We start from the raw sequence: 281,131 nt of genomic DNA, 5'->3' as shown, positions 1-281,131 counted from the left end.
TTGAGTGGATTCCCAAATATGCTATATATAGCATACTGGGTCCATGAATAAAATTTTTTTTAATACAATAATATCTAGAGTGGAAATTGGAATCCATAATTTTTTATGAGTTGGCTCATGAATATAAATTTATTTCCAGAAGAAAAAGAAGAGCGGGAAAGAAAATGGGAATAAATGGATTTTAAAGCAAAGATAAAGACCCACACCTCCCCACCTGTGAATGTAAACACAAACTCCACCATTTCCACACTACAAACAAAGATATGTTCACACACACCAATGTCGACCAACTCTCCATCTAATTTTATCCAAAAATAAAATAAAATAAAATAATCTCCCATATAATTTTCCCCAAAATACCTACGTTGCTATAATTTTATTTTATTTTTTAATTATTTTTTTAGTCTTTTTGATGTGGCCTCATTAAAAACCTATCCTTACAAAAATTTTTGAACAAATTTTTATTATCACGTGATTTTTTAATTTAATGATAGGTATTGATAGGAATAGGCTACACCTATCTGAAAAAACGTGAGTTATATTAGGTTATTGAAATTTTGTCTATGATCAAGACACCTCATTTAAAATTTGAAAAACAAATATCATGATAGAAATAAAAGATAAACATATAATTAAAATTTTTTAAAATGCAACAGATGCACAAAATGGGGAGTACGTGAAAACATATATATATATACTTCAACTTTCCAAGTAATTTCATAAAAAAAATAGAAAACCATAAAATTGTCAATTAGTTATTGAAATATATTATTTAACAATACATGAAAAACAGTTAACTTCTCAAATTATTAATATATTCGCATGAATTTAATTAACTGTTTTACATAATTATAGAGAACGTATAAAAACCATTACAAAAAAAGAGAACGACAAAAAAGAAACATCTTGCAAGTTGCAATAAAGCAAATTAACACAGTGGATTAAGAAAATGTGAACTTTGATTAATAATTTTCTAATTACGTCTAAATGTACGAAACCCAGAGCAAGAACAGCCACCCTCGCATTATAGTTCGTTCGAATTATTTCAACTAATTAAGTTGAAAAAGTATAATAATAATCATGCAAAGAAAAGAAAAAAATCAGCTGATTTGCTTTTTCCAGTCATTTCAAATCAAACCCAAAAATTCTACACCAAACCACAAAAAAGCCTAAGATGAAGATCAACGCAAAGTAAATGGGAAATTAATGGCACAAAAAAAAAAAAAAAGAAATTAGTACGGCGGATGTGGCGGCGGCGGTTGCCTCGCCGTCGGCGCCCAAATTACGTCGGAGGGCGCGTGGCAACTGTAGCTAGCCACTCCACACGGCTCCACCATAGGCTGTCCGTGGCCGCTACTGTCTCCACCGCCGGAGACGTGTGGAGAGTGACCCTCGCCGCCGCTGCCGCCGGAGCCCAAATTCTTAATCTCCTCCTCGTCGGGAAGCCGATGGTACAACGGATTGTTAAACGATGAGGCGACGATGAAAACGGTACCGGCGGCGATTAACGCGCCGGCGACCAATCCGCCGACGATTTGGCCCTGCGGTCCGGCGAGGGAGATAGTGAAGCCGTTGGGGACGGGGTACGGCGTCGTGTGAGGTAACACGGTGGCGCAAATAGAGAGGATCTCGAAGCGGCCGTGGAACGTGACGGTCGCGCCGGGCGTCGCAGAGGGCTGCCGGAGGGAGACGTTAGCGACGATACCGGAGCCGTTAAGTACACAAAGACCCATATTCTTCCGACGGCAGAATCGGGCAATGGCTTCAACGACGTCGTTTCCGCCGGGCACTTCTAGAACGTACGGCCGCATAGCGGGTTCGGGTTCTCGGGTCACGACGAGCGGCGGTTTGGGTTTGTTCTTGGAGCCCGGGGGGCGGCCCCTCGGCCGCCGTACCACCTCAATGGTCGAGCCATCGGCGGCGGAGGTATGGTCATGGAGGTGATGTTTGAGCGGCGGAGGGCCGGCAGCGGCGGCGGCGGCGGAGGAGATGTCGTTGTCGGGTTGGTGGGGCGGGTGGGTAAACGGGTGGGCGAGATGGAATTTGGATAACATATTGGAAGTTTTGCTCTTGGGGTGACCGAAATCGCCTTTCATAATTTCTTTGAAACCCCAAAAAGAAAAAAGAAAAATTGATCGTCTTTCTTTTTATTATATATTTTGTTTGTGAGGATGCAATTGGGAGAAGAGAGAGAGAGAGAGGTGGAAACTGAAATTTGAGAGAAGGAAGGGATTGGATTTGTTTATAGTAATAAAAATGGGAGGGAGGAGAGAGAAAGAGAGAGGGTGGTGGTGGTGGGTGAGCTTGGAAACCAAGTAAAGAAAGACCAGTGGCGCCGCTGTTGGGCGGGGGGTGGAGGGTGGGGCCCACCGCCTGATTTGAAAGATGGGAGAGATGAGAGAGGGCACCGCCTTTCCAAATTGTAGAGAGAGGCTGAGGCATCCCCCATATCCCAAAACAACAAACAACAAAGGAGAGAAGAGAACTACTTAATTGACCCATATTGGTGGCGCTCTCAAATGGACGCAAAATGACAGATAAACGCTATCTCTAACATCCTCAATCTCTCTCTGAAAATCCCTTCTTTCTCCCTCTAACTTATCACTACAAAGTATCTTAAAATGAGTCATGTAAGATACTCGACGAGATGTCCATACGAAAGGCATCCGAGTCGATTTGGATGTCCCTTCATTATTTTTGTCTCTCCTGAAGATGCCGGGCATCTACATTCCCAAAAAACAAACGACCCTTAATTATTATCGAGTAAAGTTTAAAGAAGCACACCTGACTCCAATCAGCTGCTCGAGTCAAGTAAGACGAGGAAGCTGAGCGCATTTAAGTAATTTGTACAAGACAACTAATAGAGGTGTGGACACCCAACGACCGAATCCTAACACATGTCAGAGAATCGTCCAAGATGCCACTGCGCTCTTCTACGACCCTTAAGAAGGATCAGGGTATCGGTGGTCTCCACCCAGCCATACAATGATTCCTCTCTCTCTCCATCATAAAAGCAACACTTGAAACTAAATGAAGATATGCAAATTTTACTATTTGAAAGGTTGTGAAATTTCTCGTTACAAAACTTTTAGTGCTCTACACCTGTATGCTCCCACCCCAAATACTAATTTAGACATCGAAGTGCAATCGACAAAACATCACACAGATACTAAGTTTTCATGTGTAGGTCAAACTTCAACTAAGAGATGAAGGCATACATGATATTACGTGGCATCTATCCAGTGCTCCGTCCAAAAATCAACATCGGCATTAACTATTGAGTTATACTTAGAGAATCAGGATAGTGTGAATCATTCAAAAGTCTTTCAGCTTGGAAATAGTTAAGCACAAAAAATTTTGATTAAAATTTATGTAAGCTCATATAAACTTATGTAAGGCAAATTTGATTGGTCAAAAGACATGAACCTAACAAGCGGAACATGTGTCATTTGCTGGTAAATACATATATCTATAATTAGAAATAATCAAATATTTGAAAATGGAATAATTTGCAAATGTTGTCTGCGGAGAAAGGAGGGGGAGACTGGAGAGCAGCCGACTTAGTTTGACCAGAATTAAAGAGTATTTTCAATTTTGGTATTTTGAATTTGTATTATTAAATAATTTCAAAATCCATGTGCTGTTTTGTTTTAATATTTTAATTTTGATAATTTCAAAATATATTCTATTCAAAGTCGGAGAGAAGGTTCCATTTGAATGCGGCGTTGCTGCTGCCTTCTAATCATTTTTACTTAACGCCTTACTTTACCTTCTAATCTCCCCAATTGCCCTTTGCCGACAATTTCACCATATTTTTTCCCTTCTTTTTCTTTTTTAATCACACTTTTATCTCGAAATTTTTCGGAGGACAAATCTAATATTTTATTATTGGTGGAGATTCAAATATATAATCTCTTTGAAAAAATAGAAATAAAATGTTTTAATTGTTGTATCACGTTCAATAGAACTGCTTGTTTTTTTTTTAATTTTAATATTAATATGAGATGTATATGATAAACGCAACACATAAGATAAGTTAATATCGTAGTTGAAAATAGATTTAGAAAATACGAATGAGAGGTATATAAAAGTTAAAGTTTAGATTCTCATATGCAAATTATTCTCAATATATGAGAGAGATAAATGCTAAAAGAGGAAAGATGAAGATTTTTTAGGTGTTGCCTTATTTGTTTGGTTGCCTATTTTGTTGGGTAATTAAGGAAAGAATATTGTTTTCAAGGACAAACCTTACCATAATTCCATGTGATGAGTTTCCCTTTTTCTTGGCATATACACTTGAAAGTTTTATCCCAACTGAATTTGGTTGCTTCTGTTCATTGGAATGCAATGCCCAAACAGCCAAAAACATAATAAATTATAAAATAGTTTTTTATTAAAAAAGAAAAAAAAAAAGATGACAACTTGACAAATTTGCCCATTTCTATTGGGTTAGCATTCTCTTCATCTGCCCCAAAATGTAACATTTCAATCCAACCATAATATTTTGTTTGCTTATTTCCCATCAATGTAAAGTAAAGTATCAAACTTGGATTTGGACGTTTTGTTATTATATTTGAATATTTCTTTTATGGCTAAGTTTAGATATATAATATAGTTCGGTTTAACCAATGATTCTTTTTTAGTGTTCAATGTTAATAGGTGCTTTGTCTATTGACATAATTTTTATGATCTGAAGTTCCGGTATCTAAGCAGTTTTTAATATATTTTTTTAAGTAATTATATAATCTAATATAGTTTTCAAAGTAGATAGAGTGAGATATTTAGCATAAAATCAAAACGAAGCTATAGCCGAAGAAATTTAGGATGGAGATTTAAAGATATATATAAACTAGTAAAAATTGTTCAAACGATGGATTAACAGTCAATAAAATAAAATTGACATTAAAGTATGAAAAAATCAAAATCTCAAAACTATTCTATTTTCAGCATCATATTGTTCTTTTTTATTTTTTGCCTTTATTTTAACCTTTTTTTTTTCTGGGCCCTAAAAAAGATGCCGAAAACAACCTCCGGAATGTATAAAAGTTCAAAGTACAATACAAGCAACAGACAAGAAGATACGTATTCAGTACTTTTGACACTTTTTTTTTCCTTTTTTGAGTAAGCAAAGAATATTTTTAATTACTAAAAAATTAAAAGTATATTACTAAATGCTCACTAAAAAGAAGTAAAGAACTGATCAAGAAATTATTAAAGAGAGGCCGAATTTTTTGGTACATAAATTTATTGACAACTACATGTTGTAGGATGATATTGTTCTATAAAAGAAATCGAGGTGGTATAAACTTATGCTCGGACCTGTTGTTGGAGAGATAAAAAAAATAGACTGTCAGCTCGGTGGAGTTGGATGGGATCTGCCCACCTGAAAGATTAGGTCCGACCTACCAACAAGGACCAACTTGAAAAGAGCTAGAAAACCAATTGGTTCTACTATGGACAATCAAGCTAAAGGGAGACCAACCTAAGACTTGACAGTCTGTAACTGGCTAACACATAACGACCATAGCAGACTTATCCCCCCTCCCCCATGCTGCCAATAAAAGGGACGTCACTCCAACAACTCAGATACATCATTTTATATAAGGCCGACTAATTGAGCTCGTGCTCTCACCGACTTAAACTTTTGAGTGTTTGTTCCTTCTGTGCATGTATCTTCTTATGCAGCTCGCTCTTCCGTAGTTCGACAGAGTTCAAAGGAACCAACCTTTAGAGCTTGGTAGAATTTAGAATCAACACTCGTAAATATTTGTTTGAAAAAAAAAAAAACTTTGGCAGATATCTCGTTTAACATTTTGTTTCTTTTTTCTAAACATTTTTTAGAATAAGAATCAATAAAATTTTTGTTAGCCTACATCTTACTAATGTACCAATAATATTAAAAAAAATGTAGGTGACAATATCACCGACAAAATTTAATATTTTTGCCAAATATTAAAATTTTGTTAGCGTCACTTTTCCGTTAATACCCAACAAAATATCCTTCTTATTTAGACAACAAATCTCTTAAAATCCACAATATTTGATTTTCAAATTAGTCCTTCAAAAATTCGGATAAACATTTTTCCACATTGATGTAAGGTAAATTCATATACAAGAGTTGTACATGTTACATAGCAGATCAATCATCACCTTCATGAAACTAAAGACGCAATTTACAGATACGTTTTCTTGTAATGATTTCAGCAGCTGCTCTCCCCAAGTTTCAGAGAGGATAATGATTCAGAAAATGTCAACACCAAACTGATTGGTTTTTCATCAGACATCCATGATGATCATCATCATCATCAACTCTGCTGGCGTTCTTGTAATCAAGGGTCCACTTCTCAAATGTGCAAGTCAAGAAATCATAGTATCCTCCATGAACAGAAATCAACTCCCGTTTTAACCGCTCCTCGATCGACGGGTACGTCGTCAAGTTCTTCAATGAAAGTTTGATCGATTCCTGGTTACAAAAAAAGGACATCATCAAAATTAGAAACTGTCTCAAAACATTATTCTCTCTTATTTCTGCGTCATTGTCGTGAAAAGGACCTACTTCATTTTCCTTTGCTTATTCTTTCTCTACTTTCTTTCGTAAACAATCGACAAATTTAGCGATGCTCGAATAGTTTTAACTTTTGTAAACAAATGTAGGGCTTTTAGAGTAACTCAACAGGGTAAGAATCAGTAAAGAAAGAAGAGATTCCAAGCAAAGATGAATTAAATCCAACAGAGTTCGTGTGGTTTGTATTTGAAATGAAAGAATAGTTACCTTCTCACAATATTTACATTGCTGGTCAAAACTAAGATGTGCGGCGGCAGCTTTTGTTCTTAATTTGGCAACTTTTGCATTCGCCATCCACTTATGAACAAAGCTACCATAGCAAAATAAGAAATAAATTACAGCTCGAAAGGCAAATCTGAACCTGAAAAACGGGTATAGAAGATACAAGGGAATCAGAAGAAGTGAAACCTCGAGGCGGTAACATCGTCTTCCATGCTCATAATGCTCTGGATCCCAGCACAACTACTATGGCCAATGACTAAAATATTCTCAACCTTCAGCACAAAGGCAATTCTCTCAGAGCTCAGATAAATGCATTCTCTTAAGTCTTATGTGCAGACTGAAGAGTACAGAGTAGAGATGTAAATATCGAATTTCACTGTAAAAGACATGGAAAACAGCCTACTTCAAGTGTGTTTACTGCAAACTCAAGGGCTGCATTGGTTTCAGTTGGTCCATTCTGTACAAAAAGTAAAATGCAAATACTTCAAATTAGTTATTTTCTTGCCTAAAGACAGTCAAAGAGTTCAACTCTAACTCTGACTTAGTGTGTTTGGCATACCTTTTGATAGTGCTGTGGATGACTAAAAATACTTTTTAAACAAAAATTTGATAGTGTTTTAGTAAAATTTTAAAGGTTTAAGAGTGTAAAAAATGCTTTTGACTAATTAAAAGTACTTTTCAAAATTTTGGATAATCAAAAGTAAGTAGTTTTAGAGAAAACAGTTAATTAATTTTATTCTCTGGGTGCTTACATAAAAAAATTCTCTCTAAAACACATTTTTCAAAAAAACATGTCAAACTGGCACTTAAGATGATGCAAGATATTTACACAAGGTTTCATACCTCCCATGGTGGAACAATGTTCGCTACATTGCGAATCGCGAAAGCTTCACCGGGTTGAAATCCAAGGATATTGGATGGGCATACCCTAGAATCCGCACAAGAAATCACCATGAACTGTTCTACTTGTGAGCTTGTGTTGAATTATCCAATGTAATTTTAAAACAAATGAACCAAAGTGATAAGCAGATAGTCAAAACAAGGCATAAGATCTTCAACGTTCATCTTAGTTTTACCTTAGGGGCTTGTAGTTCTGCAAGAGCTTGAAAATGCTCCAAATGTTCCCTGTTTTCAAAAGAAATCCTTAAAACCAATCCCAAATTTGTTTTCATGTTGCCAAAAAAATCCTCAGATTTGCTCATTCATTAATCAAAAACTGCTACTTACAAATACTTGTGCTTCTTAAAACTCAGAAATCTCTTTTTCATTTCATCAAACAGGTTATCTTCATCTTTTACTTTAGCCACATTTCTCATTTCCATGCCTGAAAGTTCTTGGGCAAGCCCTGATGGGTTCCTAGAGACCTCCAACCTTTAAGACCCAGAAGAGAAAATTCATCGGACTTCCCATTGATACATTCGAAGAGTAAATTGGCAGAAGAACAAATGTCAGAGAAGGAAAAAGAAATCTCACTCGTGAATGCGATTAGAAGGCACTTCCAGTTCCTGATGAGTTTCGTCGATTTCTTCCTTCATCTATAGATTCAAATTTCAAGTCCATAAAAAGGCTACTGGATACTGAATTTACAAAAGAAAAAAAGATCGAAGGACTCACAGAAAGGGGACTTCTCCCGACGGAAAATGATGAGGAGGAAATAAAGGGATTCTTGTGGATTAAGGTGGGTCTAATCGCAGCCATTTCTGAAACTAGCCAACCCCAGGAAGCTCTTAAGCCTACGATTAAGCAACAATAATTTCATTTGACAAAGAAACTAAAAGAAGAAATCGATGGATATTGATTCTGAACAAATTGAAAAGAGAACTCACGAATTGGGTGACCCATTTCGCTTCCCGCCTTTCCCAGTTGAAAGGGGATGACTGTTGAGATGTTTCTTACAAATTACGAACAGAATACAACTGAATTTTGGTTCCATATTTTTGTTTTTCTTAATTTATATGAAAAATTGTAAGGAAAGAAGACGTCTCTCTCGTTTTCAAGCTTATCCATATCACCCCATTAATGGAGATCAGATTCATTTCATATCGTGTTTGTGTTTGGCCATTTTCTAGTTTTATAACTTTTTCTATACACATCTCTGAGAGAAAAAATACATGCCAAACACATTAGCTTAAAAATACATAGAAATTATAGAAATTAAATTTTATGATAGATGATCGGAATTTGAATCCGTTCATTTTCAATTTATCAGGACTCTTTTGGACCAATAAGTCATCTATGATGGTGGGTTCAATCTAACAAATTTATGAATTTTGAAAAATGTTTAATAGTTACGTAAACTTGAAATTTTGTATCTAATAGATTTGTAACCTATTATTTTTTTTATTCAGGAATGTGAGTTTTATATTTAATAATAAAAGATCTACGTTAAATTTTGTGCGCTTAAAAAATAGCTAATAAGTGAACGTAAGAAATGTTTAACAGATCCAAAGACTATTAAGCATAAACTGAAATACATAGATATTTTTTAAGTCAAATCAAAATTAAAAGTATTTATAGAGATAATCTGACGAAATATCCACGTTAATAACAGGTTTGATTCCAATATTGAATAGCTCCATAGATAAAATTAGATTTTTAAATTTTAAGAATACGTTGAATATAATTTTAAAAGTTTATCCCTTGTACGAAAATTTTGAAACTCTGCATTTTATTAAAAATAATATAGACGGTGGTTGTTTGGATGTCAGATAAACAAAAAGGTTTACAACCTTATAAGATAATTTTATAAATTAAAAGTAATATAAAACTTAATATTATTAAACAGAATAATCTATAAACTAAATTCTAAAAAGTACACGAGGATAGGATGGGCATCATCTAGTGGGCACGCTGCGTGAACGTCACGGCAACGATATTCTAAATAAACTTTTTTATTAAAAAAATAAAAAGCTTACCTCTTACAAATCTATATAATTTTAATTACGTTGAAAAATTGACAGGTTATTTTTATAAATTTTTTTTATTTTACAATCTTTTCTTAATTATCTGATCAAAATTACATAGGTCAAGAAAAGTATTTTCCTTGAAAAAATGAAAGTTTTAGTTTAATACATATATAGATATTTTAAGAGAAATCATTTCGTACAAAGAAAAAGTAATAAAGAGAGAAAATAATGATTGAGGACTAAATGAGGATAAGGAGGGAGGAGACGTCTGTCTTCAACTCTCTCGCTAAGTGGACAAAAGCTCTCCCAAGACCCAGCGCTTCACTGTCGGTTGACACGTGTCCTTCTTCAAATGCTTTTAATTTTTGTTTTTTGTTTTTTGTTCTTCTTCTATTAAATTATAATTACCATTCTTTCTTTTTTACTTTCCTATTTGCTTTCTTATTAATTATCGTATTTTTATAAGCACATTATTAATAACTTGGCTTGATTCCTCCCATGATTTTTACTCTTCTTTTTTTCAGTAAGCATGACGTTAGACTCATTGTACTCGGAGAACAACTATCCCCAAAGTAAACTTATATATTTTAAAATGGACGTGTAAAAATATGGAAGGTCTGTTGTCCTAACAAAATGATAGTATCATTTATTTAATTTATCATTCAATGTAATAGGTCACAAGATTTAAGGGGGAACAATTATTCAAGTATGTTTTACTTAACATGATTCGACTCAACTTCTAATAAGCTACCTATTATTGTACAATTGATCAAATGACTTTCACATTTTCTTTTCAAATAAAAATGATAGATATTGATGGTTGAATATCAAATTTTATTTATTTAACTTTGGATGTTGTGTTTGATAAGTCTTTGAATTGAAAAATGCATCTTTAATCTTTAACTTTGGACGTTGTATTTAATAAATCTTTAAGCTTTAAACATTATTAAATAAGTCTCTAAACTTTTAATTTTGTGTCAATTAGAATTTCTAACTTCATCACTCAGGTATCTTTTAAACGTAAAATTTAATTTCATAAACCTGTTAGATATGTTTGAAACTTCAGAGTTCTATTAAAAAATATAATGTTAAAAATGTATAAATCGATTAGACACTTCTTAAAGTTTAAAAAAAAACTTATCAAATACAACTCTAAAAGTTCAGAAACCGAAATTGTTATTATTATTATTTTTTATTTTTTGAACGACAAAGACCAAAGTTATAATTTAACCAAACTCATTATATTAATTTAATTAGCATGCATGTAAAATAAAAAGATTGTAGAAAGGAAGGAAAATACAATTAAATAAGATATACCATCATCAAGATCCATCCCGAGTGAGTTTGTGGGTTTGGCTGGCCGTTTATAACTTATTTTGTGCGTTAAACGACATGTCGGTCGTTTTCTCGCGTTAGAGGCTGAGCACTTTTGTTTCAGTTTCCATTTTCCACCAAGCAGAAAAATAGATTCCCAGCTCCAACAACATAACAAACCCTAATACGTTTACACCTTGGCAGCCCACGTCAGCACATGAAAAACCGATCCTCCTCTGGACAAGAAGCCCAACTCCGGGCCCGCTTATTACTCGAAAGATTTTGGGCCTGATTCTCCACTACGGCCTTCAAGGCCCGCCTCAGGCCCACAAACTCCTCCTCTCTACTCCCGCCGCCGCCGCCGTCCCCGCCGCACCACTCCAAAACCACCACATTCTTCGTCCGCCCGCCCACCGTCATCGTCTCGGCCCGCACAGCCCTCGCCTGAACCGACCGGATCGCTTGCATCAAATCCCGGTTTAGACCGGATCGCTCATCGCAACAAACTGTCGCTCTCATTACCCTGTTTTCGTTATCGCAGTAACAGAGCGTCGCTTCGTCTTCCTCGCTAGGGAAAGGCCACGGCGCCGGCTCGGTCTCCGATCGAATTCCACCGCCGCCGCATTGATCCGCAGTACTCCGACGCGCCACCTCCGCCGCTCGCCGCCGCAGTTCCTTCACGTGACTCACCACTTCCGCTAGTAGCGACGCCTTGTCAGTCTATTCAACAAAGAAAGCAGAGCCTAAAATTAATCAAAAATTTTCCTCCGCCATCTCTCAAACTTCAACGCTTCGTCAATTGAACATTGATAATACAAAATGCACTCAACAATCTGCGGATTAAACGATACCTTGGTGGTGTTAGGGAGGAGCGTCCGGAGCGTGGATAGGTGCGAATTGATTCGTTGTCGCCGTCTCCTCTCGGCCTCCTTATGGCTTCGGCTCGCTTCAGTCGATTTCCTCTCCTCCTTGGATGAATCCGCCGCATTGTTAACGATCGAGCATTCGCCGGCGAAAACTGATCGTTTAACACGATCTCCGTTGCAATAATTCGACCAATTACTAGTCTGCAATCCGTAGTGACTCTGAAAAGGAAGCATCTCTCGATCGATTCGTCTCTTCTCAAAAGAAGCGAGAATTTACATGTGCTGCGATTAGAGAGAGGAAGCCATGGAAGATGAAAAAAAGTGAGGAGAAAGAGAGGAGGAAGTGGAACATGCAGAGTTAGAGAAGAAGGTGAGAGAGAGGAGTTTATGTAAAGAAGGAAAACTTTGGTGCTTTTTTGTCATTTTTCATTTTTTTTTTTGTCTCTCTTTTTTATTTAACCGATAACGGTGAAAAAGGGAAGAAAATTGGGCCAGCAGTTTGCAAAACGTTCTTTCTATGATGGGATGTATATGATTTATTTTTCTAATTTTGTTTCCTTCATTTTTCGCGGTCAAATTTTTAATAATTATCGATAAAGTAATACTTTTCTTCTTTTTAAATGCAACAAGTAGAGAAAAAGATTAGTATTCATTATCCGATTGTCATAAAATAGGTGTCAATTATTATGGATCGAGCTTATATTTGCAGTAAAAAAAATACTTAATAACTCATGAGGAGATAAGTATTATTATCTTATAAATATTAAAAAAAATCAAATATCAAGTATTTTTACCATGGGTGTAGATAATTATTATTCCACAAAATTAAATTATTGTTGTTATTATATTTGTTTATCAAAGGAAGGGTAGATGTGTAAATATAAATCGACAAGAAATTTGTAGAGTAAGATAATCATGATTCCACACACTATAGTATGGTTGTTATTAAAGGAACGGCAAAATTGTAAGATGTTAATTGAGATAAGAAAATTTATGATAGTATTAAATAAAGAAACATTTATGTAAAGTTGGAAATTGGGAGAAGAACATAAAACAATATTAAAATGGAGTAAATGTAAAAATTAATTAAATACAATTCACTTCAATAGGGACTAGCACAAGTTGATATACACATACATACTGATACAACATCAAATTTTTTTAAGCACGTCATTTCTCAAATTATATACCGACGCTTACAAAACTCATAATTGTACAATTCAAGTAAATAACATAGAAATATAAATTTCTCAAAACATTTAACCATACAAATCAATTATCAATATCAATTGGTTAACGGAGAAAGTAACTTTTACCATGTTAGATGTTCCAACCTACCCAAGGTTAATGAAATTAAATCAAAATAAATTATACAAAATGCTTCCTCTGACACAAGAAAAACCATTCAAATTCAAAATTTTTAAAACCGTAAAAGTAAATTGGGTGGGAAGTTTGAAATGAAAAATAAATTATTATTGTTTAAAAATCTTGTATGATTTGGGGCAATTGGATTTGGCAGTAAAGAAGAACAAAAAAAAGTGGGTGGGAAAACGTGGTCACAATCATTTTCAATGATAAAACGCAATGAATGGAAAAGTTTTCAAGTACTGTAGTATAGCCACTCATTTATTATTTGTCAAATTAAGGATGGTGTGAAATTTATAAAATAAAATAATGTATTATTTAATTTTTTTTATAATGCTAATACATTATTTAATAATATATCAAATAGAGAATTTAATATACTACCTTCCCTCATTGTTCCTCATTAAAGCAGTATTTAAGAATAGTATGGCCTGTGTGATTTATTAAATAAAACAATACATTATTAATAATATGTTAAAAAGTATAAATAGAATGAATAGATATTTTCTTAATAGTTAATATATCCACCTCTAAGTAAAATGTAATTAGTATACACTCGTGCATATTGTACTAACAAGAACGTATCTTCTACTCATCACTATTAAATAGTTAATAATAAAATACGAAGAAAAAAATAAAATAAATTGTTGTTTATTTTGATAGGAGTTTTAATACTAAAAATTTTTGAAAAACTTTAAAGATGGGAGGAGAGGGCACCCACCTACGGCGGCGCCGACTGCTTTTTGTGTGGGAAATGAAAAGCGACAGCAACTATCATCACTCGACAAACGCCCTTTTTCCACTCCCCTCTTTTATTATTTCTCCACATTCACCCCCATATTTCACACTATTCACATTTCCTACCCAAAAAATAAATAAATAATCTTCTATAAACAGTCTATTATAAATTTTAGTTTACATGGTTTGGACGCATTTTGAATTCGGTTCTTATCACTTAGATTTAATTTCCACCTAGCTTTTATGATTTAGAAGTCTCCATTTAATTTTTCTAATTTAGTTATATTTTATAAAATTATCTATTTGGTACCGATTTTCTATTTCGATAACTGTGTTAGTTGAGTGTATTAGAATTTAGGGTGGATAAAAAAAGAAATAGGAAATAGGTGGATTTTCAAAGGGAATAAAACACAATTTAAAATTTTTGCAGTTATAGGGACTAACATAATTGAGTTAATCGAGAACCATGAAAACTAAATTAAAATCTTTAAAATTATATGGACCAAATTGGAACTTTTTTCAGATAAGGAGCCAAATTCATAATTTAATCAAAATAAATATTTTCACTGTTTTATTTAATTAAACGAGTCTGATTCAACTTTAATTTTGAATAAGTATCTAAATTTTAGTTAATTTTGAAATTTCCGTGTTTTATGAGCCTAGCTACTAATGATAGTCTTTTATAATAGTTGGTAATGTGCTTTTTTTTTTTCGGACATCTCATCCATATCTCACCAGTAATACGATATTGTTTATTTCAAGTCTAAAAGAAGTTCATGTCTCTTCTGCGCCACGTTCCTCTTAGTTTCACGTTAAAAATTTCATCCAAATAGAGATGTTGCTTATATGTTCACAAATATTCCATTCTCGAAACATTTTGAATAGACTTTAAAAGGTAAGTTAAATACATTCCACATAAATAAAGATTATGGATTAGGAAAAGTTCCAATATTTTGAGTTTCTTTTCTTTTTCTTTTTTTTTTTTTTCTTTATTGCGTGTGATATTGTCTTCCATGTTTGAAGTGCATGAGTTTCCACTATTGGGCGCATGCAAGGCCAAAATAGTGTGCTTGGTTTGTGCGGTGGAGGTGGCAGAAATTTCCACGGCTTGCGTTTGACATTGAAAATTTTAAAAACTCTCTCTTAATTTACACCAAAAAATGGGAACACACTCTAATGGCTAATACCTTAGCCTCTAACCCAAAATGGGCCAAACACCCATCAATTGCCTGCCCTCAAACCCTACTATTTATATACATATATTATTATTTAATCCAAAAACATTTAAGAAATGGATAGGTCATAGAAAAGTGTTTCCCCGATGATATTGTATTGTATATTTTAGACTTGAACTCTTATGACTTTACTTGTGATTTCATCCTTAATACATCGTGTACCAATCGATTAGATGTTGTCTTTTATCTATAAATATAACTATGATCTTTCTTGAGTTGGGACTTTAGTCATGTTCCGAACAATTGAAATTGAAACAAAAGAAAAATGTCCCAACTTGTGATCGTGAATTCTTGATCCATCCCTATGGCGCATGTCTTGCAAGAAATTTTGACAACCCGTATGCTTAAAGGTAAATAAATAAATCTGTCAATATAATAGATTATGTTGCATGGGCATATTAAAACCAAGTGCAACACATGCATGATCCTATCCGAGCTTCACTCCAGAAAGAAGTAGGAAAGGCTTGTGATATTCTGAAAGTATACCTCGGCTTGACTTAAACGTGGGGCAGACTCTAACTAACGAGATATGTACCGTGACATTCGACAGAATAACGACGATCTTGTTGTCATATAGTCTCTTCCAATTATCATTGCTTAACCTATCAAATGACAAATGCGGTGGTCACAATGGGTAGAGCTGTCAAGGTGGATTCTCACAATATTTTAAAAGATACATATATAATCTTTTGTATTCTAACACAGCTCGATTGATCAACACGAGTTCAAATTAAATTAACTTAAGTTTTAGAGTGTATGTGACGGAATACCACACACCATATAAAATACTATTTTCAAGTGTGAGCTGAGCCCACGTCAGAGCCACTCCCACCAAGATCTTGCATAAACAGGTTTTATAAAATTAAACTTATTAATCACAAGTAAAATACATTAGCAAAACCAATAAAACATACGTCTCTAATTTATTTATTATTAAAAGAAAAGAAATAGAATATAATTCCAAGGTTAAGGATGATGCATCTGAGTTTGATGTGTATGTGGTGGACCCCACATAGGGCTTTTTTTCCTCTTTCTTTTGATAGATTATAATTGAAGGCAAGTAAGAGATCAACATCCAATGGCAGAGAACAAACCGGGACAGCCGTTAACAGGTCGATTCTGAAGGGTTTACAGTCTGAGCATGCAGCAGCTAGCAGAGAATATTAAAATGCAGGCTCTGTTGTTCATGGATGTATAATCATCATGTATGTTATGTTATGTTATGTCATGTATGTATCCATGGCATTTATGTAAACTATATAATATAATATAATATAATGTAATGTATCGGCCTTCTTTAATTTATGGCCCCCTTTCTTCATTTGTACAATCAAAATTGTGGTACCCATTGCCATTGTCAGTATTTTCAACTGTTGATTTATATTTGTACATTATGAGACTGTGTGTATAGTCATAGTGTGGCCTCTTTTAGAGACCATTTTTTCCCACTTTATTTGTTATTTTTACCATATTATAATGAGAACTGCTCCAATTTTAATTCTTTAAAAGAATTTAGGTACAACCCACCTTTTTTTTTCTTGGAATTTTAACTATGTTATTGCAGTGTAGATTTCATTTCTGTATTTAATTCGTGTTTTTACAACGCTGACATGGCATGATAGTTAGATAAATTTTTGTTAAATTAGGGATAAAAATTGTAAAGTTTTTGGCAAGATATTAGAAAATCGAGTGTCTGTTTGTCGAAAAGGTACAATGAGATGATGTACTTTAACTGCTACAAAAGGGGCTCATGAATTTGAATTTTAAAACTTTGTAAGTCTGGTATACTAACAATAGTTGTTTAATTGGTATAAAGTTTTGAGATGATGTTTTGTGTAATTGTAGTCGAAGAGAAAATTATGTGCGATTGTAATAATTTCACATGGTTGATTTCTTTCTGAGGTTGTGAGAGATTCTTTATTGTTGTCGTTTTTTTTTTCTAATTTTTTCAATTATTTTCTACTTATTTTTCTGGCAGGAGCAGGGATTTTTTTTTTTTCCATAAAAAGACCAGGATAAAAAATGTTTTCTTTAAACAATACACTAAAAAGCATCCTCCAACTTTTTTGTTTTTTTTGAGAAATTATATAAAGTGGTGAAGCAGGGAGGAATAGCAACAAGATTCCATTTACATAAACAAACTCAAAACAACAAAAATGTGATTTTTTTTTGTGTTAGCTCCGTCCAAGTAAAGCTTAAAAGAAGATTTATGGTTAATTCAGAGGTAATGAGTTCGACGACCTTTTATGTTAAGAATTAATTTATATTTATTTTTTAATATTAAATATTGTAGTATCAAACTGCTGTCCCGTAAAATTAATCCATTCGCGTGAGGGAAAAAGAAAAGTTAAAAGGTAAAAAAAGAACAAGAAGGCTGGGAAAAGAGGAAGCAAGAAGGGGACAAAAAGGGCTGAGGAGACAGCAAAAAAGAAAATGGAGTTATTTATTTATTTATTTTGACCAATACAAAACATACTTCCAAAATACCATACAAAATGTTGGCAGAGGGTCTATTTGTTAGACTCAAAGCTTTTACACTGTGCCCATATTTTTGTCTATCAAACCTGTTCTGTGGTCCCCACGTTCCAAATTTTCCATTTCTTCCCCATCTTCAATATTTGCTTTTCAAAAACTATTGTTTCACCTCCAAAAACAGCAACCCCAAAAATGAAATGTGTCAATGTGACTATTTCATTTGGAGAATCTAAATTAACCCATTTCCCAAACATTTTCTTTCATATGCATATATATGATTTACTCTACAATATTTCATTTATCAAGTTTATTCATTACAAGTGATCAATATATCCAAAATACCATAAATTAGTCTTTACACATATGAAAAAAAAATAATAATAAAGAATCAATCTTAGTCTTCATAGAATCAAAGTTAATTAAGCATTTAGTCTCAATTATTAACTAAATTTGTTATTATCATATTACGTACATTCTATATTTTATAAAAAAATTTATTTCTACTCAAAGCAAATATGGTAATACACAGTTTTGTTGGTTGATTCTTAACCAAAAATATCCAAACTCACACATAAGAGCATAAGCTTTGAAATTTAAATAAAATTTTTACATTCATAATAACTCGTCCATGTTGTTATTGTCAATTGACTTTTTTTTTAAATGACAATAATTATAATTACAATACAGGAATCGATTTTTTTATGTATAAACTATCTATTAAATGACTAAGGTACCAAAATAAAAAGAAATATATATATGTATATATATGACAATTGACAAGGTAAAAAAAATATTTTTAACAAATAGCTTAAAATAAGAAACATAACAAAAGTGCAAAGCAACGACAAGTCGTCCAGGATAGATCGACATTCCCATTTGCTGATTCTGTGGATCGTCGTGTTTCGGCCCAGCTCTGTAATCTGTAGAGTAGAGATCTTCCAGTAACTGCACAATTTTTTTGTTTTTCTTCTAAATTTTTTTATCGTTGGGTCCACTGACGGCTGTGGGTCCCACCGGAGCTGCGACATTTTAGCATCAAGGTAACGTCATGTCGACTCTGACTGTCATAAAACTGCGAAGTACATGCCCCAAACACGAACGCGTACCCCAACTTACAGCTTGCACCACGGAAACGACAAATCGCACAAGATGCCTCCTTTCTCCTGTCTCATTTACATTTCTGTCCCTTTCCATCCTATTATAAACTTCCTTGGTGGCGTGGACATTTTCGGTGGAATTTTATGGGCCGCCCGCTCCCGTTACCCTATTCGGCCCAATTGCAAATGGGCCCATATGTATACTCGTCTCGTTTGTTAATGGGCTATCGGGAAAGTCACGGCCCTGTTGAGGCTCGGCCCATTCTCAAAATGAGATGGACAACAAAACAACGTACAATTGTGCCATGGATCTGTTTATGGTATTTATAACGGAAGATAAATAGAAACATAATCAAATTCCAATGGTATAATTTGGAACTCTCTTTTTGAGTTTAGTGACCGAATAAATGTAATGAAGACAGTACATGGGTTGAAATTTTCATTTTATTTAAAATCGAAATAGTATTCATAAATCAAAATATCTGTTACATAGTTGACAAATGAAAATTTTTAAAAAAAAATTGAGTTTACAAATGAACATTTAGAAAATAATAATAAATAAAAATAAACATTTTACAAGTTTAAAAGACACTCAAGTCGGTTGTCAATTACATTTTCGCGTGTAAAAAATAAATTACTTTATTTTAGTTTAATTGTAGAAGCAGGAAATCGAGACATTAACCTTTTAGATAATAATTTATACATTTATCTACTTGGACTTGATTGCTTAAAAAATCACCTTTTATACAAATGGGACCGCGACCATTGTGTCTATTTAGTCGATATATTTTGAAATGTTTTTAATAAAACTCATATCAATATAATCTTGATCTCTATAATAGGTCTCAAAACTTTCAATCTTGTCTCTAATAAATATAAGTAGCTAGTACAGTTATTCTAACGACAGTAAAACAGTAATATATTATTTAGATATTAAATGGTGGACTAATTTTACAGAGTCTATTGCTAAAGCGAGCATAACTCAAACATAATTGACATATATCTCCAATCAAGAGGTTGTCAGTTCGATTTCCTAAACCACATGTTGTGCTAAAAAAAATTTAGATAGATTATTTAACACTAAAATTGAATTTTATAGTCTATTTTATTTCTGGAAATAAATTTTATAAGCCTGTTAAAAAACTATCTGAAGCACGCATATAAAGAAGAAGGAAAAATTTTAAAATAAATAAAGGAAAAAAAAAACTGATAAAAGGACTAACTATTAAAAGATTTTCCAACAAAGCATTGCTACAATAAATACCCACCACTACTCCACATTAATGAAAACTGCTGGTTCGTCCCTCTTCTATCCAAGTTTCACATCTATGTACTTGATCTCAAGTTGAGCGGTTGGTGGATATTATTGCAAATGTAATTAAAATTATTCGAGTTTTTTTTTCCATTTAGGGAATATGGAAGATTTAACTTTCAAAATAGTATATATCAAAAAATTATTCGAGTTGATAAATAAGCATATTTTATTTTCAAATAATAATAATAATAACCATGTTTATTTTACAACTATATAATTGAAAATATATGTTTTAATTAGCTTATAAAATATGCTCAAATTAATATTTTATTGACTTATTATTATATAGGTGACATTTTATCTAAAATTTGTGTGTCATAATAATTTGTCAATCTTATCATAGTTACATGTATAAGACGCCTATTTACTATCTCAAAGATTTATGATTTGATAATCGTTATTACAATTATTAAACCAAAACAATAAAACAAAATATGATCTAATATATGATAAAATGACAGAAACATCATCCTTCAACTAAAATGAGGATGTTCCTCATTCCTCCTTCAACTGGTCCCTCGTTGCGGATTTATAAGAATAATAAATAGGGAGATAAAGATGAACAATTGAATTTCCAATTTCCAATGTCTAGAGAATCAATCATGTCTTAGCTATGTTTATATTATAAGAAATTATTAGGTTAAAATGAATTACTAGATTAATGCATTTTATCAGATTAGTAAAGTCACATCATTTTACTACCAAGTGCCAAATGAGTTAAATGATTATTAAAATATTTTCAGGGACTAAAAATATTTATTTTAGAACTTGAGTATCAAATAGACCTTTTCAATTTCAATAATCAAAAAGTATAATTTACTTTTTAAAAAGTATTTTTAAAGTACCCATGTAAATATAGGCAATTGCAGGAATGACTAAAATTAATAACGCGTTTAAAAAAATATCCAAACCTATGAAATATTGTAATAATGACTAATTAATTTTTTACGTTAAATTCTAAAATATTTTGTAGACAAATATAGCCTTGTAACCAATTAAGTATATACACATTTAGGATTTTTAACTAATTGCAAAAACAACGGGACTTCATTTTAGGAATAATTATATCGAATAAAATTTAAATAATTAACTTAAATCTAATTTAAAATTGATAATCAGAATTTGAGAGTTCATTTAAGAAAAAAATTACTAAAAATGTGTTGAGGTAGGTTTTGAAATTTACCCCTCTAAAATTCCAAAATAAGAAGATAAATAAGATTATTACTAGGTAAATGATAAAATTTACTTCTCACATAGAAGTTAGGGTCTTAGGAGTCCCCACATTCTTCCCACCTTTTGGTCTCACGCAACCTCACAGCCATCGTCTTCCTCACGAAGCAAATCCGCGAGTCACCATCCCGCCACTCACCTCACCTTCACGTTGTCGTCCACGAACTAGACCCGTCGCTGCCGCACCCAACCGTCGCCACACTCCCCATTGGCTGCAACACATACCATATCTGCTTGACACGCCACGTCCCAAACCAGATCTACCGTCTCGTCGTCCGACCAAATCCGCCCAAGGCTGATATGATCCACCAACCGCCCCAGACCTTGCCGCTTCGATATGTTTCCGATCTATCGCTCAATTTCCATCTCCTAGCAACTATTCGAGGAAGGTAAGACCCTTTGTTCAGATTTTGCGTATTTTATGGGTTCTAAAAAAGATATTTTTGGTTTTCTTATATTTTAGGGTATTTAAAAAAATACAAGTGTGTGACCGACATGTGTCTTTTGTTTATAATTGAATTTAAGAAGTATATATCTACACAATAGACTTACTATATTTATATAGTTTAAATTCTAAATAGAATCTATATATAAAGTAAAAGTTAGAGGAGGAACATCTCGACAATCATTTAAAGCTACTGGTATAACAGGACGTTCAAAGGAATCGTGCAAAATCAACTTTAGAAAGTGAAAAATATGTATAGATTCAGTAGTTTCATATATTTCTTGTTTGTTAATTTTTACAGTAATATTTACAAATTAGATTCACTGAGCTAACTATACATATATTTCAGAAAAATGAAAGGGTCTCAAGATAGTTGAAGAAGAACGTGTTATTGAGGTAATTATTGGTATATACATGTATTGACATTTACTTATGATATTTGAGTTGTATAGTTGTATATACGTGTATTGACTTTCGTATTTTGTTAATTGTTAAACTGGTATATACATGTATTGACATAATTGAGTTTCATGGTGACATCTACGTGTATTGAATTCTAATTTTGATTTTTCTTTAATTGGTATATACATTTATTGATCTTTTAATTTTGATAAATTTTCTAATATTTTAAAGAACGATACAAAGTCTAATGAAAAGAACGAAAGAGTGAATAATAAATCCATCGATGAACATAAGAAATAACTCATCATAAAAAAAAAGTTTAAGAAACTCAATTTGATGACGATACACGCCCAAAGACTATAAATTTAAGAGGCATCACCTATTTTCCTAATCGTTTTGATTCAGGTTGTTAGTATTCGATTTTTTAATTTACTTATGTTAAGACTATAAATTTAAGAGGCATCACCTATTTTCCTAATCGTTTTGATTCAGGTTGTTAGTATTCGATTTTTTAATTTACTTTTGTTGTAGACGATTTATTAAATGATAAAAAATATGAAAACAAAAATACAAATAACCTGTGACAGCATATTCTCTTTAGTAGTTAGGTATATATACCAATTGATGCAAATATGTATATATACATTAAGAAGATATAGTAGAACAAATGCAAACCGATGAAATGAGAGATGAATCGTTGTACACAAATCGTTTAAATTAACTAAAATACAAAACAAAGTAATTAAAATAATTAACTTAAAATCCCTTGAATGTAGGACAATAATTTTGAATTCAAAGCAAAGTTTGGTTCTTTTATAAAATTTCTAAAATGCCTTTTAACCATCTGTACAAAATTTAAATCTAATAGACATTTTTTAAAACAGGCAAAATTTTTGCCAACCACTCAAATTTTCCATAAATATACCCCATCCAACCTAACACTAGCAGGCCACCAGGCCCACACGCAAAACTGATTGGATTCGCACGTGCGTCAACAGTACGGCGTTACAAACAGTAATCCAACATGTGAACGTGAATGATACACGCCGTCAAAGAAGCGTCGTACCAGTTTTAAGGATTTATTTTTTGTTTTTAATCACGAATTTAACCGATTTAAGGATGTGTTTGTTTAAACTTCGGGAGCCGTTTTTTTCTAGATCTGTCGTATTTTATATAATTTTTTTTAATGATATCTGAAGATACTCGAATGGATATGTTTGTTTTGGTTAATTTATTATAATGTTTAAATTTAAATAATGTTCTAAAAATATAGTTATGAATATTTATATAATCTGTACATTATTTTAATATAATTTGTATGTATATAATAAGTTTATTTCTATTAGTTTGATACTTTTATATGTTATTTTGTAAAATAAATTAATTCATGTTAATATATAATTTTTTAAAAAATAATTAATATTAAATATAAATTTCATTTTCAATTTTAATATTTGTTTTTAAATACAATTATTTAATTAATTTATATTGGGTGAAATTTATTTATTATATTATTAGATTATATTTTTTTAAAGAGAAATATCAAATGTATGTTAGCTATAAAAAAAATGTTGCTTTAAAATGATATTTTAATATAATAAATATTATTAAGATAATTCTCTTAAAATTTAATATAATTTAACTGAAATTTATTTTAGGAATTAATTACCCCTCTTATTTTATCATAATTAAAAAATATATATACAATACATAAATTTTGTAATTTTTATCTAATTTACTCTCAAAATTTTTAAAGTTGGACAATTAGACATATAAAAATTATAAGGTAAAATGTTACTCATCACTCACAAAAATAATGACTTTGCTCCGATTTTTAGGACAAGGACATGCAATGAAGAAACCGTGTCGACACTCAATATTGTAAGGTCAAATGATTGTCACGTGAGATTAGTCGAGGTATGTTTAAGTTGATTAAAAAATTCGTTGATATATCTTTTTAGTACAACATTTGAAAGTGTGAGATTGAATTCACAACCTCTCGATTGGAAATATAGATGAATTATCACTGAACCATGTTCGTTTTGACCAAATACTCGTGAATATTAAAAATAATAAAATAAGTAAAAAAATACATGCAACCAAGAAAAAAACTTAGGACAGTTCAAAGTAACCCAGAATGTAATTAAAAGAATACTGCGAGGAAGGACCATAATTTAAAACTTATAAAATTAAATTATCATGGTGCAATAAATTAAATAATTGCTCAAGTGATAAACGTGGTACAAGGTAGTCAGACGGGCAGCGGGCAATAATGGGCAGTGAAGCGATGGGCAGAATGGACAGATTGTACGGAAAAGCAGAAGCAGCCATTTCCACGCCAATGGGGTATCGTATAGAAAAAATAATCAATATACCCTTTTATCCATTTCCCAAACAAGACCTTAAAAAAATCATTCTTATTATTATTATTATTTTTTTTTTTGGTTTTTAGTTTTTACTACGGAAAATAGTAAAGAAATGGTTTGACTGAACCCAGAACGTCCCAAATCCAGCTCTCTTAAAAAATGATGAAAAAAAAAAAAGTAAAAATTATGGATGAAACCCTTTGAACTGGCGACTGTTTGGCTATAAATGGGAACGTATCCTTTCCTTAAATTGTACACGTCATCGTCATAGTCCAATCCTGAAATTCTCGCTCTAAAAACCTCTCTCTCTCTCTCTCTCTCTCTCTCTCTCTCTGGATGCAAAACCTAGCTCAGTTCTTCTAGTTTCCGCATCAAAAAGGTATGAATAGTTCAGAAACTGATCTGAAATTAATTTCCACCTCTTGTTTTATTTAAAATTTTTAGATTTCACTCATAGATCTGAACTAGGAAGAAAAGAGGGTATAAAATAATTTGAAAAAAAAAGAAAGAAGAAGTTGAAATGTAAATAAAATAATTTTGAGTTGCAGAAATTAAATCAATGGCGAGAGAGAAGATAAAGATAAAGAAGATCGATAACCTGACAGCGAGGCAGGTGACGTTTTCGAAGAGGAGGAGAGGGCTAATGAAGAAGGCGGAGGAGCTGGCGGTGCTCTGCGACGCCGACGTGGCGCTGCTCATTTTCTCCGCCACCGGCAAGCTCTTCGAGTACTCCAGTTCCAGGTAATATTAGTTATTAATTGTTAAATTAGTCTCAAATTTATTTTCCATATTTGACTCAGTTTTATTTTACTTTGTTTACCTGAAGCTGAGTAATTTCTTGGGAAATGTGGAACCAGAACCAAACCAACCGATTCTAAATGTTTTGGATTTTATTATTTATTTTGTTTTTGCGTTGACCTCTGGATTATATTTGTTAATGTCGTATTTTCTTTTGGCTTCTAATTTTAGAAAGGATTGCTGGGTTTTTCAATTTCAAGTTATTAACATTTTGTATTGGGTAGTGATATGATAAATTAGATTACGCCGGAAAACAAAATTCGATTTTTGTAATTTACGTATATTTTCATAACAAATTCTTTTTTTTTCTTTAATTATTATGCTTGTTTCCTTTTTAAGCATGTTAAAACCTTAAAAGCGTATTTAGCCTCTTAGCTAAATTTCAGAAACAAAAACAAAAACAAGTTTTTGAAAATTAATTTTTTTAACATGTCAATATTAATGTTGACGGTGTGCGTAAATGTAACTCGTTGTCCAGACAACTATTCAGAATTTCTAGAATTCCTTGTAAAACTTGTTGGAAAAGCTATTGTCACGTTTGATCCATCGTTATTTGTTGTTAAAGATGAATAGTTTCACTTTTATAATTTTGTAATTGTTTCAAACTTTTTGAAGTTGAATTTGGTTTAGATTTTGAAAACGGCTTTAAAAATAGATACAAAATAAAGAAAGGCGAGTGGAGAATAGTATTTACAAGCTTAATTTTTAAAAACAGGAAATTAAAAAACAAAATAGTTATCAATCAACACCTTACGAACCTTTTGCAAATTTAAAGATATTTGATTCATGAACGGAACTTATCACTTAAGATCGGAGAGTCAAACTCTATACATTGAATTCCGCCCTATCCATAAACGAGCCCTATGCTACACACTATATACTTTACAAACCCCAAACAAGTTATATAAATCCAAGCCTATATCACCTTTATTTTGTAGACTAATAAATAGGAGCTAAAAAAAAATTATAACATTCTACCCTATGCAAAATAGACTTCACTTATTAAAACCTTGGATCAACTAATTAATAGTCACAAAAATTTGAACTTACTGACACAAACAGATCCCGGTGTTTTAGATAGGGGATGATTTGCTATTGCTTTTCTCTCAATTTTGTTTCGTGCGGAACTTATGTTAAGAAAAGTTACGACTCTATTCTATTAAATCTATAACGTGTATTTCAATGTGTGTATATATTTTTTTCTTTTTTTATAGTTTAGAGATTTGATCTCTGATATTTTAATAGAAGATATATGTTTTTAATCAGTCTGAGTCACACCAAAACAACTAGAAAATAAAAAATAAAAGTTGATTATGATCTAACTTGCTTCTATATTTTAAATTTTGAGCAATTATATCATGGAAGAACAATATAATAATGGTTGCCCACCTCTCCCTTTTTGTGCAAGGAAATGGAAGCTGACATATAGACATTGATTAACCATATTCATATTATTCTATTAGAAATCTTTAGATTCTAACCAAATTAACTTTTAAACTAAAAAAATGGATAACAAGTGGATAAACAGGGGTAAATTTGAGATAAAATTTTAAAATCTTAACTTTTCAATATAATTTTTTATAACTTAGTTAAGAGGGCAATCTATGCCCCTATGAATGAATAAACTAAAATAATAATTAAAAAAAGGATTGTTTAAATGAGACTTTATATGATGAATTAAATAAGTGTATGATTTTTTTTTTATATAAATATATATATTTGGTGCAGCATTAAGGATGTTATTGGGAGATATAATTTGCATTCTAATAACATTGGAAAACTGGAATATCCATCTCTCGAGCTACAGGTAACTCAGATTATATTCCATTGATTTAGATTTTGTTTAGAATTTTTATACTATTAAATTATAGCTGATTCGATAATAATTTCGTTTTATAATTCTTGTATTCTCGAAACCATGTCTGATATGAGCAATTTCTTTGAAAATTTTAGAATCAAATTTGAAATTCCACTAGAATTTAAAAATAAGCTCAATTAGTTGTTCTAATAAATCAGAAAACAGAAACAAATTTTATTAATGAAAGCTTACAATAAAAAGAAATACTATTTTTGAAGTTTAGCTCGAGAATAGCAACCACGTTCGATTGTGCAAGGACGTTGCAGATAAGAGCCATCAACTGAGGTACTTTTTCGTAATTTTGATGCCTTAATTTTTATTTATTTTCTCAAATAAAATTTTTATATTAACTTTCTAAATGTATTATATGCAAATTTAAAAATATTAAAAGGCAAATGAGGGGAGAGGATCTTCAAGGACTGAACTTAGAAGATTTGAAGCAATTGGAAAGAGTCCTTGAAGTAGGCCTCGCTCGGGTCCTCCACACCAAGGTTTTTTATTTATTTATTTATTTTATCTCCCTCTAACAATATAAGATTTTCTTATTAGGAAGTTTTTGCTTATAACATATGGTGGATTCTTCAAATTATGTAGGAACAGAAGATTATGAGTGAAATTAGTGCACTTGAGCTCAAGGTAATTATTTACTTCCACTACATTCTTTGATTATTAGTTTAATTTGGTTCTTCCTGATTTAATTAAACTTCACAGATCATTTGAAATCGTCATTTAAAATCGTCTTTTGCCTACTCGTGTAAACTTATTGAATATGATAGTGAGAAAGATAGTCTAGGAGTGTTTAACTTTTAAGGTGGTGATAGAGATCAAATTTAAACTTCAAGGATATAATATTTTGGTTCCCGTAATATCAGTTTTGTTGGTTCATTTTAGTCTCCGTACTTTGAAATTGCTGTTTTGGTTCTTCTACTTTAAAAAAATAGTCATTTTGATTCCTTAATTTTATTTCTAATCTAATTTTTTCCATCGTAATTTCAACATGACATTATATTCAATGTATTTTTTGAGATGTAATCACGACTTTATATTTAAAAGTTTTCGTTATTTGTAGAATTTGCGTTAACGAGTTACAAATATGAGTCAAAATGATCAATTTTTAAAAATACGGGACCAAAACAAACTTTTTAAAAGTATGTAGATTAAAATGAATTAAAATTGACTGTACCGAGACTAAAATAAAAGAGTATAGAACTATTAAAATGAAAACAACAACTCTTTACTCACTTTTAAAATAAGAATAAGTGAATTAAAATAAATCTTTATTATAATTACTAAATCACCATTTTTTTAAGTACTCTGAATCAAGAAAATTTAAATCATATTCAACAAAATTGAAACTATGTACAAATTTAAATTTATAATTTAACAAAAAAAAGGAGTAAAATGTTCATTAATTCTTATATCTTCACTCATGCTGTGGTAAAAATTACACAGGGGGCAAGGCTGATGGAAGAGAACAGGAAATTAAAACAAAAGGTAATATGCTATAAAATGAATGTCTGGTGTTTTATCCATGTAATAAATAAATTAATTAAATGGCAGATGTTAAGGTTGTCGAATGAAAGAATACCAGTGCTTGCGGATTCCGACGTTGGGATCCCGGAAGAGGGCGGCGTTTCGTCGGAATCCGCCGCCAATGTCTGCAGCTGCAACAGCGGCCCTCCCGCCGACGAGGACAGCTCCGACACCTCTCTCAAATTAGGGTGAGTCTTGCTCTTGCTTCTGGTATTCAGCATAAATTCAAATATAATATTAAATTACAACATTAAAATATTTAGGGAGACTGTGGTAGGTAGGAAAAATATTTCATGTATTTAAAAATACGACACTTGTTTTTAGAAATTTTCAAATACTTATGTTAGTAGTATATCACATACTCACACATCAGTAGTATATCAGACACTCATATTAGTGGTATGTTATATTCATATTTCACAGATACTTGTAGTATATCAGATTTATATTACATGCATATTGTAAGTATATTAGATATATGTCAGTAATCAGATATATTATATATGTATTACAGATGTATATCATTTGGATAAAGTTGTCATCTTAAAATTGGATATCTGTTTTTGTTTAAAAAGTGTTATATTTGAAAGAGCTAAATGTGATTGTTATTTTGCTATTTTTACTAAATGTTTTTTATATATTTGAAACTACCCCAAATATTTAGGTATAAGAAGAAATAAAAAGAGTTATAACATTTGGTCCATAGGTGGATGAAAATATTTTATTTCGAGTTGAAGGTTTCAACTATTCCTACGTGATTTTGTTATATTCGAAAAAAATATAAGTTATAACATATTCTTTTAAAATATACATCGAAATAAAATTCTAAGTTTGATTATACGGTTGATTTTGAGGTTTTAATGAAAGACTTATCTTCAGGTGGATAATAATTTACTCAATTTTTTTATAATAATAATACGTGTTCTTTTATAAGTTCTTAAATTTTATTAGTTTTTTTATAAACAAGAAGAAAAAACAAAATTAATCTCAACATAGATTGTGAGCCAATTGATTAGAATATAAGACAAAATTTATCGAGTTTCACACGTGAGTTTAACCTTTATGGATTAAGATATGAGGATAATTTTTACATAGAAGCCTTAAAGAATAATAGAATGTTCGAAAATATAAAGACTAGGAAGAAATGAGTGTAGAATTAAAATTAAATTTGTGGGGAAAAATTAATATTATTTCAATTTGAAATTATATTATAGTTTTATTGTAACAATGAATTAATTAATCTATTTGCCGTATGGGTGTTGATTTTGGCAGGCTTCCTTGCTCAAACTGAGGCAAATGTTGACGAAGATTATAAAGAGGGGCAGAGTAAAATCAAATGCAACTTTAATAAAAATGAATTGTTGGAATTATAAACTTTATTAAATGATTAATGATGAGTTTGACATATTTTAAATGAGTGGAAGCGATTTAAATTAATTAATTAAAAATTTCAATATTATCATAATCTATAATCTTTAGTGGTATGGACCGTATGGTAGAGTTATTATTATTATTATTATTTGAACATTGTATTTTAAAGTTCACTGTTTAACTGCCAAAGCGAGTCTAGCTCAGTGGTAATTGGTATATATTTCAAATTACAAATGATTTAAATATTACATTGAAATTTCTCGAAAAGAAAAAAAAATATTATATTGAAATCTAAGCGAAGGAAGTGTCACTATCTTTGTATGCTTTCGCCATCTGGTGTATTGATGTTTCTTAAATGGGCATGTCTGGGCTCAGAAAAGCTTTCGATGTTTTGATCCTTCTTCTCGTTCTCGTCGTCTTTGTTACCTTCCATGAACACGAGTTCTTCTACTCTTTTTATTTTAGTAGGCGCCTATTGTTTCAGCATCTTCTAGATCTTTTTCACCAGTGATTTTCTTATGCCTCCTGTTCATGATGGGGAGTCAGAGTCCCAAGGAAATTAGGGTCGCATCCCTCTATTGAGCAGCCAACACTTGCACCTCGCTCTTCTAATATTAAAGAGCAGCCATCATCTTTATCATCTTCTAGTAACAACCAGTTGACTACGGATTCTCCTTCATCCTCTAACGTTGCGTATTTTTTTCATTGTCAATTTTAGCATAGTTTAATGGATAAGACATCTATTGTAATATCAAATATCAATGACTCACTCTTCACCATTTCGAGTGATTGACTGACTAAATACACAATTCTATTTTCAATTTTATAAATTAAGTTTCATTGAGTAGTCACAACGTAGTTCTATACTTCATATATTATCCTGCCTTATGAACCATCCATATCCTATGAATTATGTTTTTTTTTTGTTTAAATTAATAAATTGTGTAACCCATCTCGAATCAATCATATATAAATATCATAATATTGATAGATGATTAAATGTTTGTAGGACATCAATTTAAAGTGTTTAGGTCTATTAGTGAAAAGTAATTACGTTATATTATTACAGGTTATTTTAACATGCACGTAGTAATAACAATAACAACAACAATAATTAATTATTATTATTATTATTATTTTATATCATGTGTACCAGAAAAAAAAAATGTATGATAAATAAATAATTTCTAATAATGTGAGAAAAAAACATACATGTTTCTAGAAACATAAAAATAAGTTAAACAAAAGGTTTATTTTAGTACAACACGTTGGGAGGGGAGGGGAGATCGAATTGACAATCTTATGGTTAGAGGTATATGTCAATTATTACTTAACTATATTTACTTTTGCAGCTTAGCTATAATAACACGTTGTTATTATATGGAACTTCAATTGATCGCCATAACTCAAATGTATTGAATAATCACAAAAGTATATTATGAAATTAGTACAAGATTTAATGTCACCATTATAAAAAAATAAATAAATAAAAGAATATTACACTTACCTACGTGACCAGGAAAAAAAAGAATAACCTAGATGGAATAAGTTCAAACCTTATGATAGCTACTCCTACGATCAAATATAGTGACATTTTTAATTAATTTTTACAAAACTTTTTTTGACCAAACATGAATGATGGCTAATTTACTTTGTTTTTTTTTTTTGTCATCTCAATTTTAAAGTTCGCATTTATAAGGTTCATATAAGATTTAATATCCTATATGTTTATCCACAGCATGCAGTAAATCTTTAATCAACTTTAACAACATTTTTTTTGCCCAACCATGAATGATTGCTAGTTTACATTTTTTTTTTCTTTTTTTCATCATTTCAGCTTTAAGTTAGGTATGTTTCTGAATATTTTTACTTTTATTTTTTAGCTTCTAAAATATAGCTTACAGAATTAAAGGGTGATATACATATACACAATATTCAAATTTAGTTTATATTTAATATTTAATTTTCAAAAGCAACATGTCTATGAAATTTTGGATTTAATTTTTAATTGGTGGATAAGATCTGAATTTGATTTTCAATTAATATTTAAGTTGATTTTTTTAAAATACAATATGTAGATGATAAATTCAATTCACAATTACTTGATCGGAGATATATGTCAATTAAGTACAACATCTGAGGTGGGGATTCGAACTCACAATTTTTTGTTGGAGATATAGGTAAATTACGGTTGAAATATACTCAGTTTAATAGATTGAAATAGTATATTTAAAAAAGCATAAATTAAAAAAATGATTTATGGGATCATATCAGAGCTTCTTTAACGATCAAAGTCGACTCACAATCACATGCGGTAATAAAATTCGGAAAAGAGTGAAAATTCTCTTAAATTGTTTCCACTTTGAAGCAACCTAAGTGGGCCAAAGCTTTGACGCAATCCGGCGTTTAGTAAAAATTTGCCCGCCCATCTGCGTCGGACCTCGCTCTCTGATTCACAAATGTCAACTCACTGAGTTCCTTGGACTCGCTTCAACTTGAAGATCTCCCTCTCCTCCCCTCGCCATGAAGAACGCCTCTGTCAGACGCCTCGAAGTCTTCGATTTCACCGAAGAAGACGCGCTTTCGGAATTGATCTCCGAGAAGCACATCAGCAAATTCAAAAACCCTAATCTCGAAACCAATGATCTTCTTTCGAAGTATGACTTTCTTGAATGTGGTAGGTCCTCCTCAACTAGATACTACTTCCTCTTCGTTTTCTATCTTGTGCCTAACAATATTAGTAGAAGATACTTGCACACGAGTCTTCAATCTTTGACGAGAGCAGAGTTTCGCTCGATTTAGGGGGTTTTTTTTTGGAGTTATGAAGAGAAAGCTGATCACTATATTGGTTCCGTTAGCTTCTTGCCCTAGGTAGATCGTGGAGTAGTTTGTAAAATGTTTAATGGTTCTTTGTTGTCGATTTTCCGCCAAATACAGACGAATTTGGAACCTACTGAATTGTAACCCAATGAATTGAGCTATTATTTCTGGCGCCAAATTAATCCGTCTGTGGCGTTTTATTTTGTGGTTTATCGCTGGTTTGCTGAATATCATCTAATTCCAATGGGGATTAAAGTGAGTATGTAATCGTTCAAGGTAATTAAAATGCGTTTTTTCTCCTCCCTCTTCTGGTAACTTTTATGATGTCGAAAGAGGTAATAGTAATGAGTTTGATCCCGCTGGAGGTTCATATCTGAAAGAGGGTTTCTGTAATAATTGTTTTCATCTTTTTTTTTTTAATTATTATTTTTATTTACTTAAGAACACAGACGTCTTTGCTCTAGTATCATAAAGTGGTAAATTTTCTAGCACATGTTTGAGGATATTCTGTATCTTGTCTCCTCAATAGTTGAACACAAACAGTAATTATCTTGATCTTTCTTTTTTGATAATAAACCAAGCTTTCATAGAGAAAAGATGAAAGGGGTAATTATCTTGTGGATTTATTAGTTTATGGTCATCCATTTTATTAATTGTGAAGTTAAATTAACAGAAGCCAATGGATTCGTTGTTGAAGGAAAGGAGATTGGAAATCCACATATGGATGTTGATTTGGATGAACGCAATCGTAGTTGTGATGATGGTATTTCACATATTCCTACTGAAGAGCAATTCATCATGGACGAAGAAAAATATCAATTGGATGCCAACCCACAATCAGAATTGAGCAGCCATGAGCAGGATATCTTTGTGCAAGTAGATAATCACGTGACAGGAAGCCTTGTCTCTGAACTTGGAAAAGTTGGATCTAGCTCTCAAAATCCTACCCTGGGCTTAAATTGTACTCATGCAGAGTTTGCTGCTGAAGTACTGCTTTCTCAACGATTTTTTTTTAAATTTTAATACATATATATATATATATATATATATATATATATATAGGAGTATTAGTCATGTCATGTTCAATTAACATTTTTTTTGCAATTTGCAGAGTGAGCAAGTTGATGCACTTTCAGATCCTAATGGAAGCATGGATGGAAGTTCCCCAATGAGTGCTCCTTTTGAAATTGCAAAGGACGGTGGTATGTTCTGTACACTGTGTTTACTTCAACTTTCTTTTGGTTGCTTTTTCCTATATAGCAAAAAATTGCATTAATAACTAAGATTATGAAAGGGGACTGATGCTTTCACTAGGAAAAGGAAGAAAAGAAACCCTCTATCAACTGTAATGAACATTAGGGGCACATTACTAATAGCTCTGTTAGTGACCAAGGTCACATACCTTGCCAATCTCCTTCCTCTTATTACAAGAAGTCTTAATTTTATTTCTGTTTAAATCTTTCAACGATGGCCATAACACAGTTCAACTGAAAAAGGAATTTCCAAAAAACTATATTTTCCCACTGGATTGACAAATTGGACAACATACCTCCCACTGACTTGGTAACCAGCCAGCAGCAGAACAAAAGTTTGAGTATTTACCTCACGCAAAAGTTAAAACTCACAAGAGCGCGCCAAACTGTCCTCGAAAGAACTCTCTCATAACCCACTCAAATTCAATGTCTAACTATGATTTTTTGTACAATTTCAGTTTTGTTGAACGGGAAGTCTTCAGATAATTGCTCATCCGACAACGAAATGGTAAGTTTCTTTATGATGACATCAACAGAAAAAGAGAAACTCCACACTTATGGTCTTAATTTTTCCTGAAAACCTATTTCCATTTTGTCATTCCATTCATTGGGGGTCAAGGACTTTTGGTGTCTTACTACTTTTATAGAAGTATTATCTTTGTTGTGGATATTGCTTATTCAATTAGGATGTCAGAAATATTTTTTTGTTATTTTCATTCCCCATTAACCCTACTAACTAATTAAATGAACAAGTACGAGCTCAGTTTTAATTATTAGAAAAAACGAGGAATGTCTCTTGGATGACCCTCAGAGTAATGTCTCTCTTAATATATTTAGCAGAGGAATGCCGGGCCAGGAGGAGTTTTCATCCTTTGTCGGTACACTTATTTTGCATTCATGGTGTTCGTATGTATTAAATATTCTTCATGATCAGCCCATATCAAGGGTTTTTTATCTTGAATGAGACTACAGTTTTCCTCTTGGTAGTTATTATCAAGGAGTGTTTGAAGGCAAAATCGCTGGTTGGGAAGAAAGAATTGAAATAGTGTAACATCATACATCTTCTTTGAGATTGGAGTGTTTTTCGAGTTATTTTTGTAATTATAAATCTTTAATGTTTAATTTCAATTCTTGAGCCTTTTTGGTAGTAGAGTCATTTACAATTTAGGATGTAACGTTCAATGCTTGAATGAAATATGTTTCTTTCTTTCTTTATTTCTTTCATTTTTTTTCCCTTTCCTTTTTAATTATGATTATATCAATTCCATAGGCAGACACTACTTATCAAATTTCATTTTCCAGAATTTAAGCATTTGGGTCTGAAGTTTTTCTCCGTTTAACTTATAGGATGATCATAACGAGGAGGAGGTTATTCTATGTCCCGATTATGTTGTATATGGAGATTATTATTGTACCGGGCCCCTGTTAACCTTTTCGCATAATGGCATCAAAATCAATGGTTCTGCTGAATATGGAAGCAATGAGTTCCTTAACCTTGAATGGAGAGTTGACGATCTCATTGATGTTGAGTGTCAGTGGTTTCAAAGGGTGAGTGCTTATATATTTCTTTTGAAGCTAAATTTCATGATATTTAAGTTCTCTGTCATGAATTGCCAATTTTTCACAGGTTGAAAATGTGATGATCAAACTCCATGTTATCTCAAAGGATGGCAGTCAATGTGATAATGCGTGTGACACTTCTGGTTAGTGGACTTCTGCAAGACTGCATCTAGTTTTGGAATTAGATTTCAGTTGCATAAAAATTTGTTAGTATTTCAATGCATATCCCTGCTACTTGACAGCATTAGAGGAGCCAGGGTTCAATTCGAAGTATGAAAATGATTTTTTTTAAATTGCAATTCTTTTGACATGGCTAAGAGTAAGAAATTTGGTTACGGTACGAAATAGCTTTTGGCCTAACATTGACCTTCATCTAGAGATTTTCATTTGTTTTTTTTTTCTTGTGTCATTTCATCAGTGTTATCAATAGTGTTATGATAAAAATCTGTCTCTATTTAGTTTTACAAATTCGCATTGCCTATGAACCTGGTTCAGGCATTAAGGAAGTGAAGATTGCTCTGGTTGATTCTTACTGGTCTGAGAAACAACAAAAAATCAGATCTTTGGATTCCAGATACATGGCTATTTGGAACATGTCTCTGAAGTAAGTTATCTTTGTTGCTTTGTCCTTTTGTTGATCATATGTAATTATTGAAAATAGAAGTTATAAACTTTTTATCATGGTCGATGTTAGTGTGAGTATGTTCGTTGTGATTTCTTTTTACCTATACCAGTCTCCCTTGTTCATTGATTTATAGCTTACCTATAAAATGTCTTGTAGTGCGGGGATAGGAACAGACGATGATGATTTATGTGGACAGAGACATTATTTCCCCAAGTGAGTGGAATTTTCTACTTTGTGCTTTTTAAGCTAGTCTTCAAGTTGTGAAAACATTTTGTTAGTTCACTCGAGATTTTCTTTGTACCTATTTCTTCAACTAGATTTTTTCATTTTGAGTAGAAAGATTCATGTTTAAAGCATGTTCTCTATTCTCCTTTATTAGATGTTCTGTACATGAACCCAAGGCCGAGTCTATTATCATGACGGCCTTTTGAGGTTGGCGGTGGCCACTGTTTTGAATTTATGAGTCTGTGTGCAGCTTTGATGAACCTTTTGAAGAAGTTGTATATCCTAAAGGAGATCCAGATGCTGTTTCCATTAGTAAGAGGGATGTTGACTTGTTGCAACCAGAGACGTTTGTCAATGATACAATCATTGACTTCTACATCCTGTAAGTCAAATTTTATATTGATTGTCGTGTTTTGTCTGTGAGAACCACCTCTACGTTCTAGTTATTTGCGGATACTGAATTATGCCTTTTTTTAAATCTGAATTGATTGGTAGGTATTTGAAGAGCCAGATTGAGCCTAAGGAGAAGCATAGATTTCACTTCTTCAATAGCTTTTTCTTTAGAAAGCTGGCTGACCTTGATAAAGATCCATCAAGTGCTTCTGATGGCAGAGCTGCCTTTCTTCGGGTTAGAAAATGGACAAGGAAAGTGGATTTATTTGACAAGGATTATATCTTTATTCCTATAAACTTCAAGTAAGATTTTTCTCTTCAGGAAAGACTTTTGCCTTGTGTGATAAGCTAAACATTACTGAAAGTGAGTACCTTTTCAACTTTATATGGTTTTTGTGACAGCCTTCACTGGAGCTTAATGGTCATATGCCATCCTGGTGAAGTGGCTGGATATAGCAGTAAGTTCTTCATTCATTGGGCCAATTAGAATCTCCCATCAGTCATAACTCATAACTTCTGTCTTGTTACAGATGAAGACCTGGTGAAGTCGAAGAAAGTACCATGTATATTGCATATGGATTCTATTAAAGGAAGTCACGCAGGTCTTAAAAATCTCATTCAAAGGTATTCCTCTGTTTCTAGAGTTTTTATTAAGTTCCAGCTTATTGGTTTGAACAATGTATCTTAGGTATCCGAACGAAAATCCTCTCATATCATGGTCAGTTTGACATTCCATCTAATTTTTGTTTACTAATATAGAAATAGTCTCTTCCTTATTGAGAAGTTTGATGAAGACTTCAGAAGTGTCTTCAGTAATTGCCATCATTGGCATATTGCAATCAACCTCGTTTCATCTTTCTGTTAAGTATTTTTTTTTGTTGCTATAGTAATGTTAGTTTCCATGCGAGGAGGATCCTTGTCTTTACCCAATGCATCAGAAGAGGAAACCTTTGATTATGTATGCAGTTGGTTTTTTTTTTTCTCTCTCTACAATTTAACCTGCAAAAAACTGATAGAGAAGAGCCACCTTAGTTACGTTATACATACACACGAAGGCAGAAGGGCACCAAGGAGGAATAAAGAAAAAGTTGCAGAAGTTAGTTAGTAGTGTAGCGCATGGTGTCGTGTGGGACCCCCACTTTTGTAATAGATTTGTGCGGCAATAGGCCTTGCAGGGAGGGGTTCTTAGCAGTGTTTTGGGGCAGTAGGAAGGGTTATCGTTTTAGTGGTATTTGGTATTCTTAGACTTGTCTGGGAGAGTCCTGGCCTCTCCAAGTGCTAGGGAACCTTGTTTGTTCTGTGTTATTGTTTTTTGTGAACTATCCAAATCTTTGATGATTCTAGAGCAACTTCTTGGCATCAATTCGGAAGAAAAGGAAGAGTCCTATGAGAAGAGCTAGTAAAGAAACTGTGTGGGAGTGTGGAGGAAAAGAACTTTAGAGGTTTAAGAGACTTCTAGAGAGAGAAAGGAAGTCTGGGATTCAATATGTTTCAAGGTTCCACTGTGGAGCCCACTCCATTTTTTCTTGTAACTACAGTTCTTTTTTTTTTAATAATAATTATTAATGCCAATTGGAGGAACATTTCACAAAAAATGTTTCCCTGGGGGGATGGGGTTATAATATTTGATATTAGCAACTTGAATAAGGATCTTCCTTAATCCTATCAAACAAGAAGTATCTTCCGTAATGTTTTCCTCTTTTTGACCAAGAATATACACCGGCAAGTTGATAGCTGCAAGTTTGAATCTAGGCAATAGCTGCAACTTTCATGCTCTATCCAATATGTTAATCTTGCAATGAAGGAGAGCCCAGAAAAAAGAATCTAACATTTTTAGGGATGTTCCATCTCCAAGCAAACTCCGTAGTTCTTTTACATTTGTTATCTTATCCCCATATTCATTTCTCTGTCTCTGCTCTTCTAGATGAAGGTAGTTTTCTATCTCACAAAAAAATTTTTGTAGTAATTTGCTTGCTGATACTGCCTTTTCTCCCTTTATACATTTTGCTTTTTGTTTTTGTTATGGGGTTCTAAAATAAGCCTCCAATAATTCCATCCTACTTCTCTGCATTTATAGTTTCTAAATTTTATTTTTGCAAGTTCTTTCTTGATCACTGATACCTCGTGATGCTGATATGACAGTTATTTGCTGGAAGAATGGAAAGAGAGAAACAAGGAGACACCTGAAGATGTCTCATCAAAATTCAAGAATCTCCGGTTTCTCCCACTTGAGGTATTTTCTGGCTGTTGTCTTCATTATATCAAAATTCAAGAACTATCGGTTTCAGGTTAAAGCAACTATAATGAAGATATAAAATCAAATTAAAAATTAAAAAAACTCATGCATCTGGTTCCGTTGTTGCTAACACACGATGTTTGATATCATGGTCCTACTCTGTTCATTTCTCTTTATCTTTCCTTTTTTGGGGGGTGTCTTACATGTCATATTCCATGCCAGCTTCCACAGCAGGAAAATTCATTTGATTGTGGGTTATTTTTGCTCCACTACCTGGAACTCTTTCTGGCAGAAGCTCCTCTCGATTTCAGTCCGTTCAAAATCTCCAAGTTTTCAAAATTTGTAAGTTGTCCGCTTTTCACTTTTTTTGTTGGGTATATTTCGACTTATAATAACTTTTCTTTTCTAGTCAACCTATTTGATTTGTTTTTCCTAACAATGCTAATGATCACAAAGTAATTTTCTTAGTAAATTTTGTGAGTTGCAGAAAAAATGCACGAGATTAGGTTAAATAGGTTTATTCCTTATGGTTTATCTCTAATTTTTCCATGCTTTTCTTTATTGACATTGTCCGATGCATTCTTCTTCTCATTTTCTACATTAAATTTCTTATCAATCAAATCCCGTTTCAAATTGATTGTGGAAATTATCAGCCTCGGAGCCTTTCACATGTATCGAATTTTCACCCTTCAACATTCTAAGAGATCTAATTTCCCTTGGGGGAGATTGAGAGGGATATTCTCTTTGTTAACTGGACTAGCTAGATGTGTAAAATGCGTAGTTTTGTGCCATTTCACCTTCATAATCGAAAACATTGATCGGCACAGGTCAACTTGACACAGCATGTTCAAATGATTCGTACCGGGTCATAGGTCAACTGACATATGTCACAGTTTTGAGACTTAAAAGATAAATTTGAACATTTATTTTTTCAAAAAAAGGGAATGTTAAAAAGACAAAAATATTTTCTGCGTAATTCCTTGTGTATTCTTCCAAAGTTTCTGGAGTTCACAGAAAGAGTGTGAAAAAAAAGATGTATGAAGGATAATGTCTGAAGAGTTGGTTAATCTTCCATGGATTGCTTTATATTTTTTGAATTAGGCGGTAATAATTTTGTTTTTTCTAATGAATCTCTCCAGCTTAATGTGGATTGGTTTCCACCTGCCGAGGCTTACCTCAAGCGAACTTTAATACAGAGATTAATTTTCGAAATCCTTGAAAACCGATCTCGAGAAATGTCCGCAGCTGCTTGCAGTGATGAACTCCTGTCTAAATTTCCGTCAAATAATGAGGATGAAACAGGTGCGGAGCTTCTTCCGGAAAGAGGAAGCCCAGCAGTGACATGTAATCACAATTTGTCAAGCTCACAAGCTGTTGATGGGATTGAAATCACTCTATTATCTGAATCTTCAAGTAGACATAACCAGTTTATGGACGGTTCTGGCTTGGTTGTCAGAGAACTATTTGAACCAGGCGCCTCTAATGGATCATTACTCGAGCCCTATCAATCTTTTGCTCAGACATCATCGTATTTTGATGCAAATGGTACTGTGCTGGAGGTATGTTAGCTTCTTTTATTGTCTACTAAGAAAATTGGGAGTATTATTTATTTCTGATAAGCACAAGCTCATTGATTTTAAAGTTTAAGGAAACAAACTCGTCACAGCAAGTCCATGCAATCTCTTCCTGGTGTAGAACTAAATGACTAGCTTTCCATTGATTAATCTCAATCGTTTACAAGAGGATAGTAGTATAGACTACTAAAGGTAGAACGGTTTTAACTGTTAAAGCTGACAACCATTAACCCAGTTACAACCTTTTAACTAATTACCAACTAGCCTAACCGGTAGCTTAATTTACAAGGAATTCCCCTGCATCACTTCCACTTCGAGTTTTTACATTTTTGTGTTTCATCACATGGGCAAGTGTGTATATATATTTAGTTAAATTACAAGTTTAGTCTTTGAACTTGTAGTGGTGTGTCAATAGGTTCCTAAACTTTCATGGTTCGTGAATTAAAAAAAAAAATGTCTAATAGGTCGATGACACTTTTAGAACTCGGGGACTTATTAGAGAGACCTATTACGCAACTTTGAAATTTTGAAGGCTTGAACTTGTAACTTAACCTATATATTTCAACTATGCTCAGAAACAATGGATTATGCTGATGTCAATATAAAAAACATATTTCCTTGCTATAGGAAAAATATAAGGAACATATAGGAAAAATAAACAACATATTTCTTTGCTATTTTCATGAAGGAATTGTAAGTATGCTTGCAGCTCTGATTCTATATATTTTTCTCTCACTAATAGGAAGATGCAGACCCAGAAACTGGAGACGGTTTCATGTATTTGGAACAGGATGGTTTACAGCCCATTGATGTAATGGCACCTCAAGCTTGTCCTTTTCCGTGTTCGTCGAGAGGACTTGAATCCAACGCTGATTTTGATTTATGCATGTCTATTCAACCAGAGCATGGTGGGGGCATTGCCTCGTCTCCATCTCCGTCTCCATCAAGTCACTTGGATGATTTGGAAGATGTGGGAATCACTGAAAGTAGCGATGTTAGGGAAGCAAGTCCTTGTAATAAAGAAATGAACCGAAAAAGACCTCTACCGAATGAAGTCCTGGAACACGTAGCAGCATGCCCCATTTCTGCCCCTACTTCAATGCAGGATGCAGATGCCATTGTCATCTCCCAAGATACTAATGATATTTGCGAGGAAATGGAAAACAACGGTTCACAAGAGACTCTTGTTGCTTCACCACACCTAAATGAAGACCTAACGACCAAAACAGACGTCGAACATGATCCTGCGCTGGTAGTTGCTTCTGTTACAGAGGTGGACTTACACGAACAACCCGCTGCTAAGAAACCGAGGCTTTCAACACACCCTGAAGAAGCGAGCAATGGTCTCAGAGAGAGTTTGTCAGATGACAAGGAGTTATAAGATGAAAGAAAAGGTCGGTTTCTTCTTTGCTTTCATATTTGTAAATGATCATGTGATTAGGGTTTTGCTTGCCATGCTGTCAATAGTGTTATGGCTCCATAATCAAACTTAATTAATAGGATACCGATAGAAAATTCATTTGGGTAAGGTTGATGTAGTACCCATGGCAGTTATATCAAAGACTAGTTATAATATTCCATCTCCAGTCTCCACTTCATGCTTCTCTTCTCTCTCTCCCTCTACTTGTGCAGAATCAAAGATTGCTCAAATTAATTATTCTACTGATGTAAGTTCCTCACCAAAATCAAAGCATATTCTAGTAAATAGCGTTAATGTTATTGCTATTGTATTGCCATAGGAATGAAAACAACTTGGCTACACACAATTGAGTACAAGTTCTTTTTATCTCATGTTGTTTTCAAAATTTCTATGCAATTATAGAACGAGAAACATGAATTGTTACAAAATGCTTATGGTTTTTTCTATTTCAAAAATTGGAAATAAAAATCATTATTTTCCTCTCTTGTTCAATTAGTTTCATTTTGTTCTCTCTTTTTTTTAGAAAATGTCTCAAAATTTCTACGGCAAATTGAGCCGATGGACTACTCGAGAACTTTTATATCTAGTCAAATATTTTATTACAGAGAGTTCGTGAATGTTACACAGACTTATTATAATCCAAAACAATATAAAATATAGCAAATATTGTCATATCTTTCCCTTCAAATGAAAAGAAAATATGTAGACTAATAGATGAAGAGCAATGACATGACTTCATCGTAATTTGATCATATTTTTCTATTAAAATAACTAAATAAGATATAATGTATAGTATAACATCATCATTTTATTTTATTTTTCATAATATTATTTTTCATAATACTTGGTGGAAGTGCTAAAAAACACTTCCAATCAAAGAAAAAAGCTAAAACATATTTTTAATATTACATTACATTGGGCACTTAATGCTTTTATTTTCCTACTTGGCTATTTATTTCTTATACTTCTAGAAACATAATGGTTAAATATTGAATTAAAAATTTGATCAAAAAATAATTTACATATGAGAATATTTCTCATATGAACATGCACGTTTATATAATTCTAACCACATGTCATACCGTCAAATAATTATGGATTAGATTAATTGAAGTGCAAGTAAACATGAATCATATTGTGTGAAAAAGATCAACTCTACCTTCATCGATTTATCGTAAAAAATAAATAAATTTATTTAATAATAATAATAAAGCATGAGCAGCACTATGTATTAGATATTGTTATTTAATTAGCCTAACTACATGTTTAGTTACTTACTAATTATTCTGTTACTTTATTCTACACACGTGTGTGTATATATTATTATTTTATTTTATATTTGAGAACGCGTATATAATATAATGTACTGATTTAGAGAAATTGAAGGAGAAATGCAGAAATTTTTTGCCACGTCGCCCTTATACCATGTTTAGGCAAACGAAAAAAACTGTTTCCGCTCGCCCAACTCCGAATCCCGATCTTCAAATTCCTGTTCAACATCTGGCCTCCATGAAAGCAAAAATGGAGCTCCATTACTACAGCCAACGGAATCAGTCTCACAGAGCGGCTCTTGCTGCAGCTTTTCTTCTTCTCTTTCCTCTTTTTTTCCCCAATCTCTTCCATCCCTTGGGCCGCGCTTCGCCTTCCTTATTCTCTGTACGTTCAGGTTCCATACCTACCCTTTTCCTAGGTTTTGTGAGTCATTCGTGTTTATTTTTTACTGGAAAATCATGATGGTCCATGCTTAACGTACTGGACTGTTTTTCAGAGCAATAATTCTGCAATTCTTCGTAAAATGTGTTTGTATTAATTTGTTCGGACTGTGATGTTAAAATGAAGTAAAAGAAGCGATAACTCCTAATCCTCTTTCTTTTGAGGTATTCTCTGCCATTGTTTTGGTTGGAAAAGCATTTTCTACGCACATTTCTTTTGTCCACGGTTCTTATTTTTCCTTTTCCCCGTATCCGATAACCGCAGATCGATATTTTTGTATCCTATTATTTTATATAAATGTTAGATCAAGATGTTCTTCTATATAACAGGAATGGATTTCCCCGAAACCGATGCACTCGATTCTACTAAACAGTGCTTTGCATCGTATCACGGTTAGTAATCCTTAAATTGCTTGTTTCTTTTAACTGTCTACAGTTTTTTAGAATGGAAGTATTTAATCATTTAGGAAAGTTGTTTTTTCACTATGGTGTTTCTTTATACAATTGTGTTTGGCATTCCAGACATTAGAAGACAAGGGAAAGATCTGGTCTCCATTGCCAAATCAAGGATGGAAGCCTTGTGTGAAGCCTACAAGAGAGGAATGTGAGTGCTACGTGCTTAGGTCTGGGTATTCCTTATTCCAGTTTATCACAAGGATTTATGAGCAGGATTCTTCACAACTCTTTGCTTCTGCACTTTTTAGATATGGCTCCTTCCTCATATACACGCATCTGATACCATGCAGTAGCACCAAGAAAATCTCAAGGTTACATCCAAGTGTTCCTAGATGGAGGATTGAATCAGCAAAAAATGGGGGTATGTCAATGTTATTCTTTATTATTATTATCATCACCATCTTCTAAATTATGGATGAAAATGCAAAACAAATTTCAATTCAATGACAGTTTATGCCTTTAGGCTTCTTTAGCTGTACAATAACTTAGCCCCCCGCACACACACCCCATATGAAAGATCTGTGATGCAGTTGCTGTTGCCCGAATACTGAATGCGACATTGGTAATTCCTCATTTTGAAGTTAATGCTGTTTGGAAGGACTCAAGGTACTATAATGAGTCAACGATGCTATCTTTTTCATTGTCAGCATGTCTTCCCGTAAAGGAGTTGCTGAAAGATTTTTCGTTTGGCCAGTTCGTTTGCAGAAATTTTTGATGTGGATCACTTTATTGATGTCCTGTCTGATGATATATCAATAGTCAAGGAGCTGCCTATTGAATACTCATGGAGCACAAGGGAATACTATGCTACTGGAATACGTAATACAAGAATTAAAACAGCTCCTACCCATGCTTCTGCAAGCTGGTATTTGGAAAATGTCTTGCCTGCATTACAGAGGTAAGCTCCTGCCCGTACTGAGGATGTTCGGATTCAGGAAATTCATTTGTTGACTATTGCGCTTTTTTTTTTTTCTTTCCATTTCACTTTTCTCAAAGGATGAAAAATGAGATCACAAGTGAGACATGGGTTGTGTATAGGGGTCCATTTTCTCAAGTGTGTTGCTCACATCATCTGCTATTTGTTTTATTGGTATTCTACATTTGGGTAAAAACTACATTTTCAAGAAATGATTTGTAATGACTGTTTCTATTGATAACAGCTATGGGATTGCTGCTATTGCTCCTTTCTCTCATCGTCTGTCCTTCAGCGACTTGCCTATTGAGATTCAGCATTTGCGTTGTAAAGTCAACTTTAAGGCATTAACCTTCGTTCGGGGCATCATTGAATTAGGAGAGACCATTGTCAATCGCCTTCGTTACCCTTATAATGGAAATGAAATAGAAGGAACTGAGAATCTGCCGCAGGATGAGAAGAGAAAATTGGAAGGTGGGAAATTTGTTGCATTGCATCTCCGATTCGATAAGGTCTGTGCCTTCCCCGATTGTTTTAAGGAATGCTGAACTGCGATCTCCATGAATTTACCTTCAATATCAGAAGTTCGAACTCATTCTAATGTTTTCTTCAGTTAATTCATAGTGCTATCATTACTGTTCTATAAGGAGTCTTTAAGATTTGCCTTACAAATTGTAATGTTGGATGATATAGATAGTGACGGTGCAGGTTGGCAACAGGGTTGCAAGGGGTTCTACGCTCTGGATCAATTTAATGGCTATTTCCACATACTTTCTTTGTCAATAAAAAATGATCTGCCATATTTTTTTGTTCTTATAATTTATCGTGGACAAGGACCAAAAGTTCACTTAATTAGAGCTACTTTGACTATTGGCCTTTCATTCTAATATGGTGTTTTACAGCTTCATGTCCAGTAGTATTGTGATGTCATCTTTACCAATTAACCTTGCAGGATATGGCTGCTCATTCAGCTTGCGAATTTGGTGGGGGTAAAGCCGAGAAACTGGCTCTTGCAAAATACCGTCGAGTGATTTGGCAGGGAAGGGTTCCAAACTCACAGTTCACTGATGAAGAATTGAGATATCAAGGACGTTGCCCATTGACTCCTGAAGAGATAGGATTGCTGCTAGCTGCTCTGGGGTTTGATAATAGTACACGTGTCTATCTTGCTATACACGAGGTCAACTTTTTTCTGTATAAGGAATGTGGAATTGATTTATCGATAGGAATCTAAGGGAGTTGATGACTGTGTGATAGTAAGCTTCTTTTAACAGCTTCTAAGGGACGTTTCTCTTTCAGGTTTATGGTGGGGAAGAAAGGATCTCAACTTTGCGCAACTTATTCCCCCTCCTCGAAGATAAGAAGGGCCTTACCTCATCCGTGGAACGTGCTGGTATAGCGGGCAAAGCATCATTATCAGCTGCAGTTGATTATTATGTGAGTATGCACAGCGACATCTTCATTTCTGCCTCGCCTGGAAACATGCACAATGCTCTGGTGAGCCTCCCACCCTTGCTCTCACTATGCTTTACATTGAAATTCTATGAGAGAAATGTGATAGCTACCATCAATACAATATGCATACGTAAACAACGTGCGAGTCAATTATGCGTAATCGATAACAAATCTGAAGTACATTGCCAAAATTGCTTGAAAATTCTATCTATGGGATGAAAGAAAGTGAATTGTTTTCATTTAATCAGGTGGGACATCGGACATACTTGAACATGAAGACTATAAGACCAAACATGGTACTGTTGGGACAGCTGTTCCTCAATAGGAGCATGGAATGGGCAGAATTCTATCAGGGTGTTGTGGATGGACATAAAAATAGACAAGGGCAGATCAGGATAAGGAAAGAGAAGCAATCCATATATACTTATCCTGCTCCTGATTGCATGTGCCTTCATCACTCCACATGATCTGTAAATTTTCTTTACTGAGCTCCAAGTTTTGGTTCTAAACCTTATACAGTTTATTTCATAGGAGGATCTCAATAATGAAATATCAATCTTAAAAGTCGGTTCCTGAAACATTCCCATGATTTGTTGTTGTATCATCAAGTTATACCTTTAGGTTTTGGTTATTGTATGACCTTGGTAAAAGCATATCATCTCAACTAATGATGGACTAATCCTGAGATGTTGTCTAACTAAAAGACAGTGAAACATACGAAGAGGTAAAATTGATAATGGCAACTTTTTTTTCCTTTTTATTTTTTTGGAGTCAGCGTAGCGTAGACTTCCATTGGGCAATGATATGCCTTTGGTTCAAAATACAATATATTTTTTTCTTTTTACACTAGCGAGCCTGCAAAATGCTTGCTTAAAAATTTAGCCGTGCATTTCATTTTTGCATCGCTTCAAAAATCAGGAGGCCATACTGGGAGAAGACGATCCCTATGGCTACACTCATCAATCATTTTTCGTGGCGCTTGGAACTGCAGGCATCTGGCCATCTTTTATATCCTTACTATTGGGAGGAAACTCGCTCCCATTCCTCTGTGTGGCCATTTCTTTTGAATCTGCAGGAGAGTGAAAGGGAGATGGATCCAAATCTTCATCAATTGGAAGAGTTCTTTTGGAGCCTTCCAAGGCAACTCCCAGGACTATATTCTCCTCCAATGGTGGCCTGGTCACTGATGATGCAGAAAGCTTCTCACCGTCTTGTTTATTCTGCGAGCTAGAGAAAGGAATATGAGCTTTCTCGCTGCCGGGTTCAGAGGCTGAGGATGGCCTTTTCGGCGAAGTCACTCTTGGTGTAGTATCCTTGGAGTTCAGTCCCATTAGATCTTTCTTTTCTCCTTTAATCTCAGGCTTTTCGATACTGCTTTGTTCTGAAGTTTCGGGTGCTAGATTGTTCTGGGTCTGTGTGTTGGACATTGGCCCTGTTGAAGGCTTGGAAGTGGCACCAGATGGAGAAGTTGATTTTTTATCATCCATTGATCCAGCTCCTGCATCGGAGGGTTTCGTTCCTGATGTTGAGACTGCCTCTTGCTTGGCTTCCTTTTCTTCATTCAATGGGCGAGCGGGACGACTAGAGACTTTGGCTTTATCGTCGCCGTTGATTTTATAAGATGGCTCAATAAGAAGCAGAGGACGGTTAGTAGCTGCTCCAGAACGAGGAGAATACATGGTCTCGGAAAACGGTACATTTTCCAAGTCAGCAGCCTCACTGTATATTTTCTGAACAGTGCGAATTGGCGTGGCAAGCCGGGCCCTATGATGGCTGATAACCCTGAGGAGATCCAAGAGAATTGCCTCCTGCACAATCAATTAGCAAATGAGGTCGAACCCTATTCCATTCACAGCCACATTTAGTCCTCATGAGAAATTATTCGAAGGGCTAAAAAAAAGGGTGTGGAGCATGCTGATCTACAGGAACAAATTAAATTCGAGGAGCCAAAATACAAGAGGGAGAAATCAAAAGAAAAGTAGCAGAACCTATATCAGTACCGAGAATGTAGCTCAATAAAAGCTACATATTGTCACAGCAATGGTGAAAGAGCATGATTATTGAGACATTGAGAGCATCTGAATATTAACTGTATAGTTTTGAAACACCAAAAATGCAGTCGTACCTTGACACACAGGTATTCTTCAAAACGAGAAGTTTTCACAAAGCAAGAAACCATAATCTGCAGAAAGAAGGAAGTTGGAAGTACTTTTTCAGGCAAAAGGATAGGCCAATCAGTTCCATCAAAATGGTAAAAAAAATGGCAATAATATGAATCAAAATGCTTGGTCACTGATATAAAATATTCTAATAAATGGAAATATCATCTCTTAAAGAAATCACCATGATAGATGCAGCATGAGATCTTATGAAGGGTAGTTCAATTATCACCTGTATCAATAGCTCCCTCACCCACCACTTTACTCTCTTCAAAAATACCTTTTATTTTTTCCCCTTCATTCTACCTCCAACCCCCAAATTGTAAAGTTTTCTTTCCTTTCTCCCATTTTCTCCTTTAATATCTTGTTCGAGCTGCCAAAGTTTTGAGATTGATTGATCATAATCTCAAGAACCACAGATTCTTTAGGAAGACACTACCCGGGGGCACCTGCACCTTTTACTTTCAAACCCCTTTTTGCAACCTCCAACTTTCAAGGGGCTTGTTTTGTCGTTCCACTTTTGGACGTAATTCTTTTCATTTTATTTTATGTTATGGAAAGTATTTCATATGTCTCAGGTTTCTTATAAAAGGGAAAAAAAAGGAAAAAAGAAAAAGAAAAGAAGAGAGAGAGAGAAAGAAAAGTTCGTTACTATTCAAAAAGGAAAAAAGATAAAGATAAAATTTGCCCTCAATACCAGGGAGGTCACCATTACCAACAATATTTAAGTTCCCCTTGTTGATTGACACTCAATTTGGCCGATTACACCATGTCAATTGTTTTGAGTATAAAACAGAAGGATTAAGAAAGGTAAAGAGCCAATACATACCATAAGAGCCTGATTTTCAGGATTGATGTTATCCAAAAAGATTCTACGGTGTAACCTTTGCTGTTCCACTTGAGGATTTTTTGGACAAAACTTTACGCATATCAGCTACAATATACTGGACATTGAAACCAAGTTCATATTAGATGGCATAGAATGAAAAGAAATTGTGGTAGACAGGTGTGAAAGACAAACCAATGTTGATTCTCACATTAATCTTATTAACATCTAAGTGGCTGATGGCAAGATGGGTCTTGATACGCCAATGAGTCTTCTGGGTAAGATTCCGCACAATACTGACAGTAAATTTGTGATTTGGAATATGGACTGCTTCACGATCATCGCCTCGGATAATGGTTGGCGACCACCAACCAACGTGCTTGCATTAGGAACATGCATGTCAGAAAGGACAGTCAGCCAAAACTTGAAGAGAAATTCTGAATCAAATGGATATGATTTTCCTTCTGTTCTTATCAACATAAAGATTTTATAAGGGGATGGTGATGGTAAAAAGAACACAAACCTCAACTGTTCCAGAGACTTCGTATCCATCAATCTTTGTCTGAATCCATTCATTTACCACAAATGGTCTTGTTGCATGAATCATTACACTTGAAAGAAAATTAGTAAATATCTGAATAATAAAAAATATGGAGTAAGTTTCTCTGGTAAAAGATCGTCTAGTGCTGTGAATTGTAATGGCATGTTTTACAATGAACACCAAGAATATGTAAGATCCATAATTGCAGCATTTATAAACGACAATATGTAGGAGAGCAAAGATTTACCTCACGACCAGCAAGAGTAAGCAATACAGTTCCAAGACCCCCAGCTGTGAGCCACTTCTGGGTAGAAAACCCGAGCAACTCCATGAACAATGAAAGGGCGGCAATCCAGACTGCAGTATAAACAGCTTTCCCAGCAAAATCAAAGCCCATCTATCAAAAAAAAAAGAAGGCAGAAAATAAGGAAAAAACTAGTTTAAGGAAGACTAACTCAAGATATCCAAGTGATGTAGGCGTGTATGGGTCAACTTTGTAACTGTTCTGATTCTATTTTGATTAGTTACTAGGGTTAACCTACGGCATAGCTCTCCATCACTAAGTTGTCCATTCAAGGATATTCTAACCAGAAAAGTTATTATAACGAAGGGTATCCATTTATTATTTTTGTCCTTATTCTAACCGGAAATTATTATTAGCAAGCAGGCGTCAACTAGTTTGGATTTAGAACTGTTAAAAATGTACAAATGACAAAAGGAAACATGAGAAGATGAAATTAGAAAAGAAAATCATACATTTCTTGCATCACTTGAGTCATTTGATTCAGTAGCGAATTTTTGTACTTGTTGAATCAAGCTGCATCAAGGTTAAGGCCTGTTAGAATCAAAATGCATGATATGGTCCAATGAGACGCATAGAATTAACAAGGGTAAATAATCCACACAAGCATGTATAGAGAGAGAATTATGAAGAATTAAAATAATTTTAAAAATATCAGCCGCCCAATCAGTTCAGCAAACATTTTAATTGTAACTCAAAATCACTCATTCAAAAATCTCAAAGGAAAATCTGAAGCCCCAGAATAATGCACCTTGATATACAATAAGCGAATGCCAGAACAGTAGACAAAGATCGAACAAAATTCAGAAGTCGTTGTTTTACGGCCTGACTGGCTACTGAAGGTAACACTACTGGATCCAATGCCCTGAAACAAACCTGCTATGGTTAGATCAGAACAAGATCAGCTAGCCCTAATAGTGCAGTTAAAAGAACACCTGCAGATCAGTGTAGCTCCCGTCCACAGCAGTAAAGGCTGAACATAAGAAGTCGTAACGTAGTATGTACTACTTTTCTTCCAACTGCCATCTGGCTCCTACAACAAAATTTTCTCAAGACAATTAGGTGATTGCTCTGCTGGCTTAAGAAGAGAAGAATTAAATATTAGGATCAGTACATGAAGAAATAGAACCCTCCCAAAACGCATAAGAGGCCCAACACCCCAAGCAGCAAAAGCAATGATACAAGCTGCTGGAATCAATTTAAGTAACAGAGGACTTCCACGTAAAGCCCCATAAGATCTGAAAGAAAATCCCAGATGTAATGAAATCAGTATTGATAAGCATAGAGAACTACGGTGACAAAAAGAAACCACATACGATTAAAAGTATTCGGTACATCTCAAGCTCAACAACCAAGCTAATATTTTGTCCAAAATGATGTTAAATAATATTTAAGATGCAAGTTTACAAACTGCAAGATTTGCAAAACAATCAATGCATGCAAAATGCAGCAAGATCTACTAGCTTATCAAGATTAGCATATGACAGATTACAATTTTATGAAGATGAGTAATAGCACTAGGACTTCTTAACAAGTTCTACGATGTGGGAGAACCTAGCAATAGGAAACGTACTTTCTTTCCTCCACTATAGCACTCCATATCAAAGGAAATCATACCTCGTCAGAACCACAGCTGCAGATTTTAGAACAGCAGTCCCAGCTCCGCCACCTGATTCCAGAACAGATCGACACACAAAAAAATTTGCTCTGGAAGGCACAGGATACCTTGGGCGACTCACACTGCGTAACAGCTGAAGACTTCCAGAATCATACCTCTGAAAATTAAACAAAGAAAGAGCTCCATAACTTCAAACCTTAAAATAATATGGCATTCTTCATACTTACGCTGACCAAGAAAATGCAGAGGAATTTATGAGCTTCCGCATAAACCAAGAGAGCATCGATTTTTTTCTTTTTTTTATAATAACCCTTCTACAGATAATCCTTAACTAGACAGAAAGATGCAGCAACTAAAAGAATTTATCAAATTTCAAATGCATTTAAGCCATACCAAACCGTGTGATGTAGGAATGATGGTAACAAGGTGTAGACGAGTCTTTCCCTTGACACTCTGAATTTTAAGTCAAATCAAGAAATGAAAATTAGAGCTGTAGCCTTTGATGAAATTGTCAGACAAAATTTCATGAGTAACATACAATATCTAACTTATTGCATCTATGAACACTTTGAATCCCCAATTTATGATAAAATTGGGTAGAGCCAGCATGAACCATTGTTGGGTTGAGCTGAAAACAGCACTGAGCAAGGACAGTATCGTAATACAGATTAAGTTTAGTTTGTACTACGAACCCCAAAAATGTGTTTCAATTATGCAGTGAGAATGTATAGTACCTGTCATAATCAATAGGTAATTTTAGTACACAGGTAGCAAGTGAAAGAAAACAATCTACTAAAAAATTTCACATAGAGATCGTTCAGGTTTCCCCAATAAGAAATTCACCACGAACTCGATGAAAGAGGACGTCGGAAAGATTGAATCTAATTATTTGGATGTCCATGATAAAGAAGCTTAAATTAAGGAGATCGTCGAAAATAACTCAAACTGACAATAAGTAATATTGTAATCACACAGACACCAGACACGAGTATCTTAATGAAGAACAAACAGCTCTCTGTCGGGAAAAATAATAATAAACAACTCCCGGGATCATAGTTTTCAATTCCCTGCAAATATTAAATTTCGCGTCCTGACATCATCAACCACTAAATTGAATTTTAATTTTAAACAACCATAAAGAAAGAAACCCTAATATGTTTTTCAAATTCCCTAATCCTTCGGTACATTACCGCACAAAGCTACTCCACAATCTTGTGTACAAAATATTTGCAGATAATTACAACAGCACGGAACAGATACAAGTTACATTATCAATAATTCAACAAACACGAACCGATAGAAACTTCAACTTTCCTAGGAAACAAACAGAAAGCGTCTCGGGGAGAAATTCACGTGCAACTCCGCAACGACTGAAACGAATATCTGCAAGATATTACCCTGAGAAGCAAAATAACGGAAAACTTTCTGAAAAATTTCCCTCGGATTTGCCCTTAATGGAAAACCTACCATCGCCAGGGTAAACGAGAGGAGGTCCAAATAGAGGATGCTTCCGCTAAATTGCGCTGCACCGTACCGTCGGCGCACGGGTTGTAGGTGCCAGCGTGGACCAATCAGAATGCAGCGCCGCGGCGTCCGTCCAATCTGGAAATTACAGATGGCTTTTTTAATTTTACTGTGTAGATTTATGTGGCGCCTAGAGCTTGCTCTCGCGGTGCGCGTGTCGCTTCTGGTTACCGCTTGCCCACATCTTCTTTCCTTCCATTGATATTTTTGTCTATCCACTCCCACCGCTACGTACGATTAAAATAATATTTGTATGATTATATTTGGTTTCTTTTTTACTTTTTTTAGAGAAAGATTTGGTTAGAATTTATGAACCACGATGAATAGTCTATACTTTTTAGTTTCCAACGCATAACAAATCTTCTCTTAAATTTTTTATTTTATTCATTTATCAATTTTGATGGCTTAGATACAATGATCTAACATGTGATTGAAATGTTGTATCTAATATGTCTTTATCATATGAGATCAGACCAATATTTGTGACATACTGAGTATCATAGAGGGACAAAATTATTTAATAAAACAATGATGCGTTGTTGGGTTCGAAATAAACAAATTCTTGTTTCCTTAGTTTCTCATTAGTTTTATATTACAAAATTTTGTCGAGACTTGATATGTTATAGTTCAACTAATTAAAACATATATCACATCGATCGAAATGTAAAATATTTGATTTTCCTCTTCACTTCTTGTTTAACTATATAAAAAAAAAACTTATGTGTTATAAGGTATTACATTTTACCGTGTAAATAAATAAATACATTTTGTTTTTTTTGTTCACCTGATAGCACAAATAATTTGAAAATGAGAACTAACACAAATAATTTATGAATGAAAGTGAAACAATATTAAGTTTAAAATTTTGAAGAGTTATCAAAGGAGACAATGCATCTACTAAACGATTTTATTTTCGAAACAACTTGCTTTGCGGATTCTGGACGGAGAAAACTACGTCGTTTTGACTAGGTACAGTCGAATATTGGAACGGATATTCGAGAACGGAGTCAATTCCGGTTGCCGGTGGATAATTGGTTGAGTGTTCCAAGTGTCCAACCAACAAGGCTAGTAACGTAATTTAGAGCCAAGTTCTCCGTTACTGCTTAATGGGTCTGTCTGTCGACGTCGTCGCTTCACTTTCGGCCCCGTTGGAATATACAGTCGTCGACACGCATCCCATAGCTATCTTCTTCTTCCCAAATTCGCCGCCACCAAACAAGTCTGATTTACTTCTATCTCTTTTACAGATTTTTTTTTTTATTGAGTTATAAAATAATAGGGAATGTTGATTAATGAGCAGGCTCGAGCACATTTTTTGAACAACTATATAAAACATATAATTTTGAGGTGAATACGGGAAATGCATCTGTTTAACTTTTAAATTATTATTTTGACTTCACGAATTATTTTTTAATTTAATAAGATTTATTATATAAATAAATATTATTTGAAAGTTAATATGAAAACATGGGAATAAATAAGGAAAAAAAAATCAAATGAGGTCAGACAAAATAATAAGAGGCTTAAATTTGATCGAAGGTGAGAAGACTTGTATATATATGAATCAAATAAGAAGGCCATAACTTGGCACGTGGAGGTTGAACGGTCCAATTCGGTCAAGGCCAACTCGGGGTCGACGCTAACTAGTTCTCGGTTGCCGGTCAAGAACTCTGGCAATGTCTCTTCAACTATTATGCACAACTCGACCAAAACCTATTTTACCTTAGTGAAATCAAAAATAGGCTGACAACTCCTCGATCAAACATCTAGCCTACAATAAAAAACACATGTCACAATGTTAGATTTAGTAGGAATATCAGGATTCAACTTCTATAAATCAGACTAACTACGTTGAATAACTTTACTTTTTATATTCAGCTATACCCAATACTAACTTAAGCATTAGTGTTTAGCGTTTCCGTTTCTTCATTTGATGTAAATTTGACAGAATCCAACATGAATTATGAGGATTCAGCAACATTCTGGTGAATGCCATATGAATAAGAAGGTAAACTAAGATCATAAATTACATAAATAATAAAATTAATTATTTCGAGCATAGTTTAATTAAATAATATAGGTAAACAATTTGAGCCTCCACCTCGAAACTGTGAAATAAAACAAAACCATATAAATTATATAATCTTATTTTTTTTCTCATTTTGAGTTTTTTATCAAATTTTAAAACAATGGTATAACACAGTCACGCCAAAAGAATTAGATACCAAATTTATTATTTAACACGATAATTTTTTTTCTCGAGTACACAAAAAAAAAAAAAGGACGGGTAACCCGATACAATTGAACTTTATATATTTAAAAAAGTCCTAACTTTTTATTTTTGATCTCTGATCAACGTTACAGCGATTAGACCATATTAAACGATTCAACCGCGCGTGAACTTGAAGTGAACCTCCCCGTCAACAGCGGGCAGTGGCACGTGTGATGAAACACCAAGTCTGACGTGGCAAAATTGAATTTGAGCCAATTTCCCTCCCTCTCAAAATTCAATCGCACCATCTCTCTCAAGAGCAATAAAAAGATCAGTAAAATGAAATGATCATATTTCACCTCACATTCACAACACAACAGAGCAGAACTCTGTGTCCGCAGCTTGCGAGGTGAGCGCCGATTAGGGCTTTCAGTTTCGATTTCTTAGCTATTTTCAATCTCAGAGCGATACATTGCCTCAACAAGCTGCCGCCGGCTGCAGAAAATGAGGAAGGCAAGCCGTCAGTCGAGGCAAACAGGCGAAGCCGATGTCTCGTCATCGCCGGTTACATCCGCTACGGACAACAAAGACTACGAAAATAGAGTTCAAGAGCTCGAGCGTCAAAATGAAGCGTTTCAGGTTGGTATCGTTTTCGTACTATTATCCACATCGTTGGATCGCTCAGAAAATTCGGAGTCAACAATTGGACCATGTTCCATTGTTTGATGTATATTGGTAACGAAATAAGCAGCTCGGAAGCCAGTGACTCATGCATTATGGAGAAAAAAAATATCGGTTGACTTTTTTCCCGTTTTTGATTCGTGGCGAATGCTTTTCTATGAAAAATCAGCGGTGCTCTAGTTTTAATGCTCGCGGAAACAGTGCAGCACCATTGCTGTTGATATGTCTGGCAGATGTTAAAGTGAGATTATATGGAATAGCGTTCCTGTTCAGGATCTGAAATTCGATTTTGCTTTGTTTCTGTAACTATAGTACTGCAACTTTCGATTTTTGTGTGTGTGTGTGTGTGTGTGGATTATTTTGATTACTTGATCTACAGAATGTAGTGCTTCACTCAGTTGGATGAAATTGATAAGAACACGAGAAGCAGAATTGCAATGGAAAAAAGAGTGATAGGATAAGAGTATATTTGTTAGCATACTTTAGAAATTATTTATTCGTTTCAAGAGAGAGGACGTGGTTTGTTGCTCGTTTCATTTCTATAGTTTATTTTTTCAACTAAGCACATGGACATGGCTTTCTCATTTTTCTGCATCTGGAAATTGGCAGAAGGAAATTAAGGATCTAAAAGACAGATTAGAAATTGCTTCATCAAGTGCTGCAAATAGTGCTAAAAAACTCAGAGAAGGTTATATTCAGAAGTTGGATGTCCTTGGAGATCAGGTGATACGCGATTTTTTTTGGTCTCATCTTGATAAGCATGTAATTAACTGTTACGATGTTAAATTCTTTCAGGTTACAGAATTGAAGAAAAAACTTGATGCTCAATCTCAGCTTTCAATCAGAAGGCAAAAAGGCGAAGGAGCAACTAAACAGACAGATCTCGAGATCACGAGTTTAAAGGCTCAGAAGGTGATATTTTACTGTGTATTAAAGCCCTTCCGTTGCCTTTTCCGGTCTCCGTCCATTGACAACAGAAAATTTTCATTTAGGTTCAACTACAATGTAAGATGAAGCTAGAGTCTGTTCAGTTCAGATTATGCAAAGGTTCATTGGAGAAGGAAATTCTACAGGTATGTTAAATACACAATATATCATTGTTCATCTTATAGTTATAATCATGACTGCTGCTGTAAATAATGTAGCATTGATATTATTATTATGTGCTTTGAATATCCGTTTATATTTGTCCTTTAAATTGAATATTTACAGTTTAATTGATTATTTTAGAATACATTACAAATATCTTACTATTGATATTTGTAATGTGGATTTAATCTCTGCTATTGATATCCATATATCATGTTCCCCCTAGACTGAAAATTTGTATTTTAATTTGTCGTTCTAACAATATTTTTCAATGTGCTGCCAGCTTAAGAGAGATAATAGAAGGAATGAATATAAAATGAATAATCTCATAACTTCAAACCAGAGACTAAAGATGGTAAATCATATTCCTTTTCGGTTGATCTATTATGTTCCTTAACTTTTATTCTACTTTATAAAACATCTTCATGTTAAATGTTTTGTTATTTTCATTCTTGAGGTTTTGCAACGGAAGACCGAGGAAGCTTCTGAAGTTACAAAAAGGATAAGAAACCTTTTGGAATCTCGAAGGATTTCTGCACAAAGAAAAGCAGGTTAAGAGGCCAACATTCTCATCAAGTTTGTTTTCCTACCTAACCATATTGACTTGTTTTTCTTCTTTTGGAACTATCATATGCAGGTGCTAAACATGGTATTAATTCTACTCAGGTAATTTGTGGAATTAGATATTGATGTTTGCATGTCTATATATGGCTCGATCAGTTAGCTATTTGGGTGGATTAACTTGTGATATCATTGTGGTTGTGTATTGCATGATCATGTTTGTTGGTGGCATAGCTGCAAATGTATTTACTTTTTGGTTCTAACTATAAAGTCTTTCTCTAACAAAATGTAGGTTCAAACTATTAGTTTTTACCTTCTAATTCTTTTTTTTTTCCATGTTAAATTTCATTTTCGTTTGTTCTGTCTTGGAAAACTTTTAAAGGCTTTGTTTTAGTCTTCAAATTCTTGAGTTCATTTTATGTTTATCTTGCCATGGCCTTCTCTGATCATCAATTTTAGTATTGTTATGAATTACTTTAGGGATTCCTGGTTTAGCTTGAAGTTGCCTCTGTTACATTCTTAGAACTCAAATATGCTTCTTTTCTTATCTGCCATAATGTGAGATTAAAATTAAGAAAACGACACATGATGATGCACATTTAGGCTAGAGGACACAACGTTGACAACTTTTATTGAAATCGGTACACTTTAGGCTTTCTACTGCAACATATCAGGATTTCCGGTGGATACAAAACTTTAAAGGCTACAATAAGACAACCAAAATTTCAAGGATCATTTTGCTAATGAAAATAATGACATATTAAAGGCTAATATAATAGTTTACCAAACATTTGATCGTTCGATGAATCGACTTATCATTTTCTTTCCAAAAGTTGATGCCCCCTTTCTATTAAAGAAGTTATTGTTTGTAATGTGTACCTCTTTAAAACTTTTGTTGGATGTCCCCTCAGGGACGTATCTCTTTCGGAACAAGTTTCTGTCCCCTTACTATATTAGTTGGGCAGAATGACCAGACTCCACGTGGATGTAAAGGATGATTGTTTTAGACACAAAAGCATTATATATTATCCACGTGAATGTAAAGGAAGAGATTAGATTAAGAATTTATGATTGCATCTGTGGTGCTTTTTCTCTAACTGCAAAAAGTTCGTGCAGTATGTTGAGAATGAATTTGAAGTCACAGCAAGGTTACATGAGTTATGTTCCCAGTATGAGCATGAAATCGAAGAGTGAGTATTTGATGCTTGTTTTCTTCAAAATGCCATTTCCCTTTACTGTTCAACTCAAGATTCTACTTCTATTAGAATTGGCTTTTGTGATTAGTGCAATTCCTCATTGACTTCTTAATTGAACTGTATGTGATTTGTTTTTTTGGAGACTTTTAGATGTTTTGAATCTGTGACTTGATATTGAATCCAGTGATTTTTCAGTGAATAAAAGATATTGTTGATTGTCACCTACTACTTATTATTAAAATCTAAGTTGGCTTCCGTTTATAAGCTTTGGTTTACATGGTGAAGCAGAAAGGCAGTTCTTACTTGTGGATTCCCTACATGCTAAAGTGTAATGCTTCTTATATATTTTAAAGTCATTCAGATTTAAGGCACGCTTGTAACAAGTGCTCATTGTTGGCCGTGACTCATGAGTCATGACCAAATTCTTGGATTTCACCTCATGTTGTTCAAACTTCAAACAGAGTAAATACAACAATTACCGGAGAATGGTGCTAAATGTTTTTGTTTAAAAATATTGTTCTTTCCAGCTGTTAGAATTAAAAATGATTGTTAGTTAATTTCTTGTGCTGAATAAAATTTGACCCATTTAACGTTCTCATTTCACTGGAGTGATTAAAGCAATGTATGCAATTAAAACGTTGCATGAATTGTGATTGATGCTGCTACGCCTGCCTGAAGCTTCTGGTCATTTGGTTTATCTTCTTTCTGCACGGTCATTCTCATTAATTAAATATGCCATTTGCTTTTTAATTAATTTCATAGGAACTGACGTCTGCTATGTGTAACATCTGCGCATGACTTGAAATTTTTTTGTTCATATTCATACTTTTCTGTGGTTAGGAAGGATAAGGAGATTGCAAGACTAAAGGAGGAAGCAGAAGCGCTGATGCAAGAAACATCAGGGTAAAGGTTTTGATACGTTGTGAGGTTGAGGCAGTTCTAGTGGGAGGGACTACTACTATTTCTCACTTCTCCAAAATTTTCTTGACCATTTCATTCCTGTCCCTCAAGGTACTTATCACAGAAGACTGATGTCAACATATTGGAGAACAATCAAGATGTGAACGAACTAAAGGAACAAATGGTGGTATTAAGTGGTTTGGTTAACCAAATGCGAATCCAGAAGTTCAAACATACTCATAGGGATGTATCAAAGGTTAGTGCATTGGGCTTGCAGACTTGCCTTTTTTCTTGTACCCATTTTATGTGATGTGAATAGAACTGGGAACGTTAAGCATAAAACGTGACGGCATCAGGATGATTCCGGTACAACCTCTGCTAGCGTTGGGAGTAACAATCTGTTCGAGCAGTTTGATACAGCTGGAGAGGAACATGGGCAAGGATTTGAAATGGTGACAAAGAGAACTGTAAAGGCAGAATGCTGCTCTTGTAGTAAGAAATCACTGTGCAAGACAATGAAGTGCAAATGCCGATCAACTGGAAGCAGCTGTGGGGCATCATGTGGCTGTGCGATTGGAAAGTGCAGCAACAGATATGAGAAACCTGGTGAGACGATCCATGAATTCGGGCCACCAATGAAGCCTTTATCTGACATAAAGAATGTATTGGTAAGTTTTTGCATTTTATCATCTTCAGGAACTAGATTTTTTCTTTTCAGAAAGGGGTAAGATTTATACATATATATAATCTTTCAATTTTGAAAATTTCAAAATTTCAACATTTTTTTTATATATTTCTTAATGTATTGTTTCTGTCCTGTTTTGCATGCTTTATTAACAACAGATTTTGAACTCTGCAGACCAACCAGATATAATGTAAGTAGCCAAAGAGCACAGGCGGGGCGATAGGCTTTTCAGTTTCGTGCTGTTGATTCGCCCATCTACCTTCCTCTGTTAAGTATACAAAACTAAAACAGCAACATAATCGCTGCACATAAGAAGACCTTGTTTTGGAGTAACCACCAATAGGAAATGAGAAAAATCTTCCATCTCAAAGTTTGCCGCTGACACTAAAGTATGAACACCTACTGATTTTCATCGTCATCCCATTTGAATCGGAGCTTTCTCAGACCCATAGAGTTGATTGCTTACTCTTAATTCTTCTCATTTTTTAAAAAAAAAATTCTGTAATTGATACGAATTGCTGTATCTAGTCAACTCTCAACTTGTTATTTGAATTCTAATCTGAAATGTCGCAGGGAAGGGAGGCTAGTCTGTGTGGTATGGGCATCTACACATTCTGAATTGGTCAAGGCTGCAGCCATTTTGCTTGAATAAAATTCTGCTTTTGACCTCTAAACTTGGTGAGATCTGTATTGTTTTTGTGTTAATTTTCGTTTACCATATGATCTATTCTTCCATCCAATAGGGTTTTACAGTTTCTGGTGCATTTCAATTTGAAATGGTTCTCCCTTGGAAAAAAATTGATGCCATCAACCTTCTCCTTCTCCTTCATCTTTTATGTTATTATTTGCAAGAAACTAATAGATGGAGTGGCTGCCAAGGTGAAATTATAATCCTGACAAGTCACAAGCAACTCTTCCAAAGTTAAATTTAGTCTCCAATCTTGATTTTCGTTTCCAGTTTCCTCTCATCATTTTTTTTAGAAACATGTTTTGACAACAATTTTTTGTTTTATATTTTCTATAATTTAAAGTTAAAGGAAAAAAATTATATAAAAATTAAAATTTCAGATTAAATATTCAAAATTTGTATATCATATTTATTTATTTTGATATTTATCATGAAATGATAAAATGATATTTTTATTGATGTTTTGAAAAAAAAAAAATTAGAATCAAGAACAAAAATACTTGTTTCTAAAATTTCTAAATGATGTTAAAAACGTTACTTTTGAGGAAAAAGGAACCATTACTAGATTCTTATGTTTTTAATTAAAATCGAGATACAGGAAACGAGAACAACTGGTTATTAGAAATTCAAAAGTTCTACTGTTTAGTAGAGGAAGGGTAGGAAAATAATCTATTCTAGATGCATCACCAAGCCGGTATTTTTGACGTCTTTGATACTGCCGGCAATTGTCCTTAAAATGCCTCCTTGCTTTTATTCTACTCGACTCGCTGCCTCAAGCCTTTCTCCATGGCGAGACTCATCAACCTAATCTCTCTACTGACTAATGCCAAGTTTTTCGATCCAATGCTCGAGTTGACTGGCAACACATTCTGATCCTGTGGAGCCATACGATGAAAATTTGTTGACTGCATTTTCTACTCCAAGAAATTCATAAACATCGTCGTCGAAGATTGGACTCAACGTCCGCAGATCATCGAGACTCAGGTCCTTCAGCTGGCAGTTCCTTCCAAGGCACATGGCAACGGACTTGCCTACAATATCATGAGATGTTCTGAAAGGTATTCCCTATCAAAAAGGGGAAATGAAATCAGAGAATCATAATGTCCATAAAAGTTCAGTAAAAAGTGTTTTGAACAACTGTTGTTCATTTTGTTTTCTTTTTGTTCATTTCATGGATGACATATCTATTAAAATAATGGAGATTGTTTTCTTGCCTAAACTTATAAATAATGTTATTTTTAACACAAAATAGTCTTTGGTTTTACAAATCAACTAAAAAATGTTCTAGAAAACAGTTTCTAGAACAAATATAAAAAGAACTGTTCTGAGAACAACTGCCAAATAAGCCCTCGAGAATTGTTAGAGCCGACCATGTGGCCGTTGGGGCAGCACATGGTCGTACGTTGAAGGCCCTATTTTATGAGAGCCTGCTGCAAATTGCAACATTTGGAGGTCCTTGAAAGAATCTTTGTTAACTGATACAATGTGAAATATACACGTGCTTCATGCACGAACTTCGTGGGAAATGCACGCTAATTGCTAAGCTAAGAACCAAAGCAGAAAAGATTTATGTACATTATGTCTCATCATATTTTTTTTGGTTTCCCGGCTATTTTCATCTTGGTATTCGTACTTTAAAAGGATCATTTTAGTCTTTATATTTTAATTTTTTAGTTCATTTTAGTCTATATAATTGCAATACGTCTAATACGTCTATTTTGGTTCCAGTACTTTTAAGAAAGTATCATTTTAGTTCCTATTTTTAAAATGTTAACATAAATTTTATACACAATAGAAATTCTTTGATACAAATTTAGTAAGCTAATTTGAGCATAACTAGTTAAAGCATCTATCTCCGACCAAAAGGTCATGGGTTCAAACTCCACATATTGTACTAAAACAAAAATCGCAAGTAAGCTAAAATTTTGATCCAATAAATGAGATAAAAAATAATGGAGGGACTAAAATAGCCACTTTTTCAAAGTATAGGGTCCAAAACAACCGTTTCATACTTGAACTAAAATTAATAAAAGTCAAAGTATAAAAACCAAAAATAGTATTTAATCCAATTTTTTTCCGGTCCAGATTATATAGATAAATATTAACACAGTTTATTGATGGAATACAGGGAGGGGCTGGGAGATCTGGACTATTGCATTAAACTAACTTCTAGAAGCAAAATTTTGAGTTTTATTATCCTTAATTAAGTCGCCTCTAATTTCTTTGGTCGTTTATGTTTGCTTGCAACTTTTCAGAGTCTTCAACTATCAATCTTTTATCTAAAATTTTTAAGAGAAAAATCTATGCTGTAAATTCTTCAAAGTTCTCAATTATCAATTGTGTTTAGAATTTTGCAAGTCAAAAGCCTTCTGTGATTTTCAAACCCCCACCTCGTCTCCAACATCCATGCTCATGAGCTACATAGTTTTGAACACCCCCTCCCCAAAAAAGAGTAATAAAAAATAAGATGCAGAGGAAATAATTATAAAAAAAAAATGATGTAGGGACTAGGGAAGTGGAAATCAGTCTCTCTTTTGCAAGCAAAATCAATATTTTAAAATACTCTGAAATTTAAGCTCTTCTAACAAGGAAAAGTAAAACAATATACTAACCTTATGCACGAGATAATCCGCAAGTGTGGTCGCATCAAGATGACCAGCAGGTAAGGCCTTCTTTATTCTGTCCTGATTGAAACTGATGTTCCGAGCAAACTCAGCTGAAACTTCAAGCATCCCTGAAACTGCCTTAACACTATCAAATACAGGTTCCTTATCTTCCTGTCTCAACACAAACAGCTTATTCAATCAAAAGGAAGGTGAAAGAAGTTTCATGAAAAGGGAATTTGAGCTGTCAAAAAGTTCAAACCTGTAGATCACGGTTGTATGCAAGTGGAAGCCCTTTGCATAGTGTTAGAAGGGTTACTAAATCACCTATGACTCTACCAGACTTTCCACGAACAAGTTCCATCGGATCCGGATTTTTCTTCTGAGGCATTATGCTACTTCCAGTTGAAACAGCGTCATTAGGTGTGATAAATCCAAACTCCTCGGAGGACCACAGCACCCATTCTTCCCCCAGACGAGAAAGATGAACGGCTGTAATAGAATTGGCAGAAAGAAATTCCATAGCGAAGTCCCGGTCTGAAACAGCATCAATACTACTCGAGACAACAAAATTTACAAGTTATTCAACAGACTAAGATGAAAAAAATACAAGGAATTACAGAAGGATGAGTTACAGATACGCAAAAGGAAATAAGCTACTCCAAGCCACAAAAAGCCCATTCGAGCAAGTTTAATGCTTGAAAACCGACGCTAGTTTATATAACCCATGTGATCAAAGGTTTAGAAGAAGTAAGAGTGTAAATGAAGTTTGAAAATGAGGTAATAGAATTCTCCTCCAGCAACTTGTAATCACAAATAGGAATTTGGAAATCCACGATGATGTTGCTACAGTTTAGATTAAAGTCATATAACGTGCAAGTGACCTAACATCTATTCCAGATTCCCCTAAAAACCACGGGAGGGGAGAAAGTGCGAAATTACACCCTGCAGAGGGAAAAACATAGATATTCTCACCATCGGGATCACTACTTTTAACAACCTTGACAAGTAAAAATTGTTAAGGCAGTAGATCGAGTCATTTTTTGAGTGTTTGTTATTTGTATCTAGCTTTCTGTAGAGTCTCTATAATTGAGAATTGGTTGGATTGTTATATCAATAAACCAATTTCTGTTTGTAAATGCTCAAGTGTATAAATACAGAGACTAAACATCAATCAATGAGAAATCCTATTCCTTCGGTGAATTTTATGAAAAATACTAGACAACAAACCTGTTTCTCAAAGGAGATGAGAATCCTAGAGCACTTGAAGTCATGAATCGATCAATTGGGAGGCCAGTACCAGCCAATGCACACGCTCCTAAGGGGCAGAAATTCAGCCTAACTCTGCAGTCCAGTAAACGACCAGCATCCCGATCAAGCTACAAAACGTGTAACAACATCTGTCCAGAATCAGTGTTTTGTAGGTTCTAGTAAAAGTGATGTACTAGAAAGATCTTTGATCCTAATTTAGGATTTTTTCCTCAAGCTAAGGAAAAGGAAAACCATTATGCAAATGATAAATGATGTAGAACATTATATAGTTCTATAAGCAACCATCACTAGTCCGTCTCTAAAGGGAGTTTATGACTGTGAAGAAGGAATGTCTTTTAAAATCAAGTTAAAATATGTGGAGAATGTTTTATGAAGAGGACTGTCCATTCAAGTGAAATGTTCAAAGCTTCCATGGAGAAAGTATGGGGAGAATTTCTGATGCTTCGCCTCCAAGAAGTTTAAGGTAGACCAAGCAGTCACAGACAAACACAATCTCCTTTGTCAAGGATGCAGTTAATAAGTCCCATTACTCTCATCTCTAGTTTCAGGCAATATGGAAATCATGCAGCTATCACTACCAGCAGAACAGCAAGAATTTATTTTAGGATTTCAGCCACGACTTAAGATGATGACCTTGAATAGTAGTTAAATACCTGCTCAACGAATGATAAGAGAAGATGCTGAAGTAGGACGGGTTGTGCTCTCTGCATGTGCGTATAACCTGGAACAATAATTCCTGCATTCTTAATTGCCAATTCCAGAATTGCAACCTGAAGATCTTTAATCCTCTCAGCGATCGAATCAATTGCATCGCGGCACCACAAGCGAAAATCAGTCGCAACCTGGTCGTTGCGGCTCCGAGCAGTATGCAGTTTCTTGGCAGGTTCGCCAATCAAATCAGTAAGTGCGGCTTCAATGTTCATGTGAACATCTTCCCTATCAGCTCTCCAGACGAACTCACCGTTTCGAATCCGCCTTTCGATCTCATCGAGACCTGCTAGAATACTGTCCCTGTCACTGATACTCATCAATCCCTGCAACCGAAATCACGAACCATAATCATGAATTCGCATAGCAACCGAGAAAAATCCAGGATATAATAGATCAAAATTGAGTTAAAATTCAGCTCATCATTGTGATTCAGCCTCATAAGGTTAGTACAAACGCCATAAATGAGTAGTAAACATTCCTCTCCGGAAACAAAACAGAATAGAGCTGAACAGAAATCACCAAAATGAAAATGAGAGGTGACAGAATAGACCTGCTTAGCGAGCATGGATGCATGAGCGCGACTGCCACTGATGTCATGCTTGTAAAGATCCTTATCGTACGAGATCGACTCCGTGAAGCGTTCAACGGCGTCGGTGACGCTCTCCTGGAAGCGACCGCCCCATAGCTTAATTTCTTTGGTCTCTGCCTTCTTGGAGACAGAGGAGCCGGCCGCGGACGTTGCTCCGGCAGCCTCAGGGGCGGACGAAACATCGAGTTCAGTCATGGCTGTGTGAAGTGAGCAGAAGCAATAGAGAGCGGCGGCTTTTATAGGAACGTGGCGGCTTTCCTCCTCTACCACTGTTGGGCTGCCGGACGGTGCTCAGCCGCCGGATAAATTATTGGTGTTCCTTTCGTACGGACCCGATACTTCTTGTTCTGGCTCCTTAATTTTAATTGCTTTTGAGATTTTTCCCCATTCTTAAAAATGTTGAACTTGAAGGTCGCAAAATTACCGTTCCAACCCTATTTAAAATACATTTTTTGGTTCATGAGATTTCAGTAAAGAGTCGATTTCGTCCCTATATTTCAAAAATTATACATTCTACCCTCACTATTTAGAAAATACTTCAATTTAATTATGGAATTAGATTTACCATTAGCTTGATGCTTTTAAAAAATATGAAAGATACTTTGACCAACCAAAAATTTAAGGTGTAAATTAAATTTTAGTATTTTTTAAACAGAGAAGACAAAAGAGCATGGTTTTGAAGTCGAAGAGAGAAATAGATTCTATCCCAACCTTATTACCTTCTGATTTCTGTATTTTACTTTTATTTTTATATATTTTGAAACATACCAAATTAATTTTCAATATTAATATATGATTGAAAATTGAAAATGTCTATTTTTGTCGAATTTAAAATTTTTTATTTGAATATGATGTGCTCTTGAAGACAATAAATCATATGTACTTTATTCTCATTTTGGGTATTCTCATTAAAAATAAATTAAAGATAAATCATAAATTTGATCTCAATGGCTTTGACATAGTTTTAATTTGATTTCACGATTATAAATTCAAGCATAATTCAAATGGATAAGACATTTATTATCCATCTTAAAAGTGATGGTTTGATCCCACCTCTATTATTATTGAACTAAAAAAAAGAAATAGTAAAAATCATCTCTAAATTGTCTTTTACCCATTCAAGAAATTCACATATTTATTTCTATTTTTTATTTAGCCATAAATACTAATATAATCAACTAATAAAATAAAAAATATAAGCTCATTGTTATTCATATAGTAACCTAGGTCTGATTTGTGAAGTTTAAAATTTATTTCAAGGGTGTTTATTCTGTATTTTTTTTCATCTTTTTAACTTTAAATTTACCTTATATATATATATATATAACTAAAAAATAAATAAAAAATCATCTTCACAAATAACACAACAAATCAACACATTTAACCTCTTGTAAAATTGGTATCTTACTGTTATATAGTTGCCATCTCCAAATTTTAGTCCTCTATCATTTTTATTTTTTCTTTTTAAAATAATTAAATGTGTATTTTTTAATTCAACCTTTTCCCAACCAACTTTTGAAGGAAAGTTCAATTTAACAGCATTGAAGGAAAGTTTAATTTATAACTTTTGGAGGAAAGTTTACACTTCATAAATTCAAATATAAATTTTATAAACATGTATTCCTATTTACAATTTCAAAAATTAATTAATTATTTAAAACTTTTTAAACATTATTACATATAACTAAACATTATTTTAACAGATGAATTAGTAATAAATTATTTATAATCATCAATATTTTCGAATTTACTTAGATTTGTCTAGTTCAACAATGGTAGGACAGAGATTAAACCATCATTTTTTTTTATTGAAATATGTGTCTTTATCCGCTAAATTATGTTTGAATTTACCATTAGATTTTATTATTGGTATATATGACATGGCCCATTATTCATCTAAATTTTATTTTTATTAATATAGCTGGTTTTTTTCATTAAAAAAAATATATATTTAGTGTACCATTACTTTCCCCGTTTTATTTTCTTTATTTATATATAGAGGTTTTTTTTTTTTTTCAAAAGTTGTTTTGAGCCATTGAGAAAAAAATTAGGTGGAGCACGTCATTATTTGTAAATATTTTCAACTTTTCCATAGTCGCTTGTGAGTTATGCTCCACAAGCTCTTACCAAAAAACAAAAAACAAAAGAGCGATCAAAATGGCCTCGCATATTTTTTTCAGTAAAGCTATAGACTTTATTTTTAATTTGCAAATTTCTAATTTATTTTTGTTTTTAAACTTTAAACTATAAATATAATATTTTAGTTTATCCATTAATTTATTTTAATCTTTAAATTGTGTCAATAAATATTTTAAAATCCACGGTTAAATAAAAGGGATTTTAACTAATTAAAACAATAAGATATATCACGGGTGAAATCAAGCGTAATCACATGGTCCTCTCTCATCGTGCCATGTGTATTAAAGCTTCAGCTTGGACACATCGAAGCCAAGGAGGAAAGGCCAATATATTTAGGAGTAGACATTCAGCTTGACTCTCCAATTTGGGAAGATACTGACTAGTAGGAAATATACCGACAACCGACGAAACGTCAATTTCGCTAACAATAAATCTTTTTTCGATAATAGAAAATCCATTGAATGACAGTTACAACAGGCGCCACTATAAGCAAATTCTCATATTTCTAAAGGTATGCAATATCTGACATTAATATAAGTTCGGGTTGAGACCAACTCGAACTAAATACTAACTTAAGCTTCAAAGTGTATGTAGTCGAACACCACATTAGTACAATGTTCTATTTGCAAATCGTCAGCTAAAATTACATTGAATAGTTTGCTAATGTGTCATCCAAGTTAGAACTGCAGACCAGCAATCGCAATATTTAATTTGATCGATGGGCTAAAATAAATATAAGCATACATCTACAAGTTGAATGTTATAATCCCCTACAAGTTAAGGTTGGAATCCTCTACCCTTTAAATTAAAAATAAGGCAACATCTAAAACAAGATGGCAATTAACAAAGGGCAAAGTTTCCGGTATATATTTTTGTAATTTAGCCTAAAAATAATTAAGAAAAAAGAACAAAATACTTTCCCAGAGTGTCATTTTTTAACCATGAAATCCACTTGGCAACATACTACTGGATCTCTCGATTTCCATGGAATCGTATATTGGCCTCCAGCTTGGGTACAATTTCTATGACCAATCCATGCTACAGTTTCAACAACTTGTCTATTTTCACACACAAAAAAAAAAAAAAAAAAGCAGCACACACACACAACTTGTCTAAAAGCCAATTTTTTTTTTCCCTTTTTTTGGAGGATAGTAAGATATTTGCATTTGGTTTTAGGAAAATTATTTTTTTTTTCTTTTTATTTAGTTATACTTTACATTCTTTTTTTAAGTCTTATGAAATGATTTTATTTGGTTTCTGTTGTCATACTTTCTTTAGCTACAATAATAGACAATTGGTTGGACATTTTTCTTATTAACTTAATATTACTAAATATGATAAAGTAGTATTAAACATGAGTCCTTTAATCCTAGGAAGCTCAACAACAATGTTTAAAATTTATTTTTCTAGTCCCTAATTTCGTAGACTAAAGCATAAAATTTACCGGTGTAGAGATTAAAACAAAATAAAAACATGAACATGTAAATTAAAATTTAAAGTAATACATTAAATTTTTTAACACAAATTTAGAACTACATTTCAATAAATTTTATGCGTGAAGTGTGGTGGACTTTTCATAGACCAAAATGAGTAAAATTTGAAAATACAGAAATTAAAATAGAACAAAATGAACCAGAACAAAGTCTAAAAAACTCAAAAATTGACCGAGCCTTTTTTTTCCCCTTGTGGTATCTAAAGTAAAAGTGGATGTTTAACTATTTTGATTAACTGATCTGAAGATGGTATAAAAATCGAATCAAATCCAGCTATTTGGACGGTTTCAAAACTGTTGAGCAGTTTTTCTAATTTACCCCTAAAAAGGATACAAAAGAGAATGATTTAAATTTACCCCTATAAAGAATAAGAATAAATCTAGAGAATGGAAAAAGAAAAAAAAAAAAAAAAAAAAAAAAGAACAAGAACCTGCAGGTTTTGCAGCCCAAATGATCGGCTGGCATTGTTTAGAGACGTCAGGGTATCTATACCGAGCCTGCGATCATGTTTTGTTCTGTTTTTTTTTATCGTTAAAATTCGGTTAAAAAATATTTTTATAAATAATAATTTAGTTCCTAAACTTTAATTTATAATGATTTAGTCTCTCTAACAATTTAATTTCTATTGTAACAAATTTTATTAAAATTAAGTGTCAAATTTTATCATATAACAATTTAATCTTTGTAATTATAAATATATTTGGTATCACTTTAGTTTGTCAATCTATATATCTAATAGTCAAAGCGAGGATAGCTCAACGGTAATTGATAGAAGAGATTGTGAGTTCGAATCCCCTCTCCAACATGTTGTACTAAAAAAAATCTATATATCTAATAAAATTTAAAAAAAAAATCACGATAAGGAATAAATTGTTACATTAGCCAAAGTATAAGGATCAAAAATGTTTTTTAACCTTAAAATTTAAATTATAAATGTGCATGATAGATTTTTAAGTTCTTTTTGATAGATATTTGAAGTCCATTTCATAACTTACTATTCCTTATTTCTAATTTTATTAAAAAATCTAAAAATTTTACGATTATGATAGGATTTTTTTAATAGTAAGTCCATTTCATAACTTACTATTTCTTATTTCTAATAAAACGTATTCTAAAGCGAGTCTATTCTTTAAATTATTTTTCAAATAGAAAATAATAAATGACATCTACTAAAATCTAATTAAAAAGATAGAATATACTTTAAACGACAAATGACAGATTTAACTCAAATCGTTTATACAATGCAGACAAAATTAGTGATCTAGGTGTCCTTTTTTTATTGGACCAAGAATAGACGTTGAAATGGTGGTTGTCTGGAATGATTGATATAATGAAAAAATCCCAATCATATAGGGAGTGGGCCCTCCATTTTGGGCCTGAAAAGCCCACCATACGAAAGCTAAACCTAAACCTAATGTGCGTCTGTAGTTGTCTGAAGTTCTGAATTTTGGATGGCCTTCAAAAATCAAAATATCAGATTTTCTATAATTATTATTTATTTTCCCTTTTTGGGGTGGTTTTTAACTTTTTATACGGATGGACCAGAAAATAATAATAATAATAAATTTAAATATTATTTTAGTTCGTTTTAGTACATGATTTATTCATCTTAGTTTCTATATTTTCAAAACGACTATTTTGATCATTGTAATTTTAAAAAGTGACAATTATGATCCCTATAATTTCAAAACGTTTATTTTGATCTCTTTAATTTTAAAAAGTGACAATTTAAGTTTACATTTGTAAAATTTAAACACAAATTTTAATATAATGTCTAAATCAATAAATGTATGGAATAAATTGTCGTTAACATGAGCATAGTTTAATGGTCAAAACATCTTGCTACTCCTCTAAAAGATGGAGATTATCTTCCTGACCCATATTTTTGATATTATAAAAAATAATGAGTGAAGTATCGTGCTAAATTTGTGACAGAAAGAAATGAGATAAAAATGAAATTCAATAGACTAAAATTGTCACTTTTAAAAGTACAAAAACCAAAACATCGAGATTAAAATTAACAAAATTTAAAGTATAAAATCAAAATAAAAAAGAATAGTTGCTGAAGTATGAAACCAAAATAAACAAAAATCAAAAGTGTTGACCAAAATAATTTAAACCTAATAATAACTTAATTTATGCGTTGTTAGTTTGTCATTTGCTGGAGTGATTTGGGCCGTGATGGGCCCAATATGCCATTTCAGTGCAAATCTCCCCAATAAGTGGAGATTAGGATTAGGATAACTCTCTTTTTGTGATTTCTTTAGACACATCATGTTGTAATTATTTATTTAAAATAAAAAAATTGAAAGTTGGATATGTGGTTGACTTGGAACGAGAAAAGGCCATTGTTTGTGATGCAGGAAATAGTAAGGAATTTTCTAAAAGATAATTAATGAGATTCCATCCTATCATTCACACTTTTGGGCATTATTCTAACTAATTTGTAACGTAGAAGAGTCAATTAATTTAATAATTATTTTTTTTCTTATACATATTTATCTTTTTTTAGGTACAATATGAGATAATAGAAATTCAGAATCACGATCTTTTGATTGAAATAAATGTTTTAATCAATTGAGTCGAGATCAGTTCAAGTTGATAAGTTTTAATATAACTACTCTTCATTCAAGTTAATATCATTAGTATGTCTATTGTGTTTTTTTCTAATAAGAAAAAAATTGATAAATGTATTTTTTTTTGTAACTAATATAATAAAGGTATTTTTAATGAATTATTAAATAATGTTTTGATAGTAATTTAATCTTATGAAATATCGTAAAAAATATCGTAATTTTAATATGCATTTAAAAAAATATCGTAATTTTTTAAAATATCTAATTTTATGTACTCTTATTTTATTTATTTTATCTTTTCAGCAACTATTTATCTTCCACTTGTTTTTATAATGTTGATTAAATAATTAACTTCTTGATTTTTAAATAATAATAATAATAAAAAGATTGTTGTGTGCAAATAACATATTTTAATACATGATAATAACAAATTAAGAAATAAGTAGTTAAAACCATACAAAGGACCTAAAATTATTAAAATTATATTTTAATCAGACTTTTATAATTAACCTCTCAATAACTAAATTATCATCAGTTTCCTTTGCAATATATATCAGTCAAATTTAGTCAATTTTATCCAAAACTAACTTCAAACAAACCTATAATTTAAGATTTAAAAAAATCTTAAGATTCAACTCTTTAACTAAAAGTAAGTTAGGTAAAAAACCAATTAAACCAATCAAAACTAAATCGATTGGTTAATTTTTTTAATCCAATGGTTAAATCAGTTGAGTCAAAATTTTCGCCTTAGAATTTATACTCGTGTTACATCACATGTCGGCCGAACTACCCCAATCTCGTTTAATTAATTATTAGTTTTTTGTTTCTTATTTTCTGGAGAAAAATCTCGTTCAATTTACGGTAAATTGTTAAAAAAAACGGCATGTGGTTTTAGTTTTAGGTGCCGAATTGAGATTACTTGAGCAGCGTGGCACGCAATTTTCTGGTCAATATTCGTGAAAACCAATTTTCACAAAAAAATAAAACCCAATAAAAAATAAATTCTTATTTATTTTTATTTTCTGACCGATTATTTATGGAGTCTGGCAGCCACCCGGCACCACAAATCCGACCTGGCATTAAATTTCCTAGATTCCTTTTCCTCTACCCCCGTACCTACAGCAGCGAAAATGTATCTTCCCCAATAGACGTAGATTGTTCCTGAAATTTTAATTGTTTCATCGTAACCGTCCACGTGGACGATGGTACGTTGACTTCGGTGGCCGTTGCGTACAGACGATAAAGTCCTTGTTACAGCCTTTCTCACCACGTAAACGTAATTTATATTTAATTTAGGAAATTTGATTGGTGTCAAATGATTACTGGACGAGCATCGAGCGATCCGACTGTATCCAAAATCCTTCATCTAACTTCTCCATTTTTGCGACTCCCGTATCTTTTTGACGATCAATTGCTGTAATTTTTTGTCTTCAATTTGAATTCGACGGCAGCCATTAGAGGTTCTTCTTCGAGATTTGTTCGTTGAGGTAGCTCTTTCTGTGTTTCTTCAGTTTTAGCTTTTGCTTTATCATCATTGTGTATGTGTCTGTTTTCTGTTTGTGTGTTTGGCTCTTTCTGCGCAAGATTCCTGGATTTTCTTTTATGCTACTTTCGGTTGCAATGTTTGAAAAGCAAGTTTTCGGAAAGTCAATTACTAGTGGAAGGAGGTTGCTTCTGAAAGAGAAGGAATTAAGTTTTCTGTCTGTGTTTGGAATTTAAGAGTTCTGAAGATTGTGAGGTATTTGTCGGTTTGTTGAAATTTGCAGTGCTTGGATGAGTCTGAAACCTAACGAGAGAACGTGATTGTGTTCTTTTTTTTTTCTTTCTTTATTTCTTAAAGTAGGAACAATATTATATTATTGGTTCTCTGGATCTTGCCGACTCTTTGAGTAGAAGCAATCTTTCAAATGAAAGAGGGCAATATGCTGGCTTTAATTTTGAACTTGAGGGAGGTAAATTTAGTAAAGCCGTGTTTCCTTTTTATGACACAGCTCGATTTGGTCATGGTAGTTTCTTTTCTTGGTTGTGGTGTTTTTTATTTATCTATTTCCAATTGTGTGAAAGCTTCTGCTTCTGTATATATTGCTCGGGAAACTGAACTTAGAAAATCGAACCCTTGGCTGTTCCTTCACGTTCTACTATCTTGATTATTAAAATCTGGAAACTTGGCCAGAATTATTGAAGAATCTTGATGATTTCCTGAATGTTCAGACTTGAAGTTAGGTCAAACAGAGTTTATTATTTCTCTCTTCTTTTTCTTCCTTCCTGAGCTTGCAGGATCGTTTTGGTCTGTTCAAAATTGTAGCCTTTAGTCTATGATACATTACGATTGAATGCATGTTTATCTTCTTGTATTTGTTGACATGTACAATCTATGATTGCAGCAATTTCTCTCTTTCTTGTTTTGAAATCTAATCGATCAATTTGTTCCTGCTATTTTATCCTTACCAGGGAAACTGCTCCATTTCACCTCTCAGACCTTAGAAATCTACTTGTACTTAGTTTATATTTCTTTGGAAGGACTTGGTACTCATTAGTAAAGAAAATTGAATTCACACATGGCTGTGGCATTTCCCCAACTCTCGTGGTGGTTGTGGAGTGGGAAGAATAAAGAACCTCGAAGCTCTAATGGGTCTCCTCTAAATGCTTCCCTAGATACAGCCATCCGGGAACCAGATACTCTAAAATTTCCTTTAGTTAATGGGGCTAACATATCATCCTCGTCTAGAAGGGTGAAGCGGAAATGGCATAGTCGTGAAGAGAGGAAAATTGATAGGGAGTATGACATTGTTCTTGTTCCATCTGACGGAGGATGTGTTTCAGGGTCAGAGTCTGATGACTCAGATTGGTCAATTGGATGGTCGGAACCCAACGGACCTGGATTCCAGAGCGATGACGATCCAGACAACAGTTTCGCTGTGTTGGTTCCATGTTATGGACACATGTACAATGATTTTGTAGATGAAACTAAAAACAGTATCCTAAGTGCTGTTGGGAACATCAACGATAGCTTTTCTGCTGGTAAGAGCTGTTCCTTCTCAAGCTTGCATTTTGATGGTTGTTGCGTGTTAGTTATTGCTTTTGCCTTCCAAAATATTCTTCTAGTCCTCTTTCGTGAACAATGAACTCAATAACTTCGTTCATATCCCATGATACCTTAATTTGTTACCTTAAAGTCGACTGTATATTCTAAATGTTTGACGTCAGTTAGCCATGTTCCAAAGATGAAAAGTCTTTTATGTAACTTAGTTGTTATCTCATATTTATAGACCGTGTTTTATTTTTAGGAAGATGATGCTATTTCCTTTGATAGATTAGATTATGCTCATGGTAGGCGTTGTGCATCAGAAAAATCTTGAGACATTCTCAGCTTGACAGTCATGCATCAAGAAATCTTAGCAATGTCATTCTTTCCAAGAAAAGGGCAGTGCCAGATCCTTGTTTGCATTTCTTAGCTAGCACATAGTTATGTATATTTATGTAGTAACATAATGAGTATAGAGATCTCTTGAATGAACTATTCAAACCCATCCAGTAGTTTAATCTGTTCTATTGTCTGTATAACTGAGTAAGCAAATAGGCTTATATGACAGAATAAAACTCAACCTCTTCAGTGTGGGGACTTCTCGAGCATCTTGTTCGTATAGAAACTCTAAATTACCTTAGTGGGAAATGTGAATAGGCAAAAGTATCGATGAATTTATAGACTTTAGAGATTGTTTTCTATTTGTTTTGGCCCTTTAAGCAATATTACAGTTTCCCTCTTCTGATTGATTTCGTACTGGCTTCACTTCACAATGTACGGTTGTTGTTCTGGGAAATATGAATCATACTAGAAATAGAATTTAATATAAATGCCAGTATCTGCTGCATATATGAAATTTCTTTTTTGGTTTCCTTTATGTTTGTTGTAAGCTGATAATGGCTGCACTTTTGCTCGGAGCAGACAGCAAGAAATATATGGAACAATGGCTGTCCTCTCTCCAGAACTGCTGATGCACAGGATTTGTAATGGTTGCATGCGGATCTAACTACGATGCTAATGCTTCGTTTTCGACGACGAAAACATTGTGATATTAGCCATTTAAAAATTGGAAAAAAAATATGAAAAAAGAAAAGAAAAGAAAAAAGAATATAGAAGACTCTCTATTCTTATATTGCAGAGAAGTAAATTGGTAAGGTATGAATAGATTGGATGGAATGAGTGGGTGGAGGTCTCATCTTTTCAATTCTTTTGACCATGCTCTTAAGAAGAGAGAACTTAAAAAATGTCCTCATCTGGGATGAAGCTTGTTACTATGGGATGTAAATATTTTAGACTGGTTTGTAAATATGGAAGGGAGACAGGAAGAAAGAGCTTGAGCTTGAGCTTGAGCTGACCAGCTGAGGTATGAAGAAAAAGAAGATTAAAAAAATGGTGGAAGTGGAAATGTCCTGTTATTCTTTGAATATCAGTTAATGTATATAGTGGGAAGTGTTTAATTCTTCTAAATGTTGCTGTAAATAAGTGTCTCAATTGTATGCATCTTGTAAATATGATGTGAGTGGGTTTGGTTCAACCAAATGTTGCTGTAAATGCCTAAAATGGTGGCTCATTTATAAAATTTGTTGTACATAGTAACACAGTTGTGCAGAAATGTAAATATCTCTCTCTCTTCCTTTGATGTAATATATTTTGATATATGGCATTAAACCCAATGAAATTTAACATTTAGTTTTTTATGCCATACCTGTAGTGAGAAGTATGATTTTGAGGTTAACTCTGTAAAAGTGAGTTTGGTATCTGAAAAAAGTGTTTAAGGAAGAAAACTAATTAAATGCTTCATTTAAAAGCACCAAGTATTTTTTTAAACGCTTTTCTAGGATTTCTCAATATACTTCTGATTATCTAAAATTTTTAGAATTCATCAAACTACTTTTATATATATATTTTATAATTTTTCAAATATTATAATTTTTAGTATGCCAAATAAATTCTAAGGGAGTGTTTGGTTCACTTAGGGAGTAGAATTAGCTAAGCTAAATGGATGTTTGTTGGACAGTTTTAATTTTCAAGATAATTAGATTCAATGGAAGTTTTTATTTTTTTAATATGAGACCGACTAGGTGGGTAAGTAGAGAATATACTTAGTGGCGCAAGATAATTCTCTCTAAGGAACTCGGTAAAATAACCCACATAATCAATATTCTCATATACGATTAACTTCTTATAGGATCGAATATATTTCTATAGAAAAATCGAACATCTTGTCAAAGTGTCTAACATCCAACCTTACCTATAAATTGAAAAATAGTAAACTTTCAACTTTCAAAGTTTAACCAAGTTTTCTCTAGAAATAATAAAAAAAAAAAAAATCACTAAAATTTGATTTTAAAAAAAATCTAGAATATATCCAAGAACACGGACAATTATTAGAGATTAAAGATAGAACAAATACGATTCACGAGATGTACCAAATCCACTCTTTCTTTTCTTTTTTTCCTTTTTTTTTTTTTTTGACAATGCATTTACAGTAACTCGACAAAACAAACATCCTGTTAGAGCATTTGAACAGTGAACCCCAATTCAGTTCTTGACACGGAACAGTTATGAGGGAGAAGAATGTGAAGTTAGAAACACTTTGAAACAATAATTGAAGAACAAATAAAAATAAATACAGGTACAGAAGACATTTCTGATTATATGCTGCTGTCTTTCTTTCCGGTTCAAATGGCTGCAGTTTCTCCCTGATTTAGACGAGGAAAATGTCACATGAATAGCAGCCACTTCTAGCGAATCGAGACGCCATAACTTTCAACGTCAAAATGGTTGTTGTTTTCACTCTAACTGTCAGTAAATTTAACAGGAAAATCACCAAGAACACCTGCACAATATCCTAATAAAATTGTTCCCTCCATCTGGGGCAGAATAAATTTAGCTCTTCACCGTAGAATTTCCCTCCAAAATCTCATTTGCAGCTTCCTTGTGCCCCAAATTTTTTGCTACATCCATCTGTTTTCATGGCAGGCCTATCCTTTCCGTTACCGTCCACATCCATATCCTGAGGTTTAGATCTCTCAACCTGTGATTGATTCATGCTTACTTGCTCATCTGATGAACCAGGAACCGTATTGGTATTACTGTTTTGTCTCTCTTCTACCTGGCTTCCAGTTTCAACTTTAATATCACCATCAGCTCTCGGAATGTTTAGTGAACTACTACGATTACTAGTCTCAGTAGCTTGTTTTTTCAAAGGTGGTCCTACGTCTGCTGGCTTTTCTTCTTTAACTCTTTCAGATATTGATCGTCTGGAAAGGCAATCTTCATCTTTTTGGGATGTAGCTTGTACATCACCCAAACCTCGACCTCTAATTTCTTCCACTGTCTTGATCTCCTTTTCTGACAATGGACCAGCAGCTGTAGCAGAGGCAACAGCAATATTCTGGTCTGTTGGTACGCTCGATACCATCGCAGTTGTTGGAGAGATGGTCTTTATGGGGCCACCACGAGACACACCTGGCATGACCGTAGGGTTGTTAGAGAGGATGGGTGTCTTAATACTAGGATGAGGTTCTAAATGGTTTGGCCCCCTGCCAGGAGTGGGTGTTTTGCTTGAAGCGGGGACTTTGGCCATTATATGGATGGCATTCTTTGACTGAGCAGCCTTGAGGAGAGATGCAGCATCTGCTGGAGAAGCAATGCGAGCCCCAGCAGCAACAGCTGCAGCTCTAACAATAGAGTCGGAATCGAAAGAAGACTTTGTAATCATCTTCTTGGTTGCAGTAACTTGAGCTTTAGCTGTTAGACTTGATGGTCCAATTGAAGATGGTTTTGTCGGAGTAGAGCTTTGATGTAATTTCTCTTGCAGTTGTTCCGAAGTGGCAACGGCAGCAAGGGAGCTACCATTACCAAGCGTATTGGTACCCGCTGGCCATAAGAAAAAATGTTGAACTTGTAAAAATGAGACACGTCGGAAATCTGTTGTGTTAAAAGCAGAAGGAATCTCATGCAACTCTCAATAGGAACTATTCCAAATAAGACATCTCTTCTCAAACGCATGCATGCATAAAATACAAATGCCAATTTGAATCTGTAAGAAAAAACATCAGTTCCCTGTAGTTTTGCCAAAACCACATCTCATAGTCACTGAATAGAGTCGATAGACTGAGATGATGATGTGTTAATAGACTAAGATGAGGATGTGTTAAACCCTATTTTTACAGTATATAAATATATTCTACACTACAATAGATGAAATGCACGAACATTCAATAAAAATTTCCAGAGCAGCTCATTTTTCTAATTTCTAAGTGGAAAATAAAGTAACCCTTCCAAGAAACCTAAAGAAGACAGTAATTACCTGAGCCACTTATACGAGCTGCTTTCAAGCTACCAACATGCTTATCAAGAGCTAAGGACATTGCATGACGAGCTGCCAGCTGTACCTCTGATAGCTGTGTACCGGCTGTGTTGGGTCCCACATTCAAATTTCCATGTCTCTTTTTAATAATTGCCCATCTCTACAGGAACAAAGAGTCGCTTATGTTTCAGAGACGATATAAACAGTATTTGGGGAGTTGAACAAAGGTTAGATTCCAAGACATACTACATGTAGCAAAAACATTACAAACCAATTACGTAGTAATGTGAAAGAACTATAAGAACATGTCTCCACAAAAGACTCCGCTGCCGGGATTTGAACCCGGGACAACTGGGTCAAACCCAGATTCTGGCCTGACTAGATGACAACGGACAGTCAATTGTGTTAGTTACTTCGCTCAATGTCTTGGAAGTCATGGTTAAGTTTCATTGGTGTGATAGATGTAAATTCTAAGACTTACAACGAAAAATGTGAAAAGGAATGATGAGGCAGCAAGTTGAAATTTAGAGAGAATATCACCACAATCAACTTGAATTTGGAAGTCATAAATGGTCTGATGTCGTTTCTTGTAAAAAAAAATTGGTTTGATGGAAGCAAGAACTTTTAGGAACATTTAATTTCTAAAGTGATGTTGTAACTTCATGCAGTAACATGAAGATAGCAAGCCACAAGGCAGCTGTTATGGCAGAAAGAATAAACTCAGTGAGTGGAGTTCAGTTACTATTCATGTATTCAAGTAGTTTGAAGTGTCAGGTATCAGCCAAATTATCTGGGGGTGGGATGATCTATTCCTTCATTCCCATTCCTAATAAGCAAATACGGTCTGGTAATATTCATTAATTATTTTAAGATAAGTGACCATTTATGTTTCTTTCAGCACAGTGCATTAATTGCAAATATCATACTTCACTAATTGAATAAAAATGAAAGAAGCTATAGGCATACTATCTGACATAGAACAAAACCAAAAACTACATGATTCATTCAGCTTCCATCAATTAGATAAATGAAAGAAAACGCCAAACAACACTTTTGCTACATGACCCAGGGCATAGAGGTAGAGAAAAATACAAGACAACTATCAGAGATAAATGATAAAACTATACATACTACTAGAGCATTGAAGTCATATCGGACCTGGACATTTTCCTAAAATGCTGTAAACTGAAGGCAACGCGAGAAGCTAATAAACTAAGAACTTATCAGAGAGAAAAGAGATGATAATCGCTTTTCTGGACAGAAAAGGGGAGATAGATAAGTGATGCGGCCTAAAGCATGCTACCCACACAAAAATAAAGGTGAAAAACAACACAAAACCTGAGATAGCTGTGAAGCAGTTCTATCGCTTAAGAAGTCTCCCCGTAAGATGTTTGCCCAATTCCCTTCACCACATTTCTTAACTGCAGCAATCAACTCAAGGTCCTCCGCCTCAGACCAGGGTTTTCTTTTCCTTCGAGAAGCATTGTTGCCATATGATGATCCATTTCCATTCAATCCTTCAGCAGATGAGGGGGTAAGGACTGGCTGTCGCTGAACAGAAACAGGAACCGTGATGGCTGCCCCTTTTATAAAGCCAGCAGGGTCTACACTTTCTAACTGAACCCCGGACGTGTAACTTCTAGGTAGATTTATAGTTAGTGGAGCCTCTATGGTGCTACTGCTTGGAACATTCAAGTCACTTGGAGAACCAGAAGAGATAAATACCTGCCAGAAGTAATTTACCATTCATTAAGTTGATCCCGCAGATGTAAAACTAAAAACTGCCGAGTCAAATTACAAAGCTTACCATCATTTTTTAGGAGGAATCTAACCATTATTAACATGCATCAAAAAATAGATGTCAATCTACATAGAAAGTCGAAATGGATCAAAAGGTCAACATGACAATAATCTTAACCAAAAACTAGACCAATGAAATTGATGAGGAACGTGAGGATTATAAAATAGGTAATGTTGCCGAGTAAAATTGTTTCACTTTTAATCGAGGCCATTCTGCTCCGTGCCACCGATTTTTAACCTATTTCATTACATTTTAGATTGTGATTAACCTCTTAAGGTTATGATCATAAAAATATGCAAGATTCTTAAAACATTACTATGCTAGCTCTTCCAAGTTTTCAATCCTCAAGACAGTTAAAGTCTAGCCTGATGACGATTGAAACAGATTCTTCACATTCGGAAGTGAATATGTATGATACTTAAATGAAGTATTGGTAAATGATTTTCCATCCAAGCAAGCTAGGAAACAATTAAAATGAAGTTTGGGGCATGGATTTTATTTACTTACCTTCGCACACGCTGCAGCCTCCGATAAAGCTTCGCAGCTGACTGATGGAAATGGCTCTAAATCACACTCTAAGTCACTGTCATCTTCCTGTAAGCAATTTTCTTTGCAGGAGTCAAGAAATTTTGTAGACATATGGACAAATAAAACGAAAAGACTTGTTAATTTACTTCGACTGACCAAAGGTGCTTTCTCATCGTCCAAATTGTCAAGTAAAGCGTGACGATAAGCTAAATGCCGCCATAGCATCTGATATTCCCTAGCATTACAAATCCCAGTAGAAGTATTTTTAACCAACTCGTTCCAATCAATCTTCGCTTCTGAAACTTGCCCCACTTCCTGTAGCAATGCCAGCACCGTCGTCGGAGAGTACCTGTCCAACACGCGAAATCTCAAATAAGCGGATCACTCGATACTAAAAGATTATCCAGATAGAATCTTGTGAACAGCAACATGCAGGAAATTTTGGGACAAATATTGATTCCTCCTGCAATAAGTGAGATCCATTCCTTCTTTGGTCTTAGAGCAGGCAAAATCGAACCATTTACCTCTGTAATAGATTGGAAATATCTTTCTCGCTGACAGATCGTTTCTTGAGCTTCATTGGTTTCTCTACCAATCTTCTGCTCGGATGCGATGTGCATACGATGGGCCGATAACGATTCAAGATTACTCCACTCAATCTTTCCAATAATCAGCTAAAACCCTAACGAGTGACAGTCGAGGAGGGAGATATCACCGGCGAGAGAGAGTAAAAATTGTCCGTCGAGGAGGAGAATTGTGAACAGATGAGAAGAAAAAGGGGAACAGTCGACGAGTACGAGTTCGTGTTCGGAGAGGGCGATTCTGGCCAATCGTTGAAGAACGTATGTTTCACGCGCGAAATATAGTGTCGAGTCGTGGCGCCGCCGGTCGATAAAATCGGTAACAGGTTCAGAATTCAGATATGGTCCATCCAACGAAAATTACGGCGATGCCATCCATGAAATTCCTTTTCTTTTCTTTTCTTTTCCTTTTTAATTCTATTATTTTAGGGCCCAATTTGATCAGGATTTTGTTCTTTTTACCTTTGTGTTATAGAAATCTTCGCTAAAATTTAAAAATGAAAATAGATTTATAAAAAGGAAGTGGACAAATAAATTTGGTAAGTGTAGTTTCCCATTATTACAACCTTTATAAGATTGTTTGAAAATTATTCTAAAATAACCCCTTTTACCAAATAGTGCGTAAATTTAAAAATTGTAGCAGTATATTCTTCTATACTGTAAATTGTTATCTTGTAGCCTCCATCTCAATCATGACTTCTTCAAATATTACCAATGATTGAAGAAATCTTTAAAAGTGTCTTTGCATTTGATATAATATTAAAATAATATATATATATATATATTTTTTTTTGTGAGTTTAGTGATTTTCTACTTACCAGTGCTAAAATTTTGATTTTGAAAATATAAAAAAAAATCTTTTTTCCCTATATTTTTTTATTCATTCATCTCTTAATTATCAATTTTTTTAACCATAATTAAAAGTTATCTAGGCATCGATAAAGACCTATATCTTATCCATAATATATATATATATATATATATATATTGAAAGTTAAATTTTAGAAGTAGATAACACAGCTGCCTTTCAAAGTTCAAATTCCACGCTCATTAATTATTATACCAAAAACAACCACCATTTTCATAATTGACAATTTTTGTAACTTTTCTTACATTTTTTTTTAATAAACTTTACTAACATCTTCGAAAATAACTTCTTTTACTTTTTATTCAAACGACTAAAAAAGAGCTTTTAACATCTAGTCTCATTCGCTCCTAGTTTCGTTCGTAGCTGGAGAGGAGACCGTAAAATTAAAACGCCGCCCTTCGCAGACGGCGGCCCTACTCAAAATTAACGCCATCGTCTTCTCCACCTCCTCCTTTCAGATCGGATTCCGACCATAATCGAAGTTTCTCCACTTCCTGGAACTGGTAAGAAGAAGAGGGAAAGAAATTGCAGACAGTTTCAGAGATTGAGAAAGATGGTGATCGACATACTTCTCCAAATTGGTATCATCCTCGTGATGGCCTTCATGTTCCTCGCTATGCATGACATTCCCCAGAGATTCTTCGCCAAGCTTCGGTTGCGCTTCCGAGCCGATGTCGAATCCAAACGCCGCTTCGTAAGAGGCGCTCAGCTTCTCGCTCGAGCGAGATCTGCGCCGTCGCGCTCCTCGGCGACGTCGTTGGCCGAAGAAGTTGTAGTGGAAGCCGACAAGGCCATCGCTCTCGATCCCAAGGATGCCGCTGCTCACATCCTCAAGGCTCTGGCTCTCGACATCCAAGGATTCAAGACCTCTGCTCTCGAATCGCTCGATACGGCTCTGTCGCCGCTCGTCGCAAAGTCGCTCAGCAATGAGGAGCGAGGAGACGCGTTGTTTAAGCGAGCTGAGTTGAAGATGTCCACGAATCGGCGAGCCCTAGTTGACTCGGCTTTAGCAGACTTGACCGAGTCAGTGGCGATGAGCCGGAATGCGAATGCCTATTGTTGGTTGGGGAAGTGCTACGAGATCAAGAAACTGAAAGTAGAGGCCAAGAAAGCATACGAAGAAGCGTTGAACATCGAGCCACGATTATCCAACGCTCGGGAGGCATTGGAACGCTTATCATCGCCGTAACCTCCGACGTCTTCTGTGGTCCGCGGGAGGTCAACGCTGGGAGAACAAAAGAACGTCTCTCAATCTTGTCAGTTCCAAATATCACCTACTGATTGGCCTTCCTTATCTATTTTACGATTGATGCGCTGAATTGGCCTCCAGAACAGGTTTATCCTCTCTGAAACTATAATTTATAATTCGAGCTATGAACAAGCATTTGAATGTGGACCATATTTCCTGTTTTTCTGAGTTATAGGTGTTCTTTCTTTTCCCCCATAGGTAGGTTCATTCTTCGTTTCCTCGTCTTTGATGCGATGTCTGTTAATCTGCTACGGTTTTACTTGTAATTTCTGTACAAGGTGAGATTAGATTAGAACAAATCCAAAAACGAAATAGACATGGCAATTCATCTTCGAAGTAACTTTGCTGCTCTGATCTTCAAGAAGAGAAATTTAGATGCAATCAGATGGCCATCTGATTCTCTCATCCGCATTAGTACAGAATTCCCACTTTCTAAAAGTCTTCACGAAATCCTGTCTAAAGAGACATTTGGGATAGAACATGAAGACGTCGGAGATTTGTCCATTTTCAATAGAGATCCAAGCTGCTCATAGTCATACATGCTTGCTCGAATTTCCACTTTTCCACTTTATAAAAGTGGAAATTTCGACAAAAGTTGCTTGTATATAGTAATTTCTACACTTCAAGCTGTCTTTTGGGTCGGCAATCTTCGGCAGAGGAGTCGCTAGGGGAATGATACCTAAAGCTGTTTGCAAATCTTTTGGACTTTAAACCTCTTTTGGGTCCTTGTACTTTTGTTCCTTGAACTAAATCTCGTGTAAAGATGTAGCCTATCTTAAATTGGTAACAATTTAGTTCCTATAATTTAAACTCAGAAACAATTTAGTCTCCAAAAATTTTTATCAAAACATTCATATGGGAAGTTTGGAGATTAAATTGTTACCATGACTAGATCCTTACTTCAATGAAACAAAAACTTTAGATATCGATTGGAGGTTCAATCTCTCAACCCCATATTTATGGTACGAAAAGAAAGAAAGAAACTCAATACCTAAGTTAACCTCTCTACACCATTACTGTCCAAAAAACACTGAATATGTCACAAATGGGAAGCTGTTTAAATCGGGAGAAATTATTGAAATAAATGCATCTCAATCAAATATATTTTCATCCTTTTTCTCAATTTCATTCATTCGTGTAAATCTCTACACTGGTTGAGAATTGGAAGACCTGCATTTTCTTTTTCAGCACAAAATCCAGAAAATTCATCAATTCTGCCATCATAGGGGAGGTGAGAAAGGGAAGAATTTTCACCCAAACTAATGCAAGAAAATAACTTAGAAGTAGATATCACAGCCATGACAGTTTCAAAGCAGACTTCTACTAAAAGCTAACTTCACAACTCTTTGACCATACAGCATTTTAGCGTTTCTGTAAATTACCTCTCGCAACTATTTGATCAAACAATATTTTATCATTTTTGTAAATTACCGCAACTGCCCTCGCAATAGCTCTTCTGTTTACTACTTAAATTACAAGGCTAAGCATGACTCTCCCATTCAATTTCGATCCATGGATTTGGAAAGGAACTAGCAATCACTGAAGAAGCCCCCCTGCTACTACTCCAGTGGCCACATTCCCCACTGAACCACAAGCAGTTTGAGCGTCAGAATGAGGTAAACTCGTAACATCAGAGGTTCCACAGTTCATTCGATTGGAACCGAGATCACCCGAATCCCCATTTCCGAAATTACTATTTAGGAGTGGAGTCATGTCACTTTGGACAATAGAGACCGGAATGTCACTTGAGCTTAAGTTCGTCGTTCCACATCCAGAATTCAGCACGGTATCCTTGGCTGATTCAACATATTCTCCAATACCCCGCATTTGAACCCCGGTTGAGGTTGATCCATCAATGTTGAACTCCAAATTGCTGGTGAAATCGAATGGTCCATTTCTGGGGAACTTATTCCTTACCGTCCTCCTAAATCGGCCTTTCCTTGTTCTGGGCGCTCTACTAGTCTTTGGTTTAACTGATAAATCTGAATCTTTTCTCTTGCATGGGAGCACAGTGAGTGGAACATGCTCAACAGGATTCTCGAACAACGTCGTCGGGCAAGACTGAATTGCTAACAAAGCAGTTCTTGCAGCTTTAATTTCTGCCTCTTTCTTTGTTTTTGCTACAGCACCAATGTAGCGAATCCCTCCAATTTCTACTGTACATGAGAAAAGGGGTGCTCTGCCTGAACCATCATCCTTTTGGCACTGATATAGTGGGATTGCAAAGTTCATCTTCTGTGCATATTCCTGAAGCAGATTTTTGCACAGTCCTGTTTCATGCTGGATGATAAAGGTGAAGTTGTCAAAAAAAAGAGAGAGAGAGATGGGGAAAATCACAAAGCAGCTTTTCTGCTCACTGCCACTAAATCACCACCCCCAATGTCAAACTGGAAAGTTACAGAAAGCATTAATTCTTCTTTTTACTACAATCCCCACCCCAACCCATAAAGAACAAGAAGCAAAAAGCTGACAACTATAAACTACTTGGGATATTGTCACAGAACAAAAGGGAATAGGTCTGCCAAGTGAAATAAGGCTACAGCTGAGCTGCTTTATCTATTATGTAACCTAATAGTAAGAGGATACAACCACAGACCAGAAAAATTCTCGCAAAACAATTTTCAGCAGAGAAGATAAACAGTTTCCATATTATATCTTGAAGTCCTTTCAATAAAAGTTTTCATTCTTCTTTTTTTTCTAACAAAATACACTTTTCAGTATGTATTTAGAAGTTGCCAAAAGGAAATTCTATAACCACTCCAACGGGATTTACATTAATGCGCATAAAATGTCTAGATAGAGCACCCAAAAAAGAAGCATGAAACTTTGATATGTCTCTCTCTCTTCCCACTCTATGATTTTGCCCTCAAAATCCCTCGATCTCTTTCTATTTGGTATTCAGTAAATCTAAAAACAAATGAACTTTCAATAGGCAAAAAACTAAAATTCTTATCAACAAGCAATACCAAATTTTCCCCAAAAGTATCGCATTTAAAAAGGAAAATTTGGGAATAGAAGGGAAGTAAACTCGAAAATTACCCAACAATTAGTCATGAAAACAGACAGTGGGCTCTGACATTTGGTTATTAGAGAGGTTCACAATATCTAAAAGTGGGACTTGATTTGAATTGGATCATACAGTATTTTGTGGTCAACAAACACATTTAAAGGGATTAATATGGGTGAAGGATGTGAAATCTTACCACGGGTAAGGAGACATGTGGATTAAGATCACTAGATTTTGAGAGCACCATAAGAGCTACCTCAGCAGCTGACTGCTCTGCTGCCTTACGATTAGAAAATCCAGGTAAAGAATCATATCTAACATCCTTTACGATCACAGTAGAATGAAAGGTTGGCTCATGTGATGGACCTTCTTTGATAGTCTCATATACGGGTGTGGGAAGTCCCACTTTTTGTGCATATTCCTGCAGTCGGCTTTTGAAAACATAGCAATTTGAAACACCTGTTATCCATCAAAGAATCAGAAAAATAGCACCAACAGAAAAAACTTGTCCTATCCTATGCTTAGAAAACAAAAATAAACCACCCTTCGCATGAAAAGTAATATTCATACAATAACTAGGCTGCAGATAGAAGAAACCTAATAAATTAAGTTAAAAACATTTGCACAATGGCATCAAGCAGTTCAAAATGTTAAATGAAATCAACACTGAAGCAAAAAAACTTAAAGATGATAAACTTAATCTTTTAATATTCTTACCACTCTTTATTTGTGGTCTTGAAAATTGAAACAATGCCCAACAAGCGATTATCGATATTAATTTGGGAAGGAAATGACATTACAGTTTGAATGCGAGCCCTAATATCACGTTAAACAATCACTGAAACTGAAACCCTTGAAGCTAATAAGTTTACATAGAAAAGATAATTTTTTTTAAAAAAGAAAAACATCGGTACAATAGCATTAAGACCTTCTCTGCTCATCTCAGACAAATAGTTATCTCAAGAACACTGTCCTATCGAAGCTCAATTTCCCCCTCTAAAATTAGCAAAATCCTCTGAGATGATCCGAATACAACGAAACTAAAATAATAGAAAATGGCCAAGTTCCTTGAAAAAAATCCAACTAAAACAACATCAATACTGAGTCAGATATCACAGTTGAGAATAGAAACGACTCCGAGAAGTAGCTGTTCGAATTTAAAAGAAAAAGAAAAGGGTATACCTTGAAAACTGTCTTTGGCTGGCATGGCTCCGAAGAGTAGCAAGAGTAAGAAAAAAGCGCGAATCTGCTCTCAGGAGAATCGAGTATTAGTAAAGGCGAGAGGGGAAACGGAGCCGCACGCTGGGTTAAAAACCACTTCGAAGACGCGAAAAAAAGGAGCTGCCTGCGAAGTTTGGAGCCTAGGTGATGGTGCCCTAGGGCTAAAAACCATTCTATTACAATAATTTCTTTTTTGGTCACGTTTTATGATCGACTAAATTTTTTAATTCTGGACCTTATAATGCTGTTTGGGGAAAAAATAATATAAAGAGTAAAGTGGAGATTTGGCACAATTTATTTAGAGCTGAATTTAAGTCATCATTGCCTTATAATGGTATTTAAAAAAAGGATGGTGGGTAAAATGGGGATTTAGGGAATTTAAGGCTGCCTTTACAAAAGGAAGAATACTTTTAAGGTTAGGTAAATTATTTATTTTTCAATTTCATCTCAATATTTTTTAAATTTTTTCTAAGTATAACAGATACGCTGACAAAGAGCATATCTCATGATTAATATTTTAAAACTTTCAATTTTACCTGATTTTTCAACCAAATCTTTATTCAATTAAGTCATTAAAATTAAATATAAGGATAATAATGAAATTTAAAAATAGTGTCTTTTAAGAGTTGACTTGTAGATTCTATCCAATTAAAAAAATTCAACTAATCCCAATCAATGATTTTTTTTTTCTCAAAAAAAAAAAATTGATTTTTTGTGAGGTTGTGTGAATCTCTCCCGATCTTAACTTGAATCATGATTTGAACTTACAGTGTAGGACGTGTAAAAATAAATAAACAAAACTAAATTTGTTAAAGAGGAGGAAAGTGACGTGAAAGCATAACTCAGAAAAATGTTACATTTTTTAAATTAGGGCTTTGCATTGAGGATTTGGGTTCTGGAAAAACATTTCACTCGAAAACTATAGCATTTGAAGTAATGTAAAAGTTATTAAAAAAAAAGTCAAAATAATGTTTTATGACCGTCAATATAAATTTAACTCCAATCTCCAGCCAATAGATCATAAGATGGAATTCCTCACTCCTAGACAATAACATTATTATAAATCAATTTCAAAAAAGGAAAACTTATAGAAGATAATTGTAATGTTATTAAATTAGTCCAATTATAATCTACAAATATTTTGAAATTTTTTTATTATGATTATTTGACCAAATTTTTATGTATCTTGTCCTCAAATCAAATCTTTGGATCTGCTATCATTGACCGAGTATTGACGTTCTGTTGAATTTACCTGACTTGTTATATGGTCGTTCTGAAAATCATGTTTATTTAAAAAACCAATTCATAAAAGTAACATAATAATGAAAATAAATCTAAAATCTTATGAACCTTAGGAAAGACTCCTGCAATTTATTTGTGCAGAAAGGTGCCACTTGGCAATCCAATTCATCAATTAACCCAGCCTAACCACGTGAATTACGGGGGAAAAAACAAAAAAAAAGAAAGACCAAAGCTCTATACAATTTCCTGCTTGATGCATCAGAAAGACTGTTTTATCACTAAGTTGAACCGTATAAATTGCATCTGAACTGAACGTGACAGTTCCAAAACCAAGTACAGCATTGAAACTTGAAAAAGTAAAACCTGAGGAGTGAGGAGTGGGGAGGAGCTTCACGTGTATTTGCTCCAAATCAGCCAGTCAGTCAGTCACAAAATGGCCTACATACTGTGCTTCACTACAGCCCAAGATATGTTCAAATCTATAGAAGATTAGCCTACACTACCCTGCAGCTCTTAACGCCATATCCAATTGCAATATTCTTGTTTCAAAGCCGGTTTCTGGTTGCAGAAGATCTCATCCATGAAGGTGTGGCTTAGCTGCCCTGCCAAGCTCGGCGGGTCGTCGATCAAAGCATCGATAAAAGCACTAACAACTCTTCTGTCCTTCACTGATGCTTTCAGGCTGAACCAAGTGAGGAACTTCACTCGGAAGTCTTCGCCGATGTGCCCTTCGTGCTCTAGCCACTTCACCATTCTAACAGAATAATCGTAGTCAGACTCTTCGGCTCGCCTTTTGCAATTCAAACCGAGTAGGATGCGGGTCTCGCTTAATTTGCAAGGTGTGGGAGGACAAACTGATATTGGTCTCATTGGAGTGATTGAGTTCTTTGGGGAGAGATTTTTGTAGAGCCCTTCGCATTTGCTCTTGTAGAGTCCATCCAGTGGATATTGATTAATCAGGTTGTTTTTCGAATCTACCCGAGAATGAAGTAGATTAGTGCTCCTAATTTCTCCATTTCTATGTATTCCCAAAGCTGGACACGGCTTTGATAATTTTGGCGTGACCCATTTGGCTTCCCAAACACCAAAGACTTGTGTGCTACTAAATAAAGAGACCTTGCAAAAGTACTCAGTTGAAGGAAAAAGATCATTGATCTTAAACCTCTTTTCTGGCTTCAATGCGATGAAAGATGGCTGATCAAGATAAACAGCCATGCTGGCACTGCGATGCCAAAGTCTGCAGCCTAAGAAGTCCATCAACAGACGATCATCGTATCGAAGCACGACAATCACCGAGGTAGGGCAAGAGTCTTCAAACAGGATCTCGCAGTCTGCCAAGACAAATCACAATGAACAGTGAAAAAATGTTTTAACTATTTTCCGCTTAAAATTACTAAATGACATGACTCGGTTAATCAACAATTAAGTATCTCCAAGTAATCGTTGCAAAATAATAATGATAATAGACATCACATCAAGTTCGAATTTGACTTCGATCAAATATATAAGAAAAGAATATCAATTCATACTTCAAATTTCTGAGAAAAGATACTTACTCAATGTTTCTCCCTTTTGCATACAACCTCTGTAAGGGGCACAACACATAGAATCAAAGGCCTCCACAGCAGATGCACAAAGTTTCTGGACCTCCGCACCACAGGATAGCCGGTTGACAATTCCCCTTGCCATCCTTAAGCAAACCTCATCTAGGGGCCCCACTTCATTTGTCAGCATATTCACGGCCAATTCTACTGTTTTCTGCACTTCCTTGTATATATTTGTCCCTACAAGAATCTTGTGACACAAGGATAGTCTTAGACATAGTAAATCAACTCTTCTTGCCTCCTTTGCGGTCAGCAGTTGTCTTCTCCAACTACTGTAATCAGAAACTTTCTAATCAGTTGTTAAACTTAGCCAAATATAGGTATGGTTAACTCACAAATTGGCTAGCGAATCCTACAAGTACAATTCCATTTCTTATATACCAGATCCAGTTTATATGGTCCCTGCATGTTGGAATTACATTATTTTGATCTGGTTGTCTTTCGTGTCACACGTTTGGGGGATGCATCCAATTCAAACAATAATTCAGTTAAAAAATGCCAACTTAGAAGAAAAAGAGTGCAAATCATAACATACCCCATCAATCCATTGATCTTTCCACATGAAACGCAATAAAAACTTCCATCTAATTTTTCACAGAGACTATTCTTCACAATTCCTGTCCTTTCATGCTTCAGGGCACACTCCAAATGACATGACGTTCCACAGGAGTCCTTCTCATTTGAAGGGTCGGAGCCACAGGTCAGCCAAAGACTTGGATCCTTGTTATCATCATAGCAATGGCAGATGCAACACGAACATCTCTTGCAAAAAGCAAGCTGTGGATTTAGAGGTGCTTTGCAAGCCACGTTCTGACAAAGCTTGACTTCAGTACATTCCTCATCAGTCTCAAAGGACGTATGATTGGAGTCCGAGAGCACAACAGATGATCGGTCCGTGTTCCGGGGCCTCTTATTTCCAGTTTGAGTTTTGTCTAGTAAAAAGGCAAGGGTGCTGCTTCTCTCGGATTTCTGAGAGACCAACCTCAAAAGGTGCTCTATCATTTGGGATTTCGAATATCCCGTGTATTTCCTTTCTTTCCCCATTTCAGCACAGATAATTTCAAGTAGCTCCCTGCGGGTAAAAGACCTAAGGGTTTCAGACGCGGCTTTGGATTTTTGGGCAATCTCATGGATTATTTCCTTTTTCTTTTCCATACTCATCTTGCTACTGCATTTTCCAGACTCAATACCATAACCTGAAACACAAGCATGGCTCATGCGTTTACAGAATGTCTACATTCGACCAAGCACGCAGTGGCAGAAGATGAAAGAACAAAATCAGGCAAATCTCTTAACAAAAAAAAAATTATATTCACAAAAATAGATCGCATAATGCAATGGCCTACGATAGAGAAGAGCCAAATGGAGAAACCCCACGGAAAATACAATGTCGATAAACAGCAACATTGAACATGGAGGTACTGTTTGGGAAAAGGGAAAAAAAGAACCAAAAGCAAATGGACAGAGAAAGAAAAGCCAAACAAAATAAATGCTAAAGCCAGACGACATGAATGACATTGCCCAAGAAGGTGCCGTCTGCCGAGACATTGATATAACAAAGCGCTTAAATGCAAAGATGAACATCCATCAACAGCCTCGTAAACAAAAACCCAGAAAGCGAAACCGTAAACTGAGAACTTACCCGCGAACGCTGGATCTAAGCCGGAAAACCTCTCCTCTGGTTCGCTCATCGTACGCAATAATATGAAGAAAAAACAAAATTAGAAAAAGAAAGATGAAAATTGCGTATAGTTTGCACGGTAAATAGGTCTCCAATGGCGAAAACAACAGAGAATAAAAATAAGAGAAAGTTCTTCAAGCACAGTGAACCGGGACGGAGAATTTCAGAGAGAGAGAGTGGAAAACTGAAAGCGAGAGAGAGAGAAGAGAGAGAGTGGAAAAAGGAAAAGAGAGAGAATCGGGGTGGAAAATACAAAAAAAGTGAAGATTATGGACTAACAAATAAGAATTGCCATTAATGTACAAATGCAAGAGTTGGTATGGAACTGTGAATACCATGGGGAAGCCAATCCCAAAATGGCCACTGAAACAAACTGAATAAGCAAGCAGATTTTAAAATCTTTTTTTAAACATTTATTATTATAATTATTAATATTTTCCTTTTTATTTTTTGGTTGCGTGATCGAACACGCGCCGTGGCGTACGATTTGACTTGATCGAGGATTTCGGCTTCGGTTTCTTATTTATTATTTATTTATTTTGGCTGTTTGGGGCGGGTGGTGGGGGGCGGGGGGGCAATCTGATCGCAGCTTGGGAAGCTTTTTTCTCTGGGCCGCGAGGGAGGCGAAACTTTTCTCCAGGGAGTGAATGCTACGCTGCGGCATTTCATACGGTTGGTTTGGTGTGGGTCATCGAATCAGAGCCGTACGTTTAAGATTGGACTGTTGAGATGCGTGTTTTGAAGTGGACCCACTTATAGCTAGCCTGTAAACATCCTCTACGATCCCAATTTTCCATGCAAACTATTAGGTTTGATATATGGGCATTTCGGTCGTTTCATAGGTGGATGTAGTTACCCAACAGCCATTCAATGGCTCCTATATGGCTTTATTTGATATTTTTAATTATTTTAAGGACATTAAATGTGTACCCTTTTTTTAAAGGAAAAAATCAAACCAATTCAAAATATATATATCAATTTTCTTTGTTTTATAATAAAAGAATTTAAATATGTTAACTTGCCTTAAGTTCACCCTCGTGAAAAATAAACTAGTGGGATCCAATGTGGGTACCATCTACAATCGAGTCGGAGGATCTTCAATTTGATTGAGTATAAGGTTGAACTAGGGATTTTAATTGAGGTCTTTGACGGGGACGGGAAAGTTTTAATAATTTGTAAGTATTATATATATAATAATATTAATAATCAATCAATTTAATAAATATTTTATTAGATTTTAAAAACCTTAAATTTCTTTCCCTTTCTCTCCTACCCCTTTTATAACAATTAAATATCTGTTTTATTGAAAAAATTAACCCATTAAAATGCAGGTTCCCCCTCCAAAATTTCTGGAATGGGTGCAGAGATGAGGATTGCCTATAGTTATCATCTATATTATGTTTTTAGTCTAACATGTAGTGGGGTGGGGATCGAACTCACAACCTCTTGATTTGAGAGGTATGTCAATTATCGTCATACTTACTCTGAATTAAGGTACAAGGAAAGAACAACAACAAAAAAAAATTTTTTAGCACAACATTATGGGGATGGGGTTCAAACTCATGACTTTTTAATCAGAGATAGGTGCCTTAACCACTTGAGCTATACTCGGTTTGGCCACGCTCCATCGCGTTGTTAAGCTTCCAAAAATTGAAGTTTGAATAAATTTAATTCCTATGCACTAGATTGCGGTATAGATTCTCCTAAAATTGTTTGTTTTTTCTTTATTGGAAATTGTTATCTTTAAGACTTAGTATCTCATCACTCAAACCAATATGATCTTTATTTCTTTTTTTTTTTACGAATAACATGTAGATTCAATATATGAAGATATGAGTAAAGATTCTCCTAAAAATACTAAACTAATTATTAGAATCCATATAAATATATTAAATTTATCCAATCCATCAGTTTAAATTTTTGGGTTGAGTTGTGGTTTATAAATTAATTTAAAGTGCTTTTAATGAAAAGCGAAGTGATTTTGACAATGTCAAAACTGATTTTGGTCATATCAAAATCACTCCCAAACACATCATTTATGTATACGCATAAACATTGTTTTTAGCAAATATTTTTATACGTTTTGCCCAAAACCATCGTATGTGGTTTTATCTTTAGGAGTTTCCAAAATTACCCTCCAACGCTCCCTTGATTAACTACATTATTATAATTATTTAACCTTTACAAGTTCTATTTGATAGCAATCAAGCATATAACTCAACTGTTGTTTGATAGTATGCAAATGATTTTTAAAATGTAGACACATGTTTGAACTTTTTATCATACTAATGATCCAATATTTTAAAACAAATGACATAGTTGATAGGGAGGATAAAGTAATTTTTTAAAATGACCACACAGTTGAAATATTATAACATTGAATAGATGACTATTATATATCTTTCTTCTTTTATAAGGTTAAAACTCTACCTTAACAACATCGAGCCCCAAGTCGGGCTTGAGCCTAACTCGGCCCCTATGATGGTATATAGAGATAAGTAGCTATACAAATTCGAAGAAACATTAAACGTATCGTTGTACTAGTTTTATTTAATAATTGTACTATCCCATAAAAAAAAATTGTACTATAACTGCCTAAAACGTAAGGTAAAACATGGAAATTTATATAATTGACATAATTCGACTTAATTAATTAGATAAATAGTTAAGTTGTACCTCACCGAAACTCCAATAAAATAAAAAAAAAACATTTCTCATATATTTCAAAGTAGAAGTCCTATTTGTGGTATACGTACTATCACAAATTCGTATTGTTTTTTGTATGAAAATAATTATCTCTCTTGTATTATGGTTAGAAGTTGTACAATAGATTACAAAAAGTTAGGTGCGTATATACACGTGCATGAATTCAAACAAAAAAGTATTAATTCGACGACTGAATATATGCATGTATGTTTGAATTATTAAATTGTAGCCGTTATAAGTCACCAAGTTTAATCATCATAATATATTTTATGCAACCCCTCAAAAGTGATGTATATATATATATATACAAAAATTATTATGGATACTAGATAAATGAAATAAATATTTTATTGAACAATAAAAAGAAAGATAAAGCAATTAAGAACAAAATATTTTATTTAACGCCATCCAAATAGATAATTACTGAGAACATATAAAAATTAACAACTATGATCAATACCAAACTTTGTTAACCATCGTCGATTTTTTTTTTCCGATCACTAGCAAACAGTTAAATTGTTACACTTGCATGACAATTTAACAACACAACTACTTAAAATAACTATCATAATAATGCCACAAAATCAATGGCTATAATAATTGCACAAGCATCTCAAGCATAGTAACAAATAGTAATAAAAATTGAGATGTTATAATTTAGCTAATAATTAATGTAAATTGAGCTAAGCTCGATTGGTTAAGGCACTCATGTAGGACTAAAATATTGCAAATTCTAATTTTCATCCACACATGTATATTTTAGTACAACAATATGTTGGAGTGAAGTTCGAACGAACGACGGTTTAGTCAATGATACATTTCTTGACTATGCTTAGGTTGACCTATCCCACATTGTTTTTGTTTCTTTTAATTATAATCTTTAATCGCATAAATATCGATGTATGATATCATATCATAAATAAATAATTGGCTATTTTTTAGTTTAACATCGTACAAAACTAATCATTAATTAAACTTGAGTGTCAAAGTATATCGCAATGGATTAACACGTGTATTATCAAATAAAAAGACGTATTCGAATTATTTAACCCCACGCGTAGTTGAATTAAAACAACTAAAATTAAACATTTGAGAAAAAAAAAGAAATAAGAAAAAGGCAAATTCACAATCTTCCAAGACTAGCTCACAAATGATTTAACTCAGCATCTAGATCGAAAAATTAAATAACTAACGCATTGTATACAGCTACTACTACCATACCACGTGCCTAGTATAGATGGTTTAATCTTCTACCCAACTACCGAATTTGGAAAAAAAATTCTCAATATTAATATGGTCACTAAAAATCATACAAACCAGCCTTGACAACAGAAAGCATAAACATAAATCTTAAATAGTTAAACCAAAAAATAAAAAAAGAAAAAAAAAACTGCATGAGGCTCAAACAAATATATTTTCCCCTTTCTCAACAAAAAAATATATTGGAATAATAATTGGTACTGTTATCTTACAAAATTTACAATAATTCATATTTCGATGAGAAAACAATTATTTATCATCGTTCTCTTCATTTATGCATTTATTTCTAATAGCTGTGAACTACATAATAGTTAGTAAAATATAGCAGCGATAGATACTCGCTGACTAGACATATCTTATATACTTAACGTTAATAGTTTGACAAAAGGTCATGAGATAGTCACATATTGTTGTACTTAGAAAAAAGTGTAAACAATGATTACCCCATATTAAGAGTGTTAAAAAAAATTTAATGACTCGAAAAAATTGACCAACTCAATCTTTACGATTTACGTTGAGTTAAAACTTGTTTGGGTGGTAAAACGTTTACTTCAAATAAGTATTAGTTGAGCTAAACTAACCATAACTAATTATTAAATTTAAAATTATTTATCTTTTTACCCATCGGACAAGAGAATAACAAGTTACAAATTCTATCACAGTCATGTATTTTTATTACTGTAAAATTTATAAATAAAGTAGTTAATGATATTCTTACCATTATCATTTTTACAATGACGAATCGTGTGGGTGTTTCGAAAAAACGTGGTTCAATTTTCAGAGTCTCAAAAAGGTCTTGAAGGCATCCACCGAAATTCGGAAGCCAGGAGCTATTAGAAAATAGATTCCTATTCCCAAAGTATTTTTTGTTATATTTATTTTAATTTTATTGAATTCAATACTTTTTTATGAATTATTTATTCTACAAGAGTTTTGAGACCCATTTTTTAAAAAGTTGTTTGGGTGTACTATTTAATTCAGATAATATATAAAGACGTTTTAAAGATATTATCATTTATTTTTTATTTTTTGAGTACAATAAAAAGTTATTTGATTTGAATAAATTTATGAATTAAGTAAATTGGATCTAAAAGATATATCAATCTAACCCAACCCCTAACGTGACACCGAACCCCTGCCCAGTATTTTTCAAAACAAATCAAATTTATACGAAATTTGCGGTTTTTTTTATTGTTTTTAAAACAATTAATTACCGGGTAGATCGAGAAATAGAAAATATTTTTACGAGCCACCAATATTCGGGGGGCAAATTTCGTAAATTCCGCCACCATTTAGGAATTAGGATCCCTTTTCTTCCTTCAGTCCACAGTCCCATTGGTCTCTCAGTCGAACGCCTCACTCCATTCTCTCTTTCCTCTACAGCTCCTCAACGCAACAAAGTCTACTGCGATAACAGATTTCGCGACATCTTTACACACGCTTCTCTTTTTCCACTCTCCATCTCTGTCCCTTGATCGGACTCGATTCTCTTCTATATTCTTTCAATTCCCTCTCCGGCCATCCCTTCTTCTCCCGTTCTGCAATGCTCCAAACGCCATTGATTTTGTTCTGCAGGAGTTAATGTACGGACGCGCCCAGCCGCTGACCATGGCCGACCAGATCGCCTCCGGCCCCGACTGCGGCGACAGCGGCGACCACTTGGATAATCGCCTTGTTCGATACGGAGCCCACTCTCTCGATGACGGTGCTGGAGGAGTAGGCGGCATCATCGAAGATCTCAACCCTGATGCCGTTTATGCTTCCGCCGGTGATGGCTCAGACATGGCTGTTCAACGCAGCGATGGTTCGAGCCAGCTCACACTTTCATTCCGTGGCCAAGTATATCTTTTCGATGCAGTCTCTCCTGAGAAGGTATAGCGTTCATGCGATTTAGGGTTTTTGTTTTAAATTGTTTTTTATCGGCCGTTCTCTCCTGGATTTTGTGAAGTTTTGGAATGGAGCTGGGTTTAGAACTTGATAGTTGTGGAACTTGTGAGTTTTCATCATTGTATACATTGAACTCGATACTCCTTGATTTCATAATTTCCTCAACTTTTTCGGTGGCCACAAGCGGTGGGAGAATTGAGGACGAGGCTGGTTAATCGTAAAAAAACTACATTCTGCATCCTGTGTAGGTACAGGCAGTATTATTGTTGTTGGGTGGTTGCGAACTATCTTCTGGCCAGCAAGGTGTGGATTTTGTAAATCAGAACCAAAGGGTACTGCTGGAAACTTGTAATGTATCCCTTTTTTTAGGAGAAATCAACATTTTTCTTTCTAACTTTGTTTCCTTCCATATTTTATAGAACGCCGTGGACTTCCCCGGACGCGTTAGTCAACCGCAGAGGGCAGCCTCATTAAATCGGTTTCGGCAGAAAAGGAAGGAGCGATGTTTTGACAAAAAAGTTAGATATAGCGTCCGTCAGGAGGTTGCTCTCAGGTTTGGCGACTAACATGTTAAGTTACTTGCTGGATTTTTTTTTTCCTGTTTGCACATTCGTTGATTTCTGTTTTTTCCTTCTCTTTCACAGTTCACTTAGGTGTGCCCCTTCTGTTTGTTTTTATAGCAACTTCGTTCACAAAGAAATTTTCAATTCGTGCATGTTGTGCTGTTCATGTGCTTTAATAAAAAAAACTATATCACTCAGCATTTGCTTTTAAAAGAACTCTGGGTTTTTGATCTCTTATTTAAATTGACAAAACAATTGCAGGATGCAACGCAACAAAGGACAGTTTACTTCTTCCAAGAAGCCTGATGGTTCGTATAGCCTTGGCAGTGTCTCAGAGTCGGGTCAAGATGAAAATCCACCAGAAACTACGTGAGTTTCATGGTTCAGTAATTTCTGAAACAACTATTTCAACACATAGATGTTGTCTCTGGAACATTTCATTCCACCATCAGAATTCGTACTCTGTTATATGTTAAAATACATGTTTAGATTTTTTTCATCCTTGAAATTTTGTGTTTTTTCTCTAGATGCACAAATTGTGGCATAAGTTCAATGGCTACCCCAATGATGCGGCGAGGACCATCTGGGCCTAGATCGCTTTGCAATGCCTGTGGACTTTTTTGGGCAAACAGGGTAAGTATGCTTCTACGTAGTTGATTATTTTTACTATTAATTATATTTCAAGGAAAGCTTCATTTTCGTAGATGTCATGGTCGCTGCTGATGGATATGCCAGACCTTTTCATGGGTCATATTGGCTTTCATAATATCAGATGTGTCATCTTTACTATTTTGTGCTTCGTTGTGTGTGGATTTTGTTTTTGAGTGCTCGTTTGCTTAAATGTTTAAAGTGGGAACAGCTAAAAGTGATGATGCATGGTGACTAGGTTAATTTGGGCCTTTTTGGTATTAATTATTCTGTAGAAAAACTATTGACGTGGTTCTCAATTTCTATATTAAACAAATCACACCAGTTCTTGCATTTGTTATTCTAACTCAACCTTTTCATGGGGTCATGTTGGCTGGAAGGTATCAATGAAATAGTTTCTTTATCCAAAAGAAATGTTAGCTGGAAGGTTGGACAAAAAGAATTTGCCCCCTCATTAGCTACTCCTCAACTAGCTCTCAAAAAAGAGCTGGAATGAGAATCTTTCATAACATTGAACCGAAAAGTTGTTGGCGTCCTCTCTGTAAAGCTTTGATGTTGTACTGGCTAAAGAAGCAATGATAAGATTAATGGACAAACTAGAGGCATATTGAAAGACTGTGGCAACTTTCTCTTCTTCTGCAAGACTCGTTGTCTTGGAGATGGGATGAATTAATGTTCACTGTGTTCAACTAACACATAGAACTGTGGTCATCCTCAGTACGCTTGTCAATAAGTCTACTTAATGAGTCGACCACCATGGTAAAGAGAAAAGCGGAGAGGGTCTCTTTGCTAAAGGCCCCTGGGAGCCAGCACCCTGCCTATTGTTCTTCCATTCATAAAAATAGAGAAGCTTTGGAGGTATATAGTACGGCTATAAATTCAATCAAGATCTCCTTTTATACCAAAGTCTTCCCGTTTGCATAATTTCATCAGGATATTGTCAACCTACTTTAACATAGGCTTTTATAAGTATGTTTTTATGATAAAACGAGCTTTCTTTCTCTCCTCAAATCCTCCACCTCTTCATTGTTAATAATTATAGCATAAAAATTTACTCTATTTTTAATAAAGCCCAATTATGCCTCGTCAATTATGTGAGCTGTGAGGAAGCCCAGCCCTTTCTTTAATCTCTTCACCAACCCCTAGGAAATCAACTTTTAAAGAGAGGTGATTAGTAGGTATGCGTATGCTATATGCTATACTTGTTTGTCTTACTCACACAAATCATTTTTCGGGATTAATAAGTTTCATGGGTGCATCTTTCCACAATCCCTGTCTCAACAAAATCTTAGAACACCCAAGCACATTTGTCTTATAATGGTCCAGTATTTTTTCTTGTCCCCTGCCCCTAGTTTGTTCCTTTTTGTGACTAATAAAAGTTCGTCCCTCAAGAAAAATTCTACCTTTGCCTCCTGAGGTGAGGGAGTCAACTGCATTCACATTCCTATGGTACCAAGCTGTCTCGATGATCCATATGATATGACTTTCACACTTGTCTTCTTATACTATTATGGTTATATGTTATTACAGTTTGTTATTATCCCTATTCTCTACACTTCAAGATCTCTGGAGTTTGCTGTGAAATTGTGAATGCATGGCCTACATTTTCCTGTTTGATGGGTAATTTCGTGTAGTTTCACAGATCGTAATCTCTAAGAATTCATTATTCTCCTCAACATGCTGATGTTATTTTAATTTTCTCAATACTTCGCTCGTGCAATTTTGCAGGGCACGTTAAGGGATCTTTCAAAGAGAAATCCGGACCATCCAGTGACTCCGGCCGAGCAGGTATGTTCCTGTTACAGAGTTATTATTTGATTTTGTTTAAATCATTCTGGTTTTACATGTATTCCAAGTTTGAACTCAACTAATTTCATCATTTTAGTGTGAAAGTGATGCTGCCAAGGAGTTGGACTGCAGACGTGGCACCCATCCACACAGCAATCTGGCTTCTTTCTCTAATGGTGATAACTCTGCTTTAATGGCTGAGCATTAGATTTAAGTTAGTTTATTACAGAAAAAAGGCCGTCATGGGCTGTTTCTGGCTTCATTCAATCAGACCCTCGTTTTGGTAATTTTACAACGTGGGTTTTAGAATGTACAGATATAGCATATCAATGCCTTCTATTAAATACGAGGGATAAATAATCTCCCCATTATGTCACCTTGATACCTATGAAGTAGTACAACTTGTTGCCCTTCTTTTTTCTCTTTTGCCTTGCCATTACACCGATGTCTCCATATTTTTTCAATTATGTTTTGTTTTAAGCGGTACTTATTTCTTATTGATGATATTGCGTTTTTTTAATTGATTAGGACGAAGAGACATGTCTAATTGTTTTTTTTTTTTTTTGAAAGGAGTCTAATAATATGTTGTTAATTGCACTTATACTCGATGAATTTTATTTAGAAAATGCATGTTAAGGATCCAAAGATAAGGGATCTATTTGTTCGATCGGTGACAAAAATATTCAACCGATTTATAATATAAGTGGACTATTCCTCTCATGGTTAAATAGTTTTGTGACGAAATCTATGTATATTGATATGGTATCAGAGCTCAAAAAGTTCAAACAGACATCTGATTTAACCGTAGAATTCGGCGAAGGTTGGTGAACTTAAAGAGACATCATTTTAAGGGGATGTTAAGGTTCTTAAGATGAGACCTAACAAGATTTTAAAATATATAGATAAAAATAGATTCACATGGGTTGGTAAGAGTAACTTATTCTTGGGTTGTACAAGTGTTTGGATATTTTTTTGTTTTGAAAAAAAAAATTCATTACAAATAAATGGGAGGGATTAGAAGCCATTGCCCATAGATGAAGTTGTATGTAAATCCTCTGGGTTGATCTAGGCATAAAACATTGGAATTATTGAAAAAGTAAAAAGAGGATTAGAAGGAATGAGTTGAAATCATGATTGTGTAACTACTTAATTTGATGTTGTTACATTTAGATATTATTGGTTAAAATTTAAGTTTGGTCGGAAAAGAATCATGATTATTGCAATATTAATTTACAACTATTGACTTTTATTGTATGTTTTTCAATGCTAATTTATCTTGGGGTGTAGTTAGATGAAGGCGATTATTTGGTTGAACAGTAAATAACTCTAGTAAAACAATTTTGGAAAAACCATCCGTGGATCAAAAAATAGTTCTCTACTTTTTGTCCCATAATTGCATTCAATAATAGCTTTGGAATAATTGATAAAAAAATAATAACTACATGATTTTGAAAGTAATATAAGCTATGATTGTCCTAAGAACCAGTTCATTAATGTCACAATTGTGCATTACAACTTGCTAGATGTTGTGATGTATTTATGTTGGTTCAAATTGTAGTGGCACACCATTGATTGCATCTTTCTCGTGCCCATCTTATTTTTGGTGTTTGGGTTTGAAAGTTTTCTCACTTAGACTCACCTAGTCGTGTTATGTCTAGATTACAACTTATTTGGATTAGATCATACTAATCTCGGGATTAGATCATACTAATCTCATTTTAGATACGGTATTTGATACTTTTCACAATTTTACACTTTAACAAACTATAATTTAGGTGGGAGGACTTTTTGGTCTCACTTGATTTGGACTATTAAATACTTTGACTCAAGTATGCTTCATACTAGTATGATTCACATGATGATTAACCAAACATGCGTATAGTCAAAATATGCTAAAACTAATAAGTAGGGGATTATTTTTAATTAAAAAACTATAATTTACAATAAATATTTTAATTAAATATTGTTTTATCGATAAAATTAATGGAGTATTTTAGAAGTAGACATCATCACCATCAGATGTAAAACTAAGCAGATACCTTCGATTCTAATAACAGAAAACCGTGTTGTTTGTAAGAGATGTGAATCCGCTTGTCCGATAGATTTTTTGAGTGTTTGCGTTTATTTACATCATGAAACAGCTCGAAGCATGAATCTACCTTATTGATACGTTATAGAAAAAATGGGACTAAAACTGCAAACATATTAGTGAAAAATAGAGAATTTCCAAAGACAAAAAGGGAAAAAGAAATTAAAGATTTCAATATTATATCAAAATTTCTCTTCAACTGAAATGTCAAAATGTGAGTCAACGCCTTTGCAAAAGAGAAAAAAGAAGTCAACGGGAACCAAACATGGCAAAGTCGTTATTTATCAAAACATAGGGTCCACTGGTATATCCTAAATTATTTAAAAGACATTATCCCATGATTTCAGTGGTTGTTACCAGCCGTTGGATCTGATTATAAAAAGAATCATTCAGTCGCCGGCCAATAGGTCCATCGCCCTTGACACTCGCTGGCTCATGTGAGCCGTCAGTTCATGTGGGTCCCACTTACATCGGAAATTATTATTTAAACAAACGGCTGGAGATGAGGGTGCCTCGGAACGTCGTATCTTCGCGCCGCAGAGTATAATTCCCCAGTATTTATGTTATAACCTTGAAAAATCTCCGTCGCCGTCATAAATTTTCGTAATTGAATTATCATTTTTGAAAGGAAAAAAAAAGAGAGACTGAAATTTAAAAATTACCCGTTTGAGGCTCTCCAAGGAAACACAAGGGCACATCCTGCAAATCCTTTAACCATTTCTGGTAGCTTTTTTCCTCTATCTTCTTGGTTTCTGAAGCCTATTCGAGCTCGAATTTTCGATTGAGTCTGTAAAAAATTCGTGAAATAGACCATCTTTGACCCCATGAAGCTGGTTGACGGTTAGGGCTTCGTTTCTGGTGCAGTTAGGGCTTTTCGACAAATTGATGGCGGCTGCAAATCCTCAGCCTTTGCAAGCGCGTCCTTTCCAGGATCATGTCCAAGTTCCTACAATGATGGGGGATGACGACGTTGAATATGAAGATGGTGGTGGTGGGGGTGGTGACGTTATGGATGATGTCGAGGAGGCTCATATGGCCTCGGTGAGCGTCGCGAACCTTGGAGGGGTGGTCATGGCGTCTAGAACTAGTGAACTTACGCTTTCGTTCGAAGGCGAGGTTTACGTTTTCCCCGCAGTTACTCCCGAAAAGGTACTTTTTTTTGCGTGTTCTCTGGCATTTTTGGTGTAAGCACATGCTCCTATTCTCGAAGGTATGTTTAATTTGAACAAACTGGAGTTTCTGGGGCTTTCTTCAATCCGAACTGGTGTTTTTATGCTACCCTGAATGCCAAGAAGTTTTCGAAATAGGCTACAGTAGCCAAGAAGGAGTTTAAGACGTAATCTTCTGGATGATCGTGTTGAATTCTTATAGAGAGAGAGAGAGCCGGGGGGGGGGGGGGGGGGGGGAGGCAGAGAGAGAGAGAGAGAGAGAGATCTGACTTTGGGTAGACATCCATTTATATTTTTGTTCAATCAGTCTGACTAATTAGAATATTCGTACTTTTTTTCAATGGATATATAGTACATTCATGTGCAGATCTTGGAATTAGTTTCTCTCTCTTTTCCTGGTTATATATTCTGTATCTCCTCTTTTTTATATCATTGAGTTGGGAGTATGAAGCTCTGTTTTCAGTTGCTTTATTCAGAGAGCTTTATGCTGCGGCATTTGGATATTTTTCAAAAATAGTTTCTGATTTCTAGGGGCAGATTGGGCTTAGTTAGGAAAGGTAATCATGCACACTAAAACGTCTCTGGGACCACCCACAGAGTTGTGGAATGCCTTTCTGGTCGCATGGTTAACTCATATTTCGCACGGGAATAGGATTGTTAATGACTATTGTCATTTAGTCAACCTTGTCTATTTCCTCACTGGAATTTGGGACGAATAGTTTTGTTCTCTAGGTCTATTCGAATATGTTTGATTTTCATATTTCTCTTGAAAAGCTTGTCAACCTTTTTCCGACTAAGCACTACAATAATTCTTGGATCGCAAACTTTCCTCTCTCTTTTTTTAAATAAATAAATTTACTGATTATATGGGGGGTGATTTCCACAATATCTTCTTGGGACTTGTCTCATTTACATATCTATCTCTCTTTGCCTGATAGTTTCAAAGCAGCTTATCTGTACATTTATTTATAAGAACTATTTGTTTTCTATCTTAAAGAAAGAATTAGTAAAGGTAAGGGAGTGTGTGCCTTTCTTTGAACCAGACATGGCACTCTTGGTACTATTCTACACCTGTGACACGCATAAGAGTTCTGAAATGTATTGTTATTACAAATTGAATTTTAAATTTCATGCATTTAGAGGTATCACGGACAGGGCTGACAGTCTGGATCTGTCTAAACAACCTGATGAAGTAAAAGCTAAAACAATAGTCAAAGTTAGCTAGAAGTAAGTTCTGTAGAGAAAAATAGCCAGAAGTAATGGCAATGAAATTAACTTTTGGAGGAACAGTTAGAGCATACAATGGAAAAAAAAGCCAGAAACTTCTTGTTGTTTAGTCAGACGATGATATGGAGTATATGGTAAATGGTGGTGACCTGGCACCTTGTCATTCACTAGACATTTTTCAAGTTAAAATATTATGATTATACGGGCATAATTAGTTTTGGTCCACTCCACTATAATTTGGAGTCTGTTGTCTCTGGAAGACTTAACTGGTTTAGTGGTTTTTGACGTGAAAGGTACAAGCTGTGCTCCTACTTCTGGGAGGGCGTGATGTGCCAACTGGTGTACCTACAATGGAAGTACCATACGATCATAATAACAGGGTAATGCGAATCATTGAAAATATACTCCCTATTATGTGGTTATTTTCATATATTAGATCTTGCCTACTATCTTCAGGGTATGGTTGACACCCCAAAGCGCTCCAATTTATCACGAAGAATAGCCTCCCTGGTTAGGTTTCGTGAAAAACGGAAAGAGAGATGTTTTGACAAGAAAATTAGGTACACTGTACGGAAAGAGGTTGCACAAAGGTAAGATGACTTAGGCTATGATTTTACGGAATCAATTTTAATGACTAATTTTTACTTTGCACGTTGGTGCTTGTGGTTGTTCCAATAATCTTCTTCCCACATCATGTGGTACAAGATGCTTATGGATATAGTGTACAAAATTCCAGGTCTCAGCTGTGGGACAACTTAGCTCAAATTATGAAGGCAACCAAAATTTCCCCTAAATAGTATAAGATATTACACTATCTACTATTTATCTATTCTGCTGAATGATCATAAGTTTTGAGTTCAATATTTGAGGCCCAGTTTGATGTGTGAAACTGGTTGCATTCATAAATTTTTTACCTTGGAATTTGTTCTGGTCTGTTAGAATAGTGTCTCTCATTGAACAAAATTTAATAATTAGAAATAATTTTTCTGATATTTACGTACTCTTATAAAAAAAACTAGACTTATGTTTGGCCTTTTTCATTTTGAGAAACTCATGGTTCTCTGATCTTATGGGGAAATAGAAGCAGATCTCACTTCTTTGGTGGACACAGTTTTAATAGCCATGCATATTTATTATATTTATATTTATTTATTTATTTTTACTTGTTCTAGGATGCACCGTAAGAATGGCCAGTTTGCATCATTGAAGGAAAGTTCAGGTGCTTCAAGTTGGGAATCAGCACATAGTTGCCTCCAAGATGGCACCCGTTCTGAAACTGTGTGAGTTAATGCTTGTAATCTGATGTGACCGGAGTATTTGAATTTTTTTTGTATATTGTTTCAATTTTATTTTATTATTGCTGATATATACTTCTATAAATGTTTCATGTTTCTAAAATATTTTTCAGTTTGCGGAAATGTCAACATTGTGGTGTCAGTGAAAACAATACACCTGCAATGCGTCGTGGGCCTGCCGGACCGAGAACTTTATGCAATGCATGCGGTTTGATGTGGGCAAACAAGGTTTGTATGCTAAGAATTATTGTTATAAATTTATAACTTAAGATGTCCACTTACATGTGGGTGTAGTTTTTTTAATTAAAAAAAATTATTGTTATGTTAAAATAGAATAAGACATTAAATAATGGAGAAAACCCTGTGCCATGTAAGTTACATGTCTTTTAATAGAGCGATAGAGATATTGTATTGCTATAATTACCAAAAGGCTTATAGCTTTTACCCCAAGAATCAATGACAAAAGTAGATTCTTCAGAAGAACTCAGAAGGCGAACTGCCAGGCATAAGGACAGGGGAAGAATAGATGGTTCTGTGTTTCACCATTAAACTTACAAAGGTGTCACCAATTTAGTGATAGAAATATCTTAAGTGTTAATGCTGCCCAACAAAAGCTCCGAGAAAACTTAAATCAACTTGTAGAGATGAGAAATGAGAATCAATGATAACATCGCCCTTTGTGAGATCTAGAAAAAGATTTACTGGTAAAAGAGCTATTGTCACTAGCTCATATCCATTCATCTTCCAAAGGGGTAAGATATTTCCAGCTAGCATAGAAGGGGACAGCTGCACTTGAAATGCATCGTTATTCAGTTTCCTTCTTGGGTTAAGGTGCCAGCTGGAATTCCGAATTCTGATTGTGAGGTTTTACTGTTAGAGACCGTTGACTGCTTTGCTGGAAACTGGATCAGTTCATCAACCTCTTGAATGAATATCATACATAAAAGCAATGGTTTTGTGCATAGAGCATCATTTTTAAAGTGGTACCTTCAAAGGCATCTAGCTAAGAGAGCTATGCTATGCTTATATGTCCAATATAGCTGAAACTGAGGCTTCCCAGAACGAGTAGGCTGCACTGTACAAGATGAGAAACCCCTCTTGAAAAGCAGCCTCCCATAAGAACTTTCTCATTGTTTACCAAATAGTGTTTCTGTCTGAAGAAGGCATTTTAGTAAGATTCATTTAGGAGGTGGCAAGTTATATCTGTGAATACTTTATGGATTTAAGTTCTTATTGTATTCTATTTCTTCATGTAGCTTTTGTTGGCATTTTTCTTATGCAACATATTTTTAGCACTATTCTTTTTTCTTACCAGCTCATTGGTTGTACAGGGCACGTTGAGAGATCTCAGCAAGGGAGGGAGAAATACGTCTCTGGATCATATGGAACCTGTACGTAATATAAAATAAAGCCCCTGTTTTTCATTTTAAAAATGTTTGTCTCATTGTTTAAGGCTTCCTGTACTCTGATAATGATCAAATTTGTCTCATTGTTTAAGGCTTACTGTACTCTGATCGTGATCAAATTTCTATGTTACTCGGGATGTGGCACACACCCATTTTTCAGTTTTTAAGTAGAAGTCTCAAACGGACGAGGGAAAAAAGAATGTGCAGCTAAGATGGTTAATCCCCTTTCTAAATAAGAGGTCCATGTATTAAGGTGTAAGATGGTACCCATTTGTGAGGGAGGACTAAATGGCCATCCTTAACACAACAGGATTAGGAGATAACCAAAAAAAAAAAAACTCTCAAATCAGCCACAATTAGGCAAAAAAACTCCGTCTATATGTGTTCAAGTCTTCACCTTCCTAAATGACTGACTTTGTATTGTTTTGATCCTTTTGGTCTTCTGTTGTAGACTGCTTTTCAAAAATATATTCCTATAGTTTCTGTTTATCTCCGGTATCTTTTCACATTAAATATTTCCTCGAAATCAAATTTGAAATATAAAAACTTTCTAATAGGCTGTTCTTGAACAGTGTGTAAACGTGTTTGCATGACTAGTTGTGTCTTCTTTTTGGATAAACAAAAAATTGTTGTAGGTTTTCATGGTTGATTCATTGAAAGCTTGTATACTGGTATCCCATCTTTAAGTATTGATATACTTGGTCTTTTCCAATGACTATAATGGATTTGCAGGAAACCCCAATGGATATCAAACCCACAATCATGGAGGGAGAATTTTCGGGTATCCAGGATGAACATGTACTACTCTTTTTTTTCATTACAAATACCTTCCATTTGGCTAGCTTGTGTTATCTGCAAGCCAATGCATACAATATGCATGCAGGGAACTCCTGAGGATCCTGGTAAAACTATGACTGAAGGCTCCAGCAATCCTTCCATTGACCCAGATGAGGAAGTATGCCCATATCTTAGTGGATTTTTTAGCCTCCCATTCTTTAACGACTTTTTTACCTGCATTTGAAAGTTTCTGCTGAATTGGCCAAATAATCACTATTATTATTTCCTATCCCACTGCTTTTTTTATTTACTTCGGAATAGATAATTTCCCCTTCAGTAAGATATCCTAAATTACCGAACCCCCATAATGAAAACCAGCACTTTCTCCCAGTTCCTTGTGATGACAAATTGGTTCATGTCAGATTGGTGCTTCGATTTGTTATTGACTTAAAAAGGTTTCAATATCTTGCATAAACATATTGGTTAGTTAATATCTGTTCACTGTACTCTTATCAGTGAAGGTGCTTGGCAAATGTATTTCTCTTCACCTTCAATTGCCAGAAAGGCTTATCCTAGGTTTTCAGTTAGTCTATCTTATTCACCCTATTGCATAATTTCATAAGCTTGTTGCTCTTGAATTCAATGCCCGATCAATAAGAGCGAGAATGCTTGATTGATGAGAATCTGTTTAACTTGTAGATGTTATATGTATCTTTCTGTCCATTTACTATTTTTCTAGTCTGGAAGTATCAATTATTCCCTTCTGAACTTTGTTTTTGTAGTGTTTTTTGAAACTCCGGGGTTGCTTGGAAAACAAAACAAATCCTTGAGCACTTTGCTTCATACTGGACAAGAAAAGTGTGCTATTCCAAAGTAACTTGATGTTTCTTATGGTGCAGGATCTAAATCAAACCACCGGAGACCTTACAAATTCGTTGCCCATAAGAATTGTCAATCATTCAGCAAATAGTGATGAGCAGGTATTGGTTATTTTTGTTTTTTTTTTAAAATACATATAGTAAATTATTTTTCATTTCTATGACTTTTTTTTGGCAAGGGCAAAGTTATTTTAGTTTTTCCTCATGCTGTGATTTGAAAAGTATAGATTTGAATGTGAACTAACTTGAAACACTTGCTCAAACTGAAGTCAAGCGCTTCAGAAATCTCATCCAGTTTGCTTTCACTTCTGTAATTGGAATTTATTTTCTTTCACATCCTGTTTAATTTTCCATCATTAAATAATGTCAAAACAATAGCTTGAAAGGAACCATAACTTTTCACTGTAGCCCTCAATCAAAAAGGCTTCAAAGCATTATAGAAACCAGTACCACTCCTCTATATAATTTCAAGTATAGGAGCATGTTTTAAAATACCCAAAAAAAACTCCAAAGTCCTTGAGAATCTTAAACCAAAGGAACTAAGCAAATTACGAAGAAGGGTGATTGATTGGATCATCGCATCTACCATAATATATAAAGATGGAGGAAAGAAAGAGGTATATCTTTCTCCGCAAGATTAACAGTTCTTGTTCTGCTCAAAGTCAATAATTTCAGAATGCATTAGTAAATCAGTAGAAACAGTTCGACTTGGTCAAAGATAAGAAATGTAAGGGGACGATCTGCTGGAATTGAGGACATATTAGATCTTTGTTTCTTTTCTTTTGGGGAAGTGGTTTGATACAATACAATGTGTTGATTACTCTACATGCACATGGGGTAGATAATGCAAAGTGTCTTCATGCAGGTTTCCAAGGGCCTTTATCACATTAATGCAAAGGCCTTTATCACATTAATTCACTAGAGATTATGAATAACCCACGAAATTATATCAGATATGAATATATCAAACCATGATGTGTGAGTTTGATTGGAAAGTGAGGTTCCTGTTGGATTAAGGAAGTGAAACAACCATCATGGGGGATTACGAATATTCAAAACCAAGAAGTTAAGACCAGATCATGTTACCAAACGTCCTCCCAGACTCTGGTTAAACCTTATTCACAAGATCTATTTGGAAAATGTAGAGAATTTAGTACCTCGAGGAACGAATTGTGGTGAATATATGGTGGGAACATTGTATGTGAAATTAGAATCTCAACTCAATCATCCTCTCAGAGTCCCATGTCATTAGCTTGCAATCAAAATCTTTAGTGTATCTGATAGGTTTGAACTCTTTAATTCATTCTAGAACTAAGGAAATGATGGAAACGAACCAGGAGAGGGTAATTTTTCTCCGTCATTCTGTTACTTCATTTAGTTAGAAGCTACTCAAAATCCAGGGCCCACTCTGATACGAATCTTTCGTACCATTGCCGCTCTGTTACCTTTCATTTCATAGAACAATTTCACTTGAGGCCTACATTGTCTTCTCCGTAGGGAAACCTCCATGACTCGTTGTTTATGAGAACCAAATTAATAAATTCCAAGGTGCTTAGATTTTAAAATCTGTCCCAAAAAACCAAACATCTGACTCTTTTTTCATTAAGTTTTGTCCATTGATCTCGTCTAAAAATTCTTGCAAGTGCTACATAAATTGAATTGAAGCTAGTTATTGGTACAAATTCAGACTAGACTATAGTTTATTGTTTGTTGTTCTCCAAGGAGTTTGCTTGTATGATCAGCCAATTAGAAACCACAACTTTTTTTATATTTAGTCCCTGATGGATATAGGGAATGATCTTGATCAGTTGATTGCATTAACAAGTAGCTTTATAGACAAATCTTTGTTTATATTCCCTACATTTTTCCAGTAAGTAAGTTCTACTAATTGGTATCGATGCACTGCAATATCTTTTGGGTTGATATTCAAATACTTATACTAGTTTTTATCATCATTCTTCAGGAACCTCTTGTTGAACTTGCTAATCCTTCGGATACGGATCTAGACATCCCCACTAACTTTGATTAGAAGGTAATCATTTGCTTAGGAAATGGGTCAAGGATATTTCAAATAATACTTTGGCTGGTAATAATTTCTTTTACCCCTCATAAATCCTAGATGTCAAAAGTTACTATCAACAATGGAGTGGCAGTTAGGAGTTAGGACTTGTATAATTACAAAAAATGTCCATGACATAAGGTTCAAGTGTGCAGTGGGTCATCTTTTGGCCGGGGAGGTTGCACGCTGCTTTCAGCTGACGTTAGATCGTCTTAACAATTGCTGCCAGAATCTGTTTTGTGTTCGTTCACTGTACGAGTCGAGTTGTTAGGGGATACGCTTTGAGTTCTTCCATCACAGTGTATGATTGTGAGTGATTCATTTGGTAGGGGCTACTCTTGATTCAATTTTATTGGAAGTCTGCTTCCATCATTTACCGTCATAATGATGAAGGGATCAAATGCTTGTGGTGTTTGTATCTTAAGATAGACCTTTGTTTTGCTTCTAAATTATAATATTATATACGATGACTTGTGAAGCAAATTGCTAATAGAATAAACTTGCTTCCTTACCAGCCTATGTAGTTTAGAATATGATGGGATGCGAATCGCAAAATTAGGAAGTTTTTACTTTTCTTGTTTTGTTATTGAAGTTGGAACATTGATGTTATACCTGAAATAAGAGATTTAAAATATAAGTTTATGTTGTATTACGATGCAATTACTTTTAAATGTAGATTTAAATACTTTTTTTTGTGGGTTATATGAATTATGATATGCTAAAAATAAAAGAAAAGGAATATTAAGTCATATTTTGTTAGATACTTCCAGCCCGAACAAAAATCAAATATTTCCAAAAGTTAGGAAATTTAAATATTTTGTTAAAAACTGCTTTTAGTTTCTATAATTTCATTGGAAATAACAATTTAGTTCGTAAACTTTAGTTTGTAACGGTTTAGTTCATGTGTTTTTAAATTGGTAACAGTGTAATGCTTGAACTTATGTATTTTAAAGTTTGTAACGATTTGATATCTATTGTAAAAATTTTTCTTTAAATTTTTTATATATGTAGATCGATAAATTGATGAGAGATCAAATAAATTTATAAATTACAAAAACTAAATCGTTATTGGATAAAAAATGATACTTAATTTTAATTAGATTTTTTATGGTATTGATTAGATTGTTATAAATTTTAAATTATAAGAATTAAATTGTTGATTAAAATATTATCAAATAGGTACTAAATTGTTGCTTCATTACACACAAAAAGTACAATGAATGTTTTTTAACTTAATTTTTTTTAAGTTGATAAGAATTAAAAAAAAAAAAAAAAAGGCTTCAAGGCACAATTTTTTTGTCTTTTAAAAAAAAAAAATTGTATTTTGAAACATTTTTTTAATCCGCAAAAATTATTATTATTAATTTTTTAGCAAATCCGCAAAAATTAAAATAAAGCATATGTGAAAGTTGAACATTAAGGTAAAATGTAAACCCTGGCCCAAGCTACATCGGATATAAAATGGCCCAATAATTTGAATACTGCAGAAAAAAACGCGCGCATTCCCTTCGGCCGCGCCATTGCCGATCTGTTCTCTCTGCCTCTGTACCTCATCGTCACCAGTCTTCTCGCGCGTATGGGGGCGCCCGTTCCATTTGCCACTCTCTCACTCGCCGTAGCGCACTCTCGACGCCGACCATCATCCGCCATCTCAGACGGTATAGTCTCTCTCTCTATCTCGTTTTTTTCCCTCTTTACGAATTCTGTTTTTGTAACCTAATTCTTCTTACAGATCTGTTTCTTCTCTAGATTAGTTTGAACAAACGATTTATTTGAGTTCTTTTGCCACTTTAATCTGTACTCGAGGTTGTTTTTTCTTGTTTTAAGAAAGTGCCGGGGATGTCTAACTAAACTGACTGCTGCTGATTACTTTACGTAAAGAAAATTATTTAGAACCTGAGAAGAATTAGTAGAATTAATGATGGAAAAGGTATACTTAGCACATGGAGCTTTTATCATTAGGCTGCTAGGAGCTGCCCTGCTTCCCGGATAGTTTTATTAATATCCTCTCTCTATGTTTGAAAGGTACCTATTGTGGTCCTACATCATTTTGCTCAATGATCATTTCACCATATTTTTGTTGAAATCCGTCTTTAGTTGGCCTTTACTTTCCAAAGATTCAGGCAGGTATTCAATTATTCTTTTGGTAATAATCTGTCACATCTTAATGCACTCGAAGACCTTGGATGCATGGCTACTCATTTCTGGACAAAGGTAAAAGTGCCAAATGAATTCAAGAAGAAAATGTAATATATGAAGGTATGAACACTAAGAATACAAATAGACGATTAGTAGTGAAAATAAGATTTATTTTATTATTATTATTTTTTTTGATGTTTGTGAGTGTTTTACACACACCTTCAACTATTCTCATAGGACAACTGTATGGTCTTACTACATTTAGTTACTAAGATAATTTGTAGGATATTAAATTTAGGTAGGTGGCCACTACGGTTTGAATCCATTTACTCTGAGTTCGTCGCATTGACCCTTGTTGACCATTAGTTTTACTTTTTGATTTTGAAATTTACATAGATAGCGAATGAATAATTTCTCTCTTTTCTAGCTCTTGTAATTAAGACTTCTCCCAAATGCAGGAGCTTTGCTACCAAAAGATAGATTTAGGAGTGTTGCTCCCAAAAGATAGATTGGGGTAGGGTTATTGAAACATTATGCAGGACTTACCTCAATCCGCTAGGGATGATCAAGAATCTCCAAATTAAGAGAGGATGAGACAAGGCTGATTTCTCTTTAATTTCAAAGGGATAGTTGTGGAAATGTATTTTTCATTCTTGAGACTCTAATCTCTATCTCGCATCTTCAAAATTCTATAATAAAATATTATGCAGTTGTTATTGTTGTACTTCGTGTAATATTCAAACTTTATGAAGTTAAAAGTTAGAATTATATTAAATGCAAGCCATAGGCAAGAGAACATTGTGAAGGAGAGGGATATGAAAGAAGATCGGAGAGGCTGCAAGGGGTTGGTTAGCAAACATCATGTTATTTGAAATCTTGACTACGGCTCTTTGCCCGATTGGTTTGATTGGCAAGCTACCTTATCCATCTCTAGTTTGATTATTTGTAACGTTCATCATCATGACTCTAAAAGTCAAAGCATGTGACTTAAAAAAAAAGCACGAGTCATGATTTTTGGATAAATGAAGGTAGGTTTGGAGACAAATCCCAGGTACATGAAAAGATATCAAAAGGCATAGAAGTGAGTGATTCACAGCCACATTACACGTAGATGGGTGCTAAAAAAGACATTTCTTGAAATTTACTAGGGGGAAAAGATATTGACTTTCCACTTCTATTGGACCATGATGAAGCTCAAGTGAGTTACCTATAGCACATTCCTATGTTAGGACACAGACAAGCATTATGGGATGAGTGAGGTGTCAAGCGTTTTCTTTTGAGACAAGAATTTAGAGGACAGTGTTAGATGACACAAGTGTATGGGTATTTGTTTCTTTCCCCTGCGCTATAAGTTTTGAAAATGAGGTGTAGACTAAGACGAGCAACATGACACATTAGCCAGTAGGCATGGACGATTGAAGGTCATTATAGCCAGTATGGAAGTAAGAGAATGCTCATACATATGTGTAATTTGAGTGATTGTTGAAGATGGCATTGTAATACAAACTAAGAAGGATTATCAAAGAGCCTCACCTCAAGTACAATAAGGGGTGCCCTGGAATTTGCCTTTGCTCAAATAAAGACAATTTGGAGTATTGGACAAATATTAAACATCTCAATTTCATCATCCTCTTACAAAGTTTTCACTCGCTGTAGGTCTGGGACATTCGCATTCCTTCCTCTTTTTATTTTTGCTTTTCCATGAGGCTCAACAGTGGATAATGACATCTCATTATTCTTTTCACATAGAGTTGTTTTCATCATCCCAACTCTTCTAATTGTAGATCTTTTGGGGGTTTAATATAATTTTCTTCAGGGACAGACCTTCTCGAATTCAATTACTATAGAACTCTCATGCAATAGATTTCTTTTAATATGGGAGTTCATCTAATAAATTCTCACTTAAAAGATACATGAGATAGATAGAGTATTGTTTATTTATTTATTTAGTTTGAGTAGGAGTGAATGGTTAAGTATCGATACTTTATCTATTAAGTCATAATCGGATGGCTCAATTCTTACCTTCTTGGAAAGACGATGAAAGGTTGAAGAGAAAACTAGTGATAATTTTAGGCCAAACAGTATAAGAAAAAAGAATCATAGGCAATAGGGTTGGTTACAGAAGCCATCTCCCAGAAGCACTTTGTCCAAAATCTCTAGACATTTATTTTATACCGAGTAAAAAAACTCTTCCAAAAAGATTTCTAACGCATTCAGGGCTACCCTATCGAATGATAAAATATCACTTCACCCCTAAATAAAAAGAAATTCAATTTGGCGGGAAATTTGGTTTGTAAATGTGAAATCAGAGACGGAGGCAGGGCATTGGGTTGGGAAATACCATTATTATTATATACCATAAATAATATATGTACGGACAAAATTGGATTTCCAGTTGCTCATAAATTTATGAGCTCGTGTACTCAAAACCTATAAACAAAAAAAAAAGTAGAAAAAGAGGGTTGCTTCATCCTTCAAGGACCATTCGCGTAGGCTTCCAACGAGAGATGTAGCGCATGGTGATTGGTCAAAGTAGATGAATGTGCAGTCTCATCCTCATGCTCTTTTTAGTCTATCAGGCCATCTTCAAGTTTCCGAAGGTGCATCCCCCCCTTGCAATTGCTGCAGCTGCAGCAGTTCCTGTTCATTAAAATCTTCAAATGGTGACGACCCACTAGAAGAATCACTTTCATATGGAGTGGTTTCCCTTGGAGATGAGGGCATGGACTCCCTCTGTTGAGAAGATGAACCTGTTACATTACATTATATTGTCAGCGTCAGTAGAGATCAAGTGAAGTGATTATGTTATCGAGTGGAATATTCAGAGGTCATTAAGAAAAGTCCTATGATCCTTAGATAAGAAGCATGGACAATTCAGTTTGGATAACATATTCGTGTTGGATACTCCAACACTTATTGAAGATATATTCTACACTTGTTAACTCAATAGATATGTGTCACACTAGTTCTACAAAATGAATATGGATTTGACACTTGTTAGACATGTCTCGAACATTGTTTAAGCATAAGAAATAGATATAAATAATAGTATAGGACAAAAAAATAAATTTTGGGAGCAAAATATATCAAACTCATTTTTTAAGCATAAAAATGCTCAACTTTGAACGTACTAGGCACAAAAATGATATATACTTAAAATTTTTTTTGTATATTTTAATAAATGTGTCTTTGCATGTCTCTGTCCTAAATTTTTAGATAATAATGTGGCATTGTGTTCGTATTGTATTTCGTATCCATATCCATGCTTCTTAGATCCTATTCTCATTATACAAGTGGGTATGGGTATATATTATTATTGACAGTAAAAATGGATATATTTAAGAAAGAAAAAGAAACAGTTCAGAAGTAGATATACCTTTCTGTCGAGCGCGGAACTTTTTAGTATGCCTCCTAATAAGCCTCTTAGCTTTTGTTATAGTGAGCTGCCGAGCAAAAGGTGAGAATTCAGCATCAGTGTCACTCCAGTCACCTTGGAAGTCATTCTCTTCGCCCCTCATTGTGCGCAACACAAAGGCTTTGGCCTTCTTACGCTGATTATTGAAAAGACCTCTGATGGAAGTGACAAATCCATCACCTGCTCCATCAGTTGGCCGCTTATTAAGCCACGTTATTGGATGTTGGTCGGATTTCACTACCAGAGCCCCTTCATTGTCACTCAAATTAAAGTCGCTGTCAGGAACAGCCATATTGCTCGCATCCTTTTGAGTATGTGCTTTGTCTTTGAACTTCTTACCCTGCATAAGTGGTGTGTTAGATTGAAAATAACCGACCAGAACAATCTAGAAGCTTGAGTTCAACTCAGTTGAATGCAAAAATATACTACATAACCGTACTTCCTCACTATGAGCTTAGTTTTATGAGTTTTTATCATAACCAAGCAATGAATTGGTGACTTCAAGCTGAGAAATATGAAGGTGAAGGTAACGCAAGAAAACTGAAATGTTGGTAAGGAACTTGAGAAGGGTGAATTTAAAGGAGCAATGTTAGTGTTATAATGGAGGGAATTTGAGCTGAAATTTTACCTGCATTCCTGTGACAGACTTCAGAACTCCCCAGATGATATGCTTTTTAACTCGAGAGAACAGCCTTCGCCAAGTCCCAGTGAACTCAACACGATGAAATGTATCCATCAACAACTTAAGATCATTGACAACAAATCTTGATCCTTCGTAAGTAACACACAACTCAACCTGTTTCAAAAGTTTGTGGAGCGATTTACCAAGGAATCTATACATTACTGTTTCAACAATTAATTCAACGACAAACTTTACAGACTGAGCTAACCTGACTGATCTTGATATTGTGGAACTCCATCAACTTTCGAGGTCTGGATCTCTTCTCATCCTGTACTTTTACCACCTTTTTCTCTTCATGGGATGATCGCCCAGCTTTTATAGCTTTGGGATCTTTTGATTTATTCTTACCTTCATCTTGTTGCTCAGTAGAACCCAGTGGTCCACTTTTGGTAATGCTCTGCAAGACAAGTTCAGTAGCAACAGATTCCGCCACAGTCTCTTCCCATGACCTATCAAAAGAAGATGTTCTCCTTAACTCGGGGGCTGTACCGCTGCCAGCATTAGATTTTGGGTTTTGAGACTTTGATGCCTGCACGGAGGAATCAGACACTTCATAAAAGGAACATGAGCCCAAGAAGGAATACAACTCCTACTTTACCACTTCTGGTCGTCTCAACAGAAGAAACAAATGATCTTTTACTCCAGCAATTCAATCTTTCTAAACGAAAAGAAGATAACCCAATCTTTCTTTTCCTTCTTTATTAATTACAATCAGAGAAGAAAAGTGGCCCCATGAGCCATAGGTAAGCTTAAAAACTCACTTGAGCAGATTCTGCGTTGGCAGATCCTTGACCACCAAGGGACAAAGTTAATTTGGAAAACATATCAGACTCTTTTGACTGAGTGTTAGATGCGGATACTTCATGAACTGAAGAACCTTTCTTTACACGCTTTGATCCTGCAGCTGTGGAAATCTTCCAAGCTTCCTGCAGCAGAACGTGAGCCACTCATAATCTATACTTCGGGGAAGCTAAAGTATAAGGTTGCCTTCCACAGAGGAGTTGGCCCTTTAGAAATAAGGCTTTCAACTCACCTGCCGTCTTTGTGAATCTTGTTCCTCTTCTGGAAATAGGTACTCCCACATCATTCGATACATTGTCTCCGTCAAGTGAATTTTAAGGGGATAAATGTCTACCTGTAAGAGTAAAGGATGCCACGTTAAGCAAACAATCATGTACTAAGAATTAGATCACAAAATCATAGTGGCCAAAGCATTCTCCGATGGAGAATTCAAGATAAAAGATAAAACTAGACTGTAAAATATACAACTATTTGAGGTAAAAGAAAAAATATTGCGGCTTTATCCATCCACACCATAGTTCATTATGATATCTTCCACAGAGCTTAATGGAACATAGTTTCGAACTCCTATGTGATCACTGGTTTTCAAAGCCAAAATAACCTTTAGTTCTTTGTTGTTTATTCAAGTTTAAGGTAGAAGGATTCAAGCTCAAAGGTTCCTTCTGGGTTGCATCATGGAACATCTAAATTGAGGATAGATTGCCACTAAAACAAACATTTCCTAATCAGTTAATGGCTAAAACAAATTTTCTTTTTTCTCGAACTATGTTTCCTACAGAAGAAATACTCGCTGTAACAATTTTCTACCAAATAACACTAGTATCTATATTTAAACGTTGGGAGAAAACAAGGGGACTTTAACTACCTGGAACATTTCAAGGAGTGAATTTCCATCCCTTGGCGCTCCTTGCTTTGCATCCACTCGAATCATGACTTTTCTGCAGCCATTAAAGTAGATGCTGTAACTTTCTAAAGAATTATGAGTCAATTAGTATCTAAATTACCCAAAGAAAAATTAAAATTATGCCACTTCTGAGAATCTAATAAATAAAAGTGTAGCCAAACTCCAAAAATCCCACTATTGCATTTAGACTTTCTGGTAGCAAGAGGAACGGCCTTAAGTTCAGAGACAATCAATAACCCATAAAGGTAATCTGTTGCAGGAAGTAGTGGTATAAAAAAGGTAATGCATCTGACCAAGCAACAATTAAAAAAGAACCCCCAAGATAATTAAAAAAAGTTGTGTGTGTTTTGATCAACAGATAATCTGTAATACATATGACCAAGCAATTATCAAAAAAGAAAAAGACTCAAAGAGCACGTATTTGAGGGAAAAAAAAAGAGAGAGAGACCTAGATATCTGACCTTCCTGTGTCCAAAAGTTTAATGCGTCCTTCGTCCTAATTTGGTCCTAATTTGGTCACTGAACTACTCATTGATAAATAAATAACCAAAGTAGGTCACTAAACTACTCATTGACAAATAAATAACCAAAGTAGGTCACTAAACTACTCATTGACAAATAAATAACCAAAGTAGGTCATTAACTCCTACCCTTCAGGTTTAATCCAACAGTCTTCACCATTATTCCTGGGCTTGAAAATGATAATCTTCAATCATCCAAAAGCATTGATTATATGAGAATTTTTCGAAGGAAATTATCATCTAATTATTGGAAGTAGACAATCATGTGATCCAATAAATACTAGATACTTCAGAGAGAGGGATGTAACCTAGACATTCACCAAGATGCAGGAGCAACAGACAAAAAAAAAAGAGCCAAAAAAGAACTTACTTTCCCCATTCTGGCGGAGGATTCCATGCAGATAGAAGCATGTCAGACTTGGCATTTGGCAAGCAATTTCGTACAACAAAATACTTTGTTGTAAACAGAGCAATGCCAATGTCTTTGTAATCACGGTCAAAATCATAAAACTGTAGTAACAGAAAGTACCAATGTATTAACTACAATAACCAACCATCACGATCATATTGTAGAATTAGAACAAACTAATGAATAGTATGTGAAAGAAACAAGTAAAACTGACAAGCATTAGTTTTGAGAAAAATGAAAGAATACAATAGATCACACTAGTCGTAACTAACAAGAATTCTTGGTAATAGGGTTCTGAGATAGACGCTCGCTAAAAGAATGTCCATGTAAAGAAGGGTAGATTCTCACCATGTCATTTAGTTCAGCTTCTGCAAAAGATTTACCATCGACAAGCATGCTCCAGACTACTTTGTCAATTTTCAAAGAAATTCGCATAGCATATGAAGGACTTTTGTTCTTCTCCTTCTCCATCAATCGTATCTGAGCAGCTTTCTGGAGAGCCATCCTTAATGATGCAGATGCCGTCTTCCTAGATTTTTGTGCATTCACAAGCTCTCTCTTTAATCCTTGCACCTGGAAAGAAGCACTTCAATTATATATCTATCAAGCTAAATAATAAGGCATAAAAAGAGTATGGTCACGAAGGAATATCTCATAAGCAGATGAAGGTTGTAACTCAATGGAAATTGTGATATAAGCTTTAATTTGCCAAGAAAAATCATTTACAGGCAACAATCCACAACCAAACCGACATTCACATTCACAAGCAGCAGTTGCATTGTCATGAAAAAAGTTGAAAATAAAAACTATTTCTAACGAGAGAAACAACTTATATTAAAATTGACAAAACCGTAATCCACAATCAGAATAACAAAATGAGATAACAAGAAAAGTCCAAAATGTTGCTTACCAGCAAGTTCTTTCCACCTGAAATCATCCACATTTCACCATCTTTTTCTGGATTTAGGTCATTGTTTACGTCACAATATAGAGAGAGTTTTTTAATATCGTTAACAATTAACTTTTGTTCCCGTTCTTTCCTTTCAAGGTTGATTTTTGCAAGTTCTACCTCTTCAACACCATCAGGGACAACCTCATCTGCTTCCTCTTCAACATCCTCATCATCTTCTGAAGGAAACGGAAGACTACTTTTTCGAGGCCTGAAATTATATGCATCCAACGTTTACTCCTACTTATACATGTACAAGCAAATGAATCAAATAAAATATATTTGATATGTCATGTACTGTTGTTATTTTAAGAACTTTGCAGTTCATATAATTATCGCATAATAGAATAAAAACATAAAAACTAATAAAATAATTAAAGTAGAAAAATAATCATATTGGGAGCAATAACATGGGTAATTCCAACTAAAAAACATAGCAGCATATCATCATGACATATTGCTTCCAGATAGACAAATGGCAGTAGACATAAATTCATCTACATACTTGGGAAGACGAGCAAAAAGAAGGTTTGTCAACACATCGAGCATAACTTGAAACTGACGCGATGTCATTGTCGCTGTTATATTATGAGAAGTGAAAGTGAGCTCTTTTAATGGCTTCACCTACAAGAAGATCATTCAAACACATTAGTATGCAGATTAAGCAAATTTATTCTGCTTATAATTCTTGATTGATAGATTCTATAAGAAAAATATTTAAATTTTCTGGAACCATAGTCATGGCAACTCTCTCGACATAGGTCACAACTCTCTCGACAACCCATCTAGATCAAAGCCTAGGCTCCAATGGATTGTTAAAGTATCAAGATCTGGAACCATAGTCATGGCAATACTCTTTATATAATCAGTTGGCGGCTTTAAACATGTATTTCCTTGCCGATTCTACTCTATCATGAATAAATCCATGCCTAAAGCATGTAGGTGGAGACTTGAATTAGTGTAACCAAGGTTGAAATTTTCTTCAACCGTGTTTCAACTGATTTCTTCAATAATTTCATCATGCCAATTACAAGCTAGAATATTCCAATTTACAAGCAGGGATTAGAGCCTAACTAAACAACTGACAGTAACCAGCTAATCAATCAAGAAGTAACAAAAAGCAGTAAATGACTGCCATCTGCTAAATCAGTCCCCCATACAATGAAGAGCTAGCCTTCATTCTTAGTGTAAATGCTTCCCTCTATTTCACTTCTATAACTTTTCTTCTCTCATATCCGAAGTTTTTTGTAACTTCCTTGGATGGGAATCTTTTCCTTTTTGTAATTTCATATTATCAATGAAAAATTGTTTCTTATCAAAAGTAAAAAAAAAAAAAGATATCCGGAAAGTATGAATAGGATAGTACTGACTACTGTAACAAATTGAGCAATGCTCCAACGCATGAGGAAGAACTCATCCACAAGTTCAAAAAAGAGGACTACCAAAAAGTACGAGGATGGTGGAACTCAATATGAAACATTCCACTTCATAAGCATTACTGCATTAGTGTCTAGTTCTCTCTCTTTTTTCTCCCTCTTTAAATATTCTGCATGGTCCCATTTTCTCTTCTAGGGTTTGTTGTCAAATCCAGTTGGAATATGATTACCTTTCGGAGTGCTTCCAGACTGAACAAGTGAGCTATGTTGAGAATTACGAAATCAGAGTGGTTTGGGCCAATCTTTTGAACTACGAAATCAGACCCATTTTTGGTCCAGGCAGAATTGTAGGGTTTCGTATTAGACTAATAGACAGAAGTTCTTAGCCAAAGCACACAAGTCCGTGTTTTCATTACTCTTACTGTTGATATAACGCCACATACTTTGTTGTTCATAGTGTACATTGTTCCTAAATTTGGGCGTTGTTGAGAGTCCATGTCCAACTGTGGAAGAAACAATGTATAATTCATGGTATGTTCACCTTCATTGCCAAGAGTCATTTCTGGTTCTCCAATTATCATCTTTAGTCTCAGCCTCTCAGGTGACTCCTCAACATAGCTCACTTGTTCAGTCTGGAGGCACTCGCACATTTCTCCACATCTCAAGTGTTCAGGCTTTTATAAGCTAACGACCAAATGAAGAATTTCATATTTGTTGAGAATCTCCAGTTTCCAAATAAGCTTTGTAATGTAGTTATCCACTTTGAGTAGGAGCCATCTAGAGTAGAAAAGGCGGACTTACAAGTTACAAGGAATAACTTTCCCTGAGCTGTCCAACATCCACACCAAACAATCTACATTCTGATTAATGGCCACTCTATTCAGTTCAGTGGATAATCTTCAATGTAATCAATTCTAGTTGGACGGCCTTTTTGTAAGTTGTTTAGTAAGTTTCATTTCTGAGTATGATTAACCTAGTATTCTGTAAAGAGGGAGCACAATTTGCTGAGTACTTAATTATTTGACGGTATCTCTTTCCATATATATAGTTTGAATTTTTCTTATTTCATATTTTAACTTTTCAAATATCAGTGAAATATTTTGCCTCCTTTAAAAAAGGTTTAGTGGATAATCAATCCACTCTTCCAGTTCAGATTCCAATAAACTCCTAAAAGCTAGGCCCAAGTTTGATTCTGCATGGTCTAGTTGATTTTACTTCTGAATTTACACGGGAAAACATCATAGGATTAAAGATTCATAGGAGAGATTGACGGAAGCATTTGTTCTAAATCCAACCTCCAGGGGATGGAACCCCTGGTTATACTATGGATCTCTCTATTACAACCTTCAATGGAAAAAAGGTTAGTCTTTCATCCTCACCATTAGAGCATTTTAAGATGGCTTTGTCAACTTGAAAAGGATTAAACATACAAAATTCACTTATAAGTTACAAGCTAGCTTACTTTTTTATCAAAAAATGAAGAAAGTTCATTTATAAGTTCCTTGACTAATGGCCAAATTTTGAACAAATTCACCTACAAAGTTGAGTGACCATGATCTATTGCATTTCAAAAACCATCTCAATTATCTTACTAGATGAGCCATGCGGCTTCTTCTTCTCTGCATGTGCCTTTTAATACTTCCACAAATGAACTCCTGATCATTTCCTTTTCATATTTCATATTATCCATGAAAAGTTGTTTCTTGTTATAAAATAAAAGAATGGATAGAACAAGTCCCATTTTGATTACTTTATACCCCCTATCACTCGGCAGGAAGTTATCAATCTTCTTTCTGAAAGCAATCCAATTAGCCTACCATTACCCAACTAGAACAAATGAATTTGATTTACTACATTCTTATTTAAATCCACAAAATCCCAGCATAGCCACCCATATTATTCAAAGCCTTTTGAATCTCAGCATATCAATCTTCTTTCTGAAAGCATTCCAACCAGCCTCCAACCCCCTAACTAGAACGGATGATTTTCCTTTCCTTCATTTTGTTTGAAATCCACGAAATCTCAGAATAGCTACCCATCTTATTCAAAGCCTTTCAAATCCAAAATGTTCCATTTTCAACCATCGTGGCTTGTTTTCCGTGAGGTCTCTTTTCAGCTCTCTCGCAAGGTGATTCTCCCATTTTATAGGCTTTCAGTAAGGTGCTCTAGATATCCACAGTCCTAAAAAATGCTAGGTATTTATTTGGTCCCTACTCTAAGGTGGCTTAAAAACTAAGGATAACTTTTAGAGGAGAAATCCTGGAAGCTACCTGCATCCAAATTGGTCTTTTATCTTCATAAAGCAGAGTGAAGAGACTGCAGATCATTTGTTTTCGTTTTGACAAGTGGTAGTGTCCTTATGGACTCCTCAATATTTTTCCGTACAGTTTTTTCCCCCTTTTCTGCAAGGTTTTTGTGGCCACAGGTCCAGGAAAAGGAAGAAGTGGTCCTTTTTTTCTTCATCTTGATGCCTAAGATCTAATCCTTTTTAAAGTTACTCTGTAATTCGTATGATACTTGACTTCTCTTTTTGTAAAAACCATATGTATCAAAGTGTCTCTTATATACAAAAGGTGCTGAAATACCCAATGGTGTAAGCAGATGCTGGAAAGTGGCAACTGATTTTCCTATTCATCTCATCAGCTCAATAACAAGCTAGAATATCCCATGCAGAGGCTGGAATTAATTGAACCATTGGCTGTGTAATGACCTTTTAGCTTCAATAGCATTCAGGATCTTTACCAACGGCATCAACTAGTCTCATCAGTAGTCCTAATAAGTGCTTCTTAATTACACAAGTATATGTTCAATCAAGTTAAGTAGTGGCTTGACATACTATTAATAAAATTATAAAAGATCAAATTAATTTCTGATCTCACCGGTGAAGAGGACTACTAGGAATAGATTAGAAAGATTAAATTTACCCAAACCTAATAATTTTAGATTCTGGGGGTGATTTAACCAGAGATTTGTAGTCGTATAACATCCGGTGTCATGCTTCAAGTTTTTAAATCTGTCTTTTTTTCCTTTTTTAATGTTGTTTAAAAAAAAGATTTTTTTTAATTTATAAATTTGGTTGCGGATTGAATGGTAATATTGACAAAAAATTCAAATAATTTTCAGAGGAATATCACTTCATTAGTTTGGAATATGAGATTTTGCTAAAAGTCAAGTTTCGGTGCTCACATTCAAGATTATTTTCTAATTACTCTTTTAATATAATTAATTCTAGTAGAGAGACTTTTTTGTAAGTTTTTTTTAATATATTTTTGCCTTTGACTTTGTTTTAACTAAAGGGCAGGGAAGTTTGTTTCAATTTTTTATCGTAGATTTTATCTTTAACTCGTAACTTCTCAAATACCAATAAAAAGTTGTGTCTCCACTAAATTTAAAAAAAAAATTATATCGACAAAACTTAGATGCAAGTCTAGCAAATCTATGCAGTGCATGAATCCATGATATAGATGCACCTACAGAAAAGAATGCTCTTCTAAACGTAAAAACTATAGCCTTTCTACTTCAAATTAAAAATTAGAAAAAAAACCTATATCCTTTCTCATTATGCATGGAGATGCTATCGGAAGGATAACTAAAGTAATACAATATAAACAACAAACCTTCAACTCTGGAGTTCCACCCTTGTGCCTTGTGTATCGGAAGTACATGTCACAGGGCATAAACACTCTTTCAAGCAAAGCTCCGGTTCGCTTTACTTTAGGTGAGTTCTTTAGAATTTTTGGTAGCCACTGCAATCCAGCCCCTGGATCAACATCAGTTGGTGCAACATGAGCCTGAACATGCTCCAACATCACTGAGAACTCCATCCGATTCCATGTCATTTCAGGTTGACACTCTGGAATTTGCACATTTCCAGTGCCAAGAGCTTGCTCGATCATATCATACCCAACTTGGAGGACTGAATGGAATGATCGTGCTAAAACACGACCACTAGCAGCAGCAAGCAGAAACCTACCCTGTTTCAGTAACAGTAACAATCTGAATCATTACTGGAAAATCTTTGCATGTAAGGGAAAGCAACAAAATAACACACTGATAATATATATATTTTTTAAAAAACAAGAAACAAACTTTTCATTGATAATATGAAAAGGAAGAAAAAAGTTCAAGGATACAAGGTCCCTAAAGAAGCGAAAAAAGAATAAGAAAAACAACCAAAACATAGAAACCCAAAACCCATGAAATAGATGAGATCTGAAGTCCAAGAACACGTGCTGAAAAACTTTCATCGATAAAACTTGCCAATTCAAAAGGACTGGCTGCTGAGGAGGAAATTGTTTCCTCCTCAAACAATCACTTAACAAAAACTGATCGCTAGAATGAAGAAGTAAAGAATCTGAAACCTCCCTCCACCAAGAGAAGAGAAGAAACCTATAATATCTCAACTCTCAAAACTGCTGCAAAGCAAAACCAACCAAAAACCTGTTGTCCATAATTAAATTCTACCTATTCAGTGATTGGAACTAAGGTAAGACCTACATCTTCAAAATATTTTTTTAAAAAAACTTGAAGAAGCTTTTTCGACTACCAAAGGCTGCTCCCGAGAAGGAGAAAGAAAGGTATCCATTTTTTCAGAAGAGCGTAATTGGTCGTTATCCTCGGCAAAAAGTAAATTAAAATTAATGAGGGGGTAACAAATCCAAATAAAACCTGAAATTTGGCCCTGATGAAACGAGTGAGAGTTGCAAGAAAAGTTTGTTATTTTCCACATCGTTCAACTATTTACGCAAAATTCAAGGGATAAAAGGATTGAAAATTTAGTTCTCTTTCAGAAAGATTACAACAAAACGATTGACTGCTTAATATAAAAAACAGTCAGAGTAAAGCGGTTGAAGAAAAAGCTAAGACTCAAAAATTTTGAAGAAAAAGCTAAGACTCAAAAATTTGTCATTCTGATAATAGAATGAATAAGACGGTAAAGGAGCACAGCGAAATATAAAAGAGGGGAATGCCAATACATGCAATGAATTCTAATTGTACAGCACTGCGAAGCTAGAATGCATTTTTCCATCTACGATTTAGCTTGTAAATATAAGGTACTTTATAAGGTAAGAAGAAGCATGTCAAAATGGTAATCAAAGATGCTCAAGTCCTGAGAAGCAAAAATTTATATGGGCAGTTGAAGTGGAGAAACTTAATTAATTCCATAGACAACCAAGCAAAAGGCCCAGCAAAGCTTCACAAGACTAGAATTAGAGAAAACGGCCATTCACCTAGATTAAACCTTTGCCGTTGCTTTTGTTCATGCCACTATAGCAGTCTGGGATTTATAATTTTAAAAATTTTCATTTTCCAATCAACAATCTTCAGGAAAACTGCACCTAGTTCTCCCTTCAATGGTCACATATTCATATCTTTTCTATTACAATGTTTCCTAAAACAAATATATAAATTGAAGCAAATCAGAAATTCCATAATTATCATACTGCAAATCAATACATGCTCACATGCTCTATTGTCCATTTTGTTCCTCACTTTTAATACTTTCCTCCAACTAACAATTAATAATTTAAAATTTCCTCCATAGAATTTTTACAAATTGATTCATAAATCTTCAGATGCATTGCTCGGCTATAAAAATTGTAAAAAATTGTGATAGTACATATCTTCCTGCTGTGTAATATCCATAATTTTGTACTAGTGCAACGCGTGCATAAGAAAAATAATGAAACAATTTTGATCAAGAATTACCCAAAGGAAATCATTAATCACTGGAAACTCACTGGAAAAATAAAGAGGAGAACAAGCAATCTTATTTAGGGTGACATTAGCTGCTGGTTTTTTGTCTGTTCTTATATAACCTTTCATTTGCTTTATGAAAGCATGGTTTTATAGTTAAAAAAAATAGCTGCATGATTCAACCATTACTCGCAAAGCAGACAGGAAAATCAAAGATCTAGGAAGCATTTTGAATAAAATCCTCTGCAATAAAGTTAGGGAGTCTGAAGATACTCATATATCTTACATTAGCTTCTTCTGAATGAAGATTGAATTGAGGCGCCACTACATTCACCATGAAGTGTCGAGTCCCTTCCCCTGAGTTGTCATCTACATTTCCATTTCTTGCTGGAAAATAAAGAAAAAGAAAACAGTTGCCTCTTAGCCCACAAATTTTTTTTTCAACCAGTAACATAATCAAGTTTTTCAATCATAGCAAGATTCATAATCACAGGTAGATACTATAATGCCATTAGTTTTGCCATAAATGAAATTGCTCCCTAAATGAAGTCTTGGAAAAAGCAATTGATAAATGCTCAAGATGTACCAGGTGCAGATGACAAGTTCTCCCCTTTATCTGCAGATGATAAGTTCTCCCTCTTATCTGCAGATGATAAGTTATCCCCCTTATCTGCAGATGGTAAGTTATCCCCCTTATCTGCAGATGGTAAGTTATCCCCATTATCTGCAGATGGTAAGTTCTCCCCCTTATCGGCAGATGGTAAGTTCTCCCCCTTATCTGCAGATGATAAGTTGTCTGTTTGAATGCCATGTGACGTAGCTGGTTGTAGTTCCAAAGCCTCTGACTGTGATGTAGAAGCAATTATACCATCATTGTCAGGGGGCTTAGAGACCTCGCCATCTTCACATACTTGAGCTCTATCATGTGGCTGGTTCTCCTCAAGTAGTTTCCTCTGTGCATATTGTCGTGAAGGGGAAGGCTTTGAAGGTGCAAATGCCTTGGATAAGCCACCAACAAAAGACCAAACAGCATCTCTGTTCTCAAGTGTCCATAAAAGTTTGAGTCCATAAACAAAAATACGTTGGCAATTATCAGCTACGACCACATTGTATCCATCATCATCACTTGGATCAGATCGTGCATGCTCATCACTCTCGCTCCCATTTCCATACTCAGACCTCACATATGTCATCTCAAGGTTTCTTCTTCCAGCCTCTTTCCAGGCTAATAACCGAGCAGGGTCAGCCTTTGGAGTCTGCCGCCTAACTGTGAAATAATCAGACGACAATAGAAATCCATCGTCACGATGTTTTTCAGTTAAGCTGCCCTTATTATTGCCTTTCTCCACTGGGACTTTATCCATGGAAGCAGATTGCGAATTTTTCCTGGTCATTTGAACTACTTTTGCAACACTGCTGCTATTTTCTTTATTTATGAAAACCTTCAGCATATGAAGATCAACTCCTTGGTAGACAAGATCAAGGGTATCCCGCTTGCATTCAAATGTATATTTCTGCTTGCCTCGACTGAAACCAATCTCATATTTCAGCTTTGACATACTAAAAGTCAGTCCTTTTGCTGGATCATCGTCATCTAATGGCACATGTCTTATCTCAGGACTGCTAGTCTCAATTCTTAACATAAACTCAGTCATTACTTTGTCCATGGGCAAATTACCAGATCTTACAATCCTAGGAACACCAAAACGGGCCCATCTAGAGAAGGTACGGAGTTTGTGAGGAGGTAAGTAATTCAAGTTCCAGAACTTAACGATCCAAGCAAGATCGTGAGCCCCAAAACTCAATCTTGTTGAACACTCATTTTTATCAGACAATTGTTTCTCACACGTAAGAGGGGGCCTAAGAGAGAAATTCCACTGGAGTGACAGAGATGTGGATCTGAATGGATCATAAACAAATTCGCGAAGTTTTCCTTCAATGGGAAGCGCATGTAGATAATGGTTCAATGGAGTTCCAGAATCACATTCCCATTCCATGATTACTTCAAGGGTGAAAAGTGGTGTTTCAAGTAATGTACCAGATATGCCATCAGGAAGTTTTTGACCACGACTATTAGCCATACTCTCCAGACTGCTGGTTAAAATCTTAAAATCCTTGGCAGAAAGAAAGACGCGACCATCTGACTGCTGGATCTCCAATTCACCAGACAATACTTTAAGTGTATCAAGCTTTTCATAAGGATCAGTAGTTGCAAGAATATTCCACCGTGTCTCGGAAAAGGACAAAGTGATATTTCCATGAATGTAGTACCTCATATCATCCCACCATGGTAGACTCTTCTCTTTTTTTGGAGGCAGAATCAGTGGACCAGGATTCATGACACTAAGATTAGCCCTACGTAATGCCACAGTGAAAGCATAACTGATATCAGCAAACACTGGTTCATATCCCACTCCAAAAGATAGCTCGGCCTTTTGAAAATGAATGGGCAAGTCCGAATATGTTTTCATAGCAGGAGTTGTACCACTTGCAGAGCGGAGCATCTGTACCTTTCTCCATCTCCCAACATACACATCTTGGAATATTTGAGGTTGAAAACACGTGGCCTATTTGAAAAGAGAAAATATAGTCACAATCACATTACACAAATTCATTAATCTTACATGCAAGTCAGCATGTAACTGCTAAACATAGAATATTACAAGGTCATGTGACTGTAAAAGATAAGCAGAAGACAAACATACGGCAGAAATTTTCGGGGTCCAGTAATCATGCTAACATAAGAAGTCTGGAAGAACATGTTCCTATAATCAGAAAAATTTTGCCCATAACTGGAATAACTATGAAGAAAAAAGGTTTCAATATGTACCAACTATTCAAAGGGGAAGGTCCTCCGAGAAGAGAGCAAGGTTTAAGCTAAACTATTTGTATCAATAAGAGACAAAACAAGCTGCATTAGAAGATGCCAAAAACCAAAACAAAACAATCTAAAGGACAAAAGGACAAGATGACCCTTTTGACTATAATACAATATTTATTTTGCAAAAGACAGCCCACAAGTCGTTCATGGGAAATATCTGAAAAGAAGAATAAATGTACCTGCTCCAAATGCTGGTAAAATCGAGTTTCTGTTAAACAATTTATCAAAATTGACAGTAAGAACAAAATTGATCTTCTATTAATGTTTGAAAGTTTAAGGACCAAAATAGAATAAGCATAAAAGTTTACCAAGATAAGATTTAAACAAGAAAGGTCATAGTGAAAATACAAAAAGTCAATCAGGAAAGCACCAAGCAGAGGAAATTTACAATAAGATCAAGAGAGAGCTACAATTCCTATCCACCCTTGAGGAACTCTTCTATTCCTCTCAAGCCGAACTTCCCATGAGATACATCTAAAGCCATTTAGCTTGAGGGATTTGACTGTGTTTTTTTTTATTTTTTATTTTTAGATAAGAAACTTTGATGTATTCCACAAAAAACAAAGGTAACAACCTAAGGGTTAGGGTAAAGAGAACCCCACCCAAAAGAGAGCTAAACAAACACTTTCCAATTGTTCATGACCATGGACAATTTAACTGTTTTCTATAAGTGTCGCCCTATGGATTGATTTTTTTTTAACTACCCCTATGGATTGATTTAAGATTATACTCTAAAAATTTTGAGATACCCTTGATCTAAGATTATAATTCCTTGAAAGACCCTTAGAAATCTTTTTGGAGAATAAAAAAGAAGGGGGATCTCAAAAGCGTATATCCAAGAAGACTCTATTGCTAGTCTGTGTACAAGCAAAAGCAGCTGGGACGAAGGTGAAATGTCAGAAGACCTAGCATGGGTGTATTTAGCCTGCTCCACAATAAACTCACATTTTTCAAATACTACAATGCAAGGATGGGAGAATAATATGACCTTCAGTTACAACCAAGAGGGGGAATTCAGAATTTAAGGATCTAGACTTGTCAAACTCTCAAACTCTCGCACGTCTGTGATCAAGAAAAATAGCAACATACTGTCTCTCACCTTCCACCCTCATTAGAAAAAAAAGTGCACACCAAAAAGGGAATAAAGAAATCATAATAATGGTAAGCAGGTCATAAAAGCTTATATGGGTAAAATTAAGGCAGTGGATAAATTACCTGTTGTGCCATCACGAGACAACCTTCACATTTACCAGAAGTTGCAGAAAATAGAGGAAATGTGTAATTTCTCAGCAGAACCGCAAGAGAGCCTGCATTCAAGAGTATATTTCTCCCATATAGGCGTGAGAATGGTATGTTATCTTGAACACATACAGGATCAAGCCTCTTTAGAACGTCTATCATTCCTGTATCTCCACCATCAATTTTTGTCAAGGTAACATCTAAATCTGTAGCAGAAATCGACATAAGAGAAGTTCTGGCAGTGCTAGGTTTAAAACCAGACTGGAACCCTTCACTACATGCACCTGAACCTTCTGATAGCCGTAAATTTTGACATGCCCGATAATAAGATTGAAATGACTGTCTATATATCTCATCTCGCATTCTGAGCACATCTGTTGGATTTTGTACATCAACTTCAGCGCCATTGTAGTATGCCTTTCTTTCTTGAGTAGATTCACTTGTTTCAGCAGTTTTCGTAACATTGTTCGCTTTAGAAATAAAATCGTCTAGAAATGTTAACCTAACAGCTAATTCAGAAGCTTCTTTTCTCATTAGTTGATAGTGTTCATCAAGCCATCCCTGCAATGGTTCCTCCTCAATATCAGCAGTTAACTTGCGTATGCAGAACTTTAAACCCCCAACTTTGCTTGAACTAGCCTTTTTAGCTTTTGAGCTTTCTTTCTTCATTGGAAAAATCAGAGATGTTTTAGCAGCAGTAACAAGCTTTAGAGCACGCAGCATATCCTCAACAGAATCATCAATTGCACGTAATTGTAACCGGAATGGCAAGCAAATATGTATGTCCAGACCTTGAATAACCCAGTCCCAAGTGGTAACAGGCACCTTCATATCACACGCACCAGTAGACGCACGAGGAATGCGTGAAATCTGCATTCGGCTACTTTTCAATACTCTTGAACCATTGAAACTAAGAAAAAGTCCTTCTAGAAGTACTCCTATACGTGCATTTTCAGAAAAAATTGACTGAACCTGAACAACTGTATCAACTCCATCTCCAGCCACAGCAAAAACTCTCAACATTTCCACATCAACAGCAAATATTGATTCCCTTTTCTTGTATTTATCAGGCTGCCCTGATTCAGAGATGGTTTCTGTCGTTTGTTCAGAATCTTTTGAGTTTGAAGGATCTTCGGCAAATATGTTATTATCTACCTGCTCCTTTTTGTTATTCACAAGTAATTTCAGCTGTAGACCAAGTTCAAGAAGAGATAGATGTACATCTGGCTCCCACCTAACTGAAATATCAGTAGCACTAAAAAGAGAGCATACAGAGATCTCTTTCTGACCCCCAGAACGTCTTACAAACTTAGCATTTTGCATGTCAAAAAATGTCAGTTTTGTATCTTCACCTTGTCCCTCCAAATGTTCTTGATATATTGACCTAGCTCTCTCAACTTCAACCTGTGTGGACTGTTTCTCCTTGTTCACACATAAGCTGAGATGAAAAATATCAAGAGCTATGGAATAATTCAAGCTTTTGCATTCATCATACACAGCAGACATTACACTTGCACAACGAGGTGTGCCATCAGCATTGACGCTTATAATAACTTGACCACCTTGTGATCCATAATTGACACGTTTAGGGTCTGCAACAGTTGTGTTCTCCAAACCCATATCCCCACAAAAGGTTATGGAACATCGTTCAAGATTAAGTTTCAGAAGTTTGGTCCCTTTCCCAGATGATTTAGTTGAACGATCCCCTCGACTCTGCGTAGGTTTTTTCCGGGAACCCGAGAGTTGTTTTAGAAGTGATTTAAAAATCATAGCAGTTGAGACAAGTGACTCAATGCGCTTGAATGTAAAATAGACACCCATACCAGTCACATCAACAGACAAAACCAGTTTGCTTCTTTGACCCTCTTCTTCAGATTGTTCAACGTCCTTTTTTCCCCAATCCAAACTTATCTTAGCTATGTGTATCAAAGAACCTGAATTTGATTCCACAGCAAAAAGGCTCTCCTTCAAGCATTCTTGGTATTCATCAGCCAGGTGCAAATTTAATTCACCAAGCTCCATGTGTACTGTAGTTCCAATGTTTGATATATTATTTGCAAACAAATGTGAAGATTGTGAACAGCCCTGCGGATACATGAATAAATGAAGATATCATATGCTCAATTACTTAACTAGTGATAGATTAAATAATATAAGCTAAGCAGAAAAGGAACCAAAATACCAAAAAGTGATAGAGACTTGAGAGAGAATCCATGTAATCCGCTGAAATATACTTTCATCTATGGAAGTAGCAAATTGTGTGCAAATCAAGCAATGAACCAGTATATTTGAAAAATACCTCAACCTTTGATCTGAATAGAATTAGTGAATTACTAAGTTCTAAGGCCCAGAATAGACTCCCTGGTATTTCCAATATAGAAGGAAGATAATAGATAAAAGTACATTACTTACATGATACAGCGGAGAGCCACTTATACTGTAAAGCACAATAGTCATTTCAGGGGCTGACATCGTAAATGTCCACATTATTGTTGCCTTGGGCTCAGAAGATTGTGGCTTTTCAGAAGATGTTTCCTTCCGTAGAACCATCTTTTTGTTTTTGGAGGAATGAAGGCGCAGCCATGGTTTCAGTCTATTCATTATTATGTTGCACTGAGTACCTCCCAACTTTAAGTCCACTTCAGCCCTAATAGGTGATGCTGACTGAGAAATAAAAGCATCACATGGAAGAAAAGAGAAAGTTCAACCAAAATGACTCTTAATGATGGGTGTCACCAATAAATAATTTAGGCTATTTGGTTACTACATATTAAGAGCTGAATAGCAAAGGACAGACAACTGCAGCATAGCGAGACCACATTTAATTGTTAATATAAATCAAAAGGAACTATATCTCCAAAGAACCTGTTGAATTGATAAGTCATCTTCTAAAAGAAGTATAACATCGATATAAGATGAACACATTGATTAAAATAGTGTCTTATATGAACATATTAACTGGAAGCCTTTTGTTTGATGTCCCCTTGGCATAGGAACATCTTGTTCCTAAGTCTTCCTTTGTTTGGCTAACAAGTCTCTCGTTTCTTATCAATATATATAATTATTATAAGCATTGGGTTGACCCATTTTGTTTTTTATGAGCACATGGACTACTTATCAGATATGGGCTAAATAAAGTTGGTGAAAACTATATTCTCTTAGATCTACTTTCTACAATAGATGATCTGGTCATAGTATCTCCTTTCACATGGCGGCCATTTTTTTTTTCCTTGATAACTAGGAGTCGGAGCTTTGCCCCCCAACATTTACATGGCTAGTTGGAGCCTTCATTTGTAGGAGTCGTGCAACTACTCTCTTTCTTTACTTTATATCAATTGGAGAGCACCTCTTGTAATCTCCTTGGCTAATGGTAGATATCTTATCTTCACTCCTTCTTTACTTCGTACCTTCACATTATTTTAATTACAAAAGGTTGGGAGATGTCTCCTTGTTCTCATTTTTACCTTGTATCTTCACATATTTTTTCATAAAATAGTTATATTTATTGTGGAAAAGAAAAATAGAACAGTTTTGGAACATTTAAAAGCAATAAATTGTGATTATGAACATGGAGAAGCTAAAATTAAATTTGTAAGTGAGGATACTCACTTGTGTCGGAACATAAACAAAGGTAACCACATCAACTTTTAGAATCTCCAGAACGGAAGTGCCAGCCTCTCTAAGTAGCTGAGATTTGAAGCAAAATTTGTCACCAAAAAGGAGCAAGATATATGAAAAATACTAAATATTTAACAACTGCAAGTTTCCAGAACACCAAAAGTTTAAACAATACATGAATCTCACTGAACTCCATTTGAAGATCAAAACGCGCACTCTCTCCTAAATCCTCAGAGCAACGTGATTTGATTATCTTAAATTGAATGCCCATGATGTTGTTTTCAACAACAAGCTCGTGTTCACGGTGCACAAACTTAACATTCAGTTTGGGCAGACTGAAGGAAACCTATCAAAGAAACACAATTTTATAAATTTCACTTCATCACTTTGCTGTGATAAAAGCAACCAGAAGAATAGTTACAGAAATGAAATGAAATAAAGCTAAGACATTATCACTAAATATTTTAAATGATGTGAACTATGTGCTAAATGTAAATAAATATCCAAGCATTAAACTAGAAAATAAATAGATAAAGAACCAAGCACAGGCATAGACATTATTTATCCACACTCATTGCAAAAAGCAAAGAGAGAGCAAATAACTTTACAAGTAGACCTGAGGAGTGTTCAACGCTCTCTCCTCACCTAGGTTTTTCCTTCCCCTTCATCAATGGTTCTTCAAGGTAATCTTTTGATCAGAGTTCGTCTTCTTTTTCGATTAGTACTATCTCTTCAAGTTAGTTTTAAGGTTGGATTTAAGTTTTAAGGTTTACGAAAGCATGGATTTGAAAAGTTGCCGTGTTGTAAATAAGTTTTATTGGGTTTGGTGTGAAAGTGTCCGTTGTGTTATTAAAGATTCTAAGAATGTTCATCTTCCTCTTCATGTGTCCCAACTCAATTGGTTTTGACTTTTTGAGTGTGCTTTAATGGATTGTCTGCATCTTCCTCTTTAGTCGAGGTTCTTCAACAAGTGAGGGACAAGTTCAGGAGTGTCACATACTTGGTTGGTTTCTGGAATTTGTGGTTTGGCCCTCTTCGAGTAGAAGAAAGTTTATTACCGTGCCTGCTAGGTTCAACAAAAACGGTTTGATAGCTTTCTAGGACATGATAAGTGATAAGTGATTTCTTGGTCAATAATGTTAATGATTATGACTCTAATATGAATAGCTTTGAAAAAAGATCGTCAAATTACGTCAAGAAAAACTCTCCCACTAAGAAGCTCTCAGAGCATTATTGGGTTAAGAAAGATTCGGATGTAGTAGATTTGGATTAGGATGAAGCCATGGTTATCTCAAGATTTTGTGCTCATGGTAGTTGGAAGGATATCGTTACAACCTTTAAAGACGTGTTCTCGAAAAATGTCAAGTCAATTCCTTCTTGGCAGATAAGGTCTTACTTAGATTGGAAAAAGGAAGACTGTTGAACCCATAATGGCTCAGTGGCAAATGGCTAAAGTTGGGAGATTTCCACGTGAAGCTAGAAAAATGAAGCTTTAAAGAACATGGTAGAAACGAATTGATGGTTTGCTCAGAAGGGTGGGTGAAAATTTATGACTTACCTCTAAAGCTAGGGAATATGCATTTTTTCAAGGCCATTGGTACTCATCCTGGAGGCCTAAATAATGTTTCTTCAAAAATCCTAAATTTGATTGATTGCACAGCAGCACTCATTCAAATGGAGAAGAATTCTTGTGACTTACTCCGGCCTAGATTTTTTGTGTAGTTGAAGTGGTACGCACAAATTAAGTTGTCAACTCGCCATTTCATTCCTTCTAGCAGCTTTCAAAGTTCTCTTTGATTCAAGCTTCTTCAAATTTGATGGATGTTCAAAGATAGCAGGAAGTTATGGTAGATGAAAAGCCTCTCTTAGGCAAAGTGCCCTTTTTAAGGGGATTTGGATGGGGGCAAGGAAAATTTAATTCTCTAGAGGTATTGGGTGAGAATTTGGATGGTTTGACTACACAAAAAAAACATTTCAGTTGCCTCAAATTTGGATTTGAATCCAGAAGGGCGGTTAAGCTCACCTACTGATAGTAAAGAATTGTGCTGTACTAATGAGGCTGTGTTGGAATCACAACCTGCAAATGGAGTTTTGGAAATCCTTTTGGACTTATTTAATAAAGACAGCTGTGCAGTAGAAAAAATTGGTCTAGTTGACCTTTGCCCTACCTTCAATCCGGACGATTTGCCTCCAAGAAATTACATACCTCCTTTCCCCCTTTTCCACTCCAAAAGAAACTGTCCTCAACGCGGGCAGCTGGCATTGATTAATTAGTTAAGTTGGGAGTAAATTGTGTCAATTTAAGTGCATCTTTTATGGAGAAAAGAGATTTGTCTTTGGAAAACCATCTAAAGATTTCAAATAAAAATGGAAAATAAGTAGTGCGCAAAAGTCTCTCTCTTTTGGATCAATCCACTTAACAAACAATGGTAAGGTTCGACAAAACTTGATCCCCCAACTCCTAGTCGATGATGATGATTTTAAAGATGGTTCGGTTAGTATTAGTAGTGAGGATTCCTCCCCTTTGTCCTCAGATCTTCCTATTGAAGACCCTGTGAGCAATCTTTTGAGAAGGATTTTCAGTTTCTTTTTAATGAGCAAAAGGAATTTGAAAAGTTAGAACCTTCAAAGCATACTTTCATCCCTCCTTATTTTGAAGAAATGGGGATTACTCTTGAACCAATAAAAAGTGACTATCGAAGCCCAAGAAGTTTTAGAATCTGAGAGGTCGAAAGGTCACCGTTTAAGATTTTTGAAGGTTAAAATTCAGGGCATTTTTAGGCAGGTGAAGGTGAAGAGTCGAGGCTTTTAGGTAGTTTATTGATTCCTATCAGTTTAGCGATATGAAAAGCTTTTCTGCAGCAGCCGATGGATTTCGAAGGGGATGGTTGCCCTTTCTCTTGGCTGATTGCGGATAAGTTAGGGTAAATTTAACCATATATCTAACACCCTCCTTCACTTGTGGGCTTGGAAATTTGAACAAGGTCCAATAAAGTTGAAAATCAATATTAAACAGGGAGCAAATGACATTACAGGAATTTAAACAAAGGACCTCCCCTAATTTGATACCATCTTAAATCTATTAAACCACCAATAAACTCAAAAGTTTAAGCGTTAGAGTAAATTTAAACTATTTATAAGGATATCTAACAGCCGCAAATAATCATTTAGAAAAGAAAATATACATTTTTTGCCAGAAATGTAACTCCTAATCACTACAAGTATCTTCTACATCAAAAGTTCTAGACCACTATATCAAAGTGTTCTACTATCCCCCAACTAGCTTGTGGTTGTCCAAGAAGCCTTTACCTCATTTGGTGGAATGTGGACCTCGTTATCTTTTGGGAGATCTAAAGAGATAAAAACAGCATCATTTCTTAGTTGGAGGGTATTTTTGTAATCTTCTTAGCCTCTTGGTAGGAGGGGGTTTCTAGTCATCATTCATTTTGTAAATTTTAACTATAAATACAATCGCTTCTAACTAAAGAATGACATATATACCAAAAGATTGTATAAGGATGTTTGTAATTCTTCTACTTCGATTTTGCCCAATTGGAGGTCTTTTTCACTTTGGCTTTGGGTGGATTTCCTATCACTTTCTTTCACATTCATACCTATAATAAAAAGGTTAGCTTCCTAAGAAGACTCATAACATACATTCCTCGAAAAAATTTCCTACCATAAAAAATCAAATCATAAGTTTATTTTAAAATTTATATATGACCACACAAGAGGTAAATCTAGAAGACTGCTTTACTGTTATATTCTAAAAAGCAAGCTCAATAATTAGAAAAGTTTCATAAGACTGAAAACAGCTCAAATACTAAATTACTTATCTATCTGAATAAGATAGGAATGCATAACAACGAATCCGAATACAACCTTTTCTGGGAAAATAGAGGTATACTTTGAAAGAGATGCAAGTGCTTGCTTCTTCTGTGGCTTCACTGTAGGGAGAGATTCAGCAGTTGACTCAACAGTTTTATCAGAGGGAAAGGTAGTGTCCGTTCCCTTCTTGCTTTTTGAAAATAGCTCCTCATTCAAGTTCAAATTAATCTCTCCAAATGTGATATCAACATTCTTAACAATTATACCCGCTTCCCTATGTCACATGAAAAATAAAATAAAAATAAAAATAAAATGTAAGCTTTCTACCAGATACACTGCTTTGGAGATCAAGATAAATGAGAATATTAGTGGGCATCAAAGAGACTAATAGAAAAAAACCACAAAAATAAGAAAATGTCATATAATTTAACAAGCACATGCGTCCCTTTAGGGACATCCAACAAAATTGGAACGGTACCAAGAAGATTAGCATGGTCCCCACGCAAGGATGACATGCACAAATCAAGAAGTGGTTCAAATTTAACTTTGCACATGCTCAGAAATGATTAAACTACAATTTAACCGGATAAAGACCAAAATGTTCTTAAAAGCATAATGAGCACAAAGGAAAAAATCAAAAGAAAGTACCTGTCATGACCAAATTCGCTATACAGAGAGAATTCTTCACAACTAAAAGGGGCAGAAGATTTCTCCATTGTGGAAAAAGATGAATTGACAGCAGATCCTCCACTGCTTAAGTTGGATGATTGTTCATAACTAACTCGTGGTTCTCCCAAATGCACAAATATAGGCAATATTTGTAACTTGACAAACAAATTTGAACTTGTTCCACCATTTTTAGATATATCAATGCTGAAATCCTTAACTTCAATGGTAGCTTTGGGAGTCTGCAGTGTTCCAAGATCCAGTCCCACGAACAAAAAAGAATATAAAACTATAAGAGTAACAAATTAACCAAAAACTCATGTAAATCTAACTAGAAGACAAAATGGCACAGTAATCAGTTCTACAAAGTTCTAGATCCAAACATACTAGTATCTTTCAGAATCGTGTGTTCCACCCTAAAAAATCTTAATTAACATTGCAAACATCAGACTGAGAACTTTGCATACCTTTAGAACCAAATCTGTCACTGAAACTGACAAATATCTTGCAATATTGGCTACAACCATCCACTTTCCTCTGCCCGAAGTGCGGGTGCGGGGTCTCCGAGGTTTGGAAGACTTTGGCCCACCTTTATTTGAAGGCCTCATAGTAACTTCTAAGTCACATATCAATATCTGTAACTTTGGATCCCTAGAAATAAAGCCAACGCCAAGTTTGACCAGGGACTGGCGCAAGCTCAATTTAATTTCACCAACTGATATAGATTCAATAGCACCCTGAAGATAATCAGATAACAGTACAAATCTCACAATTCCAACCGAGAAATGATCTTCTAATACAACAGAATACTATCCATTCTTGTAGCTGAAGCACAAAGTACATAAAATAGCATGGAAAAGGCACATGTAAATTCCTCTAAACTAAACAAATTGATAGCAAGTTGTCACTTGTAGACCATAAGGCAAGCTTAGCTTCTCAAACTCCACTTCTAGATTCAATACTAAATAATTCAAATAAGATCAAAATAACCATACTTATTTGGTAATTAAAAGGGAAAATGTGGCTTTGACAATATCCCTTGCCCAGATTTCAAAACTCAAGAGCCTTTTTTTCCCTTGTAAGACCCCTAATCTTTATAATATCACACAATTAAATATGAAATAAAAATTAACAACTTTCCAAATAGATATGGAACCTTCCGGAACTTGATCACAACATCCCTTAAACATTTCCACCCTCCCACACGAAATGCTACTGATGCTCCAACAACCCTGCTCAAAATCCAAGCCACCAATCTAGAAGCAAACCTGAAAAACATTAATAGAAGTTTGATAGCTATGACGAATCAGAATCCTTAGAACCCCTGTTGAGACAATCAATATTGACACAATCATCGGGAAGTAAATGTATCAATTGGAATGCAACCATAAAAGTTTGGTGAGAAAAACAAAAGAATTCAGTAACAGAATTGTGAAACTAGATAAAGATAAATGACTATAAACGAAAGACAAAACCTTTTTCCTTGGGTTTATGAATCTAGCTATCTTCCACTAACACATGTACCAAAAGAGTATTCTACAAATCGCTCAATGCAGTGAACTGGTGTCAATAATAGATCACGTCATTTCTTGATGAGCCCACAATTACTTCTAATTTATGCTCTCCTAAATGTAAATGTGTATTATAGTAAATTTAATTCACTACACAGCAGCATATGTACGATGTTTTCCAGTAATGCTGCACAATTACCCAGCCTATAAGTCTTCCTTTTATACAAATTCACTTTGTAATGCAAAGTTCAGGAGCCCACCATTTGTTAAATTAAAAACGACATATCTTCTACCGATGATAAGTAACAACCTCAATGACACCCCCCCACCCTTCCCAAACCAGGAAAAAAGTCATAGGAGTATAATTAATTTGTTTGAAAATCTCATCAATTTCTCGGTTCCTAAACGTTCTCCACCCAAAAGGAAAAAAATGCCATTCAAACACCGATATGTTCACTTCAGACATTAGTAACTGAAGTAACCAGTCCCCCTCCAATGCAGTGGCATTGAGCTAATGAAGAAAACCAGATTGAATCACGCGATCAGATAGAAATCAGTGAGCCAGAAATGTAATTCAGGAAGGACTTACATGAAAAACAGCCATAGTGTGATCGAAAGGAGCAAGAATCCGAAGAGAAACTTAACAGGCGAAGCTGCCATTGCTGGTAGAGGGAGTTTCAGTGTCGGAAAATGCGTGAGACAGGATCAGATAATCGAATTCCGATGAATTAAGCAGAGTGCATCCAGTGCACATAACTTCATGTCAAAATGTAGGCATCAGACAATTAAACCCTAGAATTGAAGTCCAAAATTATGCAATAATCAGCAGGCGACTGAGCCAACAAGACTGAGTCTTCAAGGCGCTGAGATCGGAATGTATCCATTTATAGGGTGCGCAGATCCGATCCGTGAAGTGCTCGGTGATCAGAAAAAATGGACTGGCTGGCCATTTTCTCTCTTTTTTTCTTTTTCTTTTTTTTTCTTTTTTTTTTCCTTTTTTTTTTTTGTTTATGACCAAAATATGTGGAGGGGGATAGGTGGGGATCTGATGCGGTTAGAGTACGGTATGTCCGTGTGTTCCGAGGTCTGAATCTCGGGAAACGTGCTCGAGTTGTCGCTGTTGAGAATTTAAAATGACGAACGTGTCCCTTTCTACTGATCAAATTTGTCAACGGCGTGTTTGGAAGTTGAGACTTCGTGGCGGGAAGCTCATTTACCCGCCTCCGCCTCCGCCTCCGCAAATTCGATTGTTATTAATTTATTTTCTCTCCTCAATTAATTGCCATGTAATATTGTTTTCCGTTAAACATATCATAGACAATCTTTAAATCTTATAAATCGCGTTAATTTGTAGTATATATAAAAGGTATTATAGGAAAGAAATTTTTTCTCCTATTTTGTCTTTTTAATTTCAACATTTTCGATCAATTTTGTCCTTCAAATATAAAATTTTCTCTCACTCCCATTTCTCTCCCTCCTACCTCACTTTCTTTTTTTCTTTTAAAATATTTAATTTCCGTTATTACAAATTTTATATTTCTCAAATTATTTTTCTCTTTCTAATAAACTATCTCTCTTAAAGGTTATAATATGGAGTTTTGTCTTTTTATTTCTATGCTAAAAAATTATAACTTATTTTGAATTATAATTAATAAAGAATTTCAAAAGTTTCGTAACTTTTTATTTTTTACACCTATATAAAGAGTTTTTTCTTACTCTTTCTCCCAACTTTTTCTTCATCAAAACTTGTGTTTCTTTTCTCTTTAGGTAGGTAAATTTTCTTGTTTAGTTAATGTCTTGTGTTTTCTTATATTTAGTTAGGTTGTTTGATCGAATATTCAACTTTTTTAATTTTTTTTTCCAAACGACTCAATTAACTAGAAAAAGAAAATTGAAAATAAGTGATAAGGTCGAATCACCTTGGATGGATCCACTTTGGGATGATACTTGATAACCGCGAGAACTCTCTCAATGACCTCCTCCTTGGTAAGGTGATCATCATGTGATGAAAATAGTCGTAGCAATCCATCGGAACATGGGCTACGGTTGGCATTCTCGGCGAGCTAGGGCAAGGAATTGGACCGGAACTTAAACATGGCAAAGAACGGCTGTCCTGAACACATCTCTATCTCTCACTATTTTTTTTTTGTCATTTTATTTTTCAATGACTCAAATAAGAAATTGAAACAAAGTTGTATTTACTTTTATTTATTGTTATGTTTAGGGGAAAAAAAAAAGATGAAAAATCCATGAATATGTGTTTTTTTTTTTAAAGAAATTTAAGTAATTGAAGAATAATACTTTTAGTCATACTAACCACATCGATGGGTGATGAGAATTATTGAGACGTTTTATGAGATAAACATTGAAAATACGAAAAAACTTGGCGAGGTAAACATTTAGAGATAAAAAAACCAAATTATATTATAAATTTTAACTATTTAATTAAATTTTATATTTTTAAACATGGAAATAAAAACTATGAAATTTCACGTGCACCGCACGTGTTTCTTACTAGTTTCTTTAAGCATTGTGGTGTTAGATGTAATAAACATCTAACAGTCAAGTGGAAATTAAACACAACATTCTCCATAATCAAGCTCACGCATAACTTTTCCAAAATAACAAAAGTGTAACTTTTATGAAGCTTTTTTTGTCTTTTCTTCCCAGCAACAATATGTCATGACAGTGTATCATATCATTCATTTAGAGCATCTCTAGAGATCAATCAACTCAACGTTTCGTAAAAAACGAGCATAGTCCAGTGGTAATTTACGTATATGTCAAACCAAGAGATTGTGAGTTCGATCCCCACCTCAATATACTGTACTAAACAAATTTCAACCAAGCGTTTCTAAGTTGTAGTAAAAGAAATAAATGTGCACTAGACTTGAATCCAATAGCCAATTTCATAGTGATCAATTTCGGAAACAAATTAAAATAGAACACAGAACAATATTTTTTAGTGTAATTATCTAAATATGCTATGCTTACAAGTTACACCTAGTAGTTCTTTTTTTTTTTTTTAATAAAACCCAAATTTCAATATAGCTTTCAAACAATTATCAGACCTGCAGTACAAAATCCAAAAAGTTTTGTCAATATTCTCAAAGCTTAAAGATCTCGAAGTACAATATGTTTTCGATAGGATTGATTTTGGTAGTTCTTAAATTCCATTATGCTCAACTTCATCTATTTCATTAAAAATTTAAATATGTGATTATTTATCCTACATGACATAGCAGCATCCATAATAGCTATAATTCAGTGGAATGCATTAAACTAAAACTAAATAGCAATTTGAAAATCATTATACAAAATCAATATAACTCAACGACTTGCAACAAATTGTATGTTCATAACCAAGATTCGTAGACTAGATTTCTTTTACTATTTTTTACAATTTCTAATTTAGAAAATGGGAGGGATGCCGTCGCTGATGCTACCAGCTGAGCCGAGTCGCGGTATTATTGAGCAATTTTGGTGGCTTACTTTGAACGTTGGGGAATGTAGTAAAAAACAAGACCCAACACTAGCAACAAACTGCCAGTGAGAAACAGGGGGCTTAAGCTTGCGCCTTCAGGAAGATATGGCAATGGAAGAGACAAAATATAAATTGAAATCGGCACTGCAATGCCAAAAAAACCAAACCATTAGCTCATTGATTTCTTAACATTGTGTAAAATTGGTTCATAAGTTCTCCAGAGAAGAAAATAACCTGAAAGCATCACAAGAAGAGAAGCAACAACTGCGGAAAATTTCTTCACTAGACTGAGCAAAGTTATGTTGAAAGCCAAATTTGTAATCACATAAAGCAGGGGAAGCAATGGAGCCCCTTTACAATCTGCAGGCAATAGATTAGACCCATTAGTTTCGGCGTGGCGATTTTCTTTGCAAAAGTAAAGCCCATATTTCATATGGGTAAGGAAGTTAATCCATTGGCCCCAAAAAAACCGATTCAAGCCAATGGGAGTGGCTAATACATTGTTTCGTGTTAAGAGGAGTAGCTAGTACTCTCCCTGTGGAGAAGAAAAGAGTGGGGCTGATAATTAATAGACAACCCCATATTTGAGCATGTTATCTCAAGATAGTACAATCTTCTGCATCTCATGTGACAAATCTTGAGAAAATGATGTGCATGGTTATGCAAGAAGCATAAGAAAATTATTAAGACCTTGCTGATAGGGATCCATGAAATGCAAAACGTGTCCATCAAATAAAACTGTGAATTTTTTTTTTTAATTTAATCAGCATGCCAACTTATAATCTTAATTTATATTCATGCAACAATTGTTGTATTACTGAAGTACCAAAAAATCGCAATTCCTTGTTCTACAAAAGGCAGCCTGTTTTGAGTTTAGATTCATTTCCAATATGAAGTTATAGTAAAGGTTTCAAGTTATCAGCTTTAATTTCCGTGTGATAATTACACAATTAAGGCATCATATCTATGTTGAAGGTAACACCAAACTGTAAGTAGTATCCATGACGAATTCAAGATGATAATGGCAGAACATGTATTAATTGTTCATAAGATTGTAAGACCTTACCTGGTCTTTCAGCACCAATATTTAGAAAACAAGCAGCACCATGCATCAGATATGAGGGAAGCTGGGCTAAAGATATTCCTTTCAAGTTTGAAAGAAATGGTAGAAGGAGAAGAACAAAAAGTGCCTGTGCGTGAATGTCAACTGTTGAAACTCAAAAATAAATATACCTGAATATGAGATTTCAAGAAATGAATTTATCCATAAACCAATGGCATTTCTTTTTAACATGCTTTAGAACTATGGAAAAGATAATGAGTAGTACTTGATTATATGCACCACTCAACCAGCCAGATAAGTAAACTTAAAGTTAAGACATTCAATTTCGAGATGAACTTGTAAAATTCTAACCTGAAATCCAGATCCAAAAGAATTGACCACAAAAATGTCTAGTGACTTCCCCTAGAAGCAAAAGAAGTTGAACGAGTTAAGGAAAACAACTGCACAAATATTTATCACTTGAATACATATAACCAAAGAAAAGAGATGCTCAAATAGCAGAAATTTTCATACATGAAGACGGTTTCCAGCATCAATGAAAATAAATTCCTGTCGAGAAAATTCGAAGTCAACGTCCATTTACATTTTCTATACCAAGTGCATTATTTACGTTATTGACTGTTGTAACCTTCATAATTGATGCACCAGCTTGACAAGCGCTAGAAGCTACCATTAATGCTGACCATAGAGGTGCAACTCCAGACAGCATTTGGCCTGCATTAGACGTAGACCCACTGAAATAACGAAACACACAAATCACTGTTGAGAGCCTAAGTTCCATGTCTGAAAAGACTAATTAACAGGTCCCTTCAGAAGCATGAGAAGAGAGGGAGAAGGAGAGAAAAATTACATTTCGCTATTTGCAAGTATGTGTACCAATTAAAGAACAATGATTTAAACTGCAGAGTACTTTTTCATATAAGAAGCAAATTTTCATGGAGAGTAATAAAAATACAAAACATCCAGGGAATTACACACACACAAAAAAAAAAAAAAAAAGGGTTCAAGCAGAGGATAAGTGAATGATGATTCTGAAACTAAGTTTGGGGAAGACATAAGAATGGAAAGAGAATTTTCCTTTAGCATCCAGATTTCCTAGACTATTTGACCTTTTAGAAAGTAAGAATAAATTGATTAGGGAAGTTTGGAACCCTCAGAGAGTGATGGGTGCTGAATTTTAGAAGATTCTTAAATGGTAGAGAGTTCAAAAGGTGCACTTCTTTAAATTATCATTTACGTAACTTCTAAATCTCTCTTGCCCTACTCCCGAATTTAGGAGGTGGATGCCTCTTGTCTGTTCTTGATGAAGTCCTTTTTCAACATTTCATTGGGGTTGGGTGGATTCCTCCATTTGTAAGCCTTATGAAAGGTGAAATCCTGAAGAAGTCCAATGTTTTCATTTTGTCTTTGTGATTAAATGGTATCAACACTAATAATGAAGTCCAGAAAAAAGGAATGGCATTGGAGCTCGAGCTGGTGCTGTCTTCCTAACTTGTAAGCATAATCTTTTGGATGCTGTTCATCTTTCTCTAACTTGCACTTTTGTTACTCCTCTCGCATTCCCTTCTTTTCTTTGAAGATTCAAGCTTCAGTTGGCGCTATGCAGAACGGTAAACAATTCATCATTGCCTTCTATTAATTAAAAAAAGAAGCAAGAGTGCTTCAGTTTAGTGGTAGTTGCACTTTGCTGTGTAATATCCAGGACGAAAGGAACATTAGATATTTTAAAGGGATAGAAAGGCATAGAGCAGAAATTTGGGAGCTTACTGCTTTTTGTCTACATCTTGGACTTTTTGCTTATATTTCTTTTGTAATGAACTCCTCTCTATTATTTGTGCGAACTGGGAAGTTTTCTTGTAACTCTGTTTACATAGGGCTTACCTCATGTTTATACATTGCATTTATCTATGAAATTATTTCTTAAAAATAATATAAATAATTAAATCTTTACCCACAAGGAAACACACTCATTTGGTAATTAATAAAAGGCAATGACCCAATTTTAATGGCTGTGTGATTCTTGTACCCAATCAGCCAAAAGAAAACAGGAAGTAATATGTAGGAGATATTTTGAATTATCAAGAACCGGCCTTTAAGATAACCAAAATTTGGCAGCGTTAATCAGCTTATCTGATAACGCATCCAAATATTAAATTACTTAAAGTGAACAAGTGAATAAAGGGTCCAATTTCTCATACTGAGAATTTGGAAGGCACTCTAGCCGGTTAAAAACTGATAACCAAAATGCTGACATGTATATTATATATAAAAAAATGATACCTTCCAACAGCCACCAGTACACCAGCAGTTATTGTAACACACCCAGCAATTTCATTCGATGAGTACCTTCTGCCTAGCAAAATGGCAGAAAATATGAGCTGCCAAACTAAAAACGTCTGCAAAAAAGGGAAACATATTGTTACAAGAAGGTCGAAAGAAGCCTGAGGAAATGAGAGAGCCATTGGAGATGAGGTTCATAAACTCGATAGGACGAGGAGGGTTGAAATTACAGTCATCAAATTCAAGTAAGTAACTCTAAGCACGTATTATAAAGTACAATAAAAGCATCGAGACCAATGCAGCAAGTGAATACAATTGAAAATACCTTTTATTTTCTTCTAATTAAGAACTTTAGGAGTTAGAACGGTAAAAAGAGAATACCTGACTAAGTATAGGTATTGCTGGGCCGGGAAGCGAAGCTGTAGATGATGCATAGCATTTAGTATGAATTCTATCATTAAAAGAAAGTTTAAAACTTGAATTGTTGCATCTTTTTTCTCCTACGAACCAGCTTAATTTCTTAATTTTTCTCAGCTCATTCATCATATCAAAAGGAATCAGTGCTTCTATCCTAATCTGGTGGGGGAATAGAAAAGCTAGGGGCATACCCAAGAATCGTAACCAGTTACAAGTTACCATACAAAAGAACGTGCAAAGACATAAAAATAGTTCACTCAGCCGCAAAAAATGGAAATTTCAGCCCAAAGGAAAAACCTGAAGTACTGTATAATTGTGATACCTGCAGCAGTCATCCCTGTCGCAATTCCAAGCGCTTCAAGCAAACCTACGGCCAAGAGTCGTGATTTTGGAAGCGATATCATTTCGTCAGTCACAATGTTTGCCCGATGCCGCAGATATAATATACTAAAATATACTATAACATAGCTGCTCCCCCGTATTATAGGACAAAAATTCCAAACGTTCTTCAGTACAATGCATAAATACACATTCCATAAACTAAATTTGCTTAAAGAAGTAGATGCATCACGCATGCTAAAAGTTGAAAAAAAAATTAAACAAATAACAAGGCAGAGCATGAATAACTTGCCCAAAGGTAGTCAACTGAGCTAAGAAGAATGGATATTGCTTCAAGGGGACAAGGGCAAGCTTGTACAGCACGCGGTTTGCAACAGCTAGTGATACGATTATTATAGAGCTTACTACTAAAAGCTTCGCTTTAGCGGGAGGATCTGAGTCGCCATTGGAGGCATGGGGTGAGGAATTAGAATTCCTCGGGGAGCTGAATCGAGTCTTGCCACTTCTGCTCCTGATTCTGAAATTTCGTGTTGAAAATGATATCGATGATTCCTTGAAATGACCCAATTTCTCCTGTGGCGAAGGCATCAAGAAAACAGAACCGAATTTCGGTGCATCGACGGGGCGAAGGAAAGAAGGATGCGTATGGAAGTGGAAAGAAATTGAATTAAGCGACGAGGTAAACGGAGATCCCATGGACGAGAGTTGTTCAGCAAACAGCGAACGTCGCCCGGTCGTTGCTTACATCAGATATTGTCGAATGGAAGCGTCTATTTAGAATAAAATATTTATAACTCCGCAGCGACTCCACCCCGTTCAAAGTTTAAGCCATCTCGTGTTATATATTGTTGTAAAGTAACTGTAGCGTTCTAAAAATTTAATATGGTATGGACGTATGATATCATAATTGTTACTTATCTCTTGAGGTGACGAGTTCGAATTTTAATTTCATTTGTTATACTTACTTGAATTTGTGATTTTTTTAGAAATAATAATGTCTTGACTAGTTGAATTTTAAACTTGATATGAAAATCATTTAACAAAATTCATTTTATTTATAAAGAATAATAATACATGTGAAATATTTAACGTCACTTTTTTGTCAAAATAAAAATATATATTTCTTCAAATGAAAAACGTGATAATTTATACTTGTATTTTTGTTTTTTTGTTTTTTTTTTGTGTATGAGCCTATCTCCTAACATTTAGTCCCAAGACATTTATAGGATTCTAATATTTAAGTAGCATTAATTGTAGATCCATTATTTTATAATGTGACCGCTTCACTCGTAGGCATAAGATAGTTTGTCTTGTAAAAATTGTTTTTCATTAGTATTTCACTCATTTATGATAGTGCTGTGATTATCGTATCAAATTATAATTTTACGATTGTATCAATAAGTTCACTTTTGAATTGTAAAAATAAGTACTTATTTGTATCGTCAACATTCACTACCCTCTATAATTTGAATACACATCAATTATTATGCTCCATCATTATCGAATTCATTCAAAATGGTTCCAAGTTGAATCGTATTAATCTGAACACTTTTTCAAGTGATTTTCATATATAATTAAAAATGATTTAGAATAATTAGCATTTAGTTTCAAAAGTAACTTTAGAATAAAATTATTTAACATCATTTATTAAGTAATTATGATTAAAAAATGATATATACAACTAAATAAACACCTTAACAATTTTAGAGGCAGAGTAGAGAGAGACAAAAATTTTAGAAAAATAAATAAACTTAGAAACGAGACTACAAATTTTAGAAAGAAATAAAATGAGAGAGTGAGAACAAACAAAATTAAAAATAAATAAAATTAGAAAAACAAAATTTTTAGAAAGAAATAGAAAACAAATTTTATCAAAGTTTTAAAGTGAAATAGAAAGACAAATCTAAAATTTAAAACAATAACCATTTCAAAAAACAAAAATCACTGATAGAAATATTAAGAATTATTATCAAATATATCTATTTTAAAATAAAAGTGATTTAGGGTGTGCTATTTTACAATCGTCAAAATCAGAAATTGATTTTTAAAGTATCACTTAAGTGATACTTAATCAATTACACTTAAAATCTTTTCTTTTTTTTTAATTACTCATTCTACAATTAATTCCAAACACTCTTAACCATAACACTCTTAACCATGAGGGAAAGTAATTTTAGAAGTAAAAGTAGCCAAAATTACTCCTAAATGTGCCCATGCAAAAATCACTACTACACATGACCAAGAGTTCTAGCAAAAAGTATATTTAAATGGATAAAATAATCAAAATAAAAACACTTTTAACTTTTTTTTTTACCAATGATGGGAACTTCATATCAAATGCATCCTAATTACACTCTCGTCAAGACAAATTTTCCTATTAATTTCATCCTTCGTACTTTTACCATCTGTTTGCACACCCCATTTTCATCCCATCTTTATTGTTAATCTCTCCGTACGTTCTCACCACATCCAATTTCACTCGCTAATTTCTTTCTACAAACTCTCATAAACTTTCTCCACATATATACATCTTCTCATACATCCTCTTACTATCCTATTTATAAACATACACACATAAAGCAATTGTAATTTCCTTAAATTAAAAAAAAAAACACTCGAGAGCACATAAAAACCAAACTAAAAAGTCCAAATGATGAAGCGTTTCATCATTAAACACCTTTTATTAAAATAAAGGTATAAAAGTGCATGTAAAGTGAAAACCATGACAAAACACACAATAGTCTTGACACCGCTCACTGCGGTCATCCAACAGGAGCAGAGTGAGAAAATAATATGGATTGTTCTAAAAATTAATTCCTTTAAGCACCCAAACCAGGACCCGAGCTTCTGCGACATTCCTGCAACATATCCATGTAGAACTGGCACTTGCCAATGTCACTTCCATAGTGATTCAGGCACTGCAGAAGGGGAAAAAAGTACCGCTTTAGTATGAAAATAACGCCTAAAAATGGCTTGACCATGATCAACTGACAATCTATCCAAGAAAATAAAAGGGAATGAATACTAGACATAGTTGTGTTATTAATAACATAGAGAACACGAAACCTACATCTTGCAAGGCCTTTGATTGACCATTACAAACTTCAGAACCTCCAACATTGCTTGCTGCAGTAGGCACTGAAGAAGGGGCAGCTGATGAATCAACAGATTCATGCTGAATGACCCGAGGACCCATTACAGCATCAACAGCCCTGTGAGCCACCGCACTTCCAGTACCAAAGGCCATACCTGCACATCAGCAAAGAAATAAAAAAAATTAAAAATACAATGGTTATGATAAAACTAAAATCATTTACGGTTGTTAAAGAAGATGCAAGTGCTTCTAAACTCACCTTGAGCAATAGTGGCGCCGAGTCCTCCGAGCATAGACCCACCTCCACCACCTTGTACAGGTGCTGGTGGAGGAGCAGAACTAACTGCAGAAGTCCAGTCAATTTTAGGTCCAAAAAACAATATTGTTAAGAATAAATTGCAAAAAACATCATGAAACTTTCAACTTAACGAGCAAAAGAACAGCATATTCATTCACATTCAAATTAGGAGTATTACTTTCAAAATATTTCAGCAATACAACCATAACCAGGAATTCATATGAATAACTGTGGAAACACTGTTCATATTCTTAAACCTTCCAAAAGGGAACTAATCAATTAGAATAAGTGTGGGAGGTGGAACCAATCGCGACCACTTTCTACATATAATTGAAGTGCAGAGGAGTCCCACCTTGCATTTTGCTCCTGCACCCACTACTTTCAGAGTTTTAAGTTACTAAATTCTCACTCAAGGGCATGTAGTTTTTTTCATTTCTATATCCATTAAGCTTACGCACACCTCCAAATCAATCAATAATCTTGGTCCTATTGAAAATAACAGTGAAACTGAAGAACCAATTAAAAATAATATCAATAAAAAATTTCCTAATGGTATTAAAACTAATATCAATAAAAAATTTCCTAATGGTATCAAAAATAATATCAATAAAAACATTGCTAATCATATTATAAATAATATGAATAAAAACATTCCTAATCATAGTGATAGTGACAAGTAATGTTGATGATTTAGTCGGCATTCGGAATTTCGTATCTGATGACACTTTTTTAGTTAGGGATAGTAATAGCAGGATTATTCTCACAACAAACTCACCCACCCTACTACATTCACAACTTTAACTATTTACATTAGCTCATTAGCCCTTATTGACCACTAGGTAACCCACGATGGCATCTTTTAATTTTTACTTAAATCCAACCTTTGGAAGGTATCCAAATATCCAAGTTCTTATCACCAGAAGGTCCCAAGGGGTGAAGGCCCATCTCCAAGGAACCCAGGTGAGCTACCAAAAATTAAAGGAAATACAGAGGACTAAAATCGCTAACCAGATTACGAAAATACAGTTTCTCCCATGGCTACCGAACAAATTCAACATGGCTCACCCAAAAGAGATCTTAGAATACAGATAATAAAAATCACATAAAATCGTGGTGTTTTACCTGGCTGCGGAGGATTGCGGAGTGGAGCGCGAGGAGCAGGACGGGAAGCAGATCTTCCTGCAACAACAAATAAAGGTCCACAACATAGCACATGCGTCTGAGAGATTTAACAAAAAATACCTCAAAATATTCATCGATATCATATCAATTTTCAAAACTTAAAGCGTGCATGAGCTTCGAACCCTAGTTTCACAAATCGCCGAAAGTCTTGTTGTCAAAACATATCCATCCTTAAAAACATAAATTTCTCTCAACCAGAAATCCGACCAGACTCTCCATACAATAATCACCGCCAGACAACAAATATCGTAGAGAAAGAAAGGGAAAAAAACGGCAACCAAACACGTCCGGAAAAAATTGTCCGAACATAGAAATGACAAATAGCGTAGGAGAATAATAATATGAAGGACGAATCAACGGAATACGGACCCCCGGAGCTCCGACGAGGCATGGTTAAGGACGATAAGGAGGAACGATGGTGCAGAGGAAGCAAAATGGGAAGAAGGTAGATCCGCGTTTAGGGTTAACTGGTTTTTTGGAGGGTTTCTTACCGCTTATATATGGGCCAAGTTAATTGGGCATTTGGGCTTTGCGATTCCATTTTTAAAAAACGTTAAATAATTTCTTGCTCTAAAAATCGCGTAACAGACTTATCCGATACAGCCACGTGGTTCTATTTTTTCCTTGCCCCGGAAGCAACAAAGCAAGCTGATGAGACCAACGCGAAAAGACTATTCTCGAAGGTTCTTGTGCATAAATTAATTTTAAATAATAAAGAAAATCGAACCCCGCCCTTCCTATACTACAGTAGTTATAGTGTTAGCATAATTTTGAAAATAAGATGAAATCCTCTGGTATTAAATAATATTTATAAATAAATAATTGTAGTGTGAACAAGACAGTAGGTAAAATTTCTATTAAAAAAAATCTCTCAAATATCTCTACCTCTTCTTTGTCCATAAGTGGTCTTCCATTTAAAAAAAAAATCTCTCAAATATTTGAATTGAGGGAAAATTTCTAGTAGATATATAATATTTAGTTTCATACTAATTTCCAATATTAACCTTTAATAATGATGTGAGATCCATGAAATAAAATAATAAATTATTTAATAAGATGCCAAGTTATGAACAAAAGAAGTTGTAGATTCCTATAGTGATAAAGATTTTTCCTTGAATCAATAGTCATGCACTCATTAACCTTTAATAATGATGTGAGATCCATGAAATAAAATAATAAATTATTTAATAAGATGCCAAGTTATGAACAAGAGAAGTTGTAGATTCCTACAGTGATAAAGATTTTTCCTTGAATCAATACTCATGCACTCATCCAACATTATAAATTTCATGTCAAGTTCTCAAGATTAAGGGACAAAAATCTCAATTTCTCAAGATTCCAAATTCTTTTGTCTTTAAAATTACCAAAAGGTTCTTAAGTTAATTTAAGAATCAATTACCAAAAACAGAATCCTTCAATAAATAAAGAAAACCCTCATAAATCGTTCAATAGGATAATTAAATCTTGAACATTTAATGTAATATTGACCCAAGATTTATGAACTCTTGACTTTAAATTTTCCATATTAAACAATTAACTATTTAATATGAATTGATTTTTCAAATTTAAAAATTAGATTATTAAAATTTGTAACTGATTATTTAAATTAAAAAGTTGAGACTTTTTCTATATCATATTCAAATGGAAGAAATTTGTGAAAAGATTGTTGGAAGGATAAAGATTGGAAATAAATTTGTTTTTTTTTTAATAATGAAGATATTTTGATAATTTTACAAAATCAAAAAATGAAAATAAGTCAAAACGAAAATAAGTAAAAAATTAAAAGTGAGGGATCATGAATAAGAGATTTTAGCCTGTCAAAAAAAAAAAAGAGAAAAAGAAAGAATAAGAAATTTTAGAAATGGGTCAAAATCCAAATGAATTAAGAGAAAGGACAAAAATCTCAATTTCCCAAAGGTTCTCAAGATTCCAAATATCCAATAGGAGTACTCTTTTCCGTGTATGATGAACAAAATATTACTTGGAAAGAATTCTGGATAAAAATTCATATCCCGAACTCCCATTCCCATGTAACAAATTGACAATTTTTTTCCTTATTTTTTAATTTGAAAATTTACTTCGAGAGGAATCCTGTAAAACTAATATTCTGCAGGCATTGGAATCAAGATTCACAAAAGCCAAATTATGAAATAAAAGGTATTTTCTGAATTCTAGAACATAATCTCATCAAATTCTTGTTCTAAAAGGTAAAACTTCAATTGGAAACAATTTAAAAACTCTGCAAAAGAAAGAGATAGTCCTCTAAGTAAATAGTCATCTCAAAATTTACAAAAAATTTATAATTTAAAGGCCATGTCTTAGTTATCTAGGTGGAAAAAAAATCAAATTCTACACAAGGGGCCGGTTCGATTCTAAGAGGCTTTATCTTCAAAATTTCTTTTAAGAGCCACGTTTTAGCGATATGTAAGTTTAAATCATAATCGAACAACTTCTTAATTCTTAAAAAAGAGAACATCTAAAAGTGATTTCTTTCCATTAAATTTTTTATTCTAAAAACACTGTTTTCAATAAAACACTTTAAACAGCTATAATTCTACAGAATACTTCATACAGCCCCTCTCCATTAGCCTATGCCAACCAAAAAATAATAATAATTAGAAAAAAAGGTATCATCCAACAATCAAGCAAGAGAATTGGATCAACGAATAACAAACTAATGAACTAAAAAGAGCAAGAACTGTACAATCCAGTTTGCTGCCGTAATACAGTTAACATGTTAACGTGCATAGACAAATCACTAAAACAAAATATTAATCAATCAACTAAGAATCTACAGGTATAAAACTAAGGGGAAGAAAAACAGGTAGACAAAATTTCAACTGCGGAAGCAATTTCTTTAGTGATTTACGACTGTACAGTAATTATAAACAATATATCAACTCAACAAGTCATAAGCCACCAACACCATCACCTCCTAATTCTCTTTCCAGCGATAACTTTGAAATGCAATTATATTATACACTGTTTATACCTCTTTTCACAACTGAACTGGCAATCTTTAACCAAAGCCGAATCCTTCATTTGCCTCGTGAATCGCAAGAAGTAATCTTTCCTCCAGATGTTGTTTAGACGGATACTCGGGTAAATCTAACTGGTTGAAACTGTAGGCAAAGAAGAGTGAATACTCAATATCTCTAAACCAGAAAATTAATGGATGGTAAAGAATAGGGCATATTATCATAAATAGCACCATTTATTACCATGTATGAGCAGAAGGCAAGTGATCTGGGCTGCCGTATGCTTTGTGTATTTGAAACTTCTGTGAACCTGAAATTCCTTGCAGAGCACTGAAACCTTCTAAAGGCACCTACAAATATTAAAGAGAGAATGTTCAGATCAGTCACAAATAAAATGCGGAAAGTAAAATGATCAGACCACAGTCACAAATAAAATGTTGAAACAGATTTTGGCATCGAACGGGCCTTTGTGAAAACGTAAGGTTATTGCGACAGATAGAGGGAGGAAAGAGGATTTTGATGGCCATTCGGGTCTCCTTTAATATCATATTTAGTATTTACATTCAGTGCTTAAGAAAAATCAGTATACCTTTGAGGTGCCAGTAACAAACTGCAAAAGACGGGCCTTGTCTTCTTTGCTGAAGGCTTGAACAACCTCCCAAAACCATTGTATGACCGGAGATGCAGCACTATATCCGGAATACTCTGTGTTTGCTCGCATGTCATCCACTGAAAAATATTAACATAGAAACATAAGCTATAATGCTATCATTCAACTTCAGAGGCAGAAAGTAACCTCAATGTGAACAAAGAATTATTTGTAGAAAGATAGGCAGAAAGTAACCTCAATGTGAACAAAGAATTATTTGTAGAAAGATGAATAAACAATGTACTTACGATCAATATCTGGAAGCCCACAAATCAACAATTCAAGCTCCTTGTCATTAAAAATAGATATTAGTTCCCTAGGAATTAATTCATGAAAACCTTCCAGAAAGGCATTAATCTGAGGACGAATAGCCGTTGTTAACTGATGCTCAACAACAAGATCAACATATTGGTACTTATTCTCCTCCGTGACTTTAATGTTCCGTCCACCAGGAATCAGTTCATAGTCAGTCACCTGATGAAACAAGATAGTCAAATCTTAGTAAGATGTATAACATACGTTTTACATCAGGTCATACATTGAGAATGAGAACTATTACCTCTGTCCTTTCATAGAGGATCAGCTTCTCCTCATCAGCATCAACACTAAACGTAAGGTCCAAAACATCACTAATATCATTCTGGAAAGCAACAAAGAAACCAATTCTCTGATTTAAATACTTATATCAAGCAACAAAGAAACCAATTCATATGATTTAAATACTTATACCTAAAAAAAATTACCGTCATAAAAGTGCAATTATTAGAAGGCAGAATTCTTAAAAACCATAAGTTAATACTTTATTCAGTACCTCAAGCATCCATTTCAGATTTTTATAGTAATCGGGATCAATAGCTTCAATGTCATGATAAGTAACTTTGACTCCCAGGATATGCTTGTAAAACGATCGAGTGAAATGGACATCCAAGAGTTGTCCATCATAAAGTGCTTTGCCAACCTGATAAAAGAGACCAATGAGACGTGCAAAGTAACAGTTGTTCAACTAATCCGTTAAATGCAAAAAAAGTGTACTGACCACTCGCCCAACAAACTTGAAATATGAGAGATGCTCCGTTTGGTAGGCAGAATTGGGGTTCGGCTGAAATGTCGAATCATTGCCAACAGTCGTGAAAAGTAATGCTCCCTTGTCAAAGATAACTCTGGACAACAACTGATACCATTCCCTTGAAAGACCACCAGCATCAATACCTTCCTCTCCTTGAAAGTGAACTGTCAGCCTCCCTTTCAAATCTTGTGTTGATCTCATTCGCAACTGATTATATGAATCTTCAAGAATGTATGCCCTCCTAACAGAAATCCTTAAAGGACTATGATGGTGGTCATGTTGATGTTTTATTTTTGATCTAAAATGAGCTCGCTTATTATCAAAATCTATAAATCGAGGGACCTTCAACATAGGGGAGAAAGATTTCTCCAAAAGCCCAGGATTTTGCCGAATAAATGCATTCAGCAGCTTCCTGTGCTTCTCTGAGAACCTAATGAAAGCAACATGTTTTTCATCAACTTTCTGAGTTGGCACTGTAGTTCTTTGCTGGGCAGCAGAAACTCCAGCATCCTCAACCTCAGAAACTGTAGTAATATTCAACTCTTGATCGGAACCAGGCTGTGCAGGATGCAACTTCTCACACACCACAAAAAAAGATTCAATATATGGTAATATATTCTGACTGCCAGCAGGAAGTGGGGGTGTTACACCAGCGGGCTTAGATGTAGGAGTTCGAAATGAAGCCAACATATCGGGTGAAGAATCTGAATAGCTCTCAATTTTGCTAATGCAGGTGCTCAGCTCAAGCCACAAGGGCTCCAAAGCAGCATTGATATCCCAAACCAAAGTAAGAGCAGAAGCATGCTCTTTTTCAGGAAGAATTGAAGAATCTTTTCCTTTTTCAACCAGTGATGCAACAAGAGAGCTTAATGCCTGAAGAACTCTTAATATTGCGGCTCCATCAGAAGATGATGTGCTGAGGAGAGCTTTCACGGCTTCTCCAAACATGTGCAACTCATCCATAGCAGATCTTGTCAATTTTTGGACAGATTCTGATAGCTCAGTAATGAACAGGCGACAATGAATTGGAGCAATGGCCACCAACTTCTTCATCACCTCTGCCACGAGAGCATAAGTATTGTCTGATAACCTAAATAACACAAAAGACATAGGACCCAGCACATGAGTTTTGTTGCATAAAGCACAGAGCAATCTATCTTCATTTCAAATGTAAAAGAATTGAACAAAATAAAATTTTCATATGAAGGCAAGCAGGACTCTAGGTTGATTACACATTAAGGTACGAAAACAATGTTTTTTTATAGGAAGGTATGTGCACAATGTTAATAACAGACGGGAGGAAGGAAAATAAGATAAACTAATGGCGGAAAATAACTACAATCATGTCTAAAGAAACATTTCTGTGGAGAGTCACAACTGTCAATTCAAGCCAACTCACCCTTCTCGTGCTAAGAGTGAGCACAAAAGTCGTAATTCTGCTTCTGGAAGGTTGACTAGAATACTGTGGCTACCAAATTCACTATCAGCAGCGGAAGCCGTTATTTTCGAGTATGCACCAATTTTAGATGATGTCCCAACCCCAGAGGATACACCACCAGGTTCTGCATTCACTTCAGCATCAGATGAGGAAACTTCAGGAGCAGCTGGTTGTTCAGCAGCAGAAGGCACAGATTGTTCAGATAAATGTGATTTGCTTTCAGCATTATCAACGATCACTTCCAATAAATTCAGCAGCTGAGGAAAGAATACATAGAGGTTAGAAAAATAATTTTAACTCCTGAACATGCCAAATATTACCAATAAAAGAAGAAAACATGCAGTTCAATATAATGCACTACCTGCTCAAGGTGAGCTATACTTCTCAAATACAGAGGTTGACTTAGAAGGCTTAGAAGCAACGCAATCGATAAGAAACCTTCGGACTGTTGCCTACAGTCGGTTTCGTTAGGTTCAACTGCCATCACAGCTTTACCACAATTCTGATAGACATTCTCTGATTCCCGTAAGGTGGGTCCAAAAAACTTGAACTGAAGTAATATCTTAGCTACATACGGATGATTTCGGGCCAAATAGGTCAGAGTTTCAAGAACACGTCTTGACACCAAAGGAGGGGCACCTATAAAGTAAAGCCAAAATACATAGATATTACCATTAAGGTGACAGCCCCCAAGAAAAAATAGATAATGGAGGAAAAACCAAACATAAAGATTCATTTGATGATGAACTAGAAAACTTCTGCAACTGTATTGTTTACAATATTTGCAAGACAAGAAGAATTGGAATCAAAATGCTAACTGACATGCATTGGTTTAAATAAATTAATTCCAACACACAAATGGCCCGTCAAAAAGAAGTAATAAATTTGATAGCTAAGAAGGAATAAATCAGACAGAAAACAACAGCAACCGAAAGAAAATCCTCACCATCGAAAAATTGAGGACGTGAATAAATGACATTACGTTGGCAAGCATAAAGGCGATAGGAAAGCTCGGTAGAATTTGACTGGCTAGCAGGCTTTCTTCTATCAAATAGCAACATGTCCATAAGAATTTTCACCAATGATGTCCTGGTTTCGTTATGTGCGCACAAATTTAAAAGTAGCCTCTGCAGTTGACCTTTGTACAAAGGCTGAAAAATGGAATCCATTAAAAAATGATAGCAAAATTAAAAAGCGAAACAGGAACATTCCAAAAGGATGTGATACCTGCACCACACGAAGCAATCGTATCATGGCATGCAAAGCATCTGTATCAACTAAAGGAGCTCCATCAGCTTCAATGAGCCTAGCTCCAAGAGATCTGCGAGAGGAAATGCTTCCACCAGTTCTGTCTAGACCAGAAGAAATACCTTCAACTCTTCTGGAACTTTCACCTCTGCGGTTTCTAGGATACATGCCAAAGAGAGTACGGTTGTGATAACGATGTGCAAATCTTTCGCGTAACATGTTTGCCTCAGCAACAAGTGCAGGCGTGAGATTAGCAAGAATAGCATCAGATGAAGTTAACAAAACCTGCAGTTCATATCTTACGTCAGCTAACAAACAAATACTGCAAGGTCATGTCTTACAACAACGAAACATATTACCTCTTCTCGAAGATCAGAAGGGAACGTAGCAATTATTGACACAGTGTCCATCTCAACAGGCTGGCCCTCCAGTTCCTGGGACTGATGCAGCCTCTGTGCTTGCTGCTGTGCTAGAACTTCTGCTCGAATATCTGGAGGCAGTGCTGCGAGGAACTCTGGATCAATATCTCCAGAATTTTGTGATTGTGATTCATTGCTTGGTGGCTGCACTGCTTGACCCTGTTGGGTTGAAAGAACTTCAGCACGCAATTCCTCAGGAAGAGCATCTAAGAATGCAGGATCTATTGCCCCCGAACCTATGTCACTGTTAGTTTGCTGTTCCCCAACGGGACCCTCCTCATCTGCCTCTCGACTTGAGTTTTCTGAAACTTCAGTTACAATATGTAGAGAGGCATCTCTCCCACTTAGAGGGGCAGAATTACTGAAAGAAACATTGGACCTTCTCATGCGAGCAACTTGTGAATCACCCAATGACATTCTGTCTGCAGAACCTTGCCTATCTCCACCATCATCATGGCCGTCTGCACTTCCAATCTCTACATCCAGACTCCGAAGACTCTCCCCTAAAGTTGCACCACTTCCACCACTTTCTTGACTTACAGCTTCGACATCCCTCACAGCTGCATCACTATGTTCAAACTGCATTTCAACAGGTTGTGATTGTTGATTCACCTGTGTTTCTTGAAGAGATTCACTTACAGCAGGTCTACTGTCGGTGCCATCAGAACTATTAAGTGCCACAGGTGGAGGTAGATTATCTCTCTCCTGCTGCTCACTGTTCTCAACGATAGTTTCAGACCTTCCACTGGGTTCTAATGTTTGTATTTGTCCAATGCCATCTTTGCTTTCAGGCTCTATTGTTACACTGTGTTCAGACGGCTTCTCAGGAGTTGGTCTCCTTAACTGGGAGACAAGCAACTCCTCAAGGCCCTGGGGTATTACACCATTGCTAGAGCCACCACTGTGTTGGTTATCATTGGCCCACAAGTTCAGACGGTGTCCATGGCGTCCACTCCTCAAAGACCTGAAAACATTATCCAACCCTGACGAATTGTTTTCCAAGCTCCGTTCTGAAATAACCATATCACGATTATTCTCTGAAACAAATTAAGCAAATGGTTATGGAGAATAATTACATAATATAAAATATAAACAGTCAGCAAAAAAGGTAAGAAATTACAGGAAAAAGTTACCCGAAGGTCTAAAAGGAGCTTGATGCAATGCAGGACCCCCTAGAAGAGGATGCCGTGAGGGTGCAACATTATCTCCTGTTCTTCCCAAAAGATTATAAATGGAAGTTGTGCGCCCTTGACGTCTAGAGCCAAATATTTCAACTGGCATCACATGGAGAGTTTCATTTTGAGAAGTATCTCTCCCAAATACCTCGACATGGTCAAAAACATTTATTCCATTAATACCTTCTTCCAGTCTTAATATAACTCCATCTTCATCATCCTCATCTTCCTCATCATCTTCTTCCAGTACCTCATCAAATTCATCATCATCCATTTCGTGATCATCATGATCTGTATCTGGATGTGGAAGATGGTGGACGTCATCCTCCTCCAGATCATTCTGCTCCTCCTCCTCCTCATCCTCATCATCATCATCATCTACTTCATCACCATCATCCCCAGACATCTCTTCATCGTCATCTTCATCTAAATTTTCTGGTACATGAGGTTGAATTTCAATTCGAATATCCACTGTATCAATGCCATTTTCAAGACCCCCTGCATCCTCAGGCGTTTCATGCATATACTCATCCTCTGCATTGGGACCGAAAACCCCATCAAGATCTTGGTCGTGCTCCATATCATCTGTAACAGCCTCAGAACCACCATAGTTTTGGTTAATATTATATGGTTCAATCTGATCAGCTGGCATTGACTCATGATTGGACTGTGATGCTATTTCCAGTGACCTGGGTGTCTCACCAATATTCTGAACTCCAGGTTGATTGTGATCAGGAGTTTTTGATGAACTATTGCCCTTTCCAGTATTAGAATCTGCAAATTGAACATGCTCCTTGGTTACCAGTTCCAGGGCTTTAACAAGACCTGTAACAACTTTAGGAGAGTCTGTATGGTCCAGATCCATCACTTTAAGAATTTGAGTGAAAGACCTGACAAGACCAGCGTCAATAAAAGTCGCAGAAGCTTCTGTGGTGATGTATGAGCCAGTAGGTGTACGGGCTGCTAACATATCATTTACCAGGTCAACAAAAGCTTGAAGGTCACTGCTTGGTGGCCTAAAACCATTACATGAATCGATAAATTGATTCAGAATAGAACCAATCTCCATAAAAATCCTTCTCCTTGCCTCACTAGAACGAACACAGGATGCAACCAAAAACTGACTCCCCCTGGTTGCTAATTTATGCTTCCAGTCACCATCAACTTTCTTTTCCTTCTTAGAATTTCGAGATAATGGGATAAATTCATGAAGGATGTGGTGAAATATTCCACCGATGCAAACGACACTTGAGCCCCTTTGATGAACAGGTTTGGAACAACAAACTTCAGTATCCTTCCGAAGCAGCACATGAACCGAGGAGCCATACATTAACAAGATCTCTGTCAACAATTTCAAGATAAACACCACTTTCGCCAATGATGCAGAAGCCTCCTGGCTACTTGCATCATTATCTTCAGACAAAGAAGCAACAGCTTTTCCTTTTCCCTTAACTGCAGCAACATCAATGTCCATATCAGACGATGCTCGAGCATTGCAGGACAACTCCATGGTAACATCATCTTTCATTGGAGGTATAAATGTATATACAGACTCCAAAAGAAGTTCAATCACGTTTATGAAATTCTGAGAGGATTTTTTATGAACACGACTACTTTTTGAATTAGAATCATGAAGCTTGCCGTGCACATTTCCCACAACGACTGGATTCACATTACCCAAAGCAACTTTCACATCATGATTCTGTGATTTCTCTTTCTCCATTGATTTTTCCTTCTCTCTGTCTTTCTCTTTGCCTTTTTCCTTCTCACGATCTTTCAACAAGACAATGTAAGGCCTCTCACCAACCATCTCAATTTGGCAGACAGATTGAGCAGCCCGCATAAATATCATAGGATCCCTGGTAATAACAGAATTTAAACCTAACAGAAAGTTTCTGGGCGTGACCCTCCCATTTGGATGTCTGTTCATAGCAGTGATAAGGGTGTGCCTGATTTCCGATTCCATTGCCTGCTGAAGAGTTTGGGGATCTTCAAGAATGTGACGTATAATAGTAGACGCAATACTGTCGAAACCAGGAAAGAGGCTAGAAGTTGGCAAAGAGAGCAGAGAGGTTAAACCCCCTGCATCAAGGAAACTAACAGCAACAGAATGAGATCTGGTGAGACTAGAGCATAACTGCAGAACAGCATGCATTGTTTCACATGGAAGCCTTTTCTTGATACAGCTACAAGCAATTTCAATAAGTTTTTTCTGATTACCTACATCAATATACTTTGGGGAAAATACCAATGCAGACTGCAACTTATTTTGTTTATCTTCGTCAATGGTCAAACTGTCACCACCAACATTATCCCTCTTCAGCTGATCTGCAATTTCGGGATTGAGTTTCTTCTCCTCCTGCAAAAGCCGATCAATGGCAAGAAATGCAGCTGTTACCCACTTGGGAACCTCAACTTTAACGTCATCAGCCAATCCAGAGTCCCATTGTGAAAGTAGATTTGAGGCAACTGCAACCAAACCATTCTTATAGACAGTTTCTCGTGCCACAGTATCATCATTAAGGATTAAGGCAATAACATGAAAAAGAGCAGATAGTGTGATACTATTTCCACTATCAGCAATTGTATCACAACCCTTCACACTGTCAATTAGAAAAGAGATCACATTGGACCGATTTTGACCATCATTCTGGGAACAAATCATCACAAGCAGGTCTCTAACTGGAAATGCTAGTGTTTCTTTTGCTCGCAAAAGCTTTATGCACGTAGACAACAACTCCTCAGTGCAAGGGAGATGAACTGCCTCTTCTATCTGCTTTGAAACCTCACTTGAAACAGGTTCCTTCATTTCTAATTCAGAGCTTCCTAACGATAGGGCAAGTGCACGAGCAAGTTCATCATCCTCTTGGACATCCTCTGGATGTGAGAACAACCACTCCATAGCCAACTCTACACTGTTAGATCCAACTTGTCTCAGTGCCTCTTCTGCCCTGCTCCTTGAAAAACCCATCTCAACAATTGTCGAAATTGCTGTTTCATTAGGAGGAGGGCCAGTAATACGAGCACTGGAATTGCTACTGACATTTTTAACTTCAACCCCAGAATATATGTGCCTCATAATAGATATAACAGTAGTAATGAACTCACAACTGCATTCAATAAACTGGGGATGGGTCCAAACAGGGAGGACTGCCTTCAACACCATGGACTGAAGGACCTTCACAAAAGTCTCCGCATCACGAGGAAAGGGAACATCTCCACTGGTCAGAGGTTGTGCAAGCAAATGCTTAGTGAATGAAGATAATATAAATGGTGAGGTAACCAGGTGATCCATGAGTCTTCCATAGCTAGCTAAGGGGCCTTGAATCCATGAATGATCATTATCTGCCTTCTCATCCTGCTTTAAATTTGCATCATCGGTTTCCATAGGAGAAGCAGGGGCCCTATTTAGCGTGAAAAGCAACTGGCTTGTCGCGTCAAAAGTGGTCAGAACTAATTTTACAACTCCATGCCCATATAAGCAATTTAACAAAACAGGATTACAGGAATCTGGTCTATCCAGTAATATGCCATCAACAAAATCAATAACTTTCCCATAGTAACGGCACTTAGTTGATATTGAACCCTCAGAACCAGAAGCATTGACACGACCCCCAAAATTCATGTGATCTGAAACAAGGGAGGACAAAGTGGAAGCCACTGCTTTTGAGGAAGATGATACATTTACCACATCATCGCGGCGACGAGAAGGAAGGAGCATCACCTTCCCTAACTCTTGAATCAAATGGGTAGTATGAAAAGAAAGGGATCTCACCAAGTCGCAACAAGAAGCATAACATGTTCTCTGTTTGGAATATTCTTTCCCATTAGAAGCCCCAGTCGTGTCAGAAGACCCAGAACGTGGTCCTTGATTACCAGCTCCAAACTGCAGGAGTGGTGAACCATCAGAACCCATTCTTTGAAGAGAACTAGGGGCACGGCCAAGGTCCCGATACAAGTTAATAAGGTCAAAAAACTGAGATTCAATGCTCCATCCAGATGTCCTCCTCCTTAGTAAGGGATCAAGAAACTGCCTGAAAGAATTGAACCTTTGCTCTTCAATTTCATTTGTATGGACTTCAGAGTTTTGTGACTCAGTAATAGAACGAGTACCATCATCTTCCGACTCAGGTTTTACATCCTCAAGGAGTGCAATCTGCCACAAAATTTCACGATGTACACGTCCAATATCTTCTAGTACATCCTTGCTCTCATTTCCAAATTCAGTGAGCAACGCTGTCACCCATCGATTGTCTTTAGAGTCGGCAAGAAACAGAAGAAACTCAACAAGAAAAAGTGAAGTGAATATTTTTTCATCTGGAGTTGTCCTCGGATCCAGCAAAAAGGACCCAGAAACCAAGCCAAATCCAGTCAATGCTTTCTTCAGATGATCTCTAAGGGAGGAGCAGAATGCCCGTGCCAAGGGAGCCGAGTGATGCTGGGTAAAACCCTTGAACACCATTGTACTATGTAAAGCAATAGTTCCATTTGATGACTGAGCAATGCTAGGTCGTAATAGCAGCTTCAATAAAGCCTCAATTCCAGAATTCTCCACAAATATCCTACATGTTTCAGAATTCTCCATTGTCCTGTGAACCAGTACCATCAGATGAAAAATGCACAATTGGATGAATTGACCTTCTTCTGTAACGAGAGCGCAATTGCTGTTATTTTCTTTGTCATCAGAATCTGTTTCCATTGCAGCATTCCCATTAAGCTTTCCGGATGAGACAATAGGGTCATTTTCCCCAAGGGAAGCGATTTTTTCAATTACTTCAAGAATAATATCAACTCCAGTGCTTCGCAGAGATGAAACATGGCGCAAAAGCTCTTCCACTGCATTTGCCAGAGGAACAATCGCTTCATTCATTGCCAAAACATATTTCTCTTTGGTAAAAATGTCAACAAGGAACCTCAATGCGGAAGTTTCTTTCACTGCTTCCAATCCTCTAGCATTGAGACAAATTGCACCAATCCCATTAGGAACACAAGTAACTGCTTTTGAAGAAGGCAGTATTCCAGCAGCCACTGAAGCTAAAAATGCATCTGGAAGACCCATTTCATGCAATGAAGGATAACAAGTGGGATCTTTATGGATGATTTCACTCATTAGAGTCACGGCTGAGCAGTAAATATCACCACCAAATTTATCTATATTTCCAAATATCTGTGACAGTATGGCAGGTAAGGAGTTTGTAGAATTTGATGGGACATATGTAGCAACCCCCAGTGCTTTCAGTGAAACCTTAATCAGCCTTTTTTGGTTATACAACTGGTCGTCGTTACAACTGGAGCTCTCACCAATAATCATTGAATCCATATTAGTTCCACTCACGCCAATTACTCTCTGTACTTCTGTCTGCAGCCTTTCAACCAGAACTTCAACTCCCCCTAACTCCTTAAAAAGTGATACAGCAGAGCTGCTGAAATCCATGAGCTTTTGCAACGTTTTCACAGCAAAACAAACAAGATGCAAATGCGAAGGGTCTGAATCCTCCAAGAGAGGCAGGAAAGTGGGAACCATACCTGATCCCCTGATGTTGTTTCCTGAAGCTGAGGAGGAAACCACGTGGAGCAAATAGAACTGAAGGAGTGCTTCCACAAAGGCAAGAGATGATGGATCGTTGGAATTTTTCAGTGATAAAACTGCCTTCTGAAGCACATTCAAGAGTATCATACGGTTCCCCCCAGCAAAACTGATACTAGATCCACTTAAAATCCTCCGCTCATGAGATGATGAATATGCAGCTAACTGAGCTCCCAGAGCAAGCATTGCAAGTGTCCTAATAGCTCCCGAAACAGTTTCCTCTGACCGCACAATTCTAATCAACTCATTTGTATACTCTGGTTCATTGGCAAAGAAGGCAACAAGCTCATCATGGGAGTCACCAGACTGAACAAGTACAATGAAGGCAAGAAGGCATATTCTACTATACAGCCTGCATATTTTCGAAGATCGAAAAGCACGAGCATATCTGATTCTGGTCAGAAGGGAGAATCTAAGCTCAGGAGGTACATTATACAGCTCAATGCATTGTTTCAACACCATCAAATCATCTTCCTTCTTTAAATGTAAATCGGGTATGTGTATAACTTTGGAATTAGAGGAGCTTGAACTCGAACTGCTTTCCTCAGTATTTTTGGCACCACAGCAATGCAACTCAAAATATAGGCTAGAACCTATCCGGTACTGAGCACTATCAATATCATTTTCTACATCAGCCGGAAATAAACAAAATCCCTCCTCTTGGGTTCTCTCATTTGCAACAACACATGAATATAAACCCAAACCCTCCTCCTTGCTTCCCCATCCCTGTGCGAGAGACAGGAGATAGCTATTTACAGAACCACAACCAATCAACTTCCCCCTTCCATGAAGTTTTGAGGGATTTATTTTGACAAGAGCAGAAAGAGTTTCTAATGCAGCTATAAGAATTTCAGGATCCGTCGATGCAAGTAGGAGCTTGAAATGCTGTGGGAAGAATAAAGAAGAACAGAAGTATAAAGAAATTAATGAATTATAGCAAAATTAAGGTAAATTAAATCACACTGCTAAGATAAAGAGGCAACATAAATGTTTTTACAATCGATCAATATGTAAAAAAAACAGTGAGTCCAACATCATCAGCATAACATACCTCTAATCCATCGAGGGACCCCTTATTATGGCAATTCTCTAATACTATCTGCATGACACGCAGAATCTGTAGAATCGCATGTTTGGGAAATGGACTATCATCTTCTAAAATTTTATCAGACAAGATAAGGTCATTCCTACAAGATAAATATGTCTTGAAATATGTATCAAAATGCAGAAATAGAGGCCTCCAATGATGATAATTCCCCTGAAATCCGAGGAAACAAGTTTTATATTGGATATTTGAAAATCATTCAAGGTATATAAAAACTTCAAGTTACAAAAGATCTATGTTTTACCACCTTATTGTATTCCCATCGAAAACCAGAAAGAGGTATTGCTATATCATGCAATGGACACTGGATCACCTTGTCAATAAAATCTTTGATTTTGGGAGGCTGCAAGCAACAAATAGTCTTAAATTGTGTCACCAACAAAAAAAAAGGAGAGATACAGAGATAGAGCACTAAATGCTAATCATGAATGTAGAGGTCTATTAACATGCTTGAAGAACCAACCAACCCAACCAACTAAAAGTTTGACCTAAATATTTCCATCTTTTCATTTTGGTCAGTTTGAGTCAGTTGTATGATTAGTATTTAATCGATTTTATTCGATTTTACAACAAATCAATTTGATTTTCCAAAGAGCTGCTTTCTACATCGGCTTTTAGTTTTCTTTAAATCAATAGGTACAGCTTTTAAAAGAATTACTGAAAATAATGGCATCAAATGTTATCACTTGTATGATCATACACAATCTTTAATTTTTATCATCGACGTTCTTTTCAAACCTCTATGGTATAGTTAGTAACGGGTCAAATTAAATACTGCAAGTATATTGGCATAAAATGCCTAGTGGGCTTTTACAATTTTGAAGAATATGACGAAATTATTTTATTCTTCTATTAATTTTGCAAGGCATAAAACTTGAAGCCCCAATGTGTTTCATGGAGGTGTAAACCGCTTCTAGAAGAGGAACAAGCCTCACCTTGAGGCGCCTAGGCAACATTTGCATATTAATGTCATACACCAGCTCAATCCTCAAAATTTCGATAGCCTATAGCAATTGCACGCCTAAGGAAAATGTGATTATGGTCTTCAACATCACTTTTACAACAGCACACACAAACATGCATGCACCAGTTGATTAAAAAAAGCAATTCAGAAATCTCTTTTGGATAATATTTTCCAAATTCCCGACACCTTTGCCAAAAAAACCAAATGAAAAGGAACTCAACCTTTTTAGGGTACCTTTACTTCCACAGTAGTAATATCAGGCTTATACAAATTCTTGTGTTTGGTTGTACGGAAGAAATATATGCTTGAAAGAAAAGGCACCCAAGCTCTCTAAGCTTCATATATATCAAGCATTCTATGCTTCATATATATCTTTCTTGAGCAGTAGGAGGTTGTGTTCCCATGTAAAGAAGTGAGCTCAACTCGTGCACAAATTCCCACTTCTTAGAGCCATATTTTCCTTAGTGATGAGTAATGTTTATTTTTTTCCTTGTGGTGGACGAATTTTTTTCATCTATTGTTCTTTGTCGTAATTATCCATTGACTTTAATATTGCTATGCAAGTAATGAAAAAATAACAAGCGGTAACTAGTAATAAAATACCGGATAAAAAAATTCATGAAAATTCCCGGCTAACGAAATCATAAAAAAAATTCATGAAAATTCATCTTAAAAAAAGTCTCATAGACAATTCATTTTTACATTCCAACCATAAGCAACTTCTTAACGAATTTTTTGGGCATTCAAAATATCAAGAGCATAAAAGTCATATTTAGACAGTGGCCTCTAAAGATAAATTGTCGATGCTCCATCCTTGAAAAATTGCTCAATCATTTGTTACCTTGTAGGAAACAGGCTAATGGCCTCTACCATGATTATAAGTGTCACTTTATCAATTGATAAACAAAAGTACATAAAAGACGATAAATAGCTGCTTAAAATCATATAGTATACATCATATACATGTAAACACAGTATGTGACACAACTTATGAAGTGGAAACATTAACTAGAGATGTGAAGTGATTGATATTTTTTCGATCAACTTAGACGACACCATGCTGAAAAGTGTGAAATACAGCGGCATAACATAAATATCCACATTAGTACATCATAAACATAAATAGTCCCTCAATCAAAATCCAGTGATGGCCAGCTTTTTTTTTTTATTGCTAGTCATCGTCAACTGAACAACTCATAACTAAAAGAATACTCGGGTAAAAGACGGAATCAACTCCAGGACGTTGTAGTCGCCTAAAATTCCCACTGACGCCCTTTCCCAAAAAATCGAGTCATCCAAATCAAAACACGACAATCAAACTACGCTAATCGCTAGTTGTGCATACGAATAAGTGCAATGGTCTGATAATATCCGTCAGAAAGCGGCAAAGAACTCGGAATGCATGTAAATACTCATCAAGAAGAAAAATAAAGATAAGAAAATGAAAACTAACAGGCTCGGAGTCGAGTTTAATAGAGGGACCGAAGGAGCCCTCGCCGGAAAGAAGTTGCCGCAGCCTCGACGGCAAGCTTGATCTTTGCGCAGTCATCTCACCTCGACTTCTCGACTTTCAACTACTGAACAAAAGACAGAGAAAATTACGAATGAAGAAACAGCAATAAATGATAGAATCAAACAGCGCAGCAGGAGCATCAAAAACCCTAGACACTCGAATCAAAATAATTGCATTGGATAGAAAATAAAGAGATGAACTGAGTGAGTTACAGAGAAAGCGAGAGAGAGAAGGAGGGGCAACCTGAGGGAGAAGATGGAATGGGAGCGGAGGCGCGCACATCCGATAATTGGTGAGAGTTGAACAGCAACAGGCAAATCGATGGGTTTGAGAGCGAGAGCGAGAGAGAGAGAGAGATAGAGAGAGGTGGAAACCACGAAACGATGGGGAGAGGGGAGAAGAGAGAGAGCGGGTGGGGTTCGCGAGTCGCTGTGTTGTTGCGTATAAATTTCTATAGTTCTAAATAGTGAACCCTTGGAAAAGAAGAAAAGTTGGTATATATAGTGATAGCTGACACCAAGTCCTTTCTTCGACCCCCCCCCCCCCCCCCCCCCCCCCCCCCGTCTGGGATTTCTCGTTTCCTACACACTACTTTCTTTTTCTTTTTTCCTCTTTTTTTCCTTTCTCTTGTTATTTCAATTTTGTCTATGTGATATACTTCGTATTAAATACATAAGTTTGTGATATATTTTATATTAGGTATATTGGTGTAAGGATATAATCGACTTTTTCTTTTGTTCGTTAGAGTTGGCCCTTTTTTTTCGCTATATTTACAAATCATAAAAATAGTTATTACATTTACGATTAACTATTAGTTTGCTTGCTATATTTACAAGTCACTATTTTCTTTTATTGTGTTGTAGATTGTTTATCTTGTTATACTTTCAACAATTTATAATTAATTAAGGTTGGTATTGTTTTAAACTTTTTTAAAATCTAAGGAGTTTGCAATTATCTATGTTTGTTTTTGTTCCTTTTTTTTTTAAACATTCTCATACTTGTTTATAAATCATAGAAACAACCCAAACAAGTTTATTAGTTTCTTTTCATTTTCAATTTGTTCCAAACCTAAATAAAAATATTATGTATCATACTTGGATTTATAAACATTGGAGTCGTACAATTCATTTTTTATTTATTAAAAATTAAGAAACATAAACAAAAAAAAAAGAAAAAAAAATATTACCAAACCAGTACTTAGTTTTCCAATCATGATGCGTTTTCATTTCTCATTTGTAATGCACAAATATATAAATGGATTTTTTTACGAAAGATAGTATGAAATCAAGATCGCATACTTTAACATGTTAAATATGGGATTTTAAAGGGTATATATAATATTTATTATAAATTAATAGTTTTACTATGCTACTGTACGCTTATTTTTCTTAAAAAAAATTTGCAAGCAGATTAAAAATTAATAATTTTCCGTAAAAATAATAATCTTGTCATATAAATAAATAAATAAAATCATATATTGTTTCGTTATAATGGGATTATTCATTAACTTTGTTTAGGTTAGAACGGCATAAAAAGACAAATATTTACTATTATATCATTTATTTTATAATTTATAAAAAGTGATTGCAAGCTTGGAAACTTTTGGGAAAAAATATCGGTAAATATAGCAATCTTTTGTGCATGGCAAATTATTGATTAACTTATTTGCAATATCGTTTATTTACTTAAATAATAGCAACCAATGTATGTTTATTATATGCATTGTTTTTATATATGTATATATGTGTATAAATATGTGATGGATGTATTCTCGAGGTGAAGATTTAACCACCAATATATGATAATGTGTGTCATATCCACTCAAATTATACTATAAATTAGTAATTTACAACCTGTTGTTGACATCATATTATTTACTTGCATAGATATCGTGTATTATTGTAAGAGAGTGGAAATATAGTGTGGGAAAATAATTATTTTTTTTAGTAAAATAAATTACTTTTTAGTTGGGAGCGTCACTCTATAAGTATTAACCACAACATAGTTTAAAATTAATAAACATGTCAACATGAAGCAGGTAAGTAGTCCTGTTCGTCTTCTAGAAGTCAGATGTTCAATCCTTCATATTCACGTTTAGTATAATGAAAAATAGATCTATGACGTTAAATTTATTATTTATTTATTTTTGACGTTACACTTGTAAAAAGTATTCATAAAACTTTTTTTAAAATGTCGGTATTACTATAATTTCTTAAAAGTTTATTATTTTAATAACCACGCGTTTGAATAACAGCACTTATTTAATATCGAAAACCATGCATACGAGTCACGATGGTAATCCAGTGGAAAGTTTCTGTAAAATTTGCAGACCTCTAAAGTCTAAAGCAATACCTAGTCAACCATAAATACATGGGTTGACAACCAGTCTTGTTATTGGGCTGGGCCGGTCCAGAAAATTTATCAGCAGAATATAAAGCCCAATAGCAATGGGCCTAAACCAACCAGTCTCCCTGTGGTGGTTAATCAAAGACGAATGGTATTACAGAATTTATCGAGTTATTTTTAGAATCAATATTTGACAAGTGTGTAGGTTTATAATTATTTATATTTGTAGATTTCTAATTTTAAAGGGATATTTGTTATTGTCAAAAGCGAGCATAGCTTTGGTATATACCTCAAACTAAGAAATTGTGAGTTTGAATCTATTCCTCAACATATTGTACTCAAATAATATAATTGTTTATCAATAACATTTTTCTTCTTAGTACAATACGTGAAAATGAGGGATCGAACTCACAACCTCATTAAAATATATGTCAGTTATCGTCGAATTAAAATACTAATTAAGTATTGTTTACTAAAATGATAAGGGATAAATATCTAAAATATCAATGAATGGTGATAGTATAAATTTAAAAAGTGCTTGAAAATAAATTATTGTTACAAAATTGACAACTACAAGCATAAAAGAACGAGAACGTAGAACCAATAAAATTGTCAATACGATGGTGAGCAGAAGGATATCTGGTTGGGTACTAAACGTACGCCACCACGCATGCTTGTTTGTTGTTCCGTGTGGGGTGTTTTATTGCCGCCACGTGGACAGGTTGCAGAACTACCACGTGGACAAAATTAGGAGATGCGTTGGCTTAGCCCCAAACGCCCAACGCCTTCCAAATAAATCCACAACGGAGGGCTCTTTCAATGTGAACGTACGTGTTCGTCAAAGACCACAGACGAAATCAGAGTTTCAACGCCGACGCCGTCGCAGCCGTCGCAGCAGGGACGTTTTCCGGCCAGAAACAAGGAAGAAGAGAGTCATCGGCGATGGATCGCATAAAGAGTGGGTGCATGTCCTTTTATGCATCTTCTCAGGAGACACTCCGATATGTCAAAGCTTTTTTCGTCGGCTGGGTGAGTAATTAATTAATTAAATTAATTATCTCTCTCTCTATCTCTCTGCAGGAGAGGAATTAGATTTAAGAACAACGACGTTTTAATTTGGTTGGCTGCAGGGAAAGAAGATGACAGCTAAGACCGAAGAGGAAGCGGCAAAAGCAGATTTAAAGACTGCCAAAATGCAGGTTCAAGCTACTGAGGCAGCCGAGAACACCAAGAACCAACTTAATTAATTAACAAATCACTCCGACAGTAATTTGTTTGTTATTGATATTTTCGAAGCAAGAATGAAGTCACGACGTTTAATGATATCGTTAACGAATTCCTTTATTATCGTTAACGTTTTTTTAAATAATTATTGAGTTTAATTTTCATCGTGTAGCTATCAGATTGATTGGGTTAAAAGCCTCAGGGGTGAAACTCTAAATTAGAAGGGAAAAAAATATAAACACTACTGGATAAGTCAGCAAGATACCAAAGTTCTATCAAAACTCGTACTGGTATTTGATAGTGTTTGATGGTCATGTCGACGCTAACGCACTTTCTGTGTTACAAATATTTTAAATGCGCACATATAATTTTGGATAGAGCTTCATATGTTTATTTATGTATAATGTACCTAAAATAAAAGATTTTGAATTGCACCCCACCTTTTTGAAACAAAAAAACCGATGAAAACACTGCGACCTTCCAACAAAAAAAAACTGGCACCATATTATACGTTTTATAAAAAACAAGTCGACATAATTTCATTTGAAATTGGAACGCATCTAAAAATTATTATTTAAAAACAGATTAAAAATATATATATTAATTCAAAGCATGGGCGGAGGAGGGAGGTGGAGGAGATTCCAGACGAATATAATCGTACATAATAGCTTGGAAAGGGCTGGTGCTCCTTGGTTGCGTGAAAAAGATGACGTTGTCGCCGGCGACGAGGCGATTGGCCGGAATATCCACGTTGTAGAGCCAATGCAGGCCGTGAATTCCGTGTCTGGCGATCGAATTGTCCCTTCCGATCAGCCCACTCGAGAACGCTGGCTTTGATTTTGGGTCATTTACGGCAACCTTCAAAAACATCACAGTGGACTGGTTTTGCACGCCACCCCAGAAACTAGAAAGGAAAAAAGAAAATAATTAAGGTTGTATTTGATCTGTATACCTGCAATTCCGCCAGAGAAGCGGAAGCCAAAGCGATCCGAAGCTTGTAAGTTCCTTTTCTGTCCACATTGTCCAGCTTGAACTTCACTTGCCACGTTGTCCCCTTGAATGTTCCGTTTTCTGTCTTCCTACGGATCATGATCAGCAAAAACTAGAACATTAATAAAATTTATAGTATTTTTGAAGAGAAATCAGAATTCAGAACCAATCCTAAGATCTAAATATTGAATTGATGAAGAGAAAAACTAAGACTAAAGATAAACAAACACCTGGTGACCTGTGCGAAGAACCAATCCTTAGTGTAATCACTAACGCCAATTGTATATACCAAGTCTGCGTCGGGGTACAATTCTGTGTATCTTTCCCACAGACCATACTGCCGAAACCTGCCAAATTAATTGTCAACTTAAGAATAAATCGAATTGATTAAATGAAGGGATTAATTAGAATAATGAGGGATGAGCTCGTAGATTTATATTTACTTATCAGGATGGTTAAGATAGAGCTTATTGACGTAGCCAGGATTTGGATCTGGAACATAGAACTCTGCTGCTGAGCGATCGGGGATTCCTATTTCCCACATTGTAGCCCCTTCTCTCGGAGCTTCGTATATTATGTCACCCACGTCTATCTCACTACCTATACTCTTGCACACACAAAATTTTAACTTAGAATTGCAAGTTCAAATTGAAAAAACAGATAAAATCGATAGAATTGAATTGGTTCATCTACCCTACCAGTAAATTTCAATCGATTCAATTTCACAACATATAAATTCAAAAATGATTGATCGATTTGGTTTAGATAGATTTTATTTGGTTCCAAATCTCTAATTTGTTATAAATCTAATAGATTAATTCGTTCGCATTCCTAAACCAGTAATTGTTCTAACCAATTTTACGTCCAAAGCTACATGACTTGCAAAAAAGTATATATAAATGTGAACCACAGGAAGAAAATTAGAACCTTCTGAAATGTTGATGAGAGAATCATTTCGATAATCTCCAATGAAACCGGGGACCCATGCATAAAGATTGTAGTCGCCAGTTCTTACGCCGTTGATAGAAAAGTATCCACTTTCATCTGCTCTACTCCAAAATTGGTAGCCCTAATAATATTCAAATGATCAGCCAATAATATTCCCTTTTTAGAAAAGGAAATTAAATAAGGAAAAGTAAATAAGTTTACCTTACTCTCTCTTTGCCACGATCCTACGTCTCCTGGTGGCGCTAAGCCAACAAACGCACCGTTTGCTGGTATGAAGTCTTCGCTGACGTACCTAAATCATGTCAATCTCCTCATTCGACTAATTAATTAATTTATGGACTAAATACTAAAACCTATTAAGATTTTCCAATGTCCATTGGCAATTGTGTACCTATCCTTGACTAAGAGTCTACCACCGATATTACCACGCTGGTTTGACTTTGGAAAATCATCCGAAGCAGGGAAGCTGTAGGGCCAACTTTGGACTTCGATCGTCTCCTTTTCATACGGAACAAGAAGTCTCAGTCTTCGATTGAATAAGTTGTGAAATTTTAGAACTAGATTAAATTTTTAAGTAATAACTTTTAGAGTTGTGTGTGTTTAGTCCAGAGCTGAAGTGTAGAGTAGTTATTAACTATCTTCCAATGAAAATGAATAGTGAAGAAAAAGGAAGAAACCTGTGCTTTGGCATCTTCCCAGAGCTGAATTGCGTCGCTGGAATCGTAAGTTGAGTTGAGATAGATGAACACAGGACCAAAAACTTTCTTCCACGCCTCGCCCGCTCCGATTTTAGGGACCAGATCCTCTCCCGTGTAATGGGCGCTAATAAAAACCTGATCATTCGATACGTCGTTTTGAGTCAAGACTCTGGCTTCTGATGCCCTCAAACATTGAACAACCCCATGAACGAAGGCAGAATGAATGAAGAATCACTTACAGCAAGGGTGGTTGGGCCGACGTGAGAAGTCAGGTTCTGCTTAACGGGTCCGCCGGACCGGAACTCGTTGCTGGGGGTGATTAGCCAGAACCCGACCGGCGGGTCAGTGGATATCCATCCATGGACGCTGCTATCTTTGTTGTCACATGAATATTGATACTTGTCATCCACCTTTACACAGTACCACACCAATGCATGACGATCGAAAAGAAATCAGAACATTTGCATTTCCATGATTATGGTTTTTTTCAACTTATTGTAATACGAAATTGGAGGAATTTAGATTAAAGAGATTCAATAATGGACCTCTCCCTGGAGCTCAGGTTCGACGGGGTCGACGAGCAGGACAGCCTCCGGATAGGCCAGGGCTCGGCCTCTTGGCGGAGACCGGTCATCTGGCAGCGGCATGGATCTCTGTCTGTTGTCTGCCATGGCCATATAGTGGAACCTACGACAATTATCCATATGCATTGTTCAAATTTTCAAATTACAAACAAATGCTATAAATTAAAGGTCAAATATACCAAAGTAGTCCCCCTTTTAATTCTCAATTTTGTCTTTAAATCTTTTAAAATGCTTATTTTTATGTTTAATATATTAAAAATGCCCAATTAAGTTTATCCCTCAAAAGAAAAAAAAAAGTCAAACTATTCTTTTATTATTATTATATACAAAAACATAAGAATTATCCAAAAAAATTAAGAATAAGATTAAGAATTATCCAAAAAAAATTAGGTACTATTTAAGCTAAAACAAACATTCAATGAAATAATGTAGAGAATTTGGGTGTTACTTGTCTTTTCTGAGTTTGAAGGCGAGTCTGGTTTCACCAAGGTTGAAACCAGGCCATTCTTTCAAGTGTTGGTAAATAGCATAAGAGTAGAACCCTGACGAACCCCGAAGCATTACAAACCTACACATAGCTACAAATCCATTCATAAGAAAAAGGTCTGGAATTTAACTTTCTTGCCAAAGCAAGATTCGAAACAATCTAACCTTTTATCAATCTCTAAAGGCACAAGCTTTCCCTCGAGAGACAGATCCCATTTTCGTGTAAAGGAGAGCTCCACTTGGTCTTCATTTTCCACTATAACCTCAAAACTCGTAGCCTTTATCCTGCAAGCACAAAAAAAAAAAAAAAAAAAACTCTACTCAAAACTTATGAGCCAGAAATCTGTAAGAGAGCCTACTTGGAAAAGAGAACAGAATACATACACATCGAACGATCCAGTTGTGGAGGCGGATGGGCTCCACACGAGGTCCCAATACCTGCATGCACAATAATATTATTGTGAAGCAGCGTATTTATGCATGGAAGAATTACTGTAATGGGACGAGATGTTCACAACAATATACCCTCTGTTATATTCGTCGTTGAGAATTTCGAGCAAGTTGTCGACTCCATTGTATCGGATTCCGATCACTATGCCATCTGGGTTTGAAAACGTGACTTGAACTATGCCATTATCCATCACCACCTGCACATTTCTCCGTTTTGACATAAAGGGGAGAAGAAATATAGAGAAAAGGAGAGGGAGGGACGTACGTACCTGACGTTCTGTGACGTATAGTTGCACACCCAGAGGCGGCATGTCGACGGCCTTAGACTTAATTACTGTTCTGACTTGTTGAGCAGAAAAGCCAATCCTTCTCACAGAACAAATGTCCTGTTTCTGGGAAGCTAAGAAGTAGTTGCGTTATTATAAGTGAGATTTTGTCGAGAGTTTGGGGAAGATTAAAGATGGGGCTGGTTTCAATGGGGTTATCAGGCTTGGTTTTCTTTAACTTCAAATAAACCAAAACCATTTTTGGAAACTTTTTGGTCTGTTTTGTCGATATCTTTACTTGGTCGCCAAATAGGCGTGAAGTGCAAGATTCGCTACTACGTAGTGGTGGCTAGTTGTAACTTGAGTAGTCAAAAACGAACTCCTGTTGCATCTTAGTTTTTATTTTCCCTTCTTGACGTTGTTGGTTAAGTTCAGTTTAATTTAAAGTTACCGTGACTGTGACTGTGAGACGTCTGCAATTGAGACAATTTAAAATATTAACCAACGGATATGATAACATGAATTTTCTTAATAACAAGTTTAAATGCTATTAAATTTTTTAGCCTATAATTCACTTCAAAAGAAGGTTCGGTTTTTGAATTAGTTTTTGATTTAAGATTTGGATAAAATTTTTCTGTTAAGTAGAGATCACAATAAAAGAAAAAATGAATTATAACTGAGCAACCTTATTTCCTAAGAACAAAATGTTACCAATGGAATGTGTCAGTATCTAAGCTTAGCATGACATGGAAATTCTTTATGAGAATCTTTACGGACGAACTGATTAATTAATCATTCATAACCCTGATATTATTACTTCAAAACCAATACTCTGATGGGAATTAGTTAACTGATGAAACCTAATTAGTTACTGACGGTCATAGAGTTACTAATTTATCAATGAAATATTAGATCTTTCCCCTTCACGGACATCCCCATAGGATGGACACAAATCAGATGGAAAGAAAAGGGAAAAAAACAGGAGTTGTGATAGAAAGTAATCTATGCTCCCTCGTTGACAAAGGAAAAATTCTATGGGTTTTAAGAGATTCCTGAAAACCATGGAAGAAAGCTATCAAATATCATGGAGTTTCTGTCCCAACTCCCAAAATGTCTGTCTACGAAACTCGTGGCCATCCATATAATTTTTCTTTTGTTTCTAATATTTCCCGCTGTTTTTGAATAAACTTGCACTACCGGCGTTAGGTCACTTGTCAGAGTTAAACAAATCTTCCATAAAACTAACCTCTGGGTATGACTTTGCAAAATTTCAGCCATAATGTGGACCGAATATGGATTTAAAATAAAGAGAAAAAGGCGATACAAAGTTTGAGACCTGGAACATCATTTGATCTCTACCATATTTGGTATAATCACACTATCCACGACGTTGCCTATGGCTATCGTACAAGCTTTCAATGGATTCTGAGATGACGATGCCAATTGAAAACTCATAAAGAAGATACCCACATGTGAAACATTTTCATACGTTTCATCTCAAATTTTCACATAACATTCTAGGCCTAGTGGAGTTATTTGCAGGACGATATTTGAAAGGATTCCACCAACAACCATTTTCCAAAAATCATTATGAAATATGAAGTTGTGGGTTGAGATTTCTGACCTCGAACCAAGTCCTTCTGCAGTTTTTCCCCATGCATTTTGCCAACGCATATTTGCTGTAAGGTCAGGGTATGAGTAATTGACAAACCCAATGTATTGAGATTCAAGGACAAAAGAAAGCAATCTGGAAATTTCATTTTGATTCTTATTTACAATTTACAAGACAAACATGTATTCCAATTCATAAGATGGCAAACCAGTTTATTGAGACACTTGCACATGAGGATGGGGAGGGGGGCTCAGATACCAAATTCAACGGACAATACTTGATATACTCGAATAAACTTGTTATACTTCTTATTGAGGAGAAAGTCAGTCCTTCGTGCTGCTTTTGATCCAATCTAGGTACTCGAGGCTGCCACCAGTTATACGCAAAGCAATAACTTCAGGCACCCTGTATTAAAAACGGAGGTAAATCCTTAGAGGGGACAAAATATGAATTTTAAAACAACTCCCTGATTCCCCTATACTCTCTGGAAAGTGTGATAACACCATAACGAGTTCCACGAGAAACTAAGATTCCATTTGATTATGATCTTATTTTTCTGGTTTCTTGCTACTTATGCCACTCATTTGTTTAATTAGTTTTCAACTGTTTAAAAATACTATAAACAAATTTAACCATATTTCAAAAATCAAAAACAAAAAGTTTAAAACTATTTTTTACTAGTTTAATATATTCTGGCTAAGATTTGAAAAACATTCTTGAAAGTAGATTAATAAACAAAGAAAAATATTTGTAAATCAATATGATTTTTAGAAACAAAACAAAAACTACTATAAAATAGACACTAAATGTCTAGCTTATAAGTTAAACAGTTCACAATTTACAAGTCTATTTGCCCTTCCACACCATTTTCCCCCCAATGTTGAAAATGAAAAACAAAAAAACAGAAACAAAGACAAAGAAGGAATGCTAGGCTTACTCGTAAGGGTGATTTGCCTTAACATGATCTGTCAGGGATCCCAGAAGTGATTGCCTGGTCTTAATAATCAGAAGTTCTTCAGGGTCTGTCTGGATCTGTCAACCAGAAATAGAAAAGCCTACAATTGAAGTTATTTTTTGATAAAGACAAACAAGCAATCATATATTTATGACTAAATATTGATTCGCGAAAATGAGAACCACACCTCTCCCTTCCACTGGTAGACAGATTCTATACCTGCATTTATAAAGTATTCATATATCAGAAGTCTGAGAATGCATATTCAGATTAACAGTTACAATGGAACGAAAAGAAGGTGAAAAGAAAAGGAATACAATGGTAAGAAATTGAAACGATTAAAAATTAAAACAGAGTTTTGGAAATTTATAGAAGCCAGTTCATGAGTTAATTGATCAAAAGAAACAAGTAATTGTTCTTTCATACATGACCAAATAAACTATTTCTAACAAGTTTCCTTCCTTGAAAAACAGCACACTTAGATAACAGGGAAGGGAAGATCCAGGAAGCTTCAATTTTAAATGGTCAGAAGCAATTTCATCGATATGGATAGAGAACTTAAAGGAGAACATCAAAATGTTCTGCAAATATAGCTTATAAATATTGTATATATAATATCTTCTCAAAAACTAGGAGCAATCCATTCTGCCACATGTTCCAGAGACATTGATATATTACTTAAATGGAAATTTAAAATTGTAGGCTTACGAGAAAATCAGTATGAGGTGGAGAAAATGTACATACCAGGTACTATGTTAACACAAGCAGCAAGCTTTTCTTTGACAATGCTTTCAGCCAATTTCTTACCTGAAGAAATAATGGGTGAATAAGATAAGAAATATAAAATCTATTAAAAAGAAGTAAACTCCATGGTATTGAAAAATTAGTTACTTTTCTTTTCTCCCCCTCTCTCCACCCATAGCCTAACCACTCTCAATCTTATGAAACACATTACAGTTTAGTTTGGGCATTAGACATTTGATCCAACACTTGCTAGACACTTACATTACAGGGTTACATATTTCATTTCGTTATAATTTTTTTTTTAGAAATGTGGATATAGCAGGAAACACAACGAAATGCAATGAAATCGGAATTTGAAACATTGGACTAGTTCTGTCCCAACAAAATTAAAAGGGAAAGAAAGAAGTTGAGAACGGAAATAACTAAACAAAAAAAAAAAGAAAACAAAAGGCCTTAAGCTCCAAGAATCCACCATACTTAAGAGTTAAGAAAATAAAAGTAGAAAAAGAAAAGGAAAAATGGAACTGCAATAAGTAATATGTTTTAAGCATCACAACTAGAGTTAGATGGAGCATCTCACAGTCCAAAAAAGTTTCTGAAGAAATCATCAAATTTGTAATATTTTCTGAAGTGGGAGCAATACACATTTAAAAATAACTCTGAACTTTCTCAAAGGCCTACTATTTCAGAACGTTAATCATCCAAGTGAGTGGAAAATAAAAACAACCACCACAATTATTGCAAGACATTCATCGTCACCAGAAGAAGCCAATACATGATACATGTTCAAAAACAATATATGCAATATAATAACATTACAGCACTTGTTGAATCATAATTCATCATTTGCTTATCGAGTCCGGTCATTATGTGCATATTTTCATCGCACACCAATGCGCTAGATATATTTATAACTCCGAATCAACACAAAACTCCATAAGTAGCCAATATAAGTTTCCTCCAAAAACGCCTAACAGTGAAGAGGCTACTTGCATAACCACTCATAACGATTTCAAACCACACACAAGATATGTTTTCCAGATCCTGATAGGCTTATCACTAGGATGACGAACAAACAATCTAGTCCAAGCCGTACACAAGATACTGGAAACCGGAAAGAAAAAAAAAAAACTATAGCAACTAAAATATATATTGTAATCAGATCGTAGTTGGTCAAATGTACAAAATACCAATCAATGAATTCAAAACCACCAAGAACGCGGGACTTTTAGAGCAGAGAGATAGTAGAGAACCTGCTTCCCTATTCGGGACGGTGACATAAACAACAATGCTAGGCACCGCGGCGCTAGTCGCTTCCATTCTTACAAAATGTACGTTCCTAGCTGGTCCTTGACCACCAAACTTCGATCTGACATATTTTTCCAGATCAAATAAAGAACCTAAACAAATTAACTAGTAACTAAGGCAGAATCTCAGCAAGAATCAATCCCAGCAGAAATGAATCAGAAAAAGAAAGCAAGGAAGCGAAAAGAAGTACCTCAAGAGAGGGGCAAAAGGCAGAGACAGAGCGGAACCCGTTCTGGAGATGAAGATATGGGAAATTCCGAAGCTCAGTACGCAGAACGCGCCAACAAGGGGCAAACGACGTCGTAGGGCAGAGGAGGATAGCAGTGGAGCCGAGACTCTGCTGCAGAGAGTGAAGGCCATTCTCTGTCTTTTATAGCGCTATTCGCGTCGCGCCTTTTTCACGCCCCGTCTTGAGCTTTCTTGCTACCTTCACTTTGGAATTCGAACAATTATAGCCTTTTTGGTTCTGGAGGCTACTTTACTTCTTCTTTCCCTCATACTTTGTGGGCCCAGGCCCACAAAGTATGTATAAAGCCCGTTTTCTATTTTCAAGTGGGCTCAAGCCCGCTTGATTGAGGCCCATAATTCCCACTAGGCCGAGCCCGCACTTCATCGCCTCTAGAGAAGGATTTAGGGATATTTACATTTTACATGCAGTAGAATCAGAACTTCGGTGTAATTTCTCATGAACGATGAAACTCAAGAAAGTTTTGAATTGTTAATTTTTTATCCAACAATATCGCATAATTTAATAAATAAAGTATGAATCAAAGTTTATTCTTTCCCTAACAAGGCATGATAAAAAATTATGGTCGGTTTTTTTTCTTTTAAGTTAAGAATGATATAAATAGTCAAAATAATTAACATGAGAAATAATAATTCACGCCATCAATAATTTGACGTATTATTTATTATATGTTGTAATACTTATTGAAAGATTATTGAGAACATATTAAAAACTCAAAATTATCGGTGGTAAGCTCGTGTATTTTTTAAAAAATGAATATGGCAACTCAATTATTTGTGATTGTCCAAAAAACAAAAAGGAAAAAGGAAACAAAAAGAAAACTCAATTATTTACCATCTATTTATTCAATACATGCTCTTACTTTTTAAATTATTTTTTGGCAACTTAGTTAGGGATCCAACTCAATCAATTAATTTACAGCCACTTGATTAATTACAGTGTAATAATTAAAATGTATAATGTGTTACTTTAGTGCTTTGTTAAAACTAGTTTTCTCTAATTTGTCGCTGGTGGGGTTTCTCCTTTGAAAAATAATTAATTTAATTATGTAATTTTTAAATCATATTTTCACATATATATATATATATAATAAAAAAATTTATAATAAATATAAAAAGAATAAATCTAAGATACAAACAATTTATGTTTAATTTGAAAAAATTAAGTTTCGTATAAAACTGCTACTTCTTTTAATATAAAATTTTAGAGAAAAAAGATAGTTGCCCATATGTTTTCGTTTTTTTATTAAAAACCAATAAATAGTTATCAAACATAATTATATTTTTCTGGATTGAAAAAATAAAAAATAAAAAAACAAGAAATACGAAATAAAAAAACACAAAAAATAAAAAATAGGAAAGGTACCAAACGGATCATAACAGTCCATTCTCCTTTACTTTCATGCATTGATTCATATTTTATTATGCACTACTGCAGCCAACATGAACGTTGTTCAATCGTAAATAACATCTACTTCTTATTTTGAAGTTCGATATTCAAATTCTCATCCTCCTTATATTATTTGGCACGTTTGTATAATGCACTAGGATAGTTGAATCTCCTATTAACTTTCTTGGCGCATAAACCACAAATCCATGTTTTTGAAGCCGTCGTCAATTCGTTGATTGGGATCATAATATTACGTACATAAATAACAAGACCATTTCTAGATTATTATTAAATTTTCTTCGCTCAGAATTAATTAATTGTTTCAATTATAATATATCCTTTTAAAAGTTGTGATATTGTAGATATTAATAAAATTATATGTACATGGTGTGTGTAGGAATGCTAATAGATTTTAAAGACATCAATACTTAATTACTTAAATAACATGCGAGAACATTAAAATGCTCGAGGGTGGAAATGTCAAGAATTAAAAGTTATTACTACTTGTGTCAATTATTTAGGTTACGTGTATCTGCCTGTGGGAGTGTTTTATTACACCATTATTAATCAAATAAACTTTAATAAATTATAAGGTATTACTAAGCCATTAAATTTAAATCATGATTTACATGGGTGTGAGAAATAAATTTAAGTTTGGATATAATACAAACGATTCTCCCTGATTACTGCTTTTCAAAAAAAATAAAATAAAAATAAAAAAGAAACATCATTCTCCATGATTCTTACTTTTTGTTTTAATATAGTAAATATATAGATAAAAATCGAAATTCCGGATTAAAAAAGACAATTAATTGCTTTGGAAAAAAAAAACCCAATTAGTTGCTTTTCTTTTATCTTTAGGAAAATTTTCAATTATTTAATTCGTTGCTTTTCGAATTATCACATGCAATGCGGTGATAACACATATTTCACTATTACTTATAATATGATTCTATTTTTGAAGTTATTTAAAAATAAAGTTACATATGTTATCATTTTTTCAATAAACTAGCTACCGAGGTATCTATGTCGTTTTTAGAACTTCCCCACAATAATTCTGTAAATTATTGATCTTGAATTTGATAAAAAAAAAATTGAACTAGCATGAATGTATAAATTTTTTTTTCTTTTTTCTTTTTTTTCTTTAGTACAATGTGAATGTACAAGTTATACTAGTTTAACTTCCCAAAATCACACACAAATATTTTTAGAACGTCAAAAAATAAACTATAGAAAAAGCAAAATATAGATATTCTTTTATGGCTCAATTTGGATGATACGGAATATAAATATAAAATATATAAGGTTTAAATCTATGAAATTTTATATATATAATCGTTTGCATATGTAGGATAATAAATTAAACAAAAAATGAGGTAGAAATAATATACGAGACTCAAACACGTGTTTGTTTTATAAATTTTGTTTGTGAGTAAAAAATTGATCAAATATATATGAAATTCGTATATTGAAAAAAAAAAAATAAAGTACATATGAAAGTATGACACTGGCTTATTATTTAATTTATTATTAAGGTTTTAGTTCTAAATATATATATTATTAAGGTTTTGCGGATCCAATCTAATTAAGATAAAATGACTGTAAAAAGGTAGAACACGCTAATAAGTAATTAAAGTCAATGAATAATACATAGATTAATTAGTCCAATATCTAGTAAAGAACTCCCTTTTCGAAGACATGCAAAGATAAAAAAATATAAAAATAATTAAAAAAACTTAATCATATTAGAAAACTTTTTATTTTTATTATTATTATTTTTTTCAGTACATGGTCAGAGTAATAAAAAAAAACTCATGTGGGATGGTGTTTTTTTTTATTCATACTCTTCAGAGTTGTTATTTTCTGACGATGGTTAAATAATATGAAAAAACAGTCGATATATTTATCGGAACATGTTTTGAAATTTATTAAACAATTATTTATTATTATAAGTAAGTCACCAATAAATTTACAATCACAACATATACTTTAGCACCACTATAAAAGCGAAAATGGATAGAAATTATTGATGAAAAAAAAAAAAAAAGAGGATGGGAAAAGGCGAATGGAAAAGGGGCATTAGACAAAAGAAATGTCAAAATTTGTTGTTACTTTAGGAAGTGATGGTGGTAGGGATGTCGCATTATTTGACCTTGTAAGCTTAATATGTTTGGTTTGCGTTTGTCTTTTGTGGATTTGGTTGTTATGAAATTAAAAATAATGAAAACCATATATTAAAAATAAGCATCAATCCTCGTGATAAAAGGCCACCGAGAAAATGGACTTGAATTTGTGCATTTTTCCATTTCTTGGCACTTGCAGTTTCTTTCTTCCTTTTTACGGTATTCCGTGGTATGATTGGCAAAAAGAAAAATCGTTTCTTATTAGAACTATAACTTATTTTTTATTGATATTAGATCATTATCATTACATATTACATCATACTGGTTCTCATATCCAATTTAAATTATAATGTTTAACTTTAAATTAATTGAATTTTTATGGATTATAGTAAAATAAATTTGAGCCGAATGAAACTCACGTAAACTTTTTATTTTTTTAGAAAATCGACATAGATTTATTAGCAATTAGGTTGGATTCAAATCAACTTTACATATATTGTATGTCAACTTAAATATAGTTTATTGAGTTAAAATACCTATGTCTGGTGTCGGTGAGTTCGAATTTCCCACTTTCACTTGCACTTAAAAAAAACTTTGATATGCATTGAAATTTTATGGATTATTTTAAATTAAGTTTGGCTTTGATTAAACTAACATTTACTAGTTGACTAGAAAATATATATTTTTAATCTTGTTACATCCAAAACTCCTTTTAATTTTTTTATGACTCCCTACAACTTTTTTTAAGTCTCGCAAATATAATTTTGATAATATTGGATTCTTCTAAATTTAATATTTAAAAGTAGATACATAATAGTAGTTTTTTATTGAATATGTTAGTGAGAGGTCGAATCTTCCACTTTAAATAATGTAGTAAGTTTTTATCTACCGATGTTCAAATTTACAAGTAAAAAAGGTAACTAGACTAACATTTTCAATTACTTTTAACAAATTATTAAATGGCCAAAATAACCTAAATCATGGGAATGTAAAATTTCATGATTGCTTTTAAAATTTTTAGGACTCTATCCAGCTTATTTTTAAGTCACTCAAGTATAATTTTTATAACATTTAATTATTCTAAATTTAATATTTGAAAATAGGTACATAGGTAGTTTTTTTTAGTTCATGATTCATGTGATGGGGAGATCGAATCATCTACTTATATTCAAATTAACAAGCAAAAAGATAACTAGACAAACATTTTCACCTACTTTTTAACAAATTATTAAATGCATAATATTTCATGATTGAATTGGAATTATGTCTATAAGTCATAATTTGTTCAAGAGCTATACTTTCTGATTTTTCTAGAAGAAATTATCCTGAAATTTTATAAAAAATAAGTAAAATTAAACAATTTTTTTAATCTATTCATAACACTAGAATTGACATCTCTGTGTAAATGACTTCGACGTGGATGATCAGTTTCTTTCATTCAAAGTGGCATCCAGTTAGACATTACAACTTACAGATTTAAAATGACAAGAGAGTCGGATGGAAAATTATAAAAATCTTGAAAGTGAAAAAGAAAATATTGATCGACAAAAATGCAAAAGAAAAAAAAAAGTCAAAATTGGTATAAATGCTTCAAGTTTTACAGATTATAAATAATTTATCGTCCACCAAGCCAATTGCAGGCTCTTTTGCTTTGTCGCCTTCCCAAAAATAAAAAAGTGAAATTAAATTAAATTGCCAAAAAGGAAGGATGGATTCGACCAGTCGATGTTGAAAATAAAGAAAGAGAGTGATCATGTTACTCAAATAAATATTTTTATTTATTTATAAAAATGGCCAAAAAAAAAAAGAAAAGAAAAAAACCCACTGTGAATCATGGCTTCCACCTCATTGTTCTAATTGTTTATTTCTTCTCAAAAACCTTGCAGAATCCCCAAGCAGTCCACAACCCCAAATGACTTTCCACTTTCCATATCTATTCATCAAGTACTTCAAATTTAAAAAAAAAAATTTTAAATGCTATTTTAATCCAGTAGGTTTCGATTTAGTTTATTTTAGTCTTTGAGTCCATCTACTTTTATGTATGTTTTTTAAAAAGGGATCATTTTGATATTTTTATTTTCATTTTTATCTTATTTCTTTCTATCACAATTTTACGACTATGATTCATTTGCTAAATTTCTTAAAATGTAATAAATTATTTCCATTGTGTATAAATTTGATATTGAAGATTATAAAAGAAGGATAAATTTGATATTTTTTAAAAATACAAGGATAAAAAAAACATTTTGAAAGCAAAATAAAACCTAAAAAATAAAGGGCAAACAATATATGTCAGCGTTTTAACCCAAAAAAAAAAACATTGATATGTAGAGAAAAAAGAAATAAAAAATTAAGTTTACTCTGTCTTTTCCACTTTATAGACGAGACTGATAACAAGAAACATAAGGTTATCTTTATGTAAATTCAAAGAATCTTTTCAAAAAGATTCTTTAAAAGAGACAATATCTCAAGACTATCCTTCATTGGACAATTTATCTAAACATTATCTTAAGATACAGTTTATATGTTTTTAATTAAGTATTTTATTTTTGGAACCATGTTATTTTCAAAAAGTGCATTAAAATAACAAAACCCCCAAAAAGTAATCAATTAAACTTTATTAATCTAATATTGTGTAAGGTTCTTTGTGAAATTAAAATGAGTAATATGTGAATTTTGAAATACTAAATATTAGTTGAAGTCACCTGTTTCCTGTTTCATCCACTAAACATAATAAAAATAATCAACCAATTTTCTATTCATTTGTACTGAAGAAAAAAAATATATTCATTTAATATTAAGCGAGTTTTGTAAATAAAATTAATGATATGTTAGGAAATAAATTGATTTTTTAAAAATTTATTGGTTAAATTACAATTTTGATCCTTATGAAACAAATTCTCAATATTTAAAAAAGAATATCTAATAGATTCATGAAAATTTTGAATACTGTGTCTAACAAGTTCGTCTAAGTTTTTCATTTTGTACAAATCTCAACCTAATGAAATATTTTTTTATAGTTCAATGATCTATTAGTAATGAAAGTAATAGATCATGGATTTATTATATATTTTCTAAAATTTTGAGATATGTTAGAGACAATTATAAAATTTTATGGGACGATTTTCAAAATTTGCAAACATATAGAATTTAAGGACTAAGATTGTAATTTAAAGTTTTTTTTTTCCTTTTAATGTACAGGTAAGCAGAAGGCAGAGAAATAAAATGGTGCTCTATGTGTTGGGAAATAAATATAACAAAATAAATAAATTATTTTAATTCATTGATTAAATTCTAAATTTGATCCCTTAAATATTCAGAATTGTGTTGAATGGATCCTATTAGAAAAAGTATTTAATAGATTATTCTAGTTGAATATTGCGTCTAATAAAACTCTACGTTTTCAATTATGCGTCTTAATTGTACCGCTCTATGATTAATTAAATCTTTTACATATTTCAATGATCTAAAAAAATTAATAGAATATAGACTTATTATACATTTTCCAAATTTAGAGATCTATTAGATACAATATAAAAAATTTATAGATTTATTAGACGGTTTTTAAAGTTTATAGACATATTTGACACAATTTTAAAACTTTAAGAACTAAACTTGCAACATTATTTTTTCTTTTTAATATATAGATAAACGAGATAGAGTAAACCGAACATAATTTAATTGGTTAAGTCACAAGATTCAAATAAATTTTTTTTTTATAAGCTAAAAGGTAGAGAGAAACAATTTTATTCGTTTTTTTAGTACAAGATATTTGAATTCATAACTTTGGTTAGAGATAATGCTAAAAACAGATCTTGATCCACGAGTGGGAAAATATTTTAATCAAATGGCTGAAGTTTGTTGCGAAGACACGGGAGATCAGGCGGATGTTCAGGATTTGCTTTGAAATTGGTTTATGGTAGACCACCTTGCACACTGCACATGTCTACAAAAGCCCATCGAATTAATTAACTTAATCATCCATATTTATCCTTTTTATTTCCCCCTTTAATTAATTAATTAATCAATCAGTGTCCTGGAAAAGAAAAACTTTTTAAATTTTTTTTTCAATAACCACTGTTTGGTTATTGTTTATGCAAGGATATGCACAAGTGTATATCAGATTGTAGCTCGAACTCGGCCTCCGAACCGATTTGAATACTTGGGCGGACTTGCACAAAAAGGTGAGCACTCCGACGATCAAGTCAGTATAGGTCGGATTCCCAGTTTAGTTCGAGGTCAGAAATCATCGTACCTGATCGTGGAGTGAAGTCTTCTACTTATGGGTGGTAGTCCCGCTAATCTCGCGACGGTTACACACGGTAATCTCGGGACCGTCGGTTACACCCGATAATCACGCCGCTGACAGTAGCTCACATCGGCCCCCACCGAACTTCCCGGTAGGTCGGACCTCGGCCAGGTTCACCTCGGCCCTCATACTTAGCATCTGTCAACGCTAGTGGTGGTGATCTCGGCCGTCCGAGCTAAGCATGACTCATGAGTCATCTTGGAGCACCAATAGGGGTCCTCCACGTGTCCAGTGTATTCTCTCCCCCAAACAGTTATCAATATAAAATAATGCCAAATGGGAGGGTTTGTTTATTCAAGTAGTGAATCTCAAGGCCATGGTTATGTCCAAATAGTGGAATTTAAATCCTTTGATATAAAAATGAGTTTCCATTGTCCTTACCCTTTTTTTCCTTGTCATTTTCTTTCTTTATGAGAGATCAAGAGTCCTATTTATTTATTTCTTTGTTTGTTTTTTTAATTATTTGAAGATAAAATAACAATAATATATATATACCTAATATGTGAACTATTAATTTAAATAAAATTAGATAAACCAATGTCAATGTAGTTGGTTTTAAATATATCATTGATAAAGTTGATTTAACTAAGTTCAAAATCAACATAATTCAATCCAACCAAGATTCTTTTTTTTATTGGTCAAAGCAAGCATAACTCAGTGATAATTGACATATATTTTCAATCAAGATGTTATGAGTTGATCCCCCATCCTTGTATGTTTTACTAAAAAAAAAATATTTCTTTTTTTTTCTTTGAGTACAACAAGTGAGAGTAGAGAATTCAAACTTACGATCTCTTGATTATGGGTAGGTGTCAATTACTGCTAAGCAAAGCTTATATTAACCAAATAAGTCGATCTAAATATGACTTAATTGATTAATATATTAATAATTTAATTTATAGGTAAGAGAATTATAATATTCTAAAAAAATCAATTCTACTCAATTTTTGTGAAACCCAAAATATGAACTTCCTCTCTTAAAATATTGTTTATTTTGAATTCACAATTTTTTTAATTGGGGATAGGTGTCTAGAATAATTGAAAAATATGGTTGGAAATTAGAAAAAAAAATCTTGGAAATGGGAGACTTGTCGTCTTATTATATTTTGGTCATTTATTTGAAAATATTATTGTTGCAAAAGGAAGCACGTTTTGAAGAATCTAGTGGATGAATTGGTTGAGATAATTGATGGTTGTGGGGATGAAGAATAAATACCATTTGAATAAAAGGTAAACCAAATGAAACCAAACACGACCTAATCTTGGGGCTTTGTAGTGATGCATTGGAGTGTGTCAACAAATTATTTTTTTTTTTTTTTTAAGAACAATATGAATAACGGAATAATTAATATTTACAAAGTTTGTAATAAACATAAATTAAATGAGGGAAGCTCGGATCTCAAATGGGTTAGATTTTATAAGAAGACTTTTATCTTTTGGTCTTTTTAAACCCTCGAGGAAATAATAAATATTGGAGAGTGTTTACAAATTTGAAAATGGAGAAAACAAAAAATAAAATAAAATAAAATAGTAAGTAATTAAGCTTAAACTGACAACGTCAATGTATTTGGCCAAAAGTGTTATATTCCAAAAGCAAGAGAATATGAAGGCATGCGAGTGTGAAAGCAAAAGGTTAAAAAAAAGGTAAAATTCCAAAGGTTACATTACAAAAGGAGGTTTTTTCAAAAGGAGGAGAGAGAGAGTGTCTTTCGTTTAGGGTTGGTAATTTTGAAATTACCATAATTAATTGGGGTTGGATACCCTTTGGCCTTGGGTGAATCCAAGAACAGGCATCCTAAGAAACAAATGTTGTTACCAATGTTTTTGTGGTCAAATGTTGGAAATACATTAAAAGGAATGAGAATTTCTTAAATAATAAATACAAATAATTAATTCAATCAAACAGATCTAAAATAGAGAGGTAAGAAAAGCTGGAAAATTTTGGAGTGCCTCCCCTTCGAGTTATTTAACATTTTACTATGAAAATGCAACCATGAAAATATTTTTAGAAAACAAATATATCAAACAAGTATTAAATAATCTATTTGATTCGGTGAATCTGAAAACAAGAAATATAATTTGGGTTCCCTACCAATTGGGCCATAAGTTTTTTTATAAATATATGATTGCTTGGATTAAGGATCCCGGATTAAAAAAAAATTAAGGAAATTAACAAGATTTATAAGTACATAAGTTACTCTTCTCATCACCAATCGATCGTAAGAATTTCTATGCTCAAAATAAAATAAAAGAAAACATTCCATCAAATTTCTGTCACAGCCTTAGTCACTTTGGACAAATAAACTACCTATAATGATTGGTGCACACCAAAAAAATATATATATTGACATTAAAAAAAAGGAGATGTTTGTATATGCATATATCGTATATATACTTTTTTTTTTTCAAAAATTTCATTTTATATGTTCCACTTGAAATATGTTCTTACGAAAACAATTTAGAACAAATAAGTAATTTTAGGTTATATTAAAATTGGTACCTAAGTGAATATATTTAATGTATATACACATTGTATCAATGGCAGAAAGAAACAATAAAGTTAAATTGTTCCTATACTTGTATAGTTATATTCACTTTTGGTCTTGGAAATATCTACGTGCAATTCAACTAATTTTATTCATGTTTTTTAATTAATTATTTAAATGATTGCTTTTATCAATTTTTAATATTATATAATTTAAATAAGAATGTGAGAATTTGAGAGCCTACAATTGTTGACGCACTATTATCATTGAGTGATAAAATTTAACAAAAATTTTAATGTCGTATTTTTTTTAGAAAACAAATTTTAATGTCGTATTAATATGGACAACAACTTTTAGATACTTACATTAATGACAAAAACTTTTAAAATTTGTAAGTTCAAACGGAAAAATAAACTTTGAGTTTGCAAGAACGATAGGTCGGAATCGACAAAATCATGAAATAGAGGAATAAAATTAAATAGATTATAAAGATACATGTTAAGATCAGTGTGACATTATTCTATCCCGACTTTGATCAATTCCAAGGCTGTCTTGCATTGTAGCAGTGTCTTTAAAATTAATGAAGGTTACTATGTTAGTGAAATTTCTATGTACTTTTTAAATCCAAATGATTTCCCCACACCAAAAGGCAAGAGGCTCCTATGTGGAAAAGCAAAGCAAAGCACAAAAAAAAAAAAAAATTGTTTTTTTTCTTCTGTTGTTGTGATTCTTATGCATTGTAAACAAAATAAAATGTAGGGGAAAATAAAATAGTAGGAGAATATTTGTATTGACAAGATTTTTCTCTTTATATGATTCAGTTTTTTTGGAAGCTTTTTGTTCACTAAAATAATGTGGCATGTGCTTTATTCTCTCGTATTGCACTAAAAAGCCAATACTTAGCAGTAGTTTTTACGTAAATGTGTAGTATTATTTCAAATGGTTTTCCATGTAGATTAATACATATTAGGAAAATACCATAATTTAATCCGTATATTTTATATGATTTTAGAAGAGAAATTAAGAAGTCAAACAATCCATATATGTGTCAGCAAACTAAACATATGTTCATCTCCGTCTAAAATTTATGGGTTTGAATTGTCGTCCTCTCATACTAAAAAAAATTAATTTATGAATTAATAATGATCATTAACAATATTTTGATTATATATATATCGATAAAATGAACAATAGGTACATATTCATTATTTCGTAAATATATCCTTCAAAAAATGATGTAGGCAAACATATTATATCTGCCATCATTTTTAATTTGAAGATATGAGAGATCGAACCTCCGATTTCGAGATAAAGAATATATGTTACTACAACTCTTATCCGTTTATATGGAAGGAGATATTCATTATTATGGGTGAGTTTAGGGAATTCACACGTCTTGTAAGTTTGTGATGAAACTTTATCGACTGTCCCAAAAATAAATATATATATATACATTAATATTTTCCGTGCTGTGGTCTCTCTCTCAATTTTTTTGTTTTCTTTTTGTTTTGAGAAATCAGATAAAATTCTTGTATGATAACATTTTTTTTCATTTGTTCCGCAATCGTCACTTACACAAAAACGGGTATTTGATTTTCACTCGGCAAATTCAAATTGGCAGTTAGCATTCACGAGACTTATTTTTCTCAAAATAGGAAAAAAAGAAAGGAATAGTAACCCATATTTTTAATAAATCTTTCTGTTTTTTTCAACCACGCATATAGGTGGAGATCAAACTTTAGATCTTCGTTTCAAGTTGACAATAAATCTAAATCTATCATGTGATCAAATTTGATTTCATTACCTATAAATTCTGGGCCCTTTTTTGGTATCCCAAATAATTATTAGGCCGACCTAAAGAATATCTCTTATAAAAATTAATAGGTTAATTATATGCGATAATCCTAATATCTTGATAATGTTTCAATTTAATTTTTTTTGATTTGATCATTTATTAACATCTTTTAATTTAACCTATCATTGATAATTATTAAAATCAGTGGAAGATAAACTTACGTATCATAACACATTAATACGGAGTGAATTAGTGAAAATTTAGTAAATCCTCCAAAATGTTAATAAATAGGTAGAGTATACGAGCTTTCTTTTTCTCTCGACGACCTTTCTTCCTCTCTAAAATCTTTCTAACCCACTAAATGTCAAGTCATTGATACACATTAATACTTAGTGAATTAGTGAAAATTTAGTAAATCCTCCAAAATGTTAATAAATAGGTAGAGTATACGAGTTTTTTTTTCTCTCGACGACCTTTCTTCTTCTTAAAATCTTTCTAACCCACTAAATGTCAAGTCATGTAAGTTTATTATTGCTTATCGGTCAATTTAACATTCAATAGCAAATTAAATTGAAAAATGTTAAAATATAAGGAACTAAATTGAAAAAAAATCAAAACATTTTTTTTACGACAAATGATCACCAACTTCGTTGGAGGTGATTTTCAGCTCAACACTTCTTGGTTGGATAATGAAAGTCACACGTGGCCTTGATCGATAAGACTCATTTCCTTATCTTGGTTCTATTATTTATAACTGAGTTGACGCAGAGCATGGTCGAGTCGACCAAGTTTCCTTGAGATTTTGTTCTCATTTATTAGTTGAACCGATCAGTTTCACTTCAGCTCAGCACTAGTCTCCGACAGATTTTCACGGTTACCTTAAAGAGTCATTGATGACTTGTAGGAACATTGTCAGATATTTTGCATATAAATAGAAATCACTTGCCTCATTTTCAGGTATGCAAACATTATATTCTCTCTCGAATTTAGCTTGGCTAGATATTGACTTTGGCATTGGAATATCTTTGTTTTGCAAGTCTGCTGTTTAACGTATCTCCAGCTCGTCTTCCAGGCTGTCCTACATCCGAGTCGAGGTTTATGGAATTGGTCAATTTCTTGATCAAACAAATTAAAAAAAAAAGTACGTATCTCTTCTGCAGAACTATACTCATGTTCATGACATTAATACTTACCATGTATATTTTTCCAAAGTAAATATAAAATACAAATGAGAAGGTTTATAAGATTAAATTTATGCAGTCTGATTACTTTAAAAAAAATGATCCCGTCTGAATTTATATAATTTAAAAGATTAACAAATACAAAGTTAGATTCTAGGTAAACAAATTTACATGACTATTGACTGAACTTCTTAGCTAGACAGAATTAATTTGTGAATAAAAATACTCCCGAAATAAAACAAAAATGATACCGTACAGTTTTAAAAAAAGGATTCATCATAGGCGAATCCGTATATCAAGGAATATGTTTGTATTATTTTTATATAAATGAATTCTGATACGAAAAAATACCAAATACTTCGACAAAAGTCAGTGTCAGTTTCGTAAATTTAGGCGCGAAAAAGATGGGCCCACCTCCCCAGACAGCAGCTCCTTCTGCTTTCTGCGACAGTACACGTGTCAGCATGGGACGAAAAAGACAGCATCCCAGTACGTTTGGCTACTCTTCGTCTTGTTAAATTACAGTTCTAACCCTCCCCCACTCGCGAAATTACCACATTGACCACTCCCCCGCTCTCTCTCCGAATAGACGTGACGCTTATTTAGTTATTTCCTATGGAGACTGCATTTCAATATTTAATTATTTTAATCAATGAAATTCCTAAAATAAAAAGAACAGATTTTCATAAATATATTTGCCAAAAAAAAAAAGAAAAGAAAAGGAAATACATACATTGTATCGCCACTCAGTCATTCCATCAGAAAATAATCAAACAATCGCATTTAATTGATGTATGAAAATAAAACAAAATGTCAGCAATTATGATTGATGTCTAAATTCCAACTTTAATCCATAGAGTTTCTACACCTCTTTAATTTAGTATTTAACTCTCCGAAAATATCTATGATAAATTTCTCACGCGTATAAATAGTTGACACATTCTTTTTACACGGGATAGACATCCAAAGACAATAAAAGATAACATCTAAAGAAACATATCAATCGACGTACTTAAACCACTAAATTATGTTCTAATAGGCATGACCATCATCCTCTCTTATATTAACCAAATTATAAAAATCAAATTAAAACTCTTTACACAACTGGAATACAGTACCAACCAGAGCATAGTTAAAATTAAGACACATGTATCAAATTATAAGATTGAAACTTCGAATCCTCATCATAAGCAAAATGATTTAAAAGTGAGACAAATGGGTAATTTGAACAAAACATTTTGAAAATACCAAATGGTGATAGAAGGGCTAAAATGGTAATTTAAGGTAGGTTAATGAGAGATTTAGAAAAATGGTAGGGGGGTGTAAGTGTAAGAGTTGGGTTGGGTTATTGGGAATGTCAGAGAAGGGACCAATGGCTTCGTTCTTCCAAAAAAACAAAATCTTGGAAATGCCCTTTTTCTCTCTTCTAATTTCTATTCTAAATCCAAATCCAAATCCAGGCTGTAGTGTGAGCGAGAGGAGACTATATTTCTTTCACTTTCGTTTTTTCTTACTGATTCCCTTATACGTCCCCCTCTCTCTCTTCCCTCTCTCTCTCTTACCCCCACTTCTTTACCCTAAAAAGGGACGCCCTTCCCCCACCCTTCATAGCCTCCTTCTCTTTTCAGGCCCCAATTTGCAGAACCACAGCCAAGGCGGAGAAGAGAGGAGGAGGAGGGAAAAGAGAGAGAGAAAAAAGAAAACCAAGCAAGAAAAAGAAGGGCCTCTGTTTCTGCTCTGCCTCGCAATAACTTTTTTGTTCTTATTGTCTTAAAAATCCATTTTCCTGGTAGAAGAATTAACAAAAATCCCCTCTCCTCTCGATCCTCATCATCATCACCACCACCACCATCATAATCATCAATAATACACAATTCCCAGGTTGAGATTTGGATTGAGATTGAGATTGAGAGGGGTTTTTTAAGCAATGGCGCCGAATTTTGACCTTGGAGTCGGGAGCCTTTTGTGTGCAGAAGATAATTGTATTTTCGATAATAACGATGATGACGACGAAACGCTAGAAGAGGAGTTTGTGCTGCCTCCTTACTATCTAAGAACTAATGGAACTCGGAGTCGTCGGAATCGGACCCCTTGCGGCGGCTGCGGCGACGGCGAAAGGTTTCCCTTTGTGAGCGATGAGTGTTTGACCGGAATGGTCGAGAAGGAAACCCACCACGTGCCGGTGGACGGTTACCTCTCCAAGTTGCAGAACGGCGAGTTGGATGTCGGAGCTAGAAGAGACGCCGTCGATTGGATTGGAAAGGTGGGTGTTTCGTTAATTGCGTTTTCGATTCTCATTTCGATCTTCATTTCGATGGCTGATTTCTGATTCTTCTAGTTTTGTCAAATGAGAATAGAAAAATTCAGTCAATTTTTGTCTCATTTTGGCTGATGATTGTTTCTTTCTGTTAGTTCTGATTGTTTAAGATTCCTGAGAAAGTTTAGTTGTTCTGTCTTTTTTTTCTTTCTCTCTCTCTCTGTATCTCTCTTTAAAGGATTTGCAATCTTCTGATTAGAATCATGTTGATTAGTGTTTGATATCCGAAGCCATTTTCCTTCTTTTTGTTGGTTGAACAGGTGAGTGCTCATTTCAGCTTTGGACCTCTATCTACATACTTAGCCGTAAACTACTTGGATCGCTTCCTCTCGGCTTACGATCTACCCGTAAGGACGATTGCTGCCCTTCGTTTTTCGGTAATTCGTCGTTCCATTCGATACAACATGGGGTGTCTTATTGGTCTTGTGCCATTTGCAGAAGGGGAAGGCTTGGACAATGCAGTTGCTGGCTGTGGCATGTATGGCCCTTGCAGCCAAATTGGAGGAGACTGAAGTCCCACTCTCTCTGGATTTACAGGTTGCTATATCATTTCGGTCGCTACCGAGTTGCTTGAATCAATTCGGGTTTTTTGTTAACAGATAACTGTTTCCCTAATTGTTTAAGTTCAATCAACAGGTGGGTGGATCAAAGTTTGTGTTTGAAGCAAGAACCATTGAAAGAATGGAGCTTTTAGTCTTGACCACTTTGGGGTGGAGAATGCAAGCAGTTACCCCTTTCTCGTTTATCGATCATTGCCTCCGCAAGATTCAAGACGACGAAATTGCAGTCAAAACGTCGCTCGGCCGATCCATTCATCTAGTATTGAACATCATACAAGGTCCTCTCTCTCTCTCTATTAAACTGGCATTAGTGTTAGTACTAAACAGGTGTTTAATTTCTTCAATGTATTGCTGCGGTACGAAATCATCGTGGTCGAGATTTTGAAATCGTTCTGATCTTTTCGGGTGGTTGGGAAATGAATGCAGGGATTGACTTCTTGGAATTCAAACCTTCTGAAATAGCAGCAGCTGTGGCAATATCAGTAGCTGGAGAAGCTCAACCAGTGGACCCTGAGAAAGCAATTCCTCTTCTCATTCAGCAACTCCAAATGGTAATGTGGATGATCAAGTGGTCCAAGAACCAAACACTTGAGGCTCACATTTATAAACATCATAGCCAATTACTCTTCATATAATCTCAGTATCAAGATTGATCGATTTTTCGTGTGTATCATCATCCTCATTAGATGCAAAATTAAAAGTTCAAACAGCTAAGACCAGAATCAGATCATCTGATACATTTGCATTTTTGTGCAGGAAAGAGTTTTGAAATGCATTAAATTGATTAATGGATGCGGGTGTGGGTCGGCAAAGGACTCGAGAGCGTCGATGTCGGAGCCCCGTAGCCCGAGCGGGGTGCTGGACGTGACGTGCTTAAGCTATAAAAGCAATGATACAGCAGTTGGGTCATGTGCAAACTCTTCTTCTCATCATAACAGTTCAGATGCTGCAAAGAGGAGGAGACTGAACAGACCCTGTGAAGTGGAGCTATAGAAAAGAAAAATAAATTATAAGAAAAAAAAAAGAGTTGATGGGAGGTGTGATCTTCCAGTTCTAAAGTAAATTTTTGATGAGGGGTTTTTTTTTTTTTTTCCAAACAGCTGTTATTGGAAGGAGTGTTATAAAAAGGAAACGAAGAAAAGAGAACACAAAGAAGAAGAATGGAGAACCAAGTTCCCAAGCTGTTTCTGTTATGAGAGAGGAGGAGGAATTGGATGTGGGAAGTGTTTAATTTTGAGATACACTTTCTTGTATGTGTCGAATTTTTATTGGTCGAGACCAAAAAGAAGGGTAAAGAAATAGTGGGAAAAAAAAAGAGAAGTTAAAAATGCTTAATTTTATATAAATTTCGGAATTGTTTAATATATCTTCTGTTGAGTCATTTATATAGTGCTTTTCAACTCTCAGTCTGCAGCCCTTTGTTTGACTGTTTGTCTACTAAGACTGGGTAAAATAAAGTCTATTCCTATAATAAAGAAAGTATAAAAATAAAAAAAAAACAAAACAAAACAAAACAAGAAAAAAAGGAGGGAATTTTTAGAAATTACTAGCCTTACCTATTAAGCTACGTTCACATTGGCTAAAATTATATTAAATTAGAATATTTTTCGCCATTGTTTTTAATTATGACTCTAAATTTAGCTCTAATCCAAATTTCCGAGATAAATAAGGTTGGTGTGGTGTGATTAGAATTTATCTCTCTTGAATTTAGAGAGAGAAGACGGACCTGGGGTGGGATATATATATGGCAGGGCAGAGAATTTTACTGAGTGGCGATTCACTGGCATTTTATATTTCTCCTTTTTAATTTTGACATCACATTTCTTTCAAAGAACAAAAAAAATTGACACCACATCATGAACCTCAATCAGATTCTACAAAGGTAAAATTCAAGCAATAAAAGACAAATTACTTGCCAAAATCTTCACTTCACACCTTTCTTATTTTCTTAACTGCTCATTTCTCAAGAAACTTAACCTGCCAAAAAAATTATATTCCTTCTTTTTGTTACATGTAAAATTAATGGGTTTGAATATTGAAAAAAAAAAAAAGATAATCATGTATGGGATAGATTTTTTGAGAAGGAATATAATTACCAAAACTGCAATGTAATATGAATCCATGGTCTGATCCAAAAATAAACTATGCTATAAATTATTTATTTCCACTAAAATAATATGCTACTTTGCTGATTTTTCTTTTTAAATCATTAAATTAGAAAGAAAGAGGAAGAGGAAAATCCAACTCCAATGCCATTTTGAATTTAATTCTTCTCACATGAGACAAAACCTTGTCGTTTCGTGACCTTAAAACCCCATTTCGTTTCTGACTTTCGTACGTGGAAGGTTAAAATTGGTATTTAAGATATTTAGCGTTGTGCTTGTGCATAGCCAGCCTATAGTGGGGGCCAGTATCGGTATCATCTATTTTAGTTGGATTCTTTCACGTTGGGCCAGGTGTCGATACTAACGATACAATATGGGCTTCTTCATAGGCCTGCGTTGAATATGGGCTGGGCTTTGCTGGACCGTTCCACCATTGAAATTGGCCCACGTAAATGAACGGTGGAAGGCAGTTGTACCTGTGGGCTTAACCAAATCATGAGAGATGAACCCATTAGGCCTTGTTTAGAAACGATTTTCATTTGTTTTCTTTAAATAAATAATATACATTTAAAATTAACATTTTTTAAGTTTTTATTTTTTCCTTAGCTTACTTTTAGTGTATGAAACAAATAACCTCTTAAAAAGTATACTACTTCTTGCATCATTTAATTTCATTTTAAAGTTCAAAAATTCAAAAATATAATCGCACTTTTTAGGAAACTTCAAAACAGGTATTGATATACTATATTTTTTTTTCAACGTGGTAAAATTATTGAAGTACAATAGGGTGAATGTGCAACAAGAAGTAGATATATGTAACATTATGAAACTTGGCAAAAATATTTATATTCAGGTTTTTATTTTGTTTTGGTAGTTAATTCTGGAATTTGGGGTTGGGACAGGCCAAGAAATGAGGAGAAACAGGCCCAGCCCAATGATGAGTTGTTGGGGGTGAAAATGAAAATAGAAAAGAATGAAGGGGTGAGGCAGAAAATGGAAGAAAAAGAGAAGGCATGGGAAAAGGGTGAAGATAGATCCAGTTAAAACATGCCAGAAAGCACGCCCCCACTGGCGGCTACGCTTCCGCAATGGGCGCTGCGGCGTGGTCCCCACACCCCGTCTTCAAATGTAAAATTTATTAATTTTATTTTTAAAAATATAGAATTAACATTGACACACGTCACTCATCACTGCCTCCACCTCTCTCTTTACTCTCTTTTTTGTTAACCTTTTCCCTGCACAGTGCCCCTCGCGTGCATCCTCCCCCGCATTAAATTATCGTTTGACCAAATAATCCCTCTCTCTCTCTCTCTCTCTCTCTCTCTCATAGAACCTCGAGCCTAAGCGTGCTGTAATGCATGCGCCTACGACTCCTGCAACTAGATCCCGACGCCGATACGGTGCGCATAACCTCGCAGTCGCAACAACCCCGACCAGTCAAATTACCAAACTCTCCCTATCTCTCTCTCCTCTTCCTCCATCGCAACCAGTCTCCTCTCGCCACGTGTTCTGTCATGGGAACTCTCACAATTATTATATTAATTAATTATCAACCACGTTCCTGATCTGACCCTTTCCGACGACGACTTCTTTCTTCTTAAATCTTAATAATATTTTGGTTTTCCTTTTTTTTCTTTCTTTTTTGCGGGATTTGTCGGAGGAAGCGTGGCCGCCGTTGATTTAATTTGTGATGTGATCCGACAGCGTGGATGTTGAACAGAGAGAAATGGCGTCTGAGATAAGACGGCATGTCCTTTGCAAAAAATAATAATAATAATAATAATAAGAAAGAAAAATAAGACGGCATGTCGATTAAAAAAGTCGCCAGCCGCGTGAGTGACTTTTGAATTTTTTCTATTTCTTTCTTTATTTTTTTGCATTTTGTTAAATTTTTTGTTTTGTGAATTTTTTGGTTAAAAGATTGGGTGGACACTGTGCTTAAGATTTGGTGGTCGGAAACAGCAAGATTTTCTTCCCACTTCTTTATTAATTTCCCTCCTAACGGGACACCTGAAAATTTTACCCCCGTTTATAAAAACCAGATTAATAAAATAATTATAATTTGTTTCAAATAAATATACCAAATTACTCTTTTACCCTTCCTATCGTTGGGTTTTACCCTTTTTCAAGTCTACGCGTTCCACTTACTCAACGAAAAATTACATCTTATACCCCTCCCAGTTTTTTATTCTTCTTATTATTATTTTCTTAATTCCATATGTGTAATCTGTCAAAATATAATGAATAACTGAGTACTATTGTATGGGGTTTCACCCACTTGTGTCAATGATATAAATTGTGTTTGCATTGTATTGTAAATTTGTAACAACTAATTAGTCAAATATATGATTTCCAAAAAAAAAAAAGATTTCCAAAAGAAGAAAAAAAGTCAAATATATGAGGGAGAAAATAAAATATAACCATTATGGCCTCTAGTTGAAAATTACGAACAATTTTTTTAAATTTTTTTTTATGCTTACTGGATAATTTAATATTTTATTCGTATGGAAAACTCGTTATGAACCAACTTCGAAAACGGAGTATTTGTGCTTCATTTTTAGAGTCATCCAAGAGAAATGTAGACTGGTATCAATTCGTAAATAATATTTGTGTCAAATTTGACTTTTTGTAAATCCTTCAATCCTATGCCTAAATTTTCAAGACTCGTAGACAAGCTTACAAATCCTAACACTTTACTTGATTGAACTCTCAATATTGCTACAACTACTCATCTTTTTTCTGCTCGTTGAGTGCATCTTTGGCTCTTACTCGTCTAACTTAGGCAATTGAGTTTCTTCGTCCCTCTCCCGCTTACAGATGAGTCACTCGAGTTCCTTGACAAATATAAAAAATACAGAAGTGTTTGTTTTCTAAACTAATGTTTCAAAAACATGTTTAAAAAAGTTACAAATTTCATGAGTAAACAATCATATATAATTTATAAGACACGCCCGGTTCACTAGGTTCTACCACAGCGGGGCCCGCTTTGCCTCCCCCCCCCCCCCCGATAGTCGTAGTACCCGACTCGTCGCTTAGACGAAGTTCGCTTTTTTATTTTGCATTTACAGCATTTAAACTGTATTGCAAATGAATTACGTGTTGACAATATATACATTTTGTTCTATAAATTTAAAGCTTTTCAAAAGAAAATTCCTAAGTCCGCTTTAAGACTATAATTGTTATAATCTTAAATGCATATAGTTGAAGAAAGACATGCCTAATTTGTATAAATTATCTATTCATAATTATAGATAGAGATGATAAAGTTTCAATAGTATCTTATTTTCTTGTATTTGAGGTAGTTTAAAATTAAGTAGTTGTTCCGGTCAAGCACTCTCTTTTCTTTATCAAATTAAGTCTTACCAAACAAGACCGACTTCAAATCAATCCGTAAAGGGTTGTGAAGTTGGACCAGGTACGAAGAATGAATCTATACCTGTGTACGGAAGTTGCTGGCCAATAGCCGCTGATTTTTCCCTCAATTTGAAAGCAGGTTCCATGAGTCCAAAGACGTCTAAGGTCGTGAAGTAAATCATCGCACCTATAGTCCAACCAATGGGAGAGAATCAATAGATTCTTTTTCGGGAACAATTCATCCTTACCGAACACAACATACAACTCTCAATTGTACTACGCTTGGCGGCAGGAATCTGACATCCGAGCGAGAGACACACATCGATGAATTATAGATTGGAAGGTGCCATGTCACCCTAATAACTTATAGCAGTCTAAAGAGATGACAAAGTAGCCTAGCCACCTTCATCAGACGAGCAATCAAATACATCACATGATCATGCATGCCTTTTCTCAAAGGTCGAGCCAACAATCGCAAATTCACGCCTTACTTCTATTAACCACTTTTTTGACAACACGTTGCAAATTTCGTAGTGGTTGTAACCATTGAGCATGTGAGATCCTGAATCAAAGCCTATAAATAGAGGGACTCGCTCCACTTTTCAGGTATGTGATACTATTCCTCTCTCTAAATAACAAATGGGACTTTAGATTAACACTTTAGCGTTAGAGCCTCTTTCTTTTTCTGTACAGGTTATGAACGTTGGTCAACCTCTTTTGTCTAAGCTTCGTGAGACGATCCATTTTTCATCTTACAGTTAAATATTACATTTTTTTAGTATAAAAGATTACTTAAGAGTATACATTTTATATTATTTTATTTATATACAATATTAGTTGCATAACAACACAAGCTATCATATAATATAAAGAAAGACGTTTTGCACCCATTTTTCTAAAACAAAAGGAATAATTTTGGATATTGTCTTGTGTTTTCATTTAATCATAATTTTTCGCTTCATTCACAATAAACTTATTATAAAGAAAATTCATACCCTTGAAAGTGACATTGATTTTGATAAATAAATTATGTATTAAAATGGTATTCATTGAATAATCAAAATTCCAAATAAAACGATAGAAATAAGAAAAATGTGTTACTAGAAATAATTTTTTAAAATAGAAAAAGAGAAATGCTTGTGGTGAAAGGTTAATTTTAATCAGCTCGATCCAATAATGAGCTGAATAATTTTATAATACATAAATATATATATTTTTTAAGGGAGGGTTGAATTGATTTCATGTTTTAATAGTGTAGGTAGGTGGGCCCCACAACCTGTTTTTACATATTATATATATTTTTTTTTTTGGCTGCTTCCCCACCAGTATCAAATCCCAACTCCCAATTAACCCACCAAATGTACGGATGGTTTGCACGCGCTCATAATTCTTACGTGGGAATGGGGTTTCGTTTCGTTTAATTTCACCCTTTATCTTTTTTACTGTTTTATATGATAATTACGCCACTGTTACAGGTGGATAATGCTGACTTTTAAATTTTAATTGCTTCTTTTCTTTGTGGACAAAACCCTTTTTCTCGATGCTCGTTTTGCCTAGTTAATAACATTTCTCTCTCTCTCTCTCTCTCTCTCTCTTTCTTTTTGTTAAATTATAATTTTTTCTCCTATAATTTCAAAACTTCTAATTTGATCAAATGGTTCAAGTTTACCTTCGATTTTATCTCTGTAATTTTAAAATTTTTAATATTATTTTTTACAACTTTATTAAATTTTACTGCATCTCTTAAAAAATCAACATATTTTTTTTAATTTAATTTTAATTTCTATGTACCCCACTAACATAGATACAAAAATAAAAAATTATCCCGTAGAAAAAAATTATCAATATTATTACGCCAAAAACCTATTGTGAAGTTTGATACAATAGGAATTAGGAATTAGTTTGAGACTATAGAGATTAAATTAAAACTAAATCCATACGAATGAAATTAAGTTGAAATTAGAAAGAATAAATTAAAAATTTTAAAACTATAGTAATTTAATTTGTAATGTAACTTTTTTTTCCTCCCTCTCAGATCTCAAACATTTTTTTGGACATATGGAAATGCAAACTTTAAGATATTATCTTTCAGAATTCTTGCCAGAAAGATAGGGAAACTCAATCTAAAAACATCTTATTAAATCAATAAAATTTAAAGATATTTAAACCCATCAAAGAATGGTCCAAATCAAACTAAACTAAAATATTCAGTACGGACAAGAATTAGCATTTGTAAAAATAAGGTTAGAACACTTTGTCAACCCCATTTGTTTTTGTTTCAATAATTTCAAAATATTTATTTTAATATTGTATTTTTAATTTTAAGTTATTTTAGAACTTTTATTTTCAAAATATTCATTTTAATTCCCACACTTTTAAAAGAGTAAATATTTTAATTCTTTAATATAATTTTTAATCTTATTTTTTCCATAATAATTTCAACACGACATTTCCTGCAATATATTTATTGAATATAACAATTATTTTAAATTAAAAATTAGTTAATATAAAACTAGTTAATGCATCTATTAAAACTAGTTTGAATAAAAAGAAAAAAGGTCGTGAGTAAAAAGAAAAAAGTTTGAATATAATAATATGAGATTGGAGATTGAACTTTTGACCTTAAAAAAATTATTTATGCATGGTGCATTCAACCATGCTAAAATTTGTTCAATTAATTTTATTAAACGGGTAATTTTGAATTAAAATTTGGTGAGTCAAATATATGTTTTAGTTTTGGTGTATTTTCTCAATTTAGTCTGTATTTTCAAAAAGTTTCATGTTTTAATATTTTTAAAATATACTATTTTTGTTAATAAATATTAAAATTGGTCAATAATAAACTTTATATAGCATTAGCCAACTTTAATATTCTAAAAATTATATTAAATTAAATTGAAAAAATACTAAATTAAAACATATATATTTAGGAATTTTGTTCATAGGTGCGTAAGGTGGGATTCCAACGGTTTAGAGCACTTGGTTAAAGGTAGTGGAACTGTTAAGGGTTGACTTGAGAGTTAAGTGGTATTGATTAATGGACTTATTTTATTTATTTTTTTATTTATTTATTTTTAGGTGTTTCAATCCGAGTATCACGGGTCGGCATGATTATGACCGTGCTTACATCTAAACCCAATTGTCAAATGCCTAATAATTGTGTTTTAAAATCAATTCAAAAGTAATCCTTCTGCCCTCTTTAAGTTACTGTAATTACAAATATTTGCTAATTTATTGTTTTTTCTTCCTTTTTTTCCTCCAAAACTTTTAAAATCATGGCTAAGTAAACAAATAAGTAGAAAGTTTATACGCTCAATTTCATATTCGTAATGTTATATTCTAAAAAATAAAATTATATAGATATATTAATGATGTGTTTTCATATTACACTTGAATGTGGCTTTTCCGTTTGCAATTTGATTCAAAAAATTTTGAGTGTTTGTTGAATGTTAGTTATTGTTGTTTTGAGTACAACATGTGGGGTGGGATTCGAACTCATGACCTTAATCAGAGATAGGTGCCATAACTATTTAAGCTAGGTTTGACACTACTATTTTTTTTTATGGTACTAAATGACATGAAAGATATATGTATCCATAGGTAAATAAATATTTTCTTTGTGCTATTTTTTAATTTCTGCTTATTTTTTAGCCTAAAATATTTGTGTATTTCAGTGTCTGGGGTGACTTTTTAAAAATGATTTTTTTTAATGGTAAAATTATATATTTTTGTTCTTTGTATAAACACTTTGAGAATAATTATTAGTTTGATTGCAACGGTAGTGTTTAAATATTCATATTTTGATATTTTAAATTTCCTTAATAATAATGTTAGATTGTCGTATTTAATTTAACATATAGTTTTTTACAGTTAATTTAACATATAGTTGAGTAATACAACTATATAAAAAATAATAATAATAAAATTGAGTAATACAACGTTGATGTGACTTTGAATAATTTGTACATTGCCTGTTTATTTAATTTCATATCTTACTCTTTAAGAAATTAAAGTAAGCAATGATTGTAGATGTAACTTTATATACTTTCAAAGAAAACATAAAGATAAAGTTTTATATTTAATCTTTAACCAAATTAGGATAGAGGTCTATTGAGATAATTTACCAAAATTATTTACAATTATCTTCTCTATTTTTATACCTACAAAAAATCATGGGGTAAAAGTAGGATTTATCCAAAATCACTTATCTAAATGTCAATTCGAGTATGGTTCAATGTTAAAGAAACTAATTGTATTTTTTATAAGTTTAAAATTCGAATGATTTTTTTTTATAATTGTAATATTATGTTGTAAAAATAACTACATATTTAATATATTAATCTGAACATAGTTTAAGAAGTTAAGATATTTAGGTTCAACAGAGAGATTACGAGTTTGAATCTTTGTATTAAAAAAAAATATCTATTTAATATAAAAAAAATTATTTTGAAATCTATTTAATTTAAATTGAAACTCCTTTAAAAGGTTAGGTTACATCCCGAAAATAAAGGCGGTGGTTTCGTGGAAAGTAAGGAAGTAGAGGTGATACCAAATTTAATGATGTTGGTTCAGGTTGGGTTTTGGAGCGTAACTAACCCTAAAAAACGTGGTTTCCCACAGAAGCAAATATTATATTAAATTACTTCATTCCCAATTTAAAATTTTTAAATAGATAAAACGAAACCTTGTTATTAACAATTATCTGCTTCAGTGGAGTGGGTGAGAGCGACAACAAAAATAAAAATAAAATAAAAAACATATTTTTATATTTATCCCTTCGTGGCTCTGCTTCCATCATTTTATGCATATTACCGGGAAAATCATGAGCATGCCATTTGCACGTGTTTGATGATGGGAATTTCTTTTTATAAACAGAAATCCTTTTTCGCTCGAGCCCACGGAACTAATTTCGAAAATTATGCCTTCCAATAAAAGCAAAAGTGAAACTTTCAAACCATGTAACGCTTGTTAATGAAGTTTATTAGTGTAGGATAATAATAAGACTTAATAATTATGAATCATATAATTCATACTTTGCATTGCAAAATTGCATACCCCTATATTAACGGGAATATAAAAATTCTACTAACAACATTACCACTCCAATGTTTTAAATAATTTTTTTTTTTTGAAACATTGGAGTATAATAAAATGATTTGTATGTGCTTTATATTCTATCCCCAACAAAATGCCAACTTTATAATGGGCCATTTCAAAATTTCTTTAATAATATAATTGAGTTTTATGTGGGTTGTAATATATAATATGGAGGGGGAAGAAAAAGTGTAAGAAAGTGGGTGGCTTAAATGCATAGAGAGGCATGAAACGTGGGGGTATGGATTCCCTCTCTTTGTTTCCTTTTTTCTTTTCCGTAATTCTATTAGTTATATTTACAATTTAAATAATAAAAGAAATAAAACTTTGATCTTTTTAGTGCGGAACGGTGGTGGTGGTGTTGATTGAGGGGGTTTTTTTCTTTTCTTCTTTATTTAAACAAATAGAAAAGAAGAAAAAAGAAAATAAAAAGTTTTGGAAGCGTGAATGTTATTGTTGGAGAATCCACAACCAAATTGGCTCCACGGTTTTATGGGCCCACCACACCAATGCCACCCTGTTTACGTGGCACGCCTTCCCGCTTCCCTTAAATGCCGTCCGAGTGGGCTTCCAGTTCTTCTATTTTCACCCACCTTTTTTTCCCCCAAACCTAAAATAAAACTATTTTTATTTAGTAAATAGAAAATGTCCATTTTTTTAATAATTAGAATATATGACCTTTAGAGAAAATATTCATGTTGAACCCACCAAGTTCTATTCATATTATCTAATGTAATTTTGAATTTGTATATTAGTTAACCTGTTTATGTATTTGATCCAAGTAAATATTTTAAAAGTTTATAAATTATAATATATTTAAACAAAAATTAGACATCTTTAAAAGTTTGTGAACCAACATGAAATAAACATCAAGGTTTAGACGTTATTCAGAAAAAAAAAAAAGAATAATAAAAATTTTTGTATTATTTTTAGAACCATTCAAATTATTGTGGGTCCCGTCTCGATGGTTGCTTTTTCCTTCCTTCCATACAAAATAATTTACAGTCAGTCAAGCCAAAGCGTTCTGGTTGGTACAATATATAATAAATTATATAATTGCCTATGTGACGCATTATAATCATTTTCCCATTCCCATCTTACTTTAAAATTGAAAATGCTGCTTTCAGAGCATGGCTTCTCATGCCTCCAATCCATATTGTTTAAGGAAGCATTTATCCCTTCCACGTAATAGTGGGATTTTATTACTAATCTACTAGTTATTAAAATACAAATAATTGAAAGTTTTTACAAATAATTTTAATTTAGTGTGTGTGACGTGATGTGAAATGCCCATTCATCAATTATCATGGGAGAAAAATACATTTGGATGTGACTCTTTTTAATAGTTTAATAAAAGTGGGGAGATTTCTCCAATTAGATTGGTTGTCATTGAATTTTTTTTTTAATTACTGGACATAGGAAGGCTCGAATCTGAATCTTGGATGTCAACATCCAAATCTCTTGCAACTGCACCAACACCTGAAGGTACTTAACTCTATTGAATTACTAAATAAGTAGTATTGTAATTTAAAATATTCATAATTTATTGTGCTATCTACAAATTTATTGAAAGTATAATAAATATGGTATACATGTTTGAGAATTAGTTTTTATAATTTTTATAATGTATCAAATAAATACGTGAGTAAATAAGTCTGTTTAAAAATTTTATTGTAAAATAGTTAAACAAAAAAAAAACCTCTCTTTTAACTTTTTCAATAGTTCAACTATTTATTGCACTGGTTTTACTTATTGTCATTTTTGTCTCTACGAGGACGGTTGTACCAAGCCTAAGAGGCTACGAGCACACTCGTATGGCCACAGTGAATTGAAATTACATCAATTTTGTTTCTATTATTTTTTTATGATAATCCCCCATGCCATATTATCCGCAAAATTTAATTAATTTTAACTGAAAATTCCAACTTTACTATTGTTTTTATATTAAGTAACTTCGCACTGGTGGTAGAATTGGAATATCTTTGATGAGGTGAAACGGTAGTTCTGTTTTTGTAAGTGGCAGGAATTGTTATACAATTTAATAACGGACAATGAACTATGATTATACTCAAGAGAAAACCGTATGTGAGTTATTACATTACTCTCGTACCACTTATTAGTTTGACGACCTATCACAATCATATTTAGAGACGTGTCAATGACATCACATTGTATGTGGTTCACCAAATAATTAAGTGACACTACGTGGATGCTCGTCATTCATCAAATCGATGACAGTTGGCAAACACCTAGCAAATTTTGGCTAGCTTGATAAGGTGGTATTGGCAAGGATCGTCATGATCTTATTCGTCTATTGTTTAATAACCACACTTAATCTACACGATAAAAAATAATTTCATTCAATTTAATTGAAATGAAAAGAGAAGGAACATAAAAAAAACTAATGATATTAACATAAGAAACAAGTTGTCGTTAAAACATCTCAACATATTGCGAAAACAATTCAATAAATTTTTTTTTCAAATTATTCTAGCTTAGTTTGATATAGTACAATCCACCCATTGGTTTTTTTGCTTTCAATTACCATTCGTTCGGTGTTGTAATTTTAGTTTCGGTTTATTTTTATCTCTACATTTCCAAAACATCATTTCAATCCTTATATTTTCAATTTTTATTCATTTTAGTCCATGTAATTTCAAAGTATTTATTTGTATTTTTAAAAGTAGACCATCTTATAGTTCATTTATTTCTAAATTAATTTTAAAGACTTTCCCTTGTGTATGATATTTTGTGTTAAAATTTCACAAATAGTAACAAACTTAAGTCACTTTTTAAAAGCAAATGAACTAAAAATTAACGATTTGAAAATCAATAACAAAAATGAATAAAATGAAACTCATCTTTTGGTGAAGTGGCGAGAATCCACGCATTCAATTATATGGGCGAAATGAAAGGGAAAACTCATATAATACACAATATATATGATATATAACACTTTTGAATTTAGATTTTTTTGCATAGCATAATAAAATGATGAGAAAATAACCCTAGAAAGAGAGGGGGGGGGGGGGGGGGGGGGGTCGTTTTCGGTCTCTTTCTGAGAGTTAGAAAGAGGTGGGTTTTGTGCCCCAAAAAGGGAGTTTGTTGGGCACTTGGTGGGTGTCCTCACTGTTCCCTTTGCCCCAAACAAAGAGCCGTGAAGCCTTTAAATTAAACTATTCAAATTTTGTGATTTTTATTATAATATTTAATCGTTACTTAACTTGATACACATTTAGGGCACATCAGGATCTCCCTTCTAAAATCACACCTCTCTTTATGTCTTCATTAATGCCCCTCCACCATCCCCTTTCCTTCTCCCACACTCCACTATATATATTTATTATTTATATGCCCTCTTTTCCACAATTTATTTATCCCACAATACGGCCACTTTAATAAATAAATGCTTGGGTCTCGCTGATCGCGTATCTCTACTTTCTACTTTAGTTCATTTTTATTTTCTATTCTTACCATGTTCGTTTTTTTGTTGTTAAGAATCATACATTGAAAACATAAGAAACCTAACAACGATTTATAATATAAATGAATTACTCATCTCATTATTGATTGGTTTTGAGATAGAATCCGTGAATATGGATAATTTTGGTTCTTATGTTTTTAACTTTTGTTCATTTTAGTATATGTTGTGGTCCCTATACTTTTCTCATTTATTTTTACTTTTACAGCCTCATTGTTCATCTTTGGTTCCTTGGTAAATTTGTATTAAAGTGTTTCTATTGTGTATCACTTTTGTGTTAAAAATTTTGCAAATGAAACTAAATTGGTCACTTTTAAAAGTACCAAGACTAAAACCAATGTTTTTAAAGTAAGGACCAAAAATAACATTTTGAAATTACAAATACCAAAATGAAAATAGAGACCACAGTAGTATTTAAGCCTAAAATATGTATCTATTTTTAAATGTATTACAATTAAAGTGGGGGGAGACTCACGGCTCTAATTGTTTAAATTAATGGGATAGTTTGAATTTGTAAAATGAAAGTTTGATTTATAATTTCAAATCAATTAATTTTATGTCTTATATGTTTTATATTTTAAAAAAATTTCAAATGTAATAACAAAAGTTTGAATGAACAGAATTGAATGGATGATTATGATAGTGATGGTGCTGATAAAAGAATATGATGTTATTCAATGATTTGATTTTGCAAATTAGTTTAATCTCATGCTTTAATTCAAAAATTACGTGCAAATTGACTGTTATATTGTTATTTATTTCTATCGACAAGGGAAAACACGAGGGAGAGAAGTTTTTTTAAAACAAACAATGGATTTAACTTTTTTTTTTAATTTGTAAAAGTTAAAAATAAAAATTTACCTAGATAAGAGTTTCACCATACAACTATTTCATTCTATAATTTTGATATATTTTAGTCAGGTGACCATCAAGAAATTTAAACTTCGTTTTTTTCCCTCAAAATTCTATATTTTTTAATCCCGAACAATTAGTAGGCATAAAACTCAATTTTTGGAAACTTTTTTCTTACCTTCCAATAAAACTACAATGTTCAACTCTTGGTGGTTAAATTATAAATATATTAATTAAGATTGACTTATAATTAATATTGGAAACATAATTAGAGATAGTTGTTATTATTTTTAATCAGTCATTTTATATAATTATTAATTAGTGTTATACTTGTATACCTACTTACTTGTCGCGGTCAAGGTTAAAATATTTATCTCGAACGTTGGAATATTTGTTTTAATAACTTGTACTAAAAAAATGAATGAAAAATATTAAAATATATACATTTAATGAAAGAATGCATGATGAAGCCTGTTTATGGACCGAGCATTGATGGGTATGTTGATGGGTTCATCCACATCCTCGCATCACATCATCCAAAAGTATCATGGTACACGATTAAAAAGGGCCAACTTCTAAAAATACCACATTGCCCCCACGATCCCCAGAGCGAGCAGGCCATTGGTGGCAGCAAAATGGGAAAGAAAACATATGATTGGTCTACCCTCCCTCGGTGGGGCCCAGAATCAAAGGGTTGAACGGTCAAGGTACAAATGATTAGTGTTGATGCAAAACATAGGATTCCAGCCCCCTTTCTTGCTAATGAACTTTCTGGTCGAATTGCCTTCCTTCCGGCGACTGCTTTTAAAAACCAAACCTCCCCTTTGCATCATTTCCTCTGGTCCTAAAGATGGGAAGATGACCAATGAATTGGAAATTTTGTTCCCCAATATTTCAACTAAAGATAGTTTCTTTCCTCCCATGGTTGTTTTTAATCGATTCTTTCTATGTTGCGTTCGTGGGGCTTGTGGAGATTATTGTATTTTTGGTATGATTTCGGTCCATGAATGCGTATCTTATCCTTGAACTTCATTCCTTTATTTTTAAATCTTATCTGTTTGGTTTCTTGAGAATAATATCATTATCTTTCTCACGTTGCTTTATTACGTTCTCCTTGATAGAACGTGAATAATCATCGTTGAAAATTTTAAGGTTGAAGATATATTCTTCTTTTTTAGCCACGAGATGATCGCCATCTTGCAAAAATTTTTTTATCTAATTAAGTGTTACTTTCATCTAATTAACAGTAGTCAAAATGTAATTGAGTAAATAAGACACTTTATTGTCTTTCACAAAATTGAAGGTTGAACATCTTACTTCTATAAATGTTAAAAAAAATTTGAGAGTATGCAAGTGAATATTATTTTGTAGTATAAAATGTATTAAACGTGTTGAGTTCGAAGGAGTGCAAATAAATTGGTTAGAGAAATGAGTGATCTATGATATATAAGAAAAGACAATTATCTCTATTGGTATGAGACATGTGTTTTGGGTGGAACCAAAAGCAAAGCCATGAGGTTTATGCCCAAAGCGGACACTATCATATAATTGTGGAGATATTCAGGGTACGAAGGATACTGTTGTCCTTAACAAGTGATATTAGAGCCATGGAAACCTAGCTGTGTGGGAGAAGAATCCTCGAGGGGTTGAACAAGAGTGATTGGGGCAAGCCTAATAGTCAATTACGAAACTTATGGAAGAATCTCAAAATCAAACAAAAAGTACTCAATGGTGGTGAGCAAAGACATGCTCTTTGCTCGGGTGATGAGCAAGACATGTGCCCTATCAAGTCGAGTAGACTAATAGGAAGAGTGAGGTATCTTTGTTTGAGGGGAGGAGATTGAGGGTGGTCCTAGGTGTTCCCATAGAGTGTTCCATATAACAAGTGCTTTATCTAGACGTGCTAGATAGAAGCGAGCTCCCGTTCCCAACTGGGATAGATGAGTTGCATGACTGTTTGAGGCAATATATAAGTGACACTTTATTCGAGGGGAGAATTTTTGGGTTTGTAAGGAGTGCAAATAAAGTCCCACATTGGTTAGAGAAATAGGTGATCAATAATATATAAGGAAGGACAATTATATTCATTGACACGAAGTCTTTTAGGTGGAATCAAAAGGAAACCTGTGAGAGTTATGACCCCTCGGGGTACCGTTGTCCTTAACAAATCGTATACTAGTATTTTTATAAATGTGTTACTGTTCACGCCATCATAACTTTTAGATATAGTTTTAAAAATAACATAAAAATGATATTGAAAATTGTTTCCAAAAAAAAAAGGGTTATTAAAGAGGTAAATTCATATCGAATCCATCAAGAAAAGGCAAAGACAGCGACAGAACAAATAATAAAAACCATATCTCAACAAAATAATTATATAAAAAAAAAACAAAAAAAGGAAGTAGTAAGTAGCCGTGGGAAATAAAAGTATAATTGAGTTGACTGGACCAATGGGTTAAGGTTACCAGAGAACGGGGTTAACAAAACCCAGGCGAGGCGAATGGGTTGGTCAAATAAAACCATGGTCCGGTTCTATTGGACCAGAACAAACCATCGGTCTCGAGCGTCATCATATAACCAACCAGTAACCCCGACGGCCAGGCCACGCTGACCCACGGCCCACACGGCCCAATTCCCACGGGCTCCCAAAAGGGGCAGAAAAAGCTGTGAGAGAGAGAGAGAGAGAGATTTTATTTCCTCTCTTTTTTTTCTTTTTTTCTTTTTCTGAAAGCAATTTTCCTTCTATTATTCTCGCTTAGAAAGGAACGTAATTGGCAATCTTACCGCAGTTCCATCATTGTACACTTATACCTTGCGTGCGCCCGTCGCGCACGTACGAGCGGGGCCTTCTCTTTTTTTAATTTTTAATTTAATTTGTTCATAAAATTTTCAAGCGAAGGGAAGTGGTGTTGCTTTTTTTTTAATTAATTAATTAATTTCCGTCGAATTGAATTCTATATATAATTTCAGCCTCCGTGCAATCCACAAGTTTCGCCTTTGACCGTATTCATTGTTTCTGCTTCCTCTTTCTCCGTGACGCTCTTTCAGTACTGTGTACGATCTGCGAAATCTCTCAGCTCAGCCACCGTCCTTGCCTCTTTCGACGGTTCTTCAGGGGATTTCCTTTTCCCTCCTGTGAGTGTTTTTTCTCTCTGCCTTTCTTGCTTGTTTGTTTTTACGATTTCTCGCCGGTTCTGTACTGTAATTTGAGTTTTACTGTTATTTTGAGCTTCCGCTTTCCGTTCCATCTCTGAGTGCTTGATTTTCGAAGTAGAATCGTGATTTTCTTCCTCTTCGTCTGCTTCTGCTTCATGATCTGCTCTGCTGCTGTACCTGTTTACACTCTGTATTCTTTATTAACGCCTCTCTGGCTTTTGAAAGGTCGAGTTGACTTTAATTGCTTATGGTTCACATGCGTCCTCTGTTCGTACCTTTTTTTTTCCTGTGTTTTCTCTGATTTGGTTTGTGATGTTCGTGTTGTGCTTGTGTTCGTCCCTTACGTATGCGTCCTCAGAGTTGCGTTTGTTTCAATTATGGAGCTGATAGAGTATTGTGCTCCCTGTATGGTGTCTTTTCTCTGTGGCTTGTATTTGAATATGACGAGAATCTCATTTTCATGGAGTTCGGAAGGTGATTCTAATGGTAATGGAATTTGCAGGAGTTCTCAACTACCGTTGACGGATCGAATTTGTGGCGATCTGTTTGTGGATAAGGTTGGAACAGCATGCGGTGGTGTCTGAGTCTATCAGTTGATGTTTTTCGCAAAGTCATTTCATTGAACTTGTACTGTAAAGTTATTCTGTAAATCCTTTCCGATCGTAGATCGATCATTCTCTTCCCCGTCATCCTGAATCAGTTGCCATCCATGGGATCCAATTTTCTCGTTGTAGTTCCTTGTTATGTCCTCCAGATTAGTTGAAATTTTCATCCGTTTCTTACCATTTCAGTTGGCTATCTAATCCCGTCGTTTTCCTCAAGAAATCCAGTTTAGTTTTCCAATTTCCGTTTCAGTCTTCTTTATTCAATTAAGCGTGAAGAAGGTGCTTCGTTTAGTTGGCCGTGAATCTCATTCGATAGTGGTGGACGAATCTTTTTGATTTGCATAATACGGAGACTGTTAGATATTCCTCTCTGAACAATTGTGCCATTTTCCCCGTATTGAAGGGCTAGGGTAGTAGTTATGGTGTGCCAAGCAGCTACTCAAACAAGATTTCGAGCATTGAAACACGAAAATGGGATTGCTGGAAGTACCACCATAATCGTCAGAGTCATAGCATGCTTTCAACCTCTACAGGATTGTCAGGTTCGTAATTAATATCTTTAATGCTGTCTTTAGAATTGAGAAGAGTTTGAATGGGTATTATTAATATCCCCTTTTTTCTTCATGAAAAATACTTGACTGTAGCTTATTTCATGCCCATTATTGTACTTTTTCAGGCTGAGTATTTCCGTCACTTGCTGAAACCAGTCACGTAGATATATTCTGTAGTTTTCGTTCATATTAAGCTGGCGTCTTTTGTTATTTTTCTTGATCCTGAGAGATACGGAAACTGCAATCACTAGTTTACTACGCCCTCTTTCTGGTATGCTATACTCGTCCATTTTTTAGGCCCCTACCCTCTGCCCCAATTTATGGGATGCTAGATTTTTTATTTTTATTTTTTCCAGAGTTCTAATTGTTATTATTGGTTTTGTCTAGGTAAATTGATTTGATTGGATGGGAGAAGCTTGGGGAGCCGGACATCGTCCTCAGCTTCATTTTGATTGGAAACCATCTCTGCTAGATTCTTTCGGTATTCCACCAAACCTGGACCAACCTAATCCCATTGCTTCAAGTATTAGCAACAATATGGTCATGACGAATGGAACTTTTCCAGTAAACTCTGCATTGAAGGTTCCTCAACCGCAGGTAGGCCTAGTAAATGAACCACGTAATTGGTTTCATTGCTTGGCACCTTTAGAGCAAGCTTTTTTGCCTGTCAAATGTCCTACTTTCAAGGATAAACTAGCGGTTTTATCTAAAGGACTTTCAAACGAGGCTGTTGCACCTCTTTCTGGTTCTGGAACTCAGAACAAAGGGTTTCTTGTCATTGATCAGTCTGCCGATAAAACAACTTTGGTTTTATGTTCTGGGGGTGGTGGCCCTCTCCAGCTACTTACTTCATGGAGTCCACAACCTACAGCTGCCAATCAATTTAATGGACAAGACATTGGAAATAAACGAGATTTCATTTATGACTCGAAACTAGTTTTGTCAAATGATTTTGTTGAGAACCATGAGACTGACGAGCACAGTGAGATGCAAGAAGACACAGAAGAGCTCAATGCCCTCCTATACTCAGATGACGAGAGTGAATTTGATGAGGATGATGAAGTTACTAGCACTGGTCACTCACCGAGTGCAATGACAACTAAAGATGAACATTATGCATGTGACGAAAATAATGAAGAAGTTGCTAGTTCAGCAGGTTCATCCAAGAAACGGAAGATTGATGGAGGTTATAATGTAACGTCCTTAATGGACACTGCGAGTTCACTGATGCCTAGAGGATCCCCAGAGTATGAGGAGGATGCCGAATCTAGTTGTGGAAATGAAGGAAGTCGTCAGGATATGCAGGACGTGGATTCCTCATGTATCAACAAAAGGATGAGAAAAGAGAAAATACGCGAAACTGTTGGCATTCTCCAGAGTTTAATTCCTGGCGGGAAAGGCAAAGAGGCGATTGTTGTACTAGAAGAGGCAATTCAGTACTTGAAATCCTTGAGGCTGAAAGCTGGGGCATTTGGTCGGAATGCATGCTGACGACATGTATGAAAATGGGAGGGGGAGTTGAGTTATAGTATTTTCTATTTTACATGTTTATTTTGATCAGAAAACAATGGTGGACCATGGCGAATAAGTTGGGGAACTCATGCATTAGTTATGGACAAATGCTAGTCCAATTTCCAGATAGATGTGAGTTGTGGATATCGTAGGTGGGAAGTTTGAAGAATTCCTAAGCCTTTATCCAATGATTAGAAATCAGCAACTTTGGCTCAGTGAAATCTTCTTTTAACGAAAGAGGGTGGTGGTAGTGCAATGTAAGATGTCTTTAAAAGTGGAGAAGAATGATTAGTCTACTCTTATTATGAAAAGAGGGCAACACCCCCACCTGAACCAAGTGGGAATGGCTTTGTTGAAGCGAGTAGAGTATTGGTGGGGTTCAAAAGAGGTCCCAAATAAAGCAGTGCACGCCCGGCCCCAACCTTCACTTTCTTAATCTTAACCCTCTCTGCTTTTTGCATCAGAAGTTTTCCCCTCTTGTGGTGGAGTTTACTCAAATTTGCAGGTAATCAAGCAGTCAAAGCTTCCACTTTCCGCCAACCGCTGGGATTTTATTTGTTGCAGAAATTGGTAGCGAAAGGAGCTGTAGGTGAGAACTGTAGCCAAATTAGCGCAGCAGTAGTGGGTTTGGTTGTGAGTTATTATTAGGTTGGGATCCAGAATTTAATTTGGTATTGGTTGTCTTTATGCCTGTGTAGTAGCGTCGCAAGCAAGCATTTATGATAATGAGAGCGACGGGTTTGCTAATTGTTTTTGGCTGCAAGTGTAGAGAGAGGAAAAGAAAAAAAAAAATGCTGTTTGTGTTGGAGAAGGAGATGATGATGTGTACTAGTGGGGACCACCACGAGGGGGAGTTTGTGCATTATTAAGGGGAGGGAGGATAATGGCATCTGAATCTGCATGTGATGTGGCACGCGTGTGAGATTTCAGTGGTTGCTGATCTCTGGTGATGATTGTGATGCTTTTGGGTTGGTTTTTCGTTCACCTGCCTTGCCTTTTTCATGTCAAACTTATGAACTGCACCCTCCTCTTTCTTATTTTACTTGTGCTGTAAATTTTATTTGTTGTGTTCTCTGCATATCGGTTTGAACATGGTTGTGGAATTTTGTAGTCTGCGAATCGTATGTATAAAGTTTTGTTAATGGAATCGGTAGGCGTAGGAATTTTTAGATTTGATGAAATTCGTAGGGGTTGTAGTTGGAGTTTCTGCTGCCCAGAATGCAAGCCATGTGTTGCAGTATGTGATCAACCCCTTTTTTTGTTTGAACATTAGGATTAGATTTAAAGCTGTTGTGAATAATTAGAGTATAATTTGTTATATGATCTCTTGATTAAGTAGGTAATTAGAGTATGTGAAGTGGCTGAATGGATACCCTCGTTGGGGCGGGTGAGGTTGAGATTTTCTTCCACCTTAATTTTAAAACATTATTGACTTGTTCATGAAAAATTCTATATCTTTTAGATTTCTTTGGTAAGAAATTAAGATGGATTAGTAAGAGTACTGTAGCTGAAATTTTTTGAAGATAAGTGTATGGGTCAAGTTTTAACTAGGTAGGTGAATATCAAGATCATCATCTAGTAACTTAAGTATCACTAATATAGTCGTTCAATTTTATTTAAAAAATCGAATCCAAATGGTATAATAGAATTAAAGCAATTAAACATGCAATTGCCTCAGTCGGGCTCAAGGTAATTATGCTGGTTAATTAAGAAATCAATAGCTCAATCTTATTAACGTAACTTTAGCATGGAAGTTGAAGCGACACATTAAGTCATAGTCAAAACAGGAATATTTATTCTTAAAAGTTGTGTATTTTTGTTACAATATTTTTGTTAAAGTTTAGATTCTTTTTCTTCTAAAATTAAGATACACTTTTGTATAAATAGTCTTTGAGTGCCAGCGTAATACAATGAAATACAAACATCTTACTTTCAGTATGAAACTTACTCTTGTGAAATTCTTACATGTTAAGGATTCCACATTGGATTTTGGGAGGGCAAGTTAAGGATCCCACGTTGAAAAGAGGAACCCATGAATATTAATAAATCTAATTTTAATAATAAGCAAAGACTTTAATAAATAAGTCTTTCGAGGAGTTCTAAATTTCTCAATCTAAAAACTCTTTTAGTTATCCGAGTTCTACTCTAAACAAATTTCTCTAAGATTTTAAGTCTAATATCAATAAATCTATAACTAGTAGATTAGAGACCTCTAAGCATAAAGAAGAAATATAAATAGAACATTATCATTATAAATTAAAAGTCGTTGCATACATAAAGAACTTTTTTCTGGAATCTGATTCCAATCCACATCAAATGGGTGGTTGGATTGGACAACTTATCAATAACATGCTTTCCTTCCCTTTCTTACCACATAATATGACAATAAAATTGGTTACTTTTGTTTGATCTCCATATTACTTAAAAAAATTAAAAAAATAAAAATGTGATCATCTGTTTTTTACATTCAGGGGACAAAGATGATGAATTTTCTCCTCTTGCGGATTTTGATATCTCAATTTTGTTTTTTATAATTCAGTCAATGGAACACACAATCATAAGTTTTTGACATATTTTATGTTTATAGTGTTGTTAGATCTTGAGTTTGAAACATTTTTTTCTGGAAGGAAAATATATTTTTTTTTTTTTCCAAAATGAATGAATCTGAAACTTTAGAATGCATAATCATATTAGAAAAGGTGGATAAAAACTTTTTAATAAATGTACTCTTTCATATTTTATTAATAAACTTTTTAATTCATTTCATTTTATTAAAGATGGTAAAATTTAAGATATGATATATAATAAACTATATGATATCGATATCGTAAAATAACATTTCTACAAAATTTATAACATATATTTTAATGAATGAATTAATATTATTTAAATTGAACTAAAATACATTACTCAACACTAGTTTGTAAGGACCATTAGTTTACAAATATATTATTAAACATTGGAATAATTTTTTAAATCGAGATTCAATTTTTATATCTATTACCAAACATATATATAAAAAAATACTAAAAACATGAAATACAACGGTTGTTATTGAATTCCTAATTTTCAGTTTACATTTTCATACTACGAACTAAAGATACCTTTAGTTTTATGAATGATTAAATAACAAGTTTTAGCAATTCGAGTTTGAACAAAGTTGAACTGATAAAATACTTTATTATCATTTTAGATGTAGATGATTTGATTCTCCACTACTGTAAGTATTGAATTGAAAAAAACTTGAAAGTTGCTTGGTTTTATATATATTTTCTAAAAATTATAACGGTTACCAAATTTGTGAAGGGTAAAATTTAGACTTTGACTAGGTTAAATAAGCGATACTGTTAACATTAAAAATATATATATATATATATATATATATATATATATATAAACTGAATGTATTTAATAAAATCTTTGAAAGTCATTTTTATTCCTCAAGAATAATGGTCTGATCATAAAGGTCCACCAGTGCTTTTGGGCTTCAGTCCTCATACCCGAGGAAGTGTTTGCGGGCATCAGAGCCCATAATTCATTCTCCAGGCCCAAAATAATGAGCCCAAATCACGGTCATAGTTGAGGCCCAAATGAATTGGGCCGGAACCCGTCACCTTGTGTTAGTTTCGTTTTTTGGATTGTGCTCTCAGTCCCTCCCTCTTTCACCTCCTCGTTCTATTATTTAATGAGTTTTTAAGAAGATACTTTCTTCATCCCAATTATCGAAATTGATATATCGAAAAAATAAAATATCATGGTGCAATAATTAATTTTCACGATTTTGGCAAATATTTATAGACCAGTCGTTTCTGTATTAGCTCTTTAAATTTCAAAGCATGCTATAATAGACCTTTAATTAAATTTAAATACTCATTTTCCCAAACATCATTAATTAGTGTCATAAATTACAAGATAATAATTTAAAAACAAATCATAATAATGAAAAAATCACCAAAATAATATACATCAGCGATAATTGGCATCTATTCCTTCTCTTATGGTCGAAAGTTCGAACCTCGTATTTCTAATTAGTTGTATTAAAAAATAATAATAAAGAAAATATGTCCCCATCATATATTAGCTCTATTCTTATTATTATTTCTTTATTCCAATGTGTACTGTTTTCTGGCTATAAAATTTAGCTTAAATTTCTAAGTTTATCATCACAAGGTCCCTCCTATGTAAAATTGATCCTACTTGAAATTCTATCTTTAAAATGAAACCAAATTTATGCATAAATTCTAATATCATATGTTAGATTTTTATATTCACCAAAAAGTTAAGGAGAAAACTATATTCTTATACCTCAATTAATAGTGTATTAAGGACGAATTCTTCAAAAAATTAATTTTCAAATAAAACCACTTTTTCTATGAGTACTTTTGGAAGAATTACTGGAATGAGTTTTGTATAAATAGTTTCATTAAGTAATTTTAGATAACTAAAAGTACATTTTAAAAAAAAATATATAATATTTGATATTAATAAAAAAAATTTTAAAATTGGGTTGTTTTAAATTTTATTTTTGAACGAGTCGAGATGATTATCTGAAAAGAATATTTTAAATGGATTGATAGTATTCTTATAATTTAAATAGATGAAATAGGGAAATTGCAATGGATTGCAAAAATCTTTTATTTATTTTAATATGTCACCTGTTTTTAGAATGGTCAAGTATAGTAAAAATTTTCACTTATATCAGTAGTATATCAGATATTCATATCAATCGTATATCAGACAGTCATATCAGTAGTATATTAGATGTATATCACATATATATTGCACAGACACTCGTATCAGTAACACATCAGATGAATGTCACATGCATTTTGCAAATATATCAAACACTCTATCAGTAGTATATCTTATGTATATAATATACATATATTAGTAGTCATATAGATTACAGATATATATCAAAGTTGTCATTTTAAAATTGGACCTCTATTTTCTTTTTGAAAAATCTAGATGTGGTTGCTATTTTGCTAATTTTACTAAATATTTTTGTCATATTTTACAACTGTCATAAAAAATATATTTAAATAAACTAATATACCAAATAAGTATCCAAGCTAAGAGTTAATTAAGTTTTGTTTAGTACAACATGCGAGGGAGGGGAGAAAACTCACAACTTCTTAGTCGAAGACATATGTCAATTACCATTAAACTATGTTCGTTTTGTCGAAAATTCATTAAGTTGATAGATTGTAGTTACAAGAACTTTTTTTTTTTTTTCATTGCAAGTGGTGCAACCGTCACCTATTGAAAAGTTGAGAAATAAGAACAAAATTGTAACCACACTTCTTTTGTTTCTTATTATATTTTGTTTTTCGTTTTCTTAGTTTTTAATAAAAAAATATATAAATGTATTTGATAAATTTTTTTATTTGTTGTTATTTTTTCAGTGGAAAAATAATAGACTTATTTTTAAAATTTAAAATAGAAAAACTAACAGTTTTACATGAAAATTAATTTTTAAAAATTATTGATTTAAAGATTTATGTTATATTTTTATTTTAAATATTTATTATGTATTTAATAAATCAATAATGATTAAATAATATTTATACTTATGTATTGAAAAAAAAAATAGAAACATGAACCAAAGGAAGGAACTCTATTAAACCTACACAATTTTAGAAATATTTATAAAAAGAATCAACAAATTAAGAACAATTACCAAATATTGTTTCTATAAAACTGAAATTATTTCCATTTTTAATTGTGTAAATGATTATCATCCTTCTTATTTTGTCCTATCCAATTTGTAAATATTTGTATTCTTATTATGGTGAGTACCACAATGCCAATTGATAAGCCTTCCAACTTTGTCATTTGATGTAAATAGATTGAATTTGAAAATAAATTAAATTAGAATTTACTCTTAAAAATAAATAGGATTGCACCACATGGAAAAAGTCGATATAATTCTAAATTTCATGACTTACCTAATAATCTTATAAAACATATCATTTATATTATATACTCACTTTTACAAAACATAAATCCATCGACTAAATATAAATTCTATAAATCCAAAAAGTTTACAACTATATTCCATTATTTTGTATAACTCAAACAAAAATTGCATAAGTCTTGGGTTTCTACTTTCTAAGGTTCCTAAGTCTAGATTTCATAATATAAGATTTATTTTAAATTTGTAATCAAACATTCCCATTATAAAAGAAAAAAAAAAACATAAATATATATTATATAAGAAGACCAAGTCATTGACCAATCACAATGCCTTTTATCTTCTTCCCCACAATTTCAAGGGAATTTTCTTCTCCCTTTTTCTCCACTGCCTCTCACTTTCTCACTCTCCTTTCATTTCTTTAAAATTGACTCACTTTTTCCCCCCAAAAAAAAAAAAAAACAATCTTTGTTGACCGCAATTCAAGTTTCTCAAAAATCCAATTCTTTTTTAAATAAAAAAAAGTATATATTTTTATAAAATCCCCCCTTTAAAAAATAAAAATGATATTTATTCATATGTATATATTGGTTTTCCACAGAGGATGCCATATATAAAATGACCCCCGGAAACACGCTTCCTTCGGTACCCCTTTTTGGCTGTGTGGCCTCAATCCTCATACTTCTCCATCATCATCATCACAATTCTCTCTCTCCCCACTTTCTCTCTCTAGATGACATCGAACGGCGCAGCGACTACGAAATCCGAAGCTTCCCTGCCCCTGGAGTGCTGTATGTGTGGAGATTTTGGCTTCTCTTATGAGCTATTTCAGTGCAAAATCTGCCAATACAGATCCCAACACAGGTAATTATGTTTGATTCTTTCTGGGTTTTCTTTGTTTTTGGTTCTTCTGAAATGGGTCGATTTTAATTTGTTTGTAATTTGGCTGTTTGTTTGTTTCAGATATTGTAGCAATCTGTACCCGAAAGCAGAGTGTTACCGAATATGCAATTGGTGTCTGAGTCAAAAGGAGGAATCGAAAGCAAAATCGCCAAATTCTTCCAATTCTTCTACGTCGAATAAAGCGCAAAATAGCAGTGGCCGCGACGATTATTCCTCAATCAAAAAGCCCAGAAACAGCAATAAGGATCAAATTCGCACCTTCCAATCTCAAGAAAACAGACCCATCAAGAAACAGAGGTCGCCGGAAGTTTTGCCGCCTCCGCCTCCTCCTCCTCCGCCGCCGCAGGCTCGGCGGAGACCCGTCGCCGTGGACGACACTCTCCGGCGGACTAGATCGGAGGAGATTTCGCACCGAACGGGGATCCAACGGCCGGTGATTTTTAGGAACAAGGTGAGAAGGTACAAACTTCTGGACGAGGTTTCCAGCTGAAATTTTTTACACAGATCACATCATTTCATGTCCTCTTTTTTGTTGTTGTTGTTCTCTTTCTTTTTTTCTTTTTACGGAATTACAAAAAATTAGTGGAAATTAAAGAAAAAAGATATATATATATATATATATATATATATATATAGAGAGAGAGAGAGAGAGAGAGAGAGAGAGAGAGAGAGAGGTGAATCCAGACCATAATTTGTGAGATAAGTGGAAGGCCATTTTAATGATGTTTCTTCCAATTTCCAGACCAGGCATTTGTACAATATAGCTCAGTAAATTATGTTGATATATAATAGACAACAATAAGAACAAAGAGTTATAAATTTTGAAAGAAAAAAACCCAGTTTTTTTTTTTTGTGCGTTTGGTTATCAGACTATTTTTTTAAATAAGAAAAATTAATTGGGTTGTCATTTCGAAGACTTTGCGAGGATCCTTCCACGCCCACGATTGCGATGTACCAAACACGGTGTTTGCATATCACATATCATATCTATCACAGACCAATCATGTTCTTCCATGTTCTCCATCATAATTTATTCCTCCTTCGACTATAAGCTAATTTAAATGCGATCATTTTTTATACTCACCATATTTTGCAATTTTTTCCTATCGAACATCTACAAACAAGAGGATTTAATCGGAAATATCGACAGATTCCTGTGTGTGGAGTCCAAATAAATATGAAAATGAAATAAAAAAAATCTACTGTTCTAATTTAATCCTTATCGAATTTGAATATCAGAATAGTGGATATTATATGTAATTAGTCTACCAGAGTTCTAAAATCACTTTTGTCATTGTTAATTCCCTTTTCACTGATCATATTTACCAAATAAAAAATTGATTTTTTAAAGTATCATTGGATGATGATTTAAAAAAATCAATTATATTATCACTCTCAAACACATCTTATGTACTCTTAGCATGTCAATTTGAACATAAACAAATGGATATTTAATATTGAAAATTTAGAGAATTATTTAAAAATTTTAAAGAATTAAATAGAAAGAAATTAAAATAACTACGGAAGAAGAAGAAGATTTAGAAATATATATTAATGGAGATTCCAGGTGGGTTTTGGGGACAGGAATTTTGGAACCTTCTGGATTGAGTGAACGGCAAAGAGATTCCTTGAAGATGATCATTGTGATTACTATGGCAACTCATCTCTGCATTCAAAATTCTCTCCGTCTTTTTTTCCCAGTTTTTTTTTTTTTTTTTTTATTTGGAGAATATAATTAAGTTGACGCGTTTTTTTAAAACACTGCAGTTTTCCCATACTTAAATGTTTTCAGAATTATTTTAATGTCCACTCTGAAAAAAATGACAAAATTATAGAATTTAACGTCTAATAATATCTTTGTCACATGCCAAGGATGAACTAAATTTTAAAAATAAATACAGTTTCTAAAAAGTTATATTTTCTTTACTGGCTAAAATTTGACTCATTGAGGTAAGTTAATTTTCTCTCTTAGGCAAGAAAGACTAAGAGAGGGCGGTTGTCGAATTTATACAATGAAGATGATTTTGGATAGCTAGGTTCATTTCCTAATTAATTATGTGATAATCATTGTTACCCTATTTCAATCTTATAATAATGGTTGATTTATATAATTAATCTCTTTTTGTTTTTCTAAAAGCCTCTGCACGTCTAAAATAAATTCTACATAGTCATGCACTTTTAACTATAAAAAAAAAATAATAATAATAATAAAGAAACTAAAAAGTTGAAATCTCTAGTGGTTGAGCGGCCATAAAATCTTTGAACAACTCATGCCTTAATAGGTTGGCCAAAATTGGAGGCCATAAGGGTTGTTGGGAATTTGATTGATTTTGTGAGAAGCAATGATTTATTTATTTATTTATTATTATTACAAAAGGCCCAAGGGTTATTATCATAGATGAGCTGGTTTTTATAATCCCATTCCCATCGTAACCTTTTTATTCCTTTTGCTTTCTTACATAGAAATAATCATTGTCTCTTCCTCACTGCTTAACTAATAAAACTCTCAATTAACTTACATGATTTCAAATTATCTATAGTGCTACTATTGAACGTCTAGGATTTAGATTTTTTTAATCATTAAGATTGTTTCATTTGATAACGATTTTCTTCCTAATTACAAATAAGTTTTTTTTTTTGTTGATAGCTAATTTTAGTTCTCTTTTAAATATAATAATATAGGGAGATGGAAATTTGAATTGACTATCTTTTAGCCATTTATTAAGATGAATGTTCAAATTTAGCCACCCCTTGAACTTCACTTATATTTTTCCTTTTTGCATTTATTGGAATTGGAAACTGAGCCCGTAGGAAAGCCCACTAGACCCAACCGCCTGGTAGCCCAATACAACAATGTTGTTTCAGTCTTGGGAGTTCTGCCCACATGTTTGCTCTGCACAAAAAAAAAAAAAAAAAAAAACTAAAAAACTAAAATAAAATAAAATAAATTTATTAATATTAAAAAATAAGATAAAAATAAAACAGAAACAGAAACAAAACCAGTACTAATATGATTGGATTAACAAAACTTGACGGCTAATCTTAGTTAATTTTCCAGTTTCTTGTAAAAATTATTGGAAAAGGCACTTTTTTTTGTGTCTGAAGTTTTGCATATTAACGACTCTAAATGGTCCATTCACTGTGATGTTGCTGCTAGGTATCTCACGAAAAATATGATTGGACTTACATGACATATTCGAATTGAAACATACTTTCCATTAGTAGATATTCACTTCATGTTATGCTCATCGAATAGCACGATCTAATAAATGTGTAATGCAATTAAAACTCTAACAGATTCATGTAAAATATAATATCATACTGCTAATCAACGAAATTGTTAGATGTTATTGATTATTGCGTCGCTAGATTAAATGACCCAACAACATAATCATAAAACTTCATACACTTAAAATGTAACATCCCACTTCATTCCCAGTGCAATACATAGAATATTGATTCTAGATATAAAATTGAGCTTATTAAACTAAATATAATGAAAATTTCTTGCTTTCAAAGCAAGAAAAAACTAGAAAGCCAGTCAAATGTATATATATGAATCCTTTAATTTTATTGTTAATGGTTTGTTTTTTCTCAAAAGAATAAAAAATCAAAATTGAATTAAAAAATGGAAATGAAGTTGAAAGTTGGAACTGTGTTTGGTCAAATGGAATCCACCAACTTGTCGCCAACATTAATGAATTGTCAGTAAACGGATCCCACTATTTCTAAAACAACGTTCAAATTCCACTTACACACTATCCTTCTTCTTAGGCACAAAATCAAAAGGCTAAAATCCTTTAGAATATAGAAACTTAACTAACACAACACTCTCAAAATTTAAAGACATGTTATAGATATTGTAATATATATACTAAATTGATACAATCTCAAAAGTTGAGAATACCCCAACTTCCACTCAAATTTCCATTCATTATACTAAAAAAAAACATTATATTTCAAATTTAAAAGGAAAAATTCAAAATGTATTTGGGGGCTTGTATTAGTATTTTTCTTACCTTTTATATTAACCAATTTTTAAAATAATTTTAATTCCTCAATTAAAATGGCTTTTTTATTTTAACTTTCTTTCATATATATTATCGACATGGTCAATGTGGTACATTGGAGCATACAAGCGGTTTGACTAGATTCATGTCAAAATTATAGTTTCATAAACATTATGAAACAAGCATATGATAATTCGAGCTAAGTATTCACTAATATGTACTAATTTACATCCTAACATTTTTCATATGTAAGGTTTCATATTCAATAATCATTATCCTCCAATTTATTGAAATAAAAATATTAAACTTAACTTAATAAAAAAAAAACTAGCACATTTATATAAAAATAGTTCAAAAAAGTAAATGTCAAAGTGAGTTTAATTTAGCGGCAATTGACACATACTTCCATCCATGTAGTTGTGAGTTCAAATCCTTTATTTCGTTGTACAAACCTAGAAAAGTTTATTATTATGACAGGAAGAATAATGACACTATTAACGGAAAAATAGCTAATTTGCCACAATTAAGAGGTAAGGGATCGAAAGGTGGACCATTTCCCAACCTTTCCCATGTCCTATGGATCATGATCTACAAATTAAGTACAAGACAAAATCAAATCAATGATCCAGTCAAATCATAGCAAATAAAATTAATTTAGATTTGATTAAGGACTTCATTTTACTAGTTAAGACACCTCTATATTTTTAAAATAATTGAAACAAAAATAAATAAATAAATAATGGATTGGATTCTCAAACTCAGGTACTTCTCTAAGGAATTAAAAGAGGTTGGAATTTCAAATGATTTAGTTAAAATTGAATTCAACCAAACTATGTAAAATTTTATTAATTGACAATCTCTGCATTAAAGGCAAAAATCTAATGAGAATCCTCTCCCGTATAGTCCCATAATTGTCACATTAATTGGGTGCTTTTTACTATATAAAAAAAACAGAAATAAAAAGACAGAAAGGACCTAAAATGTAAGATAGAATCGCAAATCCAAACTATTTGGAAAATATTTTTTAAAAGCTAATTTAGAAAATCGGCAAATTTTAGGAATTCAAAAAGTTATATAATATATATATATATATATCTTTTGTTATTATCCAAAATTGTTCTTTTTACGATTTATTATTTAGAAAAATCTGTGTATCACCGCAAAATGTACCACGACGACGTGTTTTCCATGGAAACATTGAATGCCACGTTCTTATCTCCACCAAACTTTCTTCCAAAGTTGCAATTAATACAGTCCCCAACATTTCACTGATTGCGTCAATCAATTAAGAAAAAATAAAAGGCGAACCCAATTTACGCAATTAAAATCGATTAATGAACTATTGCAGAAAGACCCCTTAATCGAATCATTAATCAATTACCTTCTTTCCCCATTAAACAATGATTCTATCTATTCTCATTATTTAAATTTCCCCTTTCAATGTTCCTTTTTCTTTTTCTTTTATTTTTTGTTAATAAAGTTTGGACATGAAGACCCCACAGGCCACAGTGGCCATTTTCGAGTGCGGAGGCCGGGAGTGGATATGGGGTCCTTCCGCGGGGGAAAAAAAAGAAAAAAGAAAAAGAGTAAAAATGAGGAAGAAAAAGTTGAAGTTGCACGCTTTTGCATGCCCAAGAAATTGATTACAATGAAATATTTTAATAAGTTTTTAAAAATTCGAAGAAGAAGGTGAAATTCAAAGTTGAAACTTGAGGATTTTTTTTTTATATTTTTTGCTCTCTCTTTCCGCTGGTTTGAAAGCTTCGCCTCCATCTCCATTTTTCACACCTTCCGTTGAGATGAGATTAATGGCTTTCTCTCTTCTCGTTTCCCAATCACACTCCCTTTGCCTTTTCCACTTCTCTTTCCCTTTCTTTTCTTCTTCTTTTTTCCCCATTTCAAATCCCCGCTTCATTTCTCTGCTCCCTATCTTCCAGTTCTCATAGCACACAATCCCACTCCCTTCCCTTTCAATGGATTTTTTTTCTGCCTGTACTGCAGACTCTGCCATATCCATCTGCGGCTGCGACCCCTTTCACTCCGATCTCAAAAAGAGGCCCAATAAAAGAAACAGGCCTCTCAACATCAGGGAATTTCCCTACTCCGATCTCGTCTCCTCCACCGACGGCTTCTCCGCCGACTCTTTCCTGGGCAAAGGCAGCCACGGCAGCGTCTACAAGGCGGTTCTCGACTGCGGCAAACTCCTAGCCGCCGTCAAGCGGACTAAAATTTCACACCCATCTTCCCATTTTCACCACGCCCATGATTACCGATGTGACATTAATTCCTGCCAATTCGCCACTAATACTCCCGCCGAAAACGAAATCGAGATTCTCTCGCGCCTCTACAACCGTCGGATCGTCAATCTCATCGGCTTTTGCGCCGATGCCAAGGACGAGAAATTGATTGTCGTCGAGTTCATGCCCAATGGCTCTCTCTACGATCTCCTTCACTCGCGGTCCAGGCCGCCCACTTGGAACCGGCGGGTCCGGTTCGCGCTGCAGGTTGCCAAGGCGGTTCGAGCCCTTCACGCGGCGAACCCGCCGGTTATTCACCGGGATATTAAGTCGTCCAACGTCTTGATTGACGGTAACTTCCACGCGCGGCTTGGCGACTTCGGGCTGGCCTTGAGAGGACACGTGGAAGACGTGCGCGTGAGGTGCACACCCCCGGCTGGCACGTTGGGTTATCTCGACCCGGGGTATCTCGCGCCGGGGGACCTGAGCGCCAAGAGCGACGTCTTCAGCTTTGGGATTTTGCTTTTGGAGATCATCAGTGGCCGGAATGCCATCGACGTCAGTCACAGCCCGCCGTCCGTCGTCGATTGGGCGGTTCCGATGATAAAGCACCGCGACTTCGATGGGTTGTGCGATCCGCGAATCGGGTCTCCGGCTGACCCGGATGTGATCCGGTGTATGGCGGTTCTGGCCGCCAAATGTGTCCGGTCCACCGTACAGAAGCGGCCGGATATGGCGGAGGTGGTGAAGTGCCTGAAGTTAGCTAGAAAAAAGGTGAACGTGCCGCCGATATGGAACAGTTTGAGAAGGCGGGATCGCCACGTGGAGAACCTTCAGCCGTTGATCATGAACCGGGAAGAACCCGACGGTAATGATGAGCCGGTGAGGGTTTCTCGAATCGGAAGCCGGAGGAACAGGAAGGTATCCAATGTTTCGAGTGCAGATTATGCAATTAAGACCATTGGTTCATCCAATAACCGAGTGGTCAGATCAAGATCAACGGGTTCGGTGAGCGATATGAAATTGGGGCAAGTTTCGAATAATGTCGGCGGGAATTATTATTCTTCGTTGGGTGGCCGGAGGAAACACGGCGGAATTGCGGTGAAAATTCCGGCGACGAAACTTAGCAAATCGAGGTCGGTTGGGGTGGCGGAGAATCCCAAATTTGTAGAATTCAACCGGAGAGCGGCGGCGTTTGTGCCGGAAATTGAAATGTCCAAATTGGCGATCGAATGTGATGCGAGATCCAATAAGAAAATGCTCGAGGAACCGTTGTTCCAAAAAGTGGCAATCTAGATGGGAAATCGAAATGGCTTGTGATTGATTTTGATTTTTTACCATCTGAAATTGTTGAAGCGATATTGTTTTGATTAATTTTTAATTGATTGATTATTGAAATGCAGCGCTTTTTTTTTTTGCATGTGGACTGTACCAAATTGAAGAAATGATTAAATGTGTAATTCTTTCTTTATGGGTTCGTTTCTTTTGATGAAACAAAAAGAACAAAAATGATGGGGGGGCATTGTGCACTTTTACAGAGTCGCCATGAATGATTATTCTTCAGCCTTTTTTTCCCTCAGAAGTTGATAAATAGTATACAATCGGGAGCTGAGGTGGTGGTAGCTGGAAAAGTATGAACAGAACAGTGGTACAAATTGAATCATGATGGGGTAATGTTTTAATAATCAGCCACGAATTGTGCAGGTGCAGGACACCCAATAATTTACTTTTGATAAATAAAGGATACTGCTAAATTATTTGCTTTTTAATTGGGCCATCCGAAACTCTGGACTGGCCTGCGCCTGCCCACCCAAATCTCATTGCCATACCTCGTAATGTTACTTGATATCTCTCAACAAATTCAATCAATCATACATTTTTCAACTTTAATTTTGTTGCTTATATTTTAAAAGTTTTAAACTCTTTCAATAAAAAGAAAACACTTGTAAGTTCTAATTTTGGAATGTGGGATTTGGACTTTACTAAGACCAAAAGAGACGAGATGAGGAAGGGGTTTGCCTTAGGCGGTGGGCCAAGTTGGGCCATATAGTTGTAAAAATTCCTGGCTACCACTATTTCTAATTTGGGCCAGAGTGGGCCGAGCGGGAAGTGTAGAAGGCCAGGCAGACCAAAGCCCATAAGACGGGAAGGAGGTGGGCCTGGTGAAGAGAGCCCAATGAGAAGGGGGTGGGTGAAATGAGAAAGAAAACAGAAAATGGAAGTGAAGGGAGAGAGAGAGAGAGAGAGAGAGAGAAAAAGGTATTCCAGAGTTGCTTTTTGTGAGGTGTTGTCGCCATCTATCTGTTGTCTTTTCGTATCTGACACAGACAGTGAAAAAAAGAATCTACCTCTAAACTTAACTTCTACCGCCATTCAACTTTCAAAGTTAAACCACCTCTGATTCTGTAACGGAACGGGAAAACGAGGGTACGGCGGGCGCCACCGGCACCGTAATATATGGGTCTGCTGATTTGGTACCGGCGTCTACACCGTACCAAAGGAGGAGTCCAGTTTATGGAGTCTCATTGGTTATCGCTGCTGCTACTGAATTGTTTCTTTTTTTTTCCTTTAAAATTTCTCTCTGTAAAGTGTAAAGTTTGGAGATGGAATTGGTTTGGTTTCCCGGCCAGCTGACAGGAGCGTGACACACACGCGCCAAGGCTGCCACATGACTCTGAAGTCTGACCACATTGACATTTACCACCATTCATGTTCTGCTACTGCTACCTTCCAAATTCTCTTAGATGCTTTTTCTTTTTCCTTTTTTTTTTCTTTCTTTTTTTCATCCTTCCTTTTATGAGATTTAACAATTTGACTATCTTACGAGGCTGGCTTTATCTATAGCTTAAATAAACTTCTGACAGTCAAATTAGAAGATGCTTTCTAAGCATGAGAAAAGCATCTATACTATTGAAATGTGAGTATGATGGTGGCTAAAGCGAAGCTGTGATCGATAGTTAAAAATTAGGAAATATGTTTAGTTGTAAAAAGTTTGGAGAAAAAAATGTACAAATTCAATCATTCGACAAATGTTAGAGTACTCCTTAAATAATAGCCAACAGATTAAAGGCATCAGCGTCCATGTGTGTTACATGTTACTAGGAACTTGAGAGACATCTAAATTCCCAAACAATGCAGGTACTATTGTTCTACTTTTTGTTAAAACAAATTTGAATCAGTTAAAAATTGTTTATTTTTTCGAATATATAATAATTTGTTTTAATTCCCAATAGTTTTGGCTCATAGTTTTCTTATAAAAGTAGAATGAGGGGACACATTTTGATGGCACTTTTGGGAGTTGTCAAGAAAATGGATGCCACGATATATGTTAAGAGATCTCATCCAAAGGTTTGCTGCACAGACTCCAGCAAGATTTTCTGCTGCCATTTAAGAGACATTTACCATCAACATGTCCATTCCTTTTATTCTCCTTTCAATTTTTCCTTCTACATATATTATTTGTGTGGACTAATATCAATCCTAAGTAAAATTAAAAAAATTACATTAAAATGTAAGATTTATTTTAAAATTTTGGATTCTGCCCCTAAGTTTTTTTTTTATTTAAAATTATTATACATCATATTACCACACATTTTTAGTATAAGATGCGTTTAAAAAGATATTTAAAAATTTCGTGATTGTATAATTTATAAAGTTAGTGTCATGCCATACACATTAAATTAACTATAGTCTATATCTCTACTCGAAGTCTTTTAATTAAAAGTTAAATCGAACATAGTTCAGTGGTAATTAACCTGTATCATTAATTAAGAGGTTATGAGTTCGAAATCTCATCTCCGATGTTGTACCAAGAAAAGAAAATAAACACATTATTCTTGAGATTTTTTTTTTCTGGATTTTAGATCTCTCTCTTAATGTACTTAATACAATAAATAAACAGAAGAAAAAAAGGAGCTTTAATTATTATTATTGACTTGGAGTTTTTGTTGTGTTTAGGATCCCGATGGAGCTTAGAATATTTATGGTTGGGGTGATTACAAGAGAGATTAGGAAGTTGGAGCTGTTTCAGAGTGTACTTTTAATTAATATTTCTGTACTCAGACAGTCAAAAGTCTTACACATTTAATAACCCCTTTAGTTTTTAATTATTAAATCCTTAAAGACCCACCTTACGTGGTTTTTGTCTCATTAAAATATAAAATTCACACTTTTTTTAATGAACACGTTGGAGTGGGAATCGAATTCACAATCTCTTGATGGAAGATATATATTAGTTACTGTTGAATTATGCTCGTTTTAACTATAACATTAACACTTAATAATTCATTACTATTCATGGTTAACGTTCAAAATAAAATTAAATAGAAAGGTAAAGATTAATTTACTGACTTAACTTAGATTCATCTCAAAACAAGTATTGAGTAGTGCGATTTTCACGATAGAAATGATTTGTATTTTGAATACATTGTGTCTCTCCCTATTATAACACATTTTCATATAATCTAAAGTTTTGAGTGGTTAAATAGATAAAGTATTTATTATCATCGTAAAAATCCATAATTTAATTCTCTGCTCGAAGAAAATATATAGGAGGCATTGTTTGACAATAAAATAGTAGAAGGTGAGGCAAAGAGGACAACTAGGCAGTCCCCGTTTGTGCCGACAATTTATTGGGTTTTCTTTTTGGCCCAAAACATTTCTTTTTTCTTTTTCTTTTTATTTTTATTTTTATTTTATTGTTTTTTTTTATACATAAATTTTGTGAGTTTGTCGTGCTTCCGGTTCCTAGACAACACAGCTCTTTCCTTAGTTCCCAATTATGGGCACCGCTTCTCTCCTCCCAATGTTGGTATGGTGTGGGATTTTATGTTTATTTCTTTTCGTGTTCTTCTTTTTAATTTTTTTTTTAAATCATTTTACACTAATTTGTTTGATTTGTATCAAATTCGTTGAACTATATATATTTGGTTTTAGACTTTATAATATTTTAACTACCCTGTTATGTTATGATACTAATTGATGGAATGTATTGGTGGGGCATGATCTAAAATTTGGATTAAATTTGATAATTTCATCTAGGTAAATTAGATTTTTTTGTTCATGAATCATCGACCAATCAAATTGATCTCAAAAACTTCATTTGATTGATTGCTGGATCATATCTCCTCATTCAAATCTTTTGAAATCGAGTGTCACATCGATATTATATTAAATATTAATAATTGGATTAAAAGATAGACATAATTCAAAAATCTATTAACACAAATTTTGTCAACACCCTAATTTTGTAGTTTAAGATTGTACATTCCGTTGGTAATAGAAAAAAGAGAATTTTTATGAATGGTGTTGTCTTTTAAATCTACACAAATAAATTCTATAAAATAGTCCTTTAGATTTAATTAAAAAAACGAACTTATTATATCAATCAAATGACCTTGACAAATTGTTCTTGGAAATGGAAAAAGTACTTAAAAAAAACTTCAATCGGTAAGAACACAAAAATCCATAGTGACAACTGACAACCATAACTGAGTCCGGGGTATGTAAAAATTTGACTAAAGTATCTTGCCAAAAAAAAAAAAAAACACAGCCTGGGTGTGTAAATATATATATTTGTTCGATACTTATATGAATTAAATTTATTAAATTCATCTGACATAAACTTTTGAGTTGAGTGATGGTTTATATAAATTGATTATTAATATTTAGATCTTCTTTTTTAATTTGATTATCATTGTTTACAACGTTTTAATTTACGGTCTATTAATTATATTTTGACATTTTTCAAGTTAATTATTTATTGTCAGTAAATATTAAAATTAGTTAATAATATATTTATGGATCAATTTCAACTAATTTTCTAATAAATTTATATAAAATTGAGAATTCAAATATTCTATTTTTTAATAAAAATAAAAATCTAAACTAATTGAGTGTGTTGAAATTAATTATTTATTAAATCGATATATAACATTTTTACATACCTTTGAAGTTTCATCTCATATATTTGTCTCCAAAAAGCCCTGATTTTGTCTTGTTTGTTTTTTTTTTTTTTTTTTTTTACATTTTGAGAAATGGTATTAAAATAAGAGTGAAACAAAAAATAATAATGTGGAATTTTAGGGCAGTGGGCGTTTTTGGCCATATTTTAGAGAGAGCCATTAGGGGTTAAAGAGCAGACGTCGATGGGTTTATCTTCTTCCTTATTCAAACTCCCCCATCTGGTCACCATGACGTCATCAATCTCTCTCTCTCTTCCTGACATTTTTCAGAATACTGACAAACCAATTTTTAATCACCATTGCAATTTGCACCCATCTTTTTCATTATTTTATTTTTGTTTCTTTTATTTCCATAAAATTACACTCGCAAACCCTAACTTCCTCTCTCACATAAACACTTTCTAATAAACCCTAATCTATATTTTACTGTTCCAAAAAAAAATTGATTATAAGTTAAAAAGAAAAGGAAGAAATATGAGGAATTATTAATTTCAATTTAATAAAATGTTAACAACTATATGTAGGTTTCCTATAATTACAGGACGTATGCAAATTCGAAATAAATTTGTATTTCTTTTATCTCATACATATGTAAAATTATCAGCTAAATTGTTGCAAGCAATCCTCTAATAATTTATCTACACTTCGGCAGTTTCTTAACAACTATATTATTTAATAGCTTAAGGCCTAGTTAGTTGGAAACGTTATCCTTTTTTATTTCTCATTTTCAAGTTTTTTTAGAAACATAAACGTCGGGTAATTATTCCTATTTCTCATTTCTCAATTTTAAAAAATATTTTTAAAATTATGTTAAAATTTTATAAACAATAAAATCAAGTTTTTCAATTTTTTTTCTAAAATTATTTTATCATATTGACTTATAAAATGCATAATAAATATCATAAAATAAATATAACGTAAATATTTAAAATTTAAAATTTTAGAAAACTAGAAATATATAAGAAATTGCTATTTAAGTTTTAATTTTAATAATAAAATAAAGAATAAAAAATAGTATATTTTTTAGAAATTACATGCTTTTTAATCAAATATTATGCTTGCGACCATCAGAAATTGGTAATTTATTATAAAAAAAAATCTTTATTTTTTACATTTGTACGAGCATACCAATTATTCACAGTTATAGAAAAATAGTTCGAAGATCTCTTGTTACTAAACCAGAAAAAGAAATATTTGGATCCTTAGTCTACAACCATAGTGTAATAATTTATCTTTAAAAAAAAAAAAAACGACATTGTAATAATTTATCCATTCAAATTTCAAGTGCAACCATTACAGAAGAGTAAAGACAGCTTTTTTTTTTTTTTTTTTGGGCGCAGGCTGGGGAAAATTGATGGCCACTCTCTCAAGTCTCGCCCCTTCTTATCCTCTCTTTTTCTCACACTAAGAAACTATATAATATAATATAATATTATTATTCCCCCACCCCAAAAGGGTGAAGTTAAAAGAAAGAGGAAATTTACTGCCACTTAATTTTGTTTTTGCTTATATACACAGGCGAAGAAGAACCCAGGTTTGTTTAATTTAATCTCCGCCGAAACTTGTGATTTTTCTTCCTAAATGGAATTCGAGGAGGAGCACGAAGACCAAGACGACGAAATAATGGAGGACACAACGCCCATCTCCCACCACTCTCTCACCTACGACTCCACCCCGTCGCCGGCCAGAAAGCCCCCCTCCGCCGCCGGAACAAATTTCCGGTACAGAGAGTGCCTGAAGAATCACGCCATCGGAATAGGCGGCCACGCCGTCGACGGCTGCGGCGAGTTCATGCCCGCCGGAGAGGACGGCTCCATAGACGCACTCAAATGCGCCGCCTGTAACTGCCACCGGAATTTCCACCGGAAGGAGACCGACTCAGATCAGGGCGTTGGCGTTGGCGGTGGAGTTGGCGTTGGCGGTCAGTCCTACTACTACCACCATCCGCATCCACATCAGCAGCTGTCGTCATCCTACCGCGGGCCCCCGCCGTCCTACGTGTACCTGGCGGGGGCCCCATTCCAGCAGAGGCCGCTGGCGCTGCCGGCGGCGTCGGGGGGCGGGGAGGAGGACGCGTCGAATCCGAGCAGCAGCGGCGGCGGGGGAGGCGGCGGCGGCGGCGGAGGAGGGAGCAAGAAGAGATTCAGGACGAAATTCAGCGCGGAGCAGAAGGAGAAGATGTTAGGGTTTGCGGAGAGAGTTGGTTGGACGATTCAGAAACACGACGAGGCTGACGTGGAGCGGTTCTGCAGAGAGACCGGCGTGCGGCGGCAGGTCCTCAAGGTGTGGATGCACAATAACAAGCACACTCTCGGCACCAAACCCTAAGCCTAAGCAAATTCCATTCCAAAACAACTCATTTATATATATAAATATATATATATATATAAATTCCCATTTTGGAGATATTTGGTGAGTCGTCATTCTAATATTCTGATTACTTTCTTGTTATCGTTGTTGAGAATTTAGAACTCGGAAGTGCCCAATTTGGGGTCTGCAACTCTACAACTAGCTTAGCTATAGCTAGATTAGGTTTTTTTTTTTGGGTGAGTTTTGAGTAGTTTTTTTTTATTAATGAATTTGAGGATGAGGATGAGGGTGATGATGTTGTTGTTGTAACTTGTAAGGGATTGATTAAAAGCTGTGAATTGCACCAGCGGGCCGCCATTAATGGGGTTTTGTTTTGTGTTGTGTTGTTGAAATTTATATTATTATATATATGTGTGTGTGTGTGTGTGTGTGTCCATTTTTGGGGTTTGGGGTGATGGAGAAAATACAGCTGCCAATGATGAGTGATGAGGAGAGGAATTGTGTAGCCAACACAAACGTGGTAGGCATGCAAAGCCCGCTGCTTCTTTTTCACATTTGTTCTGTTCGTTCCGCCGCTTTAATTATTTTTCCATCTTCAATTTTGAAAAAAGTCCCAACTTTAATTTGCAGTGGCCATGATCCAAGGGGTGAAATTTGGTTTTGATTTTGTTGCCATTTGAAGGAACGAGGAGTTTAGTGGGTATGGGTGTTGAGGGGAAATGGAACAAGTTTCTGGAATTGGTAACCAATGGGAGAGGGGAGATCGGTGAATGTTGGATGTGGATTTTGGTGGCAAAAGTAAAGAACACGAATGTAGTTCAAGTGTTCCGGTGTCGGGACAATGATGTCAATATTGATTTGATTTGATTTGATTTTCATTTCAACTTTTTTTTTTTTTTTTTTTTTTGTTGTTTGAGGGTTTTAATGTTGATGTGGTTAAGTGGTTGGTAACAACTATAAGAAGAAGAACATTGAACATGTGAGCTTTTTTTACTGAGAAACAAAACCCCATTTCATCTCTCCTGATGTTTCCCTCAGCATAATGGCTTTGCTTATTGCTCTCTGACAATACAGCTAAGATTTTAACATATTTTTGTATTTGTATATTTTGTCAGGTCTTTGCTTTTGCCCTCTGCCCCTCTTTCTTATCAGCATAAAGCTGAAAACTATCACTGTTCTTCCTAATTGGATTCCTTCCCACCCTCCAATCTATTTACGTTTTTTTTTCCTTTTAAAGAAATTTGAATTTCAAATTTTCAATAATAGCAGCTAGATTAAAGAAAATACTAAAGTTAGCCTACTTTTATCTGTTTAATTAGCATTAATGGTATATAGTTTAATATATGCAATCTAAACAAAATATTATGTTTAATGGTAGGGTTGTCAACGAACATGGACTAAAATTGGAAAATATCCAAAGTAAACAACATGTTTCTTGATATGAGATTTTAGGTCAAATCAAAAGCAAAATACATAAACTTGGATTTGGATGTAAATTAAGTTGGGATTATCATGTAATTATGAAAATATGGAAGGTATTTTGTCTTTAATGTATAATTATAGTGTATATTGTTGATATTCTTAATTAACGGGATTCAATGAAACCTACAAAATGGAGATAATGTATATTGTGTAGGACTAATCATACCTACTCTAATACTTAAAAGTTAAATTTTAGGTTTATGTCAAGGGTAACTACAGGTTTAACCTTAGGTTTTTCTCCATATCTTGTGTTTTTGAATTACTAAAATTGAAGGGACCCAAGTTGTAGGGCCTGATCAATCTTCAAGAGAATCGAGAGAATAGGGGCCAGCCCGGGAAGCTTTGTCTCATGGACCTCACGGACTGAGGCCTAAGAAAGCACGACCTTTAGGCAATTTGGCCCATGGGGGCATGCATCCCCTCGAGGTCTTACCCTCTTGATCTGTGCCTAGAGTAGGAAGGATAATTGTTAACTTTTTTTTAGTACAACATATTGGAGAGGAGATTCAAACTCATAACCTTGAGTCATAACTTGATTTCAAATAATTTCATGATAGTATATTATCACCCAAAAGATGTATAATTGTACCATTTAAAATTATGATTTTCTTCTTTTAAGATTAAACAAATTTAAAGTCACATTTCATGATTATCACCTAAAGGCTAAAGATATTGAAATGTAAATTGCACCATTTAAAATTGAGATTTTTTCTTCAAGGTTAAACAAAGAGACGAAGGTTGGAATGTACAATCTTTCAAATCATGAATTGCAATATATTAGCCAAAAGGCTTTATTAGGATTTATATTTATATCATAAGGGGATCAAAAGTTTGTGTGTGTGTTTTTTGGTGGAAGGACAAAAATAATTGAGGCCTAGGTAAGAATTTGAAGCCCATTGTGGATGTTGAATTGTCAAGAGGAAAGAGTCCAAAGTAAACACAATATCTATATCTTATGATTTTCAATTTCCATTTTGCATATAGCATTACCCTAATGAACAATTCAATCTTAAATATTTTGGATACTCCTTTAATGGCAGCTGGTTTATCAAAGCAGCCGTTGATGTTTACTTTTATTTCTCTTTAGGTTGGGAGAGGGGCATGTTTAGTTTAAGTCAGAGAGTTGCCCCTTTCGTCCACAATCAAAAAAATTTAGTGATAACAAAGTAGCTCTAATAACAACAAAAATCACGCCAATCTAAAAATATCTTACGAAATAAAAGCATCTATTGTCACGTGAATAGTTCGATCTCCCACTCCATGAACTAAAATAAGGAAAAACAAACAAATCACCCGAGCTTTGCTTCTATAGCATAAGATTATATAAGAAATTATTGAGTTTTGAAGGTGACATTGTTGATGGTCCTTTCATTATTGTTGAAGTAAAAGGGTAACAGATTGAGACCCAAACTGATAAATATTTACGAGAACAAGCATGGCAGAGTGATTGAAGGCAATTACAGAGAGCCAGTAGAATACAATAATCAATACTATTTACTTTTCAATCAACAAAATTACAGATGCCACCTACAAAAGTTCAAATAATTTCCACACTCTGCTCTGTTTTCATCATTCCATACCCAGAAGAAATCAAATATGAATGAGGTCTATTAAGGCAAGGCAACAATACTAGAGAGACTCCCTCTAGGCTATAAGAGAATTATGAAAAGAAATACGGCAAGTTTTCCACCATCTGTATTTTTCTACAGTAGTTGTTTGTATAACATCAAAATCTTGGCTTACTTCAAATCACGACCCAGCAGGAGGCAGCAAAATACTAGAGGAGAGACTCTCTATAGGCTATAAGCGAATTATGACAACAAATACGGCAAGTTTTTCACCATTTGTATTTCTACAGCAGTTGTATAACATCAAAATGTTGTCTTACTTCAATTCATGTCCCGGCAGTAGGATGGAGATCCTCCCTCGATTTTATGCAGAATGCAGACTGTTGGGCTGCAGGGCTTCTCGAAGAATTTTCACTGCACTATCATAGGATACAAAGCCCATAAACCAGAATTCATGATTGTCGATGGAGATAACCTGTATGAACTTTTCAGCGGGTCTCGCTTGGCTTGTTGACGGGTTGACTGCTTTCAGATGGTGCAGAGGGATCACCACCTATTATATAAGAGAAAATACAGGTGATTTCCAATCAATTTTTTGGTAGAACCTGAACAACCTATAGAAACTAGGTGATAGATGACACAAATATATGCAATACAAGATCAGGTAATGGTCATGGTCAAATCATAGGAAAGGATTCAACTCCAAATGAACGGTTGCATCATGACTCACAAACGGCATAATCTACTAAAAGTATAGTCCTCATGAACACAACTTGGGTGAAAATAATTCATCGTCAAATCTAAAAGAAAGCCACAGATGAGAGCAATCTTTCTCGTAGTACTCCCAGATGATTAGAAATCAAATATTTCGCATGTGAAGCAAGTAGATGAAAACAATCAATCTTTATTTGCAGTGATGAACAGAAGGCTAAAATGTTAAGATGTTGCAAAAATTCTTAAATCTAAATGCATAATCCCTTTGACTTCACAGTAGAACCAGAACAAACTTATACCGACTTAAATGACCATATGATTGAAATAATACTCTCAAACACACAAAAATTGGTTTTTGATTCCTTCACAAGTTTCGCGAAACTAGTTTTAGCTTTGAAGCGCTTAAACAGATTCAAGAGAAAATTGGGAGAACTTTACAAGATAGAGAATTTAGAATCCGAATAAATTGTAGATGAATTATGTAGAGAAATTGATGTAGTTTGCATCACAAATAGAAATTTAAATGCAGGATTACGATCCGTAGTTTCTCACCATTTTTAAAAACATTTATAGCCACATTCTTCACATCTTCTTCACTTAAATTGACATCAATTTAACCAAACATTATTGTATCACAAAAGCCAAAAATGAAGAGATTCATATAAGAATATTAAACTATAAAAGCTGGTTAAAACTGCATAGAAATAAAATAACAAATATCAACTGCTTAATCGACAGTAAACTTAACAATCCAATTTTACCTTGTAAAGACTCCAATGAGTCTCGTCACCAACGTTATAAGAAAGTGGATTGTCACTGCAAAATGCAAGTTTGGCCGTTGATATGTACAAAGTTCCTATCACTGGACCAGCCGATGTGGACAAATAGCAAGCATATGCCTTCTGAAGTTTCTCTTCAGGTGTATTCTCAAAAGTCTGTTGGAAGATCTTCTCATAACCCCCTTCTGCAAGAACTTTCGTCCCCTGAGCAATTCTTCCCACAGCAGCATCAGCAAAGCTAGGCCCCGTTTTCACTGGTTTGAAACAAGATTGTTTTAATTGTTGATATTGGTTAACAGAACAAGGAAAGAAGGAAAAATAGTGCTATTTTTCGAAAAGAACGACGAAGAATGTTTTGAAATTGTTAGTATTTGCACTCACTATCCTGCACCACTAGCCCCAAATGAATATGAGCAGAAATAGTGAACAATACCAGATAAAACATAATCCAAAATCCAAGTTCACGCAATGAGAACTCAACTCATTCAATTGAGGAGCAGGACACATAAAACAACAAATGACATAATGATACAAAAGGGAAATAGTTCTAGGAAACTGCATAATGCCATTGCCAGTATCCTGATTCCTAAACAGAGACCAATCATAGGCTTTCCAAGATCTGTTTAGATGGACATGACCTATATTCCAATTCCAACCAACTTCGGCATATAATTGCCTATGTTTTCAGATTGTTGTAATTTCTCACCTTAACCATCTAGGCATCTACAAGTCATCATTTATTATAGTTAGATTCAAAATTATTAATAGTGATGAGAAGGTATAGTTATAAAGAAATAAGGTTTTACAGTGTTGCCACATATTCCCAGCAAGATCCTCGGCCTTCTTGGTTGCCTCCACTGCCCTCTTTCCCCATCTCCCAAGCATCACCTTCATGGACTCCATCGTATCTGATCACAGATCAAACGCGCACATCGATTGAATACGAATTTTCATTTAATTTCCAAACGCTCAATAAATATTCACATCTAGGGCATTGAAAGGACTCACTCTTGGTGGAAGGACCTCCAGGGGCTGGAGCCGCAGAAACATAGGGATTGGCTTCGGTCGGTAGAGTGGTGGCATTTCCCTCATAGATCGGAGCCCGAGCGTCGTTTTTTGGCTCAGGTGCGGGTGGAGGTGGATTCGCGCCCATGGGGACGGTGGTCCAGTCCTCCGCCGGCGGCGGAGCGACGTCGCTAGGGTCAAGCTTGGGATAGGGAGAGTAGTCGTCTGAGCGACGGTTGGAAACTGGATCCGTGTGATCGGAGAGCGATGATGGTTTTGGAGGGATGGGGTTGGATGGATCGGGGTGTGGCTGAGGCTGAGGCTGAGATTGATTCATTTGAGAGTGGATGAGGATAGTCCAAAGCGATCTCCGGCTCCGGCGGAACAAACGAGAACACCTGAAACTGTTTCGAACGGGAAAAATGGGTAAATTAAATTAAATATTAAAAAAATGTTGCGATGGTGTTTTTATTTCATTCGTTGCTTCTTCTAAGTTCTAATCTTTATGCTTGATTTTCTTTATAAGATAATGTTTCTTTATATAATTAAAGAAAAATATAACAAAAGATAATGCAAAATATGCGGAATCTTTTCAACGGTTGGAATTGGAGGGGTCAAACAGTCAAAGGGTTCCGGTTTGAATTTTGAATCTTTTTCTTTTTAGTTTCCTTTTTTTTAACCCTCCAATGTGAAATTAAGAAATTTTTTAAAAAAAGAGAGAAATTTGTTTTTTCCTTTTGTGCTTAGTTAGAAGTATGCTCAATAAATCTCTAGAAACCACCCAGCTAAATAACTCGTCAAATCTTATTCAAGAAGCCTCCTTAGATATAAAAATCTCTAGAAACTACTAGGATAAGTAAGCTTGTTCAAGAAATTTCATTGAAGGATTGAAGAACCTAGAAGCTACTAGAGTGCAATATGTGACAAAATTGTGGTCACTAGATCATCACCTATCCAAAGTTAGCATGTGGCATAATTATAACTATATAATTTTGCTTGATGAGCAAGTATGGATGAGCTATAAACAGGAGGGCTCCCTTGCTTGGCAAACTATCCAAAAAAAATCTCCAATTCCAAGTGAGTTAAAGTGTGTGTGAGGCTTGATGAGATAAAAATAGAGAGAGTTTTCTTCATATGAGAGATTTTTGTTTTCCATAAGAAATTCTTATTCCTTGTCCATGATTTTTACCCTGATTCGTTTAAAGGTTTTCCACGTAAAATCACTGTGTCATTTTATTCTTCTTTTCTCTCCATTTCTTCTCAACTCCATTTTAGCTGCGTCTTACTCTATCCAATGTCAATCCTTTTTACAACATAAAGTATGTATCATGTTGATGCAAGCATCATACGTTTAATGATGTCTTAGAAGTTTGTTGTTTAAATTTCCGCTATTTCCGACGATTTATAAGATTCATTATCTTAAAGAAGTTAAATAATACTTTTTTTTTAGTCATAGATTATTTTCTTTAGTTGTCTTTTCAAGTATGCAGGGGAGTAATTTTGATAAAAGCTATTACCTTTCAATATGTATATTCATGCCAACGAATTGCTTCAAATTATTTGATAGATATAGGTTTGGTTCGAAAATTTAAGTGTTGTTTAATCTTGTTCTCCTGTTAAAGTTTGGAATTTTTTTATCAAATTTCTTCTATTTGTTGGTTCAATTTTTTTCTCACTTCATTGTGAATATGATCGTATCTCAACATCAAAGACATTTATTCATTCTGTTGAAATTGAAGGTTCAAATTTCCACTCAACTTTTTTTACAACAAAAATTTCTTTTATTCAAACGTTTGGCCCGACTTTTATAAACGCAATATCAGATTCGGTAATTCTCAATCTAAACCTCACCATTTACTATTTGCAATATTTTATATGAAAATAATATATCACTCTTATACACGTAACTTTGAAATTCATAAAGATAACAACAATACAAAATAAGTCACAATGGTCTTATATGCGGCAAGCAAACATTTGTTAACATAATTATATTTTCTAAAAAGTTATCAGTATTATCCATCAATAGCTTATACCATTTTTTTCCACATTAACTAAGAAAAAGAAAAAAAAAACATTTTCCAATATTGCAAAAGGAATTACAACGTACGGCTTATAATAAGCAATAACAAATTAAAGTAGAATTGACTAGAATGAAATTTTCAAAAAATAAGTAGAGAAATTAACAGTGTAAAGGTAGTAGAGAGGAACTGAAATCGTCACTATATCATAAAATAAAATAATTTCATATCCGATCATAAAAAATGAAGCTAACATAATTGGATTGGATTACAGTTTTTTTAGTGCTTGGAGGAGCAAAATTGCATAATTGAAAATTCAATGCAACTTCAATCGTCTATGCTTCAGTCTCAGCCAATGTCTGAGATATCCTCTCAATGAAACTCTCCATAACTTTTAAACCCTTTTCATCTGGAAAAAAAATTCATATAATCTAATTAGCTTCAGAAATGAAGAAAATTATACATTTGAGCAGAAGGGAAATTAGTGAAATAATATATTACCAAGTCTTGGAACTGTGTGGCCTTTAGGATGATTAATTACTAATGGTTCAATATAAGATTCCAGCAGCTTCAATCCATGGGGCATCAGGAAGTCTTCGTCACCTGCACCGTATAGAAATTAAAAAAAAAATAACAAAAAGAAAAATAAAGAGAAGTTAATTAATTATTCAACAATTCTTGATTAGTAGAATTTGACAACTCTTTAATTTTTTTACTTTAAAAAGATATATAATTCTTTTACATTTATCTTTCCAAATTAACAGGAGTCAAAAAAAGATGAGTGTTTGAGTTATGAAAATTTTAATATTATTTTAAATTTAAGTTCATCAACCATTTCATATATTTTAGTCAACAAATTAATTGATGGTATCTCAAATTAAATAATAATAAAATAATGCGATTCAAGATAACAATCCCAATCAAGTGTAACTAATTTGACACCAACGGAAACTTTAGATAATATCATTGATCAAAAAGTTAAATATGTGCTGTTGAACTAAAAATAATTTGACAAGAAGTTAATTTTAAGGTTAAAATAGAGACTTTAAAATTAAGTCTAATTGGTGTTTTAAATTTTTACTAAAAAAAGTCCTTGAATTTAAAAAAATATATATTAGTTTTTAAATTTTAAATTTTGTACCTAAATATCTGTGCATTTTAAAAAATTCATCAACTTATTGAGATACTTCTAAAATTTCATGAAAGCACAAAATTTAAAGTCTATGATATTTATTAGATAATTTTTAAATTAAACTTGCAATTTAACATAATTTTAATTATAATAAATTAATAATCGTAGTTTTTTAATACAATAAATGGATACTCATATATTTTTTTTGAATAAGAATTGATACTCATATTTAACTTAATCAATTACTACTAGGAAATGGGATATAATATTTTATTATTGCAGAAAATTTTCGAATCTTCTTTTGAAGAAGTGGCCTTCAATAACAAGGCAAAGAACCAGAATATTTGCAACAAAAAACAAAAAAAGAAAAAAAAAATCATGTGGATGTCCCTTCCGCCCAAAAAAAACAAAAACAAAAACAAATAAATAAAAGGGGTTAGGTACCTAGAAAATGGAGGGATGGACATCCAATGGATGGCGAGTAAGCTTTTTCCGCCAGAGATGGCGATCTGAATTTCGCACCGCTGACGATGACGACGAATTTAATCTTGGGGACTTTCGTCAACGCAATACCCTGCAACCCATAATCGAATGCATCGCCGCGTCAATCGAAATCTTAATTTCGCGTTAAATTAATTTTTTATTTTGGAGGAATTCAAACGAATTTAACAAGAACAGCAGGCGGAAGTGGCCAGGTCAATTACCTTCTCTTGAAGTCCCGGCAGCGCGGCCGATAATATCGCCCCCTGAAAATGATCGAGAAGAGCTTGAAATGTGAAATTAAACTCCAAATCGGTACTTGATTTTGCTCTGCTTGGCCATTAGGCAAAGTAGAAGAGAAAATTATGAAAATCGGAGATCGATTACCTGCGAGAAACCGAGGAATCCATCGAATGGTCCGTGCTTCAGCATGTAATCCTCAATGAATGAGAGACACTCGTCGAAATTCTGATATTCCATCATGTCCTGTCATGGAAGAAGGGAGAAAAAACATATATGAGTTTTGTGATTCTGCCAAGAAATTAATCGGAAAATTAGGAGAGAGGACAATCAATAATAATCGTACCGCACTGAATTGAAACCACTCGAAATAGGGAGGATCGAAAATTCCTTCAACATCGGATTTTCCTTCTGCGGGGAACGGAGCGTCGAGAAAATGGAGATCGAAGTTATCGAGGACAGAACTTGGCCATTTTCCGACCTGCTTCTTGAGGATTTGTCCGCTGGTTCGGAAGCCATGGAGGCAGAGAAATCTAGGTTTTCTTTGGATTTTAGCCTCGCTTCCCATAATTGAAGCTCTCTTGAAGACGATTTGAGGAGATCTTGATTCCGATTCAGGAATTGGTGTGTGGAGCTGAGCTGAGCGGAGGGGAGGGGAGAATGAACTCATTTTAAAGCCATTCTCTACGGCCCCTCCTCTCTCCCGAGAAACTTCCAAACGGACTCGTTTTAAAAATGGTTTCTATGGAAAACGAACACGCTGACGTCACACAGATATTTATTGTTATTTTATTTTATTTATTTATTTTTTTACTGTGGCATGCACTTGAGAAGGTTCTTTTCGTAATTACATGTAAATGCAATGAATTACATTCAAAAATAAATTCGGAAAAGTTCCGGCTTAGCTTTGTGGAGAAAAAGTAAAATTACAATTGCGCCATCTGGGTTAATTGTTTTTTAATGTTTAAATGCACCGCGTTTTTTTGCTGTAAAGAATGAAAATTTTCTAAATTTTCTAAATAGATGAATCATGGACGAGATGTACTAAAAAAAAAATAATAATGTACAAGATGCTAAATTTTTCTTAGTTCCACGTCTGGGGTGAGGATTGGAACTCAATTTTTTTTTATCGAAAATAGATATCTTAACCAGTTGAGTTTTATTCAAATTGACATACTAGCTATTTTATTTGGAAAGATTCTCGAAATTCGTCACATCAAACAAATTTCACAATAGTAAGAATGAACTTAACTCAATGGAAAATGACATCTATCTCTTTTGTTAGAGTTCGATGTTCAAATTTTCATATTCTATATTTGTTGTATTAAAGAAAATCAAGTAATTTTTATAAAAGCTTTTGATTATATTAACGGTTGAATTTTGAATTCAGTTGAAGCATGCATTTGACAGTATTTATAGCAATTACATTTATAGAAATACGAAGATCAGGTGAGTTGAATAGTTGTTTTTTCAAGTAAGTTCTGAGTTGAGTTGTAATTAAAGACATATTTGAGAGTGACTTTAGTTATATTTTTTTAAATCACTTGTATTTCATTGTCAAATATTAGAGTATATTTGAAAGTGACTTTGACGTTACCAAAATTATTTTTGTCACAGTAAAAATCACCTCCATTTTAAATTGTAATGTTTAATAATGATATACAATTTAGAAAAACCCCTCACAAACATAGTTTAATGTATCTATTTACCTCTATTTATAGATTCTTGATATAAATGAATGTTTGGTTCTCTTGATATAGACGGATGTTTGAGTTACATTCAAGAATTTAATGTTCTTTTTCTCTTGTGTTGCCCTCCATGTTTTTTTAGTTCAACAATTTTGGGTGAGAATTTAAACATTTGACGGTTTGATTAATGATAAATATTTTAATTAGTTGAACTATGTTTAGATTGATGTGTCCAGTCATTCTCATTAAACTAAGAGGTGAACTATTATAAATTTATCTGGACTTTCTTTGTTTTGAAGCATTTGGCTATAGGCATTATAAATGCACTAAAAAAATTAGTAATTAAACCTTTAGGTTAGCCTATTTAATCTTTTGAGAAATATGACAAGTTTCTTGGTCCAAAGCAGCAAAGCTCATAGGTTTGGCTAATTGCTATATTTTAGATAAAAATAGTATATCACTTTTGTAACAGTTGATTTTGAAATTCACATAAAAATATATTAATAGCAAAAAAGAGAGAAAAAAGAACATTTTCCACTACAAGTAAGAGGAATACAAACTGAAATGTAATATTACAAATATAGTTAGAGAAATTAACTGAATAATGGCGCAGTAGAGAGAAGATTAAAATTCTCACTAGATGTATAAAGAAACATAAACTTGGTTGCATCTTTTTATTGTCCGGAGATGCAATAATTTCAGGCTATTTAATTTATTCAGTCTCGGCCGATCATCTTTGAAATCTTCTCTATGAAACTCTCCATAATCTTCAAACTTTTTTCATCTGAAAAAAAAATAATCATATAATATAAATTGGTATCAGGAATTGTATAAATATAAGCAGAAGTGAAACTATATATTTACCAAGTCTCGGTACTGTGTGGCCTTTAGGATGATTAATTACTAATGGGTCAACAAATGATTCCAGCAGCTCCAGTCCAGCTGGCATCAAGAAGTCTTCCTCACCTGCCACGTGCCACCACAATAACCTCTTCTCATTTATTTGGAAGGCAACCATGGATTTTTAATTCATGTATTTTAGAACTTTCAAATTAATTATTTATTATTCAAACTTTAAATTAAAGTCATTAAATATTTAATATAAATTAGTTGACGGTATTTCTTAAATTAAATAATAATGAAGAATGAAAAAAGTATAATAATTACAATTAAGTGCAGAGGAAGAAAATTTTTTGGTCCTTAATTTTATTGAAGTAGTTTATGAACAATTTAGTCATTGTATTTTCAAATTAATAACAATTTAGTTATTGAACTTTAATATGTAATGATTGTCCCAATAATTAAAATTTGTAACGAAATTAAATCGTTATATGATAAAAATCGATGCTTAATTTTGATAAGATTTTTTACGGTAGGAACTAAATATTTGAATTTTTTTTTACATACTAAAATTCAAATGGACTAAATGCATTTTTTGACTTTTATTATTATTGAGAAAGTAACTATTAATTAATCAGAACAAACTAGTAAACAATTAAATAGAATAAAAAGTAGGTAACTAAGTATAATAATCACAATTAAGTGTAATTACCTAATTTGAAAACCATTAAATTAATTATTAAAATTAAAAGCTACCCATTGACTTTTAAAGGTAACTTTAATTAATTAGTATAAACTAATTAATAAACAATCAAATACGATATTAAATATAAAATTATAGATTAACAGCAAAATTTGAAGATATGACAGAACAGGGGAAACAATTGGAATATTTGAAAATGCATTGTGCATGTCTTCAAACTAAAAAGAAAAAAAAAAAGAGAAAATAGAAGAAGAGTTGTATTGAAAATTGAAATGCAAAATAGGATACCTAGAAAATGGAGGGAGGGGCACGTAAACGAGGGCGAGTAAGCTTTCTCGGCCAGCAATGGCGATAGGAACTTCGCACCGCTGACGATGATGACGAATTTAATCTTTGGGACTTTCGTGAGCGCCACACCCTGTAAAACCAAATCTAAATTTCGCATTAAACTTTATTTTACAGAATTCAAACGATTTCCAATCAACAGCAGCAGGGCTACGGTTTAATTTTACCTTCTCTTGAAGTCCTGGCAGCGCTGCCGATAATACCGCGCCCTAAAAATGTCCGCAAAGAACTTCAAATAACTACAAATTTATACCTACTGCAGCAAAAAGAAGAGAGAAAATTATGAGGACTATTACCTGTGAGAAACCGAGGAGTCCATCAAATGGTCCATTCTTAAGCATGTAATCCTCGATGAACGAGAGACACTCGTCGAAATTAATATACTCTGTCATGTCCTGGCGTAGAAGAATGGAGAAAATCTATACATATGAGTTGTGATTTTGCAGAGAAATTGATAAGAAACAGAGAGGTTAATTACCGCACTGAATTGAAACCACTCGAAAAAGGGAGGATCGAAAATTCCTTCGACTTCGGATCTTCCTGCGGAAGGGAAGGGGCCGTCGGGGAAATGGAGATCCAATAGATCGAGGACGGAGCTCGGCCATTTTCCGACCTGCTTCTTGAGGATTTCTCCACTGGTTCGGAAGCCATGAAGGCACAGAAATTTAGGTTTTCGTTGAATTTCGCCTTCGCTTCCCATGGCCGAAATTCTCTTTATTGCCTGTGTCCAGCTGAGAAGGGGGAGGAGGAATCAACTCATTTTAAAGGCATTTTCTACTCCCCTTTTCTCCGGGAAACTTTCCAACTTATTATTATTATTTTGAAAATAAACTTTCCAACTTAATTACTCCTTTTAAAATTTATAAATTGCACATTAACCCTTTCAATTATAGTAGTTACTGTAATTGTACCAATAGAAATCTTTATTTACAACTAGTAAATTCTCGGACTAGTAAAAAATTTCTCTCATCAGTCTTACGTGAGTATACTTCAATTAATCAAATCATTATAACTAAAATGGAAAATTCAAATCCTTACTATTTTACTATTTTTTTGGTTTAAAAAAAACCACCCATGAACATTTTTGACACACATGTGGCATCTTTAAATGAAACAAAATTTAAAAATAATTGGAAAATAAAGAGTTAGTTGTAGCTTGTAGTTTGTGAGATGAAATAGGTAGAGAGACAATAAAGGGTACCGAGTACGGATACCTAATCTAAAGTTAACTTTTTTCTTTTTAGTACATCTCATCATCACTATAAATTTGACAATGGTTTATTTTTTTGAAAAATAGAAAAGTATCTATTTTTCTACAATTTCTTCCTACTTATAAACGTTTTAATATTGATCCACAAAAAAATTGGTGTTGATCTATTAATATCTAAATATTATTTATTCTTTTTTTTCCTCATGAGTAACTTGGTGTTTAGTTCATCTTCTATGATACGTGGAAGCCTTATTTATCGAACCATTAACTAACTTACCAATATAGTCTAATTATTTGAGGGTTTGATTTTTTAAATCTAAAATATGTTGTATGATGGTGGTGTAGTTTACCCTTTTTGAAAATAGTTCCAATAGGATAGTAACACGGTGGTGTAAGGTATTCTTCCATGAGGATAGAATATTTTCTTTTAAACAATATGTTAGGATTTCAATCAACTTTTTTGGAAAGGTGTTTGACTAGTTTAACTGCAAGTTTTATCCACAAAAGAAATTAAAAAAATTATTGAATAAGATAATGAATTAGGGTATCGAATCAGATAATGCAACTGTTGTGCATACGCTTTGAAAAATTATTGAATGAGACCGTCCTAATTATTCATTAGATGTAACTTTGAAAATCTACATGATGCCTAATAACTACCAATACAAATTTTAAGTACTTTTGTGGCGGTTTATCTCTCATATATCTAATAGTGTATTGTCCGTCATATTGTGGTGATCTGATCTCTTTTAATAATTTCTCCAAGGCTGGGTAAGTCCATATCGACTTACATGGATTTGTGTGGTGTCAAAAGTTTTTGTTGCACATATATATATATATATATATTTAGTATAAAAAGAAATAGATAAACATTCATTTTTAATTGTTACCATTCCCATTTTTTTTTCTCATTTTCAAAGGAAAAAGAAAGTTAAAATAAATAGAATATTAAATGATAGAAATTTCTTTCCTTTAAACGTTCACATGAAGTTGTCGTGGAATTAGTACTTGTAACTAATTTAATTAATTAAATTCGAGGGAAAAAACTAATTTAAATAATTGATCGTATTTTTTAAAATTATAGATATGTAAGAGTACTCAAAAGTATTCGGAATGGAAATAATTTTTTAATGTTTTTTAGTCCAAAAGTATTTTAAAAAAATATTTTTTAAATATAACATGTTGGATTAGAGATTCGAACTTATGCTTTTGTATTGAAAAATATATTTTAACGGTTGACTCATCCTCAGGTCTTGTAGGATCCAATTATTATATTGGAAGAGAAATTCCTTGTCAAACAACTCGCAATATTGCATTTCCGTAAAATAAAATAAAAACTCATAATATTGAACATTGGCAGCATAAACTCGTAATAAATAATTAATACGATATTTTCAAATAAGATAAAATAAATAAATAAAAAAAAAAATATATATATATATATATATATATATATATATATATATATATATATGAAATGTAATTACGGAATAATTTGTTTGATTCTATTTATGAATAATATATTAAAAATATATTAATAAGAAATTACTGAATTCGAATATCTAATCTCTGATAGAAAATTTATATATTCTTTTACCAGTCATACTAGGTTCTGATTAACAATAATATTAATAAATTTAGTTTAACTTAAGATGTGTTTGAGGGTGAATTTAACATGGCCAAAATCATTTTTATCATTGTCAAAATCTTTATTTTTTCATTGATGATGTTTGACAAATTATAAATTGATTTTATGAAAACTTAAAATCACTTTAAATTTATTTTTAAGATATCACTTAAATGATGATTTTGAAAAATTAACCGAACTCTAATCTCTTTTTTCACTTCCAAACAGACCGCAGTTGACTAATTTCATAAAAACTTTAATTGAATTTTATATTATGCATGAATAGAAGAGACTTTTTTTGGAAAAAAAAAGATTAAATTGAGTGAAATTGACAGTGACACCTATGATTAAATTGAAAATTTGAGTACAGATTTGGAGAGTGACGGAATGACAATGACTTGGACATTGGAAGTAGAAAAAAAAAATGATAATAAAATAAAATTTTTGAGTGAAATTGAAATTAAAGTAAATCTATTGATCTCATAAAGTCAAACTTTTGTTAAGTTTTTTTTTTCTTTCTTTTTTGTTTCATTTTATTTTTTTTGTCGATTTCAACTTTTGTTAAGCGTTAACACCATAGTTAGGCAAAGAGAGAGAGATTAATATTGTTATTCTCAATAATTATTGATAAGTATCCCTGACTGTTGGTAATATATTAGAAACCTATATGCTTTAAATAGTATTAAACATCCACACCAAATAGTTCTATTAATAGGAAAAATTGAGTTAGCAGTTAGCACTTATTCTAAATTAATTAATTAATTTAACATAATCTAATTATTTAGCATATAGGTTGATTTAGTTTATGTTGTTTAGACTGTTCATGCTATTAAAAAGGTACATGTTTACGTTTTTCATTTCTTATTTTTAAAAAATATTTTCAAAGCCGTATAAAAGTTTTAGAAACAACAAAATTAAGTTTTTATTTTTATTTTTCAATAAAAATAGAAATGTGATTAGTATATAATCTATGTTATAGAAGGGAGAACTTGAAAGGATGAGACATAATCTATTGTCGTAGGAGTTAGTTTGAAAGGATGAGAGATCGTCACAATGATATTATCAATCAAGTCAAGGAGAGCTTAGAAGAATAATAGATCCGGTTAAGAATAAAATTTAAATGACAGAGATATAAAATCAAATATAGGAAATCTCTTAAATGTAAAAATGTGGGTGATTTAAGGGTAAAGTTGGAAACCATCCATTTTTTAAATCTCCTAAAAATTAGTTTTACAAATATGATTGTATTTACCATTTATTAAAACAGGTCTCCCAATTTAAATCTCCTAATTTTTTTTGTTGACATAAAATCTCCTAAAAATTAGTTTAACTATTGTGCAACATATGATAGGTTGATTTAAGGGCAGAGTTGGAAACCATCAATTTTTTAAATCTCTCCCAATGCACGCAGCGTTTCATACGAGGCCCATTGGGGCATCGCCATGCTACGACTAGGGCCCCTTTGAAAGCCCGGAGGATCGGACCCCTGTTCAAAACGAGCTCTGTCTCTACGCAACCGTATAAAGTCGCCGACTTTCCGACCGAAACTGCAGGCTGCTGCAGCCACGCATCGGGAGAAAAAGATGGCTCGCCCTATGTCCGGCGTCGGCCCCGCTAAAACCCCCGCCGTCAAGCTCCCTATTGCCGTTTCCTCTCTCTCTTCAGCCTCCTTCTGCGGAGGCAGGACGAGGCTGAGGATGCTCTCCGCCGCCTCTTCTTCCTCTCCGGCGAAGGCGAGCCTGACCCACCGTAATGTGTCCTTGGATGCTTTGATCAAAGGGGATCGCAGGGAAGAGGTCTTCAGCGCCATTGACGAGTCTTTGACCAATTGTCTCTCTGAGACGAATCTCCACTTGACCGTTCCTGGGATTAAGTCCAAAACCAGGGGCAAGGTGATCTTTAGCTGAATCAAAATAAGGTTCCCTTTTTCTTTTGTTTGAGTGGGTGATATCTGTTTCATTTTTTATTGCTGGAAAAGAACTGATTAATCAAAAAATCCTAAAGGGCGAGATGGAAGGATGGTGGAGTGGAAGATAGAAGAACACTTTGTCTTTCTCTCTTTAATTTTGTAGTGAGACTGAAACTTACTGATTTTTACTGGTGTTTTCCAAATGTGCAGGTGAGAGATATATATGACTATGGGGATTATCTTATTTTGGTTACAACTGATCGACAGAGTGCCTTTGACAGAGTTCTTGCTTCCATACCTTTTAAGGGCCAGGTAGGGAGATCATTTACGGGTACTGGGAATTATTTAGTGAATATGGAGCAGGGGATTCGTAGTGTATGGTTGGGATGAATGGCAACTAGTTTTTTTATTTTGTGGGCCTTAATTTATTTGGTTCTGTAATGTTCAGGTTCTTAACGAGACCAGCTTATGGTGGTTTGACAGAACGCAGCACATCACTTCAAATGCAGTAGTGTCAGTCCCGGATAAAAATGTCACAATCGCAAAGAAGTGTTCTGTTTTTCCTGTTGAGTTTGTTGGTGAGTCATTATGGAATTCTGAGTATCCTTTCCATTCGGATGAGTTGAGCATTAGTAATTGTAGAACTTCTGCAATGTGAAAAAATAAGGAAGAAGAAAGAATGAACAGAAAACCAAAAGGGAATGATATCTTGTTGCTTGTTGGTCCAGCGACAGCTGACTATGGACGAAAACAGGGAGACAACTAGCATTGTTACAACTTTTGCTAGAAGAAAATTGTTAATTTTTAGCAGAAGAAAAGATATTCTGTGCTAAAGATGTTGAATATTTCTTTAGAGGACTTTTTCCTGGGCATATACTTGTTGATATATTAAGTGAGCTTTAGGGGGAGGTTATTATAGGATACAAGAGTGGCATATCTATCCCTCATGTTCATTGTATATCTTTGTAAAATAGACGTTTCCCCATGATTCCATGATGTACTATGGTTCTGAGTCTTGACTTTCCAATTGGAAAAGTAGGCACTTCCCTCTGTTTTATTAACATTGTTGCCGATATATCCGTAAATATCAATCGTTCTTTTGGTTTGTAGTTAGAGGATTCGTCACTGGAAGTACTGATACATCATTATGGACGGTGTACAAGAAGGGGGTGCGAAGCTACTGTGGAAATGTTCTTCCAGATGGTACGTTTTCTTTATCCTCTTGTCTCTCCGCTTTAGACTTTTTGCTGATTGACCCATCTAATAGCCTCTCAACTATATCAGGCTTGGTTAAAAATCAGAAGCTATCTTCAAATATACTTACTCCAACAACCAAGGCCGCTACTCATGACGTTCCTGTGACACCTGATGAGGTATGTCCTTATTTGTGACGTCTATTTTCTCATTGCTTATGCTATGCCCTTTTTTCCGGTTATCAGCTTATTTTTGGATATTTAACATATCATTCTAGTCAAATTACTAAGAAAACTTTTATGTGTTATCAATCTTGTTTAGTTTACTAATACAAAAGCATTGCAGATCATTGAACGCGGGCTGATGACTCAAGCTGATTATGATGAAGCAAGTAGAAAGGCATTAAGCTTGTTCGAGTACGGGCAGGTAATTTTATTTTGTTACAGTTGCATCTTTCTTCTAGAATCATAACACTCTCCAATATTGGTGTTTCAGCAAGTGGCTCTGGAGCATGGCATGATATTGGTTGACACAAAATATGAGTTTGGAAAGGGAGAGGATGGATCTATTCTTTTAATTGACGAGGTTCAATAACCCTTCTTTTTTATTTACACTTCAGTTCTCTAGTTAACTAATACATCTTCAGCAAGTAACTTAAGCTATTGTTACAAGGGATTTATTTTTTCATACTTGCAATTGAAGGTGCATACTCCTGATTCGAGCAGATATTGGATTGCCCAGTCGTACGAGGAACGCTTTCAAAATGGCCTTGAACCTGAAAATGTCGACAAGGTATGTTTGTTTTCTGGCAAAATTAAGTTGCTACGAAATCCATCTGCATTATAGTTTACCAACTTTATATTATCTGTATAGGAATTCTTGAGGTTGTGGTTCAAAGACAATTGCAATCCATATGAAGATGAGGTAAAGCCTTAACATTTTCTCTGTGTATACTGTTTTATTGAATGATTAATAGTATGCTATTTTTTTAGTGCCATTGGATATTGAAATATTCATTCATAATTTGGTGCATAATGTTCAGGTTCTCCCAGATGCTCCTGAAGAGCTTGTCAGGGAACTGTCATGGCGGTATGTATTTTATTTTACCATACTACTCCGACGATCCGTTCTTTTATATGAATAAAACAACAAAGAAAACAAGCATCGTGAATGTGCCCATTATTCATAACTATTGATTCAATATTCTTGTTCATGGTGACAGATACATTTTCTTATTCGAAACAATAACCAAATCCAAATTTGAGGTGCCATTGACAGAGGTAGCTAGATTTCATAATAAATTGACTTATTAGTATTGATTATATCTTAACAAAAGTATTATCGGCTTTACGTAGGAACCTGTACATGATCGGATATCTCGAAACGTGGAAACGGCATTGGCATCCTTAAAGTGAGCATAGAGATTGTTGGTAGCTGAAGCTGAGTTATACAACATTGCATTTACTCAATAAACTTGATGAAATTTGGTGGTCCTGTGTGGTGGTGCTGTTGTGTTTCGTATGACATAGATGTAACTTGCAGGGACAAAATAAAGAACTTGTGAAAGTAAGTTGATCCTGATTGTGGCAATGCTACCGGCAAAAATCGTTTCTTATGTTGGAGTTTGTAGACCATGAATGTAAAATTTTCAATTTGCGGAATTTCATATGCAGTCTTTATAGTTGAGACACAAACTTAAAAAATAAGAAAAGCATGATGAGTTTGTTTCTTGCAAGGAACAATTTTTATTTATTTTTATTTTTTTAAGAATCAATTAAATTTTAATCCAGTATGACTGAAAAGAAAAAATGATTTGCAGAGGTTGATTTCTATTTGTTTCATGAAATTTCGAAAGCAATACTTCGGAGAAAAAAGTAGAAAAGATAGGAAAAGAGAGAAAAATTGTTGGCAAGGAGTGGTGGTTGATGTTACAATTAGTCAACCTATCAACTTAACTCAGGGACTATACTAATCATGGTATGAAAATCTGTTCGAGAGGAAAGTAAAGGCTATATTCGTAACAATAAGTGAAAATGAAAAACTACTCCAAATAACGAAATATTCTGAAAATGCTTGAAATTGGACCAGGATGCTTCTTTCGTTGCTGGAAAATACACAGTAACTTTATTCTCAGCTGGCAAAAACCACGATATGCACCACTTCCAATTCTAGTCATTTATGCTGCTGTCAACGGATTCTATTCCATTAGCAACCAAACCTAACCCAATTTACTTAAACACGACTCGATGATTTGCAAACAGTACAAAGGACACTTAGAAGCCCTGAATGAATAAGGAAAGGGACAGACAATAATAGCATACCACCTATGAATCCATCTTATTCCCATTGCGACAAATCTATGCTTCACAGTGATTGCACCATTACAAGCAGATTAACGGCATATATAGATAGATGTTCTATCGAACCATATGCAATGGATCATATCAACAGTGTCTTCGGCTCCCATTTAGCAGAGTTATTGTATATCAGAAAATGTTCATGATCCTTCAGTGTCAGTTCCTTCACTTGCTGAAAATGAAATCCAACTTCACATGACGTCAGGACAGAACACATCAACTGCAACTGCATCAGCTTCCTCTACACAAATTGTCTTACCAAATCCCCTGTTTGTAACTCATATGAGACTGTGGCCATGGCAAAGGAAATGCCCTTCATATTAATTCAGTCACTCCTTCAATGTATAAGCTCAAAACCAACAAGCCTTCCAAGAACAAAAGGAAGTGACGACTTTAACCAGGGTGGTGTTTCAACAAATCATAATCTTTCTTGAGAGAATCAATAGCTCTATCCATGTTTTGCCTCTTCATCCATCCCTCCATGAGAATCTCCCATGTCTTATAATTTGGACTCCCACCTCTCTCCAATGTGCGCAGATGCAACAACTCGGCTTTTTCTAACAATCCATTCCTCACATATGCACCCAGAAGAACATTGGAAACTCTAATGTCGTAATTACGACAACTGAGTTCCCATTCCTTAAATTTTTTCTCAGCCTCTTCAATCTCTCCTAGCTTCACCAAACATAGAAGCAGACACATATAATTAGCACAAGTGGGTCTGCCAATTACAGCTTTGCTAGCTCTCCAAAGTCGAAGAACTCCCTCTTTATTGTTCAGAGAAGCATATAATGTGATCAAGAAGAAATATCCAAGCCTGTTACATGGGGATAGCTTCTTCTCTGCATCTTTTAAAGCTGAAAACGCTTTCTCAACAACGCCTGCCTCTATGTAAACTTTAGCCAGAGTAGATAGAGTGCTCCATCCCACTTGAACGTTTTCGTCTTTCAGCATTTCTTTGTGCACCCACTCCACTGACCCAACCCCATACATTTCACTGCAAGCATTCATCCAAAGGTTGTAAGAGAGAACATTTCTCATTATTTGATTTTGCTTCATGTCCCTTATGACAAGAGGAACTTTCTCATTTTGAGATGTCGCCACATACAGTTTCATCATCTCATTGTAAAGATGCGGCTCCACAACCAGTCCCAAGTCCTTAAGCTTCATCATGAAAGCCTCAGCTTTCTCGGTGTTCCTGTCTTTGACATAACCATGAAGAAGAGGGAGAGATGAAGCTTTCTGAGAGGCTATGTTGGGCAATTTACTGAAGTACTCTTCAGCTTCCAGTAAACCGTGCAGTTTGATAGTCAATTCCAATCTGAGAGCATGATCAGCCGGTGACATACGCAATTTATTTCGAGTTTCCATCAACATTAGTACCTGGATATAAGAATATATTGAATTCTACCTGTTATCACGATCTATGAATCATATATAGTGAGATGAAATATTCTGTGATCTTGATGTATTCTTCCATTGAAATGAAAACGAGGTAAGAAATTTCAATTTCCAAACTGCTAGTTGCCAACCTCTAGCGCTGACGCAAAGCGCTTCGATTTGCAAAGCTTTTTGGTGACCTTCCGGAGCTTAGTGATTGAAATCCTTTGAGTCTCACGGTTGCCACTCTGAAGCACGGTGGTTACACTACTCCGAGGTAATTTGATTTTCTTAGATTCCCGCTTGAAGTTGTCATCGTCGCCTCCGTATTTTAGGGTTTTGGGAGATACCGCAGAAATGGTGCAGAAAGAGTTGACTGGCGATGGCGAAATAAGTGATGATATAGGCCTCCATGCTTCGAGAAGGAAGTGAACTCTGCATTTATAGAATAATAAACAACTCTCTGGTTCAGACCAGAAGCGGACTATGAAACGATAAAATTTAGAGCTGTAAAAGGCTTACCGTCCGGCGCCGGAGCGTAGATACGTCCTCATCATCGACTCCGTTCGAGCGGCGATCTCCGGAGCACCAAGCTACCGCCGCATCGATTGGTTTGCTTGTGCTTTGGCGCGAAGGTATAACGTATATCTTGATCGTCCCTTTTGTGGGTCCCAGAAAACCGACGGTACAGAAATTGCCCTAAGCCAGCGGCGTAAGACCTTACTTATAATCAGCACCGTTCAATATTTGCTGACGACTAAATCCCCCAAAAAGCGATGCATAACTCGATTAACCCCTAGACTGTGGGAGTACTGATCATCGTGCGTCGCCGGCGACCGGCGAATTAGTTCCATTTCTGCTGCTTGAGTCAACCGATCATTTTCTCTCACGTTAGCCTCGAATTCTTTACCTGGTGGCTGGTTGATGAAGTTCTGATATCTTGTTACATTTAAGTTCTGGTGATCAGTTATTGCATTTCGAGCGTTTACGGCGATTTTGCTTCGTTATGAGACGCCTCGGCTGGCTAGGGCTGGTGAGTTTATACGTATCGTTATTTGCGATCAATTATCTTTACCGGTGCTTTTTATCAACGTTGTCTAATGCCTATTGAGTTTAGTGCCGGCGGCAATTGCTTTCATCTCTAGCCGTAGGGTCGTCCATTGATCAACGAGTCTCGCTCGGAAAAGTTTCATCGTTGCGCCAGACTTTTTCTTGTGCCCGAGGTAATTTTGTAGGTCTCCCTGAATATTTATCTCTAACTTCAGCTGAATGATTGATGAGTTCGCTATTTCTGAGTTACTAACAGTCTTCTAAGCACCGCACTTTCTTTCTTTCTTTCTTTCTTTCTTCTTCTTCTTCTTCTTCTTCATGTAAACCAGCGTTTCAGGCAAGTTCTTCTGCCGTCGGGAAAGCTCCTGATTTTGCCACAACATTACCGGCGAATAGACGTTTCATACACGCCACTGGTGTTTCCCTCTCTTCCTTCAGCTGGAGCCGTGATGGCTGTAGAATTCAATAAATGAACCGAATATGTACTGATTCATTCTTTAAAACTTACTCATCCGATTTTATCATTTTATGAATGTCTCTAGGTTCATGTCAATCTATTGAACGAGATTACTACGAAATTCTTGGTGTTCAAGACAATGCCAGTCGAGATGAAATTAAAAAGGCGTATCATGCGGTGAGTGGGTTCATGAAATTGGACGTGAGGGGGATGTGATTAATATTTCTTGCAAATATTTTAATTTTTCTCTCTTTTTTCACATTCATAAGCACTAGGCACTACGCACATGTATGGCAATTCAGTGGTATGCTCATTTGAGATGAGTACATCTTTACACCATGCAAATCTATCGCCTCTTTCTTTATTCCATCGAGACCCACTCTACATGTCTTCTTGCAGCCGTTATTATATCTTTTCTCTTTTCATGTATAGCTTCTTTAGTTGGTTTATAGTTCTTGGTTCGGCCATTATGCTTGGGAACGGCTTGCTTAAGTCATATGAAAATGAAACATTATCTGTTTAGAAAGACTTCTTTTTAAATGGTTTAGGAATATTATACTCAAGGCATGTGAAAAAGGAAGATTTCTTATTAAAAATGCTATAAGATTGATGGAAATTGTTCTTGTTACTGACCAAGTGTAGTGACCACATTTGTTGTCATCTCTTATATGCCCTTTCAACAGATACTTCATTGTTCTTATTAACTTGCTAAGAATTGTTGTCGTTTCTGCAGTTGGCCAAAAGGTACCATCCCGATGCAAATAAGAACAATCCTTCTGCAAAGAGAAAATTTCAGGAGATTAGAGAAGCCTACGAGGTTTGTAGGTGTTATTGGTTTTGACTTTTGAGTCTAGTAAATCTCTTCTTTATTGGTTGTTTTATTCATTAGTCAACATATCTTTAATCTATAGTGTTTTACTATAACTAACAAAATTGCCTTTTCCTTTAGGCGCCTGTGTTTAGTACCTACAGTAATTTCATTTATTCTCTTTTTGGAATTTTCAGATTCTGCAGGATTCTGAGAAGAGGGCACAGTATGACCAGGTTAACCGTTAAATAAGTGACGAAAATACTCTATAGCTTCTGCTGCTTGTGCTATTTTTCTTCTTTTCTGTTTCCTTTGCATTTTACTGACTTGTTTGTACTATGCATCTATGTGGCTGAAGGGGCGTGGTGGAGAACCTGAAAACGTAGATTTTGGTACTGGTGACGCAGAGGGGTTTAGCTATGCTTATCGAACCCATTTTTCTGATTCATTTCAAAAGATTTTCTCTGAGGTACTTTGCTTACAACCTCTTATTCTTACTCATCAATTCAATTGGATAATCTGATCTGAAGTAATTTGTTGCCTCACAGATCTTTGAACATGAAACCAACCGTTTTGCCTCAGATATTCAGGTTCTTCGTTTATCTCCGATTTTTATTTTACTTAATTCTCAAAAATTTAAAACACAAACTATGTTATCTGTTTGATGTTTTGTAGGTGGACCTACCATTATCTTTTACCGAAGCTGCAAAAGGATGCACAAAGCATTTATCCTTTGATGCTTTTGTTCCCTGTGATTCTTGCTGTGAGTAAGGCTGGTTGTCTGCAAAACTCAAGTTGTGTTGAAATCTGAATACTGGCTAATGCAAAAGTGTGGACTATTTATAGCCACACACACACGCCAAAAAAAAAAAAAGAAAAGAATAAAGAATAGAAAAAGAAGACTTTTATTGCATCTTAATGATACCGAGAATTTTTTGCAGTCTCTTAGTTGGACGTTAGTTAGATGCTATTCAGCAAACTCTGTGATATTTCAGATTGAACTTAGAAGTTGGAGTAATTAAATTTGTCTATATTTAGAACCAGAATGTACGTTATATTTTTTTCATATCCAAATGTAAACTCGTGCAAAGCAAGAACTTCCTTTTATCTTCTTGTACATATAATCAGTTTTAATTTTGAATTGATTAATAAAGAACTATCAGATCTCAGGTGGAGCGAAAATCAGTTTGATGTGTTAGTCACAACTGTCCTGAGTAATCTGTTCTGATATTAATTAAATTGTGATGGTTACTGAACGCTTGAATTGTTATTTTGTCTCTTTGCCTCGTGCTTACCCTCAGTTTACTCATTCCCAAAATATAGAAGAGTTTTAGCATTGTTGTTTCCTCTGGTAAGTTTATATCCTTTTGCCTTTGTTTTAGATGGGCGGGGCTATCCAGTAAATGCAACAAAAATAAGTTGCCCTACTTGCAGAGGTTTAGGTAGAGTAAGTATCTTCAAATTGTAGGTTACCTGCAGTTCTGGAAGCATGCAGTGTCAATTGTCTTTCTATCTTTTCAGATTTGAGTTGTTTAATCATCAGGTTACGATTCCTCCATTTACATCGACATGCACCACTTGCAAAGGATCGCGTCAAATCATTAAGGTTTGATGTATACTTCAAAATTATTATTATTATTATTATTTTCCCTTTCTAATCTTGTTTCATTGATTTATTTCTTCGTGTTTTTTTTTTTTGGTATGCTTCAGGAATTATGTGTACAATGCAGGGGATTGGGGGTTGTGGAGGGTGTTAAGGAGGTCACGGTTACCATACCTGCTGGTTGGTCATAACCACTTGACTTTGTAAATCATGTTGGATATCAGAACTTGTTTCAAATTAAACACGATCAATATATTATGTCGTATAAGGCTTTTCTTGAGCAACTACAACACTTCAGATAAGCGAACTTAAAAAATTGGAATTAATTAGATTGGATTAGAATTTATTTCACTGGTCAGTTGAGAGTGCACATTCATTTAATGAAAAAGAAGAAATCTGAAAAACTAATTTCATAAGTGTTATTTATCTCAAAAGGTTAAGTTGTTAGATCATATTTAAGTTCTTATTGGAAATATCTTCTAAATTTTTAAATTTTGTGTTTTTTCTTTACTTGAACCAGGCTTGTGTAGGTATTTTGTTTGAACTTGAGGGAAAATGAGATATTGCAATGACTTAAACTTGAATCTGATATCCAAAAGCTTAAAGCTGGCAACTTAAACTTGTGTAGGTTATATTTGAATTGTTCACAAGATTTTACTCGGTGTTCTTCAATTGTATTATGTTAGGCCCCCAATTAGGAGTACAATTGGGATACCTATGTACGCAGGGGCAAAGGGGGAATTTCCCCTCCTCTGACAATTAGATCGTTGGTCTTAGGAAGGCCCTTGTCCTTTTGTCTTTTGTGAAGGGCCCTAGTTTCCGGGAAGGGGATATATGTGTTTTGTGCTGCTTAGGAAGGGGCATGCTTTATTTTGTATTAGAAGGTACTAGACTGTTGTGGAGAGTGCAACCCTCTCGAATGGTTGTCTGTTCTTGATTACTTTTATCAGATATTATATTGTGAGGAAGTTCCCTCACATAATATTACACGAACAATTTTTAACACAAAAGAATGGATGAAACTCCGTAATGGTTTTTCCTGAAGATAGTTTATCTAACAACCTTTTTTATAATTGTTCAAATGTATTAGGGGTTGATGCTGGAGATACCATTCGTGTGCCAGAAGCTGGTAATAGTGGTGGACGAGAAAGTCAACCTGGCAACTTAATCATTAAATTGAAGGCAAAAAACCACCTATATTTTTCTTTAGCTTATTTTAGCAGTCACACACACAATGTTTGTTCTTGTCAATGCTACTGCATGACTTGCTAACTCATGCTCACTGTGATGACCTGTTTCTCCTGAGTCCTGCCTGTCTCAAGAGAACTAAGCCCTCCTCGATGGATGAAAGAATGTTATGGTCGATTAACTTGTATTTGATATCTTTGTTCCTTTGGATGAATATATGTATATGAATTGGGATGCCGTTTTTCGAATGTCCTTTATAAAATTCAAACATCTACGTTATTTCTTTTCTATTTAATTAAAATTAACCTTGTGGCTATATTTCCACTTCTAAATTGTATTGATTTCTTAATGACAGACTTCTAGTTTACATTATTTTTCACTAGTACTGTTCTCATTCTTTTCATGATCAACTTTATTTTATGCTATGTACAAAAGATCTCTATTTATCACTGAGTTTAATAATTTAATAAAGTGTAATATGCTATTATGTATTCTTTTGGTAATAGCTTTTCACTTTTAGTGGAATTGTTTTAGCCATGGATGTTAAATCGATAGATTAATATTGGGATGGCTATTTTTCCAATTACATTAATATTTTTTTCCCTATGTGTTAGGTTGCTGAAGATTGTGTCTTTAAGAGGGATGGTGTGGATATTTATGTGGATTCTAATATCAGCTTTACTCAAGTGAGAAATTAAATTATTGTTGGGATTTGGATGTCAATATTTCTTCATGAGTGGATATGATTTTCATTAGTTTTGGAAGTTTTTTCCGATCAACAGAATCATCATGGCTCACTTCTCATGCATTTTTCTGAATGTATAATTTTTTTCCCTCTCTATTCGAAGTACCTTATTCTATGTGCCCTTTATGCTGTTAGATATTTGGAATGATTTCCATACCCTGACTTTTAAGTTATTACACTTTCTTTATTAAGGGATCTCCAAGTAGGAGCAATATGTTTTAAGTATCTCTCTCATATAGTCTTCGGGCAACAGGCCATACTTCTTTTGCGTCATGCAATTTTCAAATCATTAAAATAAATGAAAGTTATTTTGTGAGATTCTTCGGATTCACTTGCGAGGCATTGTTTCTTCTTTAGAGTTTTTTAAATATAGTGGTTAGTAGTATGACACTTCAGATGGTATCTTTTTACATTTTGTTTATTTTTCATACAATATTTAATTATTTATTGTGTTCTTCATTGTATACCATTACGCATTACCTTTCTGCATATTTCTTTAAATTGTGATTTCGTCAAATTTGATTTCAAAGTGCTCTTTCAGGCTCTTCTTGGTGGCAAGGTCGAGGTTCCTACATTGTCAGGCAAGATACAAATAAATGTAATGCTTAAAATCATTGTTTGTATAAATTCTCTCTTATATGTTGTTTTCCTTTATTCTGAAATATCTTGAAACTACAAGGAATCACTACAAGGAATCTAGGTTAAGTGCCTAAAGGAAAAAGTAATATATTTATGATTTTTACTTTTTATTTAAAAAATTATAATTGCGTTGAAAAGAATTAAATTTACAAGAACAGTTAGGAGCATTACAAAACAATTGCAGTATAGAGTATGGAGAGTAATTGCAAAATATTTTAAGAAATAAAACTCCAAATGGAAGGAAAAAGAACTATAGACTCCCAAATCTTACTGGGATCTTTACTTGCAACCAGTTGTTATAATTTTGGGTCAGACAGACTCTGTTGTAGTTCAAAATTCATCTAAAACCTCTTCTTGTATTCCCTGGTTATAATTTTGGGTCAGACAGACTCTGTTGTAGTTCAAAATTCATCTAAAACCTCTTCTTGTATTCCCTGGCTCTCCATAGCAATGTTGAAAATTTGTTCTCTTCAAATTCTAAATTTCTGGATAGAAGATGGGTCTAGAGTCGGTTTTTGGTTGGGCTCTGTGGATTATGCATGCACCCTTGGCCCAAAGTTCTCCTTGCCTCTTTATACTCTGAAAACTTCTCTTTACGGCAATATTTAGAGTACTTCGGACGTGGGATTTGGCTTTCAACAGGGGTTTCAATGATCTGGAGGTTGAAGAATGGCTCTCTTTAAAAGTTCAATGGCTACGTTGGAAGGACTTAGTCTAACGGACTTACTTACTCATTCCTCCAGTTCTTGCCAATCATTTTAGACTAATCCTGAAAAGTGAAGTCAGCGCAGTGCTTGCCTAGTGAATTAGTTAAAAGATAAAAGCTAAAGTGCTTTGGAAGTGTAGAGTTGGATCTTTCTCATGGAATCTTTGGCTAAAGAAATCAAATAGAATCTTTTTGTGAACTTGCCGACTCAAGTTAAAGTGCTTTGGAAGTGTATAGTTATATCTTTCTCATGGAATCTTTGTCTAGAAAGAACCAAATAGAATCTTTTTGTGAAGTTGTCTGGTATACCGTATACGAACTCAAGTTGGAGTGCCCTGAACAAATATTTCATTCGTAATCAGAGTACATAAATATATTTTTTGTAAGTCTTTTCCCAGCGGTTTCTTCCTTCCCTAGCCGTTAGGTTTTATCTTCTTTCTTTCACTCTTAATATACTTCTATTGTCGAAAAAAAAATACGGAAAAAAAGGTCTAAGACATACAGGGCTAGTTGTTTAGGAAACTTAAGAGATGTATTAATCACATGTAAAAGAACAACCTAAGAGCAAGGGGGTCCTTCCTAAAGAAACTAAAACAAGAAGGCCTCTTCCAGTTTTGAAGGATCGAAGAGACAAAGAGAAGTAGTAGTTACAAAAGAATTTGCTATACGGTAGCACTACCTTTAGTAGGTTTCTCGGGGAGGCATTAGTACTAATGGCAAATTTGAAGGAAGAAATCATATTAATTCTCTCCAACTTAACTGGTGCTCCCCGTAGAACTTCTCAGGAAGGTGCAAGGCGCATGTTCTTTATTTTCTCCTTCTCAATTGTCAGCAGAAACTCCTTTACAGCTTCAGTGTTTAGAATTCAGATGGTTTTCCCTAGGACAGTGATACCTGAGGTTCTAAAAAAAAGGCTAGGATCTGTTTATCAAAAAAATAAAGAACAGTTGTGGAAAAATAAGAAAAAGAATGAAACTTTAACTGCTGGAACTTTTTCCAGTCCTCTACACCCATCCTCGGCACCCTACCAGGACGGTAAAAATTGTTTTCTGTGTGTCAAGTTACCAAGAGAGTGAGTGGGTAAATACTCTTAGTAGGAATATTTTCCTATTTAAATCTCTATTTACTTGTATAGGACATAATGTGAATTAAAATATTCCCTAAATTCTAAATGCAGTAATTTGAAGACCAATCTGTTTGAAGTTCCTAATTGTTCATTTAATTGACACGAGAAGAAATAGTGAGCATGTCTTAATGCAATTTAAAGTTTAAACTCACTTGATGATGCTTTTATATCTTAAATCAGATACCAAACGGGGTTCAGCCAGGACAATCTGTAATACTCAGAGGGAAAGGTACGCCTTTTTACCCCATCCTTTCATATATATATTTTTTATTAAAGAACCAAAAAGGACAAAGCCAGAATATCTAACTCTGGAATTGATCCAGGATTGCCAAAACATGGACTTTTTGTTGATCGTGGGGATCAATACGTGCAATTCCGTATTAAATTTCCAACGTAGGTTTTCTTTATACTCTTTATTGTATCAACTCCTTTGGTATTTGGATAATCTCTGTTTGGTCGTGTCCACATTTCTTACTTGGAGCTCCTTGTGCCAGAAGTCATGGTTCTTCACTCACTCATTGATAACTATAAATCTCAATTACTGTAGTTATGAATTATTGAGGTTTATAGACACTCATGCACAAGAGAATATTATCTCGAGTATTAGATTTTGTAATCTGAAAATAAATTGTGGTCTCTTGAAGTAAACTTGAATTTGATGAATGGAATTGCATACCATAATCTGGTTGGTTTAACACTTCACTAAGGTCTGGATACCCGTACCCTTCCTACAGTAGCTAGGCTAGTAGCAACTTAAGGAATGAAGTTCCATATTTACTAATTGGTATTAATATGTTGACCCCATTCTTCCAAGGGGACTGGTAATAATAAGTAATTGATCTGATATCAGTATATACTTGTTAGTACTTTTAGTTATCCATGTGGAACATTTTGGTTCAGCAGCATATCACTTCTGATTGTACTTGAATTATTTATGTGGAATTCGGACCTTTTATTTTGAATTGTTATCTTCTATCCTTTCACATCTCCTTTTACTTTTCCCCTCTTATACTGTGGCAAAGATAGGTTGAAGCTACATCTTTTGAGTTTTTACAGTTAGCATGACTAGAACAACTTCCTTTCTGCTAGTTTTATGACCTTTATGGCATTAGCTTTGAAGATCTCTCTTTGAGATTTGATGGTAGATTCAAGCCCTTGCCTTTTGATCCTTTTTCTCATCACTTGTTTGAAATGTTCGTGCATCTTATTTACGTATCTACTTGAGTTGTAGGAATTCTTAAGAGGCAGATTGTCTCTCCGTTCTCTTACATATTTTCTTCTTTATTCCATGTGTTTCTATAGTTTTTTTGGTCTCCCCTCTCCAGTTTTGAAACAGTATGCTGCAGGTTCTGTATCAACTGATTCACATTTTCTTTCATTGTTTTTTAGTGAAATAAATCAGCGACAGCGTGCCATTTTAGAAGAGTTTGCCGAAGAAGAGATAAAGAATGGGATTGACAACTCAAATGAAGGAAGTTGGTCAGTTGCTGAATCTTTTCACACTCTGTTACTCCCCCACCCCTCTCTTCTTCCAGCTGTTAAGCTAGATTTGTTGAGCATTTTATATTTTTGGTAAGAAACAAAATTTCATTAATCAAAACGAAACATATGAAAAGTGAGATTATTAATCTTGAAAGACTCACAACCAAGGAGTTCTACAAAACCTCTTGATAGGATCCAAAAAGGCCTATCTATGCAAATATCATTGATAATACGCAGAAAACAGTCCAAAAACAGAGGAAAACAAACACAAACCAGTCCCTAGCTCTTTTAGTTTGAGAGGCCTGGAGATCTCTTCCTAAAAGGAAAAACACAACCAAATCAAATAATCCGGTACCCCTGCAACCACATGTCAAATAGCCCTCCCTTGCTCCCCTTTGTTCCTTGATCCTTCACTCCCGACACTTCCTAACTTCCTCCTTGTGTATGTATGGTGAATTGGAGGCCTTGGGTGCCAATCTCTCTGATTGGCAACGATACAAATAATGTTGTTATTACAAAAAGAATTTGAAAGGAAGCCCCAAGAAGAGGTACTAAAAATGATTAGATCCCATTCCCCTTTCTGAAATCTTCTAAAATATTTAGTCTTATATTTCTACAACCAAGCCTTCTAAAACAAAGAACGAATCTCATTCCTTGTAGGATCTTAACTTGTTTCTTTAAGACAACCACCTAGAAGCACAATAAAGACAGCTCTAACATCATAAGGGAGAGCGAACTGTAAATTGAAGCGGGCAGACAATTTATGCCAATGCTTAAAAGTGATAAGGCAATAAAAAAAAAAAAATTAGTATAGCCGATTCTCCATTTTGGTTAACACAAAACCTACCAATTTGGAGTGAGAATGGTCTTTGGTTTTCTCCTTTGAACAACATATGTATCCACAAAGGATGCACCCACCACTGCTCACGCACACACACTTCAATTTGTAAGTTTGAATATAATATTTTTATTCAATTAGATTTAGAAGTAAGAAACAATTCGTTTCTTGTTCAGTTGATTCTTTGCCTGCTCCTGTTCTGATTTTAATGAAGATCCTGAAATGGAAAACAGGCTTTACCAGCAGCTCTCTACTGGTTGAACTTTCAGGTGGCAACCAATTCTTAACCGTGTTGGGGAACCTAAGTTTATCCTTGAATTTGCCCTATTGATATTAGTCCTATTGCTCCTGAATAAAACAATGGGCTGAACGAGGTCCTGCAGTTCCGGTGGGGCAGATATTTTGGCAAGTTACCATTGAAGTGGGATGTCCACCTGTTCATTCATCGAAGATATGTAGATACAAGGTATTCTATTTTCTCTGGTATTTCTTATTTCCAGCTTATGTGGTTGTTTTATTTAACAGTTTATTGAAAACTAGTCTTAACTACATTAACTGAAAATGTTGTTGGCAGTAAGCTGATTGTTCTCAATTTTACACACCAGGTGTAAATTTGAATGATCAATTATTGCTCTTGAAGTTGGTCGTTAACTTTCTTATGCATCTCTCTCCTTTGAAAAGCCCCTACAACTCCTCTATCCTTGTGCCATTTTTGTGTCTCGTGAACTTGATTTCCCATTGATAATCTTTGCAGGTCAATTTTTCAGTACCTGAGTTGCAGTTTCAAATTCATAAAGGTTACCCGTCTTACATTCACTCACCAAATTTATATAGATATTACAATGAGTACAAACAAGATCTCTGGAAGAGCAAGTTCTTTCTTTTCCCCTCCGTTCCTTCCACCTCAAGCTTTCCTGTAGGTTTGATCCAGATAACTACCCGAATCACTTTCAGCACGGTACACATTTTGATCGTCTCGTCGGCTCAGTCTTTTGCTATGAATTTTACAATAGCCCCACAAATAAAAATTCTTTGGTAGATTTTATTTTATACTGATGATTAGGTAATGACGAATGTTATATTCACAATGCATGGTCTCATATGTGGAAGGGTTTTACCTATTCAAAACAAAGATTTATGATTTATGAGTAACAAAGAACAGAGATTTATGGTTCCAGGGTAATGTTATTCAATAATGCTATCTATTTCTATATCATGGATATTCCTTTTTTTCTTTGGATAAGAGATAGAACTTTTCATTGATAAGTGAACCATTCAAATTGAGTACAAGCCATTCCACAATGAAGAATGCTTGAAGAACATAGTTTTAATTGGTATTAATGAAAAAAGAATCAAAGTTGCAAAAATTCTTGGAAGAGATTAGAGAATCATCATAAAATTATTCCTTGATGTTGATATTACCATTGGATGTTTCGTCATAAATGAGAGCAGTTTGTAAAAAAAGTGGGTTTCTGTTTAAGGGGATAAAGCTGATCAGTTTTATCAGTAGATTTTATGGTTAAACTTAGATGTCGAACTAGACGAGGGACTTAAGTGATCCGAGCTTTTCACCTTCACCGCTGGGGATCAATTAAGGGAATAATTGCAAACTTTAGTTATTGGGCCAAGAAAAAATGTCAATAAAAAGTGGACAACAACCCAACTAAACTTTTTTAGGCACATAACTACGTTAATGGAAACTCTAATATTTAGAGATTTGTCAAAATCTGTTTATGATGGGGTCTATATGAAAATTACCTAACTACTTATATTCATATATTTTTAATTAATAAATAAAACTCTAAACCTTAAACTAGAGACAAATCTTCAATTA

General features: G+C 34.3%; 32 protein-coding genes, 1 long non-coding RNA gene, 2 other non-coding genes and 1 pseudogene across 59 annotated transcripts; 18 read left to right on the top strand and 18 right to left on the bottom strand.

Annotated features, from left to right (window-relative positions):
- Positions 1-1,087: 1,087 nt before the first annotated feature.
- LOC148209379 (Putative AT-hook DNA-binding family protein) lies at positions 1,088-2,549 on the bottom strand. Its single transcript, XM_088127150.1, has one exon. The coding sequence runs from the start codon at positions 2,094-2,096 to the stop codon at positions 1,233-1,235; it is 864 nt and encodes a 287-aa protein (XP_087983276.1). The 5' UTR covers positions 2,097-2,549; the 3' UTR covers positions 1,088-1,232.
- Positions 2,550-6,022: 3,473 nt separating this feature from the next.
- LOC111004573 (beta carbonic anhydrase 5, chloroplastic) lies at positions 6,023-8,772 on the bottom strand. Its single transcript, XM_022275622.2, has 10 exons — positions 8,614-8,772; positions 8,402-8,520; positions 8,261-8,322; positions 8,015-8,158; positions 7,864-7,912; positions 7,631-7,744; positions 7,191-7,244; positions 6,974-7,059; positions 6,773-6,875; positions 6,023-6,463 (listed from the first exon to the last, which is right to left on the bottom strand). Exons 1-10 carry the CDS (start codon positions 8,627-8,629, stop codon positions 6,251-6,253), a joined length of 960 nt encoding a protein of 319 aa, XP_022131314.1. The 5' UTR covers positions 8,630-8,772; the 3' UTR covers positions 6,023-6,250.
- A 2,140-nt stretch (positions 8,773-10,912) lies between these two features.
- Positions 10,913-12,255, bottom strand: LOC111004960 (transcription factor bHLH30-like). The gene is made up of 2 exons (XM_022276284.2): positions 11,859-12,255; positions 10,913-11,727 (listed from the first exon to the last, which is right to left on the bottom strand). Exons 1-2 carry the CDS (start codon positions 12,105-12,107, stop codon positions 11,218-11,220), a joined length of 759 nt encoding a protein of 252 aa, XP_022131976.1. The 5' UTR covers positions 12,108-12,255; the 3' UTR covers positions 10,913-11,217.
- A 12,520-nt stretch (positions 12,256-24,775) lies between these two features.
- On the top strand, positions 24,776-30,137 carry LOC111004950 (MADS-box protein SVP). The gene is made up of 9 exons (XM_022276273.2): positions 24,776-24,920; positions 25,090-25,282; positions 27,068-27,146; positions 27,421-27,482; positions 27,589-27,688; positions 27,792-27,833; positions 28,650-28,691; positions 28,758-28,918; positions 30,003-30,137. The coding sequence occupies exons 2-9, from the start codon at positions 25,101-25,103 to the stop codon at positions 30,019-30,021; spliced, it is 687 nt and encodes a 228-aa protein (XP_022131965.1). The 5' UTR covers positions 24,776-24,920; positions 25,090-25,100; the 3' UTR covers positions 30,022-30,137.
- Positions 30,138-32,476: 2,339 nt separating this feature from the next.
- On the top strand, positions 32,477-42,373 carry LOC111004853 (Cysteine proteinases superfamily protein). 2 transcript variants are annotated; one of them, XM_022276077.2, is made up of 16 exons: positions 32,477-32,778; positions 33,619-33,908; positions 34,033-34,123; positions 34,633-34,682; positions 35,522-35,722; positions 35,802-35,877; positions 36,230-36,338; positions 36,516-36,572; positions 36,835-36,966; positions 37,080-37,280; positions 37,380-37,435; positions 37,508-37,601; positions 39,120-39,210; positions 39,436-39,555; positions 40,353-40,772; positions 41,530-42,373. In XM_022276077.2, exons 1-16 carry the CDS (start codon positions 32,625-32,627, stop codon positions 42,166-42,168), a joined length of 2,781 nt encoding a protein of 926 aa, XP_022131769.1. In that variant the 5' UTR covers positions 32,477-32,624; the 3' UTR covers positions 42,169-42,373. The 2 variants fall into 2 exon arrangements, with proteins under 2 accessions (XP_022131769.1, XP_022131768.1); XM_022276076.2 differs by having other exon boundaries at positions 33,595-33,908.
- A 1,218-nt stretch (positions 42,374-43,591) lies between these two features.
- Positions 43,592-47,323, top strand: LOC111005063 (O-fucosyltransferase 31). 5 transcript variants are annotated; one of them, XM_088127383.1, is made up of 10 exons: positions 43,592-43,873; positions 44,250-44,312; positions 44,442-44,523; positions 44,666-44,736; positions 44,906-44,981; positions 45,070-45,273; positions 45,536-45,800; positions 46,241-46,468; positions 46,588-46,785; positions 46,992-47,323. In XM_088127383.1, the coding sequence occupies exons 1-10, from the start codon at positions 43,633-43,635 to the stop codon at positions 47,208-47,210; spliced, it is 1,647 nt and encodes a 548-aa protein (XP_087983509.1). In that variant the 5' UTR covers positions 43,592-43,632; the 3' UTR covers positions 47,211-47,323. The 5 variants fall into 5 exon arrangements, with proteins under 5 accessions (XP_087983509.1, XP_087983508.1, XP_087983507.1 ...); XM_088127382.1 differs by having other exon boundaries at positions 44,624-44,736; XM_022276422.2 differs by having other exon boundaries at positions 43,593-43,863; positions 44,893-44,981.
- A 150-nt stretch (positions 47,324-47,473) lies between these two features.
- On the bottom strand, positions 47,474-53,869 carry LOC111005062 (mechanosensitive ion channel protein 2, chloroplastic). Its single transcript, XM_022276418.2, is given in 15 exon segments — positions 47,474-48,551; positions 48,869-48,925; positions 49,732-49,812; positions 49,814-49,846; positions 49,940-50,107; positions 50,252-50,362; positions 50,517-50,666; positions 51,026-51,086; positions 51,322-51,435; positions 51,506-51,603; positions 51,685-51,808; positions 52,188-52,345; positions 52,582-52,641; positions 52,727-52,922; positions 53,483-53,869. Coding segments are annotated over 14 exon segments (2,142 nt in total). The 5' UTR covers positions 52,805-52,922; positions 53,483-53,869; the 3' UTR covers positions 47,474-47,702.
- Positions 53,870-56,189: 2,320 nt separating this feature from the next.
- On the top strand, positions 56,190-61,659 carry LOC111004566 (chromosome-associated kinesin-like protein). Its single transcript, XM_022275611.2, has 13 exons — positions 56,190-56,333; positions 56,426-56,563; positions 57,215-57,328; positions 57,401-57,517; positions 57,598-57,678; positions 57,978-58,049; positions 58,152-58,245; positions 58,332-58,360; positions 59,372-59,445; positions 60,292-60,354; positions 60,463-60,607; positions 60,708-61,019; positions 61,211-61,659. The coding sequence occupies exons 2-13, from the start codon at positions 56,429-56,431 to the stop codon at positions 61,223-61,225; spliced, it is 1,251 nt and encodes a 416-aa protein (XP_022131303.1). The 5' UTR covers positions 56,190-56,333; positions 56,426-56,428; the 3' UTR covers positions 61,226-61,659.
- A 603-nt stretch (positions 61,660-62,262) lies between these two features.
- LOC111004891 (argininosuccinate lyase, chloroplastic) lies at positions 62,263-67,269 on the bottom strand. Its single transcript, XM_022276141.2, has 6 exons — positions 66,861-67,269; positions 66,253-66,633; positions 65,558-65,706; positions 64,590-64,881; positions 64,337-64,501; positions 62,263-62,789 (listed from the first exon to the last, which is right to left on the bottom strand). Exons 1-6 carry the CDS (start codon positions 67,092-67,094, stop codon positions 62,538-62,540), a joined length of 1,473 nt encoding a protein of 490 aa, XP_022131833.1. The 5' UTR covers positions 67,095-67,269; the 3' UTR covers positions 62,263-62,537.
- A 7,141-nt stretch (positions 67,270-74,410) lies between these two features.
- Positions 74,411-77,728, top strand: LOC111005141 (uncharacterized). Of its 5 annotated transcripts, XM_088127268.1 has the most exons (4): positions 74,604-74,845; positions 74,948-75,059; positions 75,559-76,128; positions 77,023-77,728. In XM_088127268.1, the coding sequence occupies exons 3-4, from the start codon at positions 75,666-75,668 to the stop codon at positions 77,136-77,138; spliced, it is 579 nt and encodes a 192-aa protein (XP_087983394.1). In that variant the 5' UTR covers positions 74,604-74,845; positions 74,948-75,059; positions 75,559-75,665; the 3' UTR covers positions 77,139-77,728. The 5 variants fall into 5 exon arrangements, with proteins under 5 accessions (XP_022132228.1, XP_022132233.1, XP_087983394.1 ...); XM_022276536.2 differs by lacking the exons at positions 74,604-74,845; positions 74,948-75,059 and adding an exon at positions 74,411-74,594; XM_022276541.2 differs by lacking the exons at positions 74,604-74,845; positions 74,948-75,059 and adding an exon at positions 74,413-74,594 and having other exon boundaries at positions 77,054-77,728.
- Positions 77,729-78,558: 830 nt separating this feature from the next.
- LOC111004931 (uncharacterized) lies at positions 78,559-83,736 on the bottom strand. Its single transcript, XR_015793124.1, has 6 exons — positions 83,301-83,736; positions 82,933-83,125; positions 82,756-82,842; positions 81,786-82,172; positions 80,448-80,607; positions 78,559-80,014 (listed from the first exon to the last, which is right to left on the bottom strand). It is a non-coding gene; the product is annotated as an uncharacterized LOC111004931 (transcript).
- A 709-nt stretch (positions 83,737-84,445) lies between these two features.
- On the top strand, positions 84,446-85,814 carry LOC111004754 (uncharacterized). Its single transcript, XM_022275932.2, has one exon. It carries the CDS (start codon positions 84,779-84,781, stop codon positions 85,412-85,414), a length of 636 nt encoding a protein of 211 aa, XP_022131624.1. The 5' UTR covers positions 84,446-84,778; the 3' UTR covers positions 85,415-85,814.
- A 920-nt stretch (positions 85,815-86,734) lies between these two features.
- On the bottom strand, positions 86,735-89,904 carry LOC111004876 (double-stranded RNA-binding protein 1). Its single transcript, XM_022276115.2, has 3 exons — positions 89,664-89,904; positions 88,678-88,940; positions 86,735-87,754 (listed from the first exon to the last, which is right to left on the bottom strand). Exons 1-3 carry the CDS (start codon positions 89,686-89,688, stop codon positions 87,011-87,013), a joined length of 1,032 nt encoding a protein of 343 aa, XP_022131807.1. The 5' UTR covers positions 89,689-89,904; the 3' UTR covers positions 86,735-87,010.
- A 1,138-nt stretch (positions 89,905-91,042) lies between these two features.
- Positions 91,043-94,575, bottom strand: LOC111005218 (VIN3-like protein 2). The gene is made up of 4 exons (XM_022276656.2): positions 94,191-94,575; positions 93,084-93,744; positions 92,501-92,820; positions 91,043-92,275 (listed from the first exon to the last, which is right to left on the bottom strand). The coding sequence occupies exons 1-4, from the start codon at positions 94,237-94,239 to the stop codon at positions 91,458-91,460; spliced, it is 1,848 nt and encodes a 615-aa protein (XP_022132348.1). The 5' UTR covers positions 94,240-94,575; the 3' UTR covers positions 91,043-91,457.
- Positions 94,576-99,506: 4,931 nt separating this feature from the next.
- ZIM (GATA-type zinc finger protein with TIFY domain-containing protein) lies at positions 99,507-103,503 on the top strand. Of its 4 annotated transcripts, XR_015793235.1 has the most exons (8): positions 99,507-100,067; positions 100,331-100,414; positions 100,502-100,635; positions 100,907-101,014; positions 101,173-101,278; positions 102,824-102,913; positions 103,022-103,081; positions 103,179-103,243. XR_015793235.1 is itself a non-coding variant. In XM_022276437.2 (7 exons), exons 1-7 carry the CDS (start codon positions 99,777-99,779, stop codon positions 103,187-103,189), a joined length of 786 nt encoding a protein of 261 aa, XP_022132129.1. In that variant the 5' UTR covers positions 99,508-99,776; the 3' UTR covers positions 103,190-103,503. The 4 variants fall into 4 exon arrangements, 3 of the variants coding, with proteins under 3 accessions (XP_022132129.1, XP_022132128.1, XP_022132127.1); XM_022276437.2 differs by lacking the exon at positions 102,824-102,913 and having other exon boundaries at positions 99,508-100,067; positions 103,187-103,503; XM_022276435.2 differs by lacking the exon at positions 102,824-102,913 and having other exon boundaries at positions 99,513-100,067; positions 103,179-103,503.
- Positions 103,504-105,751: 2,248 nt separating this feature from the next.
- Positions 105,752-114,498, top strand: LOC111004894 (GATA transcription factor 24). 2 transcript variants are annotated; one of them, XM_022276151.2, is made up of 12 exons: positions 105,752-105,893; positions 106,035-106,319; positions 107,860-107,946; positions 108,023-108,156; positions 108,739-108,846; positions 108,975-109,089; positions 110,193-110,252; positions 111,000-111,065; positions 111,151-111,222; positions 111,944-112,024; positions 113,886-113,954; positions 114,042-114,498. In XM_022276151.2, exons 2-11 carry the CDS (start codon positions 106,056-106,058, stop codon positions 113,949-113,951), a joined length of 1,053 nt encoding a protein of 350 aa, XP_022131843.1. In that variant the 5' UTR covers positions 105,752-105,893; positions 106,035-106,055; the 3' UTR covers positions 113,952-113,954; positions 114,042-114,498. The 2 variants fall into 2 exon arrangements, with proteins under 2 accessions (XP_022131843.1, XP_022131842.1); XM_022276150.2 differs by having other exon boundaries at positions 105,794-106,319.
- An 869-nt stretch (positions 114,499-115,367) lies between these two features.
- LOC148209378 (uncharacterized) lies at positions 115,368-116,895 on the top strand. The gene is made up of 2 exons (XR_015792884.1): positions 115,368-115,639; positions 116,579-116,895. It is a non-coding gene; the product is annotated as an uncharacterized LOC148209378 (long non-coding RNA).
- A 1,550-nt stretch (positions 116,896-118,445) lies between these two features.
- On the bottom strand, positions 118,446-145,623 carry SAB (HYPERSENSITIVE TO PI STARVATION 4). The gene is made up of 23 exons (XM_022276013.2): positions 145,207-145,623; positions 144,263-144,374; positions 143,574-143,843; positions 143,089-143,348; positions 142,495-142,714; positions 138,788-138,958; positions 138,604-138,681; positions 137,407-137,658; positions 134,971-137,079; positions 131,461-133,441; positions 131,161-131,261; positions 128,795-129,151; positions 124,307-124,425; positions 123,763-124,012; positions 123,201-123,425; positions 122,814-122,953; positions 121,884-121,956; positions 121,251-121,352; positions 120,979-121,143; positions 120,426-120,746; positions 120,164-120,331; positions 119,497-119,875; positions 118,446-118,870 (listed from the first exon to the last, which is right to left on the bottom strand). Exons 1-23 carry the CDS (start codon positions 145,275-145,277, stop codon positions 118,707-118,709), a joined length of 8,088 nt encoding a protein of 2,695 aa, XP_022131705.1. The 5' UTR covers positions 145,278-145,623; the 3' UTR covers positions 118,446-118,706.
- On the top strand, positions 142,882-142,984 carry LOC148209377 (U6 spliceosomal RNA). The gene has a single exon (XR_015793354.1). It is a non-coding gene; the product is annotated as a U6 spliceosomal RNA (small nuclear RNA).
- A 2,267-nt stretch (positions 145,624-147,890) lies between the features above and the next one.
- CLT2 (CRT (chloroquine-resistance transporter)-like transporter 2) lies at positions 147,891-153,020 on the bottom strand. Of its 2 annotated transcripts, none has more exons than XM_022276399.2 (10): positions 152,493-153,020; positions 152,184-152,329; positions 151,826-151,863; positions 151,445-151,560; positions 149,793-149,898; positions 149,678-149,713; positions 149,516-149,566; positions 149,168-149,291; positions 148,336-148,461; positions 147,891-148,245 (listed from the first exon to the last, which is right to left on the bottom strand). In XM_022276399.2, exons 1-10 carry the CDS (start codon positions 152,894-152,896, stop codon positions 148,106-148,108), a joined length of 1,287 nt encoding a protein of 428 aa, XP_022132091.1. In that variant the 5' UTR covers positions 152,897-153,020; the 3' UTR covers positions 147,891-148,105. The 2 variants fall into 2 exon arrangements, with proteins under 2 accessions (XP_022132091.1, XP_087984267.1); XM_088128141.1 differs by having other exon boundaries at positions 152,184-152,228; positions 152,493-152,623.
- Positions 153,021-154,838: 1,818 nt separating this feature from the next.
- Positions 154,839-157,300, bottom strand: LOC111005079 (uncharacterized). The gene is made up of 5 exons (XM_022276447.2): positions 157,144-157,300; positions 156,715-156,771; positions 155,554-155,637; positions 155,271-155,449; positions 154,839-155,118 (listed from the first exon to the last, which is right to left on the bottom strand). The coding sequence occupies exons 1-5, from the start codon at positions 157,163-157,165 to the stop codon at positions 155,020-155,022; spliced, it is 441 nt and encodes a 146-aa protein (XP_022132139.1). The 5' UTR covers positions 157,166-157,300; the 3' UTR covers positions 154,839-155,019.
- A 2,308-nt stretch (positions 157,301-159,608) lies between these two features.
- LOC111004867 (E3 ubiquitin-protein ligase UPL2) lies at positions 159,609-175,372 on the bottom strand. 3 transcript variants are annotated; one of them, XM_022276103.2, is made up of 17 exons: positions 175,160-175,372; positions 174,857-174,980; positions 172,687-172,782; positions 172,386-172,592; positions 165,706-172,219; positions 164,513-165,609; positions 164,133-164,438; positions 163,852-164,056; positions 163,267-163,544; positions 162,867-163,162; positions 161,438-162,557; positions 161,213-161,359; positions 160,961-161,041; positions 160,650-160,875; positions 160,342-160,481; positions 159,996-160,102; positions 159,609-159,896 (listed from the first exon to the last, which is right to left on the bottom strand). In XM_022276103.2, exons 2-17 carry the CDS (start codon positions 174,950-174,952, stop codon positions 159,794-159,796), a joined length of 11,019 nt encoding a protein of 3,672 aa, XP_022131795.1. In that variant the 5' UTR covers positions 174,953-174,980; positions 175,160-175,372; the 3' UTR covers positions 159,609-159,793. The 3 variants fall into 3 exon arrangements, with proteins under 3 accessions (XP_022131795.1, XP_022131797.1, XP_022131796.1); XM_022276105.2 differs by having other exon boundaries at positions 164,513-165,582; XM_022276104.2 differs by having other exon boundaries at positions 174,857-174,977.
- Positions 175,373-178,065: 2,693 nt separating this feature from the next.
- On the top strand, positions 178,066-178,657 carry LOC111005010 (uncharacterized). The gene is made up of 2 exons (XM_022276352.2): positions 178,066-178,291; positions 178,393-178,657. Exons 1-2 carry the CDS (start codon positions 178,205-178,207, stop codon positions 178,507-178,509), a joined length of 204 nt encoding a protein of 67 aa, XP_022132044.1. The 5' UTR covers positions 178,066-178,204; the 3' UTR covers positions 178,510-178,657.
- Positions 178,658-178,851: 194 nt separating this feature from the next.
- Positions 178,852-184,668, bottom strand: LOC111005034 (uncharacterized). 4 transcript variants are annotated; one of them, XM_022276380.2, is made up of 16 exons: positions 184,533-184,668; positions 182,912-183,042; positions 182,718-182,839; positions 182,577-182,630; positions 182,358-182,477; positions 182,155-182,274; positions 181,668-181,809; positions 181,362-181,532; positions 181,102-181,257; positions 180,816-180,922; positions 180,626-180,716; positions 180,404-180,545; positions 179,920-180,076; positions 179,707-179,823; positions 179,439-179,565; positions 178,852-179,344 (listed from the first exon to the last, which is right to left on the bottom strand). In XM_022276380.2, exons 1-16 carry the CDS (start codon positions 184,666-184,668, stop codon positions 179,087-179,089), a joined length of 2,151 nt encoding a protein of 716 aa, XP_022132072.1. In that variant the 3' UTR covers positions 178,852-179,086. The 4 variants fall into 4 exon arrangements, with proteins under 4 accessions (XP_022132072.1, XP_022132073.1, XP_087983712.1 ...); XM_022276381.2 differs by having other exon boundaries at positions 180,626-180,707; XM_088127586.1 differs by having other exon boundaries at positions 182,912-183,381; positions 184,533-184,663.
- On the bottom strand, positions 184,644-187,960 carry CUTA (Nitrogen regulatory PII-like, alpha/beta). The gene is made up of 6 exons (XM_022276382.2): positions 187,718-187,960; positions 187,473-187,588; positions 186,220-186,282; positions 185,663-185,694; positions 185,458-185,552; positions 184,644-184,925 (listed from the first exon to the last, which is right to left on the bottom strand). Exons 1-6 carry the CDS (start codon positions 187,885-187,887, stop codon positions 184,844-184,846), a joined length of 558 nt encoding a protein of 185 aa, XP_022132074.1. The 5' UTR covers positions 187,888-187,960; the 3' UTR covers positions 184,644-184,843.
- Positions 187,961-202,510: 14,550 nt separating this feature from the next.
- LOC111005188 (cyclin-D4-1) lies at positions 202,511-205,298 on the top strand. Its single transcript, XM_022276612.2, has 6 exons — positions 202,511-203,320; positions 203,635-203,721; positions 203,813-203,911; positions 204,011-204,212; positions 204,361-204,485; positions 204,691-205,298. Exons 1-6 carry the CDS (start codon positions 202,985-202,987, stop codon positions 204,925-204,927), a joined length of 1,086 nt encoding a protein of 361 aa, XP_022132304.1. The 5' UTR covers positions 202,511-202,984; the 3' UTR covers positions 204,928-205,298.
- A 16,497-nt stretch (positions 205,299-221,795) lies between these two features.
- Positions 221,796-225,791, top strand: LOC111004856 (transcription factor bHLH143). The gene is made up of 4 exons (XM_022276085.2): positions 221,796-221,955; positions 222,479-223,123; positions 223,258-223,403; positions 223,520-225,791. The coding sequence occupies exon 4, from the start codon at positions 223,538-223,540 to the stop codon at positions 224,621-224,623; it is 1,086 nt and encodes a 361-aa protein (XP_022131777.1). The 5' UTR covers positions 221,796-221,955; positions 222,479-223,123; positions 223,258-223,403; positions 223,520-223,537; the 3' UTR covers positions 224,624-225,791.
- A 5,365-nt stretch (positions 225,792-231,156) lies between these two features.
- LOC111005007 (uncharacterized) lies at positions 231,157-232,280 on the top strand. Its single transcript, XM_022276349.2, has 2 exons — positions 231,157-231,422; positions 231,522-232,280. Exons 1-2 carry the CDS (start codon positions 231,292-231,294, stop codon positions 231,949-231,951), a joined length of 561 nt encoding a protein of 186 aa, XP_022132041.1. The 5' UTR covers positions 231,157-231,291; the 3' UTR covers positions 231,952-232,280.
- A 4,860-nt stretch (positions 232,281-237,140) lies between these two features.
- LOC148209376 (Protein kinase superfamily protein) lies at positions 237,141-239,179 on the top strand. The gene has a single exon (XM_088127468.1). The coding sequence runs from the start codon at positions 237,445-237,447 to the stop codon at positions 239,002-239,004; it is 1,560 nt and encodes a 519-aa protein (XP_087983594.1). The 5' UTR covers positions 237,141-237,444; the 3' UTR covers positions 239,005-239,179.
- Positions 239,180-244,979: 5,800 nt separating this feature from the next.
- On the top strand, positions 244,980-246,355 carry LOC148209375 (zinc-finger homeodomain protein 2 pseudogene; annotated as a pseudogene).
- Positions 246,356-248,934: 2,579 nt separating this feature from the next.
- LOC111005106 (FH interacting protein 1) lies at positions 248,935-252,024 on the bottom strand. Its single transcript, XM_022276493.2, has 4 exons — positions 251,533-252,024; positions 251,331-251,432; positions 250,507-250,778; positions 248,935-249,584 (listed from the first exon to the last, which is right to left on the bottom strand). The coding sequence occupies exons 1-4, from the start codon at positions 251,864-251,866 to the stop codon at positions 249,396-249,398; spliced, it is 897 nt and encodes a 298-aa protein (XP_022132185.1). The 5' UTR covers positions 251,867-252,024; the 3' UTR covers positions 248,935-249,395.
- Positions 252,025-253,729: 1,705 nt separating this feature from the next.
- Positions 253,730-256,122, bottom strand: LOC111004563 (dihydrofolate reductase). The gene is made up of 6 exons (XM_022275608.2): positions 255,749-256,122; positions 255,550-255,648; positions 255,387-255,428; positions 255,127-255,256; positions 254,052-254,153; positions 253,730-253,959 (listed from the first exon to the last, which is right to left on the bottom strand). Exons 1-6 carry the CDS (start codon positions 256,070-256,072, stop codon positions 253,886-253,888), a joined length of 771 nt encoding a protein of 256 aa, XP_022131300.1. The 5' UTR covers positions 256,073-256,122; the 3' UTR covers positions 253,730-253,885.
- Positions 256,123-257,603: 1,481 nt separating this feature from the next.
- Positions 257,604-259,738, bottom strand: LOC111004564 (dihydrofolate reductase). Its single transcript, XM_022275609.2, has 6 exons — positions 259,457-259,738; positions 259,275-259,373; positions 259,146-259,187; positions 258,922-259,051; positions 257,955-258,056; positions 257,604-257,874 (listed from the first exon to the last, which is right to left on the bottom strand). The coding sequence occupies exons 1-6, from the start codon at positions 259,676-259,678 to the stop codon at positions 257,807-257,809; spliced, it is 663 nt and encodes a 220-aa protein (XP_022131301.1). The 5' UTR covers positions 259,679-259,738; the 3' UTR covers positions 257,604-257,806.
- Positions 259,739-263,258: 3,520 nt separating this feature from the next.
- On the top strand, positions 263,259-266,653 carry PUR7 (purin 7). The gene is made up of 12 exons (XM_022276642.2): positions 263,259-263,707; positions 263,935-264,036; positions 264,173-264,302; positions 264,835-264,927; positions 265,009-265,097; positions 265,264-265,344; positions 265,414-265,503; positions 265,621-265,710; positions 265,792-265,842; positions 265,961-266,007; positions 266,141-266,198; positions 266,274-266,653. Exons 1-12 carry the CDS (start codon positions 263,399-263,401, stop codon positions 266,331-266,333), a joined length of 1,200 nt encoding a protein of 399 aa, XP_022132334.1. The 5' UTR covers positions 263,259-263,398; the 3' UTR covers positions 266,334-266,653.
- A 149-nt stretch (positions 266,654-266,802) lies between these two features.
- LOC111005082 (Tetratricopeptide repeat (TPR)-like superfamily protein) lies at positions 266,803-269,319 on the bottom strand. Its single transcript, XM_022276456.2, has 3 exons — positions 269,178-269,319; positions 268,808-269,090; positions 266,803-268,658 (listed from the first exon to the last, which is right to left on the bottom strand). Exons 1-3 carry the CDS (start codon positions 269,210-269,212, stop codon positions 267,669-267,671), a joined length of 1,308 nt encoding a protein of 435 aa, XP_022132148.1. The 5' UTR covers positions 269,213-269,319; the 3' UTR covers positions 266,803-267,668.
- A 78-nt stretch (positions 269,320-269,397) lies between these two features.
- ATJ1 (DNAJ heat shock family protein) lies at positions 269,398-280,474 on the top strand. 6 transcript variants are annotated; one of them, XR_002600703.2, is made up of 20 exons: positions 269,405-269,688; positions 269,773-269,878; positions 270,035-270,121; positions 270,248-270,339; positions 270,896-270,979; positions 271,168-271,206; positions 271,329-271,439; positions 271,519-271,560; positions 271,646-271,733; positions 272,353-272,417; positions 272,514-272,576; positions 272,681-272,753; positions 273,664-273,755; positions 274,376-274,447; positions 275,048-275,104; positions 277,158-277,206; positions 277,301-277,370; positions 278,367-278,456; positions 279,567-279,763; positions 280,052-280,474. XR_002600703.2 is itself a non-coding variant. In XM_022276452.2 (19 exons), the coding sequence occupies exons 1-19, from the start codon at positions 269,662-269,664 to the stop codon at positions 279,556-279,558; spliced, it is 1,335 nt and encodes a 444-aa protein (XP_022132144.1). In that variant the 5' UTR covers positions 269,399-269,661; the 3' UTR covers positions 279,559-279,760. The 6 variants fall into 6 exon arrangements, 3 of the variants coding, with proteins under 3 accessions (XP_022132144.1, XP_022132145.1, XP_022132147.1); XR_002600704.2 differs by lacking the exon at positions 274,376-274,447 and having other exon boundaries at positions 269,398-269,688; XM_022276452.2 differs by lacking the exon at positions 280,052-280,474 and having other exon boundaries at positions 269,399-269,688; positions 279,531-279,760.
- The last annotated feature ends 657 nt before the right edge of the window (positions 280,475-281,131 follow it).

Source organism: Momordica charantia (genome assembly GCF_013281855.1).
Source record: "Momordica charantia cultivar OHB3-1 chromosome 8 unlocalized genomic scaffold, Mcharantia_2.0 BLBB01000008.1, whole genome shotgun sequence".
NCBI lineage: Eukaryota > Viridiplantae > Streptophyta > Magnoliopsida > Cucurbitales > Cucurbitaceae > Momordica > Momordica charantia.
Note: the sequence above shows the minus strand (reverse complement) of the source record. Positions and strands in the feature narration are given on the sequence as shown.

Coding starts and splice junctions, on each gene's coding strand:
- LOC148209379 (XM_088127150.1), bottom strand. CDS start 2,096: ATGAAAGGCGATTTCGGTCACCCCAAGAGCAAAACTTCCAATATGTTA.
- LOC111004573 (XM_022275622.2), bottom strand. Junction 7,745..7,863: donor CAGAACTACAAGCCCCTAAG/GTAAAACTAAGA, acceptor CAAGTAGAACAG/TTCATGGTGATTTCTTGTGC. Junction 6,876..6,973: donor GACGATGTTACCGCCTCGAG/GTTTCACTTCTT, acceptor TTGCTATGGTAG/CTTTGTTCATAAGTGGATGG.
- LOC111004960 (XM_022276284.2), bottom strand. CDS start 12,107: ATGCTTCCTTTTCAGAGTCACTACGGATTGCAGACTAGTAATTGGTCG. Junction 11,728..11,858: donor TCCTCCCTAACACCACCAAG/GTATCGTTTAAT, acceptor TTTGTTGAATAG/ACTGACAAGGCGTCGCTACT.
- LOC111004950 (XM_022276273.2), top strand. CDS start 25,101: ATGGCGAGAGAGAAGATAAAGATAAAGAAGATCGATAACCTGACAGCG. Junction 27,147..27,420: donor ATCCATCTCTCGAGCTACAG/GTAACTCAGATT, acceptor TTTGAAGTTTAG/CTCGAGAATAGCAACCACGT. Junction 28,692..28,757: donor ACAGGAAATTAAAACAAAAG/GTAATATGCTAT, acceptor ATTAAATGGCAG/ATGTTAAGGTTGTCGAATGA.
- LOC111004853 (XM_022276076.2), top strand. CDS start 32,625: ATGAAGAACGCCTCTGTCAGACGCCTCGAAGTCTTCGATTTCACCGAA. Junction 36,967..37,079: donor ATCATTGACTTCTACATCCT/GTAAGTCAAATT, acceptor ATTGATTGGTAG/GTATTTGAAGAGCCAGATTG. Junction 37,281..37,379: donor TTTATTCCTATAAACTTCAA/GTAAGATTTTTC, acceptor TTTTTGTGACAG/CCTTCACTGGAGCTTAATGG.
- LOC111005063 (XM_088127381.1), top strand. CDS start 43,633: ATGTTTAGGCAAACGAAAAAAACTGTTTCCGCTCGCCCAACTCCGAAT. Junction 43,864..44,249: donor CTTCGCCTTCCTTATTCTCT/GTACGTTCAGGT, acceptor TCTATATAACAG/GAATGGATTTCCCCGAAACC. Junction 46,469..46,587: donor TCTATCTTGCTATACACGAG/GTCAACTTTTTT, acceptor TTTCTCTTTCAG/GTTTATGGTGGGGAAGAAAG.
- LOC111004566 (XM_022275611.2), top strand. CDS start 56,429: ATGAGGAAGGCAAGCCGTCAGTCGAGGCAAACAGGCGAAGCCGATGTC. Junction 57,679..57,977: donor TGGAGAAGGAAATTCTACAG/GTATGTTAAATA, acceptor ATGTGCTGCCAG/CTTAAGAGAGATAATAGAAG. Junction 58,246..58,331: donor TTCTGCACAAAGAAAAGCAG/GTTAAGAGGCCA, acceptor TATCATATGCAG/GTGCTAAACATGGTATTAAT.
- LOC111004891 (XM_022276141.2), bottom strand. CDS start 67,094: ATGACTGAACTCGATGTTTCGTCCGCCCCTGAGGCTGCCGGAGCAACG. Junction 65,707..66,252: donor TCTTATCATTCGTTGAGCAG/GTATTTAACTAC, acceptor CACGTTTTGTAG/CTTGATCGGGATGCTGGTCG. Junction 64,882..65,557: donor TCATCTCCTTTGAGAAACAG/GTTTGTTGTCTA, acceptor TGTCTCGAGTAG/TATTGATGCTGTTTCAGACC.
- LOC111005141 (XM_022276536.2), top strand. CDS start 75,666: ATGGCTGTGGCATTTCCCCAACTCTCGTGGTGGTTGTGGAGTGGGAAG. Junction 76,129..77,022: donor CAACGATAGCTTTTCTGCTG/GTAAGAGCTGTT, acceptor GTTTGTTGTAAG/CTGATAATGGCTGCACTTTT.
- LOC111004754 (XM_022275932.2), top strand. CDS start 84,779: ATGGTGATCGACATACTTCTCCAAATTGGTATCATCCTCGTGATGGCC.
- LOC111004876 (XM_022276115.2), bottom strand. CDS start 89,688: ATGCCAGCCAAAGACAGTTTTCAAG. Junction 88,941..89,663: donor AGCCAAAGACAGTTTTCAAG/GTATACCCTTTT, acceptor GATGGATAACAG/GTGTTTCAAATTGCTATGTT. Junction 87,755..88,677: donor CACATGTCTCCTTACCCGTG/GTAAGATTTCAC, acceptor TTTATCATCCAG/CATGAAACAGGACTGTGCAA.
- LOC111005218 (XM_022276656.2), bottom strand. CDS start 94,239: ATGAGCGAACCAGAGGAGAGGTTTTCCGGCTTAGATCCAGCGTTCGCG. Junction 93,745..94,190: donor CTTAGATCCAGCGTTCGCGG/GTAAGTTCTCAG, acceptor CTTGTGTTTCAG/GTTATGGTATTGAGTCTGGA. Junction 92,276..92,500: donor GCAAAAGGGAGAAACATTGA/GTAAGTATCTTT, acceptor TTGTCTTGGCAG/ACTGCGAGATCCTGTTTGAA.
- ZIM (XM_022276435.2), top strand. CDS start 99,777: ATGTACGGACGCGCCCAGCCGCTGACCATGGCCGACCAGATCGCCTCC. Junction 101,015..101,172: donor GAAAATCCACCAGAAACTAC/GTGAGTTTCATG, acceptor TTTTTTCTCTAG/ATGCACAAATTGTGGCATAA. Junction 101,279..103,021: donor GACTTTTTTGGGCAAACAGG/GTAAGTATGCTT, acceptor GCAATTTTGCAG/GGCACGTTAAGGGATCTTTC.
- LOC111004894 (XM_022276151.2), top strand. CDS start 106,056: ATGGCGGCTGCAAATCCTCAGCCTTTGCAAGCGCGTCCTTTCCAGGAT. Junction 106,320..107,859: donor CCGCAGTTACTCCCGAAAAG/GTACTTTTTTTT, acceptor TTGACGTGAAAG/GTACAAGCTGTGCTCCTACT. Junction 108,847..108,974: donor GGCACCCGTTCTGAAACTGT/GTGAGTTAATGC, acceptor AATATTTTTCAG/TTTGCGGAAATGTCAACATT.
- SAB (XM_022276013.2), bottom strand. CDS start 145,277: ATGGCAGCTTCGCCTGTTAAGTTTCTCTTCGGATTCTTGCTCCTTTCG. Junction 143,844..144,262: donor TTGTGATCAAGTTCCGGAAG/GTTCCATATCTA, acceptor GATTATCTTCAG/GGTGCTATTGAATCTATATC. Junction 118,871..119,496: donor GTTCCGCGCTCGACAGAAAG/GTATATCTACTT, acceptor GTAATGTAACAG/GTTCATCTTCTCAACAGAGG.
- CLT2 (XM_022276399.2), bottom strand. CDS start 152,896: ATGGGATCTCCGTTTACCTCGTCGCTTAATTCAATTTCTTTCCACTTC. Junction 151,864..152,183: donor GACAGGGATGACTGCTGCAG/GTATCACAATTA, acceptor CATCATCTACAG/CTTCGCTTCCCGGCCCAGCA. Junction 149,899..151,444: donor GTACTGGTGGCTGTTGGAAG/GTATCATTTTTT, acceptor TCGTTATTTCAG/TGGGTCTACGTCTAATGCAG.
- LOC111005079 (XM_022276447.2), bottom strand. CDS start 157,165: ATGCCTCGTCGGAGCTCCGGGG. Junction 155,638..156,714: donor CCGCAATCCTCCGCAGCCAG/GTAAAACACCAC, acceptor GGACTTCTGCAG/TTAGTTCTGCTCCTCCACCA. Junction 155,450..155,553: donor CGGCGCCACTATTGCTCAAG/GTGAGTTTAGAA, acceptor GCTGATGTGCAG/GTATGGCCTTTGGTACTGGA.
- LOC111004867 (XM_022276103.2), bottom strand. CDS start 174,952: ATGACTGCGCAAAGATCAAGCTTGCCGTCGAGGCTGCGGCAACTTCTT. Junction 163,545..163,851: donor ACGTCCTCAATTTTTCGATG/GTGAGGATTTTC, acceptor TTTACTTTATAG/GTGCCCCTCCTTTGGTGTCA. Junction 161,042..161,212: donor ATCTGAAATGGATGCTTGAG/GTACTGAATAAA, acceptor GTTGCTTTCCAG/AATGATATTAGTGATGTTTT.
- LOC111005010 (XM_022276352.2), top strand. CDS start 178,205: ATGGATCGCATAAAGAGTGGGTGCATGTCCTTTTATGCATCTTCTCAG. Junction 178,292..178,392: donor AAGCTTTTTTCGTCGGCTGG/GTGAGTAATTAA, acceptor GGTTGGCTGCAG/GGAAAGAAGATGACAGCTAA.
- LOC111005034 (XM_022276380.2), bottom strand. CDS start 184,668: ATGAAATTTCCAGATTGCTTTCTTTTGTCCTTGAATCTCAATACATTG. Junction 181,258..181,361: donor TCGGCCCAACCACCCTTGCT/GTAAGTGATTCT, acceptor TCGAATGATCAG/GTTTTTATTAGCGCCCATTA. Junction 180,923..181,101: donor GGGAAGATGCCAAAGCACAG/GTTTCTTCCTTT, acceptor CCGTATGAAAAG/GAGACGATCGAAGTCCAAAG.
- CUTA (XM_022276382.2), bottom strand. CDS start 187,887: ATGGCCTTCACTCTCTGCAGCAGAGTCTCGGCTCCACTGCTATCCTCC. Junction 187,589..187,717: donor CCTTTTGCCCCTCTCTTGAG/GTACTTCTTTTC, acceptor AAAATATGTCAG/ATCGAAGTTTGGTGGTCAAG. Junction 185,553..185,662: donor TCTACCAGTGGAAGGGAGAG/GTGTGGTTCTCA, acceptor TCTGGTTGACAG/ATCCAGACAGACCCTGAAGA.
- LOC111005188 (XM_022276612.2), top strand. CDS start 202,985: ATGGCGCCGAATTTTGACCTTGGAGTCGGGAGCCTTTTGTGTGCAGAA. Junction 203,722..203,812: donor TCTCGGCTTACGATCTACCC/GTAAGGACGATT, acceptor TGCCATTTGCAG/AAGGGGAAGGCTTGGACAAT. Junction 204,486..204,690: donor TCATTCAGCAACTCCAAATG/GTAATGTGGATG, acceptor ATTTTTGTGCAG/GAAAGAGTTTTGAAATGCAT.
- LOC111004856 (XM_022276085.2), top strand. CDS start 223,538: ATGGGAGAAGCTTGGGGAGCCGGACATCGTCCTCAGCTTCATTTTGAT.
- LOC111005007 (XM_022276349.2), top strand. CDS start 231,292: ATGACATCGAACGGCGCAGCGACTACGAAATCCGAAGCTTCCCTGCCC. Junction 231,423..231,521: donor CAATACAGATCCCAACACAG/GTAATTATGTTT, acceptor TGTTTGTTTCAG/ATATTGTAGCAATCTGTACC.
- LOC148209376 (XM_088127468.1), top strand. CDS start 237,445: ATGGATTTTTTTTCTGCCTGTACTGCAGACTCTGCCATATCCATCTGC.
- LOC111005106 (XM_022276493.2), bottom strand. CDS start 251,866: ATGAATCAATCTCAGCCTCAGCCTCAGCCACACCCCGATCCATCCAAC. Junction 250,779..251,330: donor TGGGAATATGTGGCAACACT/GTAAAACCTTAT, acceptor GTTTCAAACCAG/TGAAAACGGGGCCTAGCTTT. Junction 249,585..250,506: donor CTCATTGGAGTCTTTACAAG/GTAAAATTGGAT, acceptor CTTATATAATAG/GTGGTGATCCCTCTGCACCA.
- LOC111004563 (XM_022275608.2), bottom strand. CDS start 256,072: ATGAGTTCATTCTCCCCTCCCCTCCGCTCAGCTCAGCTCCACACACCA. Junction 255,257..255,386: donor TGCCGGGACTTCAAGAGAAG/GTAATTGACCTG, acceptor TATGGGTTGCAG/GGTATTGCGTTGACGAAAGT. Junction 254,154..255,126: donor TCCATCCCTCCATTTTCTAG/GTACCTAACCCC, acceptor TATACGGTGCAG/GTGACGAAGACTTCCTGATG.
- LOC111004564 (XM_022275609.2), bottom strand. CDS start 259,678: ATGGGAAGCGAAGGCGAAATTCAACGAAAACCTAAATTTCTGTGCCTT. Junction 259,374..259,456: donor AGTGGTTTCAATTCAGTGCG/GTAATTAACCTC, acceptor CTTCTACGCCAG/GACATGACAGAGTATATTAA. Junction 259,052..259,145: donor TGCCAGGACTTCAAGAGAAG/GTAAAATTAAAC, acceptor TTGGTTTTACAG/GGTGTGGCGCTCACGAAAGT.
- PUR7 (XM_022276642.2), top strand. CDS start 263,399: ATGGCTCGCCCTATGTCCGGCGTCGGCCCCGCTAAAACCCCCGCCGTC. Junction 265,098..265,263: donor TTCCTGTGACACCTGATGAG/GTATGTCCTTAT, acceptor AAAGCATTGCAG/ATCATTGAACGCGGGCTGAT. Junction 265,345..265,413: donor GCTTGTTCGAGTACGGGCAG/GTAATTTTATTT, acceptor TTGGTGTTTCAG/CAAGTGGCTCTGGAGCATGG.
- LOC111005082 (XM_022276456.2), bottom strand. CDS start 269,212: ATGATGAGGACGTATCTACGCTCCGGCGCCGGACG. Junction 269,091..269,177: donor CTACGCTCCGGCGCCGGACG/GTAAGCCTTTTA, acceptor CTATAAATGCAG/AGTTCACTTCCTTCTCGAAG. Junction 268,659..268,807: donor GCTTTGCGTCAGCGCTAGAG/GTTGGCAACTAG, acceptor TCTTATATCCAG/GTACTAATGTTGATGGAAAC.
- ATJ1 (XM_022276452.2), top strand. CDS start 269,662: ATGAGACGCCTCGGCTGGCTAGGGCTG. Junction 277,371..278,366: donor TTCCGTATTAAATTTCCAAC/GTAGGTTTTCTT, acceptor ATTGTTTTTTAG/TGAAATAAATCAGCGACAGC. Junction 278,457..279,530: donor AACTCAAATGAAGGAAGTTG/GTCAGTTGCTGA, acceptor AATGGAAAACAG/GCTTTACCAGCAGCTCTCTA.